Source organism: Colias croceus, chromosome 26, assembly GCF_905220415.1.
Source record: "Colias croceus chromosome 26, ilColCroc2.1".
Taxonomy (NCBI): domain Eukaryota; kingdom Metazoa; phylum Arthropoda; class Insecta; order Lepidoptera; family Pieridae; genus Colias; species Colias croceus.
This window is the reverse complement of record NC_059562.1, coordinates 4,492,507-4,780,864: the sequence shown is the minus strand read 5'-3', so window position 1 is coordinate 4,780,864 and position 288,358 is coordinate 4,492,507. Positions and strand designations below refer to the sequence as shown.

At 33.5% G+C, this 288,358-nt stretch overlaps 5 protein-coding genes across 13 annotated transcripts in view; 2 read left to right on the top strand and 3 right to left on the bottom strand.

Moving 5' to 3' along the window:
• Positions 1-51,674, top strand: part of LOC123703574 (ankyrin-2-like) — a 63,434-nt gene extending 11,760 nt beyond the window's left edge. The window contains exons 2-52 of one of the 3 annotated variants that reach the window (XM_045651649.1): positions 3,436-3,537; positions 5,100-5,279; positions 5,592-5,708; positions 7,018-7,173; positions 7,493-7,658; positions 7,958-8,118; positions 8,725-8,894; positions 9,493-9,599; positions 9,924-10,084; positions 10,329-10,532; positions 10,798-10,896; positions 11,119-11,256; positions 11,638-11,784; positions 12,232-12,375; positions 12,748-12,869; positions 13,047-13,140; positions 16,590-16,761; positions 17,314-17,466; positions 17,866-17,986; positions 18,404-18,424; positions 18,587-18,706; positions 19,223-19,327; positions 19,985-20,145; positions 20,584-20,709; positions 22,034-22,122; positions 25,260-25,467; positions 27,650-27,809; positions 28,060-28,225; positions 28,649-28,861; positions 29,391-29,521; positions 30,240-30,409; positions 30,760-30,900; positions 31,228-31,404; positions 31,565-31,728; positions 31,805-32,932; positions 33,013-33,201; positions 33,304-33,549; positions 33,702-34,482; positions 34,553-34,765; positions 35,062-35,185; positions 35,265-37,537; positions 37,631-37,761; positions 37,859-38,930; positions 39,142-39,258; positions 39,522-39,617; positions 40,585-46,198; positions 46,377-46,498; positions 47,351-47,490; positions 48,174-48,330; positions 49,332-49,437; positions 50,624-51,674. In XM_045651649.1, coding sequence (XP_045507605.1) covers positions 3,436-3,537; positions 5,100-5,279; positions 5,592-5,708; positions 7,018-7,173; positions 7,493-7,658; positions 7,958-8,118; positions 8,725-8,894; positions 9,493-9,599; positions 9,924-10,084; positions 10,329-10,532; positions 10,798-10,896; positions 11,119-11,256; positions 11,638-11,784; positions 12,232-12,375; positions 12,748-12,869; positions 13,047-13,140; positions 16,590-16,761; positions 17,314-17,466; positions 17,866-17,986; positions 18,404-18,424; positions 18,587-18,706; positions 19,223-19,327; positions 19,985-20,145; positions 20,584-20,709; positions 22,034-22,122; positions 25,260-25,467; positions 27,650-27,809; positions 28,060-28,225; positions 28,649-28,861; positions 29,391-29,521; positions 30,240-30,409; positions 30,760-30,900; positions 31,228-31,404; positions 31,565-31,728; positions 31,805-32,932; positions 33,013-33,201; positions 33,304-33,549; positions 33,702-34,482; positions 34,553-34,765; positions 35,062-35,185; positions 35,265-37,537; positions 37,631-37,761; positions 37,859-38,930; positions 39,142-39,258; positions 39,522-39,617; positions 40,585-46,198; positions 46,377-46,498; positions 47,351-47,490; positions 48,174-48,330; positions 49,332-49,437; positions 50,624-50,684 — 17,436 coding nt within the window. In that variant the 3' untranslated portion in view covers positions 50,685-51,674. Of the gene's footprint in view, positions 1-3,435; positions 3,538-5,099; positions 5,280-5,591; positions 5,709-7,017; positions 7,174-7,492; positions 7,659-7,957; positions 8,119-8,724; positions 8,895-9,492; positions 9,600-9,923; positions 10,085-10,328; positions 10,533-10,558; positions 10,663-10,797; positions 10,897-11,118; positions 11,257-11,637; positions 11,785-12,231; positions 12,376-12,747; positions 12,870-13,046; positions 13,141-16,589; positions 16,762-17,313; positions 17,467-17,865; positions 17,987-18,340; positions 18,425-18,586; positions 18,707-19,222; positions 19,328-19,984; positions 20,146-20,583; positions 20,710-22,033; positions 22,123-25,259; positions 25,468-27,649; positions 27,810-28,059; positions 28,226-28,648; positions 28,862-29,390; positions 29,522-30,239; positions 30,410-30,759; positions 30,901-31,227; positions 31,405-31,564; positions 31,729-31,804; positions 32,933-33,012; positions 33,202-33,303; positions 33,550-33,701; positions 34,483-34,552; positions 34,766-35,061; positions 35,186-35,264; positions 37,538-37,630; positions 37,762-37,858; positions 38,931-39,141; positions 39,259-39,521; positions 39,618-40,584; positions 46,199-46,376; positions 46,499-47,335; positions 47,491-48,173; positions 48,331-49,331; positions 49,438-50,623 lie in introns of those variants that run through there. The other 2 variants (XM_045651650.1, XR_006753016.1) reach the window with 2 other exon arrangements.
• A 1,694-nt stretch (positions 51,675-53,368) lies between these two features.
• Positions 53,369-69,539, bottom strand: LOC123703410. 3 transcript variants are annotated; one of them, XM_045651370.1, is made up of 18 exons: positions 69,352-69,539; positions 68,423-68,601; positions 61,513-67,384; positions 61,307-61,441; positions 60,864-61,126; positions 60,382-60,511; positions 59,901-60,047; positions 59,394-59,513; positions 58,911-59,056; positions 58,355-58,462; positions 57,753-57,871; positions 57,338-57,434; positions 56,865-56,928; positions 56,593-56,734; positions 56,257-56,310; positions 55,280-55,364; positions 54,421-54,498; positions 53,369-54,072 (listed from the first exon to the last, which is right to left on the bottom strand). In XM_045651370.1, the coding sequence occupies exons 3-18, from the start codon at positions 67,373-67,375 to the stop codon at positions 54,040-54,042; spliced, it is 7,584 nt and encodes a 2,527-aa protein (XP_045507326.1). In that variant the 5' UTR covers positions 67,376-67,384; positions 68,423-68,601; positions 69,352-69,539; the 3' UTR covers positions 53,369-54,039. The 3 variants fall into 3 exon arrangements, with proteins under 3 accessions (XP_045507326.1, XP_045507324.1, XP_045507325.1); XM_045651368.1 differs by lacking the exons at positions 68,423-68,601; positions 69,352-69,539 and adding an exon at positions 67,730-68,256; XM_045651369.1 differs by lacking the exons at positions 54,421-54,498; positions 68,423-68,601; positions 69,352-69,539 and adding an exon at positions 67,730-68,258.
• An 86-nt stretch (positions 69,540-69,625) lies between these two features.
• Positions 69,626-138,774, bottom strand: LOC123703411 (mucin-17). The gene is made up of 3 exons (XM_045651371.1): positions 138,548-138,774; positions 77,767-77,832; positions 69,626-76,942 (listed from the first exon to the last, which is right to left on the bottom strand). The coding sequence occupies exons 1-3, from the start codon at positions 138,651-138,653 to the stop codon at positions 69,984-69,986; spliced, it is 7,131 nt and encodes a 2,376-aa protein (XP_045507327.1). The 5' UTR covers positions 138,654-138,774; the 3' UTR covers positions 69,626-69,983.
• A 10,904-nt stretch (positions 138,775-149,678) lies between these two features.
• LOC123703406 (protein pangolin, isoforms A/H/I/S) lies at positions 149,679-286,989 on the top strand. 5 transcript variants are annotated; one of them, XM_045651363.1, is made up of 14 exons: positions 149,679-149,896; positions 172,641-173,027; positions 210,254-210,317; positions 225,955-226,055; positions 246,538-246,567; positions 271,370-271,493; positions 271,924-272,020; positions 272,436-272,531; positions 273,450-273,560; positions 279,066-279,261; positions 280,778-280,931; positions 282,260-282,329; positions 283,369-283,522; positions 284,305-284,404. In XM_045651363.1, exons 2-13 carry the CDS (start codon positions 172,860-172,862, stop codon positions 283,493-283,495), a joined length of 1,338 nt encoding a protein of 445 aa, XP_045507319.1. In that variant the 5' UTR covers positions 149,679-149,896; positions 172,641-172,859; the 3' UTR covers positions 283,496-283,522; positions 284,305-284,404. The 5 variants fall into 5 exon arrangements, with proteins under 5 accessions (XP_045507319.1, XP_045507318.1, XP_045507316.1 ...); XM_045651362.1 differs by lacking the exon at positions 280,778-280,931 and adding an exon at positions 279,972-280,137; XM_045651360.1 differs by lacking the exon at positions 283,369-283,522 and having other exon boundaries at positions 284,305-286,989.
• On the bottom strand, positions 167,991-172,051 carry LOC123703381 (uncharacterized protein K02A2.6-like). Its single transcript, XM_045651297.1, has one exon. It carries the CDS (start codon positions 172,049-172,051, stop codon positions 168,026-168,028), a length of 4,026 nt encoding a protein of 1,341 aa, XP_045507253.1. The 3' UTR covers positions 167,991-168,025.
• Positions 286,990-288,358: the final 1,369 nt, after the last annotated feature.

Here is a 288,358-nt window from a genome sequence, read left to right as displayed (position 1 = left end):
ATAGAGGGTAGGTATGGGGTTCTTAGAATTTGGAATATCATTATTTGGGGAAGTTTGGGGAAATTGGTGTTTTCTTTGAGATGGGCAAAAATGTCGATAGCACAGAAGCGAGCTCTCGAAAATGCAACAATTTAGGACTTTATTTTTTTTTTTATTTACACTTTACTATGCTAGTTCATAAAACATATTTCTATTATTGCTTAAAACTATAACTTATAGTACGTAGCTTAGATTACAAAATAATCTAAGGTACGTAGTATATTAATATTATTAGTCTGTGCTTATAGCTTTACTAGCACAGAGGGCGGCCTTATAAATAAAGAGTGATCTCTTCCAGATACTTTTCTTTACTTCATTCTTGCTTGTTTCTTATATGTTCAAGTATAAACTAGCTATTAGGTAATACCGTGGACCAATATACTCAACACAGCTATCTGCAAAAGAAAAATACCATTAACAAAATAAATACAAATAAAAAATGTCACAAAGTAAATTTGAAAAATTATGATACATATATTTTATGACGAAATCAACCATAGCAATCGAGTTAGGTTTTACAAGATATTTATATGAAAAGTTTTATATATCACTTGTAATAAATACACTTCTCACTTTTGTGATCGTCTGTCGTTAGACGACACAAGCTCATTTGCCCGCTCTTTTATAACAAAAGAACAGACTTTGACTTTCGACTTTATAAGCACCAATTATTAAACCGGCAGAGTTATAACCGAGTTAAATAACAAAGTTTCAGCTTGTTCCTACTTTTATATTTCGGCACCACTTTACTACCGTCAATTTAAACACCCTTACAAAGTCAATAACTTTATTTTTGCGAAGTCATCAAAACTAAAACGTCGCTCGATATCTTCAGAACAAATGGTCGTAAATCTCAACTAGGGTGAATTGATACATTGCATTTTATTGTATAAATAAACAAAATTCGTGCATTTACAATATTCACCCTCATTTTCACATGATTTGATACGATTTTATATTGCCCTTCTATCGGACATTGGGTTTTAGTGATGGAAGAGACGATAATCAATTCTAGTAGTAGTTGTGTAGGTATATGTTACCGTAAATGTATTGAATCCAGTAATTGAAAAACTCCTAGGAAATGTATGTAATTCCTATAATCGTGTACGAATACGTATCGTATACCTATTTTTCCAAAAATATTAAAAATAAATGACATTAGACGCATATCCTTGGAAATTTATACCTACATTTCCTAAAGGTGCAGATTAGTCTACTCTATTCTCTCTTATGAAGAGAATGAATCAGAGACTTATATGTGTAATGCATCTCGTATATCAGGCTCGTATACTTATAGGCTTAAATAAGCCTACAAATACTGATAATATGCAGTATGTTGAAAGATAACGACGACGAACAACAACGACGATTAATGTAACAATACTTTTTTTATAAACAAGTGTGATTATTTTCAAAACTGTATAAAATAATATATGTATACTTACTATAAAATTAAAAAAAATAGGTAAATTTACTCCCATTTGGCGATCTTGGCCCAACATAGCAATATTTGTACCCATGTTTTTAAGGGTAATTTACCCCAGCTACCACAGACGAGGGGTAGAAATAATTGCTCGCGTGGCCAGACTTTGTCTATATTTGTGTATAACACTCACGTGTGACGTAATTAAAAAAAAGTGCGTGATTCATGTTAGTTTTAATGATTTTTAATGATTTGCCCCCTTTGAAGTTATCATGGTGATAGTGAATCAACCGGTTTTTTTTTCATTTAAAAAGTTGTGTTTATATAGATAATAATTTATCTAGACACATATATATGTATGTATGTATGCATGTATGGTTTTCACGCATAAACTACTGGACCAATTTTTATGAAATTTGGCACAGACAATCTTTAGACCTCTTTAGATGTACCACGGGCGAAGCCGGGAAGTATAAAGGGAAAGTTGTAAACTATTAGATATTATGTATTACAAAGGCCTTTTTAGGATCCATGTTAGCAATTTGAGTGAAGAAAAATTGCATCCCATAAATAAAGATGTCTACTTCACTCACTCACTCTTCAGGAATTCTACATGAACGTTCTGAAAAATAAAACTTAAATTATTTTCGTCACGGTTCCTAAAAACCGATTTTCGAATTTTTGATATTTTCAAAATTTTTGTGTTCCACAATGACGACAAAGAAAATAATATTGAGAAAAAAAGAAAGTTCGGGTGATTTACATAGTCCAATCCGTAACTACTTTTTCCAAGTATATAAAAAATATAACAAAGTGTAGAACACTTGTACATTATGTCTTTACACTGGCCTTTGTTTCAGCCCTCTGTAGGGGTTGTACACTTGAACTCACAGTAATAAGGGTTGGACTTATACGTTTGGAATAGTCTCACTTTGATGCTTTTAAATTTATTCATGCTTAGTTTTTGTTTAGATTAAAGCGGTTTTGTACAGGATAGAGATCTTTGATTAAAATACATGTTCAAATGAGATTTTTATTGAAAACGTTAATATTTAAAGCTTAAATTAAGTGGAAGCTTACTTAAGTCTTGTAAATATTATAATAACATCTCTTACTAGCAGTGTCACGCGGTTTTAGCCGCAGTGCTCCGCTCCTGTTGGTTTTAGCGTGATACGCCTTCCTCGATAAACGGGCTAATTTTTCAAGTTGGACCAGTAGTTCTTGAAATTAGCGCGTTCAAACAAACAAACGAACTCTTCAGCTTTATAATACTAACATATAGATGTTAGGGAATGCATCCATGGTATCGTAGTAAACGCTTGAGCATATAAGTCTAAGTCTGGTTTCGATCTAACAAACAAAATACTAACCATCGTTCTGCCAGGGCCAGCATATAGAGTTTATAGGCTAACCACCTATTTAACATTAGAGATCAAATAGTCAATCCAATTGTACAGAAACCGCATACAACATTATTCCATAAATCACATTCCTTCGTCGACTTCGACATCCAAATCAAATTCAACCGAATATGGTGGACCCAGACAAAAGTTCTGAAACATGAAAACACAAAATAAAATAGATACAATATAAAAAAGATCATAAAATATTGCCTAATTCATCAGGGCTAACGTATGATTCTAACGGTAAAACAGTTTTTTATCGGTCCAGTAGTTTCGGAGCCTATTCAATTCAAACAAACAAACAATCAAAGAAGCTCCTCCTTTTTTGTTTTTTTTAAATACTAAGCTTTCTGAACATCCTGTGTTGTATATAATATACCCTGTGTTGTATGCGGTTTTACCCGCATTGCTCCGCTCCTGTTGGTCTTAGCGTGATGATATAATATAGCCTTCCTCGATTAATGGGCTATCTAACACTGAAAGAATTTTTCAAATCGGACCAGCAGTTCAAACAAACTCTTCAGCTTTATTATTAGTATAGACACAATCTAATTTTATTATTTGTTACAGGCGGACGCCAGCACCGCGTTCCTACGCGCCGCACGCGCAGGCCAAATCGACAAGATCATCAGCCTGCTTGAGCAAGGAGTTGATATCAACGTTAGCAATGCTGTAAGTATCATATTTTTAATATTAAGGCGTTACCAGGCAATTTCGACTATGTTCAACCTCAATAAAGTCTGGTACAACATAAAGCACAATACCGAAAAAAATATATAAAATAGGATGGTCTTTGATCTTTAATTGCTCGCGAGGACTTTTTTCCAAAGTTAATAGATTTCTAGAAAAAAAATGTGCCGTGGTCATCGATTTTTCCGCAAATACTCTATAAACTTCGTAACCTGCTGACTTAGAGCTCTGAAAATTTTGTGTTTAATAAATTATCAGTTACACAACAGTCCCTGACGAGGATTTTTTGTTTCACTGATTAGTATCTTTTTAAATACAAAATGCGAGGAAAAAAGAAGGTGCAGGGTGAGAGGTTTGAGATCCGTCAAGTATGCTCAAGGTTATTAGCGCATGTAAAAGCCTTAAGCTATTGCATAGCTTCTATCGCGGGCCTTGAGCGCGGGGACCGAATCGAGAAATTCCGTAACGAAAAAACCTCACGCTCCCCACTCCGACGAGCTTGGAGGTGTGGCTTGAAGGCATGATATGCAATAGCTTTACCGCGGCAGTCCCCGATAAATTTAATTATATTTAAGTAATTTAATAGAGATAATTTTAGGGTATGAATATTTATTTGAAACTATTATAATAATTCGATTAATTATCAACTAGATATGATCTAAAAGCGTTTTGTTTATATTAGTTATCTGTATTATTATGTTTAAAAATCCTATAGAACACGTTTTTGTGATCTACAACATTTTGTTTCTTAGCAATAAGTAAATTAAATGTAACATTTGTTTGCTATCGTGTACATTTATCTATTTCTATGATTCTAACTAAAACAGATTGGAGAAAAACATTGATTTGTATCGGAAAAGCTTGATATATTCATTATCACTTATGTACATTAAAATGTACATTATGTAAACAAGAAAAGCCGCTTGCAAAAATAATATTTGACTAAATTAAGCTGAAATAAGTGAAGCGTGACTTGCACAATAGCTTTACGGTTCGACAGTAAAAAGGTCTATTATAATATTTTGCTGGCTTAATTCCTAGAAATGTTAAGAACACGCGATTTAGTCACGAATGTTAATATTGGTACAATATTATGTTATAATCACGCGAAAGACTGCGGTAAATTCTAGGCTTCGTTGAACCGTAATGACGCAAAATAAATTGTCTTTGAATCCAGATGAAAAATTTTTTTTGTGCTATCTCAATCAACAGCTATAGATTCAAAATTTCGGAAGGAATTCATTCGAATTGCTATAGTGGTTACAGTAATTCTACTATAGTGGGTTTATAATAATGTTTTTAATTTAAGTAGCAAATGGAATTATCACGAAGTACCTATTCTTAAGTTTATTTCCACTTTGTTTTTCACGAAAATATTGCTAAAAATCTATGCATTCATACACATATCACATAAATAAATAGGTTATTCTTTATAGCGTTGAATAATTTATATTTCATATACTTAGCAATACTAATCTAAAAAAATAGTCTAGTTCCATAAATAAATGTTCGAACTAGTTTTTCTGACCAAAATATATTTCCAGAACGGCCTGAATGCCATCCACCTTGCCTCCAAAGACGGTCACGTGGAGGTGGTACGAGAACTACTCCAGCGTGGAGCAGCCATTGATGCAGCCACTAAGAAGGGGAACACAGCGCTGCACATCGCTTCCCTGGCCGGCCAGGAGGCTGTGGTCCGCTTGCTAGTGCAGAATGGAGCTCAAGTGAGTTCTTGTTATAGTGGTTTTTGATTTGAGTGTACATTTGTAGAGCGTGTTACGGAAGAAAATGTTTTGGTTACGTAGAAATCATATTATGTCTTATTTTATTTTTCCTGTTGTATCCAATAGTTTATTTGTTATTTTTATGAACTTCGTATTACCATTTCATAGTAAAAAATAACAATACAAAACATTATTACATTTACGTAAAACAGAATTTAAAGATAATTTAATAAATAAATTAGAACTTACGAACATTTGAATAAAGCGTTTGAATGCTATAAAACTAAATATGAAAATGTAAATTGTTACCAGGTAAACATCCAATCCCAAAATGGGTTCACCCCACTATACATGGCGGCGCAAGAAAACCACGATGGCGTGGTTAGGTTCCTGCTCGCCAATGCAGCTAACCAGAGTCTGGCTACAGAGGTAATAATTAAATAATATATGTATTTCATTTTCAATTAACTTTTCAAATAGCAAAACAAAACTGTAACAATTTCGATTTCGCGTGCGGTTTTTCACACTCAAACAAACTTCTTCAAATTTTTCGAATTGCAGAACCTATAGGAACACTTTTACAATAAAAATTTTATACAATTTTTTATCAAAAATAAAAGAATAAAAAATACAACTCATCTTTTTGACGAATGACGTCACGGCGCATACTCACATAGGATTGGTGCTCGTATATTACGTTGTTTATCAATGTTCTATTCAACTACCCTCACTTAATAAGTAACATTGTTGTATAATAAACAATACTTTCAGAAGAAAATTATCGATAAATTACGTACATAAGTAATGAAATCAATGGTACACGAACAGTATCAAGATAAGTATTTATGTATAATACTTATATTATATATACTATACATACCTATAAAAAAATCAACACGCTATAATAAGATTACTTGTGAAATTATTGTATTTTAACCACAGAACTATATCGAGATATAGTTCTGTGATTGTAACCATTGAGATAATATTACTACGTATGGAGGAGACACCACGAACAAAATCTGTGCGCCAATTTTTTGCTCTAACTAAGTTTTAAAAATTATTATCTAGTTAGGTACTTACCGATGAAAGTTATTCCTTTGCACTTTTCCGTATTATTTGTGCAATATCGTAACACACACGAAGGCATATTTGATGCGTTTCACTTTAAAACAAATAAAAAATGAGCGTGCAGTTACGCCATATGGCGTATGTTGAGCGGAACATAAGTGATGTAGGCGGTGTCGTCTCCATATGTAAAAAGGTTTAAAGACATTTATTCCCACTAAGACATTAAGTCACTTACATGAGAAACTTAATTTTAAACATAGGTATTTATAAAAAATATCATTCGTTAGTTAAAGATTTAGAGTAAGTTATTTACATAAGTTTAGGTTAGGTACTCATTCATTGCATTCAAAGTTTGAGCGTGTGGTCTTCCAGGATGTGTTTCGCTAATTGTTTTTTGAATACAATGAATGAGTTTACACTTTTTAATTTGCTTGGCAATCCGTTATAGAAACGTGCTCCCTCGTATGTTGCTGTTCGCCTTCCATAATTCGTTCGCCTTCCAAAATTGTATATCTCAATGATTGTAACTTATCCTTGATAAGTGTACAAAGATTGAATTAAATAAATTTAAAGTTAGTCAACATTTAGTCGTCTAATGGAGTCGGTTACACACAAACATATATTTTACAAACATACAGGAGAATTCCATGGTTTAATTTGTTTTTAGGATGGCTTCACACCCCTGGCAGTTGCCATGCAGCAAGGCCATGAGCGAGTGGTAGCTGTTCTGCTTGAAGCCGACACCAGAGGAAGGGTTCGGTTACCAGCCCTCCACATAGCCGCTAAGAAAGATGATGTTAAGGCGGCTAATTTGCTATTGGAGGTATAGTTATACGACTAAATTGATTGGTCTTTATTGATTCAAAGCAAAATCTAATATTTACATAGGATCAGCATATGTTTTTTTTTCAAGTTATGAATACGTAATTAGATTAGAGATTGAACTTAAAATGAACTTTGGATTTGAAAATTGAGATTTTTTGTGAAAAATGCAATATTTAATAGACGTTAAAAAGTCGTAAATTTCTCTGATTATTTTTTTTAACTATAATCGAAAATAAATGATTAATCTTTTTGTTGAGTAGGTAACATAGTACACCCTTACCACTTACACTTATGTAATCTAAGCCATTTTTCCACAGAACGAACACAACCCAGACGTAACATCAAAGTCTGGTTTTACACCACTCCACATAGCGGCTCATTATGGCAACGAAGCCGTTGCTAGGCTTTTACTGGCAAAAGGAGCTGATGTCAACTGTGCTGCTAAACATAATATATGCCCGCTGCATGTTGCTGCCAAGTGGGGTAAGTTGATAACATTAGGTAGTATCTGTGATTGGATAGATTCCTCAATCCTATTATATCGTCCTTATAATCGTGTTACATATGACTTTACAAGTTCGTGATTTCATGTTGTACTCATACAAAGCAAAGAAAAAGCAGTTATTTCAGAAAAAACTTAACAAGTCGATTTACTTTCCAACCAAATTGATAAACATTGTTTTATATGTCTTTTACATGGTTTAATAAGACGACACACACCCAAACAAACCTATACATTTATACCCCAAAATATCAGATTTAAAGTGGTATATTATCCAAAGGCAAAGACAACATGGTGTCCCTGCTATGTGACAACGGGGCGAACGTTGAGGCCCGAACTCGGGATGGCCTCACGCCACTGCACTGCGCTGCAAGATCCGGCCATGATAGAGTGGTGGAGGCTCTGTTGGATAGAGGAGCACCTATCACTAGTAAGAGCAAGGTATGTACGAGGTTATATAGTTTACCAAAATATTGGACGTAATATTCTGACAAATTGAATGCAATAGCTAGTTAGTTACCTATTTCATTTGAAAGAGGAGTTGCTATTGTGGCGCTACGAATATAATGTTTATTGGTGTTGTTTCAAAGTGTACACAGCACAATACATTAACAATGTTTTGACAAGAAAAAAAAACCTCTACTTCTTCATTATGTAGACTCCATTCTGGAGCAAGTTGCTGCTGTGGAAGAATTTCATTATTGCCGTAGTTTCTTCTGATGAAAAAGGTCTAGAAGCAGCACCATACCTTCCTTTAGACCTGTTTTTCTCTATACAAAATAAAAAAATGAAAAAAAGACGTGTGGCACTCGGGGACTGCCGCGGTAAAGCTATTGCATAGCATGCCTTCAAGCCACACCTCCGAGCCCGTCGGAGTGGGGAGCGTGAGGTCTTTTCGTTACGGAATTTCTCGATTCGGTCCCCGCGTTCAAGGCCCGCGATAGAAGCTATGCAATAGCTTACTAATAATTCTGCAACATTGCACTGCATGCGCGAACAGTTTGCTGTTCTTCTCCAAACATATCTTTAACTTCTCGAACATTCCAGAACGGTCTAGCGCCCCTCCACATGGCGGCGCAGGGAGACCATTCGGACGCCGCGCGTGTACTCCTCGCGCGCAGGGCACCAGTTGATGACGTCACTGTGGACTACCTTACTGCTCTGCATGTGGCCGCCCATTGTGGGCACGCTAAAGTCGCTAAACTTTTGTTGGACCGGTGCGTTTTGTTGTTTTATTTCCGTTTTATTAAACTTTGCTTATGTAAAAAGAAAAAAAGGATTTTTTGGCAGTTAGTCTAGTTATAAAACGTAGTGTTTTTTTACACAGGACACTAAGTAGTTATGTATGCTATGCTATAGCTATAAAATAATTTATTTTTTATATCGATTTAAATAAAGAATTGATATAAGAAATAAAATAAATTCGATGTGAATTTTTAACGACCAATTGCCTACATAATCATTATGGTATTTATTTGAAAGTAGCCGCAATACGTCAGGGAAATCCGCATTCAAATTGATTCAATAGCTTTATAAGCTTGAACTAACAGAAAAAAACAGATAGAACATTTAAAAGCAGCCAGTTCGGTTCCTTTTTGTTTCTTTTATTAGTTCTAGTATATTATAAAAATAAACTTACTTTTATTGAAATATTTCAACTTCGACGAAATTACATTTTCGTAATGCCTAATAAATCCATGCAGTATTCAACGTAGGTATGTACAGCTAGCTAGTTCAATTATTGTTACTAAGAAACAAATAAATTTCTTACTTTTAGTTAAGTATATTGTCCTTATACTAACATTTATTTTACAGAAATGCCGATGCCAACGCCAGAGCCCTGAACGGATTCACACCTCTGCATATTGCCTGCAAGAAGAACAGAATTAAAGTTGTTGAATTGCTGCTGAAGTATGGTGCAAGTGAGTTAATAAAAATATTTTATCACCTTATTTTATTAACTAGCTGCTCATCCCGGTTGCGCCTGGGTAGCCGGTTGGGTAGACTTTGTTTTTAGTTTATGTTATTATTGAAGCGGATAAAATTCTAACAAACCATTAATCATTAAAATTCGTTTAGCCGTTCTCGAAGTATAACACGAGTTTCTTTTATTCAATGATGATAAATCATCGAAAGTATTTTGCCGGTAAAGCAGGCAAAATGCATATAAGATATCGTAGCATTTAAGAGAATGCCATTTAATTATCTATCTATTCAAAAGTAATTTATAATTACGAAAAATTCAGGTATCCAAGCAACCACAGAGTCAGGGCTGACACCGCTCCACGTGGCGTCCTTCATGGGCTGCATGAACATCGTGATATACCTGCTGCAGCATGAGGCCAACCCTGACGTGCCCACTGTGAGGGGAGAAACGCCTTTGCATCTGGCTGCTAGGGCCAATCAGGTAGGAAATGTTCTTCAAGGAAAGAAGATTATGGAATGAATGTATAATTTATATTAAATTGTAAACAAGGATTGTAAATGTAATATGTTACATATCTAAAACTTTTTAATAATCGAAGCTAACCGAACACACCGAATAATAAATAAATCGGAAACAAATAGTTACGCTAACAAAATATTTAATAATCATAGCAATTATAGTGAAATAAATAAACTCATTACTAACACAAAATAACTCCAAACAGACGGACATAATCCGCATACTCCTGCGCAACGGAGCGGCCGTGGAAGCCAAAGCCCGTGAGAAGCAGACACCCCTCCATATTGCCTCCCGCCTCGGCAACGTTGATATTGCTGTTCTGCTGCTGCAGCACGGCGCTGACGTTCGCGCGAACACTACTGACCATTACAACGCGCTGCACATTGCAGCAAAACAACATAATCATGACGTAAGTAAAAGGAAGCGTCAGCAACGTTGACATTGCTGTTCTGCTGCTGCAGCACGGCGCTGACGTCCGCGCGAACACTACTGACCATTACAACGCGCTGCACATTGCAGCAAAACAACATAATCATGACGTAAGTAATAAGAAGCGTCAACAACGTTGACATTGCAGTACTGCTGCTGCAATTATGAAAATTGTTTAAAAAATTATTTTCCGGCATATTTTAATTTCTTAATTAATAAACCATAATGTTATTTTAATTCCACAGGTCGCAGCTGCATTGATCGAACATAATGCACCATTGACTGCGACCACCAAGAAAGGCTTCACTGCTTTGCATATAGCTGCTAAATATGGGAACCTAAAGGTACGCATTTCAACTAATACGGTCTATACAGGTCTTGTAAAAAAAGCCATCACTAATTATGTCACACAATATTTTTAAGGCTACGCTTCGGTTTTTAACTATTTTCTATTGTCTATCATTAAATTATCTTCGAAAATAATGTTTTTCCAAAAATCTACATGTTTTACATAACTAATACTTATAATAATCACAAAAAGAATATAAACTAAAACTATTAAACAGGTGGCAAACCTTCTTCTGGCCAACGGCGCGTCACCGGACCAGGCAGGCAAGAACGGCATGACCCCGCTGCACGTTGCTGCCCAATATGATCAGCAGGCTGTTGCTAACACACTGCTGGAGAAAGGAGCTGATGCTAAGGTAGGCTTAATTCTGTTGATAAACTTGCAGTGAATATTGATCTTAAATAATATAATCAAGAAATTAAAGACAAACGTTTAGTTAATATTGACATTACCAAAAGTGCTACAGACCTTGTGAAGAACAAAATTATTGCAAATTACTGTAATGTGCTTTAATCTATCGTTTGATTGAAATATGAGAATTCATCTCAATCTTCTATTTCCTATGATTCATCAAGGTTAATAAAACAATTCGGACAACTGAATATCTCTGAATAAGCGCCAAAAAAAAGCTAAGGAACCATTAAACATTTCCACTCTAGATTAAAATGCCTACAAGCTTTACATCACTACTTTCTTGTCTTTTTATTAAATTAATAATTTATTTATATGGCAACAGGCAATAGCTAAAAACGGTCACACACCGCTACACATCGCGTCTCGTAAGAACCAAATGGAGACAGCGGCGACACTGCTCGAATACGGAGCTCTTACTAATGCGGAGTCCAAAGCTGGATTCACGCCACTGCATTTGGCTGCCCAACAGGTAATTACTATTATCATTTTAGAAATAAACACTTGCTTTGTGAGACTTTTATTTCGAAACAAATATTAGATATTATACTATTTTTATTTGGTTGAAACTGACTTCAATAAAACTTGAAACTAATCTGATAGATTGAGAGTTCGGCTAATTTAGCAATAGAAAATAAGTGGAGGATGAATGTACTACTCAAAGAATAGAATATCAGAAAAAAGTTTTCGTACATTTTCCTTTAAGTATATGAATTATTTAAAATCGGCGAAGGAAATATTCATAAAATTGATTGATAGACTGGGCACATTCATAGTTCTAGGGAAAAACAATCCCTACAAATAAACTTCTGCTAAAAACACTTTTCAAACCGCTCGCGCTGATAGAAAAGTTCCAAAGAAATATTCAGTCTATGTTAAAATTCCGTTTATCATATTACTAATTACTTTTTACCACCAGGGTCACGTGGAAATGTGCTCGCTGCTCTTGGAGCAAGGCGCTGAGGCGGACCACCAGGCGAAGAACGGTCTGGCCGCGCTGCACCTCGCCGCGCAGGAGGACAGAGTACCGGTAGCCCAACTGCTTGTGAAGAATGGAGCGCAGGTCAGAAAAATAATAATATATGTAATATTAAGGAATTAATATTAGAATTAATACTATATTGATGTGATGATAAATATTTTTGCTGATTGCTTTTTTGCTAATCGTGTTTCAAATCGATTAAAAAAAATGGCAAATAAGAGTAAGAAGGTTCAATTTTATGTTTGCCCCTTTCCTTTGGGGTTTAGGTTTTTACTTTCTTATTTATTGTTAATTTGTGTAAATGATTACTGACGTGAATTTTTAAATCCAAGTACCTACTTAAGTATTTGTAATTTGTTAGAATATGCTCAAAGCTGTAAGCAAAAAATCTTGTTTATTCGTTATCTTATCCTTTTCTTTTTATAAACCTCCATTTCTAATTTTCATAACTAGGTGGATATCTGCACTAAAGGCGGATACACACCGCTGCATATCGCCAGCCACTACGGGCAAGCGAACATGGTGCGCTATCTGTTGGAGAGTGGCGCATCAATTAAAGCGCAGACTTCTCATGGGTACGTATCATAATATAAGGGTAGATAAACAAAAATATGAATGCCGTAATTTTTGAGATAGTTACTTGTGACATTATTTATTAAAATTATGATGTTGTTAAACGTAAAAAAAGGATTTATACTACGCAAACTTTCCTTGGTAATTCAAAATATTGAAAACATTATTTTTATGTACAGTTATACTGCCTTGCATCACGCCGCGCAGCAAGGCCACATTAACATCGTCAATATCTTATTGGAGCACAAAGCTGACGCTAATGCTACTACTGTGGTGAGTAGATTTTTCTTAAAGAATAGGTACTTAGATTAAAAGAGGGATTTGAAAGAAGAAAGAAATCATTTAGGTACCTATATCACGACGCATTCGGATGTTTTAATAACGTCATGTAATAAATATTTAATGTAAATCAAAACAAATTCTATTTATTTTTTCACAATGTTTATACATAATTTCATATAAGTTTTAAATCCCTCTTTAACCCACTAGGAAAACATGTGCGGGGTCAACCAGAGACCTCCTGTAGCAGAGAATACCTAGTCGTTCCTCATGACTTGAAACTTTTGTGTTGTTGAAAGATAATTTTTCCTATCGAAGAAATATCCAAATACATTGCAATTAAATTATATAATATTAAATCTTCAATATAATTTTGAAGCTATAACAAAGAACTTTATACATTTGCATCTATCAATCACAATCATTTAAAAATAACTAGGTAGGTACCTACCTACTTAAGTTCTTTCTCAACCGATCTTTACTGTGGGGATGATGAATATTAAAAGTAAAGATATTAACGTACCTTGTTCATGTGTACCAATGTGTACAAATAACCACACACAATTTCAATAGTTTATTACTGCAGAGAGAAGAAGAAAGGATAATTATATACAATTACTTACACATACTATACCTACACTTTGAACGTAAAATTAATATACTTAAGACATAAAACACTGACAATACATGAGCCGCATTCAATGGTTAAGATCGAATTGTGTAAAAAATGAAATATAAGTAACATATTTTTGCCTACCCTCTGGATTATTGATATTTTTGTCGCGGTAGGTACTTACGCATACAATGCAAATTACAATTTAAACCGCGATGTTCTGTGACCGCGACTATGTTATAAAATATTAAAGGAGAATGGCGAAACTGGGCCTAACTAAATCATACTATTTATATTTTTTAAATTCATTACTTATGTTAATTTAATTAATTATTATAAAAATATTGAATTATGATTCTATTGGGAAAACAAATCTTTGAAAAAAAAGTTCGAATGTGTTTACCGCGCGGTCTTATCAAGCCGATTGTCAGTGTTGTCAGGAGTAAAAAAGTCGAATATATTATATCAATAATTATTACGAATCGATGTTTATATTTTCATTATTAGTTTTATTGAATTCAAATGTAAATAACTCTTATGCAAAACTTAACATTTTTTTAACACACATCTTAATTTATTTAGGTCATTCTATAAAACAAAAACATTTTTTACTTAATCAATAATAAATAAAATTAGTAAACATTTTTATTTATGTTGCTGGCAACAATAATTGTAAACGTCATATTGTGTCACTGTCAGTGATGAGTGATTATTTTGACTTTTGACTTTTGAGTGAAGTTTTTGTTTTAGTTTCGTTAAATTCAAAATTATCTAGTATTTAAATAATAAATAAAGACTAGCTGTGCACCGCGGTTTTACCCGCAATGCTCCGCTCCTGTTGGTCTTAGCGTGATGATATCGCACCTTCGGTAGAACAAGGGCACAATTACAGTTTTTGCAATTTTACAGGAGAGCCATTTTAAGATATTTGTAGTACATAATGTGGTCTAGCTATGATAACAATTTTTTTATGGTTGTTCTGCTTTGTATGACATAAACTATATACTATATTCTTTTAGGTGTATCGTTTACAAATATTAAAAACTGCTAGTTTTTTTTTAATAATATTTTTTTCTTAAGTAGGTGTACATTTGTGCCCTTGTTCCACCAACAAGAAAATTAATTTGTAAATATGGCCATATCTAAAGCTTTAAGTTAATAATTTTGGAATGATAATAACGTGTTTTTTTTGTATAAATGTTTTATTTTCTTAAACACTTTAGAAAGCCGCAGTACTTTATCACAAAAATAGAGATCAAAACTTACTAATCAGCCATTACACATCTTCAACAATCTGAAACTATTATGTTTCCTAGCAAAATTCTTTGGAATCGCTTTAAAAATTGGAATAATATTATATTAAGATAACAGAACAAGAAAGAATCATAATTCAATTCATTGTCATTAAATAATTCCTCCTTTTTCGTGGCATTTTTTATAAGGCTTATGTATTCTGCCGGAGTGCATATTGATATTGGGCCAGCTTTTTTTTGCACGTTTTACATTCCAGAATGGACGGCATCGGCTTTATGCTGGGTCCCCTAATTTATGTATGATCGATTTTATAGGCAATGTGTTCACAGCAAAATAATACATTCCATAAACAAATTTGAAAAAGAAAAATAATTATTTACGAATAAAATATCTTACTAATATTATTATTTACTAAGTAAACTCGAAAGTTTTTGAGGATAGATTTGTGGGTGTGATTAGGGTATGTTTGTTGTATTTTGATTGGCAGTCCTATCGTTTAAATTTCTAAAAAACTAACTTGTTTTTTTTCTCTCTACAGCAATTATCGGAATAAAATGTTACTTTTAAGACCATGGAGTATAACAAATCTTGGACAGACAAGGGCACAATTGTCTGAACGACTTTGTCCTCCCAATTTTTAAATCGTAAACTAGGCATAAGTGTGACAGATATGGCCTTGTCGTTCCAGAAATCAAAAACATTATAGGGCATATTTACATAAACGACGTTAGCGCTCCAAGTGACAGCTAGCTCAGTCCCCGCCGATGGCACAACTAACCAATGAGACTTTGTCTCGCCAAGAGAGAAACAAAATAGCGCCAAAATGACAACGCCACTATTTCAATCTGGCTGTTTTTTGTAGGAATTAAACGAATGTCTTTGTCCCTCCAGTTGAAAGGGCCTTTTTAAAGCATTTCTGCATATTTAAGTCATTTTGGCAATTTATGACAATTATGCCCTTGTTCTACCGAAGGTGCGATATATACCCTATAGCCTTCCTCGATGAATGGGCTATCTAACACCGAAAGAATTAGTAAACATACTCTTCAGCTTTATAATATTAATATAGATATTAGTTGAATTCATGAGTTTAATAAATTATGAAAGCGAATCCTGATTCATCCCAATGATTCATCCATTTATAAACATATAAGAAATGTTGGTAGGTACCTACCTATTTTATGTTTTGGTAGGTAGGTCAAAATGTGTGTTGAATATTCAATATATTGTGTTTGATCCAATATTTCTATTACCTGACTGTTCTACTGTTACACTCTTACTAGCTAGACTATGTAGATAGAAAATAAACACTTAACTGGACCTACAAAAAGACAATGCTATTCATTTAAATCAAGCAAACTAACTTTAATTTTTGTTCAATTACACTCCAATATACATACCTATAATATATATGAGATAAAATATTTAAATACTTGTTTGTGTAATATACTTATACGTAGGTATCTATGATAAAATACATATACTAAAATATTGTGTGTTAGCCACATTTATCATCCGCATGGATTATCAGGACATCCTGATAAATTTCATTTTCATAAACAAATTATTTTTACAGAACGGCCAAACACCCCTGGACATAGCGTCCAAACTTGGCTATGTGACGGTTATGGAGACACTCAAGGAGGTATCGGAGCCATCTCTAGCCCCTGCATCACAGGACAAGTACAAGGTGGTGGCCCCGGAGACCATGCTGGAGACATTTATGTCGGATTCCGAGGAGGAGGGAGGTGGGTTAATTACCTGGGTTTTGTGGGGATCAGATGTTGTAGTTATAATGGTATGTTTTGAAATAGATAAATCTTGTGGTTTGAATTTCCTGGTCATTTTATAGTGTTTAAAAGTATGTGAAGTAGCTGGTTTAATTCTAACCATGATCTGGTAGAATTATTAATTGAAAGTCGCATAACAGAAAATCAATCTTATTAGAATTTGTAGTGTTTAGAAAGTATGTAATATTGCTGGTTTAACTTTAAACCTGATTTTAACAATATAGACATATTAATTTATTTTTAAAATCAAATCAGTGTAACTGTTCCTAAATATACAGTTTCTAAAATTGAAATCAGCATATTTCCTAATAATGCCATAACAATGAATTGTTCAATCTTCCATAAGATTGTAAGATTAACAAAACTAATCAATGCTTCACAACCCATATCCAGCCTTTCATATAATTCTCCATTGCTTTAAAGTTTAAAGCAATAAACCACATTTACCATAACTGCCTAGTTTCATCAAACCCTCCACTTGTTTTAAAGCAGTAATCTATATTTCCTAAGGTGAAGACACAATCCTCAATGATCAGCCGTACAGATACCTCACAGCTGATGACATGAAGTCCCTCGGCGACGACTCTCTACCTATTGATGTAACCAAGGACGAGAGAACGGAATCTGCCATGAGTCATAAGAATATTATGGAAATTTCTCAGGGTGAGTTTTATTACTCGTCTATCATTAATTCGGGTGTAATACAATGCATGCTAGTAATTATTTTATACTATGCTCCATGTTGTCAAATTTCTTTAAAACAACAAGGAGTAACTCAAAATCGTTATATTTTATTTGATTTTAATCACTTACAAATGGATATAGTAAAACTGAAATTTAATTTTGTAAATAATGGGTATTTTTAACATGTACTTATCGTTTATATTATATTTTTGACGCATAGCAAATTTAAGTGGCAAATATGAGTTATTTCTTTTATTACTTAGTTGTTAGTATTAAACATCATAATTTCGAAAAAAAAAACCATACATTTTTTTGAAATTCATTAGCAATATTGTTTTATATTTTACATTAATATGAAACTAATATTAATTTTACCAGGATCCGTGAACGGGCTAGGCTTCCAGCCGCAAAGCGAGGTGGTGGTGAAGAGCATCAGCCGATACAGCACTGCGCATGCGCCAGAAGGCTACTGTTATAACGTCGATCCTACGTTACCTAAGTCAGTATTCGTTTTATTATTTCTAGCTAGTTTTAACTTTTAACGTGACTACGTTTTATTTTACTTTAAGCTTCTGGAAATTTACAACTACCTTCATAATTTTTCATTTCTACACCTTTACCTTTACCATCCTCTTTAAATTCATATTTCCATTTTATTAAAAAAAGGTAAACAATCTTGATCCTTGATTAACATAAAAATTATTAGTAACGAATACTACATAATAAAGTCTACATTTGATACCGATTTTCAATTTCAATATGGATTATATGGTACTACAATATGGATAAATATTTTTTTGAAATAATCATAATTCTATGTATACTTTATTATTATTTTTACAAATAATTTCAGATGTATTGGTGTTAATAATTAAAAGTTTCTTCATGCACATGCTAACTGGATACGGAATTACAGGAAAAAGTTACAATGGAAGAAGTAAGTACACCCAAAATATATAATAATATTTGTATATATTATTTATACTAATAATTATTCATCTACATGTTATTTCACACACGATAGACACAGACATACAGAGAGAACATAAACAAATAAAACATGCATTATCCATACTATACAAACTCCTCTAATGTCTAGTTTCCTGGTATCGTTCCTGGTGGACGCGCGGGGCGGGGCGCTGCGCGGGTGCCGGGGGGGCGGGGTGCGGGTCATCGTACCGCCGCTCTCTGCTCAGCAGCCTATCAGGATCACTTGCAGGTGAATATGATGCCCTGGTACTTGTATTTGAGTAAAGAAAGAAGAAATTTTAACAGACTTTAAAATATCCTGAATTTTTTATACTGATTAATATTTAAATCAATTTGTCAGGAAAAGAATTTGTTTCGTAAAATATTATCGATCCACTTGTATGTAAATATTATAAATTTTGTGATAAATATAACGTATGTCCGATACGGACACGGGCTTAGTAAAACTTTTATGGTACAGCCACTCTTGATTTAACATAGACTTTTTCACATAACAGTTTTGGAAGTAAAATTAATGTTCAAATTCTTCATCTGCAAGAAAAGATTTTAAGCTATTGCATATCTTCTATCGCGGGCCTTGAGCGCGGGGACCGAATCCAAAAATTCCGTAACGAAAAATCCTCACGCTCTCCACTCCGACGGGCGGAGGTGTGACTTGAAGGCATAGCATGCAATAGCTTTACCGCGGCAGTACCCGAGTGACACACATCTTTTTTAATATTTAATATTATAATATTTATTCCAGATATTTGAAGCCATCCCGTATAAACCACATGCCACCTCTGATGGAAGGAGAAGCTTTGGCTGCAAGAGTATTGGAGATGGGACCTGTTTCTGCCAAATTTTTGGGGTAAGTTATTCACGAATCTTTTTCAAATCTATTCAAGAAATCGGCGTGAATATTAGATGGAAAATTTATGTTACCTCTTCAGTTTAATTTCATTAAACGATTGAATGATAATAATTACTTCAAATGTCAGAAGAATTCATACCGCATAAAGTATACACAAAAGCTTTTAAATATAACGTAGTGGTTAATATACACCAATCGATACTAAATATAGGCTTCAGCATTCATTAAAGTTCTGCTTCACCGATTGATACAATAGATACTGCCACATAATATTGTTATCAGCCTTCTGCAGAACAAGATTCCGAAGTTGATGTTAGAATCAATTTGAAATCTGACTAAAGGCCTTCAATCCATATTAATAATATTTTAAATGCGAAAATTACTCTTTCTGTCTGTCTGTTACTCAATCACGCATTAAATACTGAACCAATTTGCATGAAATTTGGTATAGAGATATTTTGATACCCGAGAAAGGACAGGCTACTTTTTACCCCGGGACATAGGATAGGTTTTATCCCGGAAATCCCACGGGAACGGGAACTGTGTGGGTTTTTTTGACTGCGCGGACGATGCTGCGAGTGGAAAGCTAGTTAATAATAAAATTATCCCAAATATTCCAGGCCCGTAATAATAAAATTATCCCAAATATTCCAGGCCCGTAATACTAGAAGTGCCGCATTACGCGTCGCTACGCGGCAAAGAGCGCGAGATCGTGATACTGCGCTCGGACAACGGGAGCAGTTGGCGGGAACACAACGCGGACGCTACTGATGACGTAGTGCAGGACATATTGAATGAGACGCTGGAAATTGAAGGTACTTCTGGAATAGTCTAGAATCATTCGAATGTCATTTTTAAATAGTTCAAGATTAGAGATGCTGTAACGTTTGAGTAAAATTTCGATTTCCGAAACTGATACACAATTTACAACTGATACATATTTATGGATAAGACTATTTGAAGATGCTTTAACGTTTGAGTTTGAGACGATTTCCGAAACTGATACACAATCATATTTATGGATAAGACTATCGACCAATGTAATTTGAGTTTATTTGTTTCTGTGGGCGACTGCTAATTTAAATTCAATTCCACAATTTTACAATGTTTCTAAAATATGTCACTGACAGATTGAAAATCTCAATTTTCTTCCTAATCCAACTGGGATACCGGTAGTGGATTTTCAAAGTATTTTTTTTTTCTATAAGATTCGTTCTTATACTACGTTATACTAATTTAACTGTTTTCTCTAGATACAAGTGAGGAAGAGAGGAGCTGGGAAGCAGCGCGGGTCACACGCATTCTGACCCACGACTTCCCTCAATATTTCGCTGTGATATCACGTATACGACAGGAGGTTCATGCTATTGGACCTGAAGGTAAGTCCTAGAAATATTTCCAAAAACTCTACATAATATTCTAATATACAAGGTGTAAGAATGGATAATCTGGTAACTGGAGATAAAAGATTTTGAGGCAGTTCAGAAAAATGCGTTTTAATTTATACTAATATTATAAATGCGAAAGTAACTCTGTCTGTCTGTTACTCAATCACGCCTTAACTACTGAACCAATTTGCAGGAAGTTTGGTATGGAGATATTCGAGAAAGGCTACTTTTTACCCCGGGAAATAGGATAGGTCTAGTAGTCCCGGAAATCCCACGGGAACGGGAACTATGCGGGTTTTTCTTTGACTGCGCGGGCGAAGCTGCGGGTGGAAAGCTAGTGTTAAATAGAAGTCCGTCGATATTCGAGATATATATAGAGATAGATATATGTATATTATGTTTTGCATTCGATATATACTATGCAATATATTTGCATTCAATTTAAATGTTATGTAATATTTCATTATTTATTTATGTAATTTAAGTATTGATATTTGTTTCATTTATTTCATTAATTTGTAAATGTTATAATATTTTATAAATACAAACACTCACTTATTTATTTAAATTTTTCTACTTTGTTTTATTTTATATTATTTCATTTTATTTTTGTTATATAACTATATTTTATTACTAGGGACACTTTAGACTTACGGGTCTGTTGTCTGGTTGGGCCCTGAAAATCAGCGCTATGCCGACTATACCGGTGCGGCATAGCATATGCTGAGTGGCCTTACCCTTTAGGTCACCAGTCGCCACACAAATTTTTATATATTAGATTTTTAGCTTTTAAGTTTTCTTTTTTATATTGTTTTTGTCCATAGATAGTGTTTAAGAGTGCTTTTGTTATTGTTTTTTTTATGTGGTGGTGGTACTTTGGTGATTCTAATAAATGTATTTTGTTCTTTTGTTCTATATATATTTTTCTGAATATGCGTTTGTCTATTATTCATATATGCATTTTTTTAAACCGCCACAATATTCCTATTTCCACTTACCAGATTATCTATTCTTTAGGCCACATCATGTATATCCAGTCTTCTCACCTTGAATTTCCAAGTCAATCTAGAAAATGTGTCTGGAGTTTATAATAATTATATTTATATGAATTTTAAAGTTTTTTTTTAAGCTATTGCATAGCTTCTATCGCGGGCCTTGAGCGCGGGGAACGAATCGAGAAATTCCGTAACGAAAAAACCTCACGCTCCCCACTCCGACGGGCGGAGGTGTGGCTTGAAGGCATAGCATGCAATAGCTTTACCGCGGCAGTCCCCGAGTGACACACGTCTTTTTTTATTTATTTATTTCCTTGCAGGTGGCATGGTATCCAGTTCAGTTGTCCCGCAAGTGCAGGCCGTCTTCCCGCAAGGTGCTCTCACCAAGAAGATCAAAGTGGGCTTACAGGTAAACCTCTTTAAACCCCGCACCGGAGTTAAGGATAAGAACTTGAAAAAGATCACCGTCAATAATGTGTCTAAGAAGAAACGTTTCTCTTTAATTTGGTAGGATTTTTACCATATCCAGGATTTCTACTGACATCTATTTGTAATACATATCAATATCAAATGTGTATGTGTGAATTGAAATTCAAATATACGATATTTTAAATGTGTCAGGGAATAAAGTATTTGGAAATATAAAGGCCGGTTGCAGAGCTTGACCGACCATCAGTGCGTACGTCAGTCGCGCTTGTCCTATGTATGGAAATTCATAAAACCGTTCATAGCTAGACCGACCATACACACGGGTATTGTCATGCGCATTAGTGTCATAGTCATACACATTGTTGATGCGTATCGTCAGGACCGACGGTACGCACTGACGGTCGGTGAAGCTCTGCAACCAGCCTAATGCGCATGAAAATACGCGTGCGTATGGTCGGTCTAGCTATGAACGGTTTTATGAATTTCCATACATATGACAAGCGCGACTGACGTACGCACTGATGGTCGGTCAAGCTCTGCAACCGGCCAATTAGTCAGTATACGGTCAGTATTAATTAGAACCGACCAAGTCGGTATAAACAGTACTTATGATATTGTATCGAATACTTTACATTTTATGGTTACCATAGACATAAGCGATAGAAAAATATTTATGCGTGTTTGAAATTTTCGAATCACTGTTTAATTTTAAGAATTATTTATTTGTATGTGTGTTTAGCGACCTTTGCAGTTTACATTTATTTATCCCGACTGCCAAATGTATTGTGTTCTATAAACTCTGATAAAACAAGAGTACAAAACGAATGCCAAAATAATATTACAATACGAATAGTTTAGAATTTAGACATCGGTGTCAATTCTGTTAGTCACGAAATCTTTATAACTGTGCATCTTTCTAATAATGTTGACGAGGAAATAAAGAAGACAATAATTTAAAGACAGTGCTTACTTAAACTACCCGCAAAATCCGAGCATCAGTAACAAATATATTATATTAATATATTATATTATATTAACTAGCTTACCGCCCGCGGCTTCGCCCGCTTTGTCTAAAACCTAATAAATTATATACTAAAACCTTCCTCTTGAATCACTCTATATCTATTAAAAAAACCGCATCAAAATCCGTTGCCTAGTTTTAAAGATTTAAGCATACAAAGGGACATAGGGACAGAGAAAGCGACTTTGTTTTATACTATGTCTGTGTGTATTTTTTACTACCCAAAGAGGAACTTGGCCTCCGACACCAAAAGTTTCCGCGTTTCGCGCCGTATTATATTTAATAATAAACATAAATTTTACTTGGAGCTTGAATTCCTATTTCCTTTAACATTATTGGATAGAAAGCAATACGAGTTGACGAATTGACACCACTTCCATTTTAAGTAATAAAACCTTTCCTTCTTAACACGATTAGCATTTTTATTAAACACGTCTATTGTTCTTTGATCCTTTGTATAGCATATTTTATAGTTTTCTTCTCGTCTTCTATTATGAATAAGCTAGTATTGTATTAAATAGTGGAGCGTGTATCGTAGATGTTTTAGAGCTAGCGCGCAAGAGCAACTTTTGTCTCCGCAACTATTTAGTCTCTCCCATCAACTCTATGAGCTAGTAAGAAAGTGCGCGCACGTAGCGACGGAACACCCCATAGAGTTTATGGGAGAGACAAAATAGTTGCGGAGACAAAAGTTGCTCTTGCGCGCTAGCTCTTACTTGAATAGTTTTATATACATTTGAGCAAATATATTGCTGATCTATTCTTTCTCACCTCTCCTTAAACTTATTTATGCATAATACCTAGTAGTCTATTTTATTATATAATATTATGTAATATCTATCCTCGATTTATTTAATAAGCTTCAATGAGAATGTTAAAAAATACGTTTTAGACGGAATTGAATAATTGGCAAGCTACCGAGTTAGAGAAATATGCTGTAGTTAATTTGCAAACCAAAACAACATTATTTGTATTAACTATTTAGTAACTGAAGATGTTAGGCAAATTGTGATATAACAATATTGAGATTTATTCACAGACAGATTATATTCACATTTTATCATTATTTTAATTCACACTAAGAAGTTATTACTTTCTCTTGATACAATGTATCTAAAAGTTTAAAAAATTCAAAATTGCTCAAAAACACACCTTGAAAATCATGTGAATGTAATTCGTCTTACAATTGGTTCAATTTCAATACGTTACTCCTCTATAGACATGTACCCAATAAATTTAGAAATTGACTTAAATTGCGTATATATGTAGATGAAAATGAATAAAAGTCATACAATGTGAATACTTTGTTTTCAATTGAAGCAAGTATTGAGCGATATGAAATCACCGAAACAGTTGTTCTAGAGTTTTCTCACACTGCGTTTGACGCGTTTTGAATGACTTGTCTTGTATTCTCTTGTTGGTCTTTAGGCTAGATCGTAAGCATGCTATTTGTATTGATTTGTTATTAAACTTGCATAGATATATTACGGAATTGTCGTCAGTTAATTGGAGTGACGTATTTTATTGTATGTATGTTTAAGGTATTTGCTAAATTTATTGGGTTATTGTTCCATAAATGCTTCAATGACATATCGATTATATTTGAATGTTTGAAATGTATTGTATGCCCCTAAAGACCAAACGTGAGATTTGCATGATGTAAATTTATTTTATTTTTGCAATTTTTGTTTAGTATTTACAGCTTATGTTATAGCATAATGTGTGCATCTTTTTTTAAAGCGCATGTGTGAGAAATAATGAGTGAATACCGAGTGTGAATTTATTTTTCCTTACTGCTTTTGCTGTGATTTCATATTTTCATATTTGCTTTCTTATGCACCGTCTGCTCTACCTCACCCATCCATTTTTATTTTACAATATCGTCCTAGTGATTTATTGTGCGATTTACCTGCGCAAGGATTCTGTGGTATACTTTCTTTTGTTTTCTGTAGAATGAGGGTAAGTGCAATTTATTTTCTATCATAATATGCACCTCTGTTTATTGCGCTATCAGTGCATGATTTATAGCCATTCGCGTTTGGTCTTTAGCCATACATTTTAAGTCACCAGATGAATTGAATATTATACTTTTACAGGCTCAAATAATTGATTCTGAGCTGACTGCCAAACTATTGGGCAGGGGAGTGGCTGTGTCTCCTGTGGTGACAGTAGAGCCAAGACGAAGAAAATTCCACAAAGCCATAACACTGAGCATGCCGGCTCCACGACCTCATACCCAGGGAATGACGAATCAATATAGTACATCATCAGCTCCAACATTAAGATTACTTTGCTCCATTTCAGGTACACTTTTTACACTTTCCGTACATTTTCTTGCAAATTCAGCGATTGGGACATTACGACTTTTGTATGGGATACCATCAGATTGTTGTGTACAACAATATGATAGTAAAATTAACTCTCCGTTTGAAATATTATGTATTTTTTGAAGTTTCATCTTACACATAGTCGTAATGGACTTCCATGACCTATTAAATATGATTAAGTGTTGCAATGGAGTATGGCTTGTGTTTGCTATCTTGATGAGATTAAAAATCAAGCTTTGCATACAAACGTGAGGTAAGTTAAGCTAAAATGAGGAAAGCTAATGAAGTATTTGCTTGAGTTATAAAAATAAATTGATGATATTCTGATATTCCATTACAACACAGTTGCAGGTAATGTAGTATTAGTTAAAACAATTCTCCTCTAAACAGTTCGTAATTTGTTAGTCTCGAAGATATCGGTAGCCGATAGTTCTTATAATTCGAATGACTTCGTTTTAATTATAGTTCGATATTAATTGTAAATTGATATAGCTGCTAAAGTCTAACGATATAGATTAGAGTATTTAAAATTATCGAAACTAGACTTGATTAAGTATTCAGTTTACATATCTATCCCATCGTGGTCTTCAATGGGATCAGCATGTTAATCGGTGACTAGTGTAGAATTAAATTTCTTTATAAAGTACATAATATATATTACTCTTAACAAACACTGATAAGGCCCACTGTTAGGCAAACATGCCAACTAATGACGCTTATAGCAAATACACAAAGCAGCTAAAGGGATACATCCCTATGTGTGCGTTTTGTGCGTGTCTACATGTCTTTGTTCTCGTGTGTTTGTGTGTGTTGCACGCTCACCGTGTGTGGCGTAAATTAATACGCTGCCACCTTTTCGGCGTGCACCAACAGGGGTATTTCGCAAAAGATCTCTCGAAGGTAAAAACAATTAGAGGTACTATACAGATACAATAAATCCAAATCGATATGTCAAATTATGTTACACATTTTTGTTGGAATTATCTTTTATTTGTCCTTTTACGTTTTTGTTTGTTCTCACGTTCGTTTCTTTCGTTGATATTTATACTCTGAGCTTTGTATTACCGAGTATAATTATCAATTATAATATTCTTTTAACCTCTTCACTTTTGAATGCTTTTCCATCTTTGCTTTTGTTACATAATTCTTCTTTGCACGGGCTGAAGTTCTCGCTTTTAAAGTCACAGTCACTCTGTATCATAAACAAAGAGTTTTCAACAATGATGCACTTCGTTTCTCTCACTTTATTTTTACGATTTAGGATCAGTGCGGTTTCAATAGTATACTTATTAAGAACTTTTGGCACACTGTAAAATATTTAAACACAAATGCATCGGTATTTAAATTATACAAAATAATGTTTCTTGTTCTTCAGTTACTTCATTTATCATCTTCATTTCATTCTGCGTCAGTGTTCCCAATTTTCGTTATTTTGCTTATACTGATAATTCTTTTCCAAAACGGCCTATCAGTTATGTTCTTTCGTTTTCATCTTTTATATTTTTTATATCATTTAATTTGTCATTTTACTCACTGTTCTGGACCAAATGACGCACGCCAATTGGATTTTTTGTTTTTTTATTTATTTTTTCCAGTGAATGTCCTTCGAGAGATCTGTTTTCCGAAATTCCAATCTGCAAAATTTATTAATCAGAATGCAAAATCATTAATTTATTTTTTAAAAATACAGCACAGTGCTTAACAGGTTTTACCATATAAGAGTGTGTCACATTTAATCACTTTTTCATGACAAAGATTGAAAACGGTATGTTGTTTATTTTATTTTTTTCTGTGGTATGCCGTCCTTGCTTGTTGTGTGTTTGCTATAGGCCGTTTTGGAACATTTTTTGTTTTATTTGTTGACCTTTCTATTCAATTTCTGACCTGATCATGTTTTATTGAAATAAACTCAACAAGTCGTATGAATTGTATGACACACAAATCCTCAAAACAAATGTTGTTATGTATTTTGATCAGTACAAGTATTTTGAGGTAGTTTGAAGCTTGCATGCGTAAGTAATGATATAGGTACATATTATGGCAGATAGGAAAAGCGTAAAAGCCGCTCTTCTGCCTTATAGCTACTTTTTTTCAAAGAGAATTTGTAAGCAATTAAAGACCTGTGACTTGTGAATTCAACAAGCAATTGTTCATGTTAGGTGGAACAAATCGCGCTCATTGGGAGGACGTTACGGAAAATACGCCATTGACATTCGTGAACGATTGCGTATCTTTCACGACAACCGTGTCTGCTCGGTATTGGCTCATCGATTGCCGGCATGTTGAAGATGCTACGAAAATGGCAACAGAGTTATACAGGTACACATAATGTGGATGTATATTTTCAATTTTTAACGATCTTCTTCTGAAGCATCATCTTAAAGGTTTTTAAAAGTGTTTTACCACTAAAATTTTTTACCACTAACATATTAATTTTACCACTAAAATTTTTTTACCACTAACAAATTAATTTTACCAAATACATATATTATTTGGTAAAAAACATATTTTTAAACGTTCCTTCATGTAAAACGATCCATTATTATTTATTTTTTTTATTTCTTCACAGGGAAGCAATTCACGTACCATTTATGGCCCGTTTTGTGGTATATGCTAAACGTACAGATGAAACACAAGCTCAGTTGCGAATGTTCTGTGTTACTGATGATAAGGAAGATAAAACTTTGGAACGTATAGAACGGTTCATACAAGTTGCTAAGAGTCGAGATGTTGAGGTAAATATATGATAATAATAAATATAAAATATTGAGTTTCGAGTTAAGACATTCCTTTCTGCTATAAAACATAATTAACAAAACACACGCAATTAAAGTTGACAGAAAAGAAGCCATATGTCCCAATTTAATTGTCATGAAAGCATTTTAAAAATATTGAAATAAATGATTTGTATAACTTCATCTACCAATGACGAAATAGTTATCTAGACACTCGATACCAATTTTCGTATTCATTATAAATTCATTTCTAACCGACTTCAAAAAAGGAGGTTATCATTTCGGCCGGTATATTTTTTTTTATGTATTTAAATGCCTTCTCAGTAGACAAATGCTCGATTATTTGTAAGGGTAATATAATTTATCACGCTTAAAAACTTATCATATTCCATACTAACCTAAATTTCATCAATTCATACTCAGGTGCACGAAGGCAAACCAATTTACCTTGAATTCGGTGGGAACCTGGTCCCCGTGGCCAAGTCCGGTGAACAGCTGTCCATACCGTTCAGAGCATTCCGGGAGAACCGGGTGGCATTCCCCGTGATGATCAAGACCCAGGATCTGGAGCCGATCTGCCGCTGCCAGTTCATGAGGGACCCGAAGGTTCCGAAAGGGGAACCGTCGCCAACACCGGTGTGTATTTTAAGCTATTGCATAGCTTCTATTGCGGGCCTTGAGCGCGGGGACTGAATCGAGAAATTCCGTAACGAAAAAACCTCACGCTCCCCACTCCGACGGGCGGAGGTGTGGCTTGAAGGCATAGCATGCAATAGCTTTACCGCGGCAGTCCCCGAGTGACACACGTCGTTTTTATTTAGGCCATTTATCAGAAATGATTAGATCGTCTTAAGAAAATATTGTCTTTGAAATATTGAATGAAATTTTATGTGAGCGCTTTTTCTAATGTGCAAACTAATATCCAAATGGTAAAATCGCAAGTAGTCAGTCATAGAGCCATAGTTTACCTTAAAAGTATATTAATTACTCCAACATCATTAAAAATTATTGATGTAACGTTATTGTATTAAATGCAATCTGCAAAAAGAACTTTCTGCGAATTGCATATTCAGACTTCCAAAAATAAAACAGGAATTGTCCAGAAAACTGTCACATCAGTATTCTGGCTATTTTTCTAACTATAACTAAATTATACCTATTCCAGATTGCCGTGCTTAACATCATGGTGCCAGATGACATCCCATCTGAAAGGATATCACCAATTCAATCGGACACATTGCCGCGACGCACTGAAGAGCAGGAGCTAATATGGAGACAGAGGCTCAGTGACCCTAGGTAAATTAGTAACGTAATTTATAATTTTAGCCTTCCAACTAATATGATAAATCGGTTCACATTTACAATGAAATTTGGCATGTAGGTTCCCGAAGACCCGGAATAAGACATAGGTTACTTTTTATCCCGAAAATTCCATAGGAACGGGAACTATGCGGGTTTTTCTTTGAAAACGCGGGCGCAACTGCGGGCGGAAATCTAGTAAAACGTACAAATGTTGATTGAAATGAAAAGATTTTTTTTGTTCTTTTTTCATATTTGGCTTTGATGAAATTGATCGAAAATAGCTTCTATGATTATGGAAAATCTTTTCTAGGCATTACATGATTTAGACGCGGACTGCGGAAATTGCGTGATTATTGTATTATATGTTCTATCTACTTAGTTCTATTTCCAGTAGAAAAAAAAACAGTTTATTTTTAGTTAACATAATTAAAACATTTTGAAACGATCTTAAAATATGTTACCGAATTAAAAAAGTGTGTGTACTTATGTACACGCGTTAGAAGTTATACTTCTTTGGCGTATGGAAAAAAATACTAAAATATACAACTTGAACATAGTTATCAATTTTCATACCACCTAGAACTAACTTCATGCTGTTAAATTTAGATGTCGGTGTGCGCGCGCATCGTAAAAATTCACTCTCATCATTTTTCTCCATCGCGCCAAAAGAAGTATAACTTCAAAAATAAAAAAATTTCCTGTATTTCTTTAGGCTTGAAGACATCTGTACCCTGCTAGGAAAAGACTGGGTAGCGTTAGCCTACGAGCTAGGAGTCAGCGTGGCTACGGTCAACCAGATCCAAGCGAAACGCATCACAGCAGCAGAGCAGGCTCAGTTGATGCTTAAGTTGTGGAAGACACAGTCTGGAACTAAGGCTCAAGGTAGGACTATTAAATAAACCTATCCAGAAATATTAAAGGATTAAAATGTTATTGTTATGTTTAGAACAAAATTCCCAAAAAAGTATATTCGTAGAAAGATTTTTTTTAATTCATTGTAACATAATCCCAGTGATAAATACATTAATGATATCAGGTGATGCATAAAAATAATAAAATATGTACAAGTTGAAAAATTTATTTATTTTATTTACGTATATTATTAGCTAGTATTCGTTTCATTAAAACTTATAATATTACCATAACATTCATACGTAGAAAATTTAAATTAAATGACAAAAAATAAGTGAACCTATAAAAATGTTACTTATTTCATAAAGCTCCTATTTCAGATAACTCGTTAGAGTTGGCTTTATGCCGTATCGGTAGAGATGACATTATTGCACCACAATCAGAGGGCACCAATGAGAGACGTATCCTACGTAATATTTATCAAGAGAGACAAGAATCTGAAGAAATTGAGGCTTACAAAGGTATCAGTATATGCACTAATCATAAATTTTAATGTTAGCCAATATTCTAGTGTTACAATTTTACGAAACATATGATAATACGCAAGATTTTATGTTTAATAAAGTATTAAAAAACATCTTAAATCTATCTCGTTACCAGTCCTTTCCTTTCTTTCCTTGTCAATCTTTTAAAAGTCAACAATCCTGCAAATTTTCAAAAACTTTCCGGCCCACCAACTCCTTTGCCGACTCTGACATAAAAACTAAATATTTTATCGTATTCTAATAACTTTTTAAATTTATATCATCTTATAAAATAACTTAATTTTGAACGTATTTGTTTTAAAGCTGAAGAAGACAATAAACTGAAAGAAACAATCGATGATAGTCATATATCTGAACGCATGCGCACTGAAGATCTCGACCAAGATGAGGCTAAATATTCACCCGAAGAGAAATCTGTCGTTGATAAGAGTGAAGTTGAGAGAACACCTACACCTAGTGAAGAGAGTGAGGAAGATGAAGGTATGTAATTTTATGTAATTTAATAGAGATTGAAAATTTAATACGACATAATGACATCTTTAATTTACTAATTATATTTTAGTGCAGTAGTAGATATATCAAACAACAATGTAAATGGTTTAAGATTTAACAAATTAATAAAAATAAATCATTTTTACAGATGTCAAACGTAGCGTGGCAGAACGCAAACAGCAAATAACTAAAAAATTGAGTTCAAGTAAAATACCCGCATCTAAACAAAAGAAGGAAATAAGAGAAGAAATAATTGAAATTAAAACACAAATTAAACCTGATATTAAGAAATTCCAAGATATAGAACAACAGGTAAGTTTACTTTTTCACCGTTAATCATATAATTCAATTTATTGGTATATTTACTAGTAACAATGTTTATTTTTAGGTAAAAGAAAAAGAACCTAAATTAGAGAGAACACGTTCTAAAACCTCTCCTGAAACTACTGAAGTTGAAGAAACTGAAGTTCTAAAAGAAGTTCGAGAGGAAAAGAAGGAAGAAATTAAAGAACATAAGGTGGAACAATTCAGAAAATTCGACCCATCGTCTCCTGCAAAACCAACCCCTAAACATTTGCAAAGGCATATGCGTAACGATTCCATGCGTTTTCCATCGGGTGATTTCTCAAATATAGTTATTACACCGAAAAAATCTTTAACGTCCGAAACTATTGAAATCAAAACGGTAGAAACAAAAGACTCATTTTCTAAAGATGTTATTTCTCAAAAAGAAATTGATAGTGCAAGAGTTGCTGAGAAACTTGAGGACGGAGAAAAGTCACCCGAACTCGTTATGGAAGAGAGAGATGTTGCGGAGGCTACTTTAAAAGATAAAATTAGTGTTTTTGAAACAAAGATATCGAAGGAACCACAAATAGATACTACGAAAACTATCAAATTAACTAGAGAAGCTTTGAAAAAGCACACAATGGAGCATGACCAAGCTGTAGAATATACTCAAGAATTTGTAAGAGAGCAGGCAAAACAAATGGAAACACAACAAGAAATAGAAACACAAGAAATTCACAAAGTTTCCGTTGAATCTACAAAACATACCGAAGTTGTTAAATCTGTCAAAGAGACGATACAACAATTTGACTCAAAAATTAAATTTGAAGATAAATCAAAATCTTTTACAAAATCAGCAAGGACGGATTCAACAATAGTCCAAGTATCTTCTGAAGAAGATAGTGAATTTTTAAAGAAATCTACCGACTCTGAAACGGAAACTGAATCTCAAACAACTATTAAAGCTGAGAAGGATAAATTAAGAAAGTTTGATCTTGGGAAACAAATATTTGACAAAAAATCCGAACTAAAGAATGGTCTTGATAGAAAAGACGATCATGACAAGAAAGACGATGACGACAAAAAAGGAGCTGGAGCTATTTCTTTCAAAGGAAAAACTTTAGAAAAACAATTGACTGATGAGTTGCGTAGTAAAGTAAGTGACGAAGAAATCACAGAAACGTTTGAAGAAAAGGATGTGTCTATGGATGATAGGTCGAAGGAAAAGGTAAATAATAAAACTTCTGACCTATTTTTTATAAATTCATATGTGTATTGTCTATTTATTCTGCAATTTAAATTTTGTAGATTGAAACTCAATCAGTAACAAGTGCAAAATCGGAAATAAGCAAAACAAAAACAGATTCTCCTGGCTCTGAAATACAAAGTAAATTAACACAAGAGTCGCCATCTGCAGCTGAAAAGGGGGACTCATTGGCGGATTTACAACAAAGTACTGAAAGGGACATTAGTTTTGTATCACAGACAGAATCCAAGGTAAAATGATGAATTGTGTTATTTATATGATTAATCACTAATAATTATACATAATATAGTATTATTAAAATTTTGGTAAACAAAATAATACATTTTATTCAGGTCTATTCTAAGCACAGAAGCGATTCATTAGATGAATCATCACAATTTTCTGATTTGGAAGATCAAATTGGAATGAGTCCTGCTCATAAGCCAACGCTAGACAAACAAGTGGAGGAACCGGAAGAAGAGATAGCTGCAATCAAAATTGAATCATCAAAGCATCAAACCCAAGAATTTTTAAAATATGAGACTGAATATACCTCTCGTAGTCATATTAGTACAGTTAGCCAAAAGGAGCCTGAAAAGGTATGAGAATAATTTCATTTAATTCTATGGTCACATTTTTTGACCATTGTTCAATGACGAGATAAAAGTTATTGTTGTATAGTTTATTTTAAAGTACCTAGCAATGTCTTATTATAAATAACATTAACATTTATTCTTTATATTATTCTTAGGTCCCTCTTAAAGAATCACCTGTTATTAGCGCAAAGGCTCGTCAATTTATAGAAACGGTCCCAGAAGATGATTCAGTTCAAGAATGTTTCTTCTCCAAACGTATTTACTCAGACTCTCTTGAAGATTCTGAACACACAGATTCAAGGCGTCATTCAGAAGCAGAATCCTTAAAATCAGATCAGTCTGATATGAAAGCAAAGGTTTCATCCTCTGATTTCGATGAAAGAGCAGAATATGAAGAAACAGCCGATTCAGGAAGTGGTTTCGGTGATGAGAAATTTGAAGAAAGTGTCGGATTTACGTCTATGAGGATTGATCCAAAAGTAATAGATTCCGATAAACAAAGTACGGAAACAAGAGAAGAAAAAGACGTGGACGTGATATTTAAGAAAGTTACACCAAAAAGACATTCGAGAACTGAATCTGTTTCAATATCTAAATTGAGTGATTTAATACCTGATTCTGAATCAAAAAAATCAAAACAAGAGTTTCAAATGATTGTAACTGAAGCTGAAGAAACAGATCATTCGTTTGAAAAAGACGAAGCTTCCGATAAAATTTCTTCAGAAAGCAGTCGAGAGATTGAAATTTCTGATAGAAAATCATCTGAAGGTATCTCTGATAGAATAAGTTCGGAAGATGCTGTTACTGATAAGAAAACATCGTCCGAAGAAGAAGGACAAAAAGTTAGTGATCATGCACCAGATAAGACAGAAACAGCAAAATCGGTTAAGGATATGATAAAAGATATTGAGAAAACTGATATTTCCATTGATAAAGGTATGTATAATATCATCAGAAAGATCGTTTAACACAAATATCAAATTTAATATTATCTCCTTTGTTACAGATGCAAAACGGCAATCTATAATATCCGCAGAGTCGGGATCTGTAAGTGAACTTCGTTTGGAAGAAAAACGGCCATCAGATGCTAGGAGTTTAACAGAATCCAGAGATTATACGTTTGAAGAATCCGAAGATGACATTAGAACGCAAGGAACTCACGTCGATTATGTAAAAGACAAAGTGGACGTTAAAGAAGTTGAAAGCAAGAAGTCATTGGGTATTTAATTTTTAATCTTCTACAGTAAATAAATACTAACTGTGAATATAAATAATATTGTTCATGATAAATAAATATTAATTATTCTTCGATTAATAATTGATTTTATTTGGATTTAATTCAGTTAATTTCAATAGATTTTTTAGTCTAATTGAATATGCTTATTTTATATTACATACTCAGACAAATCGAAAATAGAACTACGATTAAAAATATTTAAGTGTTTTGCAGACAGGAATGTGGAAAGAACAATATTTAAAAAACTAATATAACAGGCATATTTTTTTTAATTTAAGGCAAATCAGACGCATCTAAAGTTGCAAAACTTATACATGGTGATTCACTTGATGACGTAGAAGCTTTCCCGGAAGATCATGTCGCTGACTACGTTCACAAACTTCCACATATTGCTGAGATCAGGTAAGAAATATGTTTGCAATATAAAATTATGTTTGGATTGCATTTTACTAATGACTACTGTAATAATTTTATATTTCAGTTCTGATAAATTTATAACAGATAAATTTTTGAGTAACGAACGCGAACAACAGTCCATACGCGAGAGTAATGTAATTATAACAAAACCATCAGAATCAACGTCTTTGGACACATCTACAGAAATAAAAGAGATACCTGAAAGTCAAACGGTAGAATTCGCCAAGATGAAAAAAACTGAACAAAAACTTACTCGTGTTACTCCTACGACACTTAAGGAAGAAATTGACTTTGTAAAAGAATCCACTGAAAAGTCAACAGATGCAGATAAAACCTCAATAGATGTGCAAACAACGACAGGTACATCTGGAGAAGTAATAACAATAACGACAAAAACTGAATTAACAAAACTACCAACTGGGGAGGAGAAATTAATGAAAACTGTTACTGAAAATACAAAGTATCCTTCTGGTAAGGAAACAACATCAACGAGTGTTTCAGAAACAATACAATCTGGTAAACCAGAAACGAAAACTGATGTATCGGAAATTATTAAGCATTTGGAAGATTTTGATTTTGATGCAACACTATCAGATGAAAAAGATAAATCTACATCAACAAAAACTGAAACACGCGTTGGACCTGACGGTGAAGAGATAACTACTACTACCCTGACAGAAGTTGTTATAACTCCGGATGGTGACGAAGTTACGAGAGTTACTGTTACCGAAAATACAAAATATGCCTCCGGTGATGAAACAGTATCTACCAATGTTTCAGAATCTGTAACATCATACCGTCATGAAACTATGACTTGTAAAGAAGAAGAAGTTGAACAAGAAACAGATAAAATGAAGTTTGATGAGACAGTGACGTTTGACGATGAAAGTTGCACATCCGATGTTGTGACAAAAACTGGTGACTCAGGCGAAATGATAACAATCACCACTAAAACTAAAAAAAATAAAACTCCATCAGGAGATGAGATAATTCAAACTACAATTACGGAAGTAACCAAATATCCCTCTGGCAAACAGACGACCTCGACGAAAGTATTGGAATCGGTTAAATCCCATAAAGAAACAGATATTACCAGTGCGCTTTTAGAACAACTAATAAGTGATGACGAACAATATAATATCCAAGAAAGTGAACCTTGCAATGAAGAAGATAAAACAACGTCTACGAAAGTTGATACAAAAATTGGTGATGCGGGAGAGAAAATAACAATAACTACGATTACAGAAGTATTTAAAACGCCTTCTGGTGAAGAGATAGAAAAGATTACAATAACAGAAACCATTAAATATCCCGACGGCAGAGAATCCGGTTCAACAAAAGTTTCAGAGCGCAAACGGTCCTCTTTTTCAAGAGAAATTAAAGTTTCAAGTAAATCCCAGACAATCGTTGATGAAAACGATATAGAAGATGATCGTCTAATAGATGAATTAGTTAGCATCCCGGGTACTTCTAATAAGGAAACGAAAACTAGTTTTGCACACGAGAAAATAAGAACACAACAAGCAAAAACAAGTGAACCTAAATTTGATATTACTAAAATAAGAACCGATACTCTGAGTAAACTTGAAATTGCCGAATTGATGGGTGATTCTAAAGAAACAAAAAAATCAATTCCAAAAGAGTTACCCATAACAGATACCCAAGAGATTACAAAAGAGCAAATTAAGCCTGTCATTGATGATATATTACAAAAAGGATCTATTGTAGCAGCGACTCGTAGTCCAACTGTTGAAAAAGAATTTAAAAGTAAAGAAACAATAGAAACCGAGAAAAGAACTTATGACGCTAAAGTTCCCCATAAAGAAGAACGACGACATTCTTGTATAAGCCCAGCCATATCATTGGAAAGAATTGCTGAATCTGAAATTGAAGGCGAAGAAGACATAATTAAACCGAAAGCAACCGTTAAATTCGTTGAAAGTGAAACTAAAATTGAATTAAAGAAATCCGATTCCGCAATGAAGCAGATGGCCGATAATATTGAAATTATTATCAAACAAGCATCTGAAGAAGTAGATCTTTCTTCCGATGAACCCGTTTATGAAAAAGAAGTTGAGAAAGAAATCACAAAAGGAGATGATAAAATTGATGAAACAGAAATCAGCAAATCAAAAGAAAAAATAATTGATGAAATTAAAAAAGAATTTGTACCCCAAGAAACTAAAATTCATAAAGAAAGACCTGCTCTTATGAAAAGCTTATCCAGAGATAGCGGAGAAATAATTATATTACCAAAGAAAAAGCACGCCAGAACTTTCTCAGTTCAAAGTTCTCCTGACGAAATTGAAGAACAGATTTATACGGATTCTGAATCAGGTATATTATATTATACATATAGTGTTATATTGTACTTTGGTTGATGTTTATTCACAATTCAATTAATGATTATCATTTGACGTTTCTTTGCAGATATGGACAAAGCTAAAGTATTAGAAATTATTGAGCCTACATCAGATGCAGAAGGAATAATAATTCCTACAAGTTTTGAAACAAAACGTACCGACTCTTTAGATGATGCAGATGATTTTCCGGAAAAGGAGGTAGGCAGTTTAAAAATAAAATAATAATGGTTCACTTTGAAAAATAAATACAAATGATAAATATTATTTTAATAAATCTTTACTATTATCTCCTCAGGCTGAATTTTTTGAAGAAGGAAAACCAGTAGATCCTGGCGTTTCTTCTGATGGAGTAAGCATTGAACGACAATCTGGGCCTAGCAGTACTATGCAAAGAGATCAAGATTTCGAGATAATGCCTCAAAAATTTGTTAAGAAAACTCACTACGTTGATAGCATTTTACGTTCAGATCTAATTTCTAAGTCCACGACGGAATCATCTGTTACTACAGTTGTATCAACCTTAACTAAATCTTCAGATGACGATCAAAAGTCTGTAATAGAAGAAGGAACATCAGCAGATTTTTCTAAGATGAGTGGGGCTGATTTAATGAAAGATTCATCCAAAACCTCAGTTGACCATAAGGATGAATACAAAGCAGAGGAACAATTTGAAGATCGTGCAACACCCGATTTGTCAAAAAAATCTCTTGACTTGACCAAAGATTACTCAAAATCTTCAATCGATAGTAAGGATACATCTAGGGACTTTGCTACCAATGAACTTTCAAAAGATTCAACAGTGGACTTAACCAAAGATTTCTCAAAAGTATCTATAGATAGTGTTAAAGAAACTTCACGATCTATAGATGAAAAAACATTCTCAGAAGATCATTCATCGATGGACGTATCGAAAACACTAGCATCCGATGCATCTGATGGAATAACTCTCAGTAAAGAATTTATTGAAGAAGAGAGGTCGACATCTAAAATTGTTCAAATAGCATCTAGTTCTTCACATGTTACTTCAATGATGACTGAAAGTAAATTATTGAGTGAATATGAAGAGAAAACACAAGATAAATCAAAGGTCCTTGATAGTACCGAACAAAGTACAGACCTAAAATCAGAATCAGAGAAAAAAATTGAAACTCAAGGACGGTTGGAATCTAAATTAGATGCAAAGATTGATGAAGCCAAGCAGGCTGCTACGGAAGACGTAAAAGAAGGAGAAACAGTGGCAAAGCCTGATGAAGAGGAATATGAAATCAGGGACATTAAAGAATTGAATAGAAGGTGTTCGAACCTTCTAGAAGATATATCATCGCAAGGGGCACTTATTCGTATTGATGCAAGTCATATAACACATGGTAATATTGCATTTTGTTTCTTACTGTCTTATGGTTTTAAGTATACCAAGCGCCTATTTTATAATGTTCATTTTAAATTATGATTAAAGGAGCCAAATTGTACATTTATTTTAAGTTACATATCGTTTCTGTAAGTTTTGTTTTTGTGTTCATTGTACAATAAAGTGTTTTCTATTCTATATTATTCTATTCTAAAGGAGACTTTTTTCAGAACTAGCATCGAAACTTTCTAAAACACCGCCGCCTTCCCCGGTGGATTTAACTATGAGAGATAAAGCAAGAGCTGCTGAAAGTATTGCGGAAAAGCAATCCGGGCTACAACTTACAGGTATTTTTCTTGAGTATATATTATAGTTATTAATTTAAAATATTTTAAATTTGAAATATTAGAAATAAAAACTTACGCGGATATCACTTGGACTGCAAATTTTTATTGCTACTGTTCAACTTGTACTAAGTCATTTAAATTGAATAAGCTCAAGCGTAAGGGATCTTATGATTTGACGCACATTTATTCATATTCCACTTTTATTATTATTAGTTTCCCATAAATTTCACTTTATTTGTTAATTTGCACTGTTACATTATTAGGTTCCGAAACAGTATATCTGGATGCAAGTAGACAATCACCAAGAGCATCATCTGGAGGTGACAGTCAAATCAGCGAGACAGACGCTCATCAAAGCGGTATGTAATAACAGAATAATCATACAAATGCACATCATAAAATATATGAAAACCTAACCACAAATATGTATCATTAACAAAATAAGGTAATTTAATAATTGGAGACAAGAAAAAATACCAAAAATTTATTTTTGTAAGATGCTAATATGTAACGATTAAGCTTTTGCAGTCAGTAGTGGCAAAGTATTGTAGTGTCATGGCGAAACTTTACTCATTGTCAGGTAGACACGAAACGTAGATTGATTATTTTTGCCACACATTTTGTTTATGCCAATTATCGCATGTGTACCTCAAATTCCATTTAACACAAATAAATAACTATATGTGTGATTTGTTCAAAACAATACAGAATAAGCACAGCCAGCGACATGGCTTGGAACACACAACCATTAAATAATACGAAACACGTTTATCGTTAATACATAAATACCATCAGTCCCAAACATAATATTTGTGTTGCAAATGTCACCGTAATAGTATGCCAATTTGAACAGCACAGTAAACTTTACTTTCTTTCTTGCGGAGCCCTTACGTTGCTTTAGGTAAGTGGATCCATGTGACGGAATCAATGATTTCATGTTATCGCTTCTTTTTAGCGGTACTTTTATTATTATTTTATATCTTATGCATCACAGTTTTATTTGGACATTTTTTTCATCACTTTTGAGTAACGTTTCGCTTTGATTCACAAATCTTTCTTGTTTATTTTACATTCAATCATTACACGAGCTTTTGCCACATTTGTATCATACTTCTTTTATCTCTTATTGGCGTTTAGTTCATTTACAAAAAAGTGCTTAATGTATATTGTATAATATTAATAGGTGATCGAATTTAATAAAAATTGTATAATATACTAATTTTGGACAAAGCTTTGATTAAAAATTTCTTAACACATATCGATGTTGCACATTTTCTATGTTTGTGTCTTTGTCAATATTTTCCTTACGCATATTTTCTTTTTCAGATATTTTAACAGAAGCATCTAAGGTTCTTACCGCTGCCGCCATGCCAAAATCACCATCAAAACATCTTGCCGACAATTTGGCATTTGTAAATGTCGACAAGCCCACCATAACCACTGGTGCTATAGAATTAGTTGATCGTACGATAGAGAAAAGTATTGATGTAATTGATCAAATTAAGAAGGAACAACTTGCCGTCAAAATGGAGGAAATGCAGAGATCTACTTCTTCTGATACTTTCTATTCAGAATCGAGAGTAGAGACATCTACTTCATCGTCTTCTATTCATAAAACAGTAGAAGGGACTCAACTAAAATTTCAAAACATAGACCCTGATGCAGTTATGTCAGATATGATAGCTAAATTTGGAACAACCAGTGAATTCAGTACTGTAGTTTCACATAAAGAAACTGAGACTAAAAAAATATCGGGACAAGAGTTTTTCTCTGAAACGAAGCAGGTATCATCTTCCGATGATGACTCACTTGTAATAAAAACAAAAACTAGTCATGAACTAAGGGGGCAAGAACATGAAATCAAAGAAAAAACTGTTATTCGAAAAGATGGAGAACAAACTGAAACGTCTCAAAAGAAAATGGAAAGAGCCCATGAAGCGACTGCTAAGAGATCGGATATGGAAACAAAAACAGTCTTTAAAAGTACTGATGATACGGATATAGTTAAAGTTGAGAGAGAATTTACTGAACAAGGTTTATATACGGGAAGACAAACTAAGTCAGAAGAACGCATGACTGCATTAAGAGACGAAACAGTGAAGAAAAAAACTGAAGTTAAAATATCAGAAAGAGACTTATCACATGAACAATGGGGTAAAGAATATTTTACTCAACCTGGTGAATTAGAAGACATACATGAAGTTGATGACACAAAAACTAAGGTCGCTTTCGTGGACTCTACTTTAAAAATTGTTGAAAAAGATGAAGTAGTATCTAGTGTTGAAGTTTCTGAAAAGGGTAAAGTAATAAGTTCTAAAGTAGAACATCACAAAGAAGAATCTGTAATCGAAAGTAAAGAACACGATGACTTGAGTTCTGATGCATCACACGCACCAAGTTTCAAGAGTGAATCTGGTGAGAGACGTGGATCCACGGAAAGTAGTCCAAAAAGCAAATCTAAATCATTTAAGAAAGATGACGAAATTTATGAAGTTGACTTCATTAAGGAAATTAAAGTATCTACGTCTCCGATAAAGAGCACTTTTAGCCGTACTGGAAGTCAGGACACGCATTCTGAATCGGAAGTTGCACCTGAACTGCCTCATGACGCTGATACTCCAAAAAAAGAAAAACTTACTAAATCTCCTGTAAAAATTCCTCAGCAACAATTAGAAGATCAAGTTTTAGAATTATCAGTACAACAAAAAACAGAAGCCTCACTGAAATCTAGCATTATAGAAACCACTGCAATTAAAAGTTCTGATACGGGTACTGTTTTAGAAATAAAGCCCGCGAGCGATCTTAAGACTGATATATCTACTAAGCCTACTAAGACTGATGTGTCTCCCGGTCCAATAGAAATTTCTGAAGAAATGAGCACTTCGAAAGACCTAATGATAAAATCTGCCGATAGCGTAGATACGGAATGTATGATAAAATCCTTGGAATCTCATGAAGCTGAGATTTTACAAAAGTCCATGGACTCTACAGTGAGTGCGGAAACTTTACATCCATCAGAGTTTTCAACAGAAGCAGATTCAGCTTTTCTCACTGGAACCGATCATAAAAAAGAAGAAATGAAGCTTATCAAAGAAAAAAGTTTGGAAGATATATGTAGCAGTGGTTATGACACAGACCTCTCATCTGCTGAATTCCATGCAGCAAAACAAGAAATGGAAAGAGTAGATTTAGATTCAGTTACTGTTCCACCTATAACGGATCTATCGGTTTTAGAAAAAACTATAGATGAAGTCAAGCAGTCAATTGAAGCTGCTCAAGTCGAAATTATAAGTGAAAAAAGCGATGGTAGTATGAAATATAAACAGTCGCCATCTGAATTCCAATTCAAAATACTTATAAGCCCTGATAGACCTGAAGTCATTACTGAGGAGCCTCAGCATGGAGATGATGCTACTAAAAGTGCTCCAACACAAGAAAAAGATGAAAAAAGTCAAATATCTGATAGCACATCTCATAAAGTAAGCTCTCAAGAAGAAACAACATTGTCTGATACAGATAATAAGGAAACTGTTCAAATAAAAGAATCAAGTCCACCTTTAGATGCCGATATATCAATTAAATCAGACAGTGGACCCCATTCTATTTTAGAAACTGAAAGTGACATAATGTCCGATAAAGACTTATCTTCTAAGGGTAGTCCTGAAGTTAAACTAAGAGTTCAAAAACACATTAAATCTAAATTAGGTGTTGCTGAGAGACGCTCAGCCTCAGAAATTGAAGGTTGGTCAAGTTCCGGAGAAAGCCACTATCACAGTTTTGAACATTCAGAAAGTAGGCCGCTATCGTCGGATGTTGAAGTTATGATGACTGCGCAAAGTGCAACAGAATTCGAAACAGCTTTAACAAGTCATGACGTATCATCACAATCTCTCAGAACTTCAAAAGATTATTACACAGCATGCAGTTCTCTTGCATCTAGAGACAGTATGAGAAGTTTGGATTCCGATGGTTCAAGTCACGTAGCTAGCATTGATATTTCAGATGCATCGGAAACATTAGTACCTTCAGCTCACGAACTCAAAGAAGAGCTAATGGAAAGTAGTACATATGTTGAACAATTTCTGCATGAATCTGAAAAGGATCTTACAAAGAAAACGAGTGATGAAGAAGTTTCTGGTGAAGAAGAAGATTACAAAAGTGACACTGTTGAGCCGGTTGGGAAGATGAAAAGGTCACATGAAATGAGATTTCAACCCAAAGATATGATACCGGAACACTTTCCGATAGAAACTACATCAGAGAGTACTGAATTTGACGAAGATTCACTAAAAGATAAAGAAGGATCTGATACAACAATTTCCAGTCAGCTTAAGACAGATGAAATTTTATCATCGTCAATTTCAAAACTTGACATGTCATCTTCGCAATCACAACTTGATTTGGATAAAGAGGAAGTACAAGAATCAATAACAAAAGTTTCATCGTATTCAGAACAGGCTAAACCGTTCTCTGTTACAAAAATTGAAAGGCCAGAGAGACAATTTGTTGATATTGAAAGTGAAATAATACCAGTTGGTTCTGCTGCATATCAAGAAATCGAACAATTTGGCAGTATAGTTACTGAATCCACTACAAAATCTTCGAAAGAAGAAACAGCTATTGAAAAGACTATTATCCCTGAAGAAACAAGCATCCCTAAAGTCAAATCCGATGATGTACCTCCACTTGAAATTAAAGAAGAATGTATTAAAAAAACTGTGCAAGATATAAGTGTAGTGCCGTTTCCAGTTATGGAAAGACCCCCGAGTCAAAGAGAATTTGTTGATGTAGAAGAAGAAATTATACCTGTCGGATCAAAACAATATGAAGAAATATTGAAATCTAAAAGTGATTCTTCTGTTCCAAAAACTAGTGCTGAGAAAGCAACTGTTATATCAGACGAATCAAAAGCATTGGAGAGCAAACAAAGCTCAGCTTCAAGTTTAAAAACTCACGAGTATATTTCAACGCCACATACACCTCTATCCGCGCCTAGTCAAAGCTCTCTTTCTACTGATAATGGCCGTGAATACATTTTAGATGATATTTATGATATATCGGAAACACCCGAACTAAAATCTGACTTAATCACTGAAAGTAGTAAGTCAGAACTTTTAGTAACAACTGATGAAAGAACCCTACATAATTATGAAAAGGAACAAGATTCACCCACAAGTGATGAATTTGAAATGGTTGACAAACCGAGTGAAATGGACGATTTTGTTGTGATTGAGGAGGTAGCAAAAGAAGCTCAAGAAAGCGATCCTGAAGGTAAAAGCCTGCAGATAAAGTCACAAAAATATGTGGCACGCCATGATACTGAAGTAGAAGAGTACTTATCTAAAACAACTAAGAAACAAGAAAGTGCAAGCAGTACGTCTGGGTCATCTGACGATGATATGCAATATGAAATGGAACAAAGAAGACTACAAGCTCAGGAATTAGCCGAAATTGAAGCTGGTAAACGCTGGATTCAAATGCAATTTGAAGGTGATCCACGATATGATTATGAACGAATTCCACTGGAAGATATCAAGGAAGAGGAGATGACAGATTTTGATGCTAGTCGCATTGGTAGTCTTAGCTCTCAAAAAGAATCCATCGGAAGCTACGGCAGTTTTAGAAATTCGTATGGAAGTTTATCGGAATCAGAAATGGCTTCTCGTATGAGATTTAGAATCAAAGGGGAAAATGATGATATTTCTATTAGTTCACTCCAAGAATTTGAAAATCTTGAAAGGGCATTAATGGAGCAATACCAACAAAATTCATCATCTTCTCAAGATTCCCTTAATGGCTCTTTACCTCGTCGTTATATATTAAGCAAAAGCCAAGGCGAAGAAATAGAAATTTCAAGTCTGAAAGAATTTGAAGGACTAGAATCTGCCTGTCTTGAAGCACTTAAAGCTGAACTTCTCGCGAAGCAAAAAGAGGCATTATTATTAGCCGATCCTAAAGTTGTAAGTGGTAGTTTCTTAGAGCAAGAAAAACGTTCATATGACAGCAGCTCCGATAGTAGTCCACCAATGAAAAGTGGTAGCCCAAGTCAAAAATCAGGAAGTCCATCCCAGAAAAGTGGTAGCCCTTCGCAGAAAGGTGGAGGTAGTCCATCTCAAAGAGTTGGAAGCTATGGTAGTCCTTCTCAAAAATTATTGGCAGATTCGGCCGCAATCAGAAAGCTAATCGATCAACAGTTGGCTTTAGAACAACGTATGCAAGAGGCTCGACCTAAAATAGTTACAGTAAAAAAATATGATGACAAAGGAGCTTTCTTTGTGCCCGTACCAGAACCTGAATCTTCAGAATCAAAGTCAGGAGAAGTAGTTGAAGAATGTACTAAATCTTCATCTTTTGTGTGTGCATCTGCACCAAGTGATGGCTCTGCTGAGTCGATCCCCGGAGATTGCGAAAAAATGATGAAGCTTTTAGATCAAGAAGAAAAATCGAAAGATAAACCTAAAGTTCCAAAATTGCCGGAAGGTGGTGTTATAGAAGTTGTAAGAACGACAACTGTAATACAGCAACGGTTTGTTGATGGAAAAAAAGTATCGGAAAAAGTAACTGGGCAAGAGAGTGACGGTGCAGTAGATATTCCAGCACGAACAGTGCAATATGACGAAAGTTGCATGTCGTTGGGCTCAGAAATGTCTTCTTCATTAGCATCTCAACCTTCCGAATTGGATAGTTTAATGACTGTAGTTGAAAGGCAGACTACAGAGGGTGAAACAGTAACTTACTCTAGGCAAACTATAACGGTGTCTGCGGATAGACCAGAAGATTTAGATTTCTCTAGAGAGGGAAGCGCAATACGTGAGCTATCGCCCTCCTCCGGGAGGTCTATAGCTCACAGTATTGTGTCAGGCAAACAATTCACAGATCCGGCTAGCGGCTCTTGGAGTGCACAGGATGAAGAACTTAGTTCTTCTGGTAGTTTTAGCAGGTAATTATTTTTACGTCACATATTGTTTGCATAAATCAGACTTTTAAATACACATGACGCGGTCGTGTCAACGTGACTTGAACTCTTTAAAAACTTATAAAAATAAAAATGTACATAGTAAAATAAGTCTGATAATAATTGTGCAATTACTATTCTGTAACTAACACATTTATAACAGGGCTCGTGCAGACTTGATGCTCGGCAGCACGGACAGCTTGGAGGCGACCAGCTCGAATGCCACAAGAGCTACATATAATTACGAAGTGGACACGCCTATGACAGGAAGCCTTACTTCAGGAGGTAATTTGAATAAACTTTACCTGTTGTAGAATATAAAAGGATATATTTAATTGTTATCAGATCTTTTTAATTGACACTTGGGTATTTAATTATATGGATGTCCATAATAATCCTTTAAATGTAGATATTACAAATAAAATGTCTTAAATCTTTGTTTTAATTTCTATGTAACATGTCCGAATGCTTTACCAGATTCCAATAATCTGTATCATCATAAACATGTTTACCAGATTCCAAATAATCATCAATATCATCATAAACATGTTTATATCTCTAAATTACGCATTCATAATCAACGCTTTATAAAACGCTATAATATGTAAATAATTGGAATATCATCGCTAATACCTCTTCAACATCAAAGCTATAAAACCTTATTCATTTCATATTTCTAAACTTACTCTTACCTAAACTGCTATATTATGTACCAGACTAACAAACGTAGTATGTTCTTCTATAAGATCCGATTTTTATGTGCAATTATTCCAAACTAGCTGTGCCGCGCGGTTTCACCCGCGCAGCTCCGCTCCTGTTGGTCTTAGCGTGATAATATATAGCGATTACTCGTGGATAATGTAGCTTTCGAATGGTGAAAGAATTTTTAAAATCGGTCCAGTAGTTTATGAGCCTATTCATTACAATCAAACAAACAGTTTTCCTCTTTATAATATTAGTGTAGACAAAAACACATTTACTTCATACATTAATACAAAAAATATCAATAAAGATCGGCTCTTAAATCATTCATGTCATGAGCATTAATCCTTGCTTCTAATCCAATTATTTTTATGTACATTGCTATCCCACCAAGCTTGTTACTAATCAGAAAGATAACAGCGGTACCACCTCCAGGGTCGAACACCATGGTCTCCTCCCTTGATACCCTGGACCCCGTAACTGCTGTACAAATGGAGAGCCTTGAGCATCAGTCCACGAGCGAACATCATTCACAATTTGAAGTTCACGAACCTGACTCTGATACAGAAAGATTGGTATGTTGATATATAATTGTTATTATATTGAAATCTGTTCGATAAAATACCAGAAATGTACTCAAACGTTAAAGCGTATCTCGTCTGGAAAAGCACGATTTAAAAAAAAATGTCAAGTCTTATTACAAACAAGCTGTGCTCCGCGGTTTTACCCGCAGTGCTCCCCTACTGTTAGTCTTAGCGAGATGATATAGCCTTACTCGATAAATGGGCTATCTAAGACCGAAAGAATTTTTCAAATTGGACCAGTAGTTGCCGAGATTAGCGCGTTCAAACAAACAAACAATCTCTTCAGCTTTATAATATTAGTATAGATGTGAAAATTTTCTCCTTTTATTTTTCATGATGGACAATATCTTTGTCGAACTTATTTTTAAACAATGATGTACGCATTGAAAATACCAAGAATATGTCAAATCTAATAAAATATAATCTAATTCAGAGGAAAACAACATCCTCATAAATAATTATGTATCTTGTAAAGTGAAACTTTTATTACATCGTCTCAAACTTTTTGGTCTGTGTAGCGCATGTCGCGTGATGCACGATACGTACGATAATTATCGTACAACTACGATAATTTTTAGTTAAATGTCTATACTTAGTGTGAAAAAAAGTTTCACTTTTACCGTGGTTTCATAAAACCACACAACATTTTTTATATAATAGCAACAATATTTCAGGAATTAGACGGCCGTATCCCCAAAACAAAAGAACGTACAATAATGTTCGACAGCACGGACACACTAAGCGCTGTCAGCGGTGATAATTCAGTGAAAGAAGCTATTATTGAAGCACCAGCTGCTACATTCTATATTGGAGATACACCTATCGTTAGAGGTAATGTTAGATTTTGTATTGACAAAGTAGAAATAGGAAGAGAAAAGTTTGAAATGGTATTTAGTTAGTGTATTCAGTGTAGTCCAGTAGCAATAGATTAGATCTCTACTCTTTATTAGTGAGAGTATATTATGCAACTAGTAAGCTGTAATATTTTTTCAATCTAATATCAGCTAAATCATCTAGCAATCTAATATTATCTTAAAAGGATCCAGTGAGAGAGATTTTATTTTTAGAAATTACACGAGGCTGGGTTTAATATTAGTTTGAATGTAATAAGAATGTCCTGCGATTCTACACAACTGCCTAATGATATAGTCAGTTGATAACAAATCACAGCAAGTCAACGACTATTAACAAAGTGAGGGTAGTTGGGTCAAACGTATAAACAACGTCTGAGCTCCTACGTCTGAGCATCCGTACGAATGCGCTACGATTAAATGGAAGCCAGCATTTTATAGCATTCGACAGCTACGCATGATCTAACAGGAAATATTGACAACCATATTGACAATTATTGATCCACAAAAATATTAAATCAAAAAGTTACGTCTGACAATATATTATATTCAAAGGGTAATAATCCAAAGAATAGGTCTGAAAATATCACCAATCGACATGTCTTTAGAAATAAATTACGTATCCCAATGACCTATTATACTAGTAGACGCGGCATACGCCAACATCATTGCACTAAAAAACAGCGTAATTAATACATACCTACTTACTAACGCATTATCACCAATACAGTTGTTCTCTCTTTCACTCTCACGCACGAGACATAATACATGTCTCACTCATGTACTTCGTAATAACAACTGCCGATTAAAATATAAAAAGAACGTCCAGCCACGACGCTGAATGGTGCGTGACTAAGTGAAACTCGGGCACTTAGCTGAGTTTTTTCTTGCCATAATAGAGAGCGGGTAACGTATCAAGCTCTTATATATATCATAGACGTATCCACTCTATCATGCAATTACAAATTATGATGATATTAGGAGACCATCGCGAAGATGAAGACCAACCTACCACTTTATCTGGAAGCTGTCCGGCGTCATTACCACCGACCACTCAAGCGTCCCCGCCCATTCCTGCTCAAAGAAGGTAAGAATTTGCTTCATATTTTATTGCCTAGTTTAACCTATCTACTTTTCTCTCATTTCAATGTAATATATCGTCTATTAGAGTAGTTTTCCTTCATTTTTTTTGTATGTTAGGCATTACTGGCCCTAACTGTATAATTTAAGTTACGCAATTTATTTGATTGCGCTGAATCTTCAATGCTTTAATCACGCTTAGTTGTTTCTATTTTGTTGTTATCACACTCTTTTATTTAATTGTCGTCTATTTTAGCATTGAATACAGCTGTTACGTTTTTTAAGCTATTGCATAGCTTCTCAGACTTTGAGCGCGGTGACCGAATGAAAAATTCCGTAACGAAAAAACCTAACACCCCCCCACTCCAACCGGTACAGCGATGCGATGCTATGCAATAGCTTTACCGCGGCAGTCCTCGAGTGCCACACGTATTTTTTATCACCTATAGCTTGCGTACGTTAGCATATATTATTAAAATCATTATTCTGATATTAAAATATGCTAAATGTATAAACTAAAAATTTGATTATATCATTGCAGCTGCTATTGTTTAAGTCACACCCAAGACAAGACCGAAAAATAGGTACACTGTTTTTATTGTATTGCTTTTTTATCATTTGCTTCATTTGTATCGTCCATTTTTGAAGTGAAACTTCTTTATCGGGGTTGGAAAAAAGTTTAGTGTAACATTTTTTTCGTTACTCGTGACATTTTTCCGATAGGCGCCATCTTTTTCTTATCCCTACCACGCGTGATTCGACATATTTCTGTAAAGTTGCATATAGTAAATTATTTTTTGAAAAATAAGGTCATAAAGAAGTTTCACTTCTTACGTGTGTACACTAGTACACGCACACATTTTTTTATTTGCCTTTTGTTTTATCATTATTGTTTCGAGTTTGACTTTTGGGTGATGGCTTAGGTATAATTTCTGCTTTGTCTTAATTTTAGCTCATTTTGTTTATGTTATATATTGTTTTGTTTCTAAAATTAATACATATTAATGATGTGAAAATACTATTTGATATTATATTCATCCTAGGTATTACATATTTACTTTTTTGTTATAAATTAGCCTAATGGGATGATATATTATCTAATATCGTGATATGGGAAAACATCTTGTACACTTAGCTTTTGGTGAAGAAGATACTTACTGGAGTTATAATTAAATAATTTTGCTATTTTTCAGATCATTAACAATGCTCGCAAAATCACCGCACTCAAGTTTAGAAGACACAATCAAGAAATAAATTTTTACTTTCTTTGTACCGTCATCTTTATTAAAAGAAAGTCAAAATTTATTCTCAAATACGGATTCTTATCATTTCACTAAATAATCTTATATCACTTCGGTATTAATGCTTGAAATCATGTTCTTTACGGTTTTATCAAATTGATCTTTTTATTTAACGAAAAAAAGATGAATATTTTTTTATTTAAATTTGTAATTGATAAATTGAGATGATTGACGAGAAATGAACTATATCAAATAGGATATTGGTTAAGGATTTTACTATGTATTTTTAATGCAAGCTTTTGCCATGATATAGAGTCTGGCCAGCCAAAGCTGAACCCAGTATTTTTGTAGCGGCCACACTATTTGGAATGTCATCATGGCGTTTCTGCGTAGTTAGTTGTCAGTTTTGTTGAAAACGGTTCAAATCATTTGCTTTAATAACGTTTAAATCCTGCTGTGTTGTGTACCTAATATACTATGATCATTACCTTTATGAATTTCAAAAGTATCAAAATGTTTTTTTCCTACTGAAGCCGATGTTACCAGGTCCATATTTTTTAAATTTGCCGCTCTTTACTGGGTTCAGCTTTGGCTGGCCAGACTCTAACGACACTTAAAGGACTTACTCTTTTGGGACAATCCGTCACTGAGACTATAATCAAATTCCGTAATGAATTTGACCTACTATTTTAATGTGTAATCAATAATACAAGTTATTACACCCAAGTTTTGATCCCAATGTTTAGCCATATTAGTAGATGTTTGACATGTATTTCGTTAAATGTACTAGACTAATATTTTGGTACTAACTTTTGTACTGTGGTTGGCCGACTGTCCATGTAACTTCGACCTAAGTCTAGTGGTCCAGATCGACGTTTTGGTATGATAGGTGCCCTTTTTGGAGCTATCTGTACATTCTTATTGTTGTATGTATATACTTTGTACATTTCGTTATTTATTCACTTATATTTATTTAGTCACAAGAAATGTTTCTGCTATAACTTCTAGTCGTCTTTGACTTTATTTGTACTTAATTTTTTTTTATGAGTTAGAGTAATGGTGTTGCCACAAAACGTCATATGCCCTAGACTTTATAGATAGCTTAGTTCTAGTCTTCAAATATCGCTTACTAATATAGAACGATTCAATAACAATATGTAAGCAACGTCGGATTTTGATAGATTTTTTGACTACTGGATGGAAACATTTCCTACATAATCTGTCCTATTTGCGGATTGCTGTTGGTTGATACGTTTCTATTTGTGCACAATTTCTCATAAGTAGTTAGGTAGAGGTACAAAATTTAGGTTAAGATGTGTTTTGTACGGCCGACTTGCTTTATTAAGAGCTAGCGCGCAAGAGCAACTTTTGTTTCCGCAACTATTTTGTCTCTCCCATCAACTCTATGGGGAGTTGCGTCGCGTCGCTACGTTCGCGCATTTTCTTACTAGCCCATAGAGTTGATGGGAGAGACAAAATAGTTGCGGAAACAAAAGTTGCTCTTGCGCGCTAGCTCTTAGGCTCCTTTATTTTATTGTAATAAGATTTTTATTTTCATAGACAAAGTCTCATAGTTTTATTTCGTCGTGTATTCATACTTGTTGAAATTTTAGGTATTTGATGTTTTCAGAGTCGAGTGCTTATGCATTAGCACTATGTTTCTTAAAATTGTTGCCATACATGAAATTGTTAAAGTTGGTCGTAATGTAACACGGCTTGCTCACTTCCAGTTTATATAAAATGGCATAGATAAAAGAATGTTCTAGAAAGAATTGTTCTTATACAAGAGACTGATTGAACATCTAGGGGTGTATATCGATGGACTTGCTTAGCGCAAGAGTAGCTGCGAGGCAATCGTTTCATATCGATAAGAGTTAAGCTCTTCGCTACAGCATTATGGGCAAGAGAATTCTAACACTGGTAATGAAAAAGCAGCCGTATTTACATCTGCAGTAGATTCAGAACTCTATGCAGAGTTTACGGAACTTACGCTATTATGAATGTGTAAAATATTATCTAAATCACACTTGCACTGCAAATTTCAATAAGATTTCTCGTTATATAACTAAGTGAATGAATTTTCTTGACTGTAATGCTCAAAAATTAGCTATTTATAAATATTATATAGTGAATTATGTTAAAAGTATGTGTGCTTAAGTCAATGTTAATTAAGCTGGCGCCAAGTTAGGGCGCTGTCGTATTAAGTTTATATATAATTTGCTACGTTAGATTGTTTTACGTTGTATTTGTAATGCTGAATATTCTATCAATAAATAATATTATTGAATATTGAAATAAAATGCTATGTCTCATATTCATTTGTTGTTTTATTTTAAATGTACCCCCTCCCTCTCTTTATAAGTAAAACAGACATCGCCATAGAGATGAGTTAATAATAAGGTTTTTAAAATTAACATGATTGGTTTTTATATTAGTTAATAGATCTTTAGATGTATTGAATAAAATATGATGTTATAGGGCTATATGTTCAATTCCACATTCATTTTTTAGGTAAATGTTTTCTTTTCACATGTAAATAAGGAAAAAGGTTGGAAGCTATTAAAATAAAACCCAAGGTTTATGACAAAATATTTTATTAAAAATTAACAAAAAGTATAAAAACAATTGTGCCATTTGAATTATTATCAACTACAATACTCAATACTTACCTACAAATAAATTAAAATGATTCTATATTTCATAGATAATAAAAAGGAAAGGACAGGGTTTGATTATTTAATTAGAATAATTATTATTATTGGAGGCCAATAGCAGTTAATTTAAATAATTTATTAACTGGGAAAGTTTCAATAATCAGGACCAGTGATGAAAATAACTAAAACACTCTAATATTACGTAGAATATTTACATATAATATACATAAATAATTAATAAATATTATCTATATACACTGATCTAGCCTCTACAATACAAAAGAAAGAAGTGAAAGAAATGTTTCAAAAATCCTATTAATTTTACTTGCGATGGGATTCGAACCCACTACCTTCTCGTTATATCATTAATAATAATTCCGTTAATATTGGCACATTTCGTTGCACAATAAATAATTTAAACGAAAACTCTTCAAATAAGAGATCTTTATTCGATCTCTTCTTCAAATTGCTTTCATTTCTTAAATCTAATGAATCTTAAATATATTATGGCATTCTACATTTTGTATGAAAATATATACATCATTACTAATCAATCAAAATATAGAAAGATTTTTCACTGGAAAAAAATGATTAAAACTAGCATAAATAAATAGTTTTGGTGATGAAGCCTCGAGTTGATGGATATTAGATATCTAAGTGAAAATAAGTTAAATAAATAAATAATACAGATTCTTCAGTCTAATGTTTGTTCCTTCATAGAGAGTCGAACTCGGATACGTCGCTAGTCTGAAAATGAAAAAGTAATATTCAAAAGAAGCATAAACGATAAAAAAGAATGATGTGGACTAAAAAGATCATAAATAATTTTATAATTAGTAGTGTGTATTTAATATTTATAAAAGTAAAATATATCAAAGTATAGAACAGGTTTTGCATATTTAATAAATTTGTTTGAAATTAAAATAAATTGTGCATATTGAGTGCATTTACAGCGAACATAAAATTAAAGAGTACACAGCGTGCTCTTTTTTATCCTATTTTTACATTTAATCTATCTATGTGATTTATTTTCATAAATTAATAAAAAAGAACACGCAGTACACATCAACAGGGTGGTTTAACAGAAATACCCACAGGATCAGGTTTATAAAGGTGCACGTGAGGCAGGAGGAAGGTGGAGCCCAGGTCCCGTTCGGCCATCGTGTTCACTTCCTGGATTACAAGTTATTTTGTGTAATATGGTACAGATTTTATGGAGTATCATGCTTGGAGTATCATAATATAAGAGGTATTTTACATAGAAGAGATAAGACGAGCATCTTGGGTGATACTGAGAGAGAAGATACCAAGTAAACGAATACGAACGGTAGCGAAACTCGCTACAAAACGTTCGTTCACACACAAAAGAGAGCCGTTTCGAAAGTTTTGTAAGAAATTCCGCTACTGTACGTATATTTTTACCGTGGCGTGCCCTATCTGTTTCTTATCGCGCAATAAGTGCAAAAAGAAAGCATAGCACAATGATTGCGTTTGTTACAATCTAGTAGGTATCTCTCTTTAAACGCTGGTCGTTTCCACAGCCGACTATTTTTTCTACATGAACTATAAACAAATAATTTTGATGAAAGAAAAGCAAATAAGTTTTATCAAATATTGAATAACTTTACAGTGCATTTAACGAGTATATAATTGTATTTAGATAGTTGCATTATGTAGAATTTATATAGCTTTACATTAGCATTATTAAAATTATCACATAATTTACAAAATAGCATAATAAATTATTTTACAAAACAACGTTATCAATAATTATATTTTCTTTATATTTATTTATTTATTTATTCTTTATTGTACATTAGGTTTAATCTTTGTTTATTATATCTTAATGGATTTAAATCTACAAAAGGTGGCCTTATGGCTCTAAGTCATCTCTGCCAGGCAACCTTCAACCTTCTTTTCTTTATGTAATATTAATATTGAATACAAAACAAACCTGATGTGTAAGTCGTGTGGAGGACGCAGCGCGGCCCGTGCTGGCGGGCAGCGTGCCGCCCACCGACCGCGCCTCCGACAGCGTTCTGAAACACAATTTGTTTCAGCGCCATCTAGTGGTGGCTTTTGGAAGTTGGAAATAACCCAGCCCAAGAAGCTTATATCTAATACACTGGAGATTTCAGTATGAACATTAACTTGTAACAAGAAAATATGACATTGAATGACGCCTGTATGTTTGTTTATCTCTTTCTGTGGGGGTGACCAAGTTAGGTGTGAAAGGGATAAAAAAACATACAGGCGTCATTCAATGTCATATTTTCTTGTTAGAAGTTAAATGTTCATACTGGAGATTTTAATCTCCAGTGTATTAAATATAAGCTTCTTGACCCAGCCACACCCAGCCGTGTTATTTGTGGTGTTATGTTGTAAAATTATTGTGACAAAAATAACATTTGAAAAAGGAATGCTGTATTTTTATTTATTGAAGTGAAACTTCTTTATCTGGGTTGGAAAAAAATTTAGTGTAACATTTTTTCGTTACGCGTGACATTTTTCCGTTACGCGCCATCTTTTTCTTATCCCTACCACGCGTGATTCGACACGTATTTCTGTAAAGTTGCATATAGTAAATTATTTTTTGAAAAATAAGGTCATAAAGAAGTTTCACTTCTTACGTGTGTAGACTAGTACACCGTACAAGCGCGCATTTTTTTTTTTCTATAGAACCTAGGTTACAGCTAAAATGTTAAATTCGTAAATTGAATTGAAACTTTAATGAGCTTTACTTTGATTATATTATGTGAATATTGAAATATCAACAGGTGATACACCCACCTCTGTGAATATTTTACGTACCTAGTTTAGTTTAATATTAAACGATCATTATTAATTATAGATATACAGATTAAATAAATTAAAACTTTATTCCCCTATTAATTTATATTAAAAATGTCAGCCTTATAGTTCAATGCTTACAACTCTCCCAAACGACGCTCAGCGTCCGTCCATTCAGACATATTGTCGTCTTGGCTGAAATAAAGAAAATAGGCTTAAAATATACACATAAATAGCATTATGCATAAGTATTGTTTGATTTTTTTTTTTGCGAACGTTTAGATAAAAAATATATAATGAAAATCGAAAGATGTATGAAAAATAATATCTCTCTGAATTATAGTATAAGGTAACAACGTAAAGTTCATACTTTCTTATCAACCACATAAAATTGTTCATCAAATGACATTATTTCAATGTTTCAAAAATTACACAGAACCAGATTTCCAAATTATATTAGTCAATGTAAAATATTACCAATAAGATTTCCTTAAAGTATCAAATCTCGATAGTTGTCCATCAACGTCAGTCTTGTTTATCGAAGAAGCGTCATCTTCCTTCATTCCATCTTCAGGACGGACCGTTGTTGATACTTTAAATCCAGCCGATACTAACGCACCTTGAAATAAAACAATTATTTAAAAAACTAATGATGACATGAATTTATAAAAACCAGGGAAACCAAAAGAATTGTTGTGATTTTTTTTTATAAAAATCACTTTCATTGAAATAATGAAAAATGTACGTACCTTGTTTATTATGTCGATCCTTGTTAGCGCTATATGACGATTCTAAACTATGCTTTCTTCTCATCTGAAAACAAATTTGAATATTTATGTTTATTATTTAGTAAATACCTCTGATACAATGGGAGAACAAACTCGAGAAATAATTTTAATAAGAACAAGCAGATACTGAATGAATTTATTTATTTATTGAAGTGAAACTTCTTTATCGGGGTCGGAAAAAAATTTAGTGTAACATTTTTTCGTTACGCGTGACATTTTTCCGTTACGCGCCATTTTTTTCTTATCCCTACCACGCGTGTATCAACATATTTCTGTAAAGTTGCATATATTTGCAACTTTACAGAATTGTAAATTATTTTTTGAAAAATAAGGTCATAAAGAAGTTTCACTTCTTACGTGTGTACACTAGTACACGCACACATTTTTTTTTTAATACTAGGAATGATTGCAATGAAGTAATTATAAAATTATACCTCTTCAGTAACATTAGTTGCACCGGATTCTAAATAACTGATCAATTTCGCCTCAGCACATGCTTCTAGACTCTTCTTTCGGGAAAGGTTGTCGCGGCTGAAACATAGAAGTTTTAAATAAGATTTATTTCATTTATTTTACACTTACTGTTCCTTCTTTTAACTAACATTTTGCTGAGTTAATATTATCTATTACACCTTTAAACTTTGTTATATAATTTTTTATTTCTGATACATAATATTATGTCGCCCTAAGATTGTAAAAATCTAACTCGCAAGCAAACTGGCGACGGTATAATCGTAATCTACCGAAAAATAATGCGAAATTTCAATCAAATGTCACATATCGCAATTATTACCCCAGCAAATATGTAATATAACAGTATTAACAGTTTTACTGTAGCATAGTACTGACCTATCGCTGTGCGGGTGCAGGCGAGCGCGGGGGATGAGCACGGCGGGCGCGGGGGGCGGCGGCGGGGAGTGCGCGGGGGGCTCCGACATCGCGATCTTATTGCTGGCGCGGGAACGTTGCTGTAGATAAAATTTTTTTATCAAGGCTGTTACATATATTTCATTCTTATAATGTTAATTTACTTTAAAACAGCGAAACACGAGTCTTCGACTTCAAAAATCAGTAACAAGGTGATTTGACCGGCTTTGAGTTTTTAGTTTTTACTGTGACAAATATTACGCTCAGACAGCGAAAGCGCGCTTATTGAACCAAAGCTCAGACAGAAAAAGCACTTATTGGCTCATAGTGTGTTGTGGTCACAATAAAAGTTCCTTATAGCGAAATTTGAACTTTGCCTCTTTTATAATATACGCTTACAACGCGACACGAACATAATAATATCGTATACCTAGGTAGATACCTACATACAATTTTGCTTATAGGTACTCAACATTTTCTCAACTCAGATTTGCTGCTACTTTCTGTACTTTAATCTTCACTTTACCTATAACTCTATGACTTCATTAAGGTTATTGTTTTATTTAATAATAAAGAAAACTTACCTTTGTTGGTATGTAAGGCAGAGAAGCATTCTGAACGCTACAAGTCTCCGCAGTCTCCCGCTCAGCTATAAGTGCTCGTCGATCAGCTCTCTGTTTTGGCATGTTACCCTGAAATTATTACATATTTTAATTAAATATTTAGGATGTAGAGCGTCAAAAATAAAACTAGGCAATTTTAAAATTGACAAATGCTTAATTTTTAGAAAAGAGACCAGACCAGAAAGAATAATGTAAATTGCAAATGCTTCTTTATATTATGCTTTTGCATTGTTATACCCTACAACAGCCTACAACATTATCTATTCAATACAAATGATAATGTAAGTACCTACATTTCAAATCTGCTCTAGCTAGAACGTACATACATTGTGCATTCACTCATAAACGCAATTTCAAGCAGTCACAAGCCACTATACCTGATGCAGCCCCGGCATGCAGCCAATCACGAACGTCTGTGTAGCCTGTGAGTCTGCTAGAACAAGGCTAGAACGCACAATAGGTTCGTGCGTTCACGCAATAAGCAAACGCAATTTCAACCAATCACAAGCCACTATACCTGATGCAGCCCCGGCATGCCCTGCATGCAGCCAATCACGAACGTCTGTGTGGCCGGCGAGCGCGGCGCGCAGCAGCGCCGTGACGCGTAGATTGTCGCCGCCGCTACTATGAGGAGACCGCTGACTGTCACTGTTATTAGTACCGCTAGAAATAAACGAATAAATATTAAATATTAATCCTACTAATATAATAAATGCGAGTTTGTATGTTTGTTTGTTACTCCTTCAGGCAAAAACTGCTGAACCGGTTTTCATAAAATTTGGCATGCTCATAGAGGACAATAGAATAGTTTTTATCCCGAAAATACCACGGGAACGGGAACTATGCAGGTTTACCTGTGAATACTTGAACATAAAAATAGGATTATCTATGAATATATTTGACGATTTATTTTTTTAAATATCCTATAGGCTCTACATTTCGTCTATTTACGAACATATTGTTAGCTAAGAATTAATACTACTTACATTATATACTTTACCTTTAAGATTAATCTGGCAGGTCCTTCCAGCATACCACTTGAAGCATTCGCAGATGACAGCACTCTCTCTGTCGAAGCAAGTACCGTGGTAGTTGCATGTGTCGCAACCAACTGCTTCCGCTGTGAATGTAAATAACATCTTATTAATAAGTATCTTAAATAGAAACGTGTGGGAAATTTTATCTAAAACTATGTAATGGGTATTACTGAATTAGAAGAAAAAAATCAAAAGGAATGAAGTTATCTTCAAAAGTTTTTCTGGAAAATGTTTTTCTTTACTTTATTCTAGCATACAGTTGTATATTATTATTAATAAAGAGTTTATACTATAAAAAATGTTTTGTTTTTTACTCAAAATCCCACACACAACATTAAAATGCCGAGAACTGGCTCTGATACATACCTATTATAAGGCTGCCATTTGTACATTTTGAATGGTTTTGTTTTACTTTTATTTTATAAGACTATTGTACAATAAAGAGTAAATAAATAAATAAAATTACTCACAAGAACAAATCCTGCCAGGATACAGTGTGTTGACACTCAAATCAGCAAATCCTTCTAAACAACTGCAGGTATATGTGCCCCGGAGGTTGAAGCACTTGGCGTGCTCCGAACAATCGTGGAATTGGCTGCTGAGGCATTCGTCGAAGTCTGAAATTTATTATTTTGCTAATTATGAATACATAAATATTAATTTTTTAGGAAATTCTAGAGCTATATAAGTCAGCGACTATCGATAATATCACAAAAAATATCTATTTAATTTTAGAAAATTTATATTATCATATTAAATATTACATATTTTTCAGTCATGTCAGTCGCAAACATGTTCTAGTCTGGAAGAGCTACCGTGGAGCTACCTAATGATAAAACGGCCAAGTGTACATGTTTTTCTTTATTTTTAATTTTTACTGTATATCTTTATGTACTGTAGTTGAATAAAGTATTAAACCAATAAATCTTTTTATTATCAAAGCCAACTTACCGCTAACATTAAGCCTGTCGATTAGATCAGCTGCCGCATGCACTTCGGTTCCTCCGAGACTGTAGTTGTTATTCCTCAAGTATTTTTCAATTACTTCCTTCAATCTGTATTCATGTGCATTGTCGGAGAGCTGCAAATTTAATACTTTTTCAGCAATATCCAACTAATTTTAATTTTAATATTATAAATGCGAAAGTTTGTGAAGATGGATGGTTGGATGGATGGATGTTTGTTACTCTTTCACGCAAATACTACTGAACCGATTACAATTAGATTTGATTTAGATGTAGGTAGCTGAAGACTTAGAATAACACATACTACTTTTAATCCCGGAAATCCTACATGTTTTTTTAATTAAATTATTTCGTAGTTATTTATTTACTTTATAGTTCTATAAATAAAGTTATTATTTATGTTATATTTACTATCTGCTGCAACTTAATTCTTATCTACTATTCACCTTTAAATAAACTTTTATTTACCTGTACATAGAAATCATTAACAACACCCTGGTACACTTCTTTATTCTTTGCCTTCATCTCAATCGGATGGAATCCAGTTATATGAACACCATGGAATACATCTCTCAAGTCTGATTGCATCACCATTCTGTTTATACCCTCGTGGGTAGCTATAGCAAGATTGTGGTATTCTTTGGTAGAATTATCTGCTAGGTTGGGGTGGAACTTGAGCCGCTTGTTACCTTGCGATGCTAGGACCAGGCTTACTGAATATGTGTAGGTTGCTGGAAGGGAAATTAATTATTTAAAAGTGAATTATTGTAATGTAATTCAAAGAAACAAAGTTGGTAATATGCGGTATATTTTAAAATATTTGATTTGTCTTCTTATGGCTTAAAAGTATTTTGTACTCTATATTCAGTTTGATAGCTATTCAGTCATTAATTGTATAAAAAAATACTCACGTTTACACGGTCGATCTGGGAACATTCTAGCAAAGCCAGGTCTACATACGCACTTCATCATACCATCAATCCGTTGACAACGTTCATTTCTTGATGCCTTGCAGTCTGGCTGACATTCTTTACCGAAACCAATTCCTGAAATCATTTACCATTTTACGTACAACCAAATCTACTTTAAATATCATTCAAAGTTTTAATAAACTTACCGGCATGGCCAATGTTTGTTGTCTCCAAATAAGGTGTTCCGGCTAACAATATTTCACCGAACAGCACTTGAGATACGCCGTTGCTGTTCACTTGTTCATTTCTTGTTATTCCATCAAAGTCACCAGTTTCGATATCTGTGCTTATTGGTGGTGATTTACCTCCATTTTGAGATTTGTTCATAACTACAAAGAAGCTCTCATTGTCTTTGTCTTCCTCAGTCTCAATCTTTTGAATATTTTCTGTGGCATCTGAATCTTTAATTATAAAGTTTTCCTTTTCTTCTGAAGACATAGAAATATCATCTAGAGATACCTTTGTTGAAGTTATTTCTTGAACAGGTGTGGCTTCAACTTGTGGTATAGGAATATGTTTTGTTACTGTTTCAATTATAGTGGTCGGTTGGACTTGTGTGTAAATTTCCGTTATTACGTCTACTACAGTCGAGGTATGGGTGTTCGTCAAAACTAAAGTTTGCGTAACAGCCCCTTCTGATTGACTAACAAGACTTGTTTTCGTATGTGTGACAGTGAGAGTATGTGTCAGATTAACATAGCCAACGCTTGATATTGTCTTCGGAGGTTCAGAAAGAGTTTTTGTTAGAGTTACTACTGTAGTTTTAAACTCGGTCTTAGTAGGAACAATTTCGTCTGATATTCTTATTTCATTGCCAGCATGATGCAACACTTCGACATGTGTTGGTTCTGGGTTCTTATTAATTGTTAATGTCGAAGTAACAGTTTTTTGAATTGTTGCTGTTATTTCAGGTATAACAGAGGACTTATCGTCAAACATATTAAGAGATTGTGTAGGTTTTATAAAATCTTCCTCGAGCGGTGCTTCTGAACTTTCTATCATATGGAATTGTTGGGTATTGGGGTAACGGCTTACACCTGGCCTTATAATTTTCTTAATGGAAACTTGTCTAGTAGGATATAATACTTCTGGTCTCGATAATGTCCTGGTCGGTGCAATAACGCTTGATTTAGATGAAGGTTTATATTTATTTGTTTTTCTATCATCAGATCGAATCGGGTATGGCTTACGTGTTCTATTTCGTGAACCCATAATTGATGTTATCTTAATTTTATCTGTTGTACTATCTTCTTGGCTTGATTCATATGATGATGAATTATTAGCTGTATTATTGTTGACTTCACTAGATTGTGTCATAGGCTCATCATCGGATGGTGCATTAGGATATCTCTTTTCGGTCACAGGATTTTCTGAACTATCATATTTAGATTGACTAGACTCATCTTCATAAGAATAGGAATTTTCAGCGGATGTATCTGAAGAGATCAAGTCAGAGTCTGATTTAGACGATGTTATTATTTCCGGATATTGAACAGATGTGGGATTAAATTTAAAACTAGACGAAAATTCTACTCCCGAAGAGGTTAACCATCCTGATGAGGTAGGTGTCGGGAAAATAACATTTGACACAGAAGATGCCGCAAGTGTAGCAGCAGGTTCTGAATTAAATGAAGGAACTGCTGTTGGAAGTTCACGAGGAGGAGGCAATAACGTAGATGACGGTTGGTCACGATTAAAGTAAGGACGTTTGTATTTATTAAACATATCATTTGTGGGCCTATAAGTAGATACATCATCGTTGAGAATTGCTGGTTTCTTAACTGGCCGTTGAGCGTTAGGTCTTGGTGGCAACGTTCTCGGTGGTACATTTCTATAAGGTGGGGGTGTTCGAACAGGAACAGGTCTAGCGGTCTGAGGAGCTCTTGTAGGATGTCTATTAATCGAGACGGTAGCCGGTGGTGGTGGACTCATACCCATAATTAAATCGTTATGTTGTAAAGGTCGTACATTATAATCTGTTCTTTGAGGAGGTGGTGACAAATCAATTATGTCACTTACCGTTGCATTATTCACGTCATCCGTATTTATTGTAAAAGTAGGCAAAGTAGATCTATCTGGAATCTTTATTAATAATGGTTTCTTATCTTTTATGTGAATTGTAGACGTTATAATATTAGAGTCATTTTGTTTTTCATAGATATGAACATTAGTCTCATTGACGGAACCCATCGATTTATTCAAATGTTTGTCATTCATCTTTTCTCCTGTATTCAGTTCAAAACTGTCTTCATATGATGCATTTGTACTATTTTCCATCATTTCATTAATCTGCCAGTGCGGTTGTTGTAACTGATGGTCAAGTGGTATTGCGTTATTTACAGTAAAAGGTCTGGGTTTCATGTAAGGATTATTATTGAATATCGGATTCATATTATTAGAGTGGAACGTTGTCTTATTAGTAGATCTGAATGGCTTTTCTGTTTGAGTACCGGGGTTAAATTTAACAAGATCCACCTTATCCTTATTTACCGGCGGTACAATTTCATTCGTAGATTTTGAGACGGTATTATTTTCACTCGATGAAGTGATTATCGGAATTTTCATTGATTCTGAACTGACCTCTCCCGACATTTCTTCATCAGATTCCTCAATGCCTTCTTTGCCATCGAAAATTTCCTCTGAAGTTTCGTATACAGGTTTCACATTTTCTGTTGGTTTATTACGTACTTCATCCGAGTTATCAACGATTGGTATATTATAAACAGGTTGATTTGAAACGTAAATAGATGGTATATAACTAGGTTTGATTGTAAACGTGGATGCAGGTTTGTCTGAATCTTTTTGCTTTGAAAATGGCCTACCAATGTTAAACTTATTGGGTGAAGGCCTTGCACCTGTGTCCAAAAAGTCGGTAGGAGGTTTACCTACGGTTGTTATCTTAAGGCCAAAATCTTGTACACGGTCTTTATCAAACTCATACGTTAAAGGTATCACTTTTCTAGTCGTTCCTTCAACCTTAATGTTGTTAATATGCTTCAAATTACCTTCATTAAGCACACTAGAATACCAACCATGAGAATTAGTTGGTATATGAGAAATAATCTTTCCTGGACGTCTCTGCTCATGCGACTCCATATCATCAATTATTTCTGTTACTGGTTTCTCCTTATTGTTAGTCTTATAAATTTTATCATTTATCATTGGGAAATTAGCGTGGCTATTAATAGAAGGTGGTGCTGATTCAATCACATCTTTATTGTTTTTATGTACAAGAACATTATTTTTCGTTACATTAGGTTCATTCGAAGATATTTTATAAGAAGTATTGTTAATATTGTTTTTAATAGTTTTGTCATATATCATTAAACTGGGATCTCGTTTACCGTTCAAAGCAACAGTATCATATTTAGAAGGATCATCTTCAACTCTAATTGCAAAATTGGTACCAATTGGAATGTTAGCATTTATTTCGCCGTTGTGCTCAGATGCACTTAAAGGTACCGTTATACTTGTGCCGATGGTATGACTAGAACCTCCATGACTTTTTACCCCAGTGGCAGTATTTAGTGTGACACTGAATGTATTGTCATTATTAATATTAGTAGTGATAGATTTATTTGCAATGTTCGGTGATGTAATAACCGAAAAGGAATTGCTTTCAAAATTGTTTGGCCTATATGGTTGGTAACTTACATGATTATTATTTTGCGCATCATTTGCAGATGATAGTTTGGGTACGTGAACAGTAAAAGTAGGATTTTGAATATTTTTATGAGGTTGTGACGCAAAATATATTTCAGACGTAATCTTAGGAGGTAATTGTTCTGGAACCGGATGTTGTACGTTCAAAAATACTTTCATATCTTGAACTGGCTTATTGTGAACTATCGGTCTTTGGTTATAAGGTTTATTTTTAGAGTGATGATTATCCTGGTATTGTTGTTTTAGAGGTGGAGGAGGAACTGCTAAGTAGTTTTCGTACTCTCGATCGATTATTTCCTTACCATCCTTAGATTTTAACGGTTTTTTATTTTGTTTGTACTTCTCAAAGTCTCCGTTATAATTCTCTGGTTTATATACAGTAATTTGTGGTCCAATTCTTACGTGTGACTCCTGTATACTCATGGGTGGAGGTATGTTTTTGGAATTAAAACGTTGATTATTTTCCCATTTCAATCTAATATTATTATTTGTTTCGGATTCCTTTTCATTGAATTGTACATTTCGGTTATCATATTGATGATCTGAAGGTGAATTTATATTAGGTTTTTTCAATAATTGGCCTTTGTTAGGATTTACGCTATGTACGTTTGTCATTTGTGGTGCATCAATACTAAAACTTCCAAAGTATCCTGGTTCAGGATATGGCAAAGGATCGTCTATATAATCACCAGTTTTATGAGGTTCAGAAGATCCAGCGAAAACCAGCGCGGTTGAACTTCCATGTGGAATTAATACATTAGCAACCCTCGACGGTTGAATATCGACTAAGAAAGGCTTGTTAAGAGCATCTGAAGAATCAGATATATCTTCATCGGTGGCTTCAATTTTGCTGCTAACTATTTCAGAAGAACTTGGACTGCTGTCCATAACTTCGTATCCATCGCGATTTTCTTCAACCGGTCGGAATTCAATATGATGTTCTAGAGGTATATTAGTGCTTGATGGCTTAGCCAACGATGGAATATAATCTAAAAATACTGGTCGCCCATGATCTTTGTGAACATCACCGGCATTTACTTTATTAGATTGATCCTTGGGGCCCATCACTTTGCCACCGGAATTTTGATTTGAATAGGACGGAGAGGGTGAAGGCCTTAATCCATTTTTGAATGGTTTCGAATATGTTTTAGGTGGTTCAGGAGGCCTCAAATCAAATGAATCGTCTACATGTGCTACGTTTTTCTTCTTATTCTGCGGAAGACTGAGAGGGTATTGTTCATTAACAGGATATTGTTCACTATCAGCCATATAACTATCCACAGGAGGTCGGTTTACGGGGTTATGGAACTTTATTCCGCTGGCAGCTAATGTTAACGGCCCTCCAACAGCAGGTTTCCCAACGATTACATCGGAATTTGCGCGAATTATTTCACCGGGACTTATAGGTATTCCACCATTCACTAAAGGACTTTCTTGAACAATTTTGGGTGGAACGATATAATGACCTTTTGAATGTTTGTGGTCAAAAGCCCATGGATAGTTTTTGTGAAATGATACATTACTGAATGATGCCTGTGATTCTGCGGTTTCCATTTCGTCGACTGGTATATAAATTGGAAAGTTTCCATGTTTTGTTTCTTCACTATCAACTCTTTTGTCTGCAGCGTATGGAGTTAATTTGGTAACCGGCTTTTCTGTTGTTGAAGTTGTAGTCTGATTTACCTCTTGTCGTTTCATAAAACTACCTGTCATCTTTTCAAAAACAGGAGCTAGTTGTGATAATCCTTTGATACCTAAAGAACCTAGTTTTATTAGTTCAGCAACAACCAGTTTGTTTTTGTTTACTTTCTGAGGCCTTTCCGGCTTTGCTTTTTCTGGAGTTTTATTATTTGAAGTTTTGTTAGTTTTTACTGGACCTGGGGCTTGTTCATTCGTCAGAAGATCACTTGCTTCTAAAGGACTATTATCTTTTTCATCTGAATAATCACTTATTACCTCTGTATATTTTTCCACTATTCTATCAGTCGGTGTAATTGGAGTATTTACTTCATAGTTGTACGGTCGATATTTTGTTTTCATAGATAGAGTTTCCTTGTTTGTGGTTTTAATATCAACTTTAGGCACATCTCTTTTCGTCGTTTTTATTGCATGCTTGTCAGACGGTACTTCTGAGTCTCTCCTATTTGTGTATTTTGATTGTAGACCTTCAGTTTTAGTATGACTACAAGAACACGAAGTTGTAGTACAAGAAACATGATTGACTTCTGATGGTTGTATCAAATCAAACATACTATCATCGTCATGATCTATACGTTTATCGATTTTTCCAAGATTATTCAGGTAAATATTATTTGCTTCTGTTGGTTGTATTGTTTTCACTTCCATGTATTTGGTCTGAAATAAACAAAAAAAATGTTAGTGTTAGTTAGTGTTAGTTATTCAAAATAATGTTTATTATTATTTATTTATTAATAGAACAACAGAGGTCCACGTTTAATAAAATACCGGGAAAGTTGACAAATGAAAATACGATAAGGGTAAATGCATGCGTAATTATTTTGATATAGGTTTCGTTATATGGTATATGGATTTATACGGTTCGGAAAATCCATTGTAAATAATTTGTGTACATCATGTTAAATGAGAAAAATGTTAATCGGGTCCATATTGGGGAATACCAGCATTCAACCCCAGATATTTTTTCACTCCCAAGGATTTGGGTTATGAAATTACTCTTACTTTCGTCGGCTTTAATTCAGCCAAAACGTCTGTTGCATAAAGGTTTGTTAACGATTCCGTAGTGACCACGGATACAATAGTTTCAAAAGTAGATATAGCACTTCTCTTGTTTTGTACTATTGTCGTCAAATATGTGTATGTTGTCATACATGTCTTGATGATATAATTGTGCTGCCTGAGGTGGTGCATAGGAAAAAAAGCACTCATTTGTTGTTGATTTACAACGGTAGCAACTGCTGAAGATAATAGTGACTTGTTTTGTGTTGTAGTACCGGAGTGGTGCGGTTTTGTTGAAGTAATGTGCATGAACTTAAGCATACGCTGAGAAAAAGACATGATAAGAGTAAAAGAGATCGTCCTGTAATGAAATGAATTTAGCTTCGAAATATGAAATATTAGACACAAATAAGCATGAAGCACTGTGCTTTTATTGTATAATTTTCGGCCACAGCAAAATAGGTAATGAAAATTATTAGCGACTCAAGAATGAAGGTGTATTCAAATTTGTAAAGGTATGAAACATTAGAAAATAAATATAAAGTCTCCATTGTGATAGAGTATTGTGTCCTCAATCTCAACTTTTTTTTATACTTTACGATCAGACGAAATTAAATTATCAAAGTATAATAGATAAATATTTACTTCCTATTCTGCTCTAACCATACTGTTATTAAAATTGTTCATCACATTTACCTGTTCTTGTTTGCCATCATGACTTTTATCCTTAACCAATACTTCAACACCGTTAGACAATATTCGAGTCGCGAGATTCTTAAGCTTCCTTTCATCATCTTCTGACGATCGAACTTGATCAGAATCTCTTCCTGGTCTCCATGGAGTATTGTCATATACTATAGCATTTGTGTTAAACGCTGAAAACATAGGAATGGAGTGTTATTTTTTGTATTTACTACAAAAGCGACCCTTTTATATGAAGATACCTTCATAAGAAAATATATGATTAGTATAAATCTTATTTACACAATACATTAGTATAATGTATTTAATGTCTTCGAGGCTTAAAATTAATGATTAATGTGCGCACTAAAGCAGATTCAAATAACAGTTTCAAAATAACACAAAATAGCATGCAAAGTACAAATCTACATATAGAAAACTAGCTACTGTTTGTGCTACTGTAGTCAAGACACTACGAATTACTGTGCATACTAAATGTTAGTATTACAATCCTAATTACATCCCGAAGTCTTAAGAAATTGATTGTTACATTACTGTCAAATTATTAAGCTCAAGTGTTATTTCTTAAGACTTCAAGTCAATTGTTATTCAACACTGCTAATATATTTACATTTTTAGCAATGCGTTACTACTTTACCAAAATACTTAGAAATCATAGCTTCTGTTCGTATCATAATCAAATCGTATGATTTGGATGAAGCTATGAATTCTTCGTATTTTATGGACCCTTTCACAATGGGCAGCGTCGGGCGAGTATAAGCAATCACGATAGTGTTGAAAGAGCCTAAATGACTATGATCGGCGGTCATTTTAGGTATTTATTCATAATCGCCATAATGGCAAACATCAACGATCATTTGTTGGGCCAATGCTGCCCATTGTGAAGATAGTCCATTAAAATTGAAGAAAAATCGTCAACTCACCAAGACGGATGGATCAGCTCGGGATGTTGGACAGGCCGTGGTGGGTTCGTCAAGTCTTCAGAATTGGTCTCAGTCATCAAGTCAAGTGTCTTAAATAATCTCTGTGTTGAGTCTGGTCTATTTTATTTGTAAGTCTTGATTCAGTGAACCAAATGTAAAGTTTTGATAATCATATTTTTTATTGTATTACTAAACTTAAAACCATTAGATTTTAGGTATATGATAGAGATTGAAGTTGTTGAAATGCAGATGATTAAAATAAATACAACAAATATTAAATTTCATTACAATTTATTATTAACATTTTAAGTCGTATTTTGCAATTTACAATTAAAAGCAAGACGAGTATGTTCGAGTATTAAGATTCTATTCATTAAAATTAACTTAGAACCAAGAGTCATTCTTAGGCAGTGATTAGATAGAAGTTACCCAAGGTACATTTCTGGTAACAAAAAGAATATTTTTGGTGATTCTAAAGAAGTATACACATATAAATCTAATAAAGTACAAAAGAGTATTTTATCTTAAACTATTTATTACAACTATAAGGCACTATTCATAGTTAACTTACTATGATACAATGGAAATAAATAACTACACCATTACTATACACCTAACCAATTGTTCGGTCTTCAAGAGACGTCGTCCACTGAGCTTTGTTTTCTATTTCTAATTGAAGATGGGCTTGCTAATTTTACGACATAAGTTGGTGAGGCGTCATATTTTATGTGATTACTTAAACTTCCTACGATACTTTCTAAGCTTTGTGTTTCAAGTTGCGATTCTTTTTCTGAACTTAAAAAGTATTTATCCATATCGGAAACAATAGAGTTTTCAAGCGCGTTGTTGTCATGAGAGCCATACAGTTCGTTAACGGATGGGAGCAAAGATGGTACAATTTGGACATCTTCGAAATATATGGCCTCTCTTTTCCTAACAGTTTGCGTGTCATCAGTAACGACGGTTGACAGAACTGTGCTAAATTCACCAGGGTGTTTACCAGATACGTATAAAGTTACTACACTCGTATGTTTTGGTGGACTTGGTTTCGCAGCTTTTGCTCTGGGCCTTTTTCGCGTAGGCGGCGGCGTTGGGGGGGTGAGGTCTTCCTCATCTTCATCGCGTATATCTTCAGAAAAATCTTCGTTACTATTAAAATCGGGCAGTATGTTTGGTTTTGGACTATTACTAAAGATATCATTGTTTAAATTATTTTGAGCAATGTTATTATTACCTAAGCTATTTGACAACGCATTAAGGTCAGATTGACTTAAACCTAATAAAGGATTAGCAGTTTGGAATGATAATGATTGTTGTTGTTGTTGCTGCTGCTGCTGTTGCTGCAGAAGCAGTGGTAAAAGAAGAGAATTAAATTGAGGTTGTGGAGCAAGAACTGTTGGTGTCGTAACTACAGTATCAGTTATAAATTCTGTGGCTGTAATGACATTTGTAGTTGGATCAACTATTGTGGTTAAAATGGGTGTACCTCTAAATGTAATGGGAAGAACAGTTTCTCTTGCATCAGTAACTGTTGTTACATAGGTAGTAGATCTAGTTTTGTACTCGGTTACAGGTGTTTGTACTACAGGTTGTTGGGGTAACAATGCTTGGCCTTGTAATGCTAAAAGAGGATTTATTGCAGGTTGCTGATTACCCAAAAGAAGTTGTGAAAGTAGTAAATTAGCCAAAGGTACATTAGCATTTATTTCTGGCGCTACTGTTTGAACTATGGGTTCTACATTATAAACTGTACTTGGTAAAATGTGTGAGTATGAAGTTTTACGACCACGAATGGTTGTTGGTGTAAATATGACAGTTGTGGTTGGTGTTTCATGCAGGACAAACTTAGTTACTTTTGTAGCTCCGTTATCAGCTAATTCAGTAGACTCAAAAGCAAGTACTAATTGCTGATTACCCAAAGGTCCAAGCGAGGTAGACACTTGATTTAATAAAAGTGTTTCTATCCTAGGTTTCGCAGTAAGTACATTTTTGTACTCTGTTATTTTTCCATTCACTACAGGAATGGTTACTTCTATTGGAATTTGATGAGTAATTGTTATTTTACCATCATTCAAAACGTTCTCATATTTATTATGTCTTTCCCCACTGAAGTTTTCAAATGAACTTCTTTGTCTGCTAGATGCTCGGCTTGTTGTTGTTCGAGCTCGAGATCTACTTGTTGTGCGGCCTGTTCCTGATCTCGATGACTGCGTACTCTTTCCAGATAAACGTGGAGCTTTAGGCCTCGACGCAATAGTTGTTGTTCTTGACGAGGGTCTCGCTTTACCGCGCCTATAAGCAGGAGCCGAAGTAGTTGTTGACCTACTTTCACCGCGTACTATAAACGGTTGTCTGGCTGCAGATTTTGGTGCTGTTGCCGTAGTGCTTCTTGAGTTTGTTGATGGACGAACGTTATAACGTCCTGGTTTGGGTTTAGCTGGAGCAGGTGCTTCAGTTTCTGGTTCAGGTTCTGCTTTTCTTGTACTAGCTGACTTTGTGCTCGGTCTTCGGAAATTTGTGAACTTTCTATTTCCATAATCAACTTGACGTTTAACCCTTCTTTTAAAACCAAAAGGTCTAATGGATACAATATTAGATCGTTTTGGAGGAGGTGTTGCGGGTGTTGCAACCTTTTGTTCTCGTCTGTCAGATGATTCGTAATCATTGTCTTCTTCAAATTCTTCTTCATCAAGAATTTCATCACTTTCATCAACCTTTTGCTCATTTTCTCCAATTTCTTCTTCAGGTTCAGGATCGGGTTGCTTGAACAGATTTCTTCTAGGGAACAAAGCATTTGGACGTTGTCTACGTAATGACAATAATGGATTATTAGTTGTTCTAGTAGTAGTTCTCCTTGTTGTTGTTGTTGTTACACGTCCGCGTGCTGTGACAATTCTTCTTGCAGAAGGTGTTGTTGTTCGTGGAGTTATTGCTGTGCCTGGTTGCCGGCCAATAGGAGGCCGCCTAAATCTAAGTAATGGATTGTTGGTAGTTTGTCGCGAAGGGCTCTCTGTGAATTCATCTAATGATTCAGTTGCGTTTTCTTCCTGCTGAGTCGCATATGTTTCTGCTTCATTAGGTTCCGTAAAGAATAAAGAACTGGATTGTCTACCATTTCTCAACCGGGATGATGCTGTAGGACGTATTCTAGATGCAGCCGATCGGCTTGCAAAGTCCAAACTATTGCTTCGCGTTGAGCTTGATCTAAATCCAGTACGGCGAGATGTAGGTTGAATACTTGCTCTAGCAAATCCACCAGGTCTAGAAGCTGGAATGTTGGCAGACAAATTTATAGTCGCACTACTGCGACCAGAAAATCTTCTGCCTGGATTTGATGAGCTACCAGCGAGTGATTGTTTTCTACTTCCACCAAAGCCACCCGACGGCCTAACAGATTTTAGTGTTGGTGTTGCAGTAATAGTTGGTGTGAATTCCGGGCGAGTTATAGTTGTAGCACTGTTAGGTATGGGTTGACGTTTAGGACTAAATGTTGGCCTGTTTCTAGATGCAAATGGAATAATAACTGGTGTAAAAGTAGGTTTTTTAGTGGTAAAACTGAGACGGCCTCTTTTTCTGGGATTTGAATCATCGTCTTCTTCTTCAGATTCATATCTTGTTTCTGTCGTAGTTTCTGGTTCAGAAACGGAACTTTCAATTACCTCTGGATTTGATGTTAGGAGACTAGATCCTTCTGTAGTAGTCGTCGTAGTAAATGTTGATGTTGTTGTAGTAGTATCATCTATAGTCTTATTGTCATTGGTTACTATTGTGGAATCTCCTGAAATAACAGCAACTTGAGAAAACAGAATTTTCTTCTCTTGTTCTGGCGAAGGTTCAGGCTTTTCTGGTTTTTCTGGATTAACTTCAGCAAACAAATTATCTATGTATGTACCTTGTAAAACTGTAGATGATACAGAAGATAGGTCAGGAAGTTTAGTTGTCTTAATCTCTTCCTTTATTTGAGTTGGAGTTATAAACGATTTGTCATTATCTTGAATTAAATTCTTATCTACAGCACCAGTTGGCACTTTTCTACCAAGTTGGTTATCTTCAAGAACCTTTGTATTGTCAACAATATTCGTTACAGTCTCTAAGCTACTCCTTATTTGTGATGTATTACCAGTATAGAAAGTAGTAAAATAGGTGTAGGTAGTATAAAATGTTGCTTTTCCATCCTCGTGTTCTAAGTTATCTTTAATTACAGATGGTTGTATATTAAGGACGTCTAAATCTTTTTGTGAGGGAATATTCTCCACGTCAATGGGCGAAGTGTCAATAAGACTTATAGAAGGTGAAACTTGAACTGTTGGAGTGACTATGTTTGAAACTATTTCTTCGCGACTTGTTATTGTCGTAGATTTATCCTTATATAAGGTAGTCCAATACGTAAAGGTAGTGTAATAGGTAATCGGTAAATTATTTTCCTCTTCCGGTTCCATTTTTGGTGTTATAGTTTCGGTTACAACATTTGTTATTGTCTCTAACCGACTCTTAACTTTACTGGAATCTTTACCAATGTACATTGTAGTGAAATATGTGAAGGTCGTATAACTTGTTTGTAATAGAAGTGTAGGTGATGGTAATATTTCATCAATATTACTTTCCGAACTGATTTGATCATCAAGGACATTATTATTATCGAGATATTTTGTTTCACCTTTAGACGATGACGATTTTACATCAGTAACGTATGAATTTTCCGATATTAATGGATTTGAATCAATACTTAATAACATATCAACTTCCACGGGTGTAGGTTGTGGCGACGACTCCTTGGAATTTTCTTCCAAATTATTTTCTTTCATTGAAACACTACTTTCCATAGACGCATTTTCGTCATCACTATCTGGTGTTTTTCCTTTCATTTGTTTACAATTCCTAAAATCAAATTGTGCTCTCGTATTTTCTACTGCTAACGGATTAACTTTTGTAGGTATAAGTTCATCAGGTCCAACATAATTAGTATAAACTTCACTTCTACTACAAACATTGGCATCAGACCCAACATAAATTGTTGTAAAGAATGTGTAAGTTGTAAAATAAGTTTTCACACCGTCTGGTTTTATACTTGCTATAATATCATCACCTAATATGGGAGTTGGCGTTTGAGAACTGTAGTGTTCGCCACCTTCAACTGATTCTATAACATCTTTATTTTTGACTAAATCAATAATGCTGTTAATTGCAAATGTTTCTGTTGGCCTGCCAATACCTACATTAGTTGGAGCAATTTCACCTTCATTAAAAGCGTCGATTAGTGATGGGTCCATTTTAGATAGGTCAATTGTGTTTGTTATAATATTCGTCACTATTGATTTATGACTTGCTACACTAGACGTTTGGTCCCCAAAGAATGTAGTAAAGTATGTATAGGTCGTGTATAACGTTTTATAAATAAGATCAATTTCGTTTTCTGCGTCATTAACTTCTTCATTCGCATCTTTGTTAGTAACTTGCTCCGTTGGAGTATGTTCTGTACTTACAGATACTTCAACATGACTTTGACTTGTAGAAACCCTCTCAGCTGTGGTTGATGTGGTTGCTTTAGTAGTTTGCTCTTCTTCTGGTGTTCTGTCCGAATCATTTGAAGCTTCTTCTTCCTCTTTAACAGTAGTCAATACATCCTTTTCCATCGGAGTTGTAGGTGGTGACTTTTCTGTAGCTGTAGTTAATTTTTGTTCACTTTCATTGTCATTTTCAATGATTTCTGGTGCTTCTATATTACTTTGTTCTGTTGGATTTACGTCAATATTGATGACAGCTGTAGGTTCTATATTGACATTACTAGTTTTACACACGAAGTTAGTCAAATAGCCAACATTACTTTCGACTACAACATCAGATTTAACAGATGTAGTAGTTTCTGTACTTTCTAGTGGGATGAAATAAGTTGTTAAATAAGTTAATGTTTTATATGCCGTCGTCATCGTTGATTGAGTTTCAAGACCATCAGAGCAGAATACTTCTTCGTGTTTGTTGTATTTGTTTTCTGTTGTAGTTTCTATTTCTTCAGACTCCTCACTGTGACCACTTTCTGTTGTTGTTAATATTTCCGAATCCATATCTTGAGTACTTTCATCCTCTTCTGGTTCTTCATCTTCCTCCGTTTTTTCCGTAACTTCTTCAGCGGTATTTTCAGTTTCTTCCACAGAATTGGTAAAAAGATCATTATTGTTACTTTCTGTTACAACAGATTCTTTAGACTCTTCTCTTAATGTTGAAGATGGAGTGATTGTATTCAAAGGTTCTGTTGCCATTGAATTCTGTTCGATCAATTCTATAATATCTAAATCATTTGTATTGCGAGTACTCTCAGTCGTCGTATACGCTGGTTCAGAAGGCTGTATAACGTCTAAATTTAAATCAAAGCCATTATTATATTGTACGCTAACAGAGTCAGGAATTTCGTCATCTACTTGATATAGATTTTTATTCATGTTTTCATCGCCATTGTAGAATGGTCTTTCAGATCTTTCATCTTGACCATTCGGAGTTGTTAATTTTGTTGCTTCATTTGACTTAAATGTAGCAGTTGCAACGGGAATATCAGCTGATAAAAATGTTATCTTAGTTGCTAATGAGTCTACAAGTTTAGCAGATGGGAAAACATTAACTTCGTCAGGATTAGGTTCGCGAACTATATCTGTGTTAGGAGTAAATATGATAACAGTATCACCAACAACTGTCGTAAAATCAGCGAAGCCTTGATAAGTAAATGTTTTCTTTGGTCTTGGTTCACTTTTGTATCCGAACAACTTTTTAGGTGATTTTGTTTCAGGTAATGCCTGTTGCACGGGTTGGCGAGATTCAACATTATCAATATAATAAAATATTGGTGAAAACTCGTTCTTAATCGTAAAGGTTGGTAAATCGTAACTGGGCTTAACTTTAACGATATTTGATTCATCAATTTTATCTTCTTCAAACTCAGTATCTTTGACAGATTCTGGCATTGGTTCGTAAGCCTTGCTTTGCCTATGATGTAAACTACTAACATTATCTAAAATACTAGGTTGTACATAATCTACCTTTTTCTCGTTTTCAATGGCTGGACCGTCAAGATAATTATAGACTTCAAACTTTGGAATTTCATTATAAGCTTGTACTCTACGAGCAGTTGGCTCTTCGAAAATTTGATTGTTAACTTGATTATCGGGTGAGGATGGAGCATTCCAAACTTTGAAGTTTTCTTGAGCAGGTTTGCTAGCGTAAACAATATCCATTTTGCTGCTAGGCGCCAAATAATCAGTATTTTTAAGTACAAATTTATCTGGGTCTATAATGCCTAAATCTTGCTTGACGTTCCATCCATCAAGAGAAGGGAGACGGGTTGGACTAACAACAAATGTATCATCGTTGGGCCTACTATAGAGAACGAGGGACGACTTGGTAAGGACTTGAGCATAAATTCGTCCGTTATCTAAAGTAGTACCGAGGATTTGAGTTGCAAATTCCGTAGTAACTCCATCCTGGATGAAAGTTCTTGCCGTGGAGGTTAGAAGGCCTATGACCGGTTTGACGCTATGATATCGCCCAATCTTCGAGACATAGTCATTTCTATTCTGGTCATTAACGAGAAGTACTGTCAGGTCTGAAGTCATCCGTCAGTAGGAAGGAGGGTGCGTTATTATTTTACAAAGTCCATTGAGTTCGGAGACCCCGACCGAGGATTAGATTTGAAAGAGAAAGAAAAAAAACATACAATTAATAATGCGATAAAGGTAGAATAAAATAAAGGATGCTTATAGATAGCAATATAAATAAACTAGTTAGCACTAAATTTTGTACAAGTAACTCTACATGTGTTTGATGATTTTTCAATGTATTTTTTTTTTTCGAAATATTAATATTTTTTGTTTGTAAAAAATATGTGATGACATTGAAAAATCATAAACTGCAATACAAATAACGAATAGTAAGTAAGACATACGGAAAAATGAGATTATAGAGAAAATTTAGAAAAATATAATACAAGCAATATTTTTACAGTTTTTTTTTACAGGTGCAGATACATTATGAAAACCTCAAAATTGTTAAGATATTGATTTTTGAATAAATAACAAAGGTACTAAGATTATTATTAAATATGTACTTGGAAAGATATTATAATAACCGCCATCCTGTCATAAATGACCCGAAATTTTGTGGGTCATTTGTAACAGGATGGCGGTTCTACAGGGGTCTTAGTACGCAATGACAAAAAGAAAAATGATGGTCAGAACGCTGATACCGGATACCTTAAGATACTATAACGTTTTATATTAGAGAATCTTAACATAAAATATTATATTATCTTCACCGTGTGTGACGTGCTTAATAATCGATCAAAATAGGAAAAATATATTTAAATTTATTAAGTTGTTTAGTATCTGTACCTGTAGTTATTATACTTTAAGACATGCAATGGAAACTCACCCCTATTCTCTGGAACTCCTTCCCTTTTTATTCTAGTCGCATCTATTGGCTCGTTTTCATTTATATCTGTAAAAAATAAAAACAAAAATGTAATATGTCTCTTTCTCAAGAAAATTAAAATAGATCCTCGCCTAATCCAGTGTTTTTAAACTCTTATAGCAGCTTCACCTGTATGTTTGTAGGCTTGTATATTTGTAAGAAACCTACATAATTACAGCCAATTTTGGCCCACTTAAAACGGTCAGATTTAATTCAAACTTTGTCTACTTATCGAGGATCAGTAACAATACAATAATTTCATGAGTTTATCTTATTAATGCGTGTAAAATTTTTCTCTATTAGAGTATGCTTATTACGTATAAGTATTTGTTACTATTTCTACCAAATCGTGTTTCGGTTTTAAAACGAAAGTTTGAAATGCGTTTACGTGCCTTATCTTTAAGTAAAACGTATCCAATTTCCCATCAAGTTAGAATAAGAAAGTGTTTGGCTGCGCACGTCCCATCTCGTTGGCTAGTCCCAAATGAAATGAAAATTTATTTGTCTCAATTAGGGCTACCGCACACGGGCCACCGGCCACCGGCCACAAAACGCCGCCACCGACATATTTCCTGCACTTTTCATACATTTTATATGGACTCGCCGCACACGGTTGACACCTGTGGCGGCCACACGCTACACGCTTCCAGCTTCGCGTGGCGGCGTTTGTGGCTGTGGCCCGTGGCTCGTGTGCGGCGACGGTTATGATTAGCCGCAAAAACCAATCATATTATAAGTAAAAAGGTAGGTTAGGTAAACATTCGATCTTCAAAAAGGGTCGATTACACCTCTAAGTAAGATGGTCAGATCAACTATCGTGAGTGAAAACGAGACAACTGAAGTAAAATGTAGCTAATTAGCATTCATCATCATCATCATCAGCCCATATACCGTATACGTTCCCACTGCGGGGACACGGGCATCGTATGAGGGTAATTACGAATTAGCCACATTTCGTCGTAATCTATCAATACCTTTTTATTTATAATATCATTAGCTATAACAATTTACAATTATCGACAGATTATTGAAATAATTTTAAGTGCTCTAATTTTCTATTACTTATGAATGTCGCAATATAACCTAGATGTACGGAAAGTTGAGAGCAAGGCCGCAACAGAATTGAATACTTATCAGTACATTTTTTATTTATTTAAACTGTGATTGTCATTCAATTATCTAATATCATAGTTATAACAGTTCAGATCTGCTAAAAAAACGTAACGATTGCTTTAATTTTTAAGCTATTGCATAGCTTCTATCGCGGGCCTTGAGCGCGGGGACCGAATCCAGAAATTCCGTAACGAAAAAATACCTCACGCTCCCCACTCCGACGGGCATGGAGGTGCTGCTTGAAGGCATGCTATGCAATAACTTTACCGCGGCAGTCCCGGAGTGCCACACGTCATTTTTTTTTGGATTATTTTATCATAAGCTAAGTAAAGAAAGATCTGAACGTATTATAAAAAAGTAAGTTTTGTGAGGACTTCTATTTTGAAGTATTTGTTATTACCTACTAGTGTTGTACGAAAATGCATTACCTAGGTTATTACATTGTTACGAAAATCCTTAGAAATATTATCTAAAACTAAAAGAAGGTCCAGTTATTGATTATAACTTCGCCCAATATAAACTCATATCCTAGCATTTATATTCAGTGTAAGTATAATATCGGTGAAAGAAAGTTGACATACAAACAGACAAAAACTTCGGAATGCTTCCGACAGGAACTCTTACTGGGTCAGTACGCACCCTGCATTCGCTTAGAATCGAACCTACTGACTTAGATTCAATACTCACTTATAAGGTCTAAGTTATACACTGAAATACATTTAACAATACTTTAAAGCTATCGCTAATATGTTGATCACGTTCTGAAATTAATGACGGTAACTTTATGAATAAGAAAAAATATATTAAAATAAATAAACAGTTTTGAAAGAACCCATCACCTAATTAAATGACATTATGAAATTATGAAAATGGTCGATGGTCTATTTTGCCATAAACCATTTTGAAAATTGCTCTTTTAAAATATCTCTAGGTGCATCTGGAATTTGATAACACACTAGCTGTGAACTGCGGTTTTACCCGCACTGCTCCGCTCCCCTTGGTCTTAACGTGATGATATAGCCTTCCTCGACAAATGAGCTATCTAATACCGAAAGAATTTTTCAAATCGGACCAGTAGTTCCTGAGATTAGTGCGTTCAAACAAACAAACAAACAGACAAACTCTTCAGCCTTATAATATTAGTATAGATTATTAGATGTAATACACATTATTAATTAATATTGACTTCGTAAAAAGCACCGTAATGTACTAAAACTAGGTTTTATTTTATATCAAGCAAATACTTTATATTTTCTATGTAATATTGTTTAAATGTATGTATGATGAGTGTACATAACATACAAGTATGTATGTCAGTAAGTTAAGTTAATGTTTAATCAGTCACTTTCGCTTTTTTAAATATACTTTATACACAGGTTAACAGGTTATAAAGAATGATATTTTTACAGTTTAATATCAGCGTTATATTATAGGATGTGAATAAACTGTTTTCATAAAACATTTATTTCTTAAAAACTCTATCAGAAACTCTACAGCATTTTCAGGACTGCAGTTTTGAAACATACATATACCCATAAAAAATATATCTAAGACTGCTTTATAGAATTGGTTTAAATACAACTATTAATAATTTATGTTTATTATTTCTTAAGTTGATCCTATTTCGAAAGCATTTTACATACTAAAAGCTTGAATCATGAAATGGTGCAAGCGCGAGCGTGACGGATAATATGCACCTATTTCCCTTATATAAGTGGGAGAGAGATAAAAAACTATGTCACTGGGTGAAGTCATTGCACTTAGAAATAGTCGGAACGGGCGTAAGTGTTGATGATATTTTGATATCGGAATTTGATATTTATTGTCAAGGGATAAGTGACAAGATTGTTTGTACGAATATTGTTTATTAAATCTGTACAGTAACAATGTTGGATTAGCAAGGTCTAATAATGCAGTGAATGCCAGTTTTGTGAGATATGGCATATAATAATTTATTGATGATTAAATAGCTTTTTTAATTAATATTATATTGGATAATAATTGATGTAGATATTTATAAGCTTTTAAAAGCTCTTCACCGTTTTCGTGTTATAGCGTTTAGCGAGTATAAAAAATTATTAATTATTGGATGATTTATAAAAACGAAAAAACTTCTATAATATTTTATTTAATCGATTAATTAACTTTTTAAAATTTTTTAAATAGTTGTTGGTAAATCTCAAAAATAAGAGAATACAGTATGATGAAAATACAGTGCTTTTACTACCACGCAAGAATGTGCTTTCATCTCCAACTTATTATGATGTCATTGTGTTCATTCGTTAACCAAAACTATGTTTGAATGAGTCAGCAAATAAATCAAGGAAACAATTGACTTTTACGATTTTGACCCAAAATCCTTTACGGCTAACTCAATGAAATGCTTGACAAAACATGAGTCGTAGGTATTTGTGTGTACATTATTTGACTAGCAGTCCGCCCCGGTTTTGTCCGTGCAACATGTTTACGTTTTCTCTACATAAGAAGCATTAACGAAATCGGTTCAGCCGTTGTCGAGTTCATTTTAAGTAATTAAGTGATCTTATCGAGACATTAATTTATATTTGATCGAACCTGGAACCCACCATACGCTCATGACATAACCACTGCACCTACTCAGAAACTGCTATATGAGTTTCGATAAAATATCTCAACTGAGATCAGGCGAAATTTCGCCATCTACCACGACCGCACAATTAGTATAAAAAATATAAAATTTGTCACTTTAGGATTATTAAAATATCACAATCTAACGCAACGCGTCCGACACGATGTCGCAACGATATATAGTTAGTCGTATTGTGTAAATGTTGCGTCCCGGCCATTATGCGATTTTAATCGTGAGAGATTTTTTTGCGAAATGCAAATATTTGTACCTATAAGCGTTTCTTCTAATGTGAAATCTTTGCGACATTTTAAGTTGGAAATTAAATATTATTTTTCAAATTATGTATCAAGTATCAAGTCTATTTGAATACACTATTATAACAACGAATCCCTACTAATATTATAATATTATAAATGCGAAAGTAACTCTGTCTGTCTGTCTGTTACGCTTTACCTCTCAACCGATTTTGATGTAATTTGGCACAGACAATCTTTAGACCCTAAGAAACAACATAGGCTATTATTTATTGCGAAAAAAACACCACGCGGGCGAACCCGCGGGCGGTGAAGCTAGTGAATAATACATACGAATAGATAGGTTTTTAATTACTTAGCATTTATGTAAAAAAAAATTCTTTTGTTCAGAGTCTGTGGTCTCATGGGCGGCGCCAATCATCGCTTTCTGTACGCGCAAGCTCGTTTGCCGACTTACACATTTAAAAAAAATGTTGAGTATATTATCAAAACTCATACCAAAATAAATCTACGCAACGGAAATGAATTTCCGATCTAAGAATTGTTATTTCTTTGGAACTTTTTGCTCCATAATCTTTTATTAACTCCCACTATATTTTTAGTAATTTCCCATTTTAAATGACCTTCTATGTATTTTTAAATGAAAATTAACCAGATTTAATATTTCTTAATCAAAAAATTGTTCTCTTTCAACACTATTAACTTAACTACTTACTTAACTTTTAACACTAAGTACTTACTAAATATTATTTCAGTATGTCTAAACATATATAATTACTAATTAAATAATACTAATAAATGAAACAATACATAAGGCTTATCTAAGATGACAAACGGGGCAAGGTCGCCCGATCACTTAGAAAGCCTGATAACCGGTATGTTTACACAATTTACTGAACCGATTTTGAAATGTTTTACATTACAACTCATTATAAGAGAATGTCCGCTAATTCTCAAACCCTAATTAAAGCTGGGTTCTTATTTTTAAAGTAAGAAGTAAATAATAATGTAATTCGTCATGATTCATCAATGAATATCTTTATAGATACTATAAAATTCGATTCTGAATAGGTATATTTATTGCGTTGTGAAGATTTTAACCGTCTTTATTATATACTAGCCGCATTTCCCAACTCTGCCCAAATTGAACCTATGATAAAAATAAAGTTAATCGTAGACTTTTTCTCTCGTTAATAATGTAGAGTCCTATGTTTGCTCACCAAATAACGTTAAAACCGACATTCATAAATACAAGACAAATCTTTTCTTTTTATAATTTCAGCATATATTTGTAAAATAGTCGCCATTAAACTCAAATATAGACAACTATCTTGTGGTACTATTGTAAGGACAGCGTTCGAAGCCGGGCGACTAAATAGATATACTTAATATTAATTATAAACGGTTTTTGAACATCCGGATTATAAATTAGATGGTCAAGGATGACCAGGTTTTTATCTCATATCAAAAATGACTCATCAGGACGTTAGGTCATCAATTTACAAAAAAATATACATAATACACCAATCAACGTATTGTTTAAAAAAAATAATATGGATTTATTCATTTTACAAATTTGCATTTAAATGTTGTAGAATAAGTGATGGAGCAACAAATAGGTAATTAATAAATTTAAATATTTACATACTTAAAACTTAGACTTTAATTATCATACGTGTTTCATAGGCTCATAGATACTTAAAATGTACGTTTGCTAGAGCAAACGGATCGGATAAGCCACTAAGACGTTAAAACGTCTTAAGTGGCTTATCCGATTTTGACGAAACTTTTTAGCTCCCTATCATCAATTAGTCGGGGAATGGGAAGTAAATATAATTATTTATTACTACTAGCTTTCCACCCGCAGCTTCGCCCGCGCAGTCAAAGAAAAACCCGCATAGCTCCCACTCCCGTGGGATTTCCGGGATAAAACCTATCCTATTTCCCGGGGTAAAAAGTAGCCTATGTCCTTTCTCGGGTATCAAAATATCTCTATACCAAATTTCATGCAAATTGGTTCAGTAGTTAAGGCGTGATTGAGTAACAGACAAACAGACAGAGTTACTTTCACATTTATATATACATAATAATATTAGTATGGATTTATTTATTAATCTAGGGTTAATACAATCTAAATAGAATTTAATTAGTTGTATATTTAATTTATGCTTATATATCGCCAAGTTTCTTTAGTTGCTGATAATGTCTATGATACGCGCTATGATAGCAGCTAATTCACACGTTTTGGTACAAATTTGTTTTCATATTTTTTGTCATTAAAACTGACAGCTAAGATAATTTGAACATACATAAGCCGTGAAACCGGTAATAAAATATTTAAATCAAAAGTACTTCAAAAAAGTGATAGTTCTCAAATTACGTTACTATAGGTTTCGAAACGATTACGTCAGATTTGATAAAATTATTGCATGATGTAGAGCGGGTACGGTTACAAGTGAACTCTAAGTTAGCACTACAGCAAAAGTACTAGGTTCAGTTAAGTTGAGGTAAGTATATTTGTATCTATTAAAGATCATTAACATGACTTATTTATTTAAAAATAAGACATTTGTAAATAATTAGATTATAATTCATTTTCGGTTTAATCAATTAATAACTTTATGTAACCTAAGTGCAGTGTAAGTAATTTAGAATAGAATAGAAAACACTTTATTGTACAATGCACACAAAAACAAAATTTACAGAAACGATGTGTAACTTAAATGTACAATTTATTTACTTTCCTAACTTTCTTCATATAAAATCAAATATCCCAATTAAATAGGTACTTAAATACCAGCTTTCCGCCCGCGACTTTACCCGCGTTTTCAAAGAAAAACCCGCACAGTTCTTATTCCGTGAACATTTTGCGTGAAGCAGTATAAACAAACATAAAAACTTTTGCATTTTTAATGTCAGTAGGATCATATTTTATATATTTACTATTCTCTTTTTTATTAATTTCATTCCACAGAGTAATAAAGCAGCAAATACTAAATATAGTCCCACAGTATAATTGCATGGGAAGTAGGGAAACCCACTTATGTTCGTTTGCATATAATACTGTTTCGTATACTGGTGTTAAGTTTCAATTGTTGTGTGAAAAAATATGGCTCAATGATGTTGTAGAAAATAAGTAGTAAAATAATATCTATACTAATAATATTGTAAATCTGAAGAGTTTGTTTGTTTGTTTGAACGCGCTATTCTCGGGAACTCCTGGTCCGATTTGAAAAATTCTTTCGGTGTTAGATAGCCCATTTATCGAGGAAGGTATAGGCTATGTATTATCACGCTACGACCAACAGGGGTGGAGCCACGGGGATGAAACCGCGCGGAGCAGCTAGTAATGAATAAATCGCAGTATTCATGAAAAAATATGATTATGTTAAGTTAAAATAAGTTTATTTAGAAGGACGATATATTATATAAGGAATATATTAAGTAAATACATTATTCCCTCTGTCTATAATGCTTTTATGTTTCAACGACTGAACTCATTTTCATGAAATATAAGATGAACTGAACCTTTAGAAAAGCTTATTTTTGTCACGAACAAAAAAGCAAGCAAAATAGGAGATCAAAATGCGTATGTGATGTCACGCAAGCAAGGTGCATATAGAAAAACTAATATTATATAATCTGAAAATGTAGTAAAATGTTTGTAGTAGGTATGTATGCAGTATGTCTTCTAATATATATATATAAAACTAGCTGCGCCCTGCGGTTTCACCCGCATGGCTCCGCTCCTACTGGTCTTAACGTAATGATATATTATTGCTTATAGCCTTCTTCGATAAATGGGCTATCTAACAATGAAAGAATTTATCAAATCGGAAAATTCCTGAGATTAGCGCGTTCAAACAAACAAACTCTTCAGCTTTATAATATTAGTAGGTATAGATTAATAATTTCAACCCACATACACATTCTTACAATTTCCAACTTCACAACAATAATTTATCTATGAATAAATAAATATTGTATCTTACTTTCACTATAAACGAAAAAAGATAACAATGAAAGAATTTTAAGCAAAGAAAGTGAGAACTGGTGAAAGTAAAGAATTCCTAAATTTTTTTCACACGATCAAAGTGATAATTGATATACAATTATTATGTTTGCACATAGAATACTATGATATGGTAAATCGATTAGTGTGTTGCTAGCTTCAGGTTTATAGAAACTTTTTTCATACTATTGTGTACACTAGCTTGAACATGCAGCGTCACTCGCATAAAAAATTAAAGGGGCTAATCAAGACTAATCTATCTTTGTTTGGTTACTTCATACAGATCCTATGAGCTTTTTTGCGCAAAAGTGTAACAAACATACATCGCATATTCTTTTCTTTTATAAGTAATACATTCTAGCTGGTCTCCACGGTTTTAACTACAAGCCTATATCTCTTATAATAATATATATAAATCTCGTGTCACAATGTTTGTCCTCAATGGGCTCCTAAACCACTTAACCGACTATTATAAAATTCGCACACCATGTGCAGTTCGATCCAACTTGAGAGATATGATAGTTTAAACATGTAGGTACCACGGGCGAAGCCGGGGCGGACCACTAGTAATTATATATTTATAAAAGCCTTCCTCGATAAATTGGTTATCTAATACTGAAATAATTAGATATTCAAAGTTCGTAGTTCCTAAGATTTGCGCGTTCAAAGAAACAAACAAACTCTTCAGCTTTATAATATTAGTATAGATAACCAAGGGAGATCAAACGTTAAACTTATATCCTACTTATATATTATAAATGCTAAAGTTTGTGAAGATGTGTGTGTGTTTGTTACTCTTTCACGCAAATACTACTGGACCGATTACAATGAAATTTAGCACACATATAGAGGATAACTTGGATTAACACATAGGGTAGGTTTTATCCTAGAAATCTCACTGGAACGGGAACTATGTGGGTCTTGCCGGTTCTCCTTTGGTAAAGCGGGCGAAGCCGCGGGCGGAAATCTAGTTATGTAGAAATAAGCTTTTATGTAGTGACTTTGTAAACTGTAGCAATTTTGTATACTTAAAATATATGACCGTGTAAACAATGCTTATATAGAACAAATCCATTACATAGCTTTAGTTTATTATTACATATTTTAAAATGACTTACAATTATTGTAAACGTAGTACTGTTGTTCGTAGAGTCAATGAGCATCTTAAATAATATGTGTGAACAAAATTAACATATTTTACAAGCTACATTTTAAATTTTACTTTCTAAATAGTTTATTATAATATACACAAACTTTTTCTCAATTATTTGAAAGCGAGACGTGTTATTCGACATTTTGCGAAGAAAGTTCTATATTCAAAATCGAATCACATTCGCAAACTGCGTTCGAAATTTAAATTAGGTAAAACAGATCGAAACGAAATTCTTCAGAGAACTAAGCGATTAATTTTGGAAAATGCACTTTATTGTATCGCGATAAAATGCTAATTTGTGTATCCTTTGATAATATAGAGCCATGGAAATTCGCAATGGAATTTGAACTTTATTGTTATGGAATAAGGTTGTAATTTCATTGACGCTTTTGTAGAACAGGTGACGAATGTCAAGTACGGACCATCGATTATAGAATCATTATTTTAGGACACTTTCATCAAAGGTCATTGGCGTCACGGTGAAAGAATTATTTACATAATTTTAATCGTATCGTGGTTGATTTGTTAATGACAATAATTTTGTATTAACTATCGAATTATGTAAAACATATTTATTTGTAAATACGACTGAAATTTCTAATGTATAACATGTTAAGAAATTAATTTTATTAAAAAAAATGACAGAAAACATTAGATATTTTATAATATTTTTTATTCACATTTCACACTATCACCAAAACCTGTGTTTAATATTATTTTAAGCAAATGGTTTACATTAAGTTTATAATGAAACCATTAAAATATAAAACTGGATTCGTAATATTGTAAAAGGTTAAAGATTTACCGCAGATATTACCAGATCTTGACCTACATTACTGAAATACAATCATTGACTACTTATAAAATCGAGATGATATAACAATTATACAATAATTTATTATTAAAAACTGTTTTTCATCCATATGTAATAACATAATATTGAATAAGAAATACTCACGAATAAAATAATTACAACATTAGCCGCTTCATTAGCAAAAGTAATGTATTAAAAAACAAAAACGTCTTAACCTAACCCAACCTTAACTTTTTTTCTATCAAGCCAGCATTTTTTTTTTTTATAAAGAGACATTTATATTGTTATCTGTAGACACGTGACGAGAGAAAACAACCTGTATTCGCGCCCGAATTTAAATTTAGAACCTGTTTCGCGCGCTTTTCACTTGACCCCCTTTGCGATCGTGCTGTCCTCTTCACACGTCTCACTTTCGATTTTGATAATCTGTGGATAACTGTTTTATTGTTTACAGACGAAATAATTAAACGTTTCGAATAGGTTTTGAAGGATTGGTTATTTATTTTTCTATATCGTAACTAGCCCGTAATAATTATTTACAAAATATGACAGAAATATTTTTTTTATAGTAACTACATACCTACATAGTAATTAGTATTATGATTTATGATATGTAAGGACATCATGTCTGTCTGTCTGTCTGTCTGTTACGTTTTCCCGAATTAACGTCTCAACCGATTTTGATAAATTTTGGCACAGACAATCTTTAGAGAGATTCATACGCTAGTGGCTACCTTTTATCAAAACACAACGCGGGCGAAGCCGCGGGCGGAAGCTAGTAATAGAAATAACTAAGAATGAATTAAAAAAAACTCAATAGATGTTTATTATATTAAAATTAACATAACAAACATTAGAGATAACCTTTTAAAATGTCAACCACATCGAGCTACGGTAATTATTAAAGTCAAAAGTGTGTTAGATTTAGACACGTTTAATTTTATTTTACCCACGTATTTATATACATAGTTAATTATTTAATTACCGTATAAAAATAATGTGCTCCAATTAAAAATATTCTTAATGTGAAACCACAGATTAAAAATTAAAAAACCAGAAGTGTTTGCGGAATTTCTCTGTACCTTTATAAGAAGCATTAATTTTTTTAACGAACTTAAACATGTTTTTTTTACATGGCAGTATTAAAATTGTGTATTTTGTGTAATTTTTAAAATGTGTGTTTATTAATATTAAAATCCTGTCCTTAATAAATTAAATTTGTTAAAAATAGTATTAAATTGTTTGTTGTTATTTTGTCCCATGTAATCCCATTAAATGAAAAACCTTCACATTAAGAACACAATAATTTATCAGCGGATGACACTTCAAGTAAATTATGTTTTCCTAGTACTTGGATATTATAAATCAAAATGGCCAATAGATTTTCAAATTCTTAATCCCTCTGTAAATAAATATCAAATTAAATAATGTTTTCCATTAATTAATGAACATATTGATAAATAAAAAAAATATTTAATATTTATAACCTACTAGCTTACCGCCCGCGGCTTCGCCCGCTTTCTCTTAAGCGATTTGAAATTTAAACTATCCTATCTCTCAAGTTGGATCGAACTGCACATAGTGTGCGAATTTCATTATAATCGGTTATGTGGTTTAGGAGTCCATTGAAGACAAACATTGTTGACACGAGATTTATATATATTAGAATGATAATTTATAAAACAAGTAAACTTAGTACTTATTGTAAAATAGAAAACTACGTATTTAAAGTATTGGAAAATAATATTCACGATTGTGTATGTCCTTAAAATGTCTTAGAGCAGGCTCCAAGGAGATGTTCGTTTGCAATTTTCGTAAATTTTCTAAAAAATCTTAGAGAAAGTGTAAGAAATGTTATAGTATGCTATATATTCGTGATCTACTCAATAAGCTCTTTCATTTGATACCCCACACGGCATGTTTTGGAAATTTTTATTTATTTATTTGTATGCCATATTTAATTCCCGGGGTGTGGAGAGGGGGACCACAAAACTGGTTGGCAACATCTGTCTATAGGATGTCTGGGATCTATACAATATATATCAGAAGTCAGATTTAGGTCCACTATTTTTGCAAACGAAACTCCACTGAGAGTCCGGTCTATCTGTAAAATTGTAAAAAGTACATAATCGCAGGAAAAATGCTATTTACTTAACGTCATTGTTAAAATTGTCATAGAGCTACATCATGTTTGTTTTGTCTGTCTTCAACCCATCAGATTATCATAGTTTTGTATAGACAATTGTATTTTCACTAGTAATTAAATGTGTGCTATAATAGTATATCTCAAATGCAATTAATCTCTTTATATTGACATCAAAATCCAGTCAAAATTGAATTATAATAACTACACTACTTAATATTACGAATGAAAGTGTGTTAGTTTGTCTTTCTTTCACATCTCAACGGAGCTTTTTCATGATATGGTTTTGAGTTAAAGATAGTTAGGAGGCTAGAGAGTAATATAGGTAGAGTAAACAACCCATTGTTTCATCGTAAATATATTATATACATTAGAGATGGGCTGAACATGGGTTTCGCCGAATACTAACATTCGGCCGAATATTCGGTAAAATAAAACGAATATTCGGCCCATCTCTAATAAACATAATATATTTACGGTGCAGAAACAACTCATTCCCAATCCCATGGGAATTTCTTGTTCACGCAAACGAAGCCGCAGGCACAAAGCTAGTGATTAAATAACTATTTTCGAAAAGAAACACTATTGCTTATTAGACAAGCTTTGTATTTTGTTCTAGGTCATTTTCCTCGCCAACAAACGTGCCAAAACCCGGTCAGCATTTCGAAAAATTAAATAAAAATTTCACGTTCCCGATATAAATATCGCCATAGCAATAAATGACCTCGAAAGAACCTTACTTTCTACACAAGAAACTGGTATTAATTTCCTGCTTCAGCTCGTACTATATTATTTAACACCTACATAAATATTTATATTACGACATACCAAAGTTTGTCTAGAACTTTGAATAATAAAATTGTGTTTTTCCACTTTAAGTTCGCGAACGAATTTATTTTAAGACAACACTTTGAAACACAAGCTAACAGCTTTACATTTAGTCAACCGTGTTTTGTCACTTTCTGTTTTATATTTTATTAAAAGAATGACCGACAAGAGGGGACAATTTACTACATGCATTGATAAATTAAAAAAAAATTCTGTAGGTATACTTTAGGGTACAAAAATTACTTCATATCAAAGTATTTTCAAATGTTGTTTTAATAGCCTAGCCTTAAACTAATATTTATTTACATAAAACACGGTATTCAATAAATTAACTGGCCAAAACATGTAAATAAATAAAATTCTTATTCTACTACGTAATAATCATAGGCTAAAGCATGGCTTAAGAATTCTAATAAAATTTTATTTGCAGCTTATAAGAATGCACATTATAAACTAAATAGTGTATATTTAATAATAATTATTATTAACATTAGCATTTATTTCCTCATGAAGACGTTTACATTTACATTCCATTTTAGCCTTAATTTCACGACATAAAGTACCAAATGTCCTTCTTCAAACCCCTATTTACACAACAAAATTATTTTGTTTTTATTACCCAACTAGCTTACCGCCCGCGGCTTCGCCCGCTTTGTCTAAAACCTAATAAATTATATACCTTCCTCTTGAATCACTCTATCTATTAAAAAAACGCATCAAAATCCGTTGCATAGTTTTAAAGATTTAAGCATACAAAGGGACATAGGGACAGAGAAAGCGACTTTGTTTTATACTATGTAGTGATGATAACGCATAAAATCATCACACACATTCATCACATCATAGGCATTTCCCAAACCTTTCAACACAGACAAGATTCAACCAAAACATTAAACCATATTTACCCTAACCAAAAACACAGTCTAAAAATCTGTCCAAATGTAAAAAGTATACCAAATTGCTCAAATCTGCAATTCACGTGACGTAACCATCATACCGCTATTACGTTATACATACCGTTACCGTCTCGTGTTGACCACGATGTTATCTATTCTAATAAATAAATCAGACAGTATGTAATAGACACTCGCACGGCATTGTTTTTGCAATCTTTTGTAAGGTTGAAGTGTTGAACTTTCAATTTTGTTTTTTTATAAAATTCATTACAAAAATACTCTTTTAAAATAAGTAGAGCGTTGGCTTAAAAGCTCTCTATCTCTAGTATATAACATTTATTTTTCCCTTGAATATTGAGTCGTTTAGAAATAAATGTTTCGGTTAACAAGCATACATAAAGCTCAACTATGATTATTATAACTGTACCTACCACATAAATTTTTAGCCTAATTTAACCTCTGTATAACGTATTTAATTTTACGTGGATTATATTATCTATACTAATATTATAAAGAGGTTTGTATGTATGTATGGTTTTCGAGCATAAACTACTGGACCGATTTTGATGAAATTTGGCACAGACAATCTTTAGACCCTGAGAAAGAACATAGGTTACCTTTTATTGCGAAATATGTAGGTACCACGGGCGAAGCCTAGCCGGGGCGGACCGCTAGTACTACAAATATTATAGGAAAGATCTAATAATCGATTGACATAACACAAGTTACGATGCCAGGTGTTCTGATTTATTTCCGAATGCCTTTCAAACAAAGATGATCACTTGATGACTAAGTATCTAAGAGCATTGCGCGACGCGATGAGCGATCAAAGTAAATGTTATAGAGACATTAGAAGATATTTCTGCTTTATTATTTAATATTATCTAGTTATCATATAGATTTAGAGCATATTTAATCTAGATAATTTTATGAAATGTTAATGTGAATGTCCGTATATTAAAAGATACAACGGTATAAGTTAGTAAAAACAAAAATTATTTCGGTTATGTACGTACAAATTATTTAGCTATAGTGTAGTAACTGTAAGTATATTTAACAGTTATACCTCTACACTGTGGTTATACTATGAAGTAGAATCTGGATTACAGTAAATACATACCATGATGTAGCATCTGAATTATCTAAATTAAAAAAAATCAATTTTTTGTGTTTTATATTTTCACGAAAACGTAATTTTTTACCAAAGTCAAAATATATACTTATTTTTGATGATTGTTTTATTTATTATTGGTTTTTTATTCTGGTTTTTATTATCGCTTACGTTAAGCTATCACTATAGCTCTATAACCAGACCCTTACATAGCAATCATTTCATCTCTTCTATTAGTATTGGAATGTGGAAGAAACTAAGGTATTGGCAATTGCAATACCGTTGTCATGACAACGTGTCATGTGATGATCATGCCATTTCATTGATCGGTGTAATAAAAGACATAGTTGAGATACTTTGTACAGATCAAGGTATGCAGGTTGCAATTTTTTATATGTTTATCAATTTGTTACTATTATTTACGTTATCAACACAGATAATATAATACCAGATATTACCTTTCTATAAAACAAATAAAAAATAGTTACGACTCAAATTGAAAACCTAAACAAAATAAGTTTTAGAAGTCCCTATTATATTTAACTAGTTGTTCGCTCCTGCTTCGTCCGTGCTATAATATATTATAGCCTATAGCACTTGGGGATCTTATTTATTATCCAATGATGAAATAATTATCAAAATCGGTCAAGTAGTACCTAAGATTTTTACGCTCAAACAAACAAAGAAACACATTCTAGAGCTTTTTATTATTGGTATACATTTATTTATTATTTGATAAAGTGTGAAATTACAACTTCATTAACTCTGTCTGGATATATAAATAAACAGACAAACATACTTTTTATACGCCAAGGAGTCGCATGGTTTCCTGCTAATACATAATTAATTAGCCAAAGAAACTTTCAACTCAATTGTACAATGCGAATTTTTTCCAATTTTAATTCTCATCGTATCTGATTGATTGACAATTGAATATATAATCAAAAAACTTAGAGCTAGCGCTCACGAGCAACTTTTGTCTCCGCAGAGCTAGCGCGCAAGAGCAACTTTTGTCTCCGCAACTATTTTGTCTCTCCCATCAACTCTATGGGAAGTTGCGTCGCTACGTGCGCGCACTTTCTTACTAGCCCATAGAGTTGATGGGAGAGACAAAATAGTTGCGGAGACAAAAGTTGCTCTTGCGCGCTAGCTCTTAACTACTGCTGCTAACGAACAGATATGTTTGGTTTAGGAATGTTTGGTTTAGGAATTTAATTGTTTAATAATGAATATATCTTCCTTTTAACCGTATCTCGTAGAAAGTTATTGAAAAAACTTAATCTGTAGCATAGATAACTAATGCACAAGCTTACAAACTCATTATATGCAATATTTCTATTGAGAGTATATAAGAATTTACATATATAAATATTTTATCTTAGTCTCCACCTAAAATTAAACTCAGGACATCTTTCAAGTATCAATACAACTGAACATGAAGATTACAGAATATGATCGTATTTTGTCATTAAAGAAAATAATAAAAACAATAAAAAACCACAATTTATAAAACTTTTCAACGAAGTAATTTATTTATTTGAAACGATAAATATGTCAAAACTTTCAAAACATATTTACTCAAAACACAAAAAATATAATTTATCAATGCAATTATTTTATATCACTTGCAATAAATGGTGATAAATACCAACAGTTTTTTTTGTTTGTCCGACGTTAACACGGAAACACTGTAACTCAATTAGTTACGCATCGCTGTAACATGTGGTGTGTTACTTGCGCACGCGCATATAAAACTACTAGCTTTCTGCCCGCGGCTTCGCCCGCTTTTGTAAAGAAAGGGATTTCCGGGATAAAACCTATCCTATGTGTTAATACAAGTTTTAAGTGTGTTAAATTTCTTTTCAATTTGTTCAGTAGTATTTGCGTGAAAGAGTAACAAACATACACATACATCCATCCTCACAAACATTCACATTTATTATAGTAGTAGGACAAAACCATTTTATAAGAAAACAATGTTTATCTTTTCTTAATAATACAAGCATATTGTTTAATCTAAACGAATATTATACAATCGAAAGTTTTGATTTCTGTCATGCGATTTTACTCCAAAACTATTGAACCGATTTTCATAATTTTTCACCGTTATACAGCTACATTTATACAGAATATAATAAGCTATATATTACCGGAATATAAGTTACTTATAAAAATAATAAATAATCAATTCCTAGGATCAATGAAAATCCGCCAATCATGTCTCAGAAGGGTCTAGAATAAATACCAAGGCTTCGAAACTGGCCTTACAAGGTTACAAGCAAGCAATTTATTCCTTAGTGAAAAATACATGTACCAACTTAAGTTGGTTATTAATTTTAATAAAGTTCGATGTTGTTAAAAACTGAATGACTTTAATGATTTAAAATTATGCTTGATTTTTTTTAAGTTGAAAGTTTAATATATGGTTGTAGTTCGGTATTGTATTTTACTTATTTTTATAGTTTCAATATTCATGCGAATTGTTACGTTATTTTAAATTAATAAGGAATCAATTAAGGGCTGATTTTTCAATCCTTGGTTAAAATTTATTCATCGAAAAACGTATTAAACAACCATTTCATAAATGTATTCTAATAAATTGTCTGTATGTGACAGTTTACAGGTATTAAAATGTTCGTGTTATACTTTATTGGACGGAGAAATTTTAACCATAGATTGGAAAATCGGCCCTTAGCTAACAATATACATATTATGTATAATGACTACCACTCATCACTCAATTTGTAAAGAATAGTTATACAAATGTAAATATCTGTCAGTCTGTTTGTTTCTTTGGCTAAACTTTGATATCTAGAGGTATTTTTTATATTAAAGTTTGACTACTTTCACCAATCAATCCAAGGCAAGAGCTATATGCAAAAAACTGAAGCATATACGAGCAAATCCATGCGACAAGCTATATTCAATACACACCCAAATCCACGGAATGTTCGAGAATGTTACCTGAAAAAAATAAAGAAATAATGAGATACAATAATTTATGAGTCGATAATAATTACCCATATAAGGTATACGACATCTTCCTGCTTGATATTTCAAAAAGGAAGACATATTAACATAAAATTCCAATTTGTTAATCCGAAAAAGTACAGAGAGATAAATAACATTTTACACAACAAATGTATAAACTTTTTCATGTTTTGTTCACACTATAAAACAGCTAAACCGATTTTCAAGACAAGAGAAACAAGATCAAAACAAGATCATCGACATGGTTGTTACTTTTTAATAGGAAAATAAAACTTGTTCCAGGTAACAGTATAAGGAAATCACGGTTCAAAAACAAATATTCATTTATTTTACAGATATTCAAATATGGTTAATCTCTCACATCTACATATCATCTTGTGACACACAAAAAAACGTATCTTATGCTTATCAAAATCTTTATTCCAACTTTCATTAAACCCCCGTAGTCTGTTGAAACGGCCAGTCTTAACACATACAAAAGCTTGTCTTATAGGTACAGTTTATCAAGATCTTTATGCAACTATCAAATTTTAACCCCTTAAAAATACCATTTTAACATACAGAAATCATCTATCTATCACACTTTACAACATATGCACTAATTAAATTACCAATAAGAAGTTTTTATACATTTTTTCGCAAACATAATTCCCATACATTCGAACGCAATAACATTGAGCTAAAAACAAAGTGGTGTAATAAATATTACGCACCGTGGTGCATGCGATGCGTTTCCGATACACTTCCCTTCCTCTTATAGTTATAAAATATCGTAATAGCGTTCAATATTTATCAATTACTAGTGGTCCGCCCCGGCTTCGCCCGTGGTACCTACATGTTTATTTTTTTTTCATAAGAACCATCCTCGTACTTCAAGGAATAGATTCCACAGCGCATGCGATGACAGAATTTTTATTAAGGAATTTTTACACCTTGGGTTACATTATTGCATTTTTTGTAAGGATCTCTAATTTTTTTGAAAATGCAATATAGCCTATGTTGCTCAGTGAAGATGCAGCTTTCTAATGATGAAAGAATTAAATCGGTCCAGTAGTTTATGCGTGAAAACCATACTTACATACATACAAACCTTTCCTCTTTATAATATTAGTATAGATTTGCTATACTGTTACAGTATGTTCGTAGATAATTGCAGTGGAAAGCCGTTTGTAAAGGGTGTTTTAAGTGATCGAAAGAGGTGTGAACAATTGAACATGTAGAGTTTAGATTATGTTTTACAAGTTGTAACAGTACCTTATTTTCTATAACTTTTATAAGTTTTTTATAAGTTTGTTGTGAACTCTACATTAAATGTAAAATAATATATGTTTAAGGAATAAAATAAACATACTTCAAACACATTTATCATGCCAAATTGTAGGAAAGTCGGTTCAGTATTTTTTAATGATTGAGTACGAGACGTAATAATATAGACGTAATAACCATATTACTATTTTCCAATTATAATAATTGTTCTATCAGCGATCATATTTTATTTATTTTAACTTATATATACGTAATCCATAATTATTAACTCTACATATCTCCGTGAGGTACTTAGTTAGGTCCAAAGTTCACACACCACTATGTTAAGTTTCCAAAAACTATTAACAAGGAAATATACATACACTCAAACTATGAATGAATGTGTACCAATGAATGAATAAATCTCAATCCATCATCTTATCGACAGTATTCACGCGCACTGTGGAGCGTGTAACTGCGATGTTATCACGCTATGCAGTAAATAATTAGCTGTTTGTTTTAAGATAACTTTCTTTGTTTATATTTTTCACTTTTCATTATTATATAGTTAAATACTCGTTTATATAAAAGCAAAAATTAATATATCTTACGTGGTGTTTAGGGAAATTGGTAAAAACGTTTCTTGAAGACAAATTTCATATGTTTCTGGTCAATTTTAGATACATTTATTTGTCTGTATGTACAACGAAAATACGAAACTTGGAATGCACGCAAAATATACTTGTCCAAAATTTATTATGTTAATTAACGGTGAGATTATAACGAATCTTAAACGTTTATTAGTAATACCATGAAGCAAATTACACGATACAATGATGTAACAGGATATAAGGATCTTATATTTTACAAAAGGTTTTTTACAAAGAAAATTATTAAAGTAGTATCTAGTAAATTAATCTGTACAAAAATTGCCTTCATCAAATCATCAAATTTAAACAACATGTAAAAACGCAATTGAAAAACAAAGAGCAATAATTTTAAGCTTACTTTCATCTTAATTTGTGGGAAACATTTTAGGCTTAATTAAATTTTGTTTCATTCGTGAGAAAGTATGTTTGTATTGGCTATTAATGATATAACTGTAATTATACAATAGTTTAAGTTATTAAAAAAAAATAAACTGACGAAGTTCTTGAAACGGCTTGTTTGTTGAAAATTTATTATAATATTAAATTAAAAAATTGTTATTCCGATTCCAAGTATGGAGTAAAAATTATTGACCCTTCTACAGATTTATTATATGTATATAATAAATCTGTAGAAGGGTCAATTCTGTACATTGAAAATATTGAAAAAATAAATAGCAGGGGGTGTTACTGGATCGATACCAAACCCAAATATGTGATTAAAAAAATTTTTGTCTGTCTGTCTGTCTGTCTGTCTGTCTGTCTGTCTGTCTGTATGTGAAGGCATCACGTGAAAACTAGCGGTTCGATTTCGATTAAACTTGGTATAATTATACCTTATTATCCTGGGCGTAAAATAGGATACTTTTTATCCTGGAAAAATACGTAGAAAAAAAAAATAATCTTAATTTTTCAGTTTTATCCATAGACGTTGTTCCGTAGAACCGCGAACACACGTTGCGTATTATTATAGGCCTAGCCGTATTTGGGAATTGGGTCCAATAGATATTTATAAGATGTTATTGTCAGAGGTACTCAAAATGGATAAATAAACCATCCACGCGAAGACCGACATCCGCGCGGACGGAGTCGCGGGCGGAAGCTAGTTAGTAATAAAATCGTGACTGGATAGTTTTTATTGATAACGATCCAGATATAACGGTTGATAACAATATCTGCCAATAACCAAATCTGCGAACACTTAATTATACTAATTGTAGATTAGAGCTTAACCAAACTGAATAAATAATTTTCTGGTGTCTGAATTTACGCGTTAAGATATACCTACATTTAGAAACAAAATACTTTAAAACGGATTTTAAATGCGATTTATTCATAACGCTCCGCTCCTGTTGGTCTTAGCGTGACAAACAAACAAACAAACTCTTGAGCTCTATATTGCAGGCCAAACGATGTTAGTATAGATTCTAAAGTTCGGGTTAAATAATTACTAATTTATAAAAAGTCTTTAATTTTGACTATTAATTAATTGCGTAAAATATCATAATCACATCTTAAAATGTTCAGCAATATATACGTAACGATAAATAAGAGAAAGTGAGTGTATGTTGGCCCGGGGGCCAAAAAGTCGAAAGTGGCTGCTATTTGCCTTTAGTGAAGCTTGATTTGATACAATAGAAAGCGAGAAATATTGTTGGTACTTATAACAATAATATACTTATACATTACATAAATACTTGTAGCGAATAAAAATGAAATATGTATATTTTAAATAGGGTAATTTAGCATTATTTTAGGTTCATAGACCCACTTATCACTACATAGTATAAAACAAAAAGGCGCTTTCTTTGTCCCTATGTCCCTATGTATGCTTAAATCTTTAAAACTACGCAACGGATTTTGATGCGATTTTTTTAATAGATAGAGTGGTTCAAGAGAAAGGTTTTAGTATATAATTTGTTATGTTTTAGACAAAGCGGGCGAAGCCGCGGGAGGAAAGCTAGATTGGAAATAAAGTGAATCAATTATTTTAATTTTTTATATATTTTTCGATTACATGTAGGTAGAGTTGAACCAATACATTATTTTTGTTGTCAAGGCAAGGTGCCACAATCCGTCTAAACATAAATTTGTAGGATACTCGTCTACCAACAAAACTTAAATTTAGTCGGTAAAACAATACAATAAAATAATACTTATCAAAAGGAAAACTTCCGCTCTTTAAAGGCATATTTCTCAATTCCCGGGCGGGGTTCAACACGAAATCGTGATGAAGAACTATGACTAAAGAACGAACTATTACTTATTATGTTTAAATTGTAAAAACATTGATGACATAACTTCAAATAATGTTAAGTACTGAATAAACAAGGTATTTATTGATTTTTGGCATAATTATAAATAACTAGCTTTCCACCCGCGGCATCGCCCGCGCAGTCAAAGAAAAACCCGCATAGTTCCCGTTCTTAATACTTATGATACTATTCTGTCTATTTTATGTGCTTTGAGATTTAATTTTATTTATGTAGCATTTTAACCGTTCCAAAAATGACAACGGACTTCAATTAGCGCTTCTTCTCATTCATTTATTCATCAATGTAAAAGATAATAAACGTGTATTTCCTTTTTAATATCAAGCCAAGAGTTAATCATTATGTACTTTAAGAACAGTATTCATTTAATCCAGAACCTTCGAAAATGAAAACATACCGACCCTGGCCTACAGTTTTGTAACTGAAGTCACATATTTCGCAAGTCTACTCAATTTTTGGCACAAAAAAGAACTATATAATAAAACTAATTTACTTTGTTAAGTGATAAATAATAGTTCCATTTTAAAATAGAACAAACGAAACCTATGTAAAGGTGCATTTAGATCAAACGAGCGAATGCTCATTCTAACCCCACTATGTCAAATTATTTTAGTGTTAACAGGCGTAGAGCATTCTTTCGGTTAGTGCGTTCGAAAACATTCTATGCAATGTTCTAATACTGAACAACAATGAATACGAGTTTTCGATTAATCTAAAAGATCACAGAAAATGCTCTTGCTCTATGTTCGTTTGATGTAAATGCACCGTAAGATAGAATATAGAATTCAATCTATTTGCTAGGTAATAACTGTTGGAATTCAATTATGTTATTATATTTATACAGGTATTTTATAGTATTAGACCTGCTTTACAATAGATAGTTAGACTAGTTAATAATATAATAGGTTAAAATAATAACTGACAGATAGATACAAAGGTTACTGAAATAAATAATGTTGTAATTACTTAAATAAACAAAACCAATGTATTATTATGTATCATTGTCGAGCAATATTCACTAATTCAAATAATAGCCAAATTCCAAGGTTCAAAATTCACTACAGCTCATATAAAGAAGAATTAGAAAGAAAGAATTAGCTTAGAATTATTTCTAAGATTAATTATGCTAAGGATGAACTTGTTACATTATTTTGAAAAAACTATCTGTGCCTCGCGGGTTAACCGGCTTTATCCTATTGGTTTTAGCGTGATGACAGCCTTCTTCGATAAATGGACTATCTAACAGTGAAATAATTATTCAAGTCGGACCAGTGTTTCCTGAAAAGTTTTTGACAAGCAAACAACCAAACATTCAGCTTTATTATTAGTACAAATAATTACCAATCAATTCACGTAGACAATGACGTACATTTTATAGATAGGGAGGCGAAGAGGGGAATTTTCTGCAATACTCGAGCGTGGCAGTTTAAGATATGAGAGATACCTTAGACCTAATAGAACAACCTTGTTAACTATTTAGCTCTTTAAGTAGTGACGCGCGCCCAGGATAGACGATCAGATTAGTAAAAAAAAATCGATAGTCTGAAATACTCGAGCGCGTCAGATTAAGATATTGGGGGTTGATTTTAGTGTTTTAAGACTAAATTTAACTAATCTGACGATAAGTCCTTGACGCCGCCAAGTTATAGGGTCGCGAACTTGTAAAAAAAAAACGTTAATCCGGCATTCTCGAGCGCGATTGTTTTTATTTTTATTTTGAAGAATATAATCTAAAACTTACTAAAAATACAAAATCTGCCGGTTTCCGCGTGACCGGAAGTCTGGAGGAGCCATTTCGTCTTCCGAAAAACGCGTTGCAATATACAGGGTTACTTGTAAAACACCAGCAACCTCGCAGGATAAGATAGCTAACATCATAAGTAACAACATTTGTTCTACGACTTTTGATAATTTGTTAGATTTTATTTTCATACAAAAATAAATATTCATTTCATTTTCTATCTGAATATTATAAACTCTACGCGCATCACAAAAATTACGTAAACAAGAAGCGAACGAGAGGGGGAAGGGGGCGTCGCGTCGTCCTTTCGATAATGAATAGAACATAGACTTACAAATGTTAGGAGAGTACAATAAAAGCTTAAAAAATCATTTAAAAAATTATTTATTGCGTTATGCCAAAAGTCGTAGAACAAATGTTGTTACTTATGATGTTAGCTATCTTGTCCTGCGAGGTTGCTGGTGTTTTACAAGTAACCCTGTATAAGTCGCGAACGATACATTTTGCAAAAAAAAAAGTTTGAATAAACAAAAAAGGTAATTTTATTTTACACAAAAAAGGTCTCTTTACATTTTTGTCCAAAGTTAAAACTTTTTGACTTGAAGCATCATAAAAACTCAAACTCCCGGTTTTTTGAGTATATCTCGAAAACTGAGGGTGTTAAGAAAAATTGATATGAAATAACGATGATTAAAAAAAAGAAACTCTCAAACCTTTTTCGGTCAGATTAAGAGAACCCACCAACATTTTTGTCAGATTAAGAAAATATGCTTTCAGGAGACCGAGATAAACCTCCCCTATGAAAATCTGACGCGCTCGAGTATTTCAAAAGGACTTTTTTTTTCTGCATTTTCAAAAATTCATCGTAACTTATCGTCACGCCGAAATCGTCAGTTTTTTTAAGGGGAGCTTCCTTGGGGCCTACTTAACACCCCTTCCGAAAATCTGACGCGCTCGAGTAAATTTTTTTTTTGTGCATTTTTGTCGAATTAATATGCCTAGCCCCACCACGCAAACCGGCAGATTAGTATACCGTTGTTATCAGAGGCACTTGGGGCATACGTAGTATGAATATCTGACGCGCTCGAGAATGCCCAAGTAACTATTTTTTTTTACATTTTTGAAAATTCGTACACGCCAAACCCACCGCTAAAATGGTTTTTACCATAGAAGCTTTTCTTTTCGAAATTATTTTATCTATCGATTTTGATAAGTCTCGACGGCGCCGTTTAATTACGCCATTTAGCTACCTCGCCTCCCTATCTATTACAAATTAATCTTCATTCACGCATAAGTAATCCAAATTCAAGTTTAAAATATATCAGCACTAATAACTCTACAAGATAATGCGAATAAACAATTTATAAAAGCAATTGGAGCAAAGTAAATGAATTATTAAAACGATTTTAAAACAGGTTCAAGGCTGGTAACATTTGTGAAGCCTGTTGTTACCAGTTAAACAACTATTAATGTAATTCATTTGATTATTGTTCAGGATTATAATTAATGTTACTTATGAAGGAATTTATTTTGTGGAACGGAAAGGAAAAATTGATAAAAATACAAAAATTTAAGCGGAGAGTAAATTATTAGTATTACGTAGATTCATGTCAATAATCCAGTATGAGTTGAACCAAACATAATATGTTTCATTATTATGAAATATACTATGCAAGAATAAATGAAATAAATATTAAATTATTAATAACTTATCCTTAAAAACACATAAAAAGAGCTTGACACAGACAGTAAATGTTTTAATAATTGCTTCAACTCTACAGTTGATGGAAGAGACAAAATAGTTGCGGTGACAAAAGTTGCTCTTGCGCGCTAGCTCTAACGAAAATAACAAACAATTTATTACTACGTTTTTTTATTCTTCACATATTTAAATGAAGTTCTATTTTAAACTTGCTAGACTCAGAAGATCCAATTACAAACGACAGAGACCTTTAAAAAAATAAATATGTAGCCAAAATATTGATAAAAACATGCACTTTATATACATAGTTTATAGTAGGTAAGTATATTATCTGCTATAAAAAAGTATATTATTACTAGCGGTCCGCCGCGGCTTCGCCCGTGGTCCCTACATATGAAAAATAGATGTTGGCCGATTCTCAGACTTACCCGATATGCACAGAAAATTTCATGAGAATCGGTCCAGCCGTTTCGGAGGAGTATGGCAACGAAAACTGTGACACGAGAATTTTATATATTAGATTACTCCTTCTTCAATATCCATTGCCATATATGAAAAAACCATTTCCCGATTTGACCACAGCCTATATAAACAAAGTAGCCCAAGTAACAGTCTGTCCTTCTGTCCCACCTACATTGATAATTTAATCTAACTGGACCTTGCCTTTTCTTTATTCATACGAACTGTATTCAAATTGGCTGCTTGAATATATTAAGTAAGTATTTTTACATATGGTTATATGTTCTAAATGTACAATAATCGAAGGCTTAACAAGAAAAAATAAAGCATTGGTTTTTTCTCTCTCATTACTACATTTCATTAATCTTATTGGTGTCATCAAGTACGTTTTTTGAAAAGTATTTTCTATGGTATATGCAAGTTGATTTTCTTCAGATAAAGTTACCAAAATATTGCAAGAAACTTATTTCGTAACAATAGTAACTGTTTATAGTGAATTTTGATGTTTTTAACAGAACCATTTTTATGTTTTTGTGTATTAATTTCTCAAAATAACAGATAATAAATGAACTTTCTTCATTACTGTGACCTTTCAAAAATTAATTAACAAATATCGTGTGAATACGATTAGGCCTAATTTCCTTGATATGTGTTACACGTAAGTCAATTGTGTGCGGTAGGTCATGGGACTGTAGGGGGGATATAGTTTTTGTAATATCAGGATATTCCCACTGGCTAATTTGGTAATATAAATGTAGAAATTAGATTTGAGTGGTGTTACTTCCTTAAAATTGAATGTTTTAGTTGTGTTTGCGTAGAGCAGTTATGTTTGTAACTCTTTTAGGGAAAATGGACGATCATATCTAGAAATTTGGTATAAAGATTGAGCCTGGGTTAGAAGTACATAGGATATAATTTATAAGTACATAATTTAATTTTATTCTTGTATACGAATGAAGCCAAGGGTCAAAAATTATTGAAATATAAAATGCAAATAAATAAGCCCTTCACATCGAATAGGTAATAATGTGATATTATTTGGTTTGTTAATTACTAGCTTTTTTAAAACAGTTAATTTAAATGTCTTCGAACGCAATAATTGAAACACATGTACCAGTGTACCTAGATTATATTATGAATTATGGATACTTCCATTATATTATAAAAACTATAATCGATGAATATCAATATTCATATTTATAACACCAATTACAAATAATTGTATGATATAAAATAATTAATAATATTATGAAATTCCCTTTGCGTGCTAATGTATAATATAATATTTATGTAATGGCCGGTTGAAATTAATTAATATGTAATAAGAATGTGTATCGTATTAATATATTTTTAGCTTAATTCTATGCACATAGGAAATCGTTTTATGGTTTCCTATTTATACGTTTGTAGTATCTCCTAATCTCAGGTTATAAATTTTAAATATTTTTAAACGGATTTCTTAAAGTAGTCGTTCATTGGTCATATTCCACATTGCATTTTTGACCTGCTCTTTTAGGCTCTATTGGCTTCAACTAATACATTTAAAATGATAAGAACACAATATTTTTAAACATAGCAGTATAGGTAATAGGATTTGCCTTCAAAAATATGTACACATTGACCTATTACCACCAAAAACATGGTTACAATTACAATGAGTTCGGAAGCAATCTCTATACGCTATGATGCTCACTATCATCCATTGTTTTAACGCCTAGTGATGTTCCCATTCATAATTTATCGATATCGAGTTTTTCTAAACTCCTGATTTCCTCCGATGCTCTATGATAGAGTCTCTGTTCCAAATTTCATAAAAACTGTTTCATTGGTTCAAGTATGCGACCGTAACACAGAGACAGAATGCAGACATAATGAAAAGCTTACATTTTTTTAAATTGATAATACCAGACAGATTCACATTGGAATTATGGGTATATAAACTTATATGTTATTTTTAATATACAGAGAATACCATTCTACAGCAAGTCAACTGGAAAAAGATCATTCAAACGTTGTCTTTGTGCTTCAATCGACAAAGAAACATCGAAAGTGGGTAGTCACGATATAGTACAAGGACGTAATTGTAACGTAGCTTAAAGAATTGCTTGCGTAAGATTTGGTAAACGTCCTCAGCTTTAAAAATGCTATTATGTGAATGGTTTTATAATACTATTGTACTTTATTTTAACAGTTCAAAAGTTTACCCCTGAGAGCGGTAAGGAACAAAGTGGTTGTCGTCGGAGCTGGATTATCGTTTCCAATTGAGATTACAAATTTATTAATTTACATAATAATTAATTCAGTTATTGTATGTATTTTTGGAAATTGAATAGTTGAATATAACCTGGAATAATAATATTATTTAATACAAAAGTCAATTGTATAATAACTCATAATTAAATGTCATAGGGACGTGTTATCGATAAAATATATCGATAACACGTCCCATGACTATCGCTGATATGACTATGGTGTTCCAACCGTTATTTTAACCTACTCTAGATAATAAAGATTAATTAACGCATATTAATTATTCTAATGAGTCGTTATATAAACCACTTTACTTGTTATTACCAGTAACTAAATTAATTTGAGTGGAGTGGAGTGATGTAAAGATTTATCTTTTAAATAAAATCTTCTGTAATAATTTGGTTGAAATTGGGTTTGTAAGCTACACTTTACACATAAGTTCAAATTAACAAAACCGGGGGATAAATCGTTATATTATCTTAAATTTATTACATACGTATAAGAATATAATCCAGAAGAAGAATCATTTAGTAGCTATCAAAGATTACATTACTTTACAGTTTTCATTCAACCTTCTTGAAGTGTGTTTCCCGAGAGCTTACCTGAAACAAAAATATAATAATTAGATATTTATAATTACAATTTATCGTATTTGATGTTTTAGGTTTACATTTTTTTTTTTCATTTCAACGAGGCATCTTGAATTTAGGCAAATGTATACGAAAACCTTTAGAAAACTGTAACGAGCTTAAAGCTCCATAGATTTCTAATTGATATGGAGAGTAATGAAAAATCGAGGTTGAAAGTCGTGTCTTGTCTATTATAAATGTACTGTTTGTAACCATCATTATAGTTATATCACAGATAATAAAATACTATAATAATTATTAAAATTATATATTTCGCCTGTAGCCAATAACTAATTGATTACTGGGAAATATTTACCTATATAACACAAGCTATATAATAAATGTCTTGTTAGATTTTAAATCATAAGAGAATGATCTTCTATATAAAAACACCCAGAGTTTAATAACCTCTTGCATATGTAATAAAATTTTATTATTATAAATTTCAATAAAAGTAATCTAGCTATATGAACTTCAATAAAATGTTATTTTCTACGAGATGCAAGATATAGATTAAAAAATATAAACCTAAATAATATTTCATTGAATGTAGCACACGTAAGTAGACTTGCCGTATAAGTAGTGGTAGCCTAGGAATGTAGCTTGTCAACAAGTGTGCTAAGTAAAACTATATATGTTTATATTTATAGTATTTTATATGTGAAAGTGTAATAACTTTATACTTTAAAACAAACACAAAGTACTATTACATTTCAAACTGTAGTTATAATATGAAATAATAAATGGTTGAAAACCAAAAAAACATTTCAATATTATTATGTATTTATGTATTCTATGAATTTTTTCTCGTAACGAATAGACAGACATACGAACACACTTTATTATTAACAAAACAACTCAAACTATTAATACAGAAAATATAAATGAACACTAGACACAGGACGGAAAGAAAATAAGCGACGTTGTTATTGGACTAAGGTCAAATATAAATAAATAGGTAACAATTTAAAAGTACTTATCTGTAAATATAGAAGGTCAATTTAATTATATTTTTTAGGAAAGCTTAAAAAGTATACTAAATTGGCTGGAAATAGACCAGCATATCATTTCCAAACAACATTGCAATAAAGTGTTTATAATTCCTCGTTCATGCCAAAACTGTTGAACAAATTATGATACATTTTAAAATAGAAATATAAGACACATAAGTTCTTATTTGTAGTAAAAATAATATATTTTTTGGTGACATAGGGATAACATTTTATATGAATTCTCATCTTAGAGAAAATGAGAGTGAAGTCACGGGCCTAAAATAATCTTTTACAAGAAAATTGCGCCTCATAATATTCAAGGTTCTACTATTTTGGACAAATGACGCACAGATAGACATAACAACTTCATATGGACGAAAAACGGGACATTTTTTACCATAACGTTATTTTAATGAAGATAAGAGTCGAGATTCTAAAGATGTTACAAGAATCACTTGACATTTGCGAGTAAGGTAAGGTTGGTACTATATTCATGTATAAGTAGACATAAATATGTAGTAGTTTTACATATTTATTATGTCAAAACGTATAAGCATATGGGATATAGTTAATATTTTGCTTAAATTATTTAGTATGTAATGTTTACACATTTGATATAAGTGTCTACAAAGGTATCTACTTCGAAAAGCGTGTTATTTAAAGTATTAGAAAAAGCTATTATTTCTAATCGATTGAATTAGAACGGATTCAAATAATGTGATGGAAAAGAACATAGCTTTCTTCTTTATTGTGTTAACTGTTTAATGATTCCCTTATATTATCATAATTGTCATACTAGAAATCCTATCCTACTAATAATATAAATGCGAAAGTTTGTGAGGATGGATGTATGTGTATGAATGTTTGTTACTCATTCACGCAAATACAACTGAACCGATTACAATGAAATTAAGCACACATATAGAGGGTAACTTGGATTAACACACAGAATAGGTTTTATCCCAGAAATCCCGGGAACTATGCGGGTTTTTCTTTGAAACGTGGGGGAAGCCGCGGGCGGAAAGCTAGTGATCTCTATTTTTATATTGCTACGATACTGTCTAGAATAAATTAACACTTATTAATCAAGACAGGAACAAGAAAGTCAATCGATAGAGTGAGTCGCAGATCACGGATGTCAAATACTTTCTAAACTTAAATATGGTCGTTGGTTTTGATAGTAATGGATAGACAGACGTGAGGATTTTTTTTATTATATATTTATAAACTTTCTTCTGTTTTGTAATGCGAGATTAATGCGTGTTATAATAATTATTCAATAGATAATTATGTAATACTTTATTGATAACTAGCTGTGCCCCGTGGATTCACCCGCATTGCTCCTAGGTATCTTGTTGGTGCTAACGTGATGATATTAGCCTATAACCTTCCTCAATAAATGGGCTATCTAATATCGAAAGAATTTTTAAATTGGACCAGTTTTCTTGAGATTAGCGCGTTCAAACAAACAAACAAACTCTTCAGCTTTATAATATTAGTATAAAAGTATAGATAAAAATGTATATTACATAGAATTTTATTTAATTACTTGGAAGGATTAAATGATGATCCCATCAGAATTCAGGATATGATAAAATGTATATAATAAATGCGAAAGTTTGTGAGTATAGATGTATGTTTGTTTGTAACTCTTTCACAGGAAAACCACTGAACGGCTTTTGATACTACTCGGCAGTAATATAGCTTACGAAAAAAATGTAGGCTTTTACCAGATACAAAATAAAAATACATTCACTTATGCAGTAATGAAATATTTAGCAAGATATTACTAAGAATACTAAGATAACCCTCATTCCCGCGCTTTTATTAAAGAAAATACATACATTATATTATTTATTATGTAGGTACTTAGATTATGTAAAGCGCGTCAAAACAAAAAATTGGCGGGAATATTCGTCTCATTTCCGCACAAGGTCATCGGCCAGTGATAGAGAGAGAAAGCGAATGCAACTGAAAATGTTATTGTTCTGTTTTTTCATACTTTTCTGCGTGATAAGAAATGTTTACTCGTAATGTCAGAAGTTTTACTTCCTTGGATCAATTATTACAATTTGCATATAATTCGATTCAAAATAAAACTCGATATACGTTTTAACGTGCTTTTCTATACTAATATTATAAAGAGGAAAGGTTTGTATGTATTTATGTATGGTTTTCACGCATAAACTGGACCGATTTTGATGAAATTTGGCACAGACAATCTTTAGGCCCTGAAAAAGAACATAGGCTACCTTTATTGCGAAATATGTACCACGGGCGAAGCCGGGGCGGACCGCTAGTAAATAATAAAAATAATGTTTAAAATGTGTTTAGGTATAGAAGTACAGATGTTAAAAATATTGTAATACAATCTTATAATGTAGATTGGACCTTTTTTGTTTGTATTGTGAAATAAAACCGAAATTCCTTTAGTTGCAATATTATACAGAGGGGTATTTGAAATAGATACGTATGTTTTTAATTTCATCTTGTTATCGATTCGTAGTTACTAAATAAAAACATTTTTATTAAAATTTTAACTTAATATTGGAAATATAATTTGTAACAACGTCCATATAATTCTTTATAGATTACCAGGTTACTCAAATCCTACTAATATTATAAATGCGAAAGTTTGTGAGGATGTGTGTGTGTGTGTGTGTGTGTTTGTAACTCTTTCACGCAAATACTACTGAACCGATTACAATGAAATTAAGCACACATATAGAGGGTAAATTGGATTAACAAATAGGGTAGGTTTTATCCCGGAAATCCCACGGGAATGGGAACTATGCGGGTTTTCCTTTGAAAACGCGGGCGAAGCCGCGGGCGGAAATCTAGTGTTAATATAAAAATATCCACTTTTAGACATTCAACATTATTTGACAAAACATGTTTGTGCTCTATCTTTTATTTTTACCTTTTTATGACAAAAATATGTTCACAAGATCAGGAATTCAATGCAAAAACCAGTTTTATGTCGTTTCAAATATATTTTATTGTAAGTAATCTATTAATATATTTGTTTGAGTTTGTTTGATAGAAGAACTATACAAGCTTGGCTAAGAACACTTTCAAATGTCATCGATTCTGCCAATCAACGCTATTCGTTTATATCAAGTTTCTAGATATGGTTTTCAATAATTTCTTAAAAAGATATCTTGGAATAAACAATTTTGTTTTTGGTCAATTTTAGGATGGCATATACAATTTTATGTCTTTGGTATATTAATTATATAACATTTTATACACTTTTGTAGTATTATTAATTCTAAACCCATGCCACTAATCAGTTTTATAATTTTATGCATCGTGCTTATTGTAATATTATCTTGCAAAATATTGTATTATGTTATATGTTAAAAAAGGAAATAATATCCTTGACAACTCAATCAACTATAGAGTAATTATGAATGTATGACAATCACTCCCAAACTGCTCTACCTAAATAGAGCAATAACGCATTTTAGACTAATGTTTAGACTTCGATTATTAGAAAGCTTTTCCAAGGAGGATATGTTCAGTATCTAATAAAAAAACGGACACAACCGTAGTATTTAACTAGTATACAAACAGGTATGAGCCGCGTCCGGTTGGAACTACTTTCAAACGAATCAAGGTCAGTGTATAGAAATTAACGCACAAGTCACTTAAATGGTGACTGTTAATATTAGCTTTGTTTAAAGGTTTTAAAAATGTGCAATATTGTTGTCCCTGTGTGTAGAAGAACGGCCAAGCGCGAGTCGGAACGCATAAAATGTTAAAACATTGCGAACGTCCGCGTCGGAGAGCTACCGTTTTTAATACGTCATGCATCTCTTCGATTGTTCAGTTTATTTTATTGTAGTTGAAGTCCAAGACTTTACTTGCATGGTAAATTACTATAGTCATTTACCATGGAATTCACTATACATAAAAATAAATAAAAACATCAATACAAAACCTCTAAATTCTTCTGAAAGTTCGTACAAATTATGTATAATTACATATTTATTCAAAGGCTAATACCCTGTTCATTCCATTACACTGACTAACATAGAAATCGAACCCACTACTTCTGACGTTCTCAATTACTAATCACTGAACCAAATATTTTATTAAAGGCACAAGCTACTAAATCATGTCAAACATTTTGCTGAATATTCATCAATATCCTACAGAGACTTAGGTTCATATACCACGTGCCTAGTGACTATAATTCTATATTAGATCGTCAGTTATTTTACATTATTGTTTTTCGAAATACCACGATAAAATTAAATAATTTAGAAAACATCATTCATCTCAATCAATCAGCTTATATTACAGACTAGCTGTGCTCCGCGGTTTCACCCGCATGGCTCTGCTTCTGTTGGTCTTAACGTGATGATATATAGCCTATAGCCTTCCTCGATAAATGGGCTATCTAACACCGAAATAATTTTTCAAATCGGGCCAGTAGTTCCTGAGATTAGCGTTTTCAAACAAACAAACTCTTCAGCTTTATAATATTAAGTATAGATTAGTATAGATAAATATTGAAGTAGATACATTAAGTATGTTAATTAAAAAAAAAAAAAATTCTAAATCCGCGTTATATAGTATATGAGTCAATTTCTTGGAATTTATAAATTTAATCAAGTATTTTACATGATAGAATAACAAACATCTTTTCGCCTTTCTGTCAAATACTTTCACTTTAAATATTAATAATTCTATCGAATACCGATTCTATAATCTTGATTAAAACTGCACAGGAGATATAATATTATAATAATTATACAATACAAGTGTCAATACAAATTCCACTTTCATAGTCCTTTCCGAGCTCCGAAAGAGCAACTATAGTTTCTTGCCGGTTCTTCTCCATAAATACTGCTTTCCGAATCGGTGGTAAATATTACAATATGTTATTCACAAGTGCTTTTAGAAGAAGTCTAATTGAATAAATAAATGTTTGAGTTTGATTGTATGATTTAGTTATTATTAATAGGCTTATGTATTTACAATACCAATCTAATCTACCATTCAATTTGCAATTAAAACTATGATCATTTCGTAGTTTTTTTTACCGATTATATTAGCTGATTTATTGTTTAAATATCTTCAAATGATGTAGAATTAAACCGGACTCAAAGTAAAGGTCAAGCGATGATTCAAACTTGTTTACATTAGTGTTGTATTCTAATGTGGATATCATATTTTTGCGGCTTTTTGAGGCTATTATCCGTAGTATATCTAGACACGCGGCAGCGTGTCAAGCCGAGTTCAAGCGAAGAGAACTGGCGAGCAGCAGCCGTGTGTATATTTACACGAACCATTTCGAGCCACTTTTCACCCCCTTATAACTCGAAAACTATTTAAGTTAAATAAACCAAATTTGGTACATATCAAGAGGACCTCAAGATAAACAAGAACCTTAAATTTCATAAATACAGATTAAACAGTTGCGTAGATATTAATATCCAAAAATCGCAATTTTTAAGACTGACTGACTTATAGACATATACAAAACCTAACCCACTTCCAGATGACCTAGAAAGTTCAAATTTTGTAATCAGCTAGGTAATAGTGAGTGTACAAAGGAAAAAATCAGAAAATACTGAATTTATTTGTATTTAATTTTTTTTTCAATGACATTAATTTTGTTTGTATGGAAAAATGGAAAAGTTTAAAAAAATAGAAAATAGTATATTCACCTTACTAGTCTTAAAAAATAGATCAAAACTAGTCAGTGGCCGAAAAAAATTTTGAAATCCATCAATAAATGACTGAGATATAGATTATTGAAGTTTACATATTTTAGCGCGAAACATCTGTAGATTCGATGCGCCTCTGACAACACACTCACTCGCGCTAGTATCGCTAGGGCGGATTACTTCGATTGCATGATTTCTTTATTCAAAACTATTATTAAACGTAAAATAAAAGAAAATTGTAATAAAAATATTGCTCATACAGTTAAAAATAATATATAATTTTACAAATTCACATTTCTTTATTCTTTATTTATGAGTGTTTAGTTTATTTTTAATTTCAGTGTAATGGAAGAAGGCTTTGTCGAAGGTCAAAATGATTTAATTTGCGTAATATTAATATTAATATAAGTGAAACATCTTTAGGCGCGTTTAGAGTAAAATTTCAAAATCTCGTCATGGCAATACCGTAACGTCATGGAGTAAAGCGACGATTCTTCTACAACGATCTTTGCATCTTTGTAATAGTGTGTGTACATATTCACGCTGGATGTTTAGAAAATCATGTAATCTTTTAAACAGAAAACGAGTTTAAAAAATTGCAGATAATGACGGGGCAATGTGCGCTGACATTCATAACATACAAGAAAATATAGAAAATAATACTAAACAAACCATACAAAGAATCCGCAAGAAAAAATATAAAAAAAATCGTATATAAAAAGTATAATTATATTCATAAAGTAAATCAAATTTGCAGAGTAATTTTCTGTACAAAAAGTAATGATATCCCACCAAAAACATAAATGTAAAAATTGGAGCCGAGTTCAATCGTTGACTTAATTTGCCAAAAAAGAAATGAGATCTAATTAATGTGTGCCAAGTTCTGCAGACAGTCCAGAAATTTATTTATAAAGATGTATTAAGTTCTTAGGTTGACTGAAAACTCAATTGTTTTATTTTCCCTTAGAGAACAATGTTTATTCCAAAATATAACTTTTTTAATTTGAATAATATAATTATTTTCACAAAGCAAACAACTAATGACCTATTGAACCCCATAATTTGATGAGGCTAGTTTTACATACTGTTTATATTTTGTGAAGTTCTAAAAACTAGCCTCATCAAATTATGGGGTTCAATAGGTCATTAGTTGTTTGCTTTGTGAAAATAATTATATTATTCAAATTAAAAAAGTTATATTTTGGAATAAACATTGTTCTCTAAGGGAAAATAAAACAATTGAGTTTTCAGTCAACCTAAGAACTTAATACATCTTTATAAATAAATTTCTGGACTGTCTGCAGAACTTGGCACACATTAATTAGATCTCATTTCTTTTTTGGCAAATTAAGTCAACGATTGAACTCGGCTCCAATTTTTACATTTATGTTTTTGGTGGGATTATTATTAGTCTGTGCTATTATGCTATGTTTGAATGAAACAGTTTTATTTCGTAAAGTAATCCAGGATTTATGTACGAATGTGTCTAAATTAATGCGAATTACTTTAATTGTTATCACTACATGGTATAAAACAAAGTCGCTTTCTCTGTCCCTTTGTATGCTTAAATCTTAAAAACTACGCAACGGATTTTGATGCGGTTTTTTTAATACATAGAGTGTATCAAGAGGAAGGTTTTAGTATATAATTTATTAGGTAAGACAAAGCGGGAGAAGCCGCAGGCGGTAAGCTAGTTTATTATATACAAGATAGTGCCTGTCGGTTTTACCCGCAGTGCTTCGCTCCTGTTGGTCTTAGCATGATAATAAATAGCTTATAGCCTTCCTCGACAAATGGGCTATCTTACACCGAAATAATTTTTCAAATCTGACTACAAGTTTCTGAGATTAGCGCGTTCAAACAAACAAAATTCAGCTTTACAATATTAGTATAGATGTGCTAATTAATGATATGTACTTAGTCTTTTATTTCTCTTATTATTCAATAATAATAAATATCCAAAGTCTATCTAGAGTTAAAAAGTCTAAACATAGGTTTCCATGTAATCATTGACATGAATATCAGACTAAATTTGGCATTGAGGTAGACATTTTTATACAGAAATCTTTCAACATGGAAATAAGCTATGTAGTTAGAATTTTAACGTGTAGAATGCTATAATGTTTGCAAGCTTAAATACTAAGAAATGTTTGTATGTCTTTCTGAGTAAAGGCTAATGATTGAATCAAGTTTATAAAATTTTAATAGATTTAAAGCGAAAGACCATTAAATGAGTTAAATGTTAAGTATAAGGGAAATTATTGTATTAATAACGGTTAAAACTAGATTTTTTTTTAATTTAATAAATAAACTATTATATAAGAGTCCTCTTAAGAAATTAGACAAAGGAATGAAATAGAAAAATACTTTATCATTTTTGAAGAAATAAATATAGAGCAAACTTATTAAAATGCGAAAAGGTTTAAAAAAATACTTGGAACTATCAATAGAGTGATTATTTTTTTAATACAAAATTGTATTCACCAAAAAATAATATAACACAAGCTTATATTAATTACTAACAATAAATTATTATTACAGAAACATATATAAGTATAATATAGATATAAAGACTGGGAAGAAACTGGTCTTCGAAACACAGTTTAACACTAGTTCGAAGTTCAGGGTCTGAACATAATGCTGTACCTGTTTCTTGAAAAATATTTTTTTATTATTTTTATTATTTTTTATTATCTATGTTTATTTGCTATAAATTATAATGATTTAAAATGAAATATCGTGAAAGTTTTGTGTTAAAAAATAGTTAACACTACATAAAGCTAAATCACGATTTACATTACGCTTTCAGATAGTTTTACTATCTTTAATGATATAATATACATATTATATCGGATTTATCGCTTTCCAGACAATTTTATGCAAGTAATAAATCTCTACCATTTTCTTTTATGTAAATGCGCTAAATTAATTAAAAAACATATGCTCGGAAATATCTTAGGATGTATCGTTAAGGTAATTACAAAACTACAGGTTATTGAAAATTATTATATTATTTGATTGGATATAGAAACGTGTTCAATAATCAAGAGGAAGAAAGAAGAAGAAACCTAAGTGGTTACTTAACTTTACTAACCAAAGTAGTTTGGTTTGTAACTTAAAACTTAGGAGTTATAAAATTGGTTTCTTAAAACGTTCTTATTTATTACCCCATATAACTAAGGTTGTATATTTTAATGTTTAGGTATGTACACACATACTCACATAGCTTAAGAAAATAAAAAGCCATTTTTTAACTATAACGCCGGTTATAGTTTAATAAAATTTAAGTCAGCCGTTTGACGAACGCAAACGACAAACAGATATACATTTATCATACTATATAGATATCATACTAACGCTTGAATTGGCAAGAGATTTGCAAGCAAATGCGTAAGCGCAAAATTATAGCTCAACCAATATTGATAGTATTCATGTCACCCGCTATGTTGCCCGTTACTGCTCTTTATTATACGTCATTTAAATAATTGCACGCATCCAGGAATTTATATTGGTTTCCTGAGGTTTTAAAAATATGTAGATTAGTTTAGTAATAAAGTAGTAGAAAGTTAAACAACAGAAATTAGGTCAATGTGTTTGCTGTAATATCAATTTTCTAGTAGTTTTTGGAAGATATGATATTGTACAAAGTTTTTCGTTGTACTGGTATTGTAATTCGAATGTTAATACATTAATATTTAATACTAGCTGTGCCCTGCGGTTTTACCCGCAGTGCTCCGCTCCTGTTGATCTTAGCGTGATGATATTATAGCCTATAGCCATCCTCGATAAATGGGCTATCTAACACCGAAAGAATTTTTCGAAATAATTTTTCTATGTGTAAATTTCGTGCCATTATAAAAATGTTGGATGTTATACAAATGTACAAACTTAGCTTTCAATCGAGATATGCCAGTCGTGTCCGAAATTTCAAAAGAATGATTACCACACAAAATTCGATACAATCTTCACAAAAGGTTACAGTTCCGGAGATCAGTCTCATTGACAGGAGTTCGCAATAGTTCAGTGATCTGCTTTCATCGCTATTGGTGCGTGTTCGGTTCCGGTTGATGCACTTTTTGACGCCTATACTACGTAGATTATTATATATTCTTTGCCTATACTTCAACTTGTAACTGACCTGTCACTTATTGCATACATTGCGGCGTGCGAACAGCGATACGTTGAAACTGTGGTGTTATGGCGCAATGTATTGATATGTTATTCGTACTACTGTAGTATATTATGTTTGGCATAAGTAATGGGGGTTTGGTATGTAAACCATGACGTGGTGATCCTAAAAATACGCTTATAATTGTCACTGATGCACCAATGGTTTACAATCACAATATTGCAAAAAAAAATATTGCTTTTACATATTGATTATCTCATTACGTGGGAAAATAAGGGGCACAGTGTATCGCACTACAATACATAGAAATGTCCACACACACATTGATATAGCTGTGGTGTGCGTATTATGTCAAAGGGCGACTATGATTTTTAATGTTAACCTTGATGTTAACTGAAATAGACATATTATATTGGAACAACCTTAATAATCCATATAATATGTTATGCATATAAATTATTGATATACATTATATGTAATATCGTCAAAAAACTTAATTCATTCGATTTTATTACAAGATCCGTCAACATCTAACAAAATAATATAATGCTTCCTTTGACTCATTCATTACCTCTAAAGGTTAATTAATAATCCAAAATGTGCAAAAATACCCGTTTCCGATCAAAATATAATTCGACGATTACGTTTTAACGACCTAAATATCTTTGGTTTGCCTAGAATTTATCCGGCATTTAATTTACCGCCTCTTATATAATAAATGTAATTAAAATAAAATCCTATTTACCTTGAAAGTAAATAATGCAAATACGACAAGACTGTCGCTGTATATTTTATACTTATATTAACTTGATATTGAGTTACGTATTTCTTGGAATAACTTTGATTTGTTATAGTTTCTTTATTGTTAATATTTAGTACTTAAAGTAAGCGAAGGAATGTTTCGTTATACTGCTATATTATCTGAAAGTTGAGCACTCTTCTTTATACACTAGATTTAATAAAATGTTTATCTTATATGTTATACAAGCTGCTCCGCGCGGTTTCACCCCCGTGGCTCTACTCCTGTTGGTCGTAGCGTGATGATATAATACCCTATAGCCTTCCTCGATAAATGAGCTATCTAATACCGTAAGAATTGTTCAAATCGGACCAGTAGTTTCCGAGATTAGCGCGTTCAACAAACAAACAAACTCTTCAGCTTTATAATATAAGTATAGATTTATTTGGAAGCTCCAATACTTTTAAAAAAAAAAAAAAGTACTTAGAACATGATCTGTATTATTTCAATTATAATTCCAAGATTTTTACCAAAACTAACATTAACGGAAACAAGGCAACACGTAGAAATATAAGACCAGTATAAGATAATCCAACACGATTGAAAACTCAATTGCAGTTATGAATATAAAGAGAGGAAGTGAATCTCTAACTGAAAAATAACGATAAGAAAATATATAAAATAAATAAACCAACACTTAAATAGAATCATTAGCACAAGTTTTCACCATTTATAAATGGTGCAAGTTTTTAAAGAGGATGCGGACAAAGCCGGAATATCGAACTAGTTAGAAATCTGTCGCCATTTGTAGCGAGGAAATAACTTATATACTTTCGCTGTTCCTTCCTTAAACTGTGTGATATATTTTTATATGAATATAGTAAATGATGATGATGACAATGTTTAGGCTGACAATGATGATGATGATGATGATGGTAAATAATAGAGAGATCACAAAAAATAATTTAACAATTCTATATACCAAAGTGTAAGTATATTTATCGCGTTTATTTATCTCCAAAATAAAAACGAATTTTTGTCATAACATGGGAAAAGCTCGAGTTTCTTTATACTTACATTGACCCAGTGATTTAATATTTACTTTCTTTTGAATAATAAACATTATACAGCGTACTGTTTTTAGCTAATAATCTCTATTTTCAATATTTACTGGTATTATTTCTGTATGTACATTTCACTCTACCATTTTGAATTCGACTAGATAATTGGCGCATTTTCGTCTTCCTTTTCAAGTAAAGGAAAATGTCATATATAAAATTAAACCGCACAATTAGCATTTCCAATACCCATAAACCCAAGGTATAAAGACTACAGTGACGTCAGAGAGAAATCTTAGGATGTTCATACTTTGTGCTAAAGGAAAGGGCTGCAAGATGAAAGTGGCTGCATCTGCACTTTCGCATAAATACGTGAAGGAATTTACTAGCTTTCATAAGTCATTTTGTTTTGTGTGGATATGTTTCAAATGTATGTAAAATGTTTTAAACGTATGGTAATGTTCGCAAATGTATATGCCATAAATCATATTACTCTTTACTGCTTTGTCTAAAACCTAATAAAATGTATACTAAAAACTTTCTCAAGAATTGCTCTATTTAAAAAACCGCATCAAAATGTGCTGTGTAGTTTTAAATATATACATAAGGACGAACAGACAGCGACAGCGCCTTTGTTTTATACAATGTAGTGATTATATATTGAAGAAAGAAATTGTAAGCAATGATAATTAGAAATAATGTAAGCTTTTAAGAGGAGCTTAAAGCTCAGTATTTAAATGAAGCCATTTACTATATTGTTTTTTTTTTTCAACAAACGTATAAACATAGTAAACTCTTTACTGTGGTATAAAACATAATGAAGGTCGACAAACATAAAAGGAAAATAAAAGATAATTATGCGTTTATAATTTATGTTACAACAAAATTTACAGACCCAAATAAATTATCATTATTTATTGGGTATTTTTATGAACATACCTGCCTAATAATAAATTTTAAAATAAACATTCTCACAATCTATACTAATTTTATAAAGCTGTAGAGTTTGTTTGTTTGAACGCGCTAATCTCAGAAACCACGGACTGATTAAAAACAATATTTCACTGCTAGTAGTCCATTCATCGAAAAAGGCTATGTATCATCACCAATAGAAACGAAGCAATTATGCAGGTAAAACCGCGGGGTACAGCTAGTATCTAGATAAAATTAGGTCATAAAGTAGCACAAACATTATCAGAACAGAAAAATGTAAACCGTAATAATTAACTAATAGATTGACACCATTACCATTAAATATTTGAACTGGCCAAATTAATTATTGGCGGGTTAATTTCAATTTTCACGGTTAAAAAGTGAATTCATTCGAATAACGAGAGAATGCTATTGATATTTAGAATTCTCACTCTAGTTAGAGAAAAATTGACATTGACCTTGATTTATATTAATAATTTGTATTAAAAACGTTGAATTAAAAGTATTTGTAAAATTTTTATCCCTCCTATTTCACCATACATCATCATCATCATCATTATTTTATTTCATTTCATTTCGGCCCATATACGTTCCCACTGCTGGGATACGGGCCTCCTATGAGATTACATACTTACGTCTAATTTCTTAGAAAAAGCATATCCGGTATCTATACATAGTTAACATATATAACACATACATGTGAGCCCTCAATTGTTTAACTAAGAAGTAAATTTTTAACCTTAACCTGTCAACACTTGCAACTTGCAAGTAAATCATATATTGCTCAACAGTTTCACAATTGATAAATTTATATAAAGACAAATTTTCTTCTAGAAGGTTTAATGAATTTCAACAATAAAAACATTTATAGAACTGGGGCATGCCCATTTTAATAACAGATCGCTTATAAATTGTGCCGTTCAAGGTTTGAATGCAGAAATACAATAACTTGTTTTATATCTTATTTATATCAAAAGTTGTGATATATAAGTAACAGGTCGCTTTTATAGGTAACTATAAAACTTACAACTCTTTATAACTCTTTCTATACAATATTTATTATTTATAATATCATAAATAAACAATATAGCTTACATTAATAAAATAAGGTGCATCGCTAAATGTGTTGTTTACCAACCAACCAATTCGGCAATTTTTTAACGTTTTTGTAACGGCACAAGGACGTTTAATAAGGAGACAACACGAAAAAGGGGCGATGGGGTAGAACAACGTCTGTTTGGGCAGCTAGTAATTTATAAAACAACACGTAATTTGCCCTATTAGTCACAAAAACTACTGCACCTATTTCAAAAATTCTTATACCAGCATAAAGCTACATTATTCCTCACATTGGCTATATTATAATCGGTATATATTTCTTATTATAATGAAAATATATAACCAAACACAAACATACAATATTAACCACTCAAAAAACATAAGAATGCGTATCGAAAGGTATCAAAAAAGGTATGAGATGTCCGATAACTTTCACATCGGCGAAAGCACTTCGATCTGAGGTCATTCACTTGGCCCAGTGTAGGCTTCACCTGCTTAAGGCTTATTGTAAAGCTTTTGGTCTAAAGTTATGCATGATTGATTATCGTAGAAAAGCTTTTTAACGCACACAGTCATAGCTTTATGAATTCTAAAGTACCTCTTTGGTAATAGTCTAGTGGGATGACGATAGATCATGGTATGGTAATCGTGTTAAGCAGGTTCGTATTATTTATTTGTAAACTTAAGTTTAAAAAAGAGTATATGTCACAAAGCACCTGTAATGACTGTAGTTTTTCCTGGCTTTCAAACTATATTTGTATGTAATTGCAACTAATATGCTAATTTCTTACCAATCCATATTACCTAATTTGTTCTAAAGGCCTCTTATAATTACCTGAAAATTCCTCGCTATATAACTGTGTTTAGTTGTATAGTTTTATTAAAGAGTAATCTTAATATATATAAATCTCGTGTCACAATGTTTGTCCTCAATGGACCTAAACCACTTAACCGATTATAATAAAATTCGCACACCATGTGCAGTTCGATCCAACTTGAGAGATAGGATAGTTTAAACATGTAGGTACCACGGGCGAAGCCGGGGCGGACCGCTAGTAAATAAATAAAAAATTCTGTGTAATTGTTAACTACTATATATAATAGAGTCCTTGTTTTTATCCATACTAATATTATAAATGCGAAAGTAACTCTGTCTGTCTGTCTGTTACTCAATCACGCCTTAACTACTGAACCAATTTTCATGAAATTTGGTATAGAGATATTTTGATACCCGAGAAAGGACATAGGCTACTTTTTACCCCGGGAAATATGATAGGTTTTATCCCGGAAATCCCACGGGAACGGGAACTATACGGGTTTTTCTTTGACTGCGCGGGCGAAGCTGCGGGTGGAAAGCTAGTACACAATAAAATGCTATATTTCAAACCCATCTGTGTTACCAATCCTTTGTAAGTCCGCCAATTACCTGAAAATAAAGGGAAATATCATTAAATTAAAGTACAATTTGACAGAAATAATTGCTTAAAACTAACTAATAAATAATTGTAGATTGATAACTGATGCAAGCAAATTTTACTTCATTGCTATCGAAACAATTAAGTTTTACAGTAATATTGTATCACAATTGCTAAATTTTAAACCACTTTTAATTGCAGATTTCGCGTGAGTTTGTTTCATGCGAAAACGAAACATAAGGATTAAGCAAAGTATTGTTATAAATAGATTTTCTAGTTTTTAATTATTGTTCATTTAACTTGATATAAATACTAGTTGTCCCGGCAAACGTTGTCTTCCTTACTAGTTACTCTTATGATTTAGAGATATGAAAAATAGATATTGTCCGATTCTCAGACATATCCGATATACAAAAAATTTCATCACAATCAGTCCAGTTCCGTTCCGTTCCGGTTCCGTTCCGGAGGAGTATGTTAAGTATAATATTGTGACGAAAATTTTATATGTATGCATATTGCAATAGGGAAGATATCACTATGTCAATAGAATGATGATTTTCTAAAGAAAATCTAAGACGAATATTAAATTCGCATAGACTATTACAACTAATGTAAGAATAAAAGAATTACATAAGGTTGTATAAGACTATATTGACATAGTAGCTATTGCAATTATATTTATGTAATGTCAATTTTATTGAGGTCAGAACAAGGTAATAAAATTATGTTTTTGGATTGTTCTAGCAAAATTCTACTAATTGACTTTGAATTCTCTTGTTATTTAGTTATTGCAGAATTTTCCATCAACAGTTTTGCGATTTGTAATAAAGAAGATTTCTTCGTCGAACAAAATTTACACATAATACACATTAAAAGTTGCAATAATTTACAATAAATAAAATAATAATTAATAATTAATTAATTATTAATTAATTAATTAATTGTTAATTAATTAATTAATTAATTATTAATTTATAATTACTAATGTACACATTAGTAATTCTCTCAATAAACACTTAGTGATTGAATTAAAACAGAAAATAGAACATTTATTTATCAATAAAAATACTTGTATTCTAGCAAAAGTAAGGAGAAAAATATATGTAAGAATATATGAGTTACAAAAAACAATTGCCTAATAAATAATTGTTCCAAACATTGTTATATAAAATACACGTCAATCAAAAAGCGATTCATTATTTTGAACCACTCGACGTGTTCGTGTGTTTGATATTTAATATAATAAGTATTGCTTTCACTAGATTATTTGTAAATGATATCTATTTCCAATTAATGTATAAAATATTAAGCAACTATGGAGTTTCATGCCGATTCTTCTCCATAGATACTGCTTTCCGAATCGGTGGTAAATGTTAAAAATACCTACCTATGTAATGACGATTCGAAAGTGCTACTAAATAGTAGTCTAATGGTTAGGGAGCCAGGTGCAAATTTGGTTAATTATTTCCTCTCAAGAGATAATTCGTCAGACGCATCAGAGTATAGTATTATAAAGCCTCGTGAACGTCAGCTGGCGCTCGGTTGGGGGGGTGAGCGGTTGTAGCCTCCCACGCACGTAGGAAAAAAAAATACATTCATTCATTTCCTCTCAGCTAAAAATTTGTCAAATTGTAGCTAAGCCAATATCTCAACGAAAAAAAATAATCAGCTGGTTACAACATGGTGTATTATACGTCAGCTGGTGTCTCGAACATGAAAAAAATAAAATTATTTTCCGTGATTTCCTCTCAAACTAAAATTTACCTGATGATAGCTTATATGTAACTGTGGATATATATATAGGTCAGCTGGCTGTATCTGGGTGGAAAAACCGTCAGCTGATACTTTGAAAGTTATTACATAGGAGTTAGACAGAAGCATCTATTGCCAATTTATATGCATCAACTTACTAGGTTTTCCTCGAATTATTGCTAGCTGATTTTTTTTTATTTATCGCATCAGTATATTAACAATCAGCTCACAAATTTTCATCTGAGATGAAATGACGTATCTTTAATTATTATCGTTATTTTTAAAAATTCAAGCAACACACGCTAGCATAATATAGACAGTAATAAGGTACTTGGAGGTGGTTAGTTGTGCACATGATTACACTACGTACATTCAGCCACATCGGTAAACATGTTTTTACAAATATTATAAACTGCATTTAAAAATAACTATCATAATATCATCAAATTCACATAACTACCTAAAAGTGTAACAAATATGAAATAACCCACTAAAAACATTAGTTAACTATAATTATTAAAAAAATAATAGTATAATATATAATTAATAAAGTTATTACTTATATTTTACGGGGACTTATGTTGATGGAATTCCACGTATCTCGATGATTTTGTTAATGTCTCATTATATTCGAGACACCAGCTGACGCATAATACACCATGCTGTAACCAGCTGATTATTATTTTTCATTGAGATATTGGGTTAGCTACAATTTGACAAATTTTTAGCTGAGAGGAAATGACTGAATATACTTTTTTTTCTTACGTGCGTGGGAGGCTACAACCGCTCACCTCCCCAACCGAGCTCCAGCTGACGTTCACGAGGCTTCATAATACTATATTTTGATGCATTTTACTAATTACCGCTTGAGAGGAACTTGGTCATAAAATATGCTTCTGGCTCCCGGACCATAATTGAATAAATGAATGTTTGAGTTTGAGTTTGACAATGGTTTACTTTTTTCTTTAAAATACGGAAGTAAATGGTTGAAGAATATTTTGGGGGTTTAATTTTTATTCCAAATTCATTAAAATAAATCAAATAAAGTGATTATTTATAAATTTTATTTCTGAAATAAAAATGCTCTATATTTTTTTTACCCTACAATTATTAACAGAAAGCATAAATAGTAACGTAGTGTCATTATTAACTAATATATATCATACTAGCTTTCCACCCGCGGCATCGTCCGCGCAGTCAAAGAAAAACCCGCATTGTTCCCGTTCCCGTGGGAATTCCGGGATAAAATATCCTATGTCCCGGGGTAATAAGTAGCCTATGTCCTTTCTCGGGTATCAAAATATCTCCATGCCAAATTTCATGAAAATTGATTCAGTAGTTTAGGCGTGATTGAGTAACAAACAGACGGACAGAGTTACTTTCGCATTTATAATATTAAAAAAAAATATACCGGCCGAGTTGATAACCTCCTCCTTTTTTTTGAAGTCGGTTAATAAAGTATGGATTTATCGATTCCACGTTCATATAAATCTGTAAACAAACTGCAAATTCTAGAACAATCTAGAAAGATGACTCAAACTTGGCAATTTGTCAAGGGCCAAGATTCGCTTGCCACGACTCCGGTATTCACTTTCACTTTGCCGGATTTATTTAATATAGAAACTGAATATTTGTTTGTAGAGAAATTGTGTGCATATTTCGTTATGGTAATTTCATTTTCTATTATTTAGTGGGCGTTGGATGTCGTAAATAACGAAAAGAAAATTGTTACGTGAAAATAATATTTGATGTTATTTTATTATTCAAATTTAATACGTTGGTGGGCAATATTGTCATCTTTTATTATAAGTAATATATGAATATATTATCAGTAAATATACGAATGATGTTTTTTTTTTTTGCTGCGATAGGGGAGCGCTTGGCCTCGATCTCGCCTGATGGTAAGCTGAGATGTGCACTGAAGGAGCGTGCTTCCCTAGAATGTACCTGTTCACCCTCTGACCCTCCTCTTGAAGTGTGTTAATTTCACTATTGATGTGATAAAACAGTAATTTCAACCTACTACTATGGTTATGCATAAGTACTACATCACGACTTCATCGTCATTCTGAGATTCACCTAATTTACAGATTTTTTTGGCTTCCTTATTAATGTTCGTGAAAAACTACTATTTAGTACTTTTAAAAGCTATTCTTAATGACTTTTATTATAAGAAATAAATGTGTTTTATTCATAAGTTAATGACTATTCATTTCATGAAAGAATAGGTATTAGAACATAATATAATATTCATTATTACATTAACAGTTTTATAAAATAATATAATCACTTTTCAGAAGTCAGCCTTTATTATATTTAAAACATATCAAATACTTATCCAAAAGCACAGATCAAAACATACATGCACTATATTTGAATTCCTAACCCACCAAATAAAGTTCCCATGATTTCTCCCATATGATGCTACATTAACAAAGGTAATTAACTCAATTATCTCCGTTACACTTGCCCACTTCTCAGCGTCTGCTACCGGGCTACGGTTGACTGCGTGCAATGTTTTATGTAACTTACAAGCAATAGTTGGTCGCTGATAATTTAATAGTGTTACGAAGACGTTGGTCAGGTGGTTTATAAAATTACTAGATTTCCGCCCGCGGCTTAGCCCGCGTTTGCAAAGGAAAACCCGCATAGTTCCCGTTCCCGTGGGATTTCCGGGATAAAAACTATCATATGTGTTAATCCAAGTTACCCTCTATATGTGTGCTAAATTTCATTGTAATCGGTTCAGTAGTTTTTATGTGAAAGAGTAACAAACATCCATACATCCATACAAACTTTCGCATTAATTATAATATTAGTAGGATTTATTAACAACGAAGGAAATAATATAATACTTTTAAGCAACCGAACTGGTGGTTCGCCTGATAAGCTAAAGTAAATAGGTTAAAAGGCACTTCTTTACATTGTAATATGTTTATGTGGGCTCATGAGTTCTGCGTTGATTTATTATTTTAGTTAGTTGAACCACAGATACTAGGTTCAACCGTATTTTAATGTAGCGTATTTGTCATTGCAATTAAATAGTTTTTTTCGATAGGCTCGCGTTAACTGCTAAATTATTTTTGTTTTATTAATCAAATTGAGTAGTGTTCAAGTTTGCTTCGAGTATAAAATGTTGCTTCTAATTGGTATATTCACGCAACTCCAAAGAGACTTATTACTCAAATTGAAGATACAATCATAAATATTTTATTCGTTAAATGATGTCATTTAAGAATCCTTTTCACTATATATCTCGTCTTCTAACCGACCGTATCTTCAATCTCAAGATGTCAACCTCAAACCGACTTTCACCGGTTATAAAAACTCGATACAAATACTTTGTCCGGTTCCATTTCACTCGGTCACATCACTAGTTATCCGGTATCGGTTTTTTAGAACTAGTGTTGTCCCATTTCACCTAGTACGGATTGAATATGTGTAAGGATGTATAATTACCTAAGGGGGCAAAATCGTATTCATTTATTCGTTTAGGTTTTTGTTTAGTATATTTTTTTTCTTTATAAGCTAAAAAACGGACGTTTATACATTTTATACTGTAGGAATTCTTCTTTAATTCAAAATAATTTTCTTAGTCTCACGTATATTTAATTTTACCCAGGAATATAATTTCCTACCTAACCTATACCTATAATTTTAAAAATACTTTAAGTAGTTGACTTTTCTACAAATAAAACTTACAATTCATTCTCTTTAACACGTAAAAGGTGTAGATTACCGCCTATTCGTTCACAACAAAGCTTATCGTCTTTCAAAAAAAAGTTAAAGTCATATCTTCTCGATTTACAAAAACGTTAACAAGAAAAAATTAGCATCCCCAATATTTATATAAATATTTATTTAATTGTTTGTTTATTTTTTATTTTATTTTTATTTATTTTTTTTTATAAAATATTGCATCCCCAATATTGTTCTTATTTGTTTATAGATTATTTAAGTATTTATCCAATAACCTCTCTGCTACTTTAAGTCAATGTGTAATTTTATCTATTCACTAAGTAAGTATAATTATAATCAAGTATTTATTACAATATTTAATTAAATATATATAACTTACTTATATATATATATATATATATTTTTAATAACTTTTCACTGCAGTTTGAGCAATAATACATCCACTGTCAGCAAGGCATCCTAAGGCAACCACTGAAAATCAGTGTATTGCACTGAGTGGCAGGCCTATTGTGGAATACATTATATTTAAGTTAGATTTAAGTTTCTTGTTTCTTTTTTTTGTATTTTTGGTATGTATCCATAATAAACGTATTTTCATTTCATTTCATTTCATTTCATTACAAGAATATTTTACCAAATCATCACTACATAGTATAAAACAAAGTCACTTTCTCTGTCCCTATGTCCCTTTGTATGCTTAAATCTTTCAAAATACGCAACGGATTTTGATGCGGTTTTTTTTTTAATAGATAGAGTGATTCAAGAGGAAGGTATATAATTTATTAGGTTTAAGTCAAAGCGTTCGAAGCCGCGGGCGGTAAGCTAGTTCTAAATATAATAAACAAGAAAATACCTCCGTTACAAGTTACGTCAAGCCATTAGCTCCGAAACCTCTCATTACATCTTGTAACATCTTACCTCAGAATTAAGTTATTGCAAATACTCACACTTCCCTCTTTATTATATAAGAATTGTTTTATACTACATTTTATACAATTTATAATTTCACGGTCGAATTATTGTGATATTATGTACCATACAATATAATTTTATCTATACTAATATTATAAAGCTGAAGAGATTGTTTGTTTGTTTGAACGTGCTAATCTCGTGAACTACTGGTCCGATTTGGAAAATTCTTTCGTTGTTAGATAGCACATTTATCGAGGAGGGTTATAGGCTATATATCATCACGCTACGACCAACAGGAGCCGAGCCACGGGGGTGAAACCGCGCGGAACAGCTAGTTATAGATATTTTTTTATCTTACACAATGCTATAGTATATTTAAATTTATTGATACGTGTCCTTTATAATATTTACTATATAATTTTAGCACAATCATAAAATCAATCAACAAAGTAATATAATAAACTAGCTTTTCGTACGCAGCTTCGCCCGCTTTGTCGAAAACTTGACAAATTATGTACTAAAACCTACCTCAAGAACCACTCTTAATCTATTTAAAAGCCTCATCAAAAACCGTTACGTATTTCTGAAGATTTACATACATAGAGACGGATAAACAGCGACTTTGTTTTAAATACTATGTAATGATGAATATTAAACCTTTTGTTGAAAAGCTCTTTCCTTACCAAATGTTTTTTTCACCTTACCTCGATGTTTTTTTTTACGCTGCGATAGGGGAGCGCTGGGCCACGATCTCGCCTGATGGTAAGCTGAGATGTGGCCTAAGATTGAGCGTGCTTCCCTAGAATGTACCCAGTACCTGTTCACTCTCCTCTTGAAGAAATCCAAAAAGTAAGTATAAAATACTATGAGACGTTGTTTCTAATCAAACATTTGAACAAGCTATGCAGTTATGCACTCTTATAATATAGTTATCTATTACACAACTTTCAAATTAAACTAAGGTTGACAAGTATGAAAATTCGTAGGCTACCAAATAATATTTCCTGGTCCGTAATTGATCGGATTCGAGGCTAAATTCACTATTTAATTGACCTTCTATTTAAATTGCAGTTTTACACGCAATATGATATAATAGTTATTGCTATTAAAGTATAAAAACAATGAAAAACGTGTTACATAATATTATAATCTTAATATATATAAATCTCGTGTCACCTTAATATAATATGTCTGTGCGTGTCACGGACTCCTAAACCACTTAACAGATTGTAATAAAATTCGCACACCATGTGCAGTTCGATCCAACTTGAGAGATAGGATAGTTTAAATCTCAAATCGTTTTGAGAAAGCGGGCGAAGCCGCGGGTGGTAAGCTAGTACCATATAAGTTTTTGTTTCTGTTTCATAAACGTATGCTAGAACGTTACGTTGTTATTAAAAAGTTAAAACTAAAACAGATTAACCTACTAGCTGCAGTGCCCCGCGGTTTTACCCGCAGTGCTTCACTTTTGTTAGTCTTAGTGTGATGATATATAGCCTATAGCCTTAAAAATAGGTTATCAAACAAACTCAAACTCAAAACTCAAACTACTACCAACTATCTAATACCGAAATAATTTTTCAATTCGGACCAGTAGTTCCTGAGATTAGCGCATTCTAATATTATTATAGATAATATAAGTAACATAGACCATATTATAATACCTATATTATACACTATTCCGATCTTACATAAATAGCATATTTGAGCTACGAAATTATTAAAAAAAAAATAATACATTCAACGGAACATGTCGAAGGAAATAACAAAACCGCACATAATCACACCAGTTATTCAACCTTTATATGACCTTCAAACTTCGAAATAACCTAAAATGCACTTCCCGATAACCTTAATACATAAGACAATTTTGTTTCAATGATACACGAAAACTAATTTGTATACAAGTATGGGAAAGTATCGATTGTATAATAACGTATATGTACTAGTGGTTGTCCGTGACTTTTGTCGTTTCCTACGTACAAATATTCTAGTATTTTCTATGGATCACTATCTGTATAAGTATTTCTAAGATATAATTCTTATGTCGGTCAAATAGAAAGAAGCATTCTAAGTAAAATTCGCGAATATTAAATGTAGATTACAATATAATCTACTTTGAAATCTTAATAAACTCATGGAAATGTAAAATGTTCTGAAACTTGGTAGGTATACTAAATTAGTAACAATTTGAAAGCCCTGCTAATTTAAAAGAAATGCATTCTTACATATATCCATTTATTTATTTATTTAGGACAACTTACAAAACAGACAACAATATTATCCAACATATCGATTCAAAATAGAGTCTTTTCTTTTCATAACCATCAAGATATTTCATACAGTCTACCTACTGTTTAACATCTTAATTTTCTATAAACATTCTACCAGGGCCTGCAAAAAAGCTCAATCAAAACTGAACTCTATTTACCACCATTATTAAGTCCTATTTCCTCCAGAACAATTGTATACATTATTACTGTAGCATCAAGCTCTATCCACTAAGAGCCTAGATTTAGTAACGTTAACATAATAATGGTGATCTTGCAATTTAAAGAACCGTTCCTATTTGGTTACATTTCTTACTCCACTTTAGATTAACTGTAGTCTAACTCTTATTAATATGAACTGTCATTCAATTACTACTTAAACTGAGGTCAAAGATACTTAAACTGAGCTTTACATTTTTATGACAGACTAGCTTTCCGCCTGCGGCTTTCCCGTTCCCGTGGGATTTCCGGGATAAAACCTAGCCTATGTTACTCGACGATAATGTAGCTTTCGAATGGTGAAAGAATTTTTAAAATCGGCCCAGTAGTTTATGAGCCTATTCATTACAATCAAACAAACAAACAAACAAACAAACAAACAAACAAAGTTTTCCTCTTTATAATATTAGGGTAGATACTTTTACCTCAATAGAACTCTATGATACTTTTGTGCTTTGAGTTTGAGTAAATTTTAGCTGTTTGTGTTTCTATTTCTTTTTCTATTTATGTATACAATAGCAATAGTAAAGAATCTTAACTAATATTATGTATGAGTAATATATGTAAGTATGTTTATAACGAATTAGCATATAGTACCTGACTGACTGGATCTATGAATGAAACTGTACACATAAGCTATAGAAATAGGTACTTTATTTTGAGGGTTCGTCCGCGGGTGAAATCGCGTGGCACAGCTAGTAGTAATAGTCATAATAACCTATTCTATTTAAAAACTCACTTCCGACAATCTCTCACATATCAAAACCACTGTATATTACTTGGTATTTGCCCTACAATAATAGAAATATTATAGCATCCTGCACATCATTTATCTGACATTTTGTGTAACCTTTACACGATGACATAACATAAAATAACGAAGCCATTCGCTAGTGACTCGCACCTTGCTTTCAACATGTACAAATGTCAATAGTTCATTTGTCGTACATGTTATGTACATCTCAATTAATATGTTTGTGTGCTTTTTACGCGTATCTTTATACCTAATTTGGATGAGTTGAAATGCGTAATTTTTTATAATTTTTAAATGATATATAACTAGCTGCAGCTTATGGCTTTACTCGCGTGGTACCTCGCCTAAAAGTAACCTGTACTAACCCAGAATATAATCTTACTTTGTACTAAATTTCTTACAAATACCATAGCCTGTTTTTGTGTAAAGACTAACCAACATACATCATTACGTTCTTGGAAACTTTCTATATAAACGCGAAAGTTTGATAAGAAGGATTACGAAGCTAACTTTATCAACAATAACATCATCAGCCTACTTTTTCCCTTAAAAGCCTTTACAACATATTATTTTACTCTATCTCTATTTAAATGTAAATAATATATCACACCATATGAATTTTATTGCAAAACAGTTCTTAATCGCGTCTAGCAATTTTGTCAGTCTGTACGCGATTACCTCACAACGAATGTGTCAATCTAATAAGACCATTGATTAAAGTCTTGTTAACATCTGATTGTCTTGTAACTGCTGAACAACTTTCTAATGTTATTTTTTAACAAATATGACCTAATGTTACAAGGAATAAGGTTCAAATTAGAGTAGTATAGATAAAACTCTATTCCTGTAAGTTTTGGGTATCCAACGAAAGAAAGTAATATATTAAGGAAATAATAATGTTGATAAAGACAATATAATTAATTAATTTATTAATTAAAAGAAAATAACATATTTTGTATCAGAGGTAGGATCGAACCATCAAAGAGGTCAATTGTGTATCGAAAATTAGTCGAATTTATATTAAATCTCTACATTTGCAGCTTCTTCAAGATTATCTTTCTACTTACGATTTTATTAATAGCTCCTGCTTTTGACTTATGAAATTGTAAAGGTCCCTAGAACAAAGGTTAATTCAGTCCTCGACGACATCCTAGCTTTCATTATTTCATAATAACTAGATAGTTGAAAGAGGAATTTCAGTTGCATCAGATAAGCAATAATTAAATAATATTTATCAAAGTATCTTTAAAACTTAAACCTTTAACATTACAGCTTATCAATTCTCATATACATTATACAATTCACCTAATATACATAACGTATTCATAGTAAGTTTTACATGAATATTCAAAAGAGTAGGTTATGTATGCAGGGTAAATTTAAGTACATTATTATCTCTATAAAAAAACGACGTGTGGCACTCGGGGACTGCCGCGGTAAAGCTATTGCATGCTATGCCTTCAAGCCACAGCTCCGCCCGTCGGAGTGGGAAGCGTGAGGTTTTTTCGTTACGGAATTTCTCGATTCGGTCCCCGCGCTCAAGGCCCGCGATGAAGCTATGCAATAGCTTAATAATATGCTTCTTTTTGTGATATCGATATCTCAACAAAATTAAATATATCTTTACAATTAACTCAGTTATAGGATAAGCATAAACGACATTCCTTAATCTATTCCCTATACTAGAACATTCCATACAAAAAAAGTCTATAAAATTCCCTCCAAAATACTCAATTAATCAACCGATGCGCCCTTGAATTTTTTCATCAAGACATCGAAAAATAGAAAGTAGCTAGCATTGGCCGACTCGTACTCATCATACGCAACACACACAAACACACACACGCACAGCTTGACCTTTCATCAGATTGTGAAAGTATTAAGGTGTGGACATAGCGATTTTCATATTTTACCTTATAAGAAACTATTTGTATGCATGTAATTATTGAAGACAAATATGTAACGAACATGAATGAATGTTGGTTTTTTATGTCCTGTGTAATAAGGTTATTTTTTTCGAATAAATCAACTTATATACATACGTGATTTTTAATAGAACAAGTCATTGAAGACAGCAAATAAAATATATAAGAGGCATCCTATTTTAGCTCTTTTGAATTAAGTGTCTCAAACAATAATAACGTTTCTTTAACAGGAACAATATATCACAAATACAAAAAAAAAATATTATAATTATAAATTTAGCAAATTTTTATTTCTATATTAAAATATTCTACCGAAAACACATTACCTACTTTCTCGCTATTCGCTACGCCCATCACTTACAACGTTATGTAGTAATTTAGCGATTTCGTAGCAATTAATAGACATATACAAGCAATAGTAACTGTAAAATTACGCGTTAATTATATCGAAAACTAAGCGTTTAGTAAAGCAAGTTTGTTCATTATTATGATGGAAAAAATATGTGTTTATTAAGCTATTGCATAGCTTCTATCGCGGGCCTTGAGCGCGGGGACCGAATAGAGAAATTCCGTTACGAAAAAACCTCACGTTCCCCACTCCGATGGGCGGAGGTGTGGCTTGAATGCATAGCATGCAATAGCTTTACCGCGGCAGTCCCCGAGTGCCACACGTTGTTTTATTAAATGTAACACCATAGAAAAATAATTGATCGATTAAGTTTATTAACGATTTATTAAGACCTTTTTATCCAAAGGGAATCGAACCCGTAACCTCCTCGTAACCTCGTAGCAAGATAAAAAAACAATTTTATTAAATCTTGGGTTATTGTTTCAATTGAATAAGAAATTATTTATACGATAAACAAAAGTTCTTCTACATGAAACTAAAAAAGGTAAATAAAAGAAAAAGTCCTTATCTGTGCAATGTCAGATAAACATCCGCACATCACTAGGGCGAGCCCTGTTGACCCGGAAAACAGGTTCTGCACAGCCCTACTTATTGAATGAATGAAGATGCGTTAAGTTTTTCACTTGCTTTTACTCAATGAATTATTCTTTTCAAAACAATATTTTAAATACGTGTATATAATATACGATTGAATATTCATTAAAACTAGTCTAGCCAATTTGGAAAATTATGGTAAAAATCCAAGACAGAGATATGTACTTATGTACATTTATGAATACTTGTCAAAAAATAATCTATACTTTAATATTATAAATGCGAAAGTAACTCTGCCTGTCTGTCTGTTTTGTAGGTATGGAGATATTTTAATACCAGAGAAAGGACATAGGCTACTTTTTATCCCGGCAAAATGACGCAATCCCGGAAATCGCACGGGAACGGGAACTATGCGGGTTTTTCTTTGACTGCGCGGGCGAAGCCGCGGGCGGAAACCTAGTAATTAATATTTAATACTTTAGAGATTATGTTTTGAATTTTTTAACTTTCTCTCATGAAGAGTTTTGTTTTATTATTTTAAATAAACATTAAGATTAATAGCAAAATGTTTAAATTTGACGTTGACACGCTTTTTCTAACCACACATATAATTGTGTGGTTTTATTTATTTATGATAATGAAGAATATAATTGCATTACTGAGTCAGTTTTATTAGAAACTAGGTAACTGGTAAGTATATAAAACTTTACTATTTAATTACATCATTTATTCTTATGTTCTATTATAATAAAGTTTGAATAGAAAATAACATGTAGTATTCATTTAAACATTTACGAATTAATACGAATCCTCAGAGTAAAATCATTACTAGATATAGAGCGCAGCATCAAGTTATATTTAGATAATGATATACATTATACTACAAGTATAATATACTAGATTTCCGCCCGCGGCTTCGCCCGCGTTTGCAAAGGAAAACCCGCATAGTTCCCGTTCCCGTGGGATTTCCGGGATAAAAACTATCCTATGTGTTAATCCAAGTTACCCTCTATATGTGTGCTAAATTTCATTGTAATCGGTTCAGTAGTTTTTACGTGAAAGAGTAACAAACATCCATACATCCATACTTACAAACTTTCGCCTTTATAATATATATTAGATTATCTGTGATTAAATTTACAAAAAGAAAACGTTTTTCAAAATTAGTTTTAACTTAATTTATTTAAATTACATTTAACATTTCATTGTATATCATTACTTATGTCTATGCTATTGCTAAGATAATATGTTCCAAAAGCATCGAAAGTTCAACAATAAATACCAATACACGTAATCATTTCACTTTTGTAACTCTGTCGTGACCAACGAGATTGTATCTAAATGGATTTGCTAAATAGATACCGACTTTGAAGAAATGCTTATGCAAAAAGTATGGATTAAAAATAATGTAAGATACAGTATCTGCTATTTGTATATAAACTTATAGATTTTTCGTAGAATATAATTATACTGTGCCATGCTCAAACATTTATTAATAAAAGGTATCTTGAACAGATCAACAGAAGACTATTTAAATGCATGTAAATACGTCTCTATCATGACATAGTATATAACAAAGTCGCTATATGTCTCTTTATAAGATATGATGCTTTAAAACTACGCACAAGTTTCTATTCGGGTTTTTGAATGCACAAAATGATTTTCAAGAGTGGGTTTTATATGTATACACGGGTGTTTACCCGTGGGAAGCCGGATCATAGCGCTAGTAACTAATAAATTAATTATTTGATCACCTTTCCATTACTACATAACCCACTAAAGTACACGGAACTTAATACGTTAATGCTGTTATTATTATCATATAGAGCAGTTCAAGGACTCTACCTACCATCTCTACATAATATATCTAGAAATTTTGTTACAAAATATTCAAAGATGCGACTAAAACATTTAAATTATCGCAGAAGCAAGTTTGCGATTGTTACTCAGCCTGACATTTAGCATCTTGACCGTTCACCGCTTGCGCAAATGTAACTTGCTACACGAGCTATCGAATTATATATTATATTATATATGATACTATGAAGACATATTATATGTGAAGTAAATGTATTAGCACGTTTGTTTTGCTAAGTTTTGTCATATTATTGCGAGGTTTTGTATTGAATTTAAATGGGAAAAGATCATAAATTTTGTATTTAGTTCTTATATTATTTGTATTAAAATTTCAAGGATGTTTGTTAGTCATTAGAGAAGGCTAATTAGAGTATACTGATAGAAATGGTGGACTAAAACTAACAATAATTTTTTTTTAAAGCTTTCCTAGAGAAATATTGTATGTAGAGCTTTCCGCTCTATAGAATGACAAATTATAATTCTGGATAATTTATGAAACTTTTAAGTTAAATAAAATGAGCTTAATACGTCAAAAAGTTATCCTATCTATTGCATTCATTAAAATAACATGTCCGTGAAAGAAACCAGTAAAACATTCTTCTACAACTTCCCTGAAATATAAATTAAATTTGAAGAAGACTTTTATATATACCTAGTCTTAAAGTTACGCTATTAATCTTATTTCTTACACACGATTACTTAATCCCGTGTTAAGTCTATTAATTAATATGTAATGACGTTTCACAATTATTTTTAAGAATATGATATTTGCGTAACTCGCGCGCAATTTGGTAACGATTATGATTCAACTCCGCATTCATTTGGCTTTGAATAATTCTGTGTAATGTTACAAAACCCTTTCATAAATAGCATACGGATTTTCCGGTTATCTTGTGTATCGGAAAATTATTCGACTTTATGTATTTTATACATTGATGATAATAAGGTATAATATAAAGGTTGAAATAGTTATTTGAAATGTAGATTTTTAAATAACTCTATAAAAACATTTTGCAATATGCATTAAATACATGTTTTTATAGCTTAAAAAAGCTTACACACGGCTTTATTTTTGTAAATAACTCTATACTAAGAATTTCTCTAGTTTATTTTAAATTTAAAATGTTAATTATCTCGATTAAAAATACAAACATAAGAAAGTAGGACAAATTCAACATTTATTCGTGTCAACCTATCGTTAATTTACCATAAGTGGTCGAGCGCGTTGATGTCGTTTGTATGCGGAGCTTTCGAGATCGCTAACATTTATACAGCCTTCATATTATTTATCTTATATGCATTGCAACGATTTTAAATTGTATATATTTGAATGTGTATCTTATATGTACCTTTTTTTATATTCGTATAATTATTATGCTTGCATAAAAAATAATTTTCCAAGCTTTCGTAATTTCTAATGAGCTTTTACATATAGAGCCTAATTTTAATTCTACTAAGCTTTCTAAAAATGTTATACAAAAATTTTTCCAAGTTTTCCACGAAAGCTCGTCTGAAAAACTTTACAAAAAAGTTCCATACCTTGACATGTCGATAAAGTCGTACACAAAAGCACCGCCACTGCACCCCATAAAACACAGTTAATAAAGCCCATTTCACTGCCACTTAATAACCTAGGCTGTAGCATTTCACTCTCACTATCATACTATGGTTCAATTCACAGCACAGAATAGCAGGTCAGTTTAGCACAGCGCCATCTCGTGATCGGCTTGAACGTTGGTGCGCGGGCGACGGTCGTACGTCTACTGCGCTTGCGTTGATCGTACGCAACCATCGGACCTCTCACGCCTTCCATGCAGGGGAAAGAAACATTTCTTGAAAGCGATTATTGTGAATTAGTTAATCGTGGACAATCTGTTTTGGGAAAATGTTTAATTTGTAATGATAATGAGTGCATTAGTAATGGATTGGATTTGATTAATTTATAAGAATTAATATTCTTATTAGATTTATTAAGAAACTAGCTTTCCACCCATGGCTTCGCCCGCGCAGTCAAAGAAAAACCCGCATAGTTCCCGTTCCCGTGGGATTTCCGGGATAAAACCTATCCTATGTCCCGGGGTAAAAAGTAGCCTCTGTCCTTTCTAGGGTATCAAAATATCTCTATACCAAATTTCATGCAAATTGGTTCAGTAGTTAAGGCGTGATTGAGTAACAGACAGACAGACAGAGTTACTTTCGCATTTATAATATTAAGTATGGATTATGTTATAGAGTCGAAATAGAGTTTTGGATCTACGATCTTGTTTATCTTAAATATGAATTGACGATAGCTGAATTGACGATTTACCTTATTCTTTTTTTTTTGGCTCTCATGCGAAATAAGTTTTCAACATAGCGTAGCTATTATTTTAATTTATTTATGAAAATGAAACAATCCTAAAGGGAATAACATAAAAGCCTCATAAAGTAAGTCTTTATCGATATATTGGATAAAAATTGTTCTATATCCATACATATACTTACTTACCATTTCTACTTATGAAAGCATACACACAAAAATCATACTAGTTCATGTTTATATACATACTAGCTATGTATATAAATACATATACATAAATCTAGATAAATAGAGCCATACATTTCAGTAGGTACCAAAGGTTGGCCCCCCCTGCGCATCGAACCCACTTCACTTTCAAACTCGGTCGCGAACGCGGACGCGTAAACACACGGAACTGTTACTCGCACTTGCTGCAAACCACGGGGTTTACTTTTATAGGGCAAATGTTGACATATAACCTCAGGTCATCTAGGTGAAACTAGATTTGGGAGACAGGTTTGCAACCTCTGCTTTTGGATATGATACTTTCAATTTATTAGGAAATTTCAGATATTATGTATAAATTCGGCGACCATTTAAGCCTATATTTATATAGTATTTTACTATAATATGTAGAAAGTATACATAAATTATAAAATATTAATGTAGGAAACCTATAAATATTTTGTTATTAATTGTGGGACTTAAACCGCATCTTTATAGTACATGAAAGAAGTTGTAGGAAATTACAAGTTTCATTCATACACAGTCAGTAAAGGCGAAACAATTTATCTATTTTCAATTGTGATAAATAACCAAATCAATTCCCAAAATTGTTTTATTTAAAGAAAATCATAACCCGAATAACAGGAGCTTTTTTATTTTTTATCCCGGATCTATGTGGGCGCCCCGCCCCAGAACATTACATTCATTCATTTTGTAATAATTAGTTTTTCAACTCTCTCACGTTTAAGATTTACCTTAATCATTATTAACTTTTGTATGAATGTATAAAAGTTGTATTTTTCGTGATTCGTCTCAACGTTTAAAATGGAAATTGTAGAGCGGAACTCTACTAAAATAGGAAAAATTATTTCATAAAATTACATAAAAATGTATAATATATGGATGTACAAAGAAAGAAATGTATTGATAAAAAAAATTGTAATCCTGTTTTTATAATAGTTAATAGATCGCGTACGCAGAAACATAGGTATCCCAAAGGTGTTATTACTTTTCTTTCACAATTTTTCAAATAATATTTTAGAGAGGAAAATGTTTAACGTAAAATATCCAATATACAGGATGTCCCCAACGTTGGTATTCTAAGCTCAATGGAGGTTATAGTTTTGCATACGCTGAGTACGAAAAAAGTACTTATTAAATTCCAGATGTATTTTTTTTTTCAATTTGTAGATGAATTCTTAAAACATGTACATCCCTAACAAGCAACCCGCCCAACTTCAAAGAAGCCACAAGTACGTGAGCTATCGTTTAAAATTATGTTTTCATAGACAAAATGCTCACATTAGCAAAACGTTATATGCCGGCTGCGCGAAGCTAGAGAAGAAAACACGAATTTTAAGGAAAATTTGGCAATAAACTTTGGCGTAATTTTATTGTTTAAGTATTTTTTACGTGATCAGTGTATGTAGGTCTACAAGTTCCTTCGCGCTTAGTATACCGATAGTGGGACACCCTGCAGAAAAAAAATCTCTTAATATTATAATGTCACTCAGGAAAAGCTTTCGGCTGGTGAAATAGATTTCAAAATTAAAATCAAACATTTATTTATGCAATTACATTTCGAAGATCATAAATCATCAAAATACACACATTATAATTTACGCAAATTATAATTTACGCCCAGTTCCGATCCATACAATCATACATATATAAACAAGTTTGTTTGACATAATGGATCAATGGAAAAAAAGGATTTTTGTTCATTTATTTTATACTAGCTTTCCACCCGCGGCATCGCCCGCGCAGTCAAAGAAAAACCCGCATAGTTCCCGTTCCCGTGGGATTTCCGGGATAAAACCTATCCTATGTCCTTTCTCGGTATCAAAATATCTCTATACCAAATTTCATGCAAATTGGTTCAGTAGTTAAGGCGTAATTGAGTAACAGACAGACAGACAGAGTTACTTTCGCATTTATAATATTACTAGCGGTCCGCCCGGCTTCGCCCGTGGTACGTTGTTTACGTTTTTTCTCTACATAAGAATTAAGATCCATCCTCGTACTTCAAAGAATATAATAAAAAAAGAATTATCGAAATCGGTTCAGCCGTTCTCGAGTTATGCGCTTCCCAACACATTTTGCGATTCATTTTTATATATAAGAAGATTAAGTATAATAAGTATTAAGTATATTAAGTATGGATTATTTCATATCTCTATTTTAATATTATCAAATTCGATGACTTTGAAAATCTTCATTATACTAATATGGTGTCTATTAAATATAATACTCGCAGTTTTTATAGTTTTTTAAGGAAACAAACAAATAAACGTGTTCGGCAAGTCACTATGTTCTTTAAGGATATAACCTTGTTGACAGCCTCAATGTAACACCTCTGATGAACACTTTTAGTTGTATACGTAGTATATTATTATTAGTCTGTGCTTTTAGTAATAAAGTTGAACTTTAATTAGAGAGGGATTTTATTTTGTAATTTTAAACACTGTATAGTCAATAGGATGAGATTTTTTTCAGAATAATGAAGTGATCGACATTATTGAGATCAAGATCAGTCTTTATAATATTAATTTAGGTACATAGTAGTATGTAACATAGTTGAAAAAGAAAACGACGAAGAAAATCTACAGTAAGTTTTTTGATATAAGCTGAAATTTTTTTATTACCCAGTACATTTCATTTCATTTAATGATATCAAAATACCTATGTATTATTAATAAATGATATTATTACGTCGACCAGTACTCTTAATAATACCGTCATTACAAGTATTTACCACATCATCATCATCAAAAGATACGTACTAAAAATTTATATTCGACAATATAATACATTTTATATATGATATGAGTATATGAGTTCATTATAGCATACTATCATGGGTTTTCACCTTTTCGTCACATAAGTGTGTTGATAAACCAATTACAAAATATGTAAGTATACTAAAACTTTCCTTGAGAACCACTCTATTAAAAATCGCATCAAAATTCGTCTACCAGTTTTAAAGATCGAGATAAGCATACATAGGGCTCAACAGTGGAAAGCGACTTTCTTTTATACTGTGTAGTGATGGTACAATCCTATTTTCGAAAAAATAAAATTTATATTTCGTTTTATAGCATTGAAATCACTACATGGTATAAAACAAAGTCGCTTTCTCTGTCCCTTTGCCCTTTGTATGCTATGTATCTTTAAAACTACGCAACGGATTTGGATGCGGTTTTTTTTATAGATAGCGTGATTCAAGAATCAAGAGGAAGGTTTTAGTAAATATGTAATTTATTAGGTTTTAGACAAATCGGGCGGGCTAGTGCTTCATAAATGAGAAATTTTAAAAGAGTAGATATATGGAGGCTTCCATATCTACGAGCTACGTTGTGACGCTGTTTTCCTTGTAAAATTTTGTAGTATTATAGTATTATATATTATCTGTGACTCAATATAATAATTTATCCCTATATAAATTATACCTATTGGGTTATGTAGCTCAAAAACTACTGATCGATTTTGATCAAATTTGCACAGATCCCTAAGTTAGAGCATACCCAAAACAAACAAACATTTCAATTAGATTTATCTAACGTGGACAAACATACAAAAAACACACATTTTATGAAATTCGGCGCGCGTGTACCTAGTTTGTGTGACTTGTGATGGACTTACAATAATTTAATAACATATCCAAAAACTATGTAATTCTGACAATATTAAACTCAACACAAACTGAAACATTTATTCATTAAACTATATTACATACTTACACATTGAATTTATACTTACACATTATTTGAAGTAGGTTAATAATTATTATACAATTATTAAAACGAAGTAGATGCCGGATAGCGACATCTATTCGATAATTACGGAAATAATTCCAATCTATGCGAAAACATGTTCGAAATATTTTGCTATAATTGTCACAAGATGGCGCAGTGATATACATCTGCATCGGTATGAAAATTTTGATAAATAAGACACAATTAATCCTTACTTACCATTCTAAATTTTGAATCATAATTTTAGATATAAGAATAACAAATTTGTAAATAACAATAATGAAATATAATTAAAAAAATATTTATTTTTCCGCTCTTTTTTTGTTATAGCGCCATCTATGTCTAGTCTTTAAAACTATAATACCATAACCCAAAAGTTTGGTCAAATATTGCAATCAAATTGAATTATGTATTGTTCCATTTGATTTCTTTTATTATATTTGAAATTAAACACTTAAAAACTTAGTTTTTTCACAAAACTTTTTTACTTGGTATAAATTACATATTTTAATTTTTCATAATAATATGTAAGATAGGTTTACTTTCTAAACATACCGATAGATGGCGAGTCATAACCACACATCATCAAAATAATAATTATATACATATATATTATATTATAATGATGAAAAAAGATTGCATAAATATTACATATTCGAATGTATATATTTTATGACAAACCTCATAGATTAAAATATTGTATTTCAAACGGTTAATTTTGTTCTACTGTAAAATTATGCATAGGTAATCAAAATATCCAATGTTATTGCGGTATTAAAAATAAGGCAAGACATGAAAACGTATCTTTATTATATTAATTTAAAAACAAACATATTTAATATCAATAATATCTACAATACAATTTATTTTTTTCAATAATTAGGGTTTTCACCTTTCAACTTGTATGTACGTAGTATAATATTATTAGTCTGTGTTTCCACTCTTCAATATAGCAAGTTTGCATATTTTGAAACTAGATGGCGGTGGGTGCTTTTTGTAAGTTATTATTAAACTTATTGAAGAACAGTTTTATAATTTACTAGCTGCTGCGCGCGGTTTCACCCCCGTGGCTCCACCCCTATTGGTCGTAGCGTGATGACACATAGCCTATAACCTTCCTCGATAAATGGGCTATATAACAGCGAAAGAATTTTTCAAATCGGACCAGTAGTTCCCGAGATTAGCGCGTTCAAACAAACAAACAAACATACAAACAAACAAACAAACAAACTCTTCAGCTTTATAATGATAATGATATATAAATAATGAAATGATATTTATAATGATATATAGATTCAGATATAATATTTCGTAGGGTAAATGTTATGGATATTTCAAACAAATGAAAATATTTATCTAAAATAATATCACCGAGGTTTCACACATTGATATAAAAAAATGAAGATTCATTCATTATTTTACTCAAACTACCTAGGTATGTAATATTATGTAATTATATTTCTAGTTTCTACATCTTTTGGTTTCTACATCAAACAAACAAACAAACAAAAATACTTTATTGTGCACCAATAAATAAAAAAATTACAAGAGTAAATATATAAAATAAATAGACACAGTTGAGCACAACAGGCGGTCTTATCGCTAAGACAGCGATCTCTTCCAGACAACCATCATCACATCATTTGGTTTGGAATCGGGATATTTTTAGGCATAGGTACATAAAATAAATTAAACGGATTTGTGTTAGCTTTATTTATTGCCATTGGTTAATATTTGGTATGTTCATTGATCATTGATTGTGCGGCATATTATCTACAAACTGAGTGAGTACAAACGAAATCATACAATATTTGCCCAGCCCCCCTAGACAAGTGGCTTTCTATTAGCGTAACGTTTGATAGAATAGATTATGAATGTATGAGATTGACGTAAGCTGTCGATACATTTATCTACAGCTTATGTCAATCTCATACATTCATAATCTATTCTATCAAACGTTAGTGCTGATTTACACAGGGTCAGTAACTGACTACCTACAAATTCGAGGCAAATCAGTGCTGACCCGAAAAAAAACCCTGTGTAAACAGATTTGAAGTCAGTACAGAGGCTTGAAGTCTATGTTTAAACAGTTAAAGACGCCGAAATTCGGCGCCGCGACTGACTTGTCTACTGACCCTGTGTAAATCAGCACTTACGCTAAACGAAAGCCACTTGTCTAACCCCCCAGGACCTAGGTACCTATACAATTATACATATAATACCTACCTGTTAGGTATATGAATAAAACTTTGCCCTGTGACAATTGCTGTTTTTTGCGTCTTCGTCAATGGAGACAAACTTTCTCATTATCAACTAAAAAATTTGAAAAGTCAATAAGGTACCTACCTACACAAAAATTAGTAGGTACTTACATATTCTAGTTTTATAACGGATGTGGGTTCTACAGAAAATTCTATTCAATAATTCATTATACACAATTCAAATTGATTTATAATTATTATTCTACTCTTCTTTTTTATTACTCGCGTAACATCAAACAAGGCAAGATACCTACCTAATTTAACTTTTTATCACTATCTAGCTATCTAAATTTTCATCCTTTTTAATAAACTTTCTCACTATAAGTGCGAATTAATCACAAAATTAAAATGAAAACACGTTGAAAGCCAAGTAAGAAACAATGACATCATTGGCTCGTATGACACGGCTCAGGTTACCGTCGCTTGACAAGAAATCATATCGTGGTAATTTTGGATTATTCACGAGTAATATCCCATAGTTGTTCGTTATTTGCTTGGAGAAAGGATTTTTTATTTCATATAAATTATAATACATAATATGTAGGAATATAGCTGCTAAGTAGGCACCTAGTAGGTATTAGTTTCATTTATTTTCAACTAGCTTCCGCCCGCGACTCCGTCCGCGCGGATGTCGGTCTTCGCGTGGATGGTTTATTTCTCCATTTTGAGACCTCTGACAATAACATCTTATTTAAATATCTATTGGACCCAATTCCCAAATACGGTTAGGCCTATAATAATACGCAACGTGTGTTCGCGGTTCTACGGAACAAGGTCTATGGATAAAACTGAAAAATTAAGATTAATTTTTTTCTACGTATTTTTCCAGGATAAAAAGTATCCTATTTTACGCCCAGGATAATAAGGTATAATTATACCAAGTTTCATCGAAATCGAACCGCTAGTTTTCACGTGATGCCTTCACATACAGACAGACAGACAGACAGACAGACAGACAGACAGACAGACAGACAGACAGACAGACAGACAGACAAAAATTTTTTTAATCACATATTTGGGTTTGGTATCGATCCAGTAACACCCCCTGGTATTTATTTTATCAATATTTTCAATGTACAGAATTGACCCTTCTACAGATTTATTATATGTATAGACTATCTGCGTCCCGCGGCCGCGGTTTCTCGTGCGTAAATATGAAACAGATAGACCAATTCTATTTATGGTATATAGACTATAGATATATGTAGATTAAAAACAATTAGCTGTAACCTAATGTCACAATTTCTGGTTACTTAAGTTAAGTTTATATGTATTAAGTAGATAGGTATATGTCAGTTTAAATTATAAGTTTAAGTTATGAAGTCGAAAAGTGTATTTAACACTTGACTGACTACATATTAGTGACTTTATCAATAAGTCCTGAAACTGGAGCAACATTATACCTAATTCCTTTTCACGCATGACTTAGGTAGACCGTACCTATCGTATTTTAGACAAAACATAAAAAGAAAAACCTTAATTCTCAACATTTTTAAAATTAAATAAAACAAAAAAAAGACGTGTGGCACTCGGGGACTGCCGCGGTAAAGCTATTGCATAGCATGCTTTTCAAGCCACACCTCCAAGCCCGTCGGAGTGGGGAGCGTGAGGTTTTTTCGTTACGGAATTTCTCGATTCGGTCCCCGCGCTCAAGGCCCGCGATAGAAGCTATGCAATAGCTTAAAAACGAATGAAATTTTGAATGAAATGAATATTTTCAGTATTACAGCACATTTACTATGATTTTTCTATGTTTATTTTTTAAAGTAATGGATTCTGGACAAATCTTTAAACACATTTCCAATTACCTATACTACAGTACCTACCTACCTAGTTTATAATTTCAAGAGACGCCTACAAAATAAATTAACTAACACCTACCTAATAAAAAGTATACACGCTATAGAATATAGATACCTACCTACATACAAATTATAATATATAAACTCACTTCATTCATAAATCACTCAAACTCAAACTCATAACTTTTTATCCCCGTTAACCTTTTCAAGGCCTTTTGTCTTTGAAATAACTTCTAAATGTTGTTTCTATGCTCTATTTCTGATACTCATGTAAAATCCGAAAATAACAGTTTAGAAATAAAGAAAAGGAAAATCAGCGAAGAAAAAACTGAAAATCTGCATGTTGTAGAACAAAAAAAATGACATGTGACAAATGCCTACCCACACTTGGCCAGCGTGGTGGATTATGGCCCAACCTGTGTACCTGCAAATTGCAATGTAAATAAAAAGTGGGATGATGAATAAAAAAAACGTGATTTACTTACACTAAATTTTACCTTCATTGTTCTATATATTATACCTATAGCATAACGTATCCAGTAGGTATATACTATATAGTATATACTATTAATATTTATTACTTTTATATGCATTATTAATAAGAATAAAAAAAAATATATAAAGAGAATAAATAGTTCGCGCAGTGGATAACAAGAAAAAAAAAATGAGACAAAAAGGTTCTGAAAAAGTTGTAACGCAGCCTTACCGCCAGAGTTTGATGCTTCGAAGTTCGAATCGTAGTATCGTAAAATATGTGTTAAAACTTAAAATGATTAAATCTGTACTTACTGTACTATGGAAATATGAAAATAGGAATTAATCATTATAAATACTTTTTATCATTTCGAACAGAATCTAGATCATAAATGCATGCATAAAATAACTGCAGTTAATAATAAAATTACATTTTATTCAATTAATATTGATAATTAATAATTATAATAGCATATAATATTACACACAATTACATGAAGTTATCGATGCCTAAAGGAAAACAAAACAGAACATTCAGTAGGTAGGTACCTATTTAGCTTGTATTTAGTATATATTTCTCAGAATAACAGTCGCTCTAAATTTAAACGTAACTTATTTAACCGTGAAATACGTTAAAACACGATTTTATAATGTTTTATAACCAAATAAACAGTCGTTAGGTGTGTAAACAATACTAAAAAACATTTAAAACATTCGCTGTCGAGAGCTTGTCATCTGATCCCTCATTATATCACATTTCACTAGTGAATCGTTTCTGATTAACTACCAACATTTAATCCATTCACCGTTCATTCATTGTATTCGTAATCAGAGCGGCACAATGCTACCAAAATTACAAACTAAATATGTTAGCCACACGTTAGCTCCTATAATTTTATAACGCCCAAGGCGAAGGCGTCGAAACTCGAAAAAATCCTTCCGCAAAGAATTTAGGAGTGTCCGCTGAGACGAAATCCGACTTGCTCGTTATAAATTTCGTGTAAGATAACAATATGTGCGTGTGGGTGTGTGGTACAGCGCTGACGAGTATAGTTACAGCACGCAATAACGCTAACAAGGGAGCGAGCGGGACGCGCGCATGATTGTAGAGCGCCGTCCCGCTCTAGCCTCTAGCAACATGGCGCGCTGACTCGCGCGCAGGCTCGAATCGTATCGCCTGCCCACTCAAGGTTCGCTGACTGCCGTTCTTTTGTTTTTAATGTTGCCATACCGAGAATTTTATACCTGAGCCGGGGAAGTTTTATGGGTATTAAACCGTTAAAGATACTTTCGAATGCATTTATCCTAGATGTAAGACATCATTGATATTTATAATTTTAAAGATTTTAACAAAAGTACTAAGTTTTACTATAATATTCCAATAATTTAAAAGAACCAGATTAATCATTAAATGTTATGTGAAAATGGAAAAAGAAAAGAGATCTAAAGAAGAATAATATAAACAATATAATATTATGTACATCATTAAATTGTGATAGTATGAATTGCTTAATTACATTTCACTGCCCACTTCAACCTGTTTAGTTATTCAACGAATTATTCATGAAATTATAGGGAAAAATGTGTTTCTTCATTTTTTTAATTTGTTATTTATCAAAGAAAACAATGTTTATAAAATAAATAAAGCGTCACACAAAGTGTGGTGATTCGGATTCATAAAGCAGCATCCCTGAACCGCAGACGAAAACAGCGTCAAGCCGAGGACCTGCTCAAACCGAACGTCTGCATACCGATCGTTGGTTTTTTATATGCGCACGTCGGTGCACGGCCCGCGGCGTAGTGTGCGTGCCCTTATCTTGTGTGAGTGCCAGTTCGCTCTCGCGCGCGACGCGGCATTGTTGTTTGCACTTTGCAGTAGAGCCGCGGAGCCCGACCGGTCGTGGTTTGTTTCACGCTCGACCAAAACTACCGGCGATAAACAAAATAATGAGTGTACATTACGTGCATCGCGAGTGCAAGCGACAACAGTGTGTGATAACAAGAATGTAACGTGCGTGTTGTGTTAAACGGAGTGCGTTTTTGAACGTGTTTTTTGGTGTTCGGCGCGTGAACGCCATGACCGTCGTGTTTAGGTATGTGTCCGATTAATTATGGCCCATCAGCGAGGGGTCGGTGGCCCACGATTTGATGCCATTTGAATTATTCTCTCGTAATTACTGTCGCATCGGGCGTGTGGCCGAAAGAATGTTTCCATACGCAAGTTTTATGTGTATTTGGCGCCTTCGCTTCTCGTTATCGGACTTGTAGAAGTGTGTCGTGTAATTTATAATGTAATTAAATACTTTATCGCCTCCGGTGAAGCGTTGTGAGCGCGTGAAGCGTGAACTTTGCATCCATTTGCTTTACTTGCATGTTAGTTCAACCTGATACTTTCGAACGATAATGTGATTTAAGCATTTTAGTCAGCGTTTAAATTATAACCTAAACATAAGACTAGGCGAGCTAAAACTTACCACTTAAAGATGAAACAAAGAAGCAATAACAAATCTGGAGAAGTTTATTGTTTGCGTGTTCGAAATAGAATTTTATGGTTGTAGTAAAACAATTGAATTTTATAAATAGTTCTTTGAAGTGTCTTGTTAGCGGAAATGATGTGAAACGCATTCTGTAACGCAAGTAAATAGCATATTTTTCTTTATGTACATTATATTATATGATGGTTAAAAAAACCGGGAATAATGTAGATATGAATTAAATGTTGAATAGTTAATGAAATTTATTTTATAATCGTAATTTTAAAGATTATCGTCCACGTGTCGCTTGCCGTCGCCGTCGGCACGATTTCTACTGCACCAATCTTACCGACTAAGCATTAAAATGATGAATACGTAATACCTACCTATTACTTTAGCTTAATAATCTTTTATAATATAATCAGCATATTTTTCAATTTAATAAATTACACCAAACGCGATTTAATCATTAGAAAGATAGGTACCTTGAATCCGGGGCGACGAAACATACTTAGGTACATAGCTAGGTAACATCCTAATAAAAAAAATAAATAAAAAACACTTGTTTGAAATCAAACCTACCATACCTGTATTCATATATGAACTGCATATAACTAATAACTAAGCATTTGTAAACTTAAATCAATAGGTATTTAGTGGTCTTTAAAACATGCCATTTATATTATCAATCATAATTAAAAACCGAGGTTATGATAAAAACAAAAGTAAACTTATTCTACATATAAACTTATTATACATTCCATCTTTAGTTAACAAAATGTTTTTGATAAGTTTAAATTGATTTAATCACAAAACACTATTAATCTATTAGATATGTGTAAATATATATGAATATATATAAATTTTGTATGTTAACTTTTGCTGACAACAAATAACAAACTGCAAAGCTATGTTAAAATATTTAATAAAATATTGAAATATGATTCAGTAGGTAGGTACAAAGTACATGATCTAAAAAATTCAATGATTGTTATTTACCTAGATTACCTATTTATTATATCGCATATTACATAATATGCAATACCTATAATAACTAAATGCGTTTCAGTCGACTGTTTCAATTACGATTTGTTACATATTATGTATGTGAAAATAAATCGTTAGAGATGATGAAAGAAAAATAATATACCGGCTGAACTGAGAACCTTTTTTGAAGTCGGATAAAAATAATTAAAAGTTTGAGCGTAATTTAAACAAATAAGCGTGGTGACTTGTTAATACAGAATATCAATTAGGATAGCCTTTGTAAAAACTAATAGTTAAACAACAAATAATTTAAATTCAAATGTTTCAACACTGAAAAACTGATAATTTACGCATTCATATTATTGATAGACCTGACATTTATATCAAAAATAAAGTTCTGTATATAACAACTGTTTTTCAATTTTTTACTTTGTAAATACAAAGTAATTTAAAATGGAAGCGCGAGTAATCCGAGCCGTTGAATTACATGTATGTACACATTATCTACATAATATATTGATATTGTTACCATAAAGTGTAAAATGATACATATAAAACCATAAAACTACTAGTACAAAATTCCTTGTTAACGGGTTTTGTTTAACATTAATTAAAATATGTTTGTAACAATAACCAAAGAGCAAACCTTGCTTGCGTTTATAAAAACAAAATGGCGGTTAATTTGACGTGCAAATTAAAACAAATGAAGTCCATCATAACATTCCCCAGAACCGTAAAATCGTCTGCATAGTCAATTAAAAATAATCGTTACTATAATTTGTTACGTATATGATACGTATTAGGGCAACCCCATCGAAAAAAAAACCGGAATGTCGTTTAGAAAAATTCATCTGTTCGTACATAAATGGCAACACTAACAATTTCTGCTAAATTGTTAATGAATAGTAGAATGTCAAGTGGAATTACAATACAAATGACATCTAGAGCTGTCCTGTCGTCCTGTCGATAATTTTAATACCATTAATATTTTTTATTTGCCCCTATAAAATAACAAACGTGTGTCCACGCACCTGCAGTATAAAAACTTGGGATGTCCTTAACTTACAATTTTATATTTCATCATAAAACTGTAGTGCCCTTGTAAATGTAAACAATTTATATAGTTCAAAATTGCTGCCTATCTGAAGGCTTTATGATATTTGCGTTTAAGCCGGCTTCAATCGAAAGGTATGATTGGAGGACTCTTAAAATAAACTAATTTAAACCTGAATCGTTATAACATCAGAAAATCCTTACAAACACATACAACACAAAAAGTGGAGATTAACATAAAAATGTTTGAAATGGCGAGAAATCTGTGCCCACACGTTTCTCAGTAAGAACCGGACAGCGTAAAAAGAGCATTATTTATAACGCCTTGATTCTTTGTAAGGAAAAAAATATATTTCGAAAATTCTTTTTCCTTTTTATGGCTCGCAGTAAAACTCGACAACAGAGTCGCGAGTTGGCAATGCGAAAAATCGTTTCAAAACGAATAGAACGCAATTTAAATATAGAATTTTTGGTTCAACTTTTGAAATAAAGAACACGTTCTAATTTTGAAGCTGTATTTTTTTGTTTCTATGAAGTTGTATCTAGAGTAATTTGTAGAATGTTTTTTGCGGGTTAAAATGCGCATTTATTCCGATTATAGTTTTTATGACTTTTACGCTTTTTATAGTTTACTGAAAACCAGATATTCGTCAAAATGAAACATCCAGTTCTGAATGTACTACAGTCTACAATAAAATAAACATAAATAAATGAATAAATTCATGGAAAGTACAGCATTTGAAGTCAGATGGTTTCTACATTTTAATAGATATAGATAATAAAGATATTTTATTGGAAGGTCTTCCGATCTTCCATTGTATTTAAAATAAGGAACTTTTAGAAGCTACCAATTACATTACTTGTTTAAAAGTACCTTATAATAATTGATCATTATGACTACAGACCTGTAATTTATACTAGGTTTAAATATTGTTTAATTAGTATTGTATACAAATTATTATTTTCTATTTTGTGACTACCTATTCATTCATTTGAATATCTTAGATTGTAAGGGCCTATCAAATTTAGATGCTATTTGTTACATAGATATTTTAATATTCTGACTAGAACCCTTTCAAACTTGTCAAACTATTTTTCAAAAATCGGTTCAGCTGTTAACGCTTGAAAAAGCTGCAGACAGACGGACATTCACTTTATTTATAATATTAGTAGACATTTAAACTGTGTTTTGGTACTTATCGTTGTGCGTTGACCCGAGTGGTATACGCGTGCGGGCGATGTGAACCTGCGCAGGAGTTGGGAATTTTAATATCGTCGTGTTGCGCCTGCGCACATGGCATACGAAATGGCTTTTATTTAAACTATGGTTAATATTTGTAATAGGTCGTTGTAGCAATTGTGTATGGTCATAGGTTTAATAAATAGAAATGAGATGAGAGAGACTATAATTTCTAAGTTACGTTATGTATTTAAATTTTTGCTTTTAATATTGCAATTATACGTTTTATTATCAATAACTACTGAGATTTGATGATGATGCACCTTGTATTTTTTTAGAGACCGGATGACAGTAGGTATTAATCTAGGTACTTTTTGTTTATAAATTTTCTAGTCTTCTTAGTATAAACTTATTTCGGCTAGATAGCATGTTTTAAACGGCTAAGCTAGAATATTTTTTATTTTATTAAAGACCAGATATGCCATTCGGTTTTACCTGCAATGTTCGCTCCTGTTGGTCTTAGCGTGATGATATATATCGTCAGCCTATAGCCGAAAAATCTAACACCGAAATAATTTTTCAAATCGGACCAGTGGTTCCTGAAATAAGCGCGTTCAAACAAACAAATTCTTCAGCTTTATAATATTAATAAATATTTGTATAGATTAAAACCCCATACTGGATCATAATAAATACGCAAAGCCATGGGAAAAACTAAATGGGCGGTCACGAATCTCGTTCCCGACTCATGCGTTTTTAGAATTTAAATTGTATCGAGTTGTGATGTTTATGCTTACAGTACATCACCTGTATTCAAATTTGCCTTTTTGTTGCCGACCGTACTTGTTTTGTTTGTTTGTGTGGACTGTGGTGTGAATTGAATTTCATAAAATTAAGTTTTTTTTTTGACAATTGTTACAAAAGATGAGTGTATGATTACCGTTTATTTTACTTACTATGAAATTAAGATGTGTAAAAATTTAAGTATCTTTTAAGGTAGGTTCATTTTATTTTTATTTCTTCTACGCAGCTGGTTAAATATAAACGAATAATCAATTAATATATCATGTAACGAATTAAATAACATATAAATAGTTTACTATTACTTTACTATACGATTAGCATAAATTTTGGATAAACCTTTGTGATAATTTATTTTGGACACCCTGTAGCTATAAACTTAGGTATTCTCAAATCATTATGTGTGGGCCTAACCTTGAATAAACACTAAATAATACTATTCAAATGAATCACTGCTTTATTGCCGAAAAATATCTGATAAAAAATGAAATAAACTTTTATAGAGCCAGCTCCTAAACTCGAATATATCATCTTTATGTGGACTTTTATTTAGTTGTGTTACCGTTAAATTAGACAATTTGTTATATTGCATATTGGATGGTATTCAAATGGTTGGCTTGTTAAAATTATTAGGTACGAAGTTTTATGCATTACCTATAACATGAGTTATGTATACGTATGTATTTAATAGTAACTATGTGTGTATTTATAAAAGTGTATAATGTTGGTCGTAACTCGTAAGTTAAAGAAAGAAAAGTCAAATTTTCTAAATACATAATATTATGTAGGTTTTTCCGCCTTTTTTAAAGAAGTATTAAAAGGATGTCTTTATAGCACCAAGAAATTCAATGTTACTTCCAAAATTCTATATTATTAAATACATACAATACAATGTAAATTCAGCTACTTTCGTAACGAACATAATCGTTTTAATTAGTTATTAAAAATTATCAGTGAAGAGATGACGTCACGGATTAGATAAATTTAATCGGGGATTATAGATTAAAAATCAGTTAACCTTACTATCAATGTTGGTATATTTCATACATTTTAAAATTTCATTTTAAATATTGATTTTCGATTTATTATATTAACTTTGGAACGATCTGATAAAATTAAAATTGAAAATGTATTTTTTAAATGACTCATAAATGTTCTAGAATTCTAGATTGTTTTGATAGTGGAATTAAATATTTTTGTAAATTATTTTTCAGTCGCCTGATGAATAGAAATACAGTATAATTTGTAATAAAGGATTCTAACATAGTTAATAAAACCAAAGATTACGCCGAACGGCTAATGTAAGAAAAGAGATAAATTTCCAACTTCCCTTTCTACTAAATATTATAGTTGATGAACCCTAATAGTTAATTACTAATTTCAACTTTATTTCCTTTCAATTTCTTTAATCTTAACTAATATAAGACAAAAGATTTCATTATAAATGTGAGAAATTTTCGTCAATTCTGAAAAAATATGAATCACCACAAAAAGACTCATTAATCCTGCATGACATTAAATTTTTTCAATTAATGAATTGGAAGTTTTATCAAGATCTTTATCGCTTATAAAATTATTTGTATTAACCAATACTTTGAAAATTCTAAGTAGGTTAATAATTAATATTATAAAAGTTTCAATTTTCTTAGAAGCATAGAAAACTATCATATTTTCTATATAAATGCCAAAAGAAGTTCACACGGACGAGTTAAACAGGCCGTAACTCTATAAATAACAATCAGCTTTTAATGAGACATTCCTAGAATGGACTCATCCCGAAATGAGAGACAAAAACTGGAATATCCATACACTTCCAATAACAACTCTATGCTTAGGAAATAGAGTCCAAAATTGTGTATCGTTAGAAACAGCTGGCGAATCGGGTATGTCATACGACCTTTGTTTTTTTGCTATTGACGAAAGTGAATATATTTGCAACATTCGTATTAATCCATGTTCCGTATTAACTCGATTTCACTAACATTGTATGATGTTCATGATACTAGACAAAAAATCGTATTTACATCCTATATTCAATTCGATGCTATGAAATTGGCCGTTTAAATTAACCGACTCAGTAGTGTTGGTAAATTTGGAATCGATTGTTATTTTACTCAAAGAAAAAAATGGCATGAAAATTAAGTAATAGCTATAACTATAGGTATTACGAAAGTATATTTTAATTGCTTTGTGCTTCTTAGCGAATATAGACCAAATATTTATTCCATTCTTATAGAATTCAATAAACGTTCTTCCTGTACCATAACTTTTTTTTCTCACAAAAACTTTGAAATCATGCTTTATTTGTAACAAAACTTTAAAGAACCTTTCTAGGTAACCCGGGACGTGTTTCCAACAAATATCCATTTCTTGTTAACTTAACCTAGATCCAGACAAGGTCCAGACGCCCCTGAATAAACGTAACTTAAGTTGGACCGGTTGGACACTTAAAACGCGAAGTTAATTTAAACCATTGGTTAAGTTTTTGTTTAGGATAATGATTGGGGTTTAAATTAAGCATTTAAAATTTTAAAGCTTTAATTGTGAGAATTAAGAAAGGTAAAAAGCTGTTTTGTTAAGGAATTGTATTGTGGCGGGAATTATTTCATTATAATTAAGGATATTCGTCTTTTTAGTTGGCTCTTTGGTCCAGGTGGTTTTGTGTTTTATGAACTAATTACTTATGCTATAGTTTTTTTTGTTTAATTGTTAAATGAGGGTAGTTCTGAATTGACGATGATCATCCACTACTAATGGGATCAGTCAAACTTTCGTATCGAGTTGTTGTACTTCATGAAATTGGAATTGAAAATAAATATAAATTTTCTTTATAATATGTAGGTACATATTATATATCGTGTTCAGATTATTTTCTACAGGTATCTCTTCTATTTTGCATAGATTGTTTGTTTTGAATACACAAAAAATGTTAATCGTTTTATCAAGATTGTGATAAAGGAGATTTTTATCAGCGTGTGTCAAATTCTATTTGCGAAGGATAGAAAATGGGGATTAAAGAAATACGATGGTAAGATAAAGATTTATTTATTCAGGGATTATAAATCTAAAGTATTAGTCATACATTTGTTGTAGGTATTCAGAATTGAGATATTTCTTGGAAAGATGGTCTGATTTATGAAATAATGATTAAGAGTTTAGTTTGGATTTTACAACATAGTATTTTATATACAGGTAGTATTTTTATAAATCTATACTAATCTTATAAAGCTGAAGAGTTTGTTTGTTTGAACGCGTTAATCTTAGGAACTACTGGTCCGATTTGAAAAATTCTTTCGGTGTTAGATAGCCTATTTATCGAGGAAGGCTATAGGCTTATATATCGTCACGCTAAGACCAACATGAACGGAGCAATGCGGATAAAACCGCAGGGCACAGCTAGTTAGTTATATGAACTTTACTTTTACAATAATACCCCGTAGTCCAAATCGCTCATAATTTATTTTTGCGTAGACTGCCTACATCCTAAAATTGTTTTAATAATGTAAGACTGTTAAATATTACCATGATGCTGCGCCTATTGTTAATGTACAAGAATAAATAATAAAATTTTAGACATTTTAGTTATTTCTAATAAAAACAGAACAAAGCCTAAATTGGTATTGGTAAACAATAGATATGCCCTTGGGCCTGGGGTCCGTTAGGTCACGCAGGTAGTGGACGCCATTTTGTTTATCATTGCGACAAACATATAGATTCATTTTTTGATCATTTTAATGTTTTGTTGGCGTTAGATACAGTCAACAGCATATATAATAAAGACGTTTCATGTATACCTACCTCATAGAAATCTAAATAACAAGGCACTTCTATGACCTACCTACTATGTATGATGAAAAAATATTCTTTGATGAAAATGTAAGAAACTATTGGGAACTAGTTTGTTGACTGTACATATTAACATTCGGAGTATATTATATTATGTATAAAGAATGATGTGAAATGCAACGGTCAATTAAACATATTATTATCTAAGATTTAAGTAACTCATTTTTTGCACTGTTTCCACAGCAATAACTTCAGCAGCCATACATTATTTTAATAAAATGCTCCTTATCATTTTAGTTTTTATACCTCAAAACTATGAATTTAATTGCCAACCACGTGCCTTTATACTTTATAATCATGTAGTAGTACCTTACATTACTCGTTCCTTTACTATTATTAGTTGTGCGTGTGATACAAAAACAGCAATGTAAGGCTAGTGGTTTTATCTGATTGCTGTAAATGTGATAATTGTGGAACATGGGTAGTTCTTGTATCACCAATGGGAAAAGGGGCGGCACTTTCGCATTAGTTTTAATTACCTAGTGGGAAGGTTAGAACACAAATCCATACAGTTAATATAATTAAGTCTTTCTGTCTGTTTGTTGCGTCTTCACGCTAAAACAGCATAAGGCAAACATAGGATTTTTTGAAAAGTTATTAGAAGAATAAAAATTGGGCATCAAACTGGATTTATTCGCGAGTGAAGCCGTGCGGCACAGCAAGTTTGTTCGTATAGTGTCTATATTAAATATGAAAAAATCAAAAAATGATGAAATTAATGACTGAAATGATTTGATGTTATTTTGTAGGTACATTTGATTCCGCGGTTATCTACTAATAATTAAATTTTACTTTAATTACCGGTTTTTAATGTAATTATTTAATTCCATATACGCAATATTATTGTACTATGTGATACTATTTATTTAAATGATAAATATGTAAAATATATTGTTACTTATATGGATGAATGTAATTCATTGCATGTGTCGATTAATTTGTGTTTGCAAATGAGATGATTGTGTTTTAATTTTTTACTTGTTTTAGAATTATGATAAATAATTATATATATTATTGAGATTTATTGTTGTTTTAGAATAATGCTAAATCACTATATAGGTATTACTCATTGTTTTGCAAACATGCCCTACATTGAAGTTTGAATATACCTACCTACCACGCTATATCAGAATTTATGTATTTTTTATAAACAGAAATTGTTTTACGAAATACACAAATGGAGCTAATTTTAAAACGATTAAAATTAAATAATGATGTTTTGGCTTTTTTATTTAATTGGGACATTAAAACGTTATTAGTTCTTTTATCACCAACTTTTGTAAACAACGATTAGAAATGTGTTTGGTCTATAATATTAATATTGTTATAAAATGTACAAATAAGAATTTTCAATTTTAAGGTTACTATAGGTTCATTTTACATTTTAATGAATAAAATTAGGTTTTTATATGATATTGTTTATGTCCAGAAAGATTAACACTGGCACAGCATCAAAAAATATAAAGTCAAACCTAATTTTTGTTATGAATAATTAAATGACTGAGGTTGTGGCCTGTGGGTCTCTTATCACGCTAAAATCGCATTATTTTTATCTTAATCTTTAAATTATAAATGTGCCTGGTTTGACGTAGGTACATAAACACAGAAGTAGGTATGTAGGGTACGTAGTATATATCTGTCAACTGTGATGTAGGTATGTACTATGTACGTTATTACGTTTTAATGTTCTATTATAAAGTTGTTATTAAGAATGGAGTCATAGATACGTTTACTTAAACATTTTTTTAGAAAAAATTAAGTAAAAAAAAATTGCCTAGAAGTGGGCAAGGAACATATTATAGATAATGTTATTTAAATTAATAATTTGAAAAGCTACCTAACTATAGATACATATATATATACAATATTTAATACCTAAAGCAGGTTTATCTTTAAAAACTTTAAAAAAGGATTTCTCCTTTACAACCTGTATCCTCTACAAAATCCATAACAGCAATTATGGTTTATTAAACCCACAGATGATAAAGCGATAAATCAAAATGAATTATATCGTAACTATTTACCGACTTCTATGTCAACATTACCAAAAAGGGATACTGTTTTTCTCAAACTAATTATACTTACATTGATTCATCTGCCTGTCTGTCTTCATTATCCGGTACAAGTGTAAAACATTAATATATAAATAATACATAAGTTACTTGTTTATCACGTTCCGACGTGACTGTAATATGAAGATGGGAAATTGGGGCTGTACTTAGTGCAATGGGAATAAGGGTGGTTTTTGTATGGCATGCGCATGCGCATCTCGGCTTTCTTGCCTGCATTCAAGATGGTTCCTTAGCAACTGGTGTTGTTTTAGAATACTGCACTTGCTAGTAGAATTTAATGATATTAATTGAAATTATAGGTACCTAGTGGATAAGTCTTTTTTCTTGGAATTTTTCTATTGTTCTACGAAATTTGCTTGATAGATTATTAGTTAGGTAGGTACTTAACACTTAACAGTGATCGCAAAAAAATTAACCTAAGTTTATTCTAATAATAGAAAATTCATATTTTGTGTGAATAGGTGTATCGTATTTTGTCTGCACACAAAAATGCTGAATCGAATAGGTTCAAATTTCGTATGCAAATAGATTATTGATAAAATTGCCTAATATATTTCTTTTTATCTCCATTGCATTATATCTGCAAATGGTAGCTACCATATGAATCTCAACTTCGTAATTCCTAAATAAATTTTTGCATCCACAAACTGACAGGAAGTACAGACAAACAGATGTAAATTGTGTGTCTCGCTGTAAAACTTAACGGGACATTAGTGCTTGCACATTACGTGTTTTCAATTTTAGACAAGTCCGCATGTGAAATATTGTATGACCACGTATGACTCCACATTGTGACACAAAATGTTGGGGGATAAACCATTTATTTTGTACTAGCTTTCCGCCCGCGGCTTTGCCCGCTTTATCTAAAACCTAATAAGTTATATACTAAAACCTTCCTCTTGAATCACTCTATCTATTAAAAAAACCGCATCAAAATCTGTTGCGTAGTTTTGAAGATTTAAGCACACAAAGGGACATAGGGACAGAAAAAGCGACTTTGTTTTATACTATGTAGTGATTATCTAAGAAAATGCATGCTCGTACATAAACTACGTACAGATGAATACTGGGTCTGTTGAAATGTGAGTTGTGACACTACATTTATAAAAGTAGATACGAGCAAAACCGCCGGCTGAACCTATATAATGAAACTTTTCTATTCACCAGTATCAGTGTTAATCGTACTGTCCCATAACATCTTGAACAACCCATTAAATGCAACTTGTTCCAACATTGTAAGGTTCTGCAGAACACTCGAAGCACATTACAGAAAATTCAATTATAGAAACGTCGCGAGCAATTGAGATAATTATGCAAAAAGAGTAGACACATGTGGGTAGATTGAGATTATCGTACTATGAGTTCTCACGATATACTCGATTGGTACGTTTGTGTGATAGTTCTAAATACGATTTTACTGGTTTTCGTATATTTTTGGAATAGAAGGAAATGTATCTCATATTAGGAATTAAATGTGGGTACAATAATGTTGTTTAAATACCCACATTATTGATTCTGTAATTGAAAGTTTGTCGTTGAATTAGGAGAGTTATAATTTTTTTCTCATAATTAATGAAATGTGCCCAAGCATTCATTTAAATAAAACAGTAATTAAAGTAGGAACTAAAAAATCGGTTGAGGAAGTTTTGTATAAAATTGCCACGAATCAAAATAATGTTTGTTAATATGTATAATGTAATGTAATTCCCTCGTTAGTTTAGACTATCTGTCGATGTATGACCACGTGTGACATTTTAGTCTTTAAGTAAAGAAAAATAAACGATAGTAACAACTAACAACAATTATCAGTGAACTGTGTACTTTTTAATCTTTTGTTTTGTTTTTATAAGTTATTATATTTTGTTCTTTACGTGTTAGTTTAAACATGATAGTGTAAACAAATATGATATAACAAAATGCATGATAAAAGTCACACAGTGGAAATGCAGCTTTAGAATTGTATAGTCTGTGGTACTTTAGTTCATTTGCATGTAAACAACCGCGCGGGACGGACGCGTCTGCCGCTACAATGTAGCGGAGACAAATCTGTTTCTTTGTTACGTTTAGTAGCTATAAAATTGTAAATAGACACAGGTGTACCGTCTGTTTAAATTAAAACCTCCTGACAGCCATTGATAATGTAAATTAATGAGCCATATGTATTTAAATTTTATAACGCGGGAATTTCACAGTAGTTAGACGTAATTTACTTTGATGGTTATGTATATTAATGCGCATGCCCTGTGTTCGCTCATGGCAAAGTTGGTCGATTAAAACGCTTTAAATATCGTGAAATAATAATAAATACACATGTGAAATAATAATAAAACAGAGGTGAAATGAGATTATAATATAACAAGAAATAGCTTATTTGGCATAACCACAGCAACCTATGGCTTGTTAGGCCAAAACCCATCGCAATTTTTTTCCGTACGACATCCTCGCAACGAATTCATAACTTTTTTCCTCTTTAGGAACATAGATAGATACTATATAGACGTTTAAAAGATTTTTTGCCAGTAATAAAGCAGTGCTACGAATATTTCTCGTTTGAAACAAGTTGGTTGTTACACACGAGAGACCTGACTAATAGTAATAAGAACAAGGGAAATATTTATAAAAAAATCACACTTATTCCCATAAAAATAAACGGAGCGTATATTTTTATTGTACAACATGATACTCGACTATTGTTGGTCTAATTAATTCTTGTAATTTCTTTAAAAAATGTGAAGGAACTGCGTTACTAGTTATGTTTGAATTATGAAAATATGAAAAAGATGTATTGATGGGAAGAAATGACAGCGTAGAATGTGATTATTTGCTGGATGCTTGATCTAAAAGTAAAAGAAAGACATTGTATAAAATATGTGTTTTATTTAATATAGGCTATTTAAGTGAGTGAAGTCACGGAAATCCGCTTGTTCTAAAATAAAACTAACTAGTCTTAGTTATTTCCTGAAACGTGAGCTATAAACTTGCATACAAAAAAACATCTTTTTGTTTTTAAAACTTCATGAAACAAAAGTATAAATGACATTCAAACTTTTAGGTGCTTTGAGAATTTCTTTATCACCTACAGCTTAGTTTTATAGCCTTTTAGATAAGTTCTCTATGGGTACTTTAATTATAATAAACTTGAATCTATTATATTATAGCCTTTATAGGTACTAAATTTCTATACTAGAAATTAGATTTTATTCGGATTACCTTTTGCAATTACTCCTATAGGTAGGTATAAGTACCTATAAATATATTTATTGTAGGTATTATCTCCCATTAATAATCCTAATTATATGTGTTAGGTCATGTAGCATTGTAATAAGCATTAGTGTTAATTAGGGATAATGCCTTCTATAATGAAATCAATTTTCATAATCGATTCAGTAGTTTCGTATACCATAAGTACATACATAGAAATTACACCGCTTTGTAACGTATAATAGCTGTAAAATTTTCCTTGATTGGGTCTTGATTATAATGTGTGATTAAATTTTAATCAATACTAACTATCATAATATTTTAAACAACTTTTCCTTAAACAGTATCTATAAAACAAAGTCGTAATCCGCATGAATAGGGTTTCCCACTAAAACTTATTAAATACCAAAAATAATTTTGAAACTATTTCACCATAGTACCTATAGACTATAGAGTATAGACACTTCCATCTGGAATGGTAATACAGTCAAATAAAATGTCGTATACATTTAAGACACTTTAAAACGAAATTTTCAAAAATGCTTTCATGGCTTACGCTAATTACTAAGCTGGGCTGTTTCGTCAGTATAAAACAAACTTCCTTAGATACCACCTACAGTTCGTACAGAATATTTACGATTTGTACCCATTTATAAATTTCAATAAACAGCACTTTAACACGCGGTTTCACATGCGTCGTAAAATAACACATAAAATGATACCTTAGGTATCCTATTACAATGGTACCTTTTACTGCCTGTACTGTGAAATAGAAATGCTCGTCTTTGGACCTTTGTTTAAACTAACTTCCATTCAGGTTTTGTCTATACCTATCTATGGTAAAAGAGGAATATGTTTGGTATGTTTCATTTACTTACGAGTTTCTTTAAAGGAGGTGTCGGGTTATGATTAACTAGTGGATAATAATAAATAATCAGTTGGAATTTCCATATAATTTATAGTTACTACATATATAAATTAAATATTTTAATGCTTCGCATTGAGAGTGTTTGATTTCAACAAAAACTTAATTTATTTGTGGTGTTCTTCTACATTAGGTGTCAATTACCAATAGGTAACACTATTTTCTCAAATACATATTAAGGTGATATTTGAGATTTTTGAAACAATAACAATAAGCAATCGTACATAATCAAATCACTACATAGTATAAAACAAAGTCGCTTTCTCTGTCCCTCTGTCCCTTTGTATGCTTAAATCTTTAACACTACGCAACGGATTTTGATGCGGTTTTTTTAATAGATAGAGTGATTCAAGAGGAAGGTTTTAGTATATAATTTATTAGGTTTTAGACAAAGCGGGCGAAGCCGCGGGCGGTAAGCTAGTTCGTAATAAATCCTGTTGCATTGCAAAAACTCTAACCATCAAATTTGTAACACCAATCTTCATCGCACAGCGTACAACCATTCCCAAATCCCAACCATCAAGAGACTTCCTAGGACATTACAATATATGTTATATATCTATAGACTATATGTAACAACGAACAAACATAATGATACATGGCGTGAACGATTCAGTTATTCACACCTAGTCCCCCATCTGCATACGTCATTATGCCATTTATATGCCTTGCTAATGTATCACTGTTATGTGCAGATTATATAAGATGGCATTTTAATCGTAAGTATTGCAGTAACAATTTGAGCATGTGTAATTTGTTAAAAATGAGTACATGTATGCGAACTTGTAAAAGTTTAAAAAAATGTTGAGTTTGAGTTTTGCTAGCGTTAGATACTATTCAGTATTCCGTGGTTTGGCTTCGAAATTTTTCATATTAACTTATATTTTGGGGTTATGCGTGTGTTATGTGTTTATTAAATGTTTTATGATTATCTTTTTGGTTGATATTAGATATATCTAAGAAAGTTTTTGTTATCACAAATTTAATTAATTAAAAATTCTTATCCATTGATCTTAAACTAAATGACGTAAATGTTTAAGTTGTTGGATTATTCTGTATCCAAACAACAGTAAAACAAACATGTATTTTATTAAAATTAAAGCAATTATAGCGGGAAAAATAATGAATTAACTTACCTACGCTGTGAAATAATTTTTATCTGGAAAAGGCCTCACGTTAAATAATAATATAATATTGACGGTCATTAACCTTATTATTGGTTCATTTAATCACAGTATACAGATACAACTAGTAGGGAAACTTCATACAAATCGTTCAAATGGCTCACGCACACAAGCCAAGCGTGTTTAAGAGTAAATGTAGACACAGACAAAATATGTAGACACTAAGGAAAGATGTCTCCTGATAGTGCTATATATAGTAAAGTATTAAAAAAAATGTGATAAATAACTTTTTAAAAGCAAATATGCATGTATCAACGAATATATGAATAACTAGCGGTCATCCCTGGCTTCGCCCGTGGTACACTTTGACGTTTTCTCTCCATAAGAACCATCCTCATACTTCATTTTTCATTATAAAAATAAATTAACGAAATCGGTTCAGCCGTTCTTGAGTTATGCGCTTACCAACACATTTTGCGATTCATTTTTGTATTATAGAATATTTCCATTGCAAATAAAATTTTTCAAAAAGTTATTAACTGTGCAATGAAATAACACTTGGCTTAAAATTTTCATGAATCAATTCGTGAAAAGCAATGAAACTATCAATGGTCAGGTTAATCCCAACAGATATGAATTTATACTGGGTTTAATTATTCATCAGAAATAAACTTTGAGAAGATGAATTAAGTTGAATAAATAGAAACAAACTTTTGAGAAAGTACGTACATTTATTCATGAAAAGTCTTTAGGATAGAAATCTAAAACTTTTTGCCCATTATTCCCAGGATAAGTCATCTCTATCTCACTGTGAGAATTCGTTTTTAATTGCAATTAAAAATAATATCAAAAATTTCCACTCAAACAATATATTGTGTATCTTCTACTTAGATAAGTACATTGCGAGTAAACAACGAATTTTGATCTCTATCCTCATACGATTTAAGTACATTTTTAATTAATTAAATGCATGCGTTTAATCCTTAGTAACGATTGATATGAAAGAAGTAACTTATTTTGAGTTCAATTGCATAAAATCGATAATTAATTACATCCTATCAAAAAATATACACTCCCAATCCAATTCTATCACACAATTAAAAATTATTATAAAAATTCAAACACCAAAAACGCAATCTATCAAAACATTAAAAGTCACACTCATAATATCTATTCAGTAGTACATGAGTTACAGACAAATAAACATAATGAACACGTTATGAAACATCACATAAGCGATAAACGGTTTCCTTTTGCTCTTATCTTCTGAGATGAACGATAAGATACTGTAATTCGTGTTTAGAATTGTTTATATGATAGGGTTTAGCCCGCGGCTTCACTCGTATTTAGTTATAAGTCGTTTGTATCTGTGGAATGTCAATATTATATGAAGAAAGGACGAACTAACTAATTTGGAACGAATTGAGCATTAAGATTGATATTTTAATTTCATTTCTAATGTCTTGACTTGGTTAAAAGTTAAGCTTTTCGGTATTAGGATTTGATAACTTTTCAGTAGGGATATAGATAATTCGTTATTTTTCGGCAAGTAGCATCCTAAAATGGATGTGCGCATGCGCATTTATCACAAGCATAATGTGCTGAAAGTTTCTTAATGTTCAGATAAATAATTTAAAAATAATATTTTACCGAGCAATGTATTCTATTAATTTTGTAAATAGTAAATACAATTTAAGTATGCTAATAAATAAAAATTGATTGAATGTTCGAAAATATGATGAGGCAGGTGTTCAGGATATAATATATTACAATTAACAAACTTCCAACGTCTTAGCCAGATATAACGAGCTAATAAAATTGATCGATTATGCCTTATTAATAATCAAATCCATCAATACACAAATTCAACTCTATCACCGCTTCTTAGAATTGTTTTTTCAGTTCATTAAAATTCATCTTTATACAATAGACTACGAAATTCTCGTGACGAAATGTAGGCTTAGCAGGAAGGCCTGGCAACACATTGACATGCATAGCTTAGTACAGGCGTCATATTCTCTCAAAACAATATGCATAGTGAATGCAATGCGCGCGCGCATATCAACGCGCCCATGATACGTGTATCATAAACTGGCTTTTAATCTATGGTTTTAATATGTAACAGCATTCATTATTTCCTGAGTTGATGGATAAGGGCTTGAGCAGCAAATTTTATGCTTTAAGAATTAATGTTTCTGTAGACTTGAAAATGATTGCGAATTAAGACTTAGGTATCATAATATTTTTCTACTTTTTTTCGAAAATGTGTTTTTGTTACGTGTTTTGAAAAGTGTGCGAAATATTATGTTACTAACTACAATTGTATTCATATATTCATCTACATTTTCTTTAACTTTGGAACGTCAATGAAACACCGGGTGTGGAGTCTGACTGGTTTATTAAAACTATTAGAACTACCGACAGTGAATTATTACCAAACCACCCTCCATTTTTCCCCTCTTACAAATACATACATATTTAAATCCAAAATACAACTTAAAATAACAAGAACTTAACCAATACTTAACATTTTTATTTATTTATTTTTTTTTTTTTTTTTTACTCGTTATTAAACAACTTACGGGAACGCTCGTAAGCTCGTACAGCTCGAGCTGATGCACCGTCAGGAGGAGGGGTGGGGGAGCGCGTGACTGAATTTGCAGTCGATTTACCTGTATCCTTGTCGGTCGCGTCCTGGTCCGCCTCCTCCTCCTCCGCCACATCAGCACATGTCCCGTCAGCACCATCGCTTGCGGGGGCACAATTAGTCGAGTTATTCAAATTCGGCCGGGATAAAGAGAATCGACTTTTACGGTTCCCACTATTCAGTGAAATAATTTGATCTTGATGCCTACGCCATTCAACCCCGTCATCAACCTTCACCTTATAAGAAACAGGGCCGGTCTTTTGCGTCACATTACCCTCGACCCATTTAGGCGACTTACTGGAATAACTACGTACAAGTACGGGATCCCCGTTCTCGAAATTCCTATCCTGACCTCCCTTGTTAGCCATCTGCCTCTGCTGTGCCGTGCGCACCTCTGCACCGACGTCTGGACGTAACGCGTCTAAGCGACCGCGCAGACGGTGGCCTAAAAGCGCTACGGCCGGCGACACTTTAGTCGTGGCGTGCTCAACGTTACGATATTGAAATAAAAACTTCGACAGTGCTTTAGAAATATTTTCGCCTTCATAAATAGCTCTTTTAATTACCTTCTTTACCGTCTTAACCGCATTCTCCGCGGCCCCATTACCTTGTGGTCTGTACGGTGCCGACGTTACATGTTGTATACAATTTTTATCACAGTAAGTTTTAAAATCTATAGACGAGAACGGGGGGCCATTATCAGTAACTAGCTGTGACGGTAATCCGAATCTAGCAAACATAGACCTCAACACTGACACCGTGGATTCAGTGTCTGTTCGTTTCATTGCACTTACCTCAATCCATTTCGAGAAAGCGTCAACTAATATAAAATATTTTACACCCCCACATTCAGCAAAATCCGCATGAACCCTTTGCCAGGGCCCTAGGGGAAACTCCCAAGGATGTAAAGTGGCGTGGGGCGGAGCGTCCCGAACCACTCGACATGCCTCACAAGATCGACACAAATTCTCTATATCTGCATCCAAAGCAGGCCAATAAACGTAATTACGAGCCAGACTTTTCATTTTGTTCACTCCTAAATGCCCTTGGTGAATTTCCTCCAGGACCCTCGCGCGTAGCGGAGGAGGAACAACAAGCCTGTATTTAAAGATCAGACACCCCAATTCGTGTATGATTTCGTCCTTACGTGCGAAATAAGCCTGCTCCTCCTCACAGCTGGCGCGAGCCGGCCATCCAAACAAAACATATCCTTTGATTTTACATAATAATTTATCTTTATATGTCTCCGCCGCAATATCTTTAAAACTTACAGGCAATGAATCTTTAACTAAATCTACATAACTTAACGCTTCCGTGGGGCTCCGCTCACACGGAAGGGGCAGACGAGACAACGCATCCGCGGGACCGTTCTCACAGGATCTCACGAATTCTACCTTGAAGTCATAGGCTGATAAACGCACGGCCCACCTTTGTAAACGGCTTGCAGCTGTTTGTGGTATTCCCCCCTTTTTACCGAAAATATGTGATAAGGGTTGATGATCGGTACGCAATATGAACGATCTCCCATACAAATATTGATGGTGTTTAGTTACCCCAAAATAAATCGCGAGCGCCTCCTTGTCTAACTGACTATAATTCCGCTCCGCCGAATTGAGCGACCGTGAAACACAGCTGATAGGGCGCTCACTCCCGCCCGAGTAGCGATGCGCCAGGACCGCGCCCACCCCGTACGCACTGCTGTCCACTGACAAAATGAGTTCCCGACCGTCTTCATAATGCGCTAATACTTTATCACAGGTGAGAGCATTTTTAGCTGCAATAAAAGCCTCCTCACATCTCGAATCCCATGTCCAATCGATGTCTTTTTTTAAAAGTGCATGCAAGGGTTGTAACATTATGCTTAAATTTGTAATGAATTTCCCATAATAATTTAACATTCCTAAAAAACTTTTTAATTGTGTAATATTCTGGGGCCTCGGGGCCTCAGTAATAGCGGCTAGTTTATTTGGATCGGGACGTAATCCTGTTTTATCGATGATAAAACCTAAATATTTTACACTTTTTTGTAAAAAACTGCATTTTTCAAATTTAACAGTAAAACCCATAGCCCGTAACCGTTCTAATACTGTACGTAAATTTCTTAAATGACTTTTCCTATCCACACCGGTAACACAGACGTCGTCCAAAAATACAACAGTATTTGGAACACCCCGAAGGGTTTCCTCCATGATCTTTTGAAACTTCTCCGGGATACACGACAAACCGAATGGAGTGCGACGATATACAAATGTACCGACGTGCGTAGTTATAGCCGTATAACGCTGTGAATCATCCGATAACAAGCATTGTTGATAACTATGTTTTAAATCAATTTTTGAATACTCTTCTCCCCCACTCAGTGAAGCGAACAACTCCTCGATCCGAGGAAGTGGATATGGATCACGCTTAAGGATCGGATTTATAGTAATTTTATAATCACCGCAAATTCTTATATCGCCGCATTCTTTAACCACGGGTACTATCGGCGTCCCATAATCGGATGACTCAACGCGGTAAATAATTCCCTCTCGCTCTAACCGCGCCAGCTCGCTCTCAACGCGAGCGCGCAGTGCTAACGGCACAGGCCGCGCGCGCACGTATACGGGCTTCTCATCCTTTACATATAACGTTATTGTTTTTTTACAAGTTCCTAACTTCTCCGTAAACACCTCCGGAAATTCACACATTAATTGACTCACAAAGGGATCGCTCCCTACATCCTCATTAATTTCCTGTAAATCTATGGCTATATTTTTAACTCCAAGAGCGCGTACCCACTCTCTGCCTAACAAAGGACGTCCCCCGTTCTTAATTACATAAAGTTTACAATTATACACTGAGACCTTACCGAGGGTTACATATACATTAATAAATCCAAGCGAGTTTATCGTCGAACCGACATAACTGCGTATGTTTATATTATTAGCTAATACAGTTTTATTATAAAAATTACGCCTAAAAAAATCTTCGCTTATGGTCGAAATTCGGCTGCCGGTATCGACTTCGAACTCGATTGGACGTCCATCCACTTTAACCATAACTAAATAAGGTTGGTCACCTGTACCGTCCACTTGGATGTTGAAAAATTCCTCGTCTCGCTCATCGTCACTCACGTAATTATGTCGGGCGTTCGCCCGCCCTTTGCCACTCACTGATTTACACATATTTTTTAAATGGCCACGTACACCACACTCATCACAATTATAATTAGCAAACCGGCACTTATCCGCCCGGTGCGGCCTCCCACACCGCCAGCAGCGGCCGGTGCCGCCAGCACCGCCGCCCGCGCCGCTCCCGCCGCCGCCGTGCTGTGCGGGCGGGCGCGCGGCCCCGCGAAGCTGCGAGCGCCGTACGCTCGCCTGGTGCAGGCCTTCGCCCGCCGCCGACCCGCCGCCGCCGCCCACGCCTGCTGCGCTCGGGGCTGCGCTCACCTCTGCGTGTCGCTCCGCCGCCTCCAAAGCCAGAGCCAGCTCCACGGCCTGTTTATAATTTATGTCTTTTTCGGCAAAAATTCGCGATCGCATCGCCTCACTCGCCAATCCAGACACGAACTGGTCACGTAAGTTCTCTTCCAGGTTGCTGCCGAAATTGCACGTCGTCGCCAAATGTTTTAAATTATGCAGGTATTCGGTGAGCGGCTCGCCGACGACCTGTCGACGCAAGCGAAAAACATGGCGCTCGGCTATCTCAGAACGCTGTGGTTCTAAATGCTGTGTTACTAGGCGAACGAGCTCCTCGAACGATTTTGATTCCGGATGCTCCGGCGAACACAAATCGCACATTAGAGAATACGTAGTATCTCCAACTATGGTGATGAGTAACGGCACTTGTAATTCTTGCCTGATTTCATTCAACAATATGTATTGTCTTACACGGCGAACGTATGCCGGCCATTGTTTGGAGTTAACATCAAACGGCTCCAATTTCCCTATAGGCATGTTCACAACCCTTTACTTCACTTACTCACGTCACGCGTAGTTCCGACTCGTCGCCAATGGAACGTCAATGAAACACCGGGTGTGGAGTCTGACTGGTTTATTAAAACTATTAGAACTACCGACAGTGAATTATTACCAAACCACCCTCCAAACTTCATATCAAACTTTATAAAACAGTTCCATACATGTTAAGATACACGAAAACTGACTTCCTCGTAACTCGTCCCACTAATGTTTACATAAATTATTCACTGTCAATATGTTATTTTATTTCTCCTAAGGGTTTCTGAGCGCTTGGCTTCGGGCCAAGGGACTTGAACGATACTTGACAGCCCACTTGACCTAAAATATGCTACAATGCTTGTGGCGAAACGTTAAATATAGCTTTCGGTTCAGTCTTATCGTAAGGTTAAGGATAAGATAGGTGCCTGTACAACTGTAATGATATGTTTGTTGTAATTACTAGGTCATTAAGTACCTACCTACCTTTATTTTCTTTTCTTTTCTTGTGTCCAAGATGTCCAAAATTTAAATTATGTGTCCAACTTTTACATTTTACGTTGTTTAATTTAAATAATTGTTGTTTCAGATACAATTCGAAAGATACGCGAAGTAACAATTTAAGCTCAACCTGATGACTCATCTGTGAACCGACAAACTAGTATCAGTGTAAGTGACATTACCGACCGATGTGCATAGCAATCCGGCTCGAAGGACCAGCCCGGATAATGTATTAGCCGGTCATGGATGACAGATAGTGTGTGTTGTGAAAGGATGGGATAATGGGCGTTGGGTTGGGATCTTGAAAATGCCGCATGCGCACTCGAGTTCCGCTGCGAGCTCGGGCGGCGACGACCTGGGCTCCACGGACGAAGTTAAGGTCTTCAAGGACGAGGGAGACGGAGAGGACGAGAAGAGGAGCTCGGAGAATTTGCTGGAGGAGAAGTCTAGTCTCATTGATTGGACTGAAAGTGAGGTAGGTGACCGTAAAGTATATGTATACTTATGTGATGGTATTCGGTCTATGACAGGCTTGATACCATTGTATTTGACGATTTAGATGAGGTATTTTATTATGATTCTCAACTGATAGTGTCTAGTCTATGATAAGCTTATTAATATCGTATACTAAAGGGTTAGGAATAGGTGGCAAAAGAAAAGAGCTTGGTTAAGCATCTAAAGAACTTCATGCCAAAAATGGATACATAATAAGTGGTATAATCAAAATTGATGAACGATCCCAACAAGTGTCATAAGTTATGAATATTGCACGTATGATAAATGCTTGATTTATGGGTGTGAAAGCAAAACCACTCAGTTCCACAAGAATGCTGCATATGTAACACATAAATGGACTTTCGACTTTCAACGTTCTAGGCTCTGTTTGAAGAAAAATACATCATTGTACATATTAAAATGTTAATAGTCTTAAAAGTAGAGTGAATAGTCTTACGAGTTCATTATTCCCATTCAAACCAAATTCCGTGTTCATGTATGCTAATGATTTTTAATTGTGTAAATATTTAATTTTTAATTTAATTGTGTATACAATTACTTCTTTAAATATTTGTACGTAAAAAAATGTTAAATTGTAGGTGGTCCGCGTTTCCTGGCAATAAACATGAAGCTACACTAAACGTCTATTTTAATTATGAATCAGCTCTCAAACCTATACTTAAAATGCGTCACGCGGCGCTAAACATCACCGCATAAAAATAATATGTCGTCAACCAAATGTATCCGTTATCCTTAAGAATTAAACGCAAAAATTGCGTGCTCATATTTAGATGTTAGTGGTCTGTAGTGCAACCTCAGCAGGTGTCAATACCAGGTAGGCACTATTGACAGATTCTACGTATAAAGGCACAATACGTACACAATATATTGATTTCTATTCGACATCCTGAATGGTACATATTTATTTGTGCACTTGTGAAAATCCCGTCAACAAACGTACGGATTTGTAGGCTGGTATACACCAGATGAAAGAAGCAATTTGACGCAACAGTAGTTCATTGTTAGAATTATAGCAATTTTACGCCTGAGAGTCTAATAAAATCAGCAAGTTAACCATTCCCGCCTCCGTAATTATCTATTTATTTTCTATTAAATGAGCCCACGGCCATTAATTAGCGTAGAACATGGCTCCCAAACGCTCGTATGGTCATTTCACGTCGAGAATTTTGATAAAACACCGTTTATGACTGCAACGAATTTTTATACGCACTTAATATTCATGAGTCTCGGTTGTTGAACTCGTATCTAAGAGATACACATCGCGACTATTTCGAAAACCGCTCAATTAGGACTAACAAAAGATATGATCTCGTTACTCGGACACACAAATCATTGTAATCGCAAATTGTGCGTGAAAACAAACAAATCAACCGCACGGACCGGAGCGAACTTCACCCAAAACATGGTGAAAAAAACAACAGGTACATTTCCTAAAAATTCGACATAAATTACCGACTCATTGTTGCTCGTTCCGAAAACTCTATTATCCAATAGTGCGTCTACCTGCGTGGAGGTATTATTAGACGGACTCCCACGGCTCCGGTACCTGTGGCCCGTAGGTGCGGGAGTGCAAACATTTAGGAGAATCGAACTGTTACTCGCTCGTGCTTTTTATTCGTCGGAACCCTGGCTGCGAGACAGGGACGCAAGGCGCACAGGAATCCAGACGCATTACAGTCACGGATCGTATAAATATTGGATTATATTTAGGTGCAATTCTGCTTTGTATGTCATAATAGCATCGATTATCGTACGTGATGCTATTACAATGCTCTTTGTGAGTACAATTTACTGAGTTTCGATTTCTTTTAGATTACGATTTTGTGAATTGGATTGTGTCAGGGGTTTACGGCCGTTTGATTTTTGGATGTGTTTCCATAGTTATTTTTTACGTTTCTACAGCAGTACTTGGCCCATTTTGTTTGCTTTCATACGTAATTATTTTTTAGACAAGTTTTTCAAACTTTTCGAAAGCAAGCAGCATGCATCGGTTTAATTCGACTGCATTATTTAGTCAAACATAATAAGCGTAGCTAACTCAATAAGTCTGCGTGTAAAACACTTAACAAAACTTACACGTTCGCGACACGAAGACAATTATACGTAATTATTTTTAAAATAATAACACGCTGAAAAAACTAATTGGCCGAACGCTATTGTCAGCCCGATATGTTGACACAACATTACTGTACCCACTATCCCTTTATTTTTATTCCATCGTATTGTATTGCGATATTCTTCATATGTCATAAATCTAAGGAGCTGAAACACCCCTTTTTCATGTAATCGTCATTATAAATGGGCTGATGCAAAATGTGGTGATAAAAACCCGCCAAGCGCGAACAAACCAGTTGGAGCAGGTTCCGTAGGCTGCTCTAACTAATTTGAATGGTGACCAGTTTTTGTATGGCTTTCTCGATAGTGTTTTTTATTATTTGCTCATCAAACGGACGTAAATCAGCTAATTGTAGGAACCATTTGAATATAATCTTTCTAATACACGTGTACGTTTGAAACTACAATATAGTTTCGTAAATTACGGGGAAAAATTGTCAGTATATATCATAATTTGTGGAAGCAAATTGGTCAGTTTGCGTAAAAATATCTCCAAGTAAACATTAAGTTTCTGGCTACAGTTAGAAGGAATAAAAAGACGCTTCCAATACATGTGCGCAAGCGCAACGGCGTCTAAATTTAGCGAACAACGATCTCTTGTGCGGTGCCATCCGCTTCCGTTCGTCTCGGGTACTGTTATTTATTTGCTCTGTGACATGACTTTATTATTGATTATTTTAATATCGATTTATATCAATAGGGAGGACAAAATTCTTATGTTATAAAAATTAATGGATAGCCACTTTTATCCGTATAAAAGTAAACTTTTATAATGCTTACAAGTTACAATGTAAACAACATAAAAGTGTCTTCAACTTAGATTTGCAATATTTGCCTCATAATATACGTATTTAAAATTAAAAAATAAAAACTGCTCAAAATAATTTTAATTTTATCAATTGTTTGACCATATAAAACTACTCTGTCTTACATATTTAAACTGAATTATAAATCCAGCTAGTTAGATATAGCGTGTACGAAGGTAGATGTAGCTTCTTTCCTCCAAGCTCCAGTCCTAACTTCCCCATATTCCAATAATTTATCGAAGCAAACCAAGCAATTTGTACGAGCTTGTACAAATTAACATAACAATAAAGTTCAAACCGTGAAGGTCTGTGAAAATGATCAGTTATTAATTTCACAAGCCTTATTTGGTACGCGTGGGATCACGACATAATATAACTAATTAAGTATGTATACTGTGGACGTAGGACGCCTGGCCTAGGTCTCATTTGAGACCTAAATACACTGGATTATAGTTTCGCGGAATTGTTACAAGACATTCCAGTGTCAATGTGACTTGGTATTTGAGTATTGATTTTATATGTATCTAACTTGTTGGTAGTTAATTATATAAAGCGCATTTTTTGTTTTATTGCCAAAAATAAGCAAGTATATTTCAGCACGCAAGTCTTGCCAGAACACCATGCGTATTGCGTAGCCCTAATTTACTTCGTACCAAATACCACAGTATAAACTATTACACAGTATATCAATTTTTATGTAAAGGCATGCTCTTCCAGCAAACTAATTCCACGAGCCACCTTCACGAATGCATTTGCTATGCGAGTTAAATGCATTTGCGCAGTCATTTGTTTATAGTTGCCTATAGTTACGTGTGGCTCGGTTTAAATTTGAATATTTAATTGCACGTTTAATATCGTAGCACCTACAGGTGATGCAAGTACGGTGTGATGGAAGTTTCTATACTGTAGTATTCTATATACTATAGTTTCTAGTACCTACTATAAGTGTATAGATATAATAGTTTAAGTGAAGATATTTAATGATTTTCTTTAAACCTTGATAAGTTCAATGTTAGGATACGCTACGAGATAGTAGTTGATAGATGTGGAATATAGTTAAATTTTAAAAACAAAGGCAAATATTGAATGTAAGTTTTACTGTAAAATTCGTATGTTTACTTTGTATTCAGTAATAATCCTTTGGCTTAATAGTCTTTATTGTTATTTATATTTGAAGATAATGTTGGCTATTCGGATGTTATGCAAAGGAAATGATAATAAACATATTATATGTATCTACTAGGTCTAAATGCAATGAGTAATCAAAATTATACATAAGATCGCAATGCTCAAGTCAGACTTTTTAGAATTGATTATAGCTGATTCTTAGTTTTGAAATACATCAGGTGTGTCCTCAATATTTATATAATAAAACTTTTATGGGTGTCAATCAAGCATCACAATTTAATGGCTTTTAACGTTTCTAAATGAGTTTAAAAACATGGAATTTTATAGATATGGTAATATCTACAAGTCTGAAATTTTAATTACTTTCACAAATATATGAGCCATATTAATCCACGGTTTTCTTTATCGTTAAAAATTGAAAATTTACTAAGTTCCTTCATCTTCCATTGTCTTCCCATATCTCCTTAATGTCTTGGGATTATAATTAAATACTTTATCTACACTAATATTAAAAAGAGGAAAACTTTGTTTTTTTGATTGTATTTAATTGTAATAAACTACTGGACCGATTTTAAAAATTCTTTCACCATTCGAAAGCTACATTATCCACGAGTAATATAGGCTATATATATCTTATCACGCTAAGACCAACAGGAGCGGAGCCACGCGGGTGAAACCGCGCGGTACAGCTAGTATAAAATAAAATTTATGAACGTTACTTGCATATATTAATTGCGTAGTTTACAACGCATGCTAACAAACACCTTTTCTGTTAAAATAACGCATCATGCAAAACACTCTGGTCCGCGTTTATAGGATTCAATATATTTTATAACATGATTGAGATAAGATAACTTCAAGGTAATTACATCCAATTAAGATACTGATTCATTTATGATTATACTAGCTTTGCAGCCCGGCTTCGCGTGTCTCGATGATTGGTCGTACCAATTCAGAAACCTATGGCTCACGTAGGTACAACACTTTTCTGAAGATCATCAAATGATCAAATTCATAGCACGGCATACAGGCAAACATTAATTCATTTTTTTAAATAGATAGATGTGGTTTATATTCCGTTTTTAATACAAATGTCATAATTACTGTATTTACTGAGCGGAATTTTGAGCCGAGATTAGTAAGTCAGTTTATATTATGAACATATTTAATTGTAATGCTAATCTTTAAGATTACAAGCAAGCAAGGTTTGCTTACGCGGCGCACAGATAAAAAATACAAACTCAGATACCAAACTGATATATACATAGACATAAGAAGTTTATATATAATATGTATATAGGCCTTCAAAACATTGAAAATACGTATTTTCCCCTATATTACAGTTTTGCGGGGATAATAATAATTCATGCATTTCAATAAACAATTTTATCTATTAATAAATGAGAACTGAAGCTGTTTCTGATCTGACTAGGAAGTTAGTTTAATGATCACCAATCATCGAATCTATTTTCCAGTAGTTTACACCAATCAATCCTTAAAATTGTAACTAAAAATCAGTTCTACGTACACGGCGCTTATCAGTGAATCAATAATGTCCTAGCTGTTGTTGATAACTTATCGCTTATCAGCGGTATACAAGTATGACAGGACATCTGCGCATGCGTGTGACGTATGTGTGTGTGTGTGTGTGTATGCACTGTAGAAGTATATGTTTTAAAGGACTACTATATAAATAGGTATTGAAGTCATCGAATTATTTAATTGTAAAACGTAGAATTAAAATAATGTTAGGTATAAGTTTACTGTATGAAAATTAGTTTCATTTGAATATAAAATAATTGTATAAAAGTATATTTATCGAAGTACATGGAAATCCCTAAAAGTAGGTTAAAAAAGAAAATTTTGTGTATAAAAGTAATATTGTCCATTGAAAGATACTACTTATACTTACTTATTCCATAGCTACCTACTACATATAGACCATATAGTTACGTTTAAATAAAATAAATACAATGAAACTAATAATGGTTTCCAAATTAATTAATTTGTAACCAGATAACTCTCGAGTTATTAATTATTATAATTGAGCGAACTGATTATCATAAGCTTACCTTTTAATGCCGTGTAACGACTGTTAATAAATACGCTGTGTTTCTGAACGAATACACCAATATATTTACTTAAAAATTCCGCGTCATTCAATCTTTAAAAAGTAAAACATGAATGAAATCCACAAGAAACGCGGATGTGATTCCAAACGTACCATTAAATGGCGCCAAATACAAACAAGACTTTTTTTTAATTCTTCAAAGCGTTGGAATAGTTATCGACGGCCAGCAAATCAAACTGTCCGATAAATCAACCCCTGATGCAGTGTATGCATGGCTTTATATAAATCTTTTTTAATCTGTGCATTTTTAGCTTACTGCCTCGTAAACGTACGCTGTAAACTTTATTGTTCTCTAAAAGATGTTACATGAAATCATGTGTTCGATTTTTAAAAATAGTCTGATTTGAAGCGTTGGTTTTATTTGACATTGGAATGTCAAATTAGGAATTTGTTTAAACGTAATGTAGTGTTTTGTTTAAGTAATTAAATATGTCAGATAAAATAACATTATGTTGTTATAATTTATTATTAAATATAGAATAACAATTCCCATATCGTTGCGCTATTATTAGTACCCTTAGTTAGTACCTATACTTTAATATATTTTAATTACGCATTGCCTTACTGAATAATTAATTATTATTATTAGCGCGGTAAAACCTTAGCTTTTCATTAAGAACAGACTTAATCGTTCAGAGTTTTATCGCTGAAGTAATTGAAAAAATCGATTACATTCCTTACGATCTTAATTTTGCTAGAAAGACATCAAAATATCGTTAATCGGATAATTACGAGCGAATTAGATAATAAAATTAGAACAGTTTATTTATGGTGGAGTTTGATTTCTGATTGTAAAATCGATAGTTGATTAGACGGTCGAATTTATGTATTATTTTATGCAGTGAATAACGTTTTTACGAACATTATAAAGAAGTAGATTTTAATGTTCGATTAGGTATCTGGAGAATTCCGGATCTGATTTTGATAAATACATTTTTTATCAATGGTTATTTCTTTGAAATTTTATTTTTAGGAATGCTATATATAATTCTTAGATAAGTGATAGATATCACTTCTGCTTAGCTAATCGAATCATGTAATTCTCTAGGACTCAATTGAACATGATATGCAAGATATAATAAGATTTTGTTTGGGAATTAAGAAATGAATTTCGATATTGCAGATAATGTTAACAATAATTATGAACCTAGGTAAAAAAAATTTTGCTAAAAATAGCAAAGTGCTATTTTCCAAACATGATATTTCGCATTGCCGATTCTGTTCATATCAAGTATTGTTTTAATAAATTGAATTAAAAAAATTTTAATTCATAACTTAATTTCCAAAAGTACCAGGCTATCATGATGCGCAGGATGTCGATACGCTTCTGGTAGTAGTCGATACATTTATTATTGCGAAAATTAAATTAATATTTCTTAATCGGATTTTTTTAAAGAATAAAAATATAGAAGTGGGATTCGCATAGCTTCTCAGTCACGGATGGCCGAGAGGAGTTTTGCACGGGTTTCGAAAAAGACGCGGGTTCAAATCCGTCTCGTGATCAATTTTATTCTATTCTTTAAAAAATCGCATTCGAAAGTTTAAATAATTTTAAATAAGTAGGTATAATTAAAAAAAAAATATTTTAATAGCATAAATTATTCATTCATAAACTCCAAAACTACCAGGCTGCCATGAAGCGCAGGATGTCCCTCCACGTTCACAGTAATTACGATCTATTTCGGTGCGTTTAATTGCTGTGCCCAAGCGCAGCCAACGGGGAGTTTTTCCAAATGATGACTTATTTGGGGCACATTTTATAGTCCGTCACTATTTATGACCATTTAGTTTACGGGAGCTTTTTTAGGAATAATTTTATAATCAAGAACTTGTTAAATGATGGAGATTTGTAAAAAGCATGAAAGTCCTGTATTATCCTGTTATCCTGGGTGCGCATCAAATGTTAATACCTATATGTGGTAATAACTTCTATTTCAAATTGTTGTTAATTAGTAATAACTAGTTAATAATAGTACAATACTGATTTTAGTTTCACTGTGGAGAGAAAACATTAATCAGAATCTACCGAAACTCGTGCTTTACTCACTTTCTTAAATTAAACTTATCAGTAATAACAAGCTTTAAAATTATCTAAACCAAGAGAATAAGAAACGGGTTTATCACTAAACAGTCAGTTATCACATTTCACAGTTAAATTCTTTAAATATTAGCGGTAACTATCTGTCCCTTAACATTTTGTTAAACATACCGGTGCGGTGGTATCACATTGTTTGCTGTAACTTCGCCTTAAAGTAACTTACCGTCTTTATGGTTATTACTTATAAGTTATAAGTATAACAATAAAAATATATTTAATGAAATTTTCTAGATATGCACAATTGGTGATACAAATTCGATTCTCAGTTGACAAAGTTATGTTATGAAATAGAAAAGAGAAGAAAATTGACCATGATAATTATTCCACTATTAATTATAAATTATAATATACTAGCTTTCCGCCCGCGGCTTCGCCCGCGTTTTCAAAGAAAAACCCGCATAGTTCCCGTTCCCGTGGGATTTCCGGGATAAAACCTTGTGTTAATCCAAGTTACCCTCTATATGTGTGCTAAATTTCATTGTAATTGGTTCAGTAGTATTTGCGTGAAAGAGTAACAAACACATACACAAACAAACAAACTTTCGCATTTATAATATTAGTAGGATAGGATTTTTATAATAACTTTACAAGTGCAGTATTAATTATTAAATTTGATAAATATTCAAATTTCAATTATTCAAGCATACCATAAGATCTTTAGAAATATCGGTTTATTTTTGTATCGACTGCTTCATTCTTACAGAAATCAGTAAGTATTTGGTACTTTTAATTTGAATTAATCGCAGTCAAATAACTTAAAATTAAGTATCTAGGCAGTAATTCTAACTGTAATTTCCTTTATGAATAATGCATCTAGCCTTTTACATACTATACATAGAATGTTGATCCTTTATAAAAGTAATGGAAGAATGCACTAATTTACCTCCTAATTAACTATTAAGCTGTAAGGATAAATGAGCATTTATTTTATTTATACTTTATAGTAACTGAATCATCGCAGGCTGTATAATAAAAGCGAAGCAGTTTATAGAGTTAGGTACATAAAAAGACGACTATTTTTGGTAAAACTTTGAGTCTAAAAATAAATTTAAGTAAGTGTATGACAATTTTAAAGTAATAACAGCCTCTTCTCAACTTCAATATGTAAATACAAAAAACATTCTGCTTTTAAACTATAAATGTACACAAACACGTAGCCATGAAAAAAAAAAGACAAATTACATGTCCCGCAGCCGGAGGCCCCAAAAGAAACTCAGATATACTTAAAAACTACATTTAATGACTAAAATGAGACTTTTACACCCATGTCTGCACGATGCAGACCGGAGTTAAAGAATGAATTTATACATTATAATAATTATAAAGACGTAAGCTTGGATGCTAACTAAGGGAAATCGCACCCACATTCTATTCCCGTGCGAACGGCGTATTCAGCAGTTTTGTATGAAGGCAGGGCCGTAACTCCTCCCGCCGAAGTTCAGCGACCATTTTTGAATATTGTGAAAAAATGTTGCTGGAAGCTGGGGCTCATCTGCTTATCTGTGGTCCTCTATAAAGTATGTGTCGATCTGCGTCACATCGTGTACCAAATGGCCAAAATTAAGACTGCACCAACCAGAATTATGTATATAGGGATAGTGGTTTGATACATTACAGGATCCTTTTCTATAGCGATAGGGTTTGCATTAAAACTTGCTAACTATTGGATTTTGTGCAAATCTTCCAAATTAACTGAGTTGAGAATTGCGTATCTTGTATAAGTGTTTATTTCTAATGTCCTTGATATCTGTACTGCTTATCTTCAGTCAGTGGCTGTTCCTTAATTTTGTCATTTACATTATAGATGTTGAAATTCTCCGACTCGTACATACATCCAGTAGGTATAGTTAATAAGAATGTACCTTGGAGTATCACGAAGTCCTCTTGTTGCATTTATAGTGAGATTTGAAATGAGCGTGGTAAATATAGTAAGTAATGTATTATACTTCGGGCATTCAGCCTCTATGTACAAGAATGAGTTACTGTTAGTTGCTATATAGGGATAGGAAGGGATGAGGGCCTGCCTAATCTTATTTGGAAAAATAGCTAAATGAAATAAATCAAGAATATCTGTAAAACTAATGGAAATTTAAAAATTATTACAATTTGCTTATTCGAAAAGTAGTATCCAGGCTTAAGTATATTATAATATTCCCTATACTAAAATTCTTATATTTGATTCTTATCATAAATGTTACCTAATTTCTTAATCATCTTCCTAACTGTTTCCATAACTAACATAGAATGATGATTAGCTAACTTAACGTATCTAATAAGATTATAGTTATTTAATTTTTTTTTCGAATTGAATTAGGTAAATAATATAATTAAATGATTTTCCAATATCTAAGAAAGAATACTATGATGGCTATTTTAAATCATTAGATGATATATAAACTAAATGCTGATTTTTTTTTGAAAATCTTAAATGAAATTTTCATATTTTATAATTTATAGCATCATTGCAACCCAAATTAATACCGGTAATACCTATGATGATGAATCTTCACAGTCAGTAAAGCTATTACTAGCATAGTGTGTAATGTTCGGATCATATGTATACCGATAAGGCGATTCACTATAATTTTAATACGAATAATTCTCGGAATAAAAGTCAGGGCCGTACTCAGGTGGATATAATTCGTGCATATTCATTTCATGCATTTTCAAATATGTAATTTTGTGTTAAAGGTAAATCTCTAATGGGTTTGGAATTAAATTCTTTTCTATCATTTTTACTAATTATTAAAATTATTTTTATTCTGTAAATAAGATGCATTTAATTCTTTATACACAAATTCTAATGATTCAATTAAATTAAATTTAAAGAAAAATTTAATTGTCACAATTTTTTAAACATTTTTTTTCTTGAATTCTTGAAACATTGAATTCTTTAAACATTGAATTCTTGAGCCTAAGGCCTCTGATCCGGCCTCCATAAACCGCGAATAAAAGCTTGTAGAAATTTTATTTATATAAAGTGTACGTTTTGCCTCTATGGTGGTTACTACTGAATCATAAAGCGAAATGTAAGTCATGAAATTAGGTAATTTTATTCAATTTATCATTGATTAAGAAATTAAGCTATTCACTACCTTCAGTAGTACTTATATAACTTTATAACCTAGTTAATAAGTATATAATCTAGTTAATAATATAATTAATTTTATAGTACTACTACCTAAACTTACTATTATCTAAAACTAGTCCACGAACAACCTAACTCAATGTAGTGCTCTCGGGAATTAGACTTTCACGGATGGAAAATCATGGAAAGGAAATTAGGACTAAAAAAATAGGTATAAACTGGTAAAAGGAAGCAACACAGAACTATTCTATGTACTTACCAATTAATCTGGTTACTTTTCGGGATCGATGTTTGATTTAGCCTCCAGGCCGCAGAAACCGTAGATTCTGGATCCTCAGCTCCGTAGCGATAGCAAGGTTCTATCTATGCCACGTTTTTTGAGGATCCTACCGACTGCGCCAATTACATGTCCCGCAGCCGGAGGCCCCAAAAGAAACTCAGATATACTTAAAAACTACATTTAATGACTAAAATGAGACTTTACACCCATGTCCGCACGATGCGGACCGGAGTCAAAGAATGAATTTATACATTATAATAATTATAAAGACGTAAGCTTGGATGCTAACTAAGGGAAATCGCACCCACATTCTATTCCCGTGCGAACGGCGTATTCAGCAGTTTTGTATGAAGGCAGGGCCGTAACTGACATCAAAACACAGTTAATTTGTCATCACACATGCTTCAAATATGAATATCAAAGGTGGTCAATTCAGCTCATAATATGCTATTGGCAACACAGGCCTTTAATTAAATGCCCAATAAAAGACAAGAATGTAACTTTAACATATTCAAAGCGTAATTCGATAATTCGAAACGTGTTTTAAATTTCGAATAAGGAATCATTACAAACATGGCCGTCCTGACTCATTCTTGAACAAATGTTATCACTCATTTTGTTTGTTTTAGTATATCATTCTGAGGGAATGAACAGACCAAACGAAGTGACCTCAGTGGACATGGTAACTCTACTGAGATAGGGATCTTTCAATTTGGTCGGATATTTTTGTAATCTTACCAACCATGTCATTTCTCGCCCTAGATGTAAGCAATATTTTTTCCTACGCTGAATACTATATTATTAATTTGTGTACGTTTTTTAAATATGGCCAAATACGTTAGATATATTTCTAGCTTCTTCCAATTTATTTTTAGAACGCGTTTAATTCGAAATTCTATTTTCAAACTGATAAGTTCGAACGACAACTGAAGATAACAAAACATGGATTCTTTAAAACAAAAGTCACATTCAGTAATTAAAGATAAAAAATTGGAGCTTCAATCGATGCATTTTACAGTTATGGTAATGTTATTGCATCAATTTCAATAATTTATAATAATCTTGTGAGTTCTGAATTATTGCCTTTAGAATTAAATATTCTGTTTTTAGTATTATAAATAAACCTACCATATATATATTCTTATTCTTCTGTATTTCAAATTGGGAAATGAAATAACATTTTGACGAAATATTCATTTTTTCTATGAAATATCGCATGTCGATGATGTATTGATGTTATTTGTAAGAAGATAAAAAGCAACTATAATTTAAAATAAAAGTTTTAAATAAGTTTTAAAGATTCTATGATGATTGACGTTCATCTTACATGAAGTTGCATCATATTTGTTACAGTTATTTTTAGTTTAACAAATTTAAATAAAGTTAAAAATACAAACAGCATCGCTCAAGAAATTAGTACATTTTTTAATGTAATAATACTTTGGTACTTTAGTTGAACTTTGAAAACTGAAATAACAAAATAATGAAATTGTCAACGAATTTTGAGCGTGTACCAGTTCGTGAAGATATTACGTACCTAGATTCTTTCATGTGGACTAGATACTCTAGTTTGGTGATTGGAACTAATTTCTATGCTAAAAGTAATATTTGTGAACTTACAGTCGCTCTCTGTACCGTAGCTAACAAAATTATATTCATATCTATAAATCCGACAATGTAGAGATGAATCGCCCAGTTTGTATTTTAACGAGATTTTATCATAAAAACCGAGAATAAACCGATATACAACACCTGCTCCGTCAAATGCGATCATTATGTTAATGCTCCTCATAATTCCTAGCGGACGTCCAAATAATTATAAACTTTACTCCTATCAACATTCAAACCGATATCCTTTGAACCGCATGACCAATAAATGTTGGAGAAGAATCTCGCCGTGTCAAAATGAACGAGCTATCAAACCGACGCCAATTAAGCGAAATGAACACGTATTCCGTACGCCATAAATCGATATCAGGCTTACGTGAAGCAACAGTTACAACCTTTAGAGATACACATCGACCAACCGTAAAAAAACACGCGCACAATAAGAGACCTTGTTATGAATGCTAAAAGTGTCAGAATTACGTAACGCTGGAAGCGTCAGTTACGCCTTGTCTCTACGCCCTGCGCTAACAAGACAAAACGAGAAAGCACTCACCTTCCCGAACGAGTGAAGAGGAGAAAAGATAAACAGAACTCTCGAAAAACACTTGTGAGATAACAAAGGTTGACTTCCACGAAGACATCCAATAATTTGTCTTTTTAATTTTACGGCGGACTGCCATAGCTTTTAAATAATAGTTTTTTTCTATAAGTCGACCTCGGTCAACTCCATTAGGTCGGGAGACTGCATTCGGAAACTCATTACTCTTCTGTGAATTTCTTTTATGACTTATTGTTTCTATGTCCCGGCTCAGGAACGTATAACTCGTACGAAATAAGAGAAAAACAGTACCAGTCATGTTAACGTTACTTCGGTACTTTACGACTGTGAAAACCAAATCTCTTTAAAAATAAATATGTAAGAAACGTGCGGTAAAATAATAATATGAAATTAAAGCCGAACTAAACACAATAAAATGAAACGGACATAAAAGGAATTGAAACCAGTTCTGGCCGTCTATCGGTTTAGTTGTAAAAAGCCCATTCCATATAATATTACCCATTACAAGTTCGAGAATCACTGTTCGGCCAATCGTCGCGGAGAATTCCAAAATGGAACGCACGTTCGATTTTTAATTGTTTAAACTTGATTTTAAACATTGCCTGTATTTTGTTACGAATTAAATTAAACGGCTTCGATTCTAAATTGTATTTATTTTTATTTGATCGGGGATTGTGTTACATCATTTATAATGTTTATTATTATCCGTCTGAAAATATTGAATCGTCCTCACATTAAACCATAAACGGTTAAGTGGGTGTCGGTCGAGGCATAAAATGTTTCCTTAGTAGCAGTAAAGGTAAATAATAATTTATAGGTAATAAATATTAAATATATTTATGCAAAGCTTGGTATCCTAACACTATTTAATATTTTATATCATAATGACACCATTCAAAACATTTGAAAGATTTTATAATTATCTTCGAAAGCCCTCCCTTTAAAGTCGAAACGAATTCGTCAAAATTGTAACAATAAAACATAGCCCCTCAAAATTGCCAGTTCAAATGCGTCTCGTAATGTAAAATTCGCTAACGAGCGTTAGAAACGTGCTTACAACTGGCAATTATTGGATATTTTATTCCCGTGGCTTGTGGCAACCCCGGCCGCGTGGAACCTGTTAATGAGCGATTAGTGTGCCACCGATAATACCGCTAATAGGGGTGGGTCATCGTGGGGTTGCCATTTATAAATTCCCTTTTTGTATGCACGTTTATGGTATTTTTTGTGTGGCATTTTTATAAGGGTTTAAGAATTTATTTTGCATTTTGTAAGGATTGATGTCATATTGTTTATTTTTTGTGCATAAGTTTAGAGACCCTACTGACTTCGATGTAATTTTTTCAATTTGATAAAACAATTTAACTTAAACATACCAATATCCACGTGCAGCATGTTAGCATACTTATTAAATTAAGTTGTGAACACTAAGAAAGCATTCTCTTGATTGAATTGATCCAAAGATAAAATCTCCTATAATAATGAGAAAAGTTCATTTTCTACTTTCTTCCAGTCATCGACTTCCCAAGAACTTTTTTTATCCGTCCAAAACGCACCATCACGTAATTTCTCATATCGATATACGTAAGTACATCACTACGTCAATATTATATCAAATAGTATCTTATGCTTACGAAATAAGATTTACATTTCTTTGTTCATAGTTAATCCACGTCGTATTCCACAAGCAATTTACTTGACGTGTTTAATAAAACGTAGTGTAGTGACAATTAGTTGAAATCTGAATTTCATGGACCACACATGGTGGCCTCGTCCCATATCGGGTCTGTACTATGGTCTGATTCGTTTAGAGATATTAAGACAATTCCAAGTTAGTATATTTTTCTTCAAACTTGTTGGATAGATACTTAGCTACCTACTTTGAAGTTTTGAACCTATAAATATAAAATAATATAGGTCTGATATTGGTGTTAGTTTGGAAGTTCAAACCTTGTGTTATAGGTAACTAAATTGATATTGGTGTGTTAGACTATATTTGTTCATTGTAATTTGATTAATATTTTAACAATTATAAGGAGTAAAAGTGGTTTTCTAACCTAATCTTACAATGTTTATTTATTTCTTTATCCCGAAAACATGGTGATATATATTTTGTATGCTTTACAAATATTAAAATACATATAGCGAATCATATTTCTTTTCTCCTTCTAGTCGTTCTTTTAGACCACAACATCGTGACGTTCAAATCATCATCAAAATTGGAATAGCCCACTGTTAATCTTTACCATGTACCAGGGTATCATAAGAGCAGCACTGTTCGTCAGGTAGGGTCCGACACCAAACAGTAGGAATTCTTTTTGTAAACACAACTATTTGCTCAGCTACCGTGTTGCCACACACGTGTTTGGCCGTCACTAGCCGTACAAATATACCCCCTTTACGCTTTTTTGGTAGCGTCAGCAAAACATTTTTGTAATTGTTTTTTTTTTCGTAGATAAGGAGGGATCTGTGAATTTTCGATAAGTACCTAATTGTATCAAAGTTCATATGTTTGTAAATTTATCTAAGTGTTGTTTTATAAAGAAACATAAAACATGAACTTTGTCAAATTATATATATTTGTGGTTTGCCTTAATCTTCACTGTTTTATAAATACACAAAAAATCTAGCACTGAACCAAACTAGAAATAAATTTTATCAAGATCTTTTTTGCGCACGGTACATGCGCATGCGTTGCTTACCATCGTGTTTTTCCCGTGTTAGCGTACCGGTACCGGGTTAACTCTGAGGGTTTAGACCTCCTGGTCGATGAGTCAATATTGCCTATTAATTATAACAAACAAACTACGCTTGAGCGATATGTGATAGTACTTTTTTATAAGGAATTTTTAGTTTAGTTTCTGTTTCTTCAAATCAAATCTGTCAAATTATCTTTGTTTCTAGATAGATACAAAGATAATTTGACAGATTTGATTGACCTAATAGGTACATAGATGTGTATAGGTATTTTTCTGCTATTCAACATTCTCCTAGGTGAAGTGTGGGTCCAGTTTTGATACCTATATAAACCCTATATATTTCGATAATAACTTGCTTTAGCTTCAATAGGTACTCGAAAAGCGTTAGAGATCATAAAAAATGTCATATTTGCAAAAGCTATTTCTTCGTAATAAAGCTTCTTCTTAGTTTGATCTAAGTTTAACCTCTCTTATAAAGCTGCATCTATATTAAATTATTACATTGTATTTTCATTATACGAGTCGCGTACATTAGTTAAGGTACTTTAGGAGTCACGAAGTTGTAAGATTTAGATACGGCATTTGTAGATTTATTATCAAGTTAAGGTAACTTTGTTGTACATATATTGCATATATTAATTAAAGTTTAAGGTTAAGGTATATATTATGTGGGTTTTTGTTTGGTGATGTTAATGTGTGATATTCTAGTAGCTGGCTACTTTATTTATTTTTAACCGACTTCAAAAAAAAGGAGGAGGTTATCAATTCGGCCGGTATATTTTTTTTTTTATGTATGTACACCGATTACTCCGAGGTTTCTGAACCGATTTACGTGATTCTTTTTTTGTTCGATGCGGGATTGTGTCGAATTGGTCCCATAAAAATTTTATTCGGATAGGCCCAGTAGTTTTTATTTTATGAGCATTTTTGTCTGTAGGTATTTGTAAATTTTGCAAGTGCAGCTTTGAAGTCGGTTGTTTTTAACGCAGTTATCACTTGTCATATAATAGAAATCGAAAATAAATTAATTTGAATCAACATTGCTTATAAAGTTATAAATGAATTGTCCGTCATAGATTGAAAAATCGTAGGTAATATTTAATATACATCGATACCGACTTTAAAAACATGTGTAAATTTTTACAAATAATTAAATCCTGTATATTGTAACACAAACATTGTTTATTATTGCCATATCCCAAGATTCCCAATTCCCAGTAACGTTTTATCTGATTGCCAGTCATGCACCCTAACGAACTGAGCTTTTTTGAACAGGTATATACAGAGACGGACTTGACACATTACAAATAAAAGGCGCCAATATTTCGTCGTGGTTAACATTCAAAGAATTGGCAACGAGTTATTTTAAGTGTTCATGAGTGTATCTATATTAAAAATACAATAAGGTTCTATCTGGATTCAACACTTGTAATTTAATAGATATAGTCTAAAAACTAGTATCGAAATGTGGTCCATTCTAACGACTCCCACCCGCATTCCACAGCCCACTTTGCCATGAAACACTTATACGACAAATCTGCATTACATTACGAATACTATGTTATATCTTACATCACGATATTTTTAGGCAACACTTTTAAATACTACTACTTTTTAATACGTACACAATCGTACCTGCATATTTTTAAGTTAAATTAAATACGTAGTTGGTAATCTACATCTATCAACAAAATTCATGGCATATTTTTCAAGAAACAAATAACCATCATGATGATTGGATGAACCCAACTATTAATGATGAATCATTTCTCACTAGCTACAAAACTAATGATTTAAGTACGGCTCTGTTCAAATCCGGATTATTATGTTTGTTTTGCTCTATTGTTAATGTTCGGGAGTCCACAGGTTTCCCAACTATACCTATTGTTTCTGCTAGCCTGGTACCGGGTGTGATTTGAAATACGTATTTGTAAAAGAAATCATAGAAATTATAATTAATTTACTCATAGGTACATAATAAGAATTATGTGGAAAAATTGTCGACAAATATTACCACCTCTTCAACTTAGACGCTGTTTAAAAAAATAAATAGCGGATGTAAAACTAAACTTGAAAAGTTATACGAAAAATCGAGGTATCAATAATTTTGTAACAGAAGGCGTTAATTTAAAATTTTAAATTCATTCATTATTTATTGAATTGTAAGTACTTCTTTTATACCAAAGTATTAAAAGCGTCATTCTAATCACAACCTTAATACAATCTGTTTAAAGTTAAGCCAAAATATCTTGAAAGTAAAAACCACTTAAGTATAACGTTTTTTAAATCCTTGAAAGGCTTTAAAAGCACTCAAAACCAATTTAACTACACCAAACTATAATTTTTAAATGAATTTTTTATTTTATTTTCATATTCAAATTCGATTAAAGGGAATAAAGAAGAGCAATTATTATCGACGCGTCGAATTGAATTTCTGAGATGTAATCGGTTGAATTAAATTAAATTAGTAACGAATTGAATGTATGTGATAAAACTTTTAATATTTGTCCCTTATTTACTTAAAAATGTGTTGTGAAATTCTCATATATTACAGAAAAAAATTAAATAAATGCTAAATTCCAATGTTTATATCATGTATTGTAAGATTGATGTTTGTTAATTATCATCCCAAAACGGCTAAACGAATCTCATGAAACACAAAAGCTAGATGATAGATTGGACAGAAACAACAAAGGTTAGTTCTTATACTAATACCACACAAGCAAAAAAATAGTAAAATAATTATTTGGCAAGTGTCAAATATAAAAACCGAAAATCTCACACTTCTTCACATAAAACAATAATTAAATCCGAAATTCAAAGGCGATAAACCAAAGGCGTTCAAGAATATAAGAGGAGTAAAAACCTCTTATCTAAATCCACGGCAGTGAGCGATTAAGCGACATGTTTTTTTCTTACAATTCCGTCTTATCTTGGCTCATGTTCTGACTATCTCGAAAGGCACAATATTTGGGCACTTGAGCTTTTGTTGGGTTAAGAATGTTTAGACATGGCTTCTATTGCATAAAAGAATTAGTATTTTGGAATGGTGTTCGGGTTATCGTATAACCTTTGAGTAGGAAGTAGATTGTTCCCGTGCGGAGTTTCTGGTCTCCCATCGGGCGCGTCCCCAGGTGGCGGATAGGGGCAGGCCCCCCAGATATGGGGGGTACCGGCTGCTCAGCCGGCGCGGACCAAAACCAGCGAGGACGGGAGGACTCACTGGCCGGAGGGCTGTTAAACAATACTCCTAGGTGATGGTATGTGCGCAGCATCACCTAGTACTGGGGTTGGGGCCGATGAGGCCACTGTGGAGCCGAAAGGGCCCAGCCCTAGATAGCGGCTGGCGGGTTTAACCCGGCAGGCGTACTGCAAACTGGAGGGGAAAGGAGGAGACGATGGAAGCAAGTATAAAAAATAAACTACCCCAGGAGGGTACCACCAAAGGTGGAGAATCCCTCCCTGAGTCCAACTCAGGCTGCCCCACGTATTCTGGGGGGGGCAAATACTTGCGTAAATTTACCGACACTGAGGAGGTGGGTTCCCAGGCCTCCTCGTTGCCTACTACTACTGGACTGACCACTGGCAAACGAATAAAGGAGACCGATAAGCTTAGCGAAACGGAACGTGGGGTGGAGGTGCGCACCCAAACAGGGCGCGTTGAAACCAGAAGGAGAAAGACTGGACCTAGTGGGCTGTCCACGGCAACGTCCGTAGATAGTCTCATGACGGTCCAGTCATATGAGGAGGATCGACTGTGGGCCAAGCGTAAGCGGTCCTCTGGAGCGAGCTGCTCAGGCTCCTCCACGGAGGAAGGCCGAACACGGCACGTCAAGAAAGCCTCGAAAAGGGGCAAAGGGCGAGGGGCTGCAGCAGCTGGGTTCTGTGCAGGTACAGCCTCAGCAAGGAAGACCTTAGCGGATATGACAGCCGCTAGGAAGGCCTTGTCGCGCATTAGGAGAGAACCGGAGCTCGAGGCTAGCGAAGAAACGCAGGTCTCCCGAGCCTCTCGAGCCGGTACCTCTCGCGCTGGGGAATCTGGGGATGGACGTATTGCCGACGATTCTACCGCGGCCCTCCAACGTCGCATAGAGGAGAGCCTTGAGGCCATCGAGCAGGTGCGTGCAAAATCGTCCAACCTTAGGGTGGCTTTTAAACGTTCCCTTAAGGATGCGTCGGACACCATCCAAGAAGCGGCGGTGCTTCTTGCACAGCGGACTGCATCGGAGGAGACGCGGCAGCTGCAAGCTGCGAACACTCAGCTACAGGCGGAAATCGCGGGCCTCCGAAAAGAGGTGGGAGAATTGAGGGCCATCATAGGCGCCGCACAGCCCATGCAAACGCGAGTGGACTCTGATCTGACCGCGGAGATTATGCGGCAGGTTGGGGGAATGGTGGACGCCCGGTTGGAAGCGTTAGAGGAGCGCCTCCCTCCAGAAAGGCGTGTAAGGCCTCCATTGGCGGGGGATGGCAGGTTTGAGGGAATGGCGGTTGGGCAAGCCCCAACCGAGGACTTTCCTCCTCTTCCGCCGCCAAAGCCCCCTAATAGGGCGCCAGCGAAGGACGCTGCTCCAGCAAAGACGAGAAAACCGGTACAGCCTGCTGCGCAGCCTGCAAAACCGGGTCCAGCTGTAAAAGCCAAGGGGAAGGGCAAGGGGAAGGCTGCACGGCAGCCGGAAAAGACCAAGCCTGCTGACAAGGCTGTGCCCACTACTTCTTCTACTCCCCAATTGCAGCAACAGCTGGAGCAGGAATGGACGGTCGTCGGAAAGAAGGGCAAGGCGAAAAAGAAAAAGGGGCCGGTGCGAGTGCGCACGAGGGCGCAGAAGTTGCGTAACCCTTCGTCTTCGGCCGTAGTTATTGCTCTGCAGCCAGGCGCAGTGGAGCGAGGCGTCACCTATGCCTCTATAATGGCTGGATCACGCCAAAAGATTGATCTGGCGGAAATCGGTGTAGGTGCGCTGCGGTTCAAGCGTGCCGCGACTGGGGCAAGGATTTTAGAAATCCCTGGTACCGCAAGCTCGAAGGAGGCAGATGCTCTCGCTGCAAAGCTGCGGGAGATTTGGGACGAAGGCACCGTCAAGGTTTCCAGGCCCGTGAAATGCGCTGAAGTGCACATTATCGGCTTGGACGACTCGGCGGCTGTTGAAGATGTCGTGGCTGCGATTTCTCGGGCAGGAGAATGCCCCACAGAACACGTTAAGTGTAGTGGACTGCGCGTGGGCTCTCGCGGCTCGACTTCAGCCTGGGTGAGCTGCCCGATAGCCGCGGCAAAGAAGGTAGCACAGGTAGGCCGTATCCAAGTAGGGTGGATCTCTGCAAGTGTCACGCTTGGCAAGGTGAAGCCGCAGCGTTGCTTCCGCTGCCTAGAGGTGGGGCACGTAAGAGCCGAGTGCAATTCGCCCGTAGACAGGAGTGACGTCTGTTTCCGATGTGGAGAAACAGGCCACAAGGCCGGGGAATGTTCTGCCTCCGCCGCTCGCTGCGTTCTATGCTCCGAGGCCAAGCTACCGGCAGGCCATCGGCTCGGGGGCCCGGCTTGCAAGGCTCCCAAGCGAAAAAGAGGAAATCGGGGACGCGATGGTCCAGGTACCGCGCCGTGTCCTTGTCCCGCGCCCTTCGAGGCGAATGTGACGGTTAGCGAAATGGAAACGCAGTAATGGCTCTACTCCATTTCCTCCAAGGCAATATTAACCACTGCGCCGGAGCTCAGGATCTTTTGCTCCAGAGTCTGGCGGAGTGGCGGATAGATGTGGCGGTGGTGGCTGAGCCCTATTTCGTGCCGTCCCGGGACAACTGGGTGGCCGACTTGGATGGACTGGTGACGCTAGTAACGCAGGGCGGCACAGTAATGGAAAGGGTAGTCCGGCGGCGGGGTTGTGTCTCGGCCTCGATCAATGGTAACACAGTGATCGGGGTCTACTTCTCTCCTAACCGTAGCCTGGATGAATTCGAGCAGTTCCTGGAAGATCTGGGGGAACTGATTGACCTAGCTCCTTCGCAGCCCGTGCTTCTGGCCGGAGATTTCAATGCCAAATCAATGGCATGGGGATCATCGGTGAGAAATGCGCGGGGTGCGGTGCTGCAGGATTGGGCGGTCGCGGCTGATCTCTCGGTCGTAAATCGCGGGAGTGAGCTAACATGCGTGCGGCAAAGAGGCGGCTCCATCGTCGACATCACCTTCGCTAGCCCCCCCCTTGCAAGGCGAATTAGTGACTGGAGGGTTGTTACTGACATGGAAACGCTGTCGGACCACAGATACATCCGCTTCAGCGTCTCTGCGCCATCCGCGTTTCGTGGTGAGCCTTCCTTAAATGGTGGACGTCCGCGTTGGTCGATTCGTAGTCTCGATAAGGAACTCCTAATTGAGGCTGCCATAGTTCAGGCATGGATCCCTGCATCGCGGATCGCAACAGTAGAGGACGATGCAGCGTGGATGGCTGATGCCATGGCGCAGGTGTGTGATGCGGCCATGAGTAGAGTTCGCTCGAATCCGCACAGAAGACCGATGTATTGGTGGTCCGCCGAAATTGCCCAGCTGCGCGCATCCTGCGTGGCTGCGAGGCGGGCGTACACCAGGCACCGGCGCCGGAGTGGACGGGATGAAGTGGAGGAAGCGCAACTGTATGCCTCCTACAGGGAGTGCGTTACCTCTCTGCAGGAGGCAATCAGCAGCGCCAAGGATAGAGCATGGGAAGAGATGCTCGAGGGTCTGAACCGAGTGCCGTGGGGTCGGCCGTATAAACGGGTGAGGCAGAAGCTCCGCCCGTGGGCTCCGCCCCTGTCTCAGTCTCTCGAGCCCCGTCTGCTAGAACAGGTTGTGGTGTCTCTGTTCCCGGACCGGGGAAGATATTCTCCTCCGCCGATGGCGGCGACACCTGCGTCACAGGAGGAGCTTGCAGAAGAAATCCCTGCCGTTACACATGAGGAGTTGGAGTCGGCAGTTACGCGGCTTAAAGGGAAAAACACTGCTCCTGGACCTGACGGGGTACCTGGTCGAGCGTGGGTGCTAGCGTTGGAAGCCCTCGGGCCCCGGGTGGAGCGGTTGTTTTCGGCTTGCCTTGAGCGGGGCCAATTTCCCCGTAGGTGGAAGACAGGGAATTTGGTCCTGTTAAGAAAAGAGGGGCGCCCGCGCGATTCGCCCTCAGCGTATAGGCCTATTGTATTGCTTGACGAGGTGAGCAAGCTTTTTGAGCGCGTTTTCGCAGCTCGCCTCGTCAACCATTTGGAGGGAGTGGGACCAGACCTCAGCGGAAACCAGTTCGGCTTTCGACGTGGTCGGTCCACACTCGACGCGATATCTCGCGTTAGAGCCACCGCAGAAGATGCGGCTGCTAGTGGAGAAGTCCTCCTGGCGGTGTCTTTGGACATCGCCAACGCGTTTAATACCTTGCCGTGGGGCAGTATCCTGCAAGCTCTCCACTATCATCGCGTGCCGGGCTACATGGTGCGACTGCTGCGGTCATACCTCTCAGATAGGACTGTTGCCTATCCAACCCGCGATGGATGGAGTGAGAGGGAAGTGTCGTGCGGTGTCCCACAGGGGTCGGTACTCGGGCCCCTTCTGTGGAACATCGGGTACGACTGGGTCCTGCGTGCCACTAATCTCCCAGGTGTTGGCGTAACTTGTTACGCCGACGATACTCTGGTGACTGCGCGTGGAGCCACTTACGAGGAGGCAGCTTCATTAGCTACCACGGGAGTTGAGCAGGTGGTGTGCCGCATCCGGCGTTTGGGACTAGGGGTGGCGCTGGAGAAATCCGAAGCCATCTTCTTTCCCGGTCGCCGGAGGCTACATAGCGCAGGCTCAGAGATCCGGGTGGATGGGGTAGCGATCAGGGTCACCACCACCATGAGATACCTAGGCATCGTGTTGGATAGCCGATGGAGGTTCACGGAGCACTTCCGTCGCCTCGCCCCCCGTCTTGTAGGGGCGGCCGGGGCACTGGGAAGTTTGCTGCCAAACCTCAGAGGGGCTGGGGGCGGGTGTCGCCGGCTATACACTGGCGTAATCCGCTCCATGGCCCTCTATGGTGCCCCCATCTGGGCAGACACCCTGAGCGCCCGTACCAGACCCCTCTTGCGGAGGCCGCAGCGGGTCATGGCGCTCAGGGTAGTTAGGGCATACCGCACAGTGTCTTTTGAGGCTGCTTGCGTAATGGCCGGAACGCCGCCATGGGATCTGGACGCCGAGATGCTAGCGGACGTGTATCGCCGCGTCTCGGCGTCTAGGTCACATGGGGTAAATCCTCCCCATGAGGAAGTAGAGGAGTGGAGGGCCGAGGCTGTCGAGCGGCGGTTCCGGGAGTGGGAACGTCGGCTCGAGGAGCCCAGCGCGGGTGAGAGGACGGTCGCGGCCATACGTCCAGTCCTCCAAGAATGGTGCGACAGGCGGCACGGGGCCATAACCTTCCGCCTTACGCAGATACTGTCCGGGCACGGCTGCTTCGGGCGGTACCTGTGTAAAGTCGCGAGGAGGGAGCCCAGCATGGTCTGCCACTGGTGTGCCTGCCCGGAGGACACGGCAGATCACACTCTTGCCGTGTGCCCCGCGTGGGCCGAGCCCCGTGCTCGCTTAGTCGCGATAATCGGGCCGGATCTCTCTCTACCCACCGTTGTTCGTGCAATGGTGGATGGCGACAGATACTGGCGTGCGGTGATCGCATTCTCGGAGAACGTGATCTCGCAGAAAGAGGAGGCAGAGCGGGTGCGCGAGAGGGATCCTCACGCGGACCCGATCCGGCGCAGACGTCTTATTGGGCGTCGTCGCCGTGTTGCGGCCGCTTTACACGGTCGCAACGTGCCTCCTTGACGAAGAGCGCCGGGCGGTGGAACGGGGAATGTAATCCATCGTCCGGTGCGGTGAGGCGGCTTGAGTCGTGTTTCGCTCATGCCGCCAACGGGAGGGAAGAGCAGGCAAACCAACTTTTCTTGTTCTTAGCTTGCGCCTGGCCTGGAGATGGGCTGCCGCCGAGGGGATCGCGGAAGAATTCTAATCAATACCCGCGGCCCCATCATTAAAGCGGCTCGACGGAACACAGTGGGGTTTTAGTCGGTAAGAATCCGACATAACCCACGGCTCCTTCCCCGGGGGCCGTGGGTATCTTTGGAAGATTTCCCCACTATAAAAAAAAAAAAAAAAAAAGGAAGTAGATTGTTGAATCTTGAGAACAAACGTTTATTCATATCTATGAATGTATTTCATGTATTTATTTATTCATGTATTTATTTCATGTATTTCATGTATTTAATGTATTTCATGTAACTACAATCTTGTAGTTACCATGAAATACATGATTTAACTTAAAATAAGTCGAGTGTAAATTGAGTACACTTGTTTTGTATTGGTTATTACTTATTAGTTATTACCTACACTGACCGTTTAGTGTAGACAGATAAACCTGCTGCTGACAGATAAATTCGGGAAATAAACTCGCTTAAATAAAACTCACATTCATGTAATTGCATTTATTGAAAGGAACTTGTAAAGGGAAAAAAGCGACATATTTAAAAACACAGAAGGCTCGCAAGAAGTTGTTTAATTATTAATGTAAACGGAGCATTGTAAACACGATGTAGATAAGGCTTAAAATGTATGTAGCCTTTTAACGTGCCTAATAATAACCGTAATAGCGCTATAACTTTATTCATAAAAAATGCGAGAACTTGAAAGGTTACGTGTCTATAGAATTCATAGGTCTATGCTGGTTTGTATGAAAAAATTGTATGTAATATTCATCCGGTACTTTTGTTTTAGGCTTTATTGTGTTGTGTTTTTGGGTTCTTCTAAACCAGGGGCTTTTGATTAGAATGTGTGTGTTTTGAAAGATATAATACAGGAATCGTATGTTTAGACTAAGCATACTTATTATTTACATTAAATCTGATTTGAAATAACAGAAGGTTTTAAAATGTTTTGTAGAAAATATCATCCTCTATTATCGTGAAATTTGAAGAGAATTTTTAATTTAAATCTGTTTTCGAGCATATAAATTGAGCTTCTTTTAGTGGGACACAATCACAAGTTCAATCTGAAGTTGATCTTCTATACGATATGTTTTTTCCCTGACTAATAAAATTTAGGTCTACCTTAAACACGTTTTTGAACATCTAAACATAGAAAACTATATTTCGCACAAACGGACGGAAACAAGCGCCATTTGCAAGATGATTTATTGTCGTCCGAACTTCGAGTCCGGGCTAAGCATTTCTGTGCAAATTATTTTCTTAATAACCTGTTAACTTGTCCCAGTGATATACGATCGTTAAAATAAATTTGTTTAAATTTTTAACTATTCGTATATTTTTATTATTATTAAAATAGTCGATTGCATGTTATTTAAGTACTAATAATTATTTTTGTAATATGAAAATGCTTAAAAATATAAGTCAATCAATTTTGTGGTCTTGGTTTCATCCGTTTCGTGTGAAATTGGTGTATGAATAAATAACTTGAACATACTTAGGAGAATATTTGTTTGTTATACATATTAATTATTAATTAACGAGGCTGTATGTAGACTCTTCCAACCTTTTAACAAACGAAGTAAGGTTATTGCGATTTGACACATTGCGGAGTTGCTAGTTTTGTATTTATAGTAAAGTATCTATATAACATCATAATAAAGATATCGTCTTTATTAATAAATTGTTATTTTTAGGTAATGTAGATATTGCTAACATTTTCCTTACTTTGTGTAAATGTATTTTCAATGCCTACAGGCAACATTGTAGTGTTTGTCTAGTGTTTGTCACCCTTAACAGTTTTCCAGTAACATTAACATTTTTCAAATTCACCTTTTCAATTTGTCTTTAAAACAATTGACACCAGTTCTAGCCACTACATTCAATACTAATTTGTCTTAGACAAACAATTTATAGCCTCGGAGCGTGTATCGTGAGCTAATGAAGGGAAACGAACGGTTAACCTAACAAGCTTTTTAATACCAGTACCTTGTTCCACGTGGATGCGCAGGCGCCATAAATACAGACTGCGCAGGTACGCCCGCCAAACGAGATAGATCCTTTTTGGAAAAAAGACGCGCGCTATTCCAATTTGGTACTTAGTACTCTCGAAATACAGTTCCAATTCAACCCGGTTCACTCCACATCATTTCCATAATTCACTTTGGGCTTTCTCGCTTCTGAAATAGAGCTCCTTTTACGGATTGATGCTCCCACACTTTAATACACTCTCAACGGGATTTGTGTTCTATTTTCGGTGAATAAGGTCGCGATTCGCGCGGGGGTGGATTTTTTTCTGGTCATACAACATTTTAGTTTTCTTTTAGCTCATTTTTTGTGACGACGAATGGTCATAAGTACGGTGGGTGTTTTCGGGGTCATCGAGGATAATAACTGTAAATTACTGTCGTAAGTTTTATTGAAATCAGCTCGGACGAGTTCTAATGGGATATTTTAGTGTCGTACGAAGTTTATTGCTTGGGCTTTCGCGCTTTGCATCGTTTAAAACTTGAGAACAAAGACTTTTTTAGCTTTTACTTTTAGAAGGTGATGAATATGAATGGTGACTACAATTGTTATTATTACTTTTTCCATACTATTATATTGTAATAAAAACTTGCAAATATGCCATTAGATATTAAAAAATTCCTGTGTTATTTTAACGCGAAAAATATTCTAAGATAAACAACTAGGTAAATAATTTACTATTGTAGTTTACCTACATTATTTAAGTGATTTTTTACTAACCATACTAGAGTTACCATGCAATGTTCATTGTGAAAAGGCTTCGGCTCCAGAAAACTGGTTTCATTATACCTACTTAATACGCGATCTGTGCGTACGCGCATAGCCTAGGGCATACTCAGTCCTCTAAGTAGTCATTTGTAAACGAACCAGTACGATGACATTGTTAAAAGTATTCATTCATTCAAGCCTTTAAAGGTAGGTAATTTTATCAGCGTTAACCCTTCAAAATAAACATTCTACACATACCAAATAGATGATACAATCGAAAAATCACAACTCTTTTATTTGATTTGAAACAAAAAACCAACCAAAAATGCCGTCAAATCAAGTGTTAAACAAACAATGTAAGCGATATTTTGTAAAACTATCTTTGTCAAGTTTAATCAGAGTCAAGGCTTCTGCAAGGAAAAACAAAACCTGCGGACGCATCAAATCAATCAATTAGAGCGAGATAGCGGTGGTTTTTGCGTAGGTGTGAAAGAGACGGATGTATGTGGCTCGGCACCGTCGGCGGTGCTAATGAGACAGCAGGGATCTAATTGCGTGTGAACATATGATAATACCTATTTATAGCTGTGTATTTTTATAACCTATTATTAGATATTATTATTTTATTTGTTCGAAATGTGTGGATTAACCTTAACCTTTCTTTTTGTAGACACTTTCGATAACTTTCGGCTATTTTTGGGTATCTTTTATACAAATGTTGTAGGATACCAACTAAAATATTTATGTTGAGTACCTACCTTTATTCAAATAACATACCTAATATTATCAAGAACATTGCAAATAAAGATAATATTATGTTAAGGGCTGATTTTTCAATCGTTGGTTATAACTTATTCATCGAATATGGTATTAAACTACCATTTCAAAAATATTTTCTGTTTGCTTTTATTTGGCAGTTTATAGGTGACATTTTATTATTATCGTGTACTAGTTTATTGGACGGGTAAGTTTTAACTAAGGATTGAAAAATCGGGCCTAAAACTTAAATATATCTACGTTCCTATATTATGATAAAAAATAAAAATTGTCTTTGATATGTGAACATATATCAAAATGAGAGTATTAATTAATAAGGTGATAATAAGACCCAAACCAAGGAACACATATTTATCCAAACCCAAAACCCCTGTCCACGCAAAATACTTACACCATGACGTCATCACCTACTATTTATCTTTGAAACGATTCGTGACCGAAACTCAGGGTTGAGAGGAATAAAAAAACACGAGTCCGTTCCGAGAATTGAACTTGTAACATTAATAACACCACAGGCTCGTAATGCCACGATTTATTTCGTTTATTGGGAAATTTCGACCGTTAATAGGGTTCGAATTTCGTTTATTTATGAACTGATTTGGATACGAACAATTAATGTTTTTTGATAATTTTGTAATTTGGATATTGAAAGATGTTATTGTAATTGCGTGGAAGGATTATTTGCGAAATATTTAAAAAGCTTAGCTAAAGCTAAGTAGGTATTTGTTAATTCTAAGAATGAAAAATTTTATGTTGCTTATAACTTACTAGCTGCTCCGCGCGGTTTCACCCCCGTGGCTCTACTCCTGTTGGTTGTAGCGTGATGATATAATTATAGCCTTCCTCGATAAATGAGCTATCTAACACCGAAAAAATTTTTCAAATTGGACCAGTAGTTCCCGAGATTAGCGCGTTGAAACAAACAAACTATTCAGCTTTATAATATTAGTGTGGAAAATTAAAATGAATTATACCTAGATTTTTAGTAGGTATGTTACATCATGCTAGCATAGTATAAAGAGAACCTTTATACTATGTGCTAGTATTCGAAAAAGTACAAACAAATTGCTAAAACACCACGTTTTATTTACGTAAAAGTTATCATCATTAGGCTATTGAAAACCAAATTAGGTATTATGATCGAATTCTAAATGAAGCTTGTTTATAATTGCGAATTTCAAAATTGTTCCACATTAGATGGGTTATTAAATTTTATGCTTATTGGTATTTAAATTTCTGCCATATTGGTGTTAATTCTGACGAAAATATTTGATTGCACAATAAAAGTGCGACATTCTGTTTGCTTAACCTTTAAATTGACATGTAACATATCGAAGTTATGACAGTAATTTATTGTTGTTTGTTTTTTATTGGATATTAATATGTATTTAAATAAGAGAGGATTAACAAGTACCTAATTGGGAACAATAAAAAATATGGTGCACTATAAGTATAACGAGCTGACCCATTTGTTCTGCCAGGAGTCAGGACTCGTCACTTTACCTCCCGTCACTTTAACTTGCGTCACTTTAACTCCCGCCACTTTCACTCGCGTCACTTTAGCTCCCGTTACTTTACCTCCCGTCACTTTAACTTCCGTCACTTTACCTCCCGTCACCTTCCCGCCACTACCTCCCGTAACTTTAACTCGCGTCACTTTAACTCCCGTCACTTAAGCTCACGTTACTTTACCTACCGTCACCTTAACTTCCGTCACTTTACCTCCCAACATTTTAACTCCCGCCACTTTAACTCCCGTCACTTTAAATCGCGTCACTTTACCTCCCGTCTCTTTAACTTGCATCACTTTACCTTCCGTCACTTTATCACTTTACTTCCCGCCACGTTAACTTCCGTCACTTTACCTCCCGTCACATTAACTCCCGTCACTTTAACTTCCGTCACTTTACCTCCCGTCTCTTTAACTTGCATCACTTTACCTCCTGTCACTTTACTTCCCGCCACATTAACTCCCGTCACTTTAACTTCCGTCACTTTACCTCCCGCCACATTAACTCCCGTCACTTTACCTCCCGTCACTTTAAATCGCGTCACTTTACCTCCCGTCACTTTAACACCCGTCACTACCTAGCGTCACTTTACCTCCCGCCACTTTACCTCGCGTTACTTACCTACCGTCACTTTAACTTCAGTCACTTTACCTCCCATCACTTTAACTTGCGTCACTTTACCTCCCGTCTCTTTAACTTGCATCACTTTACCTTCCGTCACTTTACTTCCCGTCACTTTAACTTCCGTCACTTTACCTCCCGCCACATTAACTCCCGTCACTTTAAATTGCGTCAATTTACCTCCCGTCACTTTAACACCCGTCACTTTACCTAGCGTCACTTTACCTCCCGCCACTTTACCTCGCGTTACTTACCTACCGTCACTTTAACTTCCGTCACTTTACCTCCCGCAACATTAACTCCCGTCACTTTACCTCCCGTCACTTTAAATCGCGTCACTTTACCTCCCGTCACTTTAACACCCGTCACTTTACCTAGTGTCACTTTACCTAGCGTCACTTTACCTCCCGCCACTTTACCTCGCGTTACTTACCTACCGTCACTTTAACTTCAGTCACTTTACCTCCCATCACTTTAACTTGCGTCACTTTACCTCCCGTCTCTTTAACTTGCATCACTTTACCTCCCTTCACTTTACTTCCCGCCACATTAACTCCCGTCACTTTAACTTCCGTCACTTTACCTCCCGCCACATTAACTCCCGTCACTTTACTTCCCGCCACTTTACCTCCCGTCACATTAACTCCCGTCACTTTAACTTCCGTCACTTTACCTCCCGCCACATTAACTCCCGTCACTTTACCTCCCGTCACTTTAAATCGCGTCACTTTACCTCCCGTCACTTTAACACCCGTCACTTTACCTAGCGTCACTTTACCTCCCGCCACTTTACCTCGCGTTAATTATCTACCGTCACTTTAACTTCAGTCACTTTACCTCCCATCACTTTAACTTGCGTCACTTTACCTCCCGTCTCTTTAACTTGCATCACTTTACCTTCCGTCACTTTACTTCCCGCCACATTAACTTCCGTCACTTTACCTCCCGTCACTTTAACTTCCGTCACTTTACCTCCCGTCTCTTTAACTTGCATCACTTTACCTCCCGTCACTTTACTTCCCGCCACATTAACTCCCGTCACTTTAACTTCCGTCACTTTACCTCCCGACACTTTTGTCATTCGTTATTTTAAACTATATTTACAGTTTCCCTTTATTATCTATAAGTATCTATTCACGAAATCTAAATAATTTTGACCAACTTTAACTTTAACTCCCGCCACTTTAACTCGCGTCACTTTACCTCCTGTCACTTTAACTTGCGTCACTTTACCTCCCGGCACTTTACCTCCCGCCACTACCTCCCGTCACTTTACCTCCCGTCACTTTAACTCGCGTCACTATAACTCCCGGCACTTTAAATCGCGTCACTTTTGTCATTCGTTATTTTAAACTACATTTAAAATTTCCCTTTATTATCTATAAGTATCTATTTATTCCCTAAATCGAAATAATTTTGACTTTACCTTTCACTTTAACTTTAACACGCCGTAAAGCAAAAAACCGGCCAAGTGCGAGTCGGACTCGCGCTCCGAGGGCTCCGAAAAGACCTATTTTTTTTTATAATGTTGTAACTTCATAACTTATGTTTCTAGCAATTTTTCCTTTATCTGTGTTATAAGACGTTACTTTTACCAAATTTCAAGTACCCTGTACAGCTGTGTACAGCAGACTATTTTCAATTAAAAACTAGTTTACAACCAATTACCGGTTGGCTTAGTTGCAGTGCTAGTGACCCTGCCTTTCAGGCCAGAGGTCGTAGGATCGATTCCCACCCAGGGAAAATATTTGTGTGATGAACATTGATGTTTGCTCTGTGTCTGGGTGTTAATTATTTATAGATATAAGTATGTACCTATTTAAAAATGATTTATGTATATTTAACAGCTATTTGGTTTCCATAACACAAGCGAAAAGCTTATTATGGGATCAGATTGTGCCGTGTGTGGAAAAATGTCCTGCAATATTTATTTATTACTTCCTAGGAATGAAGTTATATAAACACAGTCACATGATAATTTAGAGTTTTTAAAATTGAAAGTCATACAAATATTTTCACTTTTCGCCCCAAATTATATAACAATTAATATTATGATTGATTCCAGTTAGATATGAACGAGATAAGCTTATCAAAAAAGGTTCTTAAGTTCTTATTACATCGATCACCTGACTATATCTAGACATAAGATTAACACTGACGTCATTGTACCTGTAGTTAGTGTTCAAGTTTGTTATGTTATCTGTATTTATATTGTTTTGTATGCGGAATCTGTTTTTAAGAGGATTTACTTCCTTTCGTATCAATCATTTTATAAATCAATATGTGCTAAGATAACTATTATTTAATACAATAAAAAATAAGCCTTACACTATTACATAAAGAAGTTAAAAACACGATGAGCACGAATAAATCTTTAAACTAACAAGTTTATATAACCATACAACTAATTACGTGCTTAACTATTAAACACAGTAGCGGTATTAAGTAGTATTTATTTCACCATTACAAGCCGGCTTCGAACCCGCTACCTCTCATCAATTACATAGACTTAAATGGCCTGTAATTGCATTTATCTTGACATCAAGATGTTGAAAATAAATAATCCAGTGTCTTTATGTTTATTTTTGTCACCTTTTATGAAATATTTGATATGCATCGTATTTTGTTGATACTTTGTTGAGTAATTTTGAAAATATAGTTATTACTTATTTTACACCTGTGTAAGGTAATCAGGCAATTCATTTTTGGGTGATGATGATCTTTATATTTATATGAGTTCGATTTAAGATGCAACAATGGGTATTTTATAGAGTAACTAGCTGTGCCGCGCGGTTTCACCCGCATTGCTCCGGTCCTGTTGGTCTTAGCGTGATGATATATAGCCTTCCTCGATAAATGGGCTATCTTACACTGAAATAATTTTTCAAATCGGACCTGTAGTTCCTGAGATTCAGCTTTATAATATTAGTATAGATTTGTTTATTAATCTCTTAAGATAATTCTTATATAAGAATTTTGGGAAGATACAGCGTATTCAATTGTATCTAAATGAACCTGTAAATGACACTTTCAGCCCGCGATCTTTCGTGTGTTTTAATAAAATTTATTATTTAAAAATACCTCTGGAAAAATGTGACGCGTCACAGGAATTTCATTATTGCCATTCGAGCCAGTGGCCACTCGCTTGCGATCAAACAGTGGATAAAGATCAGCGTACACTGAACGCTATGAAACTTTCACTACAAATAAAAAAAGTTCTCCATCGCGTCTGTTTATGTGTTTGCGATATACTTAGAAATAACTGCAACGATTTTAATTATTTTTCCATTGATAAAAAAATAATAAAAAGCGTAGTTCTGGAGGAAGGTTTTAGTTTGTCTGTTCAGTTTCAGACAACACGGTCGAAAAGCTAATTTGTTATAAATGCGAAAGTATGTTTATTTCTATCACGTCACAACGAATTCCATGATATGATTTTTGTGTCGTAGCCAGGTGTAAAATCTAGTATGTCTCACATTTAATGTATTGAATATAACTAACTCTATGGCACTTGTTGGCTACTTCAAATTGACATTGAATAGGTAATTATTACAGATTAAGTATTAATGTAGGTGTATCATAAAATATTTTATCACCTCCGATCACAGTCTTATCTACTTATTAACCGACTTCAAAAAAAAGGAGGAGGTTATCAATTCGGCCGGTATATTTTTTTTTTTTTTTTTATGTATGTACACCGATTACTCCGAGGTTTCTGAACCGATTTACGTGATTCTTTTTTTGTTCGATGCGGGATGGTGTCGAATTGGTCCCATAAAAATTTTATTCGGATAGGCCCAGTAGTTTTTATTTTATGAGCATTTTTGTCTGTAGGTATTTGTAAATTTTGCAAGTGCAAGTTTGAAGTCGGTTGTTTTTAACGCAGTTATCACTTGTTCAGTTTAATATAAAATCTTATATCGAAATATTTCAGTGAATGACGAGCTTTTCTGTGGTTTATTTACATCATTGTAATGAAAAAGGCTACAAAATTAAATGAACATTAATATTATCACTATCATAATAATGTGCCTAAAATAACACCCAATTCGGAGAATTGCTGCCAATATAAACAAAGTTATTTATTATTGTATGTGTATTTTTTATATTAACGGTTGATTTGTACAAAAATACGCGCAAATAATTTTAGTTAGTATTTTTATAAGTACGTCATAAGTTTTTCATTGATGATTTGCAGTCACTTAAAACTATACTTTAATGTTCGTTTTTTATAACAAAGGACACAGTAAAACTACGTTAAGCTATTGTAGCATCTAATGCAAATTAATAAAGATCAGTTTTAAATAAGCTATTAGAGGGCAACGTACCACGTGTTTCTGACCGATTTGGGTGTGTGACGAATTCAAAACAAAAGCTTAACAAGAACCTTTGATCAGCACTGTTCTAAGTATTTGCTTGGTAGTTTGTGAATTACTTCGATAATGTTTTAATTATATGTGCTGTGGACTTATTTTTTTGTCTTTATAGTTTAATTTCACGAAGGCGACTTTGGCTCTACAATTTTTTTCTCTTATTATTAAAAAACGTTTTAACACCATCCTTATCATCCTAAGTTATGCATTTTGTAGGAATACAAAGTAATATTTCATATTTTTAAACATCGACCATAAAAAAATTAAAATGATAGTGCAACTACATACTAGATTTATACCTTATTTCATAAAATTGCTTAGTTATCAACGAATTAAGAAACGAAGTTTTAACAACTTCTTAAATGTATTACCTCTATTAACTTGACCAGATAAAGAAATCAAATACATAGTCCCCACGTTAAGTAGAAAATTGGTCGTAAATGGACAATGACTTAAGAATCCATCAATTGGGACTATTACCCTCGATATTTGGGGTAAACACTGGCGAGTGGGGTAAACTGATTCTGACTTATTCAATTACAACCCCCGTAAAAGAAGCGGGGGTGTATTCTGAACATCGTTCGTGATAGCTTCGCATTCTGGTAACGTCAAACGTGCTTACAACCTACACTAACGAGAGACTGTAGGCTACATTTTAATAGTTCAGGATACATCGCCCATTTTTGCAAGTGACTACTATCAAGCTGATTTTCCGTTTGTAGCTTTATTTTGATGAGACATCGAATAATTTCGTGTACGAAACTCTCGATTGTGGTAGCTAACAGAGATAACAAGGATAAAATTTTTTGATTTGATGGTTCTCAAATATTTATTACTAAGTCTCATCAAAATAAAGCTACAAACGGAAAATTAGCTTGATAGTAGTCACTTGCAAAAATGGGCGATGTATCCTGAACTATAAACTATGTATGTTTAAAATTTTGTGATGATAAATTTTAAAAAGATGTTTATGTTTTTGATCTATGTATTTTCCTTCACATAAAACGTCTTATATTGTAGGCATTGAAACTGCCAACTGCAGGTAGGATATTTTTTAGTCTTCTAGTTAAAGTTAACTAAAAACGTACCTATCTAAGTATTTAAAAATCATATTCAGTTGTTTACAACTGACGTAAACCTTCAGACTTATTAAAAAAAACACTCGAAAGTCTTTTATCACATAAAATCGCATACGACAATCACAATATCGCATACTACAATAATAACCTCCCACTATCAGTAAGGTGTCGTGATTCTGAACGCTCCACTGGAGTATTGACAGAGGAAATGTGCTCGAATTAATGATAGCGGAAACATTACGATTTGTTATGTCCATTATTACATTGGATAGTGTTTGGGGAAGCGAACGGTTGCATGATACGCCCCTTTTAGTTTTTGTTGTGTTATGAATTGGGATGTAAATTCGACTCGTGATTTGGTAATGATAGCCGTGACTTGACAATCGTGTATTTAAATATTAGATCATTAATATAATTGATTTTGAATTGGGGGATAATAATTTATAAGTTTATTGTAATATTTGAATATTTTTAAAGAAATTAATGTATAAAATTATAGTTGAATTTAATTCGAAAGCATGCAATGAATTCATCTTCGGTTATTCATATTTTAGTTTGTATACTATTGTCATTTTAAAATGTATATCTAATAGGATTTTATTTTGTTCACAGGAAAAGTCCGGAGAGCCTTATTCGGGAAAATTATCAGTTAAATCGGATCTCAGTCCAGTTTTTGGTAAGCATATGCTTAAGAGATACGGAATATTTCACGAATTTTTATTTTATGAAGGTCCAAAACATATTACGTGTCGTTTATTAATTTGTGGGGACTTCTATAGCGTGAAGTGAACACGAACGAAGCCGCAGGCGACAGCTAGTAGAGTATATACTTTGTAACGTTATATTGTAATGAAGCCCTTTTCAAATAGCCTCTTTTTATATAATACTAAGAAAACAGGTGATGTGCATGACTATGTATGGAATTTTAAGTTACGCGTGGTTACGCTAATACACGCTTGATGCATGAGTATTCATATGCAGTTTAAAAATAGTTAAAAATACGTTTTATATTGAGGTCCTTTACCTATGGCATGTGTTTCAATGTTTACGGTTTATAGATAGATTAATTATTATGTAGCTTTTATGACTAAGATAGTCACAACTGCAAGACATTTCATAAACAAATACAATTTTGACCTTATACACATCTTTAGATGAATAATATTTTATATTAAATTTTAATAACCAGACGATTTTGAATCCACAGTTTTGTACAGTTAACCAAGTTAATAACTTGACCCTATATTTACGTAGAAAAATATGATTTTCTGAGAACTTGAACCCAGGACATAAACCACTGAACCTAAAGGTATTCTCATAAAATCTTGACCCTATTTCGTTCAAAATATCCGATGTCATTTCGGTATTTCGTTATCACGTTTCGCTACTTAAAATAAAATGACAATTATGATCGAGTATCGAGGAAAACGCAGAGGCTCATATTAATCAGAGCTGACAGTGGAATCAAAAAATATTTTTAAAATACATTGTACAACATTGTAATTATGTTAAAGATTGAAATGTAAAGACATTCACAAATTTTTAAGTAGGTTCAGGCACTTACATGGACACTGAACATTTAAATAAATAATTAGTAGGTATATTCAGTGCTTGGGATTACCAAACATTGAACGATGTTCGTCTGAAGATAGTAAAGTATAAGTTTATTAATAACTAGCGGTCCGCCCCGGCTTCGCCCATGGTACATATTTTGCTATAAAAGGTAAGCCTATGTTAAAGATTGTCTGTGCCAAATTTCATCAAAATCGGTCCTTTAGTTTATGAGCCTATTCATTACAATCAAACCAACAAAGTTTTCATCTTTATAATATTAGTGAAGATAAGAATTAACAGTTCGAATTCGATCAAATCCTGCTTCCAAACGTTCGATTTTTTTTAATTCTTAAAAATTTTCAAATAGTTAAAGACCTATAAAATTACTTAAATCACAACTTTAAACTTTCCAATAAACAATTTACCTATTAAACTATCAAGCTATCAGGATTCCTAGTAAATTCGATGTGAAATTGATTTCAGTACTGAGGTGAAAATGGCTCGTAATGGAACCCCAAGGGCCCATTATGTGAGAATTATGTGTGTTTTATCGCCAGCTTATAATCATCTGTCACTATCGTTACAATATTTTCGTATAATTTCATCTCGATTCGAGTAGTGATGGGGTGGTGTTTATCGATAGTTTTGAGGTGTTAAAATTGATACTAAATGTAAAATTTGGATTTAAGTAGTCTATATCTATACATATAATAAAATCGTAGGAAAGTCAAAACTGTACATTGAATATTTTTTTTAAAGAATACCTGGGCCGTGATCTATAATCGATATAGAAGCCAAAAACATAGTTTTTAGAATTTTTGTCTGTTTGTCTGTTTGTCTGTTTGTCTGTTTGTCTGTATGTTTGTCTGAGCTAATCTCGAAAAGTACTGCATAGATTGACTTCAAATTTTGCATGAATATTACTAACAGGTCGGGTGAGGCTATAGGCTACATATTATCAAGCTATCACCTACGGGGGAGGAGCTGTGAACCTTTATTTTTCTTACGTATTCCGTGTATTACGACAGCGTACAATCTAAAGACTCATGTTTAAATGTTGGTTTCGAGTAAGCCATGCTATTATCTAGCTTTACAAAATAAAAACTATGTCATTTACGTAATTTGGGCAGAGAAACAGTTTAATGAATTTAGTAGTATAAAGACAAATTAGAAACAGCGCCATCTATTAAATGTTATAAAAATCAAATCAATTTACACGTTAACTATTGGAAATTAATAATCAAATGACGCATATATAAATGTTGTTTGACAATATCTATATTGACACTATAAAAATTATGCCATTTAAGTAACTTGGGAAGAGAAACATAGCTTAAAGAATGTAAGTTGTATAATGTTAATTTTGTAACAGCGCCATCTATGAGATTTCGTAAAAATCAAATCAATTTACATGTTAACACTACTGAACACAATGTTAAAAATTAATAATTTAAATATAATTATGTTATTTATTTATTTAACTCTTTAACCCATATCTTCCGTTCCCTATAAGATATATTTCGTGTAAATAATAAACTACATTTTTTTAAAGTGAGGGTAGATGTTTATTATTTTAAGTAAAAATAGACACCATTATCTACAGTTAATCTAATGATTGTGTTCCAAAGAGTATACTAATATATTGTTGTGTTCATTAGTTACAATTTTAAAAATCTTCGTGTTTTATAAATTTACTAGATTACCGCCCGCGGCTTCGTCCGCTTTGTCTAAAACCTAATAAATTATGTACTAAAACCTTCCTCTTGAATCAGTCTATCTATTAAAAAAACCGCATCAAAATCTGTTGCGAAGTTTTAAAGATTTAAGCATACAAAGGGACATAGGGACATAGGGACACAGAAAGCGACTTTTTTCATACTATGTAGTGATATTTATAAAGCAATTGAATGCCATAAAACCAAAAATATCAAATGCAATCTTCGTGTTTTGTGAATTTTCACCATCATGCGTTCCCACAAAAGGTAAGTTGTTACTTACAGGTATTTATTGAAATGAAATGAAATGAAATGAATGATTCTTTTATTATTTTGAGGTGCATTGGGAACAGAAGTTTTTGATAAAATTTTATTTGTAAGTAGCTTTTTTTATAGATTTACAGTTAACTTTTGATTTTTTTATTTACAGATTCAATGCTAATAAAATTATATCGCCTTTGGAAGACGATTTCTGCTGATATTTTTACTACACCACTTGAAAATTGATGATTTGATGATAAAGACAGTAGCAGCGAGGATTAAGTGGAAATTAGTAATCATCCGCTTCGTCAATTTTTGACTGAAGTTAATGTCCAACGTCCAATGGTTCAATCATTGGAAGTATCTCGGGAAATTTTGGAGGATATTTTTCAGGAAGGAGAGGAGGGGCAGCCAACCACATATCAAACTACTACGTTTTAGTACCGAAAAAAATGTTATTGCCAAATGAAACGTAAATTTTGCACTCACAACTTTACAAGTAATGTTTTTATTTTGACTTTGCGGTTATCTGATTATAATATTTATCGTTATGGCTATCGACGTACCGACCGTACTGGGATCAGAGTAGGTACATGATATACAGTTCATCATCCAGCAGGCCGAGACAAATGTCAAAACGCCAAGGAATAGAATACGCTATCGATAGAAATTGACATAAGCGTACGATGTTTTGCCTAAGGATTCGGTCACCCTACCAACGACAATGACGACCACGAACAAAATTTTCAACCAGTCGCAATTAAATAAAATTGTGCAAAACATAATTAAAATGACATTTAAGAATTTCCTGTCGTATTGGTGTTTGGATACATTTTTTTTGAGATCAATGAATAAACAAACAGGTTTTTCATAGAAACGGAGGCTCCTGGAAAAAAATGTATTTAACATTTTTTATAGATAATTAGATGATCTACAATTTTGGTTCAGGTGATTGTATGATAAACTTATCGTCTCAGCGAAAATCGCAAAAAAATCCTATTTTTTTATTAATTGACCTCGAAATTTTTTATTTCCGAGTACTAGAATGATGAGAGATTTAAATATTGATTTTGAACAAATTTCGGCAAGATTGGAATTTTGGTCGTGGTCGTCTGCGTCGTTGGTAGTGTGATCGAACCATTACCAAAATGTCATGAGTTTATGTCAATAATTAGCGTTAGCAGTTTCTATTCCATGGCGTTATGTACGTTTGTCTAAGGCCCCAGGGGCCTTAGACAAACGTACGTAACGCCCAACGACGACTACCAACTACTAACTAACTAACTACCAACTACCTAACTACCAACGACGCAGACGACCACGACCAAAGTTCCAATCTTGCCGAAATTTGTTCAAAATCAATATTAAAATCTTCCGTCATTCTGGTACTCAGGAATAAAAAAATTCGAGGTCAATTAATAAAAAGAAATAGGGTTTTTTGCGATTTTCGCCGAGACGGTAAGTTTATCATACAATCACCTGAACCAAAATTGTATATAATCTAATTATCTATAAAAAAGGTTAAATACATTTTTTTCTAGGAGCCACCGTTTCTATGAAAAACCTGTTTGTTTATGCATTGATCTCCAAATTTTTTTTTCCAAACACCAATACGACAGGAAATTCTTAAATTTCATTTTTAATTGTGTTTTGCACAATTTTATTTAATTGCGACTGGATGAAAATTTTGTTCGTGGTCGTCGTTGTCGTTGGTAGGGTGACCGAATCCTTATGCAAAACATCATACGCTTATGTCAATTTCTATCGATAGCGTATTCTATTCCTTGGCGTTTTGCCGTTTGGCTAAGGCCCCAGGATTGCTTAGAGCATTTTCACACTGAAAAAGATGTTTTCTTTGAATCGTAGTTGCTTCATTTATTTATTTTTAATCATTTTACATAAGTAATATGTTTTATATTTTATAAATATATCATTTTCATTATTTAAGTAGATAAAATAAATTATGTAACGGTTTTATAAGAAAACACATTATATTTGTTAGGCGACGGTGATTTCTTCCAGGCAAAAGATATTCATCAGCTCAATAAAATTAACTGCGTTAAAAACAACCGACTTCAAAAACGGAAAAGTAAAAAATAAAAAAGATTTGATATTATTAATTACTACATATTATTTAGATGTGCTATTTATTAAATAGGTTTGATGTCGGTGCACGGGCTTAATACTAAGTGCTTAGTGTTTGGCACCGACTTCAAACCTATTTAATAAATAGCACATCTAAATAATATGTAGTAATTAATAATATCAAATCTTTTTTATTTTTTACTTTTCCGTTTTTGAAGTCGGTTGTTTTTAACGCAGTTAATTTTATTTAATACTTTTTAGTGTAATTTTCAACACGAATCAAACGAGCCCAAACTCGATAAAGTTGAGTCAATATATTACTGAGTTCCTATGGCCACCTTCCGATTCCATCATCAAATCAGCTCTATGTCATGATAATGTTTCATCGCTATCCAATTTACACACTTATACAAAATTTCAGCTCAATCGGTTACCGGGAAGTGAATCAAAGTTACTTGCTACATTCCAATTAAGTCATCGAGTACAGACAAAAATGCTCATAAAATAAAAACTACTGGGCCTAGCCGAATAAAATTGATGGGACCAATTCGACACCATCCTGCATCGAACAAAAAAAGAATCACGTAAATCGGTTCAGAAACCTCGGAGTAATCGGTGTACATACATAAAAAAAAAAAAAATAAAAAAAATATACCGGCCGAATTGATAACCTCCTCCTTTTTTTTGAAGTCGGTTAATAAAATTGAACAGTATGTTGTTAGTTATTCTTTAGATTCACAATTGTTATGAGCATTTCCGCATGCAAGTTGTATCGTAGTTTAGATATATCATAGTTTTTACATATTAAAGTTCCAACAAAACCCTCAAATTTTTGAGTAGAGTTGAGCAAGATAATTTGAAAAATGTGCCGTGTTAAGTTTTATAGAAAAGGTTAGTTCGTTGGTAATTATTATTTCTTCTTCATTTACATGTTGTTAGTAAAAATAAACTTTAACTAACAGTCAAAGTAGTCAAAGTATATTTTAACTAATACTACTTAATATCTATTATACTTATGTTCAGTATTTATCTGTATTATTATTGCTTGACAATTAATATATTTTCATGTCGTATACCAAATTATAAACATAAGTTTAATATGTAATTAGCTGGATTTATTTTTACACACTCACAGACTTATGTTTTATGTTAAATGTTAAAAGAGTGTTAATATGTAGTGTAAATCATAATACATTTTTTCACAATTAAAAATAATCCTTTTTTCTGATGGTGTTGGCATTGAATTAAACCGCGCTGTCGTTTCGTTCACAAAAAGTGATGTTATGAGGAGCATATTCGGTCCTCATATCATAAAAAATCTGTGCGAAAACAATAAACACGTGTGAGGCCCTCACGGCAGATCGGGGCGGTCTGACGCGAAGTGGGGACAGCGTTGTCACTGTATCGCTCTAGCCACGCTGGTCAACAGACTTATTCGTTAGTTCAGTTTTGTATTAAGACCGCTGTGACATCCAACCCGTGAGACAACCAAACCCGGTCTCCCCTACTATCCCGTGAGACCGAACCTTCACTGAGAGGGTATGACGTCACACAGCTGATCGCAAACGGCATATTGTACTATCCCGTGAGACCGAAACCCTCACTGAGAGGGAATTTCGTCTCACTACTGATCACGACATTTTATCTCGAGAATCTGAAACTTTACTCAATATGAAGACCGTTTGACAAATGATAGGGTGCATCATAATAAGATGAACATGAGCATAAGCAATGACTAGAGTAGGGACGCGAATATTACAATTATATAAGACAAGAACGATTAATAAGTTTGTTTAATGAAAGATTAAGAATTGAAACTATTCGGTCTCTGGAAACGTACGAATAGCGAGAGGCCCGTCTTACTGCAGACAGATTTCGTCATAGTCTTAATGTCTTGAGGTAAACAATCTACGAATTCGGTGGTGTGGTCTGACAAATATAAAAGTGGGTTTGCTTATAACCTCACAATTGATTACAGATCATTTTCTGTATAGGCGATATTAACGTAGTATGTTCTTTTTGTAATGCTTTAAAGTGTAGTAAGGCGAGTCGGCTTTCGTTTGAAGATACACCGGAACCTTTCACAAAATCACTACTTTTAGAGGAACATACTGTGCAATTAGCGTTTAGCTACTATTATGTATTCTGTGGTGCAATGTAAACTGTTATTAGACAATATTCGCTCTTATAGTAGTGCGTTTCAAATGATCCTTTGGTGCTCAATAATTATCAGAAGATCCGTTCATGCTTACTTTTAAGATACAAGGTCAAGTTTACCATTTGATAGGATCCCTTTTGCCTGAAGGCCAAGCTAAGTTTGTTTAAATATATTTTGTATTCGACTACAACGAATAGTGGAATACAAGAAATCAATATTTCTCAAATTTAAAACTGAACTCATTTCACAATTTTAGAACAGGTTAATTCGTATGTATGCAGTTTTAAATCGACATTAGAAGCTTTTCCTCAAGATGGTGACTCAGGAACTCCCTGGACGTGTTATAACGCCCAGGCCACAGTATTACAATTTTTCCTACAGTAGGGCGACGAATGTATTTTCGCATAGCAACGGAGGGGAACTCGCGGGGGGTCAAGTGACGCGGGCCACGTACCACAAACATGCTTAGTTTGTGGTATCGAGCGCGAAAGATAGTCATCGTGTTTTTTAGTAAAGTTACTATGTAAACTAACGTAATTTAATACTTAGGTACATATTCTATAATGGTGTGCTCAAACTGTTAATCTACATTTAATTTAGATTATTATTTGATACTAAGTAATGTAGAATTTAAACCACATTCATGTTTTCTTCAGATTTTAAGATTTTCTTATCAGAGTGTTCAATTTTAATGTAGTTAAATTTTATAAGAGACAATAATTAAGAAAATTTTAAAATAAAGTGTCACGTATTTTTTTTAAACGACGAATGACGAAAAACGACCTAATCGCGGACGAAGTCGCGGGCAACAGCTAGTACAGAATATATGTGTCATAAAAAATGTTATATTACTGTTAGAATTCGGTAACTATATGTTACGCAAATAGAGACTATAATGATGTCATTCATTTATATATATCTTATGACTTATACTTACTACATATTGTATTTATTCAAAAAGCTCGTATACTCAGTAGTATTAATAAGAAATGGTTGCAAAATCCACGTGATATAAGAACTGAAAATATTAGAGCTTGCATATAATTATACACATCCACTCGTCTACGTGGATATTAAACGTTGAACGCAGACTAGATAAGACGTAGAGAGGCGGTCAATGGGCCACGCCATCAGAATTCGATCAATACTCTTGTGGAGGGCCATCGACGGACTGCTTTGAACGAAAAAGAATTTTATATCGGAAATTATTCTGGTTTATATTCACGTTTCATGCTTTTATATGATGACTAATTAATGTAGGCCTTGTGATATTGTTTAGTATACGTTGTATACGTGTGTGTTAAATTAAATGTTTATAAGCTTACAACAAACGCAAATAAATTTCCTGCTCTCAAATGTAATTGTAAATTACAGCGAAATAAATTGCATAAATATAAAACGTAACGTTTAACTTTCAAATTGCGTAATAACAACACCTAAAAATGACCATGAACAACATTAAAAAATGTTAATCCCTAATACGAACTTATCGACAAGTCACATCACTATCCAGGGCCGAACGCCTCGTTATTTGTTATTATTAGTGTTGTTTTTTGTTACTTTTTTCCACGGGATGTTTTCGAGTAACCGGTTCCATGGTCTAATCTGATCAAGTCTCCACGACCGATGGAGGAAAAAAAAAAACAATACAACGGGCGCAAGAATTTCGAGCCTTTAAAGTGCTTTAACTTTTGATTTAGGAGTTATACTTGTGGTGCTGACTGTACTTATTGATGTTTTATGGTTAACAAATTATGGGATAGTGCGTATAAGTGAAGTAGATGCTAATTGGCTATGAATAGAATTATAGCACTAGCTTCGCCTGCGGGTTCGTTTATGCGAACGAGGTGCATTTCCAGTCCTGATTAATCTGTTTGTATATCAATTTATATTGATAAATTTTGCGATAACAAAGGTATCATTTTTGTTATCTATAGGGTTTTTAGCGGAAATTGAACATCTTTCAAGAAGTTACACAATTGTACCTAATTTATTCAAAATATAAAGTAGTACAAATGAACTTTTAAATATTTATAACGACTCGAACTAATAAAAATTAAAATGCTATTACAACATTCATAAAGTCGCATAAATTGGACTTGAAATATAAAATAAATACAATTAATTTCAACCCAAGATAATATATTCGGAGTAATCCAATTAATGATGCGAGAAATCGAAGTCGTCAGATTATAACTCAGTTTCAATGAGATTTATTCCGGAGATTTTTATCTAAATTACTTTTATGTTTGTTTGGCGCTAACGTGAACTAGAATGATATGAGTTGTCCACATTGATATTATATAAGTATGTTAGTGGTGTGTTTAAGTCCGGAATGGATGAAAAGGTTTTGAAAATAAATAAGATTATATTTAATATTATATGTATAGACTAGCTTACCGCCCGCGGCTTCGCCCGCTTGGTCTAAAACCTAACCTTCCTCTTAAATCACTCTATCTATTAAAAAAAACCGGCCAAGTGCGAGTCGGGCTCGCGCACAAAGGGTTCCGTAGCAGCAAATATAATAAACTTATTATTTACAGTTAAATCAACCTATCTCAAAAACTATAAGAGATACTTTGATCAAACCAAAAATCGTTGAAAGAGTTAATTAGCATGCATCACCTCTATTTTTTTTAGAATTTTATACCCCGTAGTTATAAAAATAGAGGGGGGGGGACATACTTTTTACGACTTTGAGAGCTGATATCTCAAAAACCGTTCACTTTAAGAAAAATGTTTTTTAGAAAACTTTATATCATTTTAAAAGACCTTTCCATTGATACCCCACACGGGTATGTACATCGAAAAAAAAAATTTCATCCCTCAGTTACATGTATGGGGGGCCCCACCCCCAATTCTTTTTTTTACTATTTAGTGTCATATTTTTGTAGCGGTTCATACAACACATATTCCCATCAAATTTCATCACTGTAGTACTTATAGTTTCCGAGTAAATCGGCTGTGACAGACGGACAGACGGACAGACGGACAGACGGACATGACGAAACTATAAGGGTTCCGTTTTTGCCATTTTGGCTACGGAACCCTAAAAAACCGCATCAAAATCCGTTGCGTAGTTTTAAAGATTTAAGCATACAAAGGGACATAGGGAAATAGGGACAGATACAGCGACTTTGTTTTATACTAGGTATGTAGTGATTAACTGTTGAGGTAGTGGTTTGCATATCATTCATAGAGGAATTAGGTACCAACATTTGCTGATTTTTGGGTTAGATAACAGCTTATAAAAACAATACAGGTACTTAGTTATATTTTGAATATGTAAAAAAAAAAACTAAATCACATCTTGATCTATTTCTTGGTAAATATACCAGTACGTAGTTTACCAGAACTCTATTACAAGCTAGCATACTTGACGCAGTTTTTTCATCACTCGACGCATCGCTTTAACAATAAATGACAACAATTTGTCGTCATAAATCACACTCTTTGCTTACAAAACAGATCCTTATAAGAACCAACATTCGCATGGACACCATACTAAATCTATAATGCTACATCTTCTCTCACGCTTGTCATCTATCTCGCTTGCTCTCCCACGATACAATATGTTCGTCCCGCTCGCACGATTTGCGTTGAAGCAAGCCTGATGTTTTATGTCATTATACCCAACTTCTAATTGGATCTTGATATGCGTTCACAATTAAGTTCAGGTTGTTAGATTAACGAGTTTTTTGCGAGTGGCCACTGGGTGATCGTGCGTTTTGTTCTCTTGGGATTTTATGGGTTCCTGGTAGCTGCGGATGCAAATTTTGTTAAAATCTTGGAATCCATTTATTTATATGAAAAGGGGAATATATCAAATTCCTAGAGATTATAAAACCGTATTTTTTATTTAACGTTCATGTTAATTGTAAAGGCTTGTGAACTTTTTAAACCCCACTAATAAGAACAACATTACAGTCATAGGGCGAATTTAGTTTCCATATAGCACTCTTAAATCCAAATATCAAACAAAATTCCTACTTCAATAATTTCGCTATCAAATTGATTACACTTAAAAACATTTGCACATTCCAAACAGAGCAATAATCTAATAATTAATACAATTAGCAATTACAACGAATTTAATCCTAATTCAATATAAATTTAATTGACACGCAAAATGAAAAGCCGCGGTCAAATATTGTGCCATCGGAAATTGATTTAATTATTAATTTCATACGCCGATATTCTAGAATATACTTATTATTTTAATCAATATCGTTGAATATTCTGTCTGTATGGATATTTAAGTAGGTATGTACTTCGTTAAGTGTTTTATTTTATTTATTTTTTTATGACATTAAAATGTTACCTATACATATTTTTGAAGTTTAATAATAATAAATTCTTTTTATTTACCTACTGATACTATATCAAATATTTTACAGTTTAAAATATATAGAACCCATAAATGCAATGCTAAGCATGTTTTAAAACCGTACCTCAACTGTCTAGCGTCCGCGTCTGTCGCCTAGGAACTTTATATTTATGCAAATTTGCCTACTATAGCACTTAGGGTACCTGAGTGTAGTTATACTATATACTAGATATAGCATACTAGAACTTTAAACCTAATACTTTGAGCCAGATAGATATTGTTACGTGAATATATCCTACTAATATTATAAATGCGAAAGTTTGTATGGATGTATGGATGTTTGTTACTCTTTCACGTAAAAACTACTGAACCGATTACAATGAAATTTAGCACACATATAGAGCGTAACTTGGATTAACACATAGGATAGTTTTTATCCCGGAAATCCCACGGGGACGGGAACTATGCGGGTTTTCCTTTGCAAACGCGGGCGAAGCCGCGGGTGGAAATTTAGTATTATAATACTTTAAGGATATTGTTTGCAGTATGATGTAGAATAATATGAAGTAAAGATTAGTTTTTTTTTTAAGAATGATAGATGAACATGATGAGTGCGAAAAAAACTACATAAAAATATTTTTAAATTATTCCAATAAGAGAAAGTACATTGCAGCTTTACGACTACCTGTAATTAATGTGAATAATGGCGATGACAAGTCATTTTATAATCACATAATCGTAAAGTATTCACTTATCAAAAATATCTATGACAAATGAGACTAATCAGCTTAATGAAAAACAAGACATTACTTTATAAAAATATCCCCATCTTTTGCATAACATGGTCACTTAGCATAGATAGTTCTTTAATCATCGCAGTAAATATAGAGATACTTGTCTATTTTAATAAAGTTTTAAAATGTCACCTAGATAATGTATCTTTAGATCTGAGACGGGTCATTAACACTGGAATAAGATAAAAAAGGTTTTTATCAGTTGTGGTGCATACAACATTATTTAATGTCAACAGGTTTGAAAGAACATGGTTAATATTAAATTGATTAAAACATAATAAATGGAGATATATCCTATTTATTATAAGGTATACCACAATTAAGAAATTACATTTATTATACCGTGTAAATTGTAAATCTTTAAGGAGGTTTTTTTTTCACTTTAAGGGAGGAATATTTTTTAAAAGTAGTCTGATTATCGCCCTAAATATTAGGTCCAAATTCAATTAAAAATAATGAATAAAACGCACTTTAAATCGATTGTGTGATACGCCTTTATTTTCTAGTTTAACATAATAGATTATTAAACCCTGAATTCTTTAAAAAGCTATAGATTTATTTATTTAAACTAATTGAATTATCCATGTTAGGATTTATTTAATATGCTAAACAACGAATATTTTATTCCAATTTCTTAATTAGAATAGTAATATTATTTTTCCTTTGAAATATGTACTTATTAGGGTGTATGGTAAGTTAAGTATTCAAAGAATATTATTACACGCTTTATATTAGCTTCACCTGTATGTTTGTAACCGACTTCTTTGGGCGCGATTTTGACCCACTTTAAACGGCCAGATTTCGTTCAAACTTTGTAGATTTATTGAGGACCGATGACAATACACTAATTTGATAAAATTTTCTATTTTTTTGTTCGGTTTTCTATAAAAAGCGTGTTTTTTAGTTTTTTTAAACTATTATTATTTTTTCATAAGTTTTAAATGAATGAAGATGTAATAAAGCATGTTTATATTTCCAAAGATTTTAAATATTTATTAATTAAGAATTAATGAACGTTAAACTGATAGTAATAAACTATTGGCCATGAATAAAAGCAAAATTTAATAAAATTAATTGGAATAACTACATTATGGTACTTCTACAAGCGATAGAGTTGTCGAAATCGTTATAGTTGTTTTTATTTTATCTACAAACAAACTTACAAACAAATATTTCCTCCATTTAATAATAATAATTTATAAGTATACTGTATACAACGATTCTGTAAAGCCTAGTCATCCTATTATATCAAGAAAAACAATGAAACCAGTTTTAAGAAATATGCCTAGAAAGCTGACCAGTAGCCGCGCTAATCTGAAAATCAGCTTTATTTACCGTCCGCGTCGCTAACTTTACTGTTAAGTGTATTAAGTTTAAGTTTTTTATTGCCTTTTTATGTCAAAAGGTGACTACTGTTATAGAAATGCATAGAAAAAATACCAGGCATAGTTATTTTTATTATGTGTGATATTAAGTTGCGATTTTCATAATAATAAGTATTTTGATAATGAATAAAAAATGGTCAATACTTAACAAAATGAATAAAAATCTCAAAAATAATCGCGCAACTTTTAGCAAATCACAAAGTCGTATCGAACCCGAAAAAATATTGTCGGTATCTCTATTATCTATTGAGATAAAATCAATAAGAAAATGTCAAATACAATAGCAAAAACGGAAATAAATAAATAGATAGCGGAAAAAAGTGTGAGATCCCACGGACAAACATCCAAAACAAATAGTGAAAATGTGACGTCGAGCGCAATTTATATGAACCATGTCCGGTTCGGAACTGAATGTGACCTCTGTTTATTCTGGCTCTTGTGAATTCATGAGCGCCTGGTACTATGAATTTTGATATTTAAAAAAAAAAAGATTTTTTTGTGAGTTTGTACTTTTGTAGCAATACTCAGTAAACAATACATATGATTCGTTAAAAAGTTAAATACAATTTCCTCCTATTTGCATTGAAAAATGTTTACGTAGATTTCTATTCAATCGAAACCTTGTATTAATACATATTTTAAAAATGCGTTATATTATAATAAATAAATAAATAAATAACTTTAACAAAACTATTTAAAAAACTAAACGAAATTTTGACCATAAATAGTCTGGTTAAACCGATACTTTTCCGTTCACCAAATACCAATCCAAAATTAAATTTTCGAGATATTAAATTCCCAAACTCAAGGTATTTCTCATACAAATAGTGTGGTCAAGGATTCCCTTCCAAGAATCCGCGGTAGGTCCGGCCTAAGCAAACAAAGCCGCGGGAATACATGTGTACATAGGTTTTAGTGGTCCGTGCTACTGCATTCTTATTTCCGTTATCGAATATATTTGTTCATTTTTGGTAATTAAATACGTTTTTTTACTAATAAGGAGAAGATAGAGAACGTTTAAATTTTGTGTCGTTTTTTATTTTAAAACCTTTGCATATAATAAAGATATATTTAAATAATGGAATAGGTACTAACTACATAGATAGTTTATAAACTTACTTATGCAGATAAAGTTTCGAAACTTACAGTGACAGATTGTATCATTTAGGAAACTTTCACGAATAATTCCTAAACTATGTGAATACAATTAGTCGGTAAAATTGTTCTTGTCTGTCTGTTCTGTAAACGTTTAATCCAAACATAAATGCATTCAGTCCATTAATATATATGCACCTATAACTAAATTAACATTAAATTTGATTAAAAACGCAATAGTATTAATATTAAGCACTACACAGCAGCTTAGAAAAATTGAACACTTGCCAGAGTTGTCACCTAGAAAATGCACAAAAATAGTGTTCCATTTAGTTCGTAGAGCGAGACAATAGCTACATATATATACATGCATACTAAATACACACTAGGTACAGTGCAATTACGCAAGTAAATGACTGTGCGGGTATAATTTTCTCTACGACTGTACAACCCTTGTAAAAGCTACTACATTTTTAATACTCGTATTATGTTGAGCAATTTTAGTGTGGCTATTTAAAATAATAGTTCATTTTTATTAATATGGGGCTTGGGTTTAAAGAGTTTAATGAATATTTTTGTGTTAATTACTATGTAATTTTCGGGCGCGAAGTTATTAACCAGAATAGGACTAGGGTTGTTGCTGATCGTTTTAGTTTTTGGCATATAGTAAAACTCCATGTAAGGATGATATGATATGAATAAGCAATTGTTTAATGATGTACCTACTGTATCGTAGGTCCTGAAAGTATATTCGCGTACTTATTTATATTACTTGGATGAAAACAAAAAATCCTCTTTATCGAAGCTCCCTACAAAAATAGTAAAAGCAATAATGAATGATGCATGATAAATATCTTCGTACAAATTACAGTACAGTAATACAGTATACTTACTTATTGTTTTATAAGAAAAGTTTATAATAAAATATATAATTTCTAGGTAAATTTGAGCCACATCCAGCCGCCGGTTTCAACATGGGCTACCTCATGGCGCCTTACCCCTACCCCAACGGTGGTGCGCACCCGCTGCCTGTCTCTATGGTAAGTTTAGCTTCTATTTTAAATAAAAAAGAAAAGAATACATTTATAAAAAATATATTTACCAAGTATGCCCTTGTAAATATAAAGTAAAAAATATAGATTTAAATTATCGTAAATTAAACTTTAACTTTTTGCATATGTCTTCCATAAAAAGGAATTATACGTGAGTGTGAAGGAAGTATTGTAGAATGTGTTGTTTATTATAATCGAAAAAAGTGGCAATTTAAATCCGTTTATAAAGGCTAAAATTTCTAAGTGAAGCTAAATTTTATATGAAAAATATGGTTGCAGTTATCATAGGATGGTTATAAATTAAAATGAAAGTGTTTAATCTTCAATCTATTCCAAGTTCCAACCATATTGTTCGTAAAGTAACACTCCCGATGGGCATCCCGCATTTGCGACAAAACAATCAGCAATATCAAACTCCCACGGTACCAACTGCGCAGTGCTAAACGCGAGCAAATCGAGATTTATCAACGCTTATCAGCTGTATTGATAACCACGTGATATTGTTGTCAACATGTCCATTATTACGATTACACTAAAACACGGCATTAAATCATGTAAGCTGTGAATTTAACCGTTTATATATCTAATCTGTAGATAGTCTATCTGCCAAATATCTTGTCTAAAGGCGCGCGCATATTGGAGATTAATATTTGATTTTCGTTTATCTGTATTAAAATCGTGATCGATGGTACGGGATTATCGATACGGGAATATTGTTAGACGTATAATTGATTGCTTTTAAAATAACTATTTTTGTCACGATATCATTTTTAACGGATGTATTATTAAATAATATAACTGGGTATAATTATTGTATTTCAATTATATTTTTACGAAGATCTGTACACGGCTTTATTTGTGCATTTACAATGCGCGAAATATTTTTCATATCTGTGCTTATCGTACAGATATATCGCGCCAATTCTAAATGCTCAAAATATTTTCCGATAAAAACCAAGTTAGTAAACTTGGAACATAAACATAAACAGTAATAACTAAAAAAATATTTTATTAGATTATTTCTTCGTAATAACCGCAGCACGTGCTGGCTTCGAACCCGCGACCCACCGGAAGCGGTAACACAAACAGTTTTTATTTCTGTCTTCATCCTGACTCCTGAGTAAACTGATGCGTATGTTACAAGGAATTATAACTACCTGCCTTTATTTATCTGTATCAAGTTATTATCTAAATAAAAGTTTGGTTCCATAAAATAGAGCGTGTGCCGAGCACACGTGTCAGAAGTGAAACTTCTTGGACTAGATTCAAAGATACCAAAATCGTCGCTTTACTCCATGTTGTGACGGTATTGCCATGACGTTACCTTGAAATTATCAATTTATTTAAAAAATATGTAATCTCATTTAAAATTTTCTCCTGAAATTGGAATTATAAGTGATAATAAATAAATGATTAATTTTCTTTCTCTTAAATAAAAAGAAAGATGCGTCAGGCGCTAGGCTGTACGCGTGACGCGGCGCATCGATACCGTTCGATACCTAAGCCCAGTACGCATGCACGCGGCGCGCCATTCAAATCCTTTTACGTAAGAAAAGAAAAAAGATAACGCGAAAATATGAAACTTGTAACGCAACAGGTGGACATACGGTCGTCTCATTCTTTTCTATGAAAGTCGAGCTGCGTCTCTTTTGTGCGGAAGCCACCCCCACGTCGCCGCCCCGCTCTGGGCGGGAAATTTAAATCAAGGAGGGGATGGAAATTTTCTTTTTGCCATCGGGGTGTTTAGAGCTTTTGTCTGGATGAATGCGGCTTCCAATTTCGGGGTCGCTCGCTTTCGCTTCGTCTGCGGATTACATCTAGTTTTATTCGGTATAGAAAAAATTGACCGCGTTCCCCGACTTTTGTATTAACTTGCCTGAAATTATGAAAGCTTTTTGATACAACTTTTGTGTACAATGAGTACGTTTTCAATGTATTGTGCTTCTATTTACAGATGGCGTGCGCTGTTGTAAAGTTGGATTTTGACAATATTTCACATTTCTAAAACATTGGTTGACCTTTTTTTATAGAATGCTTTGACCTAAATTTTCAATAACTCTTTCATGTAGTTTCTTTTAATCCGTTTAAATGTAGGTAGTTCGTTCATCTTTTATAGATAAAGAAAGGAAATGTACAATCGGTTTCAAAAGAGTTATCCTTAAAACTTTGAAATACATTTTAGTCAATAAAACAAATTTTCAATTAAGAAATCAGAGAACGCATAAGGAATCCCAATATAAGAATACGATATTTACTTTTTAAAAATTAATAATTACTTTATTTCATTTTTTTACTTATTCAATACCTATTCAAGCAACAAAGTAGGTACCTATTCTTCTAACTTAAAAATATTCACTATCGATATTTAAGTTGAAGCTACGTGCAATATGGAAACCAGATATGTACCAAGGGAGCCATCATCGTGTCTTATCACTTCAGTTTTATATAATGGGCGGATATCTGATGGGAATCAGACGACACGCCTACACTTGTGGTGTCAGCGATATTATTTGATACTTCATTTTTATACAATAGTTCGACTAGGTATAGACGATACCTACTGTTATAGTTCATACTAGGACACTGTCTGCGTGCTGTCTACGCTAGTAGGGATCGAGGTTTTGTTACTCTGATGAGAATTAATCAACAGATTGTATTGACATTTGGCAAAAGATTATTTTATTGATTTGAAATACATGAGGATAATCGGTTCGCATGCGAGTGAAGCCGCGCACAGAAGCTAGTAGTAGACAGTTATAACGTTATAAGAACCAACAGTAAAGATCCCATATTTCGAAAAATCCTTTCTAAGTTCTCAATATTACTTCGGTGTAGTTTTTGGATTCTAATACATAATATACTTTCATTTAGACTATCTAATTTACTTCTAATTAAATACTCCTTTTATTTAACATTATTTTCTTTAACCCGATGTTTCAATATTTAGTATACGCATTAATCTGTAGATACAACAAGCACAGTTTATATTTTTGGAATTTTATTCCAATTTATCTGTAACTAGCTGTTCCACGCGGTTTCACCCGCATTTCCCGCTCCTGTTAGTCGTAGCGTAATGATATACATATTATAGCCTTCCTCGATAAATGAGCTATCTAACACCGAAAGAATTTTTCAAATCGGACCAGTAGTTCCCGAGATTAGCGCGTTCAAACAAACAAACATACAAACAAACTCTTCAGGTTTTTTATAATATTAGTATAGATATAATTTAAATAGTTTACAATATCTACGCTTACATCTTTGATATATTTTAAACGAAAACCCAAAGCCATACTTACAACAAAATGTATGCAAATTTAAATTCATTAATATTTGAATGATGAATTAAAACTTCCCCCAAGAATGAGATGAAAATGATCAGTCTGTTCCCCTTTCATTTATATGAGACAGTAAACAAGGCTCCCCACGCGTGTTTGCTCGCGGGTTCGTTCCCGGCGAAGGCAATTTGATGACTATGTAATATAGATGAGTTTGAAATATGTGACATGAGGTCTGTAAGTTTTTGTTGATGTATGCTAGAATATTGTAGGGATGGCTGATGATTTTAAGAAACGGTGGTTGGTGATTTCTCGAAAAAATGCTGAACCAATTTATTCAGATGTGGGTTGTTCAAAGTTCAAACAATCGCGCCTCTTGTACAAACGATGCCAGTAAAAGTATTTTTAATTTATTACATTATAATTAAATCAATATGATGCTTAAAAGCCATGAAATTCTGTTATACCAATTCACAAGCTAAATTATAAGGTCTTGCTGTATTTAAAATGCAATTTATTGTATTTGCAACGATTTATTTAAATAATAATAATAAAATAACAGACAAAGTTGCTTAAAAGCCACAGAAGTATGTCCAACCATAAGAGTACTCGTAACTTATCAAAGCACTCCATAGTAATTTTCCATTTAACAATAGTTAGATAATAATAATTTATTATTATTATCAAAACCCTTATAATAGAACCTTATCTACTTCTTGAGATAATTTTAGCATCGAACAGGGTAATATTCAATTATCAAGTGTCATTTATCGGCGCCCACTAGACTACTCTTAAAACGCTTTAAAAACGCCCGTTTGCAAAAGCAAACAATTTTTTACTTGTATAATAATTACTACATAAATTCAAAATGCTCTATAACTTTATTCGGTTTAAATACACAAAAAGACACTCGTCAAGAATTCGATTCAGCATATTATGAATTATCTTACTTATTTGATTTTTAAACCAAAATAGCTAATTTACATCTCAGTGAATATGACTTTAGTATATTGAAGAGTGTGGTATTTTAAAAACGTCGCGATTAAAACGCTCGTTTGTTATTTTTATAGAAACACTAGACGATTTTATCAATGTGAGTGCTCAATTCTAAAAATGTGATACATGCTAATTCATATCTTTACAACAAAGTGGCGTAAGTTACACCATTTATAAATCAAGGATGGCTTAACAAAGTTTTTCTTATTTAAAATTTTATTTTTGTCCCTAGGTACCTACCTTAATATTCAAAGCTCGTACTAATAATAATTATGATAAACATTTGAACAATTATAAAGTAGCGATCATGCACCTTTCAATGATTAGGGCAACATTTATTAATTCTTAAAAACTATCTGATATCAGCTATTTTGTAGCGTCGTCAGCAAATCGTCGCGTTCCAATCGCCCGTTTGCAACACATGCTCGTACGTGTTGTATGTGGTCGTGTGTGATACAATCAGTGTATCAAACATCTTGGCATGACTGGGACCCTGGTGTGCGTGGCTCACGTACACTTTTGCATAATCTCGCTGCAATAATGTAGCTAAAGCTGCGTTCCTGTCGCGTTCCTAGACTACTAGTTACGTCTGCAGGCCTAGTACATACTACATAGATATATTTGCAAATGTTTTTAAAAGAGAGACTTATAAAATTTAACTACTTTGGATTACTATATAGCAATGGACATGTTTTAAATATGCTGATACATGCAATAACATGAAATATCTGTCTTTCTCTTTTTTATGTTGTTATCAAGTAAATTTTATTGTAAAACAAATAAAAGAAGTCAGTACCGTCATTTAACCGCATTATTTCCTGAACAATATTTTATCAGGATTAACGTTAAGAAGTCCCTAAATATTATTTTGAATGATATTTAACAATAATTTTATATATAACATATAAATTTCTCTTAACGAAAGTATCAGGGAAAACGCCGCGTTCCAAACGCCCGTTTGCCACAACTTGTACGTGTCATTCGTAGTCGTGTACGATACAATCAGTGTATCAACCATCTTGGCATGACTCCTAGGGATCCAACGTGGACTACATCCAAGATGATGGATGGCACCAAACCGGTGTTGGCACCGATATGAATACCGATAACGGTAAGTACCGGTATTTCCGGGTTAATAAAAATTTTAGATTGTAAATCAATGTAGGTAATTGTATATGCTTCGGAGAAGTTGAGTTTGCTAAAAAGGAATGAAAATTAACATTTATTATAAGGAATTTATAGAAATATGAAAGAAATCAATTTCTTATTTCGTCCTTTACAATAATTGTAACAAGATTATGTTATTTTATTTATCGCTAAACACAAAAAAATCGGAAAAAAATACACAATAAAACTTTAAAAATAATTCAAACTTTTTTCTACAGAAGAGCTTATATCTATTTTGTGCCACACATTTTATACATATTAGGTATAACGACTTTCAAATACCGCTTATTCTTATATGATGTATAATCGTGTTTACTGTTGCTTTTGGTACATCTCAAACCATGTTACCAAGTCAAGAGGCCACAATCTACAAGCCATGCCAATTATACATATCACCACGACGCATCAGAGCCACGTAGCGACCTCTTATCTAGGAGACGGGGGTAATGACCTCTTATCGCAATTAGAAAAACTGCTCTATTGTGATTTGTGACCTTAGTGAGGACCTAAGTGGGACCCTGTTTTGGGACAGTTCGTTTATATTTAAGAAACAAACAGCTTTCTTCAAATTTAATTGAAGCTAAGCATTGGTTGTTCATTAGTCTACAAAACATAACTAAAATTTTATAAAGTACGAAAGTTTATGTCAGTTAACTTTTAAGTAATGCTGCTCCTATCCTTAATATATACTTCTTCATCGTAATATATATAAATCTCGTGTCACAATGTTTGTCCTCAATGGACTCCTAAACCACTTAACCGACTATAATAAAATTCGCACACCATGTGCAGTTTGATCCAACTTGAGAGATAGGATAGTTTAAAATTTTAAATCTCAAATCGTTTTAGAAAAAGCGGGCGAAGCCGCGGGCGGTAAGCTAGTAGTAGTAGAACTATAAATATTAATTCTATATTTAAATTATATTTAAACGTTGCCATCATCACATTCAATCACGTAACTCTAACCATACATAACTTATTTTCCACGTATCAAATAACTATTTATAAAACATTCAATGTTTATTGGTACATCCAAATTCGTAAAAAAAACTGAATCTTCTCCCATTTATACTTCTATAAACAATCATACATCAATATGTATGATTGTTTATAGAAGCTACGTAAAAGTCTGTTCAATTAAAAATTCCAAGTCCTCACAATAGCATTAGTTATTTCGACCAGAAACATCCATCGATCCATTGGTAACCCTCGTTTCCGAGTAAAAAGAACATCCAATTTCCAGTCTCCAATTCGTCTCCGATACCGGGGCATAATTCCGTCCGGGAAAATCATTACATACGCCCCGGTAATTCGGATTTCGTCGAACCCCACCCTTACGCTGCATCTCATTTTAAATATCTAACGACTAAGCCGCGTTTCCCTCGCCGCACACTCCCTGCGCACCGCACGAATTCGACCTTTAACACACCGGAATAGAATTCAATTCTGATATATTGCATTTCAGAGGTGATACGGCAATAGTATCTTTACAACGTGGCAGCAGAGTTAGATTTTCTTTGAGTTTTCTTCGCCCGCGCCCGACCCGTTCTGGCCCGTAACAACGCGGGGGGCCAGGGGTGGTTTGAATAATAGAGGGGAGGTATCCACTCTTATTTTTTCGTGAATTTTTTATTTAAGAAAGGGATAAGATTTTAATGTGAGCGCTCGGTGCTTTTATTACTTGTGATAGCGGGATTCGTCCATTGTCGAGTCATGATGCGTATGAGGTTTCCGCTTAAAGTATTTTGTATGGAAGATATATTCCGAGGACAGTGGAGTTATGTCCGTAATGACGTTTTAGGAGATTTCTTTTTATTCCCGCGTCGTTCGGGAGGGAGCGTAATCACGGATTTTTCCGGTTTATGTGTAAATACGCGGAGTTCTCTTTTTCAAACGGAATATGAGTTCTGTCAGCCTTTTGAAGATGCTTTTAATGAATTACTGCGCGGCAAGAATTGCAAACGCGCGGGCTATTGTTCATCTCGATATATATTTAGTTCGCTATATATTGGAGTAATCAACACTTCAAACTTAGGGTGAATTATTGTGAAATATCAACGTAGAGTAGAGACAAAAGTTACCAAATGTAAATGAATATTTTTTACAGAGAAAATCTAATCCATACTAATATTATAAATGCGAAAGTAACTCTGTCTGTCTGTCTGTCTGTTACTCAATCACGACTAAACTACTGAACCAATTTGTATGAAATTTGGTATGGAGATATTTTGATACCCGAGAAAGGACATAGGCTACCTTTTATTGCGAAATATGTACCACGGGCGAAGCCGGGGCGGACCTCTAGTATCGTTATAAATCCAAATTTGACAACATAATTATAGTAATCTTCACACAATCGACCAACATTTTATTTTGAAACCCTAAACAAATGTTATTCTACAATATAAAATAAAATTCTTTCCAAGAAAAACATGACCAGTTCACGGGTTTGAAATAATACTTCAAGCTGTCATCGTTTGTATAATGGTTCTAGAGGCTTCGCCGGAAACTAGGCTTCATTCCCAGTGTTTGCCTGTCCTTGAACTATAACAATGGTTAAATATCGTGGTATAATGTGGAGCTTTAGCGTTGTTAATGATTTGCTTCGAGGAAGATGTAGAATTTATTTTGCATTTATGAATTGAGATAATCTTTTGTTACGGAAGTTTGTGAGTAATAGACAGGACTAAAGTAAGTATCTTGGTATTAGATAATTTGTTTCCTAAGTTAGGCATATGTATACCAATAGGTATACCAATATTTATTGAACAATAGGTATACCAATGTATACCTATACCTATATATTTATACATGTAAATTGACATAATATGTAACTGCATATGGTATTATGTACCTTTTTCAACACATACTCGTATGTGTGTAAAAGTGTTATTTCATTAATCACTAACTCATACTTTTATTTATCCAAAGAATATTCCATAGGTACATAAAACAAAATATAATTCATATCAATTTTAAATAAATCGGTTTTTTAACCGGTTTTAAACTCTATTAATTTCCAATATCCTCTATTGTCTTACCGCTACATCTTTTCGCTTGAAGTCAGTAGGTATATCGGAAGCGAATTACATGCATAATTCGCTTTGTCGGCTGTTTTTGGTGCGCGTGCGCAACCGCCTTTGCGTCGCCGACACACCTACAATACTAAGTGATACTTGACAGCTTTATGTGAAGCCTTTGCAGGTGAAACGTCTCAATAATTTTTATTGAACAATTTCGTTTAAAAAGCGAAAAAAATATGGAGCGTTTTGATGGTGATGTCGAGGTTTGGATTGAGCTGTTGTGAACCGTAATTGTGTACATTTAAGGCTTAATTTGTTAAATCGGAGGTTTATTTGAAAACGTTCAAATCAATCTTTTATTAATGTTGAAGCTATTTATTTTTAGTGATATTTTAATAGTTACAAAAAGTCAAACACATGTCTTATTTATTAATTAACTTTTTACATGTATACACCTATGTGTTTTATATATGGTACATGTATATATTGTTTAGTTAGTAAATAACTTGATTTATACATTATGCAAGTAAATAATAGTCATATTTAAAACCCCTTGTAACTTCATTAATTAAAAAAACGTCAAGAGGGCACTAAAATAAGGCCACTTTTAAATAAGTCCCACTTTGCCATCGTCGCATTTTGACTGAAAATTTTCAAGTGCTTTCTGTCAATTTTATCTAGATTTCAGTATTGTCTAGATACGTAATATAGAATGGAGGTCAAGCTGAATAGATTAGGCACTCAATAGTGGTATTAAGATTTCTGATAAAAAAAATAGGCTAGATTTAATCTTTTTGCTAAAGTTTGAAATTACGAATGGAAAATGTGAGGCTCTTTATGACTTTGTATTTCGTGGTAAAGCCGATGTATAAATACTACACTATGTTTTTCTTTAATAACAAGATAACCACATAGACAACCATTAGATAACCATTTGAACTTGAATTTGAAAATAATTAGAATTTGAATTTAGTTTGGACATCAAAGATCTTTATAGGATCGACTGAAGACTGTATTACATAATCATGTAAACTATCGAAAGCCTTGTTTAAACATAGGACACAGATTATAGATGAAAAAGGAATTTACACATTGCCATATAGGTACATTACATATCACGGTAAATAAAATACTTCAATTCAATAGAAGCTATATAAAATTTGTTATATATTTTACATCCACCATTAATAGTTCAGGATACATCGCCCATTTTTGCAAGTGACTACTATCAAGCTAATTTTCCGTTTGTAGCTTTATTTTGATGAGACGCCCAATAATTTCGTGTACGAAAGTCTCGATTGTGGTAGCTAACAGAGATAACAAGGATAAAAATTTTTGATTTGATGGTTCTCAAATATTTATTACTAACTGAATGAATTTTTTTTTGTTCAATCTCAAGATAATTATCTTAAATTATTCGATAATAATACCTAAATTATTAATACCTAATAATTATATTAGTAATACCTAAATTATTCGAAAAAATATTTGTCCTACAAAATCTATGGTTTGTTCAAAGAGTCCCCCTTTCCAAAGTGTATCGATAACGAGGTCATCATAAATGATTACTAACAAGCTGATTTTTTTGTTTTCACTTAGTTAATGTTTATATAATTCAACAGACATATTGTCCTACAAATTGCGTAATAAATATTTGAGAACCATCAAATCAAAAAATTTTATCCTTGTTATCTCTGTTAGCTACCACAATCGAGAGTTTCGTACACGAAATTATTCGATGTCTCATCAAAATAAAGCTACAAACGGAAAATCAGCTTGATAGTCAGTAGTCACTTGCAAAAATGGGCGATGTATCCTGAACTATAATATTCCTGTATTTGACACTTAAAAATATCCTACAAAAGTTCTAGTCTTTATTTAAACCCCATGCAATATATGATCGAAGATATTTAGAGATGCATTCATCTCGTTAAGGGAGTAATACTTTTAAAAGCATCCCCTTTGTGCCATTTGCTATTGTGAGAGATCGCGCTAGATAGATTGTAACGTTATCTTAGGGGATGATTTTGATATTCGGTATAGAAATATGTATTTTGTATAGATAAAAGAAAGGAAAGTCATTTTCCCGATGTGTTCGTAATGATTTTCTTGTTGGAAAAGCTATATCATGTAGAGAATTTTTGCGTTAAATAGGAAAAACGGACGCTTATTAATAAGGAGTCCTATCTCTTAACGAGGAAATGGAAAATCATTATAAAAGAAATAAATAACTAATATAAATATAGTTACGAATAAATTGGCAAGTTACGTCATATAGGAACGTTGTACATTTATATTCCTACGTATTTAACGAACTATACATAAATAGCAATGAATAGATTCACCAAAAAAGGTTTTTTTTTGGTAAATCTACGTTTCCACACATTTGTATGTAACACTAAAAACCCACAAATATATTAAACTTTAGATAACGGAAACTCGCTCTGAAGTGTACCATTTACCATTTTGTAAGACCTACGAGGCTACGAGATACTAGTCCATCCTTGCATGGTAATTGCCTAGAACGTCCTATTTCAACCCGCCTCCCTACGTATGCCCCAGTTACGTTATGCTAGGGTTGCCACAATATTTATTTAAATAATAAATATATACGTTTCACATATGGTAAAAGAGTAAAAAATATATTGTAGCTGATTAATTTCATATATGAATATGAATAAGGGTACGATTTTCCTGTGAGGATATTGAAAGTAATCCAGTTTCGGTTTATTCTGTAATATTCTTAGGGCAAGGGTGATTGACAGCACGGATGAAAGACAAAAGTTTATTTTTAAGGTATGAGAAAATATAATGTACACGCAATATGTTGATTGTTGGTGTATTTATAGCCTAATTTGATATATTATCTTGTTGTGGCTCGTATTCATATTTTACAACATTAATAATTTATTTATTTCGTCAAACTTTTGACAACTGAAAAAGATGCACTGAATTTTACATCGCACACATATACATCATACTGCCATTGTATCGTAGTATCTATCATATTTATTCCATACAACTTTTGCAACCATACACGTAAAAATTGCGCACATTTATACATTTTAATGAACAAAACTGTGCACAACCCTAGCCAGTTAAAGGCTGCATACGTAGTACAGCTACTCAGCGTTACTTCATTCCGAGTATTGTGTGCGAACGTTTTGTTTTCTTTCTAGCTTTTTCGCTTTTCAAGTTCCCTCTTTGTTCCCCGCCTAAGATTTTCCCGCTTAAATTTTTTGAGAGAACTTATTTTGGTAATTAGCCTTAAATGAATGTGCGCTGAATTTGTAATAGTAACCTTTTTAATTACGGCCTGTTACTGGTTGATTTTGTGCGCTGTAGTTTTGTTAGGATTTGATGGTTTAGGCAAATATTAAGTGATGATTGTTGTTTTGTTCTTAGTACTGTTTTACTGTATTTTTTTCTTTTTTTTTTGTCTTATTCAAAAGCTTGCTGCAGATCCGATCCATAAGACTGCTATATTGTATTTTAGTTATACTAAGTGGGGCCTGGGCCATAGACAAAGTAACAATTACAAAACGATAACGAAGTTAGAAATCGCAAAAATGTATGGGATTGACATTAGATAGACCACGTGATCTAACGCGGCGTATGTCAATCCCATACATTTTTGCGATTTCTAACTTCGTTATCGTTTTATAATTGTTACTTTGTCTAAGGCCCCTGGTGACCCGTACCACAGGTTCTTCAGAACCCACTTCGGGCACCAGCTCTCATAAGGTTGCCTAATCTATATTATGTTTTAGTAAAAGTGATCCTTTGTAAAATTTTTAACCCTTGTGAGAGAGATAAATAAATGTTTTTATTTTATTTATTTATGATATTTACCATAAAACGTTTAGTATGAATTATGCATATATAGCAAATTATACATAACATCTAACTGTTACGACTATATTAGAAAATTCATGAAATATCGTACAAATAGCAGATATTTGAGTGTTTTTTTTTTAGTTTTCAAATTATATTCTTTTGCATTTTGTCATAGATATTTTCATTCCATTTCCTTGTTAATAAATAAAAATTGCTGCTTTCATCTCAAAATCAATAAGTCAAAAGAATGATGTAATGTATTTAGTTTATTCGTTTGTTTATCGACAAACAACTAAACCACAGATAATGCTGGTGCAATGTTTTACCGCATTTGGTCAACATTATTATAACATTAGTTTGTGGTTTTCATTAATTATTTCGGTATCAAATTATTTATATGCAAAAATATACTACCCAGATAAATAGAGTCTAAATATTGGTCGAGATATAATAATAATAGGTGCTATGCTAGGTGCTAATAATTAAGAGACCATTTCGATCAGGCATTTATCGAGAGGCCTAATAAAACTTATTTGAAACTGAATTCTTACAAAAACTCTGTTAAATCGTTAATAAAGACCATAGACTAAACTATATTTTTATGTGAAAATTTCACATCACACACTTGACACTTGAATAGTTCTACTGGATAACATAATTAAATTTGCATACCAGTATTATCCTATACAACATTAATCATTTACAAGGGTTATGTCTTCATTATAATTCATAATGCAAACAAATTACACACTTTATAGATACACTTAATCCCCATTCTATAACGGATTAACCCTATCAATAATAACCCTTAAACGGGCGTTCAATTTCACACAAGTGCTCACAAAAATATTAAATCCAATTTGCTAACTTACCCCACATATAAATTCATATTGCCCCTCGGTTATCCTCTCGAAAAACACCGAATTATGACTATTATAACCTCATATACATTGTGCGGTAATCGTCAGTCTTTGTGTACCGCCACCCCGCTGTTTGCGCTCAAAAAATTGAGAATATGATTTCATGGCAGGTTAAATACATCATAAGAGGGATTATGAGCAATATTTCTATTCGTTAGGGTCAGTAACAAGCTATTTGACACGAGGAATCGCGTGAGTCCGATACAACCTGCAATTATCCTTTAGTTTTTTAGATGCATTCGTTTTTTCTGATGTTGGTTTTGTAAATGGACGGTGATTTGTTTTTTGTGGCCGTGTCGTTAAGCGAATCGTGTTTATATAACTAATAAATAGCGATTTGAGGTGTTGAATTATGCCCGTATAATTTATAAAGAATTTGCGAAGATGTATATTTTAAGTCCATCAGTAATAATGATTCAGATCTTAGGATTATAAGCCAGTTTATTCTTTTGTACTTAAAATAATAAAAAACGTCAATCCAATATTTAAATTATTATGATATTATTTTAAATACCACATGTTCAATTAGTGAAATAGCTTTAAAAATGAATTTTATATTTCAGTATCGGAATACATCGAGTTACTGTTAATTTTATTCATTCATATTGCTTTTAATTTTCAAATTATCCCTCCCAGTTTCATTAATATTAAAGGCCATGTACACTGGTTATGGTATATAATTTCCATCGTATCGAAAATCAAAGGGCGTCCCAGCGGACCTACTAATGTGTCCATTTCGGGGACAAAGAGGATTACGGCCAGTGTTGTCATATCTTAAAGCTATTATCATAATGCAGTGACGTGATTCGGTCACTACTTTTTATCTCAGCTTTTTGTCGACCCCGTGTGGTCTAACGCCTCCGTTACTTCTTAGAAACAAATACATGGTATGTGTGTTTGTCCACAAACAAATTACACCAATAGTTTGTATGACAAACAACTACTCGTCAGTTTACATTGAGTTGCCAGTTAATTCGACGTCGCATGACGTTTCCCTGTAAAATTGAAATTACCGAAGCGTTTAGAGTCCCCCACAAATACTCAATTACGTAAACATTTGAACGGAAAATAGAAAAAGCTCAAGCCGACAATATCGTAAGCGAAAGAAAACAACAAACGCAGTTGTTCAACGAGCGAACTTTTCCCACAAAACGTGGTTTTAACGTTAATATTTAAGGGGTTATTGTTTGAGTAATTGCTCGCGAAATAACCTAATGGGTGGATTTTGTAAAAATCGATTCACCCATATTTGTTGTTAATTATAGTCGCTCGAGCCGCCTTTCCGCCTCCGCTGCTCCGAATGCGATTGGAGACCCTCCCTGGTCCAATTACTGAGTTCTCAAAAGTCCCCCCTCTCGGACCCCCATTTTTAGATGGAGCCCCGTTTTAATGACCTCTCCAGCGATGTTCATTTGTCGCGAGGGTTTTGCGTACGATTATTTTTCGTTCATGTAACGTTTGGGGTCTGGAGTGCAGGCTCTAGTGCGGCTTTTGATGGATTTCTTGATTTTCCGCGCGCAAATATTGACGACACGAGTGCCCTCGATTACCTGTAATTTTGAGTATGTCTAAGTACATATATGCTGTGTAATAATATGCTCTATACTATGTGAATATGTGAACATGTGCCGTACCTAAATATTTCTGTCGATGTATTGACTGGTATCTAAATTCTTATGGTAATAGTTGTATACGAAATACATGGTTGTTCAGTTTATTGCTACTACTTACTACCTACTATCTGAATTTTCGTTACCAGCCGGTATCTATTAAAATTCCAAATCTTCTATCAAAACTTCTATCAAATTATCTATTAAATTTCCAATACAAAAAGTTCAATTGTAAGATACACTATTTCAATCATCTATAAGTACTTTTAATATCTGCCTCACATACACACGAATTTAATATCATCATTCAATCACTGATAACCGTACTATGCTATATTTCTAATTGTTTAAAAGCTTTCCAGTTCACCCTATATTAAAAAATTGTCCCCATTAGCGCAAAAAGTATTCGACATGAGGGGCGCTTTTATACCATTTGTTTGGGATCCTGTAATTTTCTATGATTCTGCAGTTTGCCTCATTTTAGACGATGTAATTGCGCTTAGGGCTCGCCGTATTAATTTCGAATTACACCCTCCGTACTATTGTGGGTAGTTTTAATCTGGGACAATATTTGTGAATTACGCTGGGGAATGGACATGTGAATGTCCTTTCAATGTACAACTGACTTAATAGTTGTGATAAGATTTGGCAGTTGGGAAGGAAAATCGTGTCAAGTTGCTATAATAATGGTTCAAGCTAGCAATAGTGCGTCTTGGCAGTTGCTTTGAAACTATTTGATGGTTTTTCCATATTTATTGAGTATTACGAAGTTGAATGGAACAAACGATTGTCCCGCACAAATAGAGAACTCCAGACACGGCTTAAACAAATAAAACAGAACACAGTACAAACACCGATCTTCATAAACAAACAAGATCGTATTGTGAATCGCCCGCACTATTCCTTCCCAGGGAACGTATTTGTTACAGCCGTTTAAAAAAATTTATAAACCTTAAAACGTGACATTAGGGTATAAGACCCCATGCACGGGCCGTTCTAAAAGAAATTTTAGTACACGACTGCACGACATGTGTCATCACATCATGTCAATGGAGGGATTATGATAACTATCGTTCGGATGGCATCTAGCCTGGGGAATCACCCTTTGCGATCTTCGCGAGACAATAGAAAACAACTCGGGCATGACCGCGCGCTAATTTGCACTTTACACTCTCTACGCATAGTTGAAAATCGTGTGGCTTTCACACATAGCCTCGAGGGTGATCCTGAAAAGACAATTTAACCCTAAAAAATGGTGCATGGACATTAATCCGCATGTAATATCGCAAATTTGTCATCGCTCCGGCGGGCCAAGGGCCATCTGTTGAGTGAAACACAATTCGATTTGCTGTTATTAGAGTTGGCAGAATGACGGCAGATTGCCGCATACTTGATTCAATAACCGTGGGCGGAAAATCCGCAGACTTATTAAAATTTAAATATTTAATAACAAAGCTTATTATCGTCCTTTTTGCTATATCATGAATAGGATTCAGAATACATTTTAAAACAATAAACTAAAGGTGAAATATACATGAAATTATTGCATTGTAATATAGACTATACACTGAATTAAATCCATATTGATAAACCCCTTTACATTACCAACCGGATAATACGTTCAATGAACAAAGTCACTCGTAAAGCACGAAACCATTTATTAACACAAGTGCGAATTATTTTAAATCGCCCGAATAAAGTATCACATATTAATTCATATTTAAATCATAACCCTCGACTCAATAACGCCCCAGTAATGTAACGCTTAATAAAATTCCCGTCAATGCAACGGTATATTATTGCCCTTTTTGATGTCTTGTTCAGACAGTGTCAGGGGTAGAGCCTAGAGGCAATAAAAAATGAATTATACGTATCGACGGTGACACGCTCCTTCAGGTATGGTAAATGATTTTGTGCACGACACGGTGTGGTCATGTAATTCGGAATTAGCTTAATTTGAGTCATTAGAAAAAAAATATTACTAGCCATACTATGTTAATCTTTCACCAAAATCTAGTACCTAATATAAAATAATTCACTATTTTTCTTAAATGTAAATAGATTAAAAACACACACTATACCTAGGTATTTCCTAGAAACTGAGAATATGGACTACCTAATCTTTTAATAAAGCTTCCACCAAAGCTCCAAATGAGCATATCAAGAGAAGACCATTCACAAAACCATCGTCACATTGCCAATTAATTCAAAAAGGATTAAGTTTTTACAAGCTTAGCGACGAGTGCGAGCGACGCCGGGTGATTAAGCCCGTATAGTTGCTTCAGACGGGTGCAATGAGCGTGCACTCATCGCACATAATGAGGGACGTGGGTTCGGTACTGTTTTTGATTGAGTTGCAAATTGCGTAAGAAAGCTTTTGTATGAGAAATATTAATTTCGACTTTGTGTTTCTTTTGCAAAAGAAACGATTCTCTTTTACACTTTGACAGTTTGAAAATTAAAATTTACTTAATTAATTCGATATAATCCCAAAAAAATAATTCACTACTTTGACGGCTTAGAAATAATTTTAATTCACACTTGCGTGATCTAATCGTCTGTTTTAGTCGCTGTCTGAAGATTGTCGCAAGATAATCTATTCAGAGCCTATTTAAATAAGACCTAGCCATTAATGTATTCACAAAAAACAGACAGATATCCGGTAGCTTCGGCCAGAGAATACCGATAGCTTCCGGGCTAACTACCGGTTAAATGTAATGTCATATTAATGATTTAGTATCGCCTGAGCGTCTGCGTAAACTTTACGAACAATGTTTTATTTCAACCTATAAAAGGTATATACGTAGTATATAAACAAATTGTAATCTCACTTAAGTTTATTTGATGTTATTTTCGATCTTAGAACTAAAGTTTTTTTGACATACCACTCAAACCAAAAATACAATCAACTAAAAATACACATTAAATTATGAAGCGTTTATTTCTTATATTATTTAGTCATTCTTTTACTTTGAGTATCACATCTACAAAATCTCAGTAATATCTATTACCAGTACTTATTACTCATTTAATTACATGTCCTAGGTCCTACGCTAGACATACAGAAGCTTAATTTAAATAACCTACTGTTTCCGCACTGTAATAACTGTAAGGAATGTCTTATGAATTTTTATAATCAAATTATGTCGTAGCTTGCTTTCATATAAAAGTTTTGTAGAGTTAAATTTGAAATTAGTATAGCACTTCGCATTAGAGTTTTGAGAATTAAGAATTAAAACATTTTTAGGGACGTTATTAGTGACTTTTACCTTATTATAATTAATAGTAGTTATCGATATCTATGTTAAAGACAAGATAAAGAGAGACACTGAGTATGATTTTCATAACTCACGTACTGCTCAAAAAGTAAGGCTAAGTAATAAATCTACGTAAAACGTGACTTATTCCTCACTCGTCTTAAAATTCGTTCGCCAGAAATCAAACGAAACCAAACAATAGTATTGATCAAAAGTGTAAAACCCAGTCACCCATAAACGCGTCACCTAAATCGTCACCTACATCACCTAACACTGAATTTTTAAAGTCGAGACGCTGAGAGCGGGCTCAGACTTCAAAAGCGAGTGCATACGAAATGAGCTAAGTGCTTTCCCGGTGTCTTAACTTTTGGCAGTTCTCTGTTTGTCGCTAAACGGTTGGAAAACCTCTTTATTTCGCTGAAAATGCTTATCTTACAAGTTTTATAAAGTTTTCTCATTGTTTTGTAATAATGTTTGAAAATTTTAACACGCTGTTAATATTAATGATTCAGATTTAAATCAAAATTTGTACACTTATTTAGGATCGGTGAATGTATTAATTCATGAGTTTAATTTTATCCTGGACAATAGAAATATTAATAGAAAAATGCTTTTCGATTTTAGTTGACTCTACCATTAAAGTGTGGTTTTTAGGTTTTTAATCGACATTTTAGATTATTAAAAGTCTTTAATTCGGGACGTTTATAAAGCTAGTTTAGTGTGTATAGTTTTGAAGTTATTTTCGTAATTAAATCGATTACTAATCATTACTTTTTGAGTTCTAATAGCTATGAATTATAGCGGAATTCGTTAAGTATTGCTTGGCTTGCAATTAGTGCGTTTTTATATTCATTTGATACATTAATTTATTCATACATTCTGGAGCAATAATTAATCTATAATAATTATCGGAAAAACGTTAATAATAAAATTCGTATTAGTAACTGTGCTATGATAAATATTTATTAGTTTGTATTAGTCGAATATTTCACTATTTAAACATAAAATCAATGTTTAAAATTATATTTGTAGTATTTACATTTTGGACAATTATTAAGATGGTTATTTATGCTTATTTTTACTGATTGCAAGCCCCAAAACTAGATGAAGGATAGAAAGAAAGAAACTAGGTACATTTATTTCCAATGCACAGTTGCAAAAAACTAAATACATAGATAGTAATAATTATTAAACGTAGAATTTTCTACACCATCTTTTGTTTCAATCATCCATGGATGGAGATATTTTGATACCCGAGAAAGGACATAGGCTACTTTTTATCCCGGGTAAATGACGCAATCCCGGAAATCCCACGGGAACGGGAACTATGCGGGTTTTTCTTTGACTGCGCGGGCGAAGCCGCGGGCGGAAACCTAGTTATTTTATAAACTCCATAAGCGGTTATCATTATTGGTAATTAACGCTATTAAAAAAATATCATTAATGCTTCGCTTACTCGTATATAAAACGAGATTATTATAGGTTCTTTAATAAATACATAATTTTAATTTAATACATTATTCAACAGTGTGAAAGAAGCTTGCGTGTCTAGATCTTAGTTTATTAACACCATATTGGGTAATATGGTGGCTACCACGCCCACTAGAAAAAATAACTGATAATTTTAACTCCAATTATATTATGGAATCATGAGAGTTTCTTTCGTATTTTATACGAACAAATTGGCATGAAATATTATGTTTTAGCTTTTTAATTATTTTTTTTAAGAGCTTTTAGGGTCAAGGTAAATAGTGAAATAGCTTCATTTAGCGATGTAACTGCATGTTAAATTTAGTAGGTATGTCGTATTTATTAGATGAATAATTCGTTTCCTTTCACACGAAAAACTATAAACAACAGTATTAAGATTGTTAACAAACAATAATAATATTTAGGGAATTCCGAGAATCTATAGATAATATCTCCAACCATCATCTTAAACCGAATTTTGACACCATCGAGATTCAATCTATGATTTAAATAACTAAAATCCATTAGGAGCTTTTAAAAGCGTGTTTATTTTTTGCGACACAAACTTTATGCGCATTTTAGAAAACTTTTATCGCTTACTAAATGATATATATCTATACTAATATTATAAAGCTGAAGAGTTTGTTTATTGGAACGCGCTAATCTCAGGAACTACTGGTCCGATTTGAAAAATTCTTTCGGTGTATGATAGCCCATTTATCGAGGAAGGTTATAGGCTATACATCACCACCCTAAGACCAACAAGAGCGGAGCAATGCGGGTGATACCGCGCGGCAAAGCTTGTGTATAATACAATATGAAATGCATGATATAACTTTATGATTTCAGTTAAAAAAAATATTGGTGTATTTTTGAACATTTTTTTGCTGAATAATGTTTATGTTTTTTCAGGTAAGCATGTTGAACGAGTCAACCATATTCGTAAGTTTATTATGTTATATTATAGAGATATTTAGCCGATTTCCTTAAAAGAGGGAGGTTATTTATTCATAAGCATGTTATACGATTTATACGTTTCGTTATTTATGCATGTAGGTTCTAATTTTGACAAAAAAAATTATGATTTAGTAAAACGTAAACAGAACAAAACCGAAACAGGGGATTTAGCTTTTACACATTTTTGTACATTTCAGTGCTAAAATGTTTATCAACATGTCACACGGTACACCGAAAACAATCGATCAAAAAGTGAGGTAAAAAATCGGGGTCAAAAGTTAAACGTAACATCAAAGGAAAGCGGCAATTTGAATAGATTAGCTCAATGCAAATTGTCTGATATTATCACGTGTAACACTAATGTTTTATTTATGGGGGAGCGTGTGTGTGTGCGTGTACGGTCGGCGAAATATGTGGAAACTGCGACATGTGATCTGCTTGTGTTGTTGACTGTACTATTCTATAGTATATACTTAATTCTAAAATCTTATATACAATGATTTCCTTATAGTGAGTAAATTTTCGACACTATCTGAATAATTTCTAAACTATTTCATTTATTGAATCGTACGTTCCATTGGGTTATGAAATAGGTTTAATTTCAACAAATCTATTTTTAATCAGTACTATATTTTGACGTTTAAAGCGAATTTCGTACTCCTCCTTTTATATGAAAAAAAAAAAAATACAATTTAACTTGTTTTAATATAAATATAAAACTATAAATGTTAAACTTCGGACGTTCTGCAATAACTCGTAACTTTTTAACCGACTTCAAAAAAAAGGAGGAGGTTATCAATTCGGCCGGTATGTTTTTTTTTTTTTTTTTTTATGTATGTACACCGATTACTCCGAGGTTTCTGAACCGATTTACGTGATTCTTTTTTTGTTCGATGCGGGATGGTGTCGAATTGGTCCCACAAAAATTTTATTCGGATAGGCCCAGTAGTTTTTATTTTATGAGCATTTTTGTCTGTAGATATTTGTGAATTTTGCAAGTGCAAGTTTGAAGTCGGTTGTTTTTAACGCAGTTATTACTTGTTAGTTGATAAACATTAAAATGTTTCATAAAATATAAACAAAATGCCAAATGAAAAGAATAAACATTCAAAACACGTCACAATTTACATATCAAAGGTTAAAAAAGTCGAAAAATATTTTAGTTTATCTGATGTAAGCCTAAAATCATTTTCATAACTCGAAAATGTTTTAATATTTAATTTTTGTAGAGGTTAATTGAACAAAAATGTAATTATAACTTGTTTATACTGAAATAACACATTTTAAATTTTTACTGGACAAATTGCACTAAAGGTAAAATCCATACTAATATTATAAATGCGAAAGTAACTCTGTCTGTATGTCTGTTACTCAATCACACCTAAACTACTGAACCAATTTGCATGAAATTTGGTATGGAGATATTTTGATACCCGAGAAAGGACATAGGCTACCTTTTATTGCGAAATATGTACCACGGGCGAAGCCGTGGCGGACCTCTAGTATTATATAAAGATAATAAAAACGTTTCAAAAAATTTCCTTTACCTACTTATCGTGTGAATCGAGGATTACTGGAACACTAAATGATAAAAAATTAAATCTTACATTTCTGTAAATATGCAATAAAGCCGAACAAAAAACTACATACCTTATATAAATTTAAACCAAAAATAACATCAAAATAAACACAAACTGCAGGTAATTCGCTACAAAGCATGTCACTTGCAGCGTCTATCATTTAAGAGAAACAAAGCCGGGCGGTTTGCTAGGCTTCCCCCGCAGCCCACTTCAAAGGCCCTGTGACGGCTTCGATTTGATGTTGTATTTCATTATTTCTGACCGTAAATAGTGTATTTTTATGTGGTATATGAAACAGTTTTGTCGAACATTTTGATGTTATTTTTTTTAATCTGTTGGCTGGTTGTAATTCAAAGTACCTACTTGATGAAAACTGCAATGCAATAATTTAAAAAGGACATCAATTTAGGTAGGTGCTAACACCTAAATATGATTATAAATAAATGGAATGACTAATAATCGAAATGCCATGAGCCAAAATCGATAAGCAATGAAACTAAATTATAAATGTTTTCATTGTTCAAAGAATGTCCCATTATTTGAGTTGTCATATTGCGTTAACAATCAAATTAATACTGGCCACACAAATAAAGAAAAAAAAAAACAAAACACGTATTTTAGAAATAAAATTCCGAAATCAAAAATAAACCACCAATAATTTTTCAAGCATCCGACGTGAAACGCATCAATATTCATAGACGAGATGCCACGTGCCGGAAAGAAGAAGGGTGCTACCGATGCACCCGTCTCGCTCGCACTCACTTTTTAATTTAGAAACAATCTCGCCCCTATCTAAAATTCAAATGCATGCTCCCATACATTGTTCGAAATGTCAGGATATTTTAATATTTTCCTAAGGTTTCCTTCGTTGGTGGCCATTTTGTCTCAGTGCGTCAATTATACAGGCAGATGCATAATTCGTCAGTTTGAGGTTTTAATGCAAGCAAGCTATAATTTATAGTGTATTTAATTTCATTACCTATTTTGGTAGCGTCGAGTGTCAATATAATTGGTTGAATGTTGCGTGAGTGTATTTTTAACTTTTTGTAAATAAATATAGTTGTTCATCACCTGCAGGTGTAGTTCCTAAATATTGAGTCTTTAAGTAATTCCAACTTATAAAGCATTTATCCTAATACTGTAGAAAATCATTAAAACCCCTAATAAACCCATCTGATTTGAAACAAACTCTGTTGAAACATTGTTATGATATAATTACACCAATACATTGCAAATCACGCAATCTTTTGTAATAAGCATACGGAACCCTTTATAAGGACATTAATTTGGTTTCGCCTGCAGCAAGCCATTAAGTGCGGTTTATTTATGCCCCTGGTTATCCTCTAATCGAGAGGTTTTTGCTTATTACGTAGAATTGAAAGAACACTGATATGTTTTGGATTCTTACTTCTTGAGTTGAAACAATCTTAGTTCTAGAAGTATAGACGTCAATAAGACTAAAGTTATAAATTAAGGGACGTCAGTTTTTGTTGAACATCAACTAAAGAGAATTTAAGTGAAGACTTCATCAAAAAATTGTCAATTCAACTAAACCCGGGTGAAGTCGGGTTGAGCAACTAGTATCTAATAAATCCTTTTTTTACCCTAAATCAGCAATACTCTCGTCTCTCCCCTTACATCTACTACTTATGTCGAATGTAATTGGTCTCTGTAGTATTTTATTTAGTTAATTAATAAAACCTAATTCAAACAAATCCAACTATTGATACACTCAATGAGGGGCGCTAGGGTTGTCACACATTACTTTTAGTTTTATTTATTTTTATTCCCTTTGCTTTATACTATAAAATATACGGCAAATGTAGTAATTAATACATTAATACGGATATAAGAATTTACAATAATGAGTAAACATTAATAAGTCTTCTACTTTACTACTGCATTAGATTAGATAATACATGTATTTATTTTTAAAACCGCGTATAATCTATGTACAACAACAATAAAATTTATAGCTTATAAATAGAATTTTCAATGTTCATTTCTAACAACACTTTATCTTGCTGAAATTAACTACTTTTTAGCGTTATTTCAAAGTACTATACCGTACAAACAAAATCATCATACAATATGACGGAAATCGTGAGAAAATACATTCAAAACACAAACAAGACTATAATAAATCGTAAAAAAACACGTAAGTAATAAAAAGCCAAGACCAACAAGTGCATAAATCGACACTTGGTAATTAATTCAGATCACGCACAGCCCTACGAGTGGCGAGGGTCCAGGTTCGATTCCATTGTGTGCCCACTTGTTTTTCGAAACGGGGGTAGTTTCACATTATACTATTGTTCGCAGACTGTTTGTGCGTTCACATCTCAATGATTAGGACATGGGACATTTTGGGGTTATTATTTTGAGGTCAAGTACTGTATGAAATGATTTGTTGAATTGAATTTTTGGATTCTAGATTCGTCTATTTTTTTTTTGAATTTGATCGTTTTTGAGATCATTTTTAAAGAGTATTTTTATTATTAAAATAGCTTCATAAAACCCAACTTTAATTTTACACTTTATTACGAATATCAATTTTTAGCAGGATTACATATTTTGACAAGAAATATAACTGAGTTTAACAAAGGTATGCCTTATCATAAATTACACAAATTTTGAAGTATACAATTGAAGAAATATATTTTCAATTATGAGATGCGATATGATATGGATGAACTCCATAATCTTTAATCTAATTCCCATGGCTTTGCGATAATGTACTTTATTATTTTCTTTATCAAATTGCCAATAAAGGTACAGTACGCGTCACGTAAAAAGAACGCTGAATTAAAGTGATGGTGTGTGTTTGCACATGGATCGAGTTTTGCACGAAAGCTATGTGCCGATTATTTTATTTTTGAACTAGGCTCGCGAATCGTGGCTTCGCAATTACCTATTTGTTATTCTTATAACCACCCCATAACACCAAATAGACCGATAAATCGCCAATGCGCAGCCATCCGATCCGCCAGCGTTCTTTTTACTTGACGCGACTAGTACATCCTAAACATTTCCCCCTCTCTACATTGATCATAAAACAGTTCTCATAAAGAATATCACAGTTACGTAAACATCTATTTTTCCGTCCGCAAGGCCCAATGGGCACAGAGCAGTTAACCGACATTCAACAATGGACTCATTAGCTGTGAATAAAATATTACTTATTGTTTGTTCATTGTTTCCTCTCTTCGCTTTTGGTGGCGTACGTTGATAACGCTTTTTATATGCGAGGACCCTGAGTTCGGTTGTTAGATGTTGTTTTGGTATGATTTTTTAATAATATTTAATTTTTTTTTTTGTCTATTGTTTCTTTGGTTAAGGGTAAAGTCGTATGATAGGAAATAGTTAATACGTATAAAATGTTTATTCTTTAAATTTGATGTTGATGAGTTAAAGAGGCGAGATAAAAATATAGAAAAAAAAAATATGTAAGTTCCTCGACTGTATAAGTGACATAGCAATAAACAGATTGAGTTCTAAAACATTTGTAACGTGCAGCCTAAGCGGTGCGCGGGGCCGGAATGAGGCGCGTTTTTAATTAAACCGCGGTGGAAGGCGCTACCAGGCGCCATCTTGCGAACCCGTTTGACAAATTGGTACGCTGGAGTGACGCGCAATTTCCCCGCTTTTTTCCACCCATTGTCTGCTTTTCCCCGACAAAATGAAAAGTCGTGCTCCTATTTATTTATTTCTTTTTTTCGGTTAATGTTACGCTTGTATTGCAGCTTGCTCATTTCTCACTATCGAGTTTTGTTCGAATTTGACAGCGGGCATTACATCTGTGCCCGCTTTAAAATAAACTCGCTTGTTTATTCTAGATTGTTCTATATTCCATCAACAATGCTTTACATTTCTTTGTAATGACGATACTCTTTATTCTTTCGTTGAAATGAAGCTATTTTTCTCGACAGTAACAATAGTTCTTGACGCATTTGAATGTTTTTAATTTTAAATTGAAATCTGCTCAATTGGAGCTTTTCTTTCCATACAAATTAAAGTTTTCTTTCAGCTTTGTTATTTTAGTTGATATGAAATTCTTTTAACGTAGAATCATTTAGGATTGCGTCTGAAACTAAATATTTATGTCTATGAAAATGAGATTCATAATGCTCATCGATCATTTGAATACAAAAATAGCTTTGCAAATATGACGTGTGTGTACGTCTCACGCGTCGATGTGTGAGTCACGTCTGTGTGTGCGGGCTATAGGATACAGAATCTCAAAAGGGAAAATGTTATTTTATAAATAATGTTTATGACTTTTATTAATCCCACTCTGAGGCAAGTTACGTGGGTGTTAAACGATTGGTAATGTAAAAAGCCACTTAGCTGTCTTTGTACAATATCGGTACTTTAGCACATAAAAGTATTATGTATCTATTTATAAAATATGCTTGTAACAGGTTCCAAAAAAATTGTTAAGAAGTACTTGGTTGAGCGAATCAGTCACAAATCACAATATTTTTCGAAAATAGGTTTGAAATAATCTTTTTCAAAAAACTCAATGCTTTGAATCCACTTTCTATCATATATTTAAAACAAATCTATAAATATAATCCCAAAAGTAACTAGGTATCGAGTTTAACGAAAAATCAGCGAAAAGTTATCAAAATCTAAAACACGATCACTAAATATGATTGGCGACATAAGGCGAGGCACAATTTGAGCTAGTTACCGTCCCGTCTCATTATAGCGGCGCGGCAAGATCAAAAGTTTCCGAAATACACGCGCCATAGAGCTACGAATGTATAGAGCGGCTATTAAATTATACTAATTTAATCGAATTGAGACGGAGCGAAAAATACGTGATGTTTTAGTTAAAATTTTATATATACCTAAGTAAATTTTTATTGATCTACGTAGACTGTTGTTCAGGTGAATATCGCCATTTTTGTAATAGGTTATTGACACTCATACTTAAATGTAAAACTTAACCTTAATATTATTATTTCTTATACCGAATTAAATGTGTCACTAAATTGTAACCTAATATAGACAATGTTATATTACCTCTTGTATATCTACAAAGATCTCTAATTCCATTGAAAGTATGTAACATCCGTAACTATCCGTAAATGCTTATGACGCGGTTCTTTACTATCAGATAATTGGTGTGTTTGTTTGACCTTCTTTTACATATAAATTGTATGCTTGTTCCTTACATTTTTCTATAAACTATACCCATCATTGTTCGTAAAACAATCACCACGTTTACTTGATAACATAAATAATTCTAATCTATAATATTTCCTAAAAATAATATATTTAAGTATGTAAGTGCGACGGACAGACAGGCGGTGTTTTATTGTCTCATAAGAAACGGGTTAAATCAAAGCATACATACAAATCACTAGTAAATTTCCTAGTAAATAAGGTATTGAATGTCAAGAGCATTCAAAGTGTGCTTATAGGAATACTAGTTGTTGTCCGCGGTGTCGTCGATTCATACTTAGTTTCTATTGTAAAAGATTACGATGTGATTGCACAGTTTTATTATTTTTGCGTGAAAACATCATTATGAAAATTTTGTTTCGTACAGTGTTTAGATTTAATTTGTTCGTATACAATGATGACAAAATGTACTGACATTTGTTTCAGTTCATTCTTAATTAATTACGCAAATACATTTCTATTATAAATACAGATATTTATATGATTTAATAACAATAACATTTGTCCATTTAATTTGAAACTAACTGATCAAAGTTTCACTGAACGGGGACATAAACCAAAACCATCACTAATGCTGAATAACTCTATCGTTTAGTCCAAATATTAAATAGATGCATACCAGCTATTAATAATAAATCCAGTTCCACGATATCATTTACTAAACTGTTATTACGCAGTTCTATTTTTAATTTATTGCATCCATAATAAAAAGAGATTCTCATAACTTCTCCGTAGTTAAATTCTCCTAATCATAGGATAAATAGCAGTAAATTTCAGCTTAATGTCATATATAAAGAGAAAATGAGCTTCGGATTGATCGAACATAATTGGGTCATAACATGAAGAATAATGATCAATTAGTTAATTGAGGAACCGAGAGTCGAGAACTTTAGATTTGTTAATAATGCATGTTATGTATAGTAGCGGACCAAATACATGTTCTTGAAGCACCCTTGATACCCAAGTATTAAGGTTAATAACATTGAGTTATATTTCTTCTTTTTCGGTCATTTCTACATATCTGTAGGTACCTCATTGCATAACCAACAAGGTAATAAAAAGCATTATCAAGATAATAAAATGAATATACACAATTTAGCTCTTAAATTAATATATTTGAAACGGTTTTATTAATGAGTCATTAATTACCTTGAGTGGATCACAGTATAACATAGATACTGTTTTCTTATAACTATGAGATCATTAATCATGGTTTAAGAGAATAAATAAGCGCGGAATTATCGTGATCGCGTTAATTGATAGGGAAAATAGCAACGCAAACAATTTAAATGTCGCACTCGATACTTAGATTTTATTGCTAAAACCTGATATTAAATTGAACAAGGATTATACTAAATTTCAACTCGTACAATCCGTTTCCAACAATTCTTAGACAGGCGTTTTAAAAGGTAAACATAATTAAACAGTATATAATTTCCGTCGAAAGTTTTCTCTCATCACTGATTATCCCCAGAAATCGTTTAACGAACGCTTTATTGTGGTCCATCAACTCGAACTTCTATAAAATTAATCTACAACAGTTTAATCTAAAAAAAGCTGCCAGTTTCGGTTTTTATTATGCCCCCATAAAATCTAAGAGGCCATAATATTCGGAATGAACGCTACACTTTGTTCTGGTATCATTTTCAACTTCTGTCAGTGAAACTGGGACGAAATCTGACTGCCGGCCGTAAATCTTATTTAAATTATGCGTGATTATGTTTATAGATATCAGCAGTTTGTTCGCCTCGCTATAGGTTCTGCTAAACATGAATATTTATAAGTTGGTTATTATAACATCTCGGTCGTTTTACAAAATCGTCGACATCGTGTGTTTTATGACCGAGTTTCTTTGGCGTTTGACAAAAACTCGTCAATTTATTGTTTGATTCGAAGCGGAATTCGCGAAATTTTTACTGCGAAGAAAATGCGCGTGGAATACTAATATCGTATACGCGACCGGTCTTCTGTCTTCACATTTTATTTTTACAAATCGTTTCGCCGTCTTTTGTGAGTATATCATTCGTTAAAATTCATTCCGAGTGCGCCATAGTGCCATCAATTATCTCATTTGACATTTTTATGCATATTTAAAAATTCGCTTTGAAGAAGTTTCGCCTAGATTTATTATGGACAGGACATACGGACATCTAGATTGTATATCTATGTTAATAATATAATAAAGACTATCCGTCTTTAAATGCTGTGGAGAACCCTTGTGATGTTTACATTGCAATTAGCAAAATGTTGATTCTCTTTCGTAATTATTTCGAGTGGTAAATATTGGTAAACAGTATTATATTTGAATGGTGTATTGAATAAAGTATAATATCACATAAATTAGAAGTGATTTGCCTTGAACGTTTGTTGACGTAATTTTAAACATGTTGGACTTGTGACTGTGTATGGTAAGACCATATAATTTATTTACATAACGTTTGAGTAATCTGATTGATTAAACACTACATTAGTTTGAATGATTTGACCTACGGAAATGTAAACAGATAGACAAGTTACAAGAATACTAAAGGAAAAAAGTATTAACAAAAGGCAGGTAGTAAAGATAGTAGGGAAGCGCGTTCCATCTTAGACCACATCTCAGCTTAACATCAGGCGAGATTGTGGACAAGCGCTTCCCTATTTTCAATAAAAAAAAATCTATCTAGTCTATGCTTCTACATAACTATATTTTATTTGAAAACATTACTCTTCCTATTGCGTTATATTGAAACGAATAGTGTGTCCCAAACACATTTGAATGTATGATTTACGACACTATGACATTATTTGGCAGTCCTGACTCCTGACTTAGTGGATTCATAATTTTTGCTCATTTTATATCCACATTAGTTAGTGGGTGTTATGATTTATCGATGGTTTTAATTTCAGATCTCGCTTCTGTATATAAATGACTTATATTTTACATATCTTTATGTGAATCTTGGAAAATATACGATTATGTGGTGGGGAATGACAAAGCGGTTTTTAAAATTTAGGGATACTACCTTCTATATTAGAATAGCAGTAAGATTTACGTAAATTATGCAGGTATATAAAATTTTTAAATGGCGTTATATTTATTTTATTGTTATAAAAATGTACAGAGCATCTAATATTAATATTTTCTTCTCAGATAAATATTTTTTTTCCTAAGATAATGATTGAAATGACTATACAGTAGGTTGGTTTGATTGATCCTTCATGCATCTACCAGAATCATTGTTCCGTATTATAAAAGAAAAATATTCGGTCTATAAAACAACCTTACCCTTCGTCTTTGTAGTTTTTGTTATCCATTACGATTTTAACAAGGGGTCATACCAACATGTAATGAAAGGGATTTTTAATAATTTCCTAAAACGTCTGTTGTCGTTTCAATATTACAAATATTAAAAATAAATATAGATACTATTCATTATTAAAATAATATATCACCACCTATTTAAAAGTGTGTAGTGAAATAAAATAATATTTATAAGATCGTGATCGTCAAATTGTTTTGATGACAGGTGTCGTCGCAATCGAGAAGTTTTTTAAAGATATTTCTTTTACTTAAAGAGCTGTTGCTGTATTTATGATTTTAACACGAAACAAATTGGGCTATTTTTGACTAGTTCTATTGGAGTGGTGTGATGAAAATATTTAATATCTTTAATTTTTTTCTAGTGATGCAACGAATACGAATACGAATATTCGTATTCGCCGAATAGTAGACATTTACCGAATATTCGTATTCGGCGAATAAAGGAATATTTAAAAACGAATATTTTTGTACGCAACTCTATTTACTACAGATTTAAAAATCGCGCGTAAAAATATGACGTGTGTAGAGGCCCTTAATCGCAACAATGCGCGACCGACTGCTGATCCTTTTTTCTTTTTTTTAAAGAAAAGAACGAACTAAAGACTTTTTTCAACGGCTGGAAACATCCAGACTGAAAAAAAAATCGCCTTAAACCAGAAAATCTACGAATTTTGTTTCTTAAATAAATATTATTTGACTATTATAAATTTTAATTATTAGAAGAGTAAACATTCATTAAATAAATAAATCTTTTATTACCAAGGCGAAATATTCGTATTCGTATTCGTATTCGCCGAATAGTAGGTTTGATATTCGTATTCGTATTCGTATTCGTAAAAGTAGTATTCGTTGCATCACTATTTTTTTCAAATAGTTTATTTTGCTAACCATACTTTCCGTCTATTATTTCTTTTCCATTATATAAATATAAAAAGGTACATCAATAGTCGACCAGTCGAGTAGACTGGTCGATGATCCTTCCATATTCATGGAGGAATTCCACCTTCCTTCCTCCACAATGGTATCATATGCAAAACATAATATTAACAACTAGGTTCCGTATACATACCAAACAATCTATTGTCAAATGAAAAAATGTATACTTACAAATTTTATATCATTCGTCTATTGTGTATTTTTTTTCCAATTTTGGTCAGATTATTGTACAGACTATATTTTGCAACATTATTGCAATGTCAGCGACTGTTGACATTTCAACTTGTCAAATCTCGCGACACACGCTTAACTCTATTCGCCTAGATTACTCGAACGCTTTTTGATCTAACTTTTTGTTCTCATTTTTTTAAATCGAGTTAATGTCGAATTAAATAGTTAACTATTTAAAAAAAATATTTTCGATAAAGTTACTTACTTAAAATATTATTCGAAATAATTTTTATTCTGAAAATATTGCTTTGACATTAATTAGCCAATCAGTTATTATATACAGTATTATTGCTTAGCCAATCAGTAACTTCGATTATAGTAAATAATTTCCTAAAATAACATATAGTCATTCTACACTACAATTAATTATTCAATATACCTACATTCAAAAAACAAATTATACTTTCACATCCCGTCCCGAATTTCAACTTCGAAACATTTTCGATTAACCCGCGAAATTCATTATTTCCTCGATGTAAAATTCGCGGCAAACGGTAGGGGTAATCATGTTTACGCTACAAAATACGAGCGTGACGCAATTTGTGCCACCCCTACAACTTCAAAGGGCATGCCGACAAAGCGCTAAATAAGATGAAAAAATAATACAAACGACAATGGACAGGGAAATCGGCGCCTTTCATTTTCACACTTTTCTGTTGTTGTTATTCGCGACAATTTTCTGTGTTGTTGTTTTACCGTTTCAGGTGCGTGTTCTTTATTTTCATTCTTGTGTACCAATTGTTTTCGATTTATCCGAGATATTTTCTTTAATCTGTTTTTAAATCATTTCTTAGTACATTTAATTTCATAGCAAATGAAAAATATTATTCATGTTACAAAAATATATCTAAATTACCTGATATAAAACTAATTTTGACATCTATTATTGTATTATACAATCAAAACTAGATAATATGTCTAATAAAAAAAATTGTATTTCAATTTTCAACCATCATGTCCTTCCACAACAAACAGATAAAAAAAATTTAAAAACATCCAATCAAGGTAGCGTTATCAATTACTGATAAAGAACACCTACGGATTATCTGTTATCATTTAATCCGTCACGCCTCATTACATCATTACATGGCCTCGATAAGCAATTACTTGAATGGACTTAGCTTCACTTAACCACACTTAACTGTGGTCTGTGGGCTAGTATTGAACTTAAAATAGGAACTAGAAACTTTGAGCTAGCTAAAAACTTCTTTGTATTTTTTTTATATATAATTATTAGTTATTAAAGTTGTATTTTGATTAAATAGTGATAAGAATTTATATCCTGTCTCTAAATAATTAACTTTAGTATGTATTGGTTACTACTAAGGGTAATAATAAATAACAAGAGCAATCAATCCCTAATGGTAACAAAAAGAATCCACCTGAATTTCATTTATTTATCGGAATAAATAAAGCTGCCCTATCAAGATAAGCGATCAGTAAAGCAGATGTGAAATGCCTCTAACATAATATACTCTCCAACAATGTAAGGTCGATAAAAAACGATAAATGCCTTGATCAATTCTGTCAACAATTATTGCAAAAGTTTGCAATACCCGAAAACATTATCACTACATAGTATAAAACAAAGTCACTTTCTCTGTCCCTATGTCCCTATATCCCTTTGTATGCTTAAATCTCTGAAACTACGCAACGGATTTTGATGCAGTTTTTTTAATAGATAGAGTGATTCAAGAGGAAGGTTTTAGTATATAATTTATTAGGTTTTTGTCAAAGCGGGCGAAGCCGCGGGCGGTAAACTAGTTTCCTTATAAAACAAGCTTAAAAAGTTAAAATTTCCAACCATTTAACATTCCTTGCTAGTTGCTAAGTTTCAATGTTTAACTAAAAATATTGCATTATCTTGTAACTGTTTTGTTTACTATTAAATTATTGTATTAAATATTAATCCTTAAATCATAAATATTGTTGAAATCTGTAAATTTAGTAACAGTTCAAAACAAAAACCTACTTGATACGAAGTGACTAAGTACTCTTGAAAGGCTTTAGGATCTCCAAAACTGAGTGAAACTTCTTTTGGTTTTATCAAAACAGTTCATTAGTGTTTTAACTTTGAACTAAGAAATATAATTTCTGCGAATGTTTGAACTGATGAAAAATAGGTCATGTATTTATTATTAGAATTGTTAAGTACTAGAAGTAGAAATATATCACAAAAATATATTTTTACAAGCAAAACTGTCTTTTATCTCTCCGTTTTCAAACGAAATCGTGGTCTACTAAAAGCATTTTTATAAGGAAATTAAAATAAATCTCCCATCTAGATCATGACCATATAAGGAAATAGAAAGCGTATCAAGAACAACGACATCCGCAAACACGATCAATTAAAACGTTCTAAAACATTTCAATATCAGAATCGCTAACCACATATAAATCTTTGCAATTATCAAATTCTCAGCTCCGTCTCATCTGCATAAACTCACACAGACTCCAATAGCCGTACGCACGCGCGTCGGCGAGATCAAAGAGAAGTCGACCCCTTTGTAGGTGCCGCCGGCACGCGCCGTCCCTTTCCCTCCCCGCCGCCGCGCCCTCTAAACCACCGAGCGTGAAAGAGACAACTACAAAACTGATTGTATATCTCGCGATGTGAATATTTCACCTCGTTATCGAGTCTTGTTTGTGTTAGATAGTGTTAGAATCGATGATCGAATTAATTTCATCGATATCGATGTTTAATTATGTTTTCGGAATGTCCATTTCGCATTCGCGCTGCGTATAATCAAGTTAAGTAGTGATTATGCTAAAATTAGTGCACAAGTTTACATGTGGAAACGATTTCATTTGCATATTAACATCACTTTCGCACATTTACTGGCTCGAGGGTCGTAAGCGAATTATCAAAATTTTAATATTATTGTTGTTTCTTTTTTTATTAAATTTGTGTGCCGCTTCGCGTTTGTTTTAATTCAAGGTTCTTATTGATATTTAAAGGATCCTTAATGTTCATTTTAATAGGATACTTTGAATATAAGTATCATATTCAATTTTATATAAAGTATCTATTTATTCATACATAAATATGAAAGCAGTTTTATTGAAACATTTTTAAGGCGTACCGGATAAACAATCATTCCATCATTCAATTAACAATTTACACATGTTGTTTAGATCAACACCTAACCAACCTCGTCTCTACATCGATAAAAAAATCTATCGACAACACCACCGACACCGCACATCACTACACAAGCAGCTCCCGAGTAGGCAAGACAGGAATCTACTGATATCGACGGCTGTAATTAAAATAGACTTATTGCACCAAACCTTACCGTATAGGAACAACTTACGAGCCTTATGGATCTCAGTTTTTATGTGTGAGAAAGTCTAATGAACAGTAATTGAAAATGAGGCTTGCTAATAACTTGAGCAGATTAAATTTCTCTTAGAATTGTAAATTCGTTCCTTATATGTTGTGGTCGCATATTTTGATCTGGTGCAGGAGGAAATCTAGTACGAAGCTCGAATCTGTACGAATATTATGAAGAGGAAATATTTGTATGTATGTTTGTAACGAATTGGCCCAAAAAGTACTGGACAGATTTGGATGAAACTTTACAGTAATATAGATACAGTATAATAACATATTATGAGCTATAGAAATACTTGATTTTGCTAGCGGGTGAAACCGTTCGGCACAGCTAGTGAAAAATATGTTTCTTATAACATACAAATAGTGAACAAAACCATAGGAAAAAGCTTTTATCGCTTATTTAATCTTAGGAAAAATGCCTTTTAGCTTTGGCTCTTGAATTACTCTCATTCCAAATTTCCCCAAAGACATTCATAAGAGTTTCATAGATTTTGATACGGTTTTCATAGCAGGTGAATAGAAATTTAATAATCGTATCGAACCATTTTCATTTGACTGTAAAGTCAAATAAATTTGCTTTTACTATAATATTAACATTATTTATAGTGAAAATGTAAATAAGTTGTTAATAATTATAATTGTTGTAGATTGTGGGTATTTACAAACAATGTGATAATTCGTAAACGGGTCAATCATTGCATTACATTGTTGATGTTTTTAACACAAATATAGTTTTACTGTTTACCTATTATGTATGTTGTATAATATTTTGAACACACATTTAAAATAATGGTTGTTTTATTTATCAATAAATATAATACACAGTCACTGAATATCTTAAAATAAATATTTATATTAAGCTTAAAGGTCAATTACTTGTGATGATTATTATAAACTTATGACTTGCACATAAAAGTATTTTTTTTAAACATTCAATGCATTTTTATGAATACAATGCTGAATGATGATCATGTTAAGCATAAATCATAACATTACCCAAAAAGACCACCAAAAAATATCAAAGAAAAAAGTTCCAAGTCGGATAATACGCGAAATCCGTGAATCCCATCCTGCATTACGAGATATTGTATTAACCCTCAAATGACAGGGCGCGGTCGCTTCGACCCCCGTTAATATTTATGGCGAAGTGAGGTCTGCCGCATTAGTTTTTCCTTTTGATGTCAGTCGTCTACCGGTGTTTATTTCGATTAAATGTGGGTGTAGGAAATTTTAATGTTTTTGTGTCATATGAAATGGTAGTGAAGAAGTCGGTTAAAAATAGCATTTTGTAAAGTGCTCGGTTCCTTTATGATATGATAGATGGTCATATAACTATCACTCTATATCTACTAATGTATTTACATAAAAAGTTCTTTTTTATCAAGGAAAAATTTATTATGTACTATCCGCTTTTCTTATGTACAGATCGATCTATCATCCGCACAAAGATGAAGGGCGTATTATCAAAAACTACCACACCATAGCGTATACATAACATTGCAAACCCAATCGATTATCCACTAGTTACTATAACACGTGACTAAACATTTCCCGAAGGTCGGAAGGACCCGCCCGCGGCTGGATTTTCGTTAAACAATTCATACATTTATATTCCTTTGAAGCCTCGCCGCGGGCGCCGTCAACTGCAGGGTTACCCCGTCCCCACCTGTACATTACATCTATACGGTATATACTGTGCTAAATTAATAGGATTCTTTAAAGGAAATTGCAAAGCGTAATATGGAAGTAAGAATACGATTTAACAAAGAACAGGCTAAAGTCTAGAAATGTAATGCCTTCTAGTTCAGGGTGCAGTGTATTTTATGTAATTGGTATTAAGAATAAATTAAAATTTTACTACATATAAGATGAAGGTAGTCTATGTTTTGATACAACAAGTAATTAATGTAGTTTGAATATATAGTCTAAGATCCGGCTGCAGGATTAGTGCGTTCATCGGTTTTTTGCTGAAAACCGAATTTTTATGTATATTTATAATTAGGAGAATATATATCGACTAGGTTGCCAGTCAAAATTTGGCCGCAAGCATGTTTAATTAAAATTTTTCTAATCGATTTTTGGGAAAAAATTCGTTCACTTGTTTTTTTGAATAAAATGTAGTCTACATCACGGCAAATGATATAAAGATTCAAAAAAATCACGGTTGCCGCTTTTCACCTGGCCGCAACATCTTGGCAGCCTGGTGCAAACAGGTATGATTTCGATTCATTTTTACGTTCATAACGTACATTTATGAATCATTTATCAAATGAAAGCTAATTTTTTTCTATTTATTATCATATATGGTTGCCTAATTAAATCCGGCCGCAAATAAGGGTTGCCGGCTGTTAAAAATTATAAATATTTACGCCTATTAGTACACCGACGCATTCTTTTTATGTATATTTATAATTAGGAGAATATATATCGACTAGGTTGCCAGTCAAAATTTGGCCGCAAGCATGTTTAATTAAAATTTTTCTAATCGATTTTTGGGAAAAAAATTCGTTCACTTGTTTTTTGAATAAAATGTAGTCTACATCACGGCAAATGATATAAAGATTCTAAAAAATCACGGTTGCCGCTTTTCACCTGGCCGCAACATCTTGGCAGCCTGGTGCAAACAGGTATGATTTCGATTCATTTTTACGTTCATAACGTACATTTATGAATCATATATCAAATTAAAGCTAATTTTTTTCTATTTATTATCATATATGGTTGCCTAATTAAATCCGGCCGCAAATAAGGGTTGCCGGCTGTTAAAGATGTTGAATATTTAAGGTTGAGTGAAAGAAAATATGTCGTCTTTTTCAAAATGACAAATTTAAAAAGTAATATTGATTTAATATAATTAACAGCCTTTTTCTCGTTGTTTCGCTGCCGCACGCGAATGCGTCGGTGTACTAATAGGCGTAAATATTTATAATTTTTAACAGCCGGCAACCCTTATTTGCGGCCGGATTTAATTAGGCAACCATATATGATAATAAATAGAAAAAAATTAGCTTTCATTTGATATATGATTCATAAATGTACGTTATGAACGTAAAAATGAATCGAAATCATACCTGTTTGCACCAGGTTGCCAAGATGTTGCGGCCAGGTGAAAAGCGGCAACCGTGATTTTTTTGAATCTTTATATCATTTGCCGTGATGTAGACTACATTTTATTCAAAAAACAAGTGAACGAATTTTTTTCCCAAAAATCGATTAGAAAAATTTTAATTAAACATGCTTGCGGCCAAATTTTGACTGGCAACCTAGTCGATATATATTCTCCTAATTATAAATATACATAAAAATTCGGTTTTCAGCAAAAAACCGATGAACGCACTAATCCTGCAGCCGGATCTCGTACTAATAGTATTTTTTGCAAAGTTAGTAACACCCTTGATACTTGATAGATTAGCTATAGAGATGCCATAGCTTCATCTTTTAAAACTGACCGAGTGTATTTGGTTTAGTAATGTCTTTAATGTGGGATGGAAACATGTGTTTTGTTTTTCCATAATTACTTATTTAACTCAATATTTCTGGAAACTAGAATATAAAGCATTCAAAGCTAAACAAATCAACCCGTCAATTACCGGTCGATTGGACCTCATTACCCCGGGACAGCCTTATATTAACCCTTTGACGTATTAGGCCTTAATTGTCCCCGTTTAAGTCTACGACACTTGTCACGGAACGTTTTTCTCACGGCATATTTATGTTACCTTTTACTTATGCAACATTGGGTATAAACTATAAACTATCCAGTTTGCTAAGAAATATATTAGTTTAAAAGCGATCTTAATATACAAGAGAATACAGTTGAATTAATAAAATTAATTGGTTAAATTCATAGAAATTTATTACACATTCTAAATGTGGGAATTGAACCGATGACCCTAAAAACTATTCAGAAGTAACTCTACTGTTATATTGGTATTTTTATTGTTTTCTCTAGCGCTAACTTTGTCAAAAACTTTCCAAAATCTTATTAATTTAGTCTAAACAGCAAAATAATCCTTTCCTATTTAATATTATAAAATAGAAAGCTAAAGCGAAATTATAAGTAATTAAATGTGGACATGGATATTAGCTGCCTAGGAAAATTAACCTCTCTCTGTTATTAAATACAATCGCCCCTTTAATATGTTAAATGATCGAGGTTCATGTCAATTACATTATTATTGTGATTGTATTTATGCCGCTATTATTGAGTTGCTTCGGTTTTTATTGAACTGCCTCGTCTAGTTAGAGCACTTTGTCTTTAACGAGACAGAATTCGTGTAATAGTGTTAATAGCATTAAATGTTTTTATAATATCGATATATTTAACTTTGGGAACAGTTCCTACTTTAACTATTTTGGTATATCTAAGTTTGGTATGGCGAAAGTTTCGTATTAGTTCTTCAGGATTAGGATTACGAGTGTTCAATGGCAATCCTTAAAACAGCTGTATATTGATATGATTAAATCTTAATTTGGGCGATAGTTCTGTTCTGCTTATAGTTTTAATTGTAACAATGTATGTCTGAACAACGTTGTCTACAAATACACTGAGCCCATATAGCTTCAAGATGTTTTATTGCAACGGATAACCAATCCGTGCATATGACACACAGACGTGTCAGCAATTGAAACCGCCGAGAATTTTTACGATTAGCCGAGGAGACAATCGTCCAGTTGGATTTAATTTTAAACTCGCTCGTCCCGTTTGAAATGGAACTCTATCACCCCCCAGATAGGACATAATTTAGCTACCGTGAATCATTCTGGAAAATTCTTGTAATAGCAACGAGAGGCGAGATATGGACAAAATTCTCGGCACGCGGCACGATATGTTGTACACGGTGAAAGTTTCAATAAAACCCAAAAGATGCAGTGCCCTGACCTGACAAAGTTAATAAACAAATTGTGTATGTGCAAATAAACGATTTTGTTGTACCGTCAGCAAAGAAATTCAATAAATATACGCCGTTTTTAGCGCTTGCCATTTTTGGCTAACAAAGGGATGGGCAATGTTATTTTTATTGCATTCCATGTTTTCGATGGAGTTTCCGTCCGTGTTATATTATCTTATTATTTTAGACTTATAGCTGTTGATGATTTTGTATTCGGTCAGCGTGTGTTTTTACTTTGAACAATTTCCTTGTTTTCAGTGTGTTGATGTCTTAATTTCCATTAAGCATTAATAAAGTTTTTCAGCTCTTGTACACTTTATGACTTGCAGCATTGTACTCTGCCAAAAACTTATAATGGAGTTTGTAATAGAGCCTTTAATTCCAATTTGGCAGAGCCTTCTTTAAGTTTGTTTACAAAAACATTTAATTCGTTTTCACCGTAAGTGAAAACCTACCTCGTGTTTTCTTCAAACACAGACATTTGAGATGTAGTTAGGTTAAGTTAACTATATATAGTTTGCTTATGTAACCTTATTTTATAGCTATTAAATACATGCTTTATTAGAAAATTAGAAATATATTCAGTATTTAATCAGCAGTCTTAGAGTTCCATTCCTCTCACGGGGCACAAATTATAATTATTATATCATTTGTAATATAATTTGAACACGAATGTCGTTGCTATCGCTACCAATGACTCAATGGTTACACGTTAGCAGATTGAGATTGATAGCCGGCTCATTTCGTATCCTCCGATACCGACGCCCTTGGCACATCCCTTATGAAAGTTATAAATTGCTACATGCATTATTGCACTAACTGTCTGTGTGTTTTATTTGTATATAGTTGATTTGTCTTGTTTGTAACAAGCTTTTGACTAAACCGCTTGTATGGGCTTACCGCGTTAGAATTAAGAGGGCCTTAGGGAAAGTCTTAGTTTTGATTCCCAAAGACAAATATCTGTTGACGTTCAGGTTTGAATCTTATTTTCCTAAAACAGTAGTTTCACGTTTTTACTTTATCAGCGTTATCATTTGAGTCGCTTAATGCAATGCAAAATATTTATTAAAAATGTTGTGATTGAAAATAAATAAATAAATGATGATAAGGGGATTTAAGATTATTTTTTTATAATCCTCTTAATTTTTTAATTAGGTATAAAAAAAAACAGGATATGAGGTTCGATGTATCTATATAAAAGGAAATCAAGTTACAAAATAAGAATCGTACATTATTATTTACTATATTTTACAATTTTTAATTTTTGAAAGAGAATATCATGACTACAATAATGATTTTTTAATGAGATCCCCTAAAATATAAATACACAAGAAACTCTATCAAAGCGAGTGTCACTATCCCTAATTTGTAAGCGAAGTAAATACAATACGCAATATTATAACATTGTACACTTCCCCTATTTGGCTCCACAGCCTCTACTTCCGGACCCCAGATAATTGGCGGCTCTCATACAAATATACTGAAAAGAAAATATTACATTTTTGTTTCAACGAAATGTATGCAAGTATTATATTATACAGGGTTATTTGTAAAACACCGGCAACCTCGCAGGACAAGATAACATCATAAGTAACAACATATTTTGATCTACGACTTTTGGCATAACGCAATAAATTATTTTTAAATGATTTTTTAAGCTTTTATTGTACTCTCCTAACATTTGTAAGTCTATGTTCTATTCATTATCGAAAGGACGACGCGACGCCCCCTTTCCCCTCTCGTTCGCTTCTTGTTTACGTAATTTTTGGAATGTGCGTAGAGTTTATAATATTCAAACGGAAAATTAAATTAATATTTATTTTTGTATGAAAATAAAATCTAACAAATTATCAAAAGTCGTAGAACAAATGTTGTTACTTATGATGTTAGCTATCTTGTCCTGCGAGGTTGCTGGTGTTTTACAAGTAACCCTGTATAAAAGCTCTTGTTGGATTATATTTATAAAACATTTTCTTTATAAATAGTTATTTCATAATTGTACGTGTTATTTATAGGATGCACTTCCATGAAAGCCTGAAAGCGGTTCTGAAATAATCCTTATCTCAGCTTGTCCATTCGAATATTAAATTTTATTTACTTCTGTTTTAAACTCATTTACTTATAAATGAATATCGGTGTTTATACAATATTTAAGTAGCTATTCATTGAATGTTGATAAATAGGAATTTTCTTGTTAATTTAATTAAAATATAGTAATGGTGATAGACGCCTAAGATATAATTTCATAGGCTAAATTTGCATACCTCATCATTTATATTCCGCTGACCCGTTCCAAAATTAATTTCGCTCTCGACTTTCCTTGTGTAAGTCTCCGGAAGAAGGTCAACAACCCCCACCCTTTCATCCCCTGGGTTTGAATATTCTATAGCTTTTAAGTAACGATTTTATTTGACTGGCACAATGGGAAATGCCATACTCGTTTTGGAGATTGCTTTTATGTATTATGATGTATTGTTTTTCTTTTAAAGATTTTTCTATTGTACGTTTTTAAATACACTTTTATTTATCAATCTATAATAGATATTAGTGTTATTCCTATTTATCCATATATGAAACGTGATTTAACTATGTTTCTTGGTTTTTGAGACATAGTTTACGTAAAAATTTACGTCATTTACTAAATCCGAAACAGAAATAAACCTTAAGTTTAGTTTTAAATAAAAGCAATGTAGAGTTGTAAATATAATTCGAAATTTCTATACTCAGAAGTAATTTTAAACAAATATCAAACAATAGAGTCGATTCTGCTGATACAGCTATAACTTGAATCAGTTTTCTCGTTATGAGGTTCCGTTCCAGACATCCGGTTACAGATTGAATAAGAAATTGCTTTTTGGAATTTAAATATTAAACTCTACAACTTTTTGTCGCCAATTTTCTTGCTCTGTGAATTCTTTTATGTTTTATATTGTTAAAGAAACTTGTAAGGGTAGGTCTAGATGAGCTTAGGTTTCTAATAAGAATGGTATTTGTATGTTAATTGTTAATAAAATGCGTCGTTTACCTAATGTTTAATTTGCTTTGCAAAAGTAGGAACGGGAACAACGTAATTACACTGACACGTATCTCAAGGTCAGTTCTTCAGTCGCACAGCAAAATAAAAAGGGAAGTGCAAGTAGACCAAAACTTCCAAGGTCGTCTGATACCTAGACTAACTCATACTAAAGCAAGCGCCCCCCTCACCCACACCGTCGCAGCCACGTGTACGCTCACCCCTATGGTCGCCATGGCAACGCAGCATCCTACTTCCACGCCCACTACCCCGGGGGCGAACTCTCAAGATATTACGCCCTACTTCGTCCGCATTGGTGAACCAAAGGGGTGTACGCCGCACGCTTGTGTGGGCCCGTTTAACCGACGCTAGTGAAATTCCATTTTGAAAGGAAATTTCGTGACATCGACAGCTACCGAGATTATTGAGATTTCCATCTCGGAAACGGGCAATAAAAATGTAAGTACGTATAACGCCTAGTTAGCGAATAGCGAACGCTAACCGCGCACTCGACTTCATTCGTAACATTCAACCGGCCGCTCGTTAACAAACCCATTCAAATTTGAAGTATTAGTCGATTGAGGTAACATTTCTCGCGTCCTATCGCCACGAGTTCCAATTAGCGACTGGAGCTTGTCGCTCGAGTGGCGGTGACGTCACGCGGCTTTCATGCGCCTTCAATAACTACCCTCTCGACGTTCCTTCAATAGCCGGCCACTCCACCTGGCCTTCATTAGGGACCTTCTCAATACACGCCGAGAACTGAAAAGACGCGAACCTACTAATTTCAAAAAACGCAAGTTTTAACGAGTAAAGTTGTTTAGCTAATAACTAGGGAACTTACGAGGTTATGCCATCGTAGCCATAGTAATTGCGTGGTTTAATTTTTTGTATTTAATTATCGCGACGCTGTCGAATGAACAAAGCGGCCTTGGTCTTTTGTTAATGGTCGCGCCATAGACAAATCTTATTATGGAAATATTTTCAAATTAAGAACGCGCTCTGCTCCCGCATTATGCGTCTCGACTGTCATCATTGTCTATGGGCTCTTTTTGTTCGTCCTCGCATGTCGAGGCTTTTCGACCACCGTTTCGGTTATTTTTTCTTTTCGTTTTTTTTTTATCCGCTGTCCCGAGCGTGAATGGAGGGCTTTGTTTGTGCGTGTTTTATTATTAATTAGTGGAGAGTCTTTGTTCGTGGTAATTATAGTCTTAATAAGCAGTTCCTGCTCGAATGTGAAGAAACGGTGAAGGAATTGTCAACGAGTTTCGTTTTTAATTGAATGGAAATTATGATATTTTAACTGGCTTGACGACGTCTGATTACATGATGTTTGAAAAGATCACGCGTACTGCGTACACTCAAGTGTATTGTAAGACGGGTGTATCTTTTCAAAAGGACACAAGTGTTCCGGTCAAAGCTTGCTCCTAATTAAATATTTGAATGGGGCATTTCTTGTTACGCGCGAGTCGCAGATAGCATCGGAGTGTCGCTGTTCACACCCTCCACTCCAGTCTATAACGCAATTATAATCAGTTCCCAGTTGAAACAGTTTAACAAAACGCATACGGAACCCGTGAATGCGATAATTAATTTAATCCTTACTGTCAGCTGCGATACTGTCGTTTATTTCGTATAATAAAGTGGTGAAAAGAAGACCCAGTTTAATTAGAGGTGAGGTACTCGCAACGCGTCTGGATGGTGCTCGTTGGGCGCCATTTTGCATAATTGGGCGTTGGAGGGTAGAACGAAATTTATACGCCGGTCGCCAATTTACTTGCTAATGACGCGTCTTGCTATGCCCCCCATTCGGTTTTGTTCTTCCTTGTTGGCGCTCAACTAGCTAGCTTATTGAATACGCTATTTTGTGTTATTTGTTGTGTTTCAAATAGACGTTTAGATTAGGTTTCGTCTTCGGGTTTCGTATTTGGAATTGTAAGTTATGTTGATTACTGTCAAGTTGTGCAGATGTTGATAGATCTCAAGTGTCATACTGAATATTGATTCGTTATTTCTTTTTTATACGATTAGGTTGCCAGTTATAATAGAATTATCTTCTATGGTTTCTTTTTAATAGAGTTTTCAAAAGAAAGCCGATTGTTGACAAATGTCATTGAAAATGTATAAAATAAATACTGATAAACCAAAAATTTATGTGCGCGATTTTGCAAAGGTTTGCATTTGTTAAAAATAATCTCAAAAATCAAAATAATATATTCTCATAATAATAATTATCAAATTTTAGTCCTTAATTGTTTTAAATGATAAACAAAACATACTTAACGATATTTTTTTTTGTTTCAGGCAAGCAAGATGGGTCTACCAGCGGGTGGTGGCCTCTCGTTATTTTGCCCCGGGGGAGACCTGGGCCAACCCCCACCAGCGCACATGGGCATCCCCCCTCCCTACCAGCTAGACTCTAAATTGGGTAAATATTTTTGTTATTTAAATTGTTTGTACAGTTCGTATGGAAATGACAAATAAAAGAACCAATTACAAAAGTTAATAACAAATGAAATGAATGAATGCTCAAGTAATAGATTTGTACAACAGACAACTTATAGCTCGAAGGTATTTTGGAGCTATTAAAGTGAAAATCTTAAACTAGCAAATTTTTCATAGATTTTTTTACATAAAAAACAATTTAGTTGTGAGCAAATTTAAAATCAAAATACTAGAAATACTTATTATTGGAATTAGTCATATGTATCATCCTTTGATATTGTGACTTAGTCAACCTTTTTTCCATACTTATAAAACTATATATTTCGATATCATATAACAACATGCACCCTATTACGATACATTTAATATATTCCACATAAACTAAATACACTGTATACAATATAATATTACAGCGGCGGGTCTAGCGCGGACGCCGATGTACCCTTTCCCCGGGGGCACCTACCCCTACCCCATGCTTAGTCCGGAGATGTCGCAGGTTGCTGCCTCGTGGTAAGTTATATTTTATTTATTATATTGGTATACATGTAAGATTAGAGTTTTTTGTTCAGTTTTTACTTTTTACATAAAAAAAGAAACTAACTTTTTTTCTAAGACCTAAGTTATTTATTTAAAATATTTAAAAGTTATTAAGAAAAAGAGATAAAGATACCATATACAGCGATGTAAACGGTATCAAATTTTGTTTACAAAAATATGTATGCTTTGATACAACAGTGCTAAGTAATTTAGTAAGTTGTCAGTTGGGAACATTATAACTTCGGCAAAAAAGACTTACTGAACTATTCATTTCAATAATATTCTTTATAATTTTCACTCTATATGCTCTTGTAATTTATCACAATTAATTAATACCCAGCTCTCTGACTATTAATGTCAAAATGTACAATATTAATCGTTTCCACAGGCATACTCCAAGCATGTACCCTATATCTTCAGCGGCGAGTGGCTTCCGGAGTCCGTACCCCACGTCGCTGCCAATCAGCACATCTAGTCTATCAAGGTAAGTGCTAATAGACGAATAGATCAGTAGACGGGTAGACAAAGAGCTGAAGAAGTTTTTGTTACGTTTTATATACATATAGGGTGTAGGAAAGACGAGTAGGTAAATGAAGATTTAAAAATATCAATATAATTTGATAAAGATTTTGTTCGAAATTTAGATTTGTGATAACATGATAATTGATACTTAAAAATATGTGGCTAATTATAACCCACGAAAACCCTTCATTGGAATATTCTTATCGCAGTTAGGTTGTATTTTACGTTTTAATCCTTAACTATAGTAGGCAAAATATTAATTTTTGTTTTAAAAATTCACGTCACAAAATGTCATTACATATTATTCAGTGTGAATTCAAACATTATTATCGACAAGTAAAAAACACGAACCAAAATATTCCGTAAGCAGATAAAAAATAATCTTACACTGTATTTGTTCGAAATTCGCAGAAAACATCGATCATAACGATTATCGATGTCGATAATCGACTAATTATGAATCGTACACGACTTCTTAATTTCACAAATGGTTTCAGCTTATCTTTGACTCCTATTGTAATTTATTACTTTTATCACATTTTTTTATCGTAAGAGTGTTTGTTTAAAATTGTTGTGCGGTGAAATTTTGTGCTAGAGAGAACTACTGTAAAGTAAACTAAAACAATTTTAATTGATATGAAATTTTACACAACATTAAAAAGGTACACAACACTGTTCGATATAAAGAAAAAAAATGTGTTCATGTAATAAATCTCTATTACCTATACTAATATAACAAAGAGAAAAGATTATAATATTTTTCAAAATGTCGACTTTTTTGTTACAATTTAAATTCTAGCCATGTAGCCAGACCAGCCAATATCTATTAAGTCTTAATGAGTAATCTAAACGAAATATTAATAATACTTTTTTCCCATAGTGAATTATACCGGTTTTCGCCGACATTAGGCGGGGGTCTGGGGCTCGGTTTGGGCCCCGCGCTGGTCCCCCCACCACCCTCCAAGTCTGACCTGTTTACGCATCATTCAAGGTAAGAGAAATAAGCTATTTTTTTTTCAGAAATAAATTGATAATCCATACGTTATCGTATTATCGTCAGCCCATTATGATTTGAAGTCCTAGGAGTTAGGACCTAGGTCCTCACCACTGAGCAACAACTGTTTCTGATCAATATAATATGATGCCACATTTACAAAAAAAAATATTAAAAACGAACATCGTAAAATAAGTAATATTTTGTTGAATGACTGAGTATAATATTAAACAAATATGTTCATGTAGAAAATAAATAAAAATAAAAATACTCCACTAAATAACCTCCAATAAGTAACTTAGTTTATAAAATCTATCGCTAATGCGCTTTAGTAAGCTTACAAAAAAAAATTCTATAAAATCTATTAGTTACATTATATCTACAGCTTTAATACTATTTAATACTGATAATAATTTGACTGACCGGTTGGCTTGGTTGGTAGTAGCCCTGCCTACCAAGTCAGAGATCGTGGGTTCGATTCCCACCCGGGGCAAATATTTGTGTGATGAACATAGATGTTTGCTCTGTGTCTGGGTGTTAATTATCTATATAAGTATTTTTTTTTAAATTATATGTGTATGTTTATCAGTCATCTGCCCCCCTAGCCAAGTGGCTTTCTGTTAGCGTAGCGTTCAATAGAATAGACTACGAATGTATGAGATTGACGTAAGCTTTAGATACGTTTATCTACCGCTTACGTCAATCTCATACATTCGTAGTCTATTCTATTGAACGCTACACTAAGAGAAAGCCACTTGGCTAGGGGGGCTGGTTTCCATAACACAAGCGAAAGCTTAGTATGGGATCAGATCGTGCCGTGTGTGAAAATAGTCCTGATCATCATTAAATCGACAAAAGACAAAAACACTTCTACGAACAATAAAATAAGCTAATAGAGCACTATAACTACGTGTAAAGCATTTTAATACCGAGTCACGCGCAAGTAATAATATAGAAAACAATTTGTCCGTTTGTCGATGGCTTACAAATTACATTGTGCGCAAAAGGGTGATCGGAGAGATAAGCTGAGGGTGTGATTTTGAAGTTTCTATCGGCCTAATAATACATTTGTAAATGTTAAGTAGCAATTACGTTTTTTTATTTATTTTATTTTTCAAAATTGTGTAAGCTGGATTTTTTATTTGTTCGAAGGATAATATAAAATGATTTATATAATAAACTACACTAAAATACCTATTACATTACAATGAAATGTAAAATTAATTTATAAGTTGTATGAAGCAAGCATTTTTTTATTTGCTCTTTATTAGAATAAAATGAAACTACTTTGATTGGAAAATACTTATATCATACAAAAAAATCTCATTTTTCAATCTTATATATAAAAATGAATCGCAAAATGTGTTGGTAAGCGCATAACTCGAGAACGGCTGAACCGATTTCGATAATTATTTTTTTATTATATTCCTTGAAGTACGAGGATGGATCTTATGTAGAGAAAACGTAAACATGTACCACGGGCGGACCGCTAGTGTTAAATAAAAAATAAAAACCCTTCATAATTCGATAATCTTGTCAACATGACAGCCTTGAAGTTTTCCGTTTTTTCAATTTATATTAATACATCCATTAGGGGTGATATTATCAAAGTGTACGATAACGGGGGCGTGGGACAGATGTTAACTAATTGTAGTTTACATTCTAATTGATTCTATAAATTCTTTAAAAAAAATATTAAACATGTTCTTTAGTTAATATTCCGTTAAATTATGTTGATTAGGCGAAAGGTAAAAATAAGGTAAACTTTTAAAAAGTTATGCGTCTAAAATTATTTTTAATGAGCGTAATTTAAAAACATTAGAAATTATTAGATGTTTTGTTATTTACATACAATAGTTAAATATCAAAGAAACATAATTAAAAAATATATATTCCAGTTTAACTTTTATCAGTTTTCTATGCTAAAACAAACATTTATACGCTAAATTTCGTACTTTATCTTTTTGGCATAATGTGTTTAATTGAAACAAAGGAATGTATCTAATTGGCATGCGTTTCATTTGTGTGAATTTTCTCACGACTGAGAACTATCTAGACAACATTCTGATAGTGTCATATTTAATTGTTTTGATATTATTAATATAGAAAAATTAACAGTACTTTCGTTTATCTATAAAATCCGGTTTATTCCTTCAGTCTGAATATTTTTTAATAATTAATATAGTATACTTAAACATTTTTTTAAATTCTCATTAAACTTATATTTTTACGTATCACTGTAGCATTTGGCCTTAAAACTTATAATTCCTACCATCATCCTCTTAAAATTTTATATTTTTATATAAATATATAATCCCATATATTTATACAGAATTAAAAGTTAATTCAACACTAATAAAAAGGAATATTTCATACGAAAACAAGTGAATGGCGTGTTATTTGTAATATTACACCTCTCAACGCGTCACTCGTTTAGTGCAAGCTTCCAAACATGCATGCGAGCGTGTGGTCGCACTTTTAGCGGAATAAACTTTAGTTTATAAAGAACTTGCTAACCGTCCGCTTTGTCTAAAACCTAATAAATGATATACTAAAACCTTCCTCTTGAATCACTCTATCTATTAAAAAAAACCGCATCAAAATCCGTTGCGTAGTTTTAAAGATTTAAGCATACAAAGGGACATAGGGATATAGGGACATAGGGACAGAGAAAGCGACTTTGTTTTATACTATGTAGTGATTTCCCAAAAATTCTGCAAAATATAACAATAAATCTAACCGTATAATAACAATTACTTTTATCTATAATAGTATAAAACATACAATAACAATATGTTAAATAATTATTGTGTTATAGTTATTCAAATTCACATTTATTTAGTATACAAGGTGAAAGGTAAGACGTTTGACAAATTTAGACAGGAGCTTCTACTCATGAGACTGAACAACTTTTGTTCTATAACAACTTTGCTGAATTCGTAGAAAAAAATTTGGACTTTGTATGGAAATCTGTCAGCTGATTAGCGAAGTTTCCTTACAAAGTCCAATTTTTTTTTTACGAATTCAGCAAAGTTGTTCAGTTTCATGAGTAGAAAGCTCCTGTCTAAATTTGTCAAACGTCTAACCTTTCACCGTGTATAGTTATTAAGTATATATTTTTTAAAAAACAAAACCACTCAAGATATTTATTTTATTGATTCAGTAGGTGTAAATTTTGTCAATAAAACACTTTATTTTTGAACCATAAGTCCATACCTAAACTGTCAACAATGGTCAAAATATCCTCAATCAGCTCAACGAAAAGTTTCAAAAACAAAAAATAAGCGCCATTTTGAAAAAAGAAGCTCTCCCGCGCACTCATACCGCGCACACAGGTACAATCATGTAAATAAGCTGCCGCCGGAGAAATTTAATTAAGATGATATATGAGACGAGCGAGGTAACGGGCACAATGTCTCGCGATAACTAACCACTTGAGATTAACTTACGGCATTGATTTTTTACGAAATTAGCTTTTGTTCGTATATGTACGTATAGTTCGATGACCTCTTATATTATAGAATATAGATTATGGATTGTTAGGTTAGGTAAGTTTTCTTACAATATTATTGTTTATCGGAGAATAATTTTTGGCCAAGGTTATGAGGAAAATACTATTCTATAAATATTTTTTATCAGCTGATGAGGGTTCGCCATTTTGATTTTATGACGTCATGGCTTATATTATAGGTTAATTGCGTATAATTAGTTCTGTAGATGTTAAGTTAAGAAACACAATCTGTCAATTTGAATTGTGTTATATGTATGAATTAAAGGGAGAAAAACAAAATTTATATTCCACCCGTTCGTGGATTATTTATTAATATTAAAAATAAAAAAATATAGGTATGCAGTTTGTTTTTATTACATGTTCTAAAATACAAAAATAATATGAAATAATTCAAAGTTATTTTAATAAGAAATAACGTAAATACATTAATTCAAACGAACGGAAACTATCTATAATCCATTTCGATTTACTCCTTTTTATTATTTTTAGTTTTACACATTTTTAAACTTCCACATAAAGGAAGTTACACATTCATTTGGTGTTTTCTGAGAACTAATCTAATGAAAAGTCTATATTTGATGCGTTCCAGTTAGGTAAGGGCGCGTGCACACTAGCATACTCGATATCAAAAAAGTGTAAGTCATGTATAGGGGAAATTATTGAGCAAACATAAATATTACGTGAATTTTATAAATTAAGGAAAATTGTGTATTAATTAATGAGCTAATCTTATTTTTCTATTGCTAAAGATTAATTAAAAAACTATTTCTATGAAATTAATACTGTGGTTCTCTCAAACTATAACATCATAAATGTTGTTATAATATCTTCGATAGTTTCTGTACCTTACATACAAAACTTAGTGGACCAATAATTTTTTTACACATATTGTAATCCATTACTTCTGATTAACATTGAAAACAGGCTGATTAACATTAAGTATCACAGAGATTTTTTATCCCAATTCGTATTTATCGCTTCGATATCTCAGTCCCAGTGTAAAAGCACACTATATAATGGTGACAATATATTTTATAGATTCTATTCTTGCGGTCACAGGAAGTCGTTATTCAGGATTCTTGTTTCTTTCGTGATTATTCATTTTAACACTATTTTTCTTTTTAATGTATCTACTTCTTCATTGTAAAATAAGAACATGTTGGCCAGCAAAATACTGTTAGATTTTAAGAATATTATGAGTTTATCATTCAAAATTAGTCGTAGATAATAAAAAATCTTATCCTCCTGTTAAATTATTAATCTCATACAGGAATTTCATGAAAATCGAACCAATTAATATTATCGCTATAAATAAAATTATCATACAAAATATAATAAACAATCAATTATCAAAGTCCATTCAATGAATACATCATCTTTAGTTCAAATCCCATTTGTACGGTGTAACAGACAAGTGTTTGTATGTCGGTGTGCACACCGGAAACGCCTCTATCCAACCGGACGCTCGCTTGTTTATTGTCGTCCGTCTGTGTCGTTAACACCTCGGTTATGTTAATCGATTTTGTATCGATGTGGGAGATTCGGCCTACATCGATTATTTCGTGTTATCTTTTCGATTATTATCCGGTTCTCAAATTAATTATTGGTTGTTGCATTTTTGGTGTGTAGTTCATTGAACTGTATTTTAGAAATATCTGCTTAAAAATAATTGTGTCTAAAAGTAGCATTATGTTTAAATTTTAACACTGTTTATTAAATGAATACATTTCACAAAAAAAAAACAGCATTAGTACCTAAGATCAATTTAAAAAGTTCGTTTTTTATCGTAAACATCTTAGGTCTTGGATTCATACATCGATAGAGATTAACCTATAAACTGTGTGAACCTATAATTTTCTTAAAGAATGGAAAAACCTACTTGTTACAAATGTGTATTTTTAACCTTGCACCATTCTGTACTCTACAGAGAAATTTTATAGGTAGATGATGACAATGACGTCATTCATCACCAATTTCACCACCACTTCCAGGTCGCAAGAGAAAAGCAGCAGTTCCAACGACAAGCCGTCAGACGCAACCAGCAGTTCCAAAGAGCAGAACAAGAAGCCCCACATCAAGAAGCCCCTGAACGCCTTCATGCTGTACATGAAGGAGATGCGGGCGAAGGTGGTCGCTGAGTGCACCCTAAAGGAGTCAGCGGCCATCAACCAGATACTGGGCAGACGGGTGAGTGCAGTATAAGGTGGTTGGTTCTTGCTATAAGTGGAGATTTTTTATGATTTTTTTATGGTTTTTTTTTCTTTTTTGAGATTTTTTGGAAGTTAAAGTAAAGGTTACATTTAATGTTTTGATGATAAAAGTACCTAAGGTTTTTTTTTTTTTTTGTTGATTACTTTAAGTTTTAATTTGTTTTGAATAATGATTACATTTTTTTAAAAGTTTTATTCTTTTATGAAATTTTAAGTTTAAAATAATTTACAGTTCAAATAGTTACCTTTTTTGATGGAGATATCTCGATTGTGGCAGAAATCAACAATCCGTATAATAGTCAATTTATTTTTACATACGCTCCCGTTCCGTATGATTCGTTTGAAATAGTATACGGTTACTTTTCACGCACCTGTGTCAACAATGTTGATTTTCCTGGAATTATTCCCCAAATGAATCTGTTTTGATGATGTGCTCATTGTTAATCTTGTTAGGAATACGATTCGTGACGCGCCGACGCTCGCGTAAACAGAGCCGCGTCGCGAGACAATGGGCCGCGATCGCCATCTACTAGCTATGTTCTGAATAATAATAAGCGCTTCGCGGAACCGCGCCCGTTCACCGTCTTATTCCTAACAAGAGTAGCAGCGTGGACGGCCAAGCCGCTTGGCCTTCCACGGCTCCACTTCGCTGGGGAACCCGTAATACAATAACATCATCGTACGCAGTGGCATTCCTTGAGTCGTGAGGAGCAGGCAAAGTACTATGAGAAAGCGAGACAAGAGAGGCAGCTCCATATGCAGCTGTACCCCGGCTGGAGCGCCAGGGACAACTACGGTTACGGTTCCAAAAAGAAAAAACGGAAAAAGGACCGCGGTCCCGCCGAACTGGGAGGTATTGGACCCTTGGAGACCCGCCGGGGGATGGGTCGTCACGTCGACGCTTGTACACTCGCTTACCCCTCCCCTCCCGAGCGAGACTCGCACTCCCTCACTAACACGCCCGGGGACTCTGCTTGCGCCGCCCAGGGCTCCTAACACGAACTAACCGGCTCGTTAACAAGCACCCGTGACCCGCGACCCGTCCCTGTATGTGAGTGTGCGTGTGTGGTGTTACTCTAATGTGTTAGTACGGCGGCCGGTGGTGCCTGTGCTAGAAAAGCGGCCGGAACCGTTGTCCAGGGCGCGGGGCGCGGTCCCGGCGGCGCCCGACCTCGCCCGGACCTCGCCCCGCGCTTTAGCTGTTGCGTGTTCTGTGTATTGTAGTCGTCGAGTGACGTGTACTCGTGTTCCCAATCCCGTTCGCCGATCGGAAACTATATTGGTTTGATCTATGTCGAAGCGCGACACGAGCGCAGAATAGGTTCTGTGAGGAACTAATTGGCCATTCTCATTACTGGGGCGTAGTAGGTTCAAAATTGTATTGGGGTACGCTCAGAGCGGGCTGTTTTTCTAGCACCAGATATAGGGCGCGGTCGCGAACCACCGTCGAAGTGCATTTCTCTTTTCTTTCCATATTGCGGCGTTCGGTACAGTGGCATGCCCTTGGCCGCGAGGAACAAGCCAAGTATTACGAGTTGGCGCGGCGTGAGCGCCAACTGCACATGCAGCTCTATCCCGATTGGTCGTCTAGGGCTAATACGCAAAGGGGCAAGAAGAGGAAACGAAAACAGGAGACAACCGATGGAGGTATTGCCTTTCAACGACCGCAGCCACTCCTCTCCGCCTCCCTCCCGCATTCCCGTTAAACAGCTGAGAGACTACAGTCGAATCATTTAAATATTACATAACTCGGTCACGATCCGCTTTCCTCACATGGTCAGCAACGGACGTCTCGTACGCGATGGGCCGTCGTTCAGGCTCATTAAAAATGAGGTCAATTAATAAAGGATTAGCTAGAGACGTCGGTTGCCTTCCCCTCCCCTCCCCGCTCCCGTCCCGGCCGCACCCAGAGTTCAATTGCTTTGAACTTCGCTCCAAATCAACGGAGCGATGTAGAAATATTGCCGAATGTCTATGGTTGAAGGGGTACAGGTTGTAGATAATATCAGCATTTTTATTTAATATTTATGGCATTTATTTATTTTTTCTTTTGTAATTACAATGCTACTATATGAGACATACCCTGATGTAAGTGGCACTCCTTCGAAGGTTGTCCCGGTTTTTGGCTTTCCGTCCCGCCCGACGTGCCGCTGCGTGTTCGGGGAGCGTGCATGTTTCAGTCAACACCATTTCAACACTAGAGTAATCGCTTCGCAGGGACTGTACACATGTGCTCAGTGTAAAGGCTGGGACAGCCTTCTTGAAATAATATATCGAGTATGCAAAGGAGTAGTGTGAAATACCGTATGCATGAAGAGGTCCTGCTATGGCATTGCGTCCGCCCGAGCGCGGACTGGACGCCGGGTCCCGACCGTCGAACTGATATAATCTTTATTTAATACGAAAGCTGCCGATGCTTCTGTGTCTGCGGTGTTTATTCACAATGATATTGGCCAAGATAATATACATTTATTTTGATTCCGGAGAACCTATTCTGCTTCAATTTGCTTATGAGCGTCAACTTTATTTGTGATTTTTTTTCGATTAGCAATATAGCGTAGTTAGAGTTTTTGTTTCGAAGTTATATGCGAGTAGAGTGCTATTTAAACCAATGTTTTTTCCACGCCCTGTTTTGTTTTCTGTCCCGATCCTGTCCCTGCATGTCTGACTAACGAGCATGTCGGTGGTGGTGCATGTGGCTTTCTTGTTATTTCTAGTTTAAGCATTATATTTTAAGAAGCTTAAGATTATAATTTTCCGTCCATTTACTTTTGCTCATTACGGCGATTATGGCCTTTTATATTATTACAATTTGCAAATTTAAAGTCACCTCTAAATCGTAACTGCAATTGTACAATTCTTGATTTATTTTGCGATATAAATATTTTTTATTTTGCCATCACTGCTCATTCGATTTCACGTGTATTCCTATTTCATTCTAACAGAGACTAACGTGTGAAATGTAAAATTTTCAGGAAATAACTTGAAAAAATGTCGAGCGAGATACGGTCTCGATCAACAGAACCAATGGTGTAAACCTTGCAGGTGGGTATTTAGATGGTTTTCTTATTTTTTATTTTATTTATTTTTTTGCTTTCAAAAATGTTCAATATTTCACCAACCGCAAGTTTTCTCTCGGTTATTATTTCAATTTATATTGTTTCTATGTGGAAAGACTTGGCTTATCTTTTTCGTCTTTATTTTATTCCGCGAGACGAGCCTGGTCGTAACATATGTTTTATTTTCATGGTTATTTGATATCTACTGAACGTTATTGAATATTTAGTAGTTGTTGTTGTGTTTATTTCAATAAAAGATATTTGTTATCTAAATATCTTGTTACGCCGCGCTCTGGCAATTAGTGTAATAAGGAAATTGAATTAAAGCGAAGCTGATGTCAATTCAGAAAATGTGTCTTTTCACAAAGAAATAAAGTCGAATGTAGAATGAACCGAAATAGATTTTTTTGAAAGTAGACAAAGTGTGGACGACGTAGTTTAATAGGTTTTAGAAGAAATAGCTGTTAACAAGATCAGAGACGGGGCAATCATTTGTCGAAGAAAGCTTTCAAAAAAATCTTGACACATTTTCTGAATATCGCTCGCTTTTATAAGAATTACCGAAACATTAGAGTTAAGATGTTATTAAAGTGTATCAAACTGTTACTTATCGAAGTGTTTTTTCCACTCATGATTGCCGCTTCTCACGGATCGATGCTGGATACCGCTGGCACTATTGGTGACACTGTTTTATATATTTCATACTATTGTTCATAACTGTTACCGTATGCAACTTGACTCAATACTTTGATACATTATATATTTTCCTTTTTATTATAACCCATTTCTTATCTTTTATATTTATAATCTCCATTCATTTCATCATTTCTGATCCCATTTTCTAACATTACTAAATATGCATTAACATTATTAAATATGTTAACTCTCTCATCTCTTTATCCATTTTTTTATTATCTGCTTGAATGTTATTTCCTATCTTCTTCATCCTTTTCTACTATTACTTTCCAAAATTGTATCTATATCTCATATTATTTCCTTAATCGTATTTATCGTTGACTAACCAGTCCTGAGTCAAGTAGCGTAATGGTATCAGGTGGTCTGGGGCTCCTGCGGCCGGAGCCAGCCACCCCCCTCCCCCCCGCCAGCCTGGTCGGGAGCCCCCCACAGGAACCCACCTATGTGAACCTCTAGTGCCGGCCTCTCGCCGCCGGAAACACGGTCAGTTCGTAGCGCGACTTTGTTTGCTTTTGTGGCATGGACTTTAGACGTCTTTACTTCATTTGTACTGTCAATTTTTATGTTTTTAATAAGCTCGGATTCTTAAAAATCGAATGGTGCATTGACAACATTGGTAGCGTTGTTTTTGTGCACATTTATGATGAATTAAAGACGTATCGTGGTCTCGATGTTTAGTTGTTTGGATTTCAAGTGTAACTGACAGAATTATTTTTCAGTTATGTGTTATGAATGCAAGGTTTTTATGTCTGTGTGTCTGACGATAATATCAAAGATTGTATTTAGATTTTAATTAATGCTTTTTGGTTATGTTTGTGTGTATCGAAACGACGTTGTACTTAGTTTTAGCTTTCGATGTCTTTAGTTGATTTTTCTTATGCGGCATGAGCGTCATGTATTAGTTTTCGTTTTTCTTTATTTTTAACATTTTTCTCAGCATGGTTTTCAGTTAACAGTTTTGTTTTTGTTTTTAGGCTTTTGACATAGGATCGTTTTTTGTTTTTGTTGTTATAAGTTGAAAGCATTGTAATACTAAGACCCTTATCAAATGCTATTCAATATTCATACTAATGTTTGCAAACAATCTTTAATACTACTCTATTTTAACCGTCAGATGCAATTAGATTAACATTAACATAGAATAACATTTTCATAAGGGTCTTAGTAATTTTTTTAACTTCTTTATCTAATTCTACGAGACAAATACCGTCTTCGACAGCATCTTAGTTATGTTTGGTATTAATATGTGTAATGTGGTGTTGCAGGCGGAAGAAGAAGTGCGTCCGCTACATGGAGGCGCTGGCGGCGGCGGGCGGCGCGGGGCTGCCGCTGGCGACGCCGCAGTCGCCCTGCTCTGAGGAGGACGTGAAGCTGGAGGAGCTGTCGGACGCGTCCAGCGACGAGGCCGACACGCCGCTCAACTCCGCGTCCAGCCCGGGCGGGCTCAGCGCGCTGTCCTCGCTGGCGTCGCCCGCGTCCGACCCCCCGCCGGCGCGCAACCCCGTCGGCACCAACCCGCGCGACGCCAACAACCCGCTGTCCGTCAACCAGCTCACGTCGCAGTCGTGGCCCCGCGCGGCGCAGGCGCGGCCCGGCCACGAGGTCATCTCCGTGTCGTAGGGCGCGACCGACTGACCCCCCTCGCCCCACCCGCCTGTACTCGGTCATCCCTTTGATGCGCTCGCGTCTGCACACGAGCCTCGTCTCTCGCGCTCCTTCCCGGATCAAAGCTATAACCGAGTACAAGTTGTGTTTCTGGACTCCAATAGAACAATGTCGTGTGTTGTGTGGCGCCGCCCGTCGGCGCGGAACTAGCGTCGGTTGTGATAGACGGTTACGATAAACTCTGGTTTCAGCGGTATTCAAAGGTTATAATCGGGTGCTAATCTAAGCGGGTATGTGATTTTTAGAAATACCGATATGTGAGTGCGTATTCTATTTTATTTTTCACCGCTTATGAATCTGTTTACGATTGACTTTTTCAATAAACGATAGTGGAGATTTGTAAGCTTCCGTGGCCTAACGTTAAACCCGACCAGATGTGCGGTATTTCTGAAAACCCATCCGTTCCGTAAGCGAAATGTGTACATTATTATAATCTTGTAATTGACAAATTAATGTAAATTTATCTTAACAAACTTACCACATGTTAGTCCCGACAACAGTCATTTCAACTGATCTCAGATTTGTAAGCACTTTGAAGTAATTATTTTTCTCGTTCCGAGCTCGTCGAGTCTAATGTGTCATCTTTGACTAGTCACATGCTTGTGCCATCGACTGACGGGTGAAAACGAGGAACTTGGACTCGGGAGCGACGGAATTTATTTAAGTCACTACCATATTAAACTTTTTGACGTAAAACTATCGCACAAAGTGTCAAATCGTTGAAATTAACTGTTCATAGACAATGTGTTATTCACTTAGAGAAGATTTTTGTTTATTCGTTTCGTTACTCTGTAATGTTCTTAGTATATTTTTATTTTATTTCGCTTGTATTTACGTTTACATGCTGTTTACGGTTTCTGTTAGTTTGTGCTCACGTTTATTTGACACATTATCTGTGGACAGACGGCGTTTCGCGCCATTTTCGCTCTCTCACAGATTATAATCCTATCTAACCTCAACGGCCTGCACTAGAAGGTTCCATTAGATTTAGTATTTAGTTTATTTGTCCTTCGCAGTGAGCGCGTGTATAATAGTATTTTAAGGCAACGCGAAGGGCTATTGTTTTTCCGTTGTGCGGAATCGTTAGACTGTCTTAGGTTAGAATAGGCACGTTGTATGAGTGATTCATGATGTTTCGAAGAAATTCCTCTTTTATATAACGCATTTATTAAAAACTAGAGTCGAGAAATTCATAATTGTCGCCTTATAAAATCTATGGAATGACGATGCACTGAGATGTAATGAAATTCATGAACACGCAAATATTTGAATGATTTAACAAATTGTAACAATGTGTAAAAGAGTAATTTTTGCCAAACATCTCTGTATATGTGTAAGTACATGATGTAACTGTATAAAGTGTAGGTTAATCTAACTGTGTCATATTAGACCTAAGTGTACTATTCTACTTACATATTCATATACATACACTATTGCTATATAAACAAAGGAAATTTAAAAAAATATAAGTTCAATACCAACTCAATATGTCACCCTTTATATCCTTGTTTTAAACAGAGCTAATGTAAATAATTTGTAATTCGCAGTTAGACGTTCTTTGGCGAAGAAATTGCATTTACTATTATTATGAGAAATTTGTGCCCACGGAATGTTTGTTTTGTCCAGCGACTTTTTGTTAATTACTTTTTTTATTGTTATTATTAAGAATTTTAACGTTGTTGACGGCAATATCTAACAGACTAGAATCGTGATCGTGATTGAAATATCAAATATCTTTACTCTTACCGAATATATTATCATTGACTAAATTGACTACAGGATATCATTGTTTGACATTGGATCGAGTGCGAGTTGCATGAATATAATGTGCAATACTGGAGCTATATGGGTACTGTATATTTTTTAAATGTAATAGCTTTTCCTGTAAAAGTACGTTTTAAGTTTTTATAATTGAAATTATATGGATTTTCGGATATTATATGTGAAAAAGAAATTTTATTTTTGGTTTTAAAGAAACGTGGTGCGAAATGTGCCAAAACCATCTGCAGTTTTATAGAGAATGGACAGAAAATTTTGTATTTGTGCCAAATTTAACAAATGGGCGTGTCGTCGCCGAATACCTCTTCTTAAAGGTCTTTATGTTGATAGATTTTATAGGTTGTTTTTATTGTTAAGATGGTAAAGACAGACGGCATGGAGCCGATTATTATTATTATTTTTCGTAGGGAAAATTTGTCAAATTAGAAAACTCAATTATTAGGTCTGGACCCATGTCTTGTGTTCAGTTGAACGAATATTATTTTAATAAACAATATAAAATTGTACTCTTGTCTTTTATTTGAACCCAATACTAAGCCTAAACCTAAATTGATGTAAAGCGAAGTCTCCAGCTTTTGTATATTAGAACAAAATAAAATAAGTCTCACAGTAAATTGTGGAGGTTTGCTACGTTACTACAATTACAGCTACACTCATAAAAAACCACTCACAATCTTACTACATATGTATCAGTCAATAACCTTATTGACCGGTAAAATTAGTCAGTAAGGTTATTGACTAAGGGCATCAGTCAATATCCTTATTGACTGATTTTATCTGACAAAATCAGTTGACTAATTTTACCGGTCAATAAGGTTATTGACTTTTTCAGGGTTTTGACTGTAACATATGTTACATATATACTGCAAAACTGTAACATAACATATCATGTTATCAGAGTTCAAACTCAAACTCGAAACATTTATTTATTCAATTACTTGACTTCATCTAGAAGCACATTTGAATCGGCATTACATATTTTAACATTTACCACACATACTTAATACAAATTCACAACTACATACTGTTTAAATATATTAAAGTCGAGTTAGTTATACCATTTATAAATTAGAGAAGACCGGCATTTTTATGAGTTTTATCTTTGTCAGATTAGGACAATAGCAGTTAAATATTTAAAACAAAAAAATACCCAGGCGAAGCCGGGGCGAGCATCTAGTCTGTTATCAAAGATTTAGAAATGAAAATATACAACCATTTGAATTAGTTATATTAGCGCCATCTATTAGATGGCGAAAGAGTTAGTTCACCTATTTGAAAATACACTTCAAAAAATAACAATCCAATTTCCAAAAATTATGATTATGAATTATGAAACAATACCCGATCATTTTAAGGAGCCTATCATTTTAAGGTTTCATCTTTATCTGTATGCCCCTGGCTGTATGTAAAATTCCACTTTTTAATTCCTGTATATACTACCACAGACTAATAATAATCTACATAATATACAAATACTACTGAAATTCGCAGTTGATCATATTTCAATGATCATAATTATTAATGTATACTGATCATAATTCATTTATACTATAAAAACAATTAGCTCGGTGTAGACTAGACAGAGCATTCAACTTAGCACATAGAGCATTCGTCGATAAATTTTACCGAACTGATTTTTAAAATGCCCTAGTATTTATTTATATTAAGAAATTATTTAAAATAGTTAGTAACTATTTTAAATAATTTCTTAATTAACTGTAGTAACTGTAAGTAGTAGTTATTACGAAAATTTGCATTTGCATTATCATGAGAATGAGAATGTAACTTTACGTTGAGTTCGGTAAAATTTATCAACGAATGCTCTATATGCTAAATTTAATACTCTAGGTCTATTCTACACCGACCGAATTGTTT

Excerpts from the sequence above, each read along its gene's own strand:
- LOC123703410 (XM_045651368.1), bottom strand. The coding sequence starts at position 68,065 with ATGTCTTTTTCTCAGCGTATGCTTAAGTTCATGCACATTACTTCAACA. Across the intron at positions 60,048-60,381 it reads CGACAGGCTTAATGTTAGCG|ACTTCGACGAATGCCTCAGC; the intron begins GTAAGTTGGCTT and ends AATAAATTTCAG. Across the intron at positions 59,057-59,393 it reads CTGCCAGATTAATCTTAAAG|CGGTACTAATAACAGTGACA; the intron begins GTAAAGTATATA and ends GTTTATTTCTAG.
- LOC123703411 (XM_045651371.1), bottom strand. The coding sequence starts at position 138,653 with ATGCTACAGCCTAGGTTATTAAGTGGCAGTGAAATGGGCTTTATTAAC. Across the intron at positions 77,833-138,547 it reads GACTTTATCGACATGTCAAG|ATATAAATGAAAACGAGCCA; the intron begins GTATGGAACTTT and ends TATTTTTTACAG. Across the intron at positions 76,943-77,766 it reads AGGAGTTCCAGAGAATAGGG|ACCTGACAGTACTTCTCGTT; the intron begins GTGAGTTTCCAT and ends GGATGACTTCAG.
- LOC123703381 (XM_045651297.1), bottom strand. The coding sequence starts at position 172,051 with ATGCCTATAGGGAAATTGGAGCCGTTTGATGTTAACTCCAAACAATGG.
- LOC123703406 (XM_045651359.1), top strand. The coding sequence starts at position 172,860 with ATGCCGCATGCGCACTCGAGTTCCGCTGCGAGCTCGGGCGGCGACGAC. Across the intron at positions 271,494-271,923 it reads CCAGCTAGACTCTAAATTGG|CGGCGGGTCTAGCGCGGACG; the intron begins GTAAATATTTTT and ends ATAATATTACAG. Across the intron at positions 272,021-272,435 it reads TCGCAGGTTGCTGCCTCGTG|GCATACTCCAAGCATGTACC; the intron begins GTAAGTTATATT and ends TCGTTTCCACAG.